This window comes from Vulpes lagopus, chromosome 14, assembly GCF_018345385.1.
Source record: "Vulpes lagopus strain Blue_001 chromosome 14, ASM1834538v1, whole genome shotgun sequence".
In the NCBI taxonomy this organism is placed as follows: domain Eukaryota; kingdom Metazoa; phylum Chordata; class Mammalia; order Carnivora; family Canidae; genus Vulpes; species Vulpes lagopus.
In genome coordinates, this window is record NC_054837.1 from 9,740,105 (window position 1) to 10,025,713 (window position 285,609).

General features: G+C 47.3%; 6 protein-coding genes and 1 non-coding gene across 16 annotated transcripts; 2 read left to right on the top strand and 5 right to left on the bottom strand.

Moving 5' to 3' along the window:
- Positions 1 to 1,485: 1,485 nt before the first annotated feature.
- PPIL2 (peptidylprolyl isomerase like 2) lies at positions 1,486 to 26,977 on the top strand. 5 transcript variants are annotated; one of them, XR_005983777.1, is made up of 21 exons: positions 1,486 to 1,639; positions 2,775 to 2,824; positions 3,647 to 3,692; positions 6,167 to 6,229; positions 7,737 to 7,788; positions 10,643 to 10,694; positions 13,616 to 13,707; positions 14,544 to 14,633; positions 15,454 to 15,529; positions 16,279 to 16,439; positions 17,547 to 17,622; positions 18,124 to 18,230; positions 18,640 to 18,729; positions 19,032 to 19,065; positions 19,604 to 19,721; positions 24,766 to 24,822; positions 25,412 to 25,484; positions 25,596 to 25,658; positions 25,748 to 25,865; positions 26,152 to 26,254; positions 26,793 to 26,977. XR_005983777.1 is itself a non-coding variant. In XM_041728911.1 (21 exons), the coding sequence occupies exons 1-21, from the start codon at positions 1,608 to 1,610 to the stop codon at positions 26,376 to 26,378; spliced, it is 1,698 nt and encodes a 565-aa protein (XP_041584845.1). In that variant the 5' UTR covers positions 1,486 to 1,607; the 3' UTR covers positions 26,379 to 26,977. The 5 variants fall into 5 exon arrangements, 4 of the variants coding, with proteins under 4 accessions (XP_041584845.1, XP_041584843.1, XP_041584842.1 ...); XM_041728911.1 differs by adding an exon at positions 26,001 to 26,007 and having other exon boundaries at positions 25,748 to 25,890; positions 26,163 to 26,977; XM_041728909.1 differs by having other exon boundaries at positions 25,748 to 25,890.
- A 1,035-nt stretch (positions 26,978 to 28,012) lies between these two features.
- Positions 28,013 to 53,692, bottom strand: YPEL1 (yippee like 1). Of its 2 annotated transcripts, none has more exons than XM_041728913.1 (5): positions 53,480 to 53,692; positions 35,356 to 35,638; positions 32,743 to 32,786; positions 31,956 to 32,064; positions 28,013 to 30,823 (listed from the first exon to the last, which is right to left on the bottom strand). In XM_041728913.1, exons 2-5 carry the CDS (start codon positions 35,470 to 35,472, stop codon positions 30,734 to 30,736), a joined length of 360 nt encoding a protein of 119 aa, XP_041584847.1. In that variant the 5' UTR covers positions 35,473 to 35,638; positions 53,480 to 53,692; the 3' UTR covers positions 28,013 to 30,733. The 2 variants fall into 2 exon arrangements, with proteins under 2 accessions (XP_041584847.1, XP_041584848.1); XM_041728914.1 differs by lacking the exon at positions 53,480 to 53,692 and adding an exon at positions 40,149 to 40,174.
- An 11,015-nt stretch (positions 53,693 to 64,707) lies between these two features.
- LOC121475880 lies at positions 64,708 to 64,814 on the bottom strand. The gene has a single exon (XR_005983831.1). It is a non-coding gene; the product is annotated as a U6 spliceosomal RNA (small nuclear RNA).
- A 9,912-nt stretch (positions 64,815 to 74,726) lies between these two features.
- On the bottom strand, positions 74,727 to 196,471 carry MAPK1 (mitogen-activated protein kinase 1). Its single transcript, XM_041728827.1, has 9 exons — positions 196,134 to 196,471; positions 118,095 to 118,277; positions 115,740 to 115,929; positions 106,947 to 107,063; positions 100,233 to 100,347; positions 99,802 to 99,933; positions 87,110 to 87,219; positions 84,958 to 85,083; positions 74,727 to 78,715 (listed from the first exon to the last, which is right to left on the bottom strand). The coding sequence occupies exons 1-8, from the start codon at positions 196,250 to 196,252 to the stop codon at positions 84,967 to 84,969; spliced, it is 1,083 nt and encodes a 360-aa protein (XP_041584761.1). The 5' UTR covers positions 196,253 to 196,471; the 3' UTR covers positions 74,727 to 78,715; positions 84,958 to 84,966.
- On the top strand, positions 125,688 to 126,419 carry LOC121475714 (elongation factor 1-beta-like). Its single transcript, XM_041729243.1, has one exon. It carries the CDS (start codon positions 125,688 to 125,690, stop codon positions 126,417 to 126,419), a length of 732 nt encoding a protein of 243 aa, XP_041585177.1.
- A 25,879-nt stretch (positions 196,472 to 222,350) lies between the features above and the next one.
- Positions 222,351 to 253,572, bottom strand: PPM1F (protein phosphatase, Mg2+/Mn2+ dependent 1F). 3 transcript variants are annotated; one of them, XM_041728808.1, is made up of 8 exons: positions 253,209 to 253,572; positions 246,089 to 246,335; positions 241,555 to 241,697; positions 236,300 to 236,502; positions 235,493 to 235,681; positions 232,394 to 232,537; positions 227,645 to 227,738; positions 222,351 to 226,446 (listed from the first exon to the last, which is right to left on the bottom strand). In XM_041728808.1, the coding sequence occupies exons 2-8, from the start codon at positions 246,283 to 246,285 to the stop codon at positions 226,094 to 226,096; spliced, it is 1,323 nt and encodes a 440-aa protein (XP_041584742.1). In that variant the 5' UTR covers positions 246,286 to 246,335; positions 253,209 to 253,572; the 3' UTR covers positions 222,351 to 226,093. The 3 variants fall into 3 exon arrangements, with proteins under 3 accessions (XP_041584742.1, XP_041584743.1, XP_041584744.1); XM_041728809.1 differs by lacking the exon at positions 253,209 to 253,572 and adding an exon at positions 251,993 to 252,429; XM_041728810.1 differs by lacking the exon at positions 253,209 to 253,572 and adding an exon at positions 247,712 to 247,782.
- Positions 253,573 to 258,545: 4,973 nt separating this feature from the next.
- On the bottom strand, positions 258,546 to 283,366 carry TOP3B (DNA topoisomerase III beta). Of its 3 annotated transcripts, none has more exons than XM_041729304.1 (18): positions 283,300 to 283,366; positions 274,985 to 275,167; positions 273,742 to 273,873; positions 272,159 to 272,265; positions 271,433 to 271,507; positions 269,918 to 270,114; positions 269,279 to 269,435; positions 268,421 to 268,534; positions 266,641 to 266,731; positions 264,981 to 265,135; positions 264,719 to 264,824; positions 263,878 to 264,024; positions 263,586 to 263,759; positions 262,219 to 262,347; positions 261,584 to 261,733; positions 261,111 to 261,211; positions 260,157 to 260,358; positions 258,546 to 259,117 (listed from the first exon to the last, which is right to left on the bottom strand). In XM_041729304.1, the coding sequence occupies exons 2-18, from the start codon at positions 275,052 to 275,054 to the stop codon at positions 258,636 to 258,638; spliced, it is 2,589 nt and encodes an 862-aa protein (XP_041585238.1). In that variant the 5' UTR covers positions 275,055 to 275,167; positions 283,300 to 283,366; the 3' UTR covers positions 258,546 to 258,635. The 3 variants fall into 3 exon arrangements, with proteins under 3 accessions (XP_041585238.1, XP_041585237.1, XP_041585239.1); XM_041729303.1 differs by lacking the exon at positions 283,300 to 283,366 and adding an exon at positions 282,502 to 283,293; XM_041729305.1 differs by lacking the exons at positions 274,985 to 275,167; positions 283,300 to 283,366 and adding an exon at positions 272,838 to 272,983 and having other exon boundaries at positions 273,742 to 273,867.
- Between the last annotated feature and the right edge of the window lie 2,243 nt (positions 283,367 to 285,609).

A 285,609-nucleotide genomic window follows, 5' to 3' on the forward strand; every position in this document is an offset into this window, starting at 1 on the left:
GCCACCCAGGCGCCCCAACCACAGCACTTTGAAAGGAGTGATGAGACTGCTGTCCTTCCCTACAGTGACTCTGTGGCCCCTTTGGGGCCTCAACTGACCGCACTGAGTTGCAAGTCTATTAGTTTTTCCTAGCTTAGGCCCCTAAACCAGGCCTTATCCAGGTGTGGGTATAGAAAGAGTGATCTGTTCCCTCCCTTATTTTCCAATAAGCTGGTATGTTAGGGTTTTTTGTTTTTGTTTGGTTGGGGGGTTTTTTGGATTTATTTATTTGAGAGAGCACAGGAGGGAGAGGGAGAAGCAGATTCCCTGCCTAGCAGGAAGCCAGATGCAGGGCTCAATCCTGGGACCCCAGAATCATGACCTGGGCCAAAGGCAGATGCTTAACTGACTGAGCCACCCAGGTGCTCCTGGTGTGTTAGTTTTCAACTAACAACCCTAGGGCACCCCCCTATGCAATTTCAGAGATGGGATTCATCTTACACACCAGCTATAGAATCAAACCTGCGTGTGAGAGGAGTCCTCACAAAATGCTTGATGACTGCTGGACAGTAGCAGGTATTTGTTGAACCTCTGTGTATGCCCCACACCTTGCTTGGGAGATAATAAACCAAATGGTTGGGGTCCTTACTCTTAAGGAGCTTCCATCCTATCCTTGTGGATGTGTATCTAACCAGTGCACAGATCAAATTAGTAACAGGATTAGAAGTTGTGTTAAGTCCAATGGGAGCTGAGTATGCAGACACGTATGCAGTAGGTTGTCAGTGAAGGTCCCTCTGAGGAGGTGACATATCGAAATCTAGAATATGAGGAGGCAGCTATGAGATGAGAAAGGGCAAGGACCACTGGCTTTGGGTGACTGGCTAGTGGTACAGTTGAGGAAACGGCGGGGGGGGGAGGGGGCTGTGAATGGGGGAAGGAGAATGCTATTTTGACCAGACATGTTAAATTTGAGATCAGCGGTACCTAAGTAGAGGTCAGGGGTCTGGAGTGTGGACGTTTAGTGATAAGAATCAAGGGATACAAGTGGTATTTAAAGCTAGGAGCCTGGGTGAGATCACCCAGTGATCTAGGGCTCAGGCCGGAGCACTCGGACACAGCGATTTGGTGGAGGGAAGGGTCCTTAGGAAGACACGGAAGAGAGCAGCGAGGGCGCTGGACCTTCAGGGCCACGTGCCCCCGCGCCGCCAAGGCGAGGGGCCCGGAGGCGGTGGGGGCTGGATGGGCGGGGATGCTGGGGCACGCAAGGAAGCAGAGATGAGGCCGAGACTGGTGGGACTCGCGGCGCCTGGCCTGAAGGCCGGGGCGGGCTTGAGCAGGGACGGACGGGGCCACAGCTGGTGCGCACGTGGAGGGGTCCCGAGCCCGCCTCCCGCGGCCACCTGACCAGGACCTGAGCCCCAGGACCCACCGCACCCCGTGCCCATGCGCACTCGCTTCCAGACGCTGCGCTTCCGGTCCGCCCTGCGCCCGCTTCCGGGGCGGGGCCGCGGGACCCGGAAGTAATTAGGGAGCTCGGCGGACAAGTCGGAGTCTGAGTTGTTGACAGTCGTTTCTCTGCCCTCGCTGGCCCTGGCGCTGCCTGCGCCGCCGCCGCCGCCGCCGCCGTCATGGGGAAGCGACAGCATCAGAAGGACAAGATGTGAGTTGAGCCGCTCGGCCTCCGTGCCCGCCTGGCCCACCCCCCAGCTGGTTCCCAGAGCCACGCTCCGAGGCCGCTGGGTCCGGAAAGCCTCCGCCCCCTCCCCGGTGGCAGTGACCTCCGGCTGCCGGTTCTAACCCGTCGTAGGCGCCCTCCTCCGAGCGCGGCCTTCCCGCCCGGTCTGCACTCGCGAGCGCGGCTCCTCAGTCAGCCCCTTGCCTTCTTGTGTCTCTTGAAATCACTCCAGGCAGGCTTTTCTCCCAAGCCCAACTCTTGTCAGGATCCCAGTAACTTACCTGTTGCTAAGTCTAGTGGTCAGCTCTCAATTCTCATTTTGTTGGGCTTCTCAACAGCGTGTGACACAGTTGACCATCTCGATCCTCCTGAAGCCCTTCTTCGGCATGTGGGACACCTTATGCTCTTGATTTTCCTTCTGCCTTAGCGGCCACTGTTTTCTCAGGCCCCTTCGCTGGATTCTTCTCCCTCTCCCACAGACTTGGTACATCCATGTCCTCCACGTTTTTTTCTCCTTTACATTCTCCCTTGTGGTATCCCCTCTTGGAGTAGTCAGCTGCTTACTCGGCATCTCCAGTTGGAGGTCTGATATCTCAAATTTATTTATTTTTATTTATTTTTTAAAATTTTTATTTATTTATGATAGTCATACAGAGAGAGAGAGAGAGAGAGAGACAGAGGCAGAGACACAGGCAGAGGGAGAAGCAGGCTCCATGCACCGGGAGCCGGACGTGGGATTCGATCCCGGGTCTCCAGGATCGCGCCCTGGGCCAAAGGCAGGCGCCAAACCGCTGCGCCACCCAGGGATCCCTCAAATTTATTTTTTTTATGAAGATTTTATTTATTTATTCATGAGACACACACAGAGAGAGGCAGAGACACAGGCAGAAGGAGAAGCAGACTCCATGCAGGGAGCCCGATGTGGGAACCCTGGGTCTCCAGGATCACACCCCGAGCGGGAGGTGGCGCTAAACCGCTGAGCCACCTGGGCTGCCCCATAGTAGTTGTTTAATAAGCATTTGCTGAATGAGTGAAATGATTGAGTCATCAGTTACTTCCAGAGACTCTGTTCTCTTTATAAAGGGAGATGGTAGTAAGATTCTTTCTCTCTCTTCTTCAGGTACATTACCTGTGCTGAATACACTCACTTCTATGGTGGCAAGAAACCAGGTAAGGCATGCAATCCTTCTGTTTCCCTTAGTGTGGATGTGTGTCATGGGGGAGGTTGTAATTAAGGGCGCTATCTTCACTAGACAATGAGACTGTAAAAATTAACAGTGAGCAAGAACACAGAAAGTGTAGCAGATGGATGCGTTTAGAACGCAGATAATTCACAAAGGAGAAATTCACTAAACATATCCAAGAAAAATGCTTAATCCTCTTGGTGACGATTTTTTTTTTTTTTAACAGAGCATGCGAGATCGAGCGAGGGCAGAGGGAGGGAGAATCTCAAGTTGACTCCATGCTGATGTGGAGCTCAATCTCATGACCCTGAGACCATGACCTCAGCTGAAATTAAGAGTCAGCTTAACCAACTGAGCCACGTAGGCACCCCAGTGATGATATTTTTGGATGTAGATTAAAATAACATTCTTTCTTCTGTCAAGTTAATAAAAAATAAAAAGAATGATAATACCCAAAGCTGTCAAGGTTCCAGTAAAAAGAGTAACAATTATTATATACTCAATAATTGCTGATGGAGGTAAAACCAACATAGTTGTCTTGGAAAGCCAAGCAAGGCCCTAAGCAGGGATGTGAGGGTTGTGGGAGAAACCCAGCCGCAGTGGCTTAAGCAAATATGTACTTTGCCCTCTAAGTTCTTTCTTGATGTCCTCCACGTGTTCTACCTATTGAAAGGTTTTTAAGCCACAGCAGTTTTTGCACTAGGTAATTTACACGAAGTTTTTCTTAACATGGAATTGAAGTGTTGGTAGGAACACCTACATAAAGTTATTCATAGAATAAACTTTGTTTTATTTTCATCTTAAACAGATATCCCACAAGCAAATTTTCGTCGTTTACCTTTTGATCACTGCAGGTAAGAGTTTTGAGTGTTCATCTGTTCCTCTGAGCTGTTCTCTGATACTCATTATTTGACAGTGAACCTGATCCTTGGGGGATGCAGATGTGGTTTCTTTTTTTAAATTTCTTAAAAAAGATTTTATTTATTCATTCATGAGAGATACACACAGAGAGAGGCAGAGACACAGGCAGAGAGAGAAGCAGGTTCCATGCAGGGAGCCCAATGTGAGACTTGATCCTGGAACCCCAGGATCATGCCCCAGGCTGAAGGGACGTGCCCAACATGAGCCATCTAGGGGCCCCAGATGTGGTTTCTGCCTGTGTTCCCCCACCTAGATCTTCCTTAAACTGAGAGAAAGTGACCTCACAATGATAAGAACTAATACTTAGTGTGCTCATTCTTTGTATATTTATGCATTGTTTATTTTCTCCTCTTTCTTACTTTCCAAGGTCAGTAGACTCTGCTGTTAAGCCTATTTTAACTTGAGAGGATCAGTGTTTAGAAGTGGGAAGTCCTTCACCCAGGTGTCACATCCAGGAAGTGATGCCATTGAGGTTGGACTCCAGGCCCATGTCTTTCATGCTTTACTTTTAATACAGAGTCTAAGTAATAGCATTGATAATCAATCATGATACTGTGAGCCCCTCCCCCCTTCCCTGGGAACACAGGTTACTGGTGGGTATGGGGAGAGACCCAGCTGCAGAGCCACTGAGATGCTTCCTCCCGCCGTGGCGGGATGGATGTTCATGTGTATGAACAGAAGGTGGGTCTGCTGGAGAAGTGGGGCTAGGATTAATGAACCTTAAGACATTGGGGGTTTGGGAATGATCCGTTTGGGCCTGAGTTTCCCCAAACTCAAGCTTGATCATCCCTGCTGGACACCTACACCATGTGTGTGTGTCCCGTTGGGTTCTGATTCTATAGATGACGATGAGCCTTGAGACCTGATAGAGCTCTCCTAGTGATCTCAGCCAGACCCCACAGGGCGGTAGGGGTATAGGAAGGGCCAGGGTAGCAGCTACTCGATTTGCCCCAGGAGACTCCCATGTAGCCCTGAGTCAGGGCTTTTCCCTATTCATGGCACTTGCTCAGGGAGGGTCAGCAGGTGAGACCCAGGCATCATTGGCTAGATTTCTCCCCACCAAGTTTTGTCATCAGCCTCATGGGAATGTGATCTCATTCAGAGTGGGGATGAATGGAATTTTATTTTTTTAAGATTTTATTTATTTATTCATAGAGACAGAAAGAGGGAGAGGCAGAGACACAGGCAGGGGGAGAAGCAGGCTCCACGCAGGGAGCCCGACATGGGACTCGATCCCGGGTCTCCAGGATCACACCCTGGACTGAAGGTGGTGCTAAACCGCTGAGCCACCCGGGCTGCCCAAATGAATGGATTTTATGGAAGTACTTTCATCCTTGGCTCCCAGTTCCTCCAAGAGGTCTCTAAACTGGGTTTCAGCCACTTTTTAACTAGCTGGAGTTCTGGGTAAAAATGTGCTTTGAGGATATGCCCTTCAGGGCCCGTTTGGGAGAAGATGCACGTACAGTGTCTTGTCGTTTGGAGCTTACTTTGGCGTTGGGTCCTGTTTCATCAGTCCCCCGCAGCAGGATCACCCCTGGGTTAAAGCAATAGGTTGGGCCAGAAAGGGAGGTGGCAAGGTGGCCCCTTGAGGACTTACTGCGGCAGCATATGGGGAGACGACCCTAGAGCTGCCTGGCTGTCCAGGTCCAGGGGGCTGGCCTGTCCAGACCTAAGTTAGAGATAACTGCTATACAGACAAGCCAGGTCAGTCTGGGATCTTGATGGCTAGCTCTAAAAACCTCATGTGAGAAAAAAGGGTGTTAGCTCAAGGAAGTTCACCAGGTACAGTTTCCCTTCACCTGGAGGTTCTGCTTTTCCTAAGCCGACCCTCCACAAGGTAGCAAATGGCTTGTGGCAGACCCCTCTACTCCCATGTCTGTGTATTAGGACTTATCCAGGGCTCCTAGGACACATGCCTGAGTCATGTGCCTATGCCCTGGAAATGTGGGGGGGAACTGTGTGCACACTCTTAAGTCAGGAGCAAACAGGGCACCCCCAGACCATGATAGCTCCACTGGAGTCTCTTGGGTTGAGAGGGCAGTTCTCAGTAGAAGAGTGTGGCCTGCCTGCTGTGTGCAGTTTTAGGGAGTGAAATCCAGTCCTGCCACCCCAAGGCTACCTCCAGGAACCTCTTCTGGGCTCAAACGTGAAGATACGTGTGTTATGTGACACAGCAGAGAGCATGGGGACAACCAGGCTGCTGTCGTCCCAAGGCCCCTTCGGTACCTCCTGGACCCTTGCCTTGTATTTGTTGCTTTGTGCAGGGAGCTTCTGAGGAGTGGGGGTGTGGGGGTCACCTCTGTACTGGCACCCCGAGGAGTCCCATAATTGGAGGGAAGAAGGGAGGAGCAAAGCAAGATGTCATGGGAGCTGCTGTGTGACCTCAAGTGACTCTGTCCTTTCTCAGTCTCTCTCTGCAGCCCTTTGCCTACCCGGTCTGCACCCCTGAAGGCATCGTCTTTGACTTGCTGTGAGTATTCCCTCGACTTTTCAGCTAACAAAAGGGGTGAGACTGTTGACACCCACAGGGAAAATGGGGATATGGGACCAGCTGGAGGGTTTGTGGCTTCAGGCTGTGCTAAGCCAGCCATGCTGCAGTCTTGGCAGCCTGGGTAGCCCCAGGTGGCCTCTTGGGGACCCAGGAGGGACTTGCAGAGCCTCAAGGATGAGGCCACAGTGTAGCTGTGTCCCCTGGGCAGGCAGCCTTGGTGGCAGGTGCTGCCGTCCCTGCCTGGGGTGTGTAGATCTCTCCCCACACCTGGGGGCCCTGCTGTTCTCATTGGCCTATCTATACCTTTTCAGAATGTTAACTGAGTACTTTTTACTTTATGAAAGCAGAGCCGTAATTTAGTTACATATTTTCCCAGTGCTTTGTTTTGAAGCCTGATGCTCAGTTTTATGTTCCAATTTAAATAAACTTCTGTAAGTTTTTATGTTTCAGTCTTTTTTTAGAAAATGTGGAAAGTACTTCAAAGTAAAAAGAAAAATTTACTGTAATCACACTATCCAGGATAGCTATTGTCAATATATATTTTTTAAGATTTATTTATTTATTCATGAGAGACACACAGAGAGGGAGAGAGGCAGAGACACAGGCAGAGGGAGGAGCAGGCTCCATGCAGGGAGCCTGACGTGGGACTTGATCCTGGGACTCCAGGATCACGCCCTGGGCTGAAGGCAGGCGCTAAACTTCTGAGCCACCCAGGGATGCCCCTATTGCCAATATTTATGCTTCTCTTTTTCTGAGTTTAGTTTACCTTAACATGGTTAAGGTAATATTGCAAAGATAGTTCTCCATTTTTCACTTAGTTGTGTCATTCAGAATTTTCTGGAAGCCTAATTTTTTAAAAAAGATTTTATTTATTTATTCATGAGACACACAGAGAAAGGAGCAGAGACATAGGCAGGGGGAGAAGCAGGCTCCCCTCGGGGAACCCAATGTGGGACTCAATCCCAGGATCCAGTATAACCACCTGAGCCAAAGGCAGACGTTCAACCACTGAGCTACCCAGGTACCCCTGGAAGCCTAATTTTCTTTCTTTCTTTTTTTTTTTTTTTTTTAAGATTTTATTTATTTTTTCATGAGAGTACACAGAGAGGAGAGAGAGAGAGAGGGAGAGGGAGAAGCAGGCTCCATGCAGGGATCCCAACGCGGGACTCGATCCTAGGTCTCCAGGATCATGCCCTGGACTGAAGGCGGCGCCAAACCGCTGAGCCACCCGGGCTGCCCGAAGCCTAATTTTCAATGCTGGTTCAGTATCTCATTGTATGACCCTATCAGCATTTTCATGTATCTGGATACGTGGAAACCCATGTATCCAGAAACACTCCCTGACTTCTTTGGTCAAGACAAGGTGCTAACAGAAGTGAAGTGGAGCGAAGCCCATTTGCAGCTCTCGCCTGGATGCAGTCCTCCTGGACTGTGGCCTCATCCCCGGGCTGCACCTAACTCCCCTCCTGTCTTCTCTTCCCTTTAGTAACATCGTCCCTTGGCTTAAGAAGTATGGGACCAACCCCAGCAACGGAGAGGTAGGTAGCTGGGCGGGAGTTTGAGGGATGCCGGTGAATGCTATCTTCTCATCTGTCCTTTTGTTCTGTGGTTTTCTAGTATGCACGAGTGTGGTAGAGGGCTGTTCATAGGGCCTCGTGAGCGGGACTGTCCTCCCCACTTACCCACACGGTTCCTTTCTGGAAATGTTCCCTACACGTACATGCATATGGACAGATGTCCCTCTGCTTCCGTTGGGCCATGGATGCAGTCACACGCACGAACCCCTGTGTACCTTGCTTTCGTGCCCCACAGCATGTTGGAGATCTGAATGTCTGTGCATAGGGCCCTGCAGCATTCTGTGGTGGCTGCTGCAGTTTATTTGAAGTTACCTGCTGTTCCTGACGGTGGACAGGGAACACCCTCGTGCACGTTTCTTTGGACACGTGTATGAGTGTCCTCCTAGGACTGCTGGGTCACGGGGTGGGTGCGTTTTCAGTTTTGGTAGCTACTAGCAAATTGTCCTCCGGAGAAGTTGCCTGTTTCCCGCTACCTTCAACAACCCTGAGTACCAATTTTTTTGAAATTTTCATTCTTCAGGATGAAAGTGTTTTTTAATCTCTTTTTAAGATTTTATTTTTAATCTTTACACCCACAGGGTGTAGGCCTCAAACCCACAACCCTGAGATCAAAGTTGAATGTTCCACTAACTATGAGCCAGCCAAGCGCCTCTTAATTTGTATTATCGTGAGTGAGGTTAAGCAGCTTCTTATGTGTCACACATACACCAGTGTCAGGAATTTTGTACCACTTGGGAAGAGGGCCCCAGAGCCAAGTTCCAGCTAATTCACTTTTTTTGTCCCCACACTGTGTGCTCCATCATAAACCCGTGGTGCTGCTACATTTTCCACATTCTGGTGGTCCCTTTATGTCTCGGAGCCCTCTCGTTCTCTTGCACAGGCCCACTTCTTCAGTTATTCAATTGCATCTACTTACTCAGAGAGGTGTTAGCCTGCCCTGCATGCAGGGCCTGCGGGCGGTCAGCTCTGGGAAAGAGGCTCACCAACAGGGAACCTGGGGTGGAGGCCTTTGGGCACATCTGTGGAGCAGCGCCACTGAAGCTGAGACTGGAGATGGGGGGAGATGGTAGCAGATAGTCCAAGGCTATGTCAGGAGGTCCTTGAAGGCCCTGGGGGGAGCTCAGGTTTGTTCTGACGGTGCTGGAAGCCAGGCAGGGTTTTAGGCAGAAGTATCTTGTGACCTGGCCTGTATATTTATTTACTTATGATTTTATTCATTTATTTGACAGAGAGAGCACAAGCAGGCAGAGTGGCAGCAGGGGGAGAGGGAGAAGCAGACTCCATGCGGAGCAGGGAGCCCGATTCGGGGCTCGATCCCAGGACCCTGGGATCATGACCCGAGCCGAAGATAGACTGAGCTGACTGAGCCACCCAGGCGCCCTTGGCCTGTGTTTTAAAGGCTCACTTTGGCTGCAATGTGGGAAATGGGACTACAGGGATGCCAGGGTGGAAGGGGAAAGCAGCCAGGGGTTATGCCCTTGTCTGCATGAGAGGTACTGTGCAAACTTGGATCAGGATGGAGGCAGACGGGGTGGCACAGAGAGGCTGACCCCAGATTGCTGTTACCTGTGGTCCTGTGGGTCTTGCTGGGCCATCACATCAGGCTCTGTGTTTCCGCAGGGCAGGGGAGAGCTCAGTAGGAGCCTTCCAGTGGAGTCCCATCTTGTGAGGACTGAATCAGTTAGCATGGCCTGTGCCAGAGATTCCAGGGACAGACAGGTGGAACCAGGTGATCTGGCCTGTGCTTGGCATTCCAGGCCAGCAGGGCTTCAGTGGGAAAGCAGATCCCTCAGAATCAGAGCCCCAAGCGGGAGGGACTTAGGTGCATGGAGTCAGATCAAGCAGTTGGGGCGGAGGTGGGATGAGGAGGGCCAGCACGGGCTCATTTCCCCCACGACCCACTTTTTAATGTTTTGTTTTTCTTAAATAGTCCTTCAGCAGAACACTAGGGGCACAGCTGTGTACTCACCACCCATATGAAAAAATAATATTCATTTTTAACTTCAGACGTAATTGGTGGATCAGGGCTCACACTAAAAATGTGTGAACACTGGAGAAGTATAAAACAGATCTCCATCCTTGGCCTCTAGCTGGGGGGTTGCCCCTGTGAGCGAGTCGGTATGCCACTCTGAGGATGGGGGTTCCACTGTGCAGCCCCTCTCCTCTACGTTGCTGCTGGGTCCCTGGGGGCCCTTGGGGCAGCACCTCTTTTTTTTTAATAACAAATTTATTTTTTATTGGTGTTCAATTTGCCAACATACAGAATAACACACAGTGCTCATCCCGTCAAGTGCCCCCCTCAGTGACCGTCACCCATCCGCCCCCACCCCCATCTTCCTCCCCTTCCACCACCCCTAGTTCGTTTCCCAGAGTTAGGAGTCTTTATGTTCTGTCTCCCTTTCTGATATTTCCCACACATTTCTTCTCCCTTCCCTTATATTCCCTTTCACTATTATTTATATTCCCCAAATGAGTGAGAACATACAATGTTTGTCCTTCTCCGATTGACTTATTTCACTCAGCATAATACCCTCCAGTTCCATCCACGTTGAAGCAAATGGTGGGTATTTGTCGTTTCTAATTGCTGAGTAATATTCCATTGTATACATAAACCACATCTTCTTTATCCATTCATCTTTCAGTGGATACCGAGGCTCCTTCCACAGTTTGGCTAGGGGCAGCACCTCTTGCCTGTAGCTATGAAGGCTTGCAGGGTCAGCGACTCTTCCCATCTCTCTGCTTCACCTAGCCTCATAGGCTCGGCATTTCTTCACATCAGTCACTTATTTGTTATTAATAATTATTCTTTTTCCAGAAACTGGATGGGAGGTCCCTGATCAAGCTGAACTTTGCAAAGAACAAAGAAGGTGAGTGATCCCTTTTACAATCAATCGGAGATGGTGCCACAGACTCCAATGACCCTGCCTTTCACTGAGTTCTTTGCAGAATCCATCATTCCTTTCTGATTAAGCCAGACACTTTAATTTTTCAAAGATGTAGGGGTGCCTTGGCTGGCTCCGTCAGTGGAGCACACAACTCTTGATCTCAGGGTTGTGAGTTCAAGCCCCACATTGGCAGTAAAGATTACTTAAAATAATAAAAATGGTTAAAATGGCAAACGTTGTGTGTACTTTATCCCAATTAAAAAAAAAAAATATATATATATAGTTAACATAATTTTTCCTTAAAGGTCCAGGTAGTTTAAAGCTGGGAGTAGGGTGGAGGGTGAAGTGTTGAGTTTTGGTCACTTCTTCCCAGAAGGGCAGTGGGGCCATGAGGGCTGCTCACAGCTGCATACAGCTGGGCCCTGTGGGCATGGACTCTGGCTGTAAGTCCTGGTCCTCTCGTTGCCAAGGGCAGGAGCTGCTCAGGCTGAGGCCCGGGGCAGGTGGGTGCGGTGGTGTGATGGATTTGCTGAACAGTTCTCTGGGTGGGCTTCTCCTCACTCACCTCTGGTTGTGAAGCCCCACCTTCGCCCAGGGGTCCTGCTTTCTAGCCCCTGGCACCCTCTGGCCTTTTTATTTGTCAGATGCCAGAGCTGAGATGACCCCCACGGGCACCGACCTTGCTCTTGGCTCTTTGAGGGCCTGGCATAGTTCCCTTGACCTGTGCAGATGCCAGGTTGAGGCTGTCTGCACTTGATTGTGTGTGCATTCCGGGAAGGTGCTGAGGCACCTGAAGCTGGGGCCTGACACTCCTGTGGCACCCCAGAGCCTGGCCCACAGTGGGTGCCAGCTCACCGTAAATGAGAGAATGGCCTTGACAGACCAGAAGCACAGTGCTTTGTGGACAGTCCCTGGAGGTTGAGGAGCTCCACGCAGGTAGCCAAGCCCCATGGACCTTCTCTGAGATCAGTCAACTCAGGCCCACAGTGTGTCTCTCATTCAGCACATACTTACTGAGTGTTTCTCATGTGCAGAGAGCAAAACAGGTCATTTCCTGGAATGAAAGAAAGCTTGCATTATGGTGAGGGAGGAAACTGGAAAACAGTTGATCATAGTGTGTCAGATGCTGCCTCTGCCAGCAACTGGATTTCAGGAGCAGGGGAGGAGAGAGTCCTAGCAAGACACACTGACAGGGTTTGAGTGGGAATCCAATGAGGGAGGAGGCGTGAGATGTGGGGGGAAAGCATCCCACTGCAAAGGTCCTAAGGAGGCCTGTGTTGCTGGAACAGTGTGAGAGTGGAAGCAGGTGGTTGGAGGAGTCTGAGTTGGGGACGGTGCAGAGCAGTTGTGCAGGGGCCAGGCAACTGTGCAGGGTCTCTCAGATGCTGGCCAGAGAGGAGAGATGAGATCTGACTATTCACCTGTGTTATTTTCTTTTTTTAAATAATTTTTTTAAAAATTTTTTTATTTATTTATGATAGTCACAGAGAGATAGAGAGAGAGGCAGAGACACAGGCAGAGGGAGAAGCAGGCTCCATGCACCGGGAGCCCGACGTGGGATTCGATCCCGGGTCTCCAGGATTGCGCCCTGGGCCAAAGGCAGGCGCCAAACCGCTGTGCCACCCAGGGATCCCTTTTTAAATAATTTTGACCAAAAAAATAATAATAATTTTGAACAGCAAGCACCTTTTTTGCCTTTTTTGTTTTGTTTTGTTTTGTTTTAAGTAGGCTCCACACCCAGCGTGGGGCCCACTGCAGGGCTCACATTCCTAACCCTATGATTAAGACCTAAGCTGAAATCAAGAGTTGGACGCTTATCTGACTGAGTCACCCAGGAGCCCCTTTTGCCTTATTGTTATTTTAGAGATGTACTTATTTATTAGAGAGCGAGAGCATGGGTGTGTGCTTGCTTGTGAGGAGGAGAAGGGGCAGAGGGATAGGAGAGAGAATCCCCAAGTAGACTCCACGTGGAGTATGGAGCCCGATGAGGGGCTCCATTCCAGGACCCTGAGATCATGACCTGAGCTGAAATCAAGAGTCGAGTGCTTAACTGACTGAGCCACCCAGGCGCCCCCCTTTTTTTGTTTTTAATTGAAAACTTCAGATGCATGAAAGTAGAGAGACTTAGTACGGTGATCCCCTGCCCTGTAGCCATCACCCAGCTTCAGTTCCCATCCACTTAGGACTGTGTGATTTTACCTGTGCTCCCCTGTGGCACCTGCTTAGGTAATTTTGAAGCAGATGATCAGAAATGTGTCGTTTCATGCTTAAGTACTTCAGTGTATATCTCTAACAGATAAGGATTTAAAATACTTTTTTAAATATAGTACCGTTGTTCCACATAAAAAGTTAACAGGAATTCCTTAGTGTCATCAAGTAACCCAGCCAGTGGTCAGAATCTGGAATACTTTCATGATCTTTTTTTTTATAGTTTTCAAATCAAGATTTTTAAAAAATCCACACAGTTTTGTGTGGTTGGTATCGCCTAAGTCTCTCAATCTGTAGATACTCTCCTGCTCTTTTTTCAGTTTGTTAAGACTTACTTGAATGGGCTTTCTGGCTGCCTGGTGTGGAGTCGGAGGGCACGGGCAAGGAGGGCAGTGGGAGTTTGTTGCAATGACACAGCGAGGGAATGGGGGTGCGTATAGGAGGTTGGGGAATATGGCAAGATCTGAGATGGAGGAGGGGTGGTGGTTGCTAGCAGCGTGTTGGGGGCTGATGGAGCAGACGACTCCAAGGAAGACCACGTAGGGTTTGGGTTTTGCGGGACGAGTAGGAGTTTCTCAGTGGGATTGGAACAGGGGGCTTGAGCAGCTGGCTGTCCCTCTGGGTCTTCGGAGGTTCAGGGCATGCTGACACAATGTCTCCTTTCTCTGGTCTCTTGGCGTGTGTCTTCTTTCTAGGAAAGTACCACTGCCCAGTGCTGTTCACTGTATTCACCAACAACACCCACATCGTAGCCATCAGGACCACCGGCAACGTGTACACCTATGAGGTGGGTTCTCAGGAGCTGCGGCACATATAGGTTCTTCAGGTATATGCCCCAGGTATATGCCTCAGCACCCAGGTGCTGAGGGTGCACCGGGCGCCGTGGGCACAGCCTGTCCCTGTGGAGCTTACGTGCTAGAGCCCTTCCTGTGGCCTCCTGACCTGAAACCTGGGAGGTTGTTTTATACTCGGGGGGTTGGCCCTGCAATCTTCATCTTCACTGACCAGGCCCTGGGAGGGAACCTGTGCTCTGATGGCAGGCCCAGGAGAGCGCTGAGCCCCCCTCTGCCGCCTCCTGCTGGAGTCCCCAGGAGGAGCAGATGCAGGCTGGTGAGCAGGCCTGGCCGTGGGCAGGCCCGATTTCCACCCGCATCCTGCTGCTCTGGGCCAGCAGAGAGTACAGCAGCAGTCGTGTGGGCGCTGTGTTGCAGGGAAGCCCTCTCTGAGCTGTTTTCCCACCTGTCCCTGGCTGTTGGCAGGGTCCGGATCGCCAACGCTACCCTGTGGGGCCTGGGGGTCACTTTTGCCCAAAGCGTGCACAGATTTGGTTGGAGGGACTTGGTAGAGATGCACAGCCAGCGTTGTTGAGCCTGTTTGCTGACATCAGATGTGTATCATTGGAGTGTCCTTCAGTGAGCCTTGCTGAGATGGCTGATTCGAGTGTCTGGGGCTCGGCAAGCTCCGTCCTCCATGTTGGGGCCACTGCTGTGAGCCCCCAGAGAGTACGTGGTCGTGCCATCCTTTTCTGCACCCCTGGAATGGCGCCAGCCCCTGGGTGGGCTCCAGGCTGCTGGTGCCAGGGTGGGGCAGGTACCATAACAGTGTGCTCCCTCCTGGCTGCAGGCAGTGGAGCAACTAAATATCAAGGCCAAGAACTTCCGAGACCTGCTGACAGATGAGCCCTTCTCTCGGCAGGATATCATCACCCTCCAGGTGGGCGTCCCCTTGCCACTGCTATTCCCAGGGAGGACTGGGGTACCCCCTGCCAACCCCTCCTCCTCGCCCAGGCTCTGGGGCCTGCCTAGTTTTGGTTTCTCAGCTCTCCCCAGCTCCTGGCAGCATCCCCAGCTCCAGTGCCCCTGCTATCAGTCTAGGTCTTCACACGGCTGCTCTTCTCTGGTTCTCACACCTCTCCTAATGCCTGTCCTTGCTCTGTCACGGCCACTCATGTCTGCCCTGAAAGCCATCTCCGAATCCAAGTGGGAGAGGATGGGCTGGTGTATGCTCTACCCCAGGGTTGAGCATAGGACCTGCCTCGAGGTATCAGACCTGAGTGGGTTCCTGAAAGGTCTGGACTTAGAAACCCTGGGGGTGGCCTTCATGGGCCATTCCTGTCCATGGCTTGTCCCCTCCTCATCAGAGGTCCATGCACACTCACTCCCATGGGGTTGCTTGCAGTCACCAGGGCCTGAGGACTGCAGGCTCTGTGTCTGGCAGCTGGGCTGGAGGGAGCTTGGGAGGGTGTGTGGGAGGCCTAAGGTGGATGCCCTGTGTCTCCCTACATCCCCATGATGAGGTCTGTCCATCCTGTGGCTGCCTAGCATCAAAGGATGCTCATCAGCCATGTGCTGAGGGGCAGGGGACAGAGTTTGGCATGTAGACCAGCCATTTGTGCCACTGTCCCCACCCTGCCCCTGCTCGTGCCCTTGCCTAGGCAGAGCCCTCTCCTGGCCCCTGTTGCCCTCCATTCCCAGCTCGACACCCCATTCTCTGCTGCCAGCTCACTGTGCTGCACGTGTTCTCTTTGCTGCAGGACCCCACCAATTTGGACAAATTCAATGTCTCCAACTTCTTTCACGTTAAGAATAACATAAAAATAATAGATCCCGGTAGGTACAGCCACGGCTGCTCTGGGTGCCAGGGGTTTGGGTGAAATAGATCAGTGCTTTCTGGGTGAAACCCTCACCTTGCTGGGGACCAGAGCACCAGGAGTCTAGCTCAAGCCCAGACTGGCCGATGCTTAGCTTCTGTGCTGAGGTTGGCAGCACCGCACCTGCCCACAGGGAGCCCGATGTGTGGAGTCCCAGCTGGGACCCACATGCTTGGTGCCTACAGCCTCATGCGCTGGTGGCCTCGCTGCTGCCTCCTCCCCACTCAAGACTCAGCCCAAGGACCCCCTTGCTCCTTAGAGATTCTCTGTTCCCATTGTGGGGACAGGTGGTTCATGCGGGCTGCTGGGTCCCTCGGGCATGGAAGCAGGTCCCAGGAGGGGAGGTGACTGTGGCCCCTGCTCAGCTAGGTGGCTGCTGCCCCCAGCATTGAGTGGTTCCGGGCTGTGTTTCAGTCTCTGGGGCCAGAGCACAGCTGGGGCCAGAGCCCGGAGCCGACCACAGTGGAAACTGCGGGCGGGCTGACTTGCCACCCTTGTGGACTCTTGCCTTGCTTTCTTCCTCCACACCCCCCTTCCCTGCTTCGTGGCCACCAGGAGAGTGTTACCGTGTGGAGGCTTGGGTAGTCGACCTGCGTTCTGTTCTGGGCTTCCGCTGTTGGAGCTGGCTGTGGCCCCCTGTCCCCGTCGTGCCTGTCTGCGGACATTGCTGGGGCCATGGTTGATCAGGGCCCCCGTGCTGTTTTGTAGATGAAGAGAAGGCGAAACAGGACCCGTCTTATTATTTGAAAAATACAAACACCGAGACCCGAGAGACACTGCAGGAGCTCTACAAGGAGTTCAAAGGGGACGAGGTCCTGGCGGCCACCATGAGAGTCCCGGAGAAGAAGAAAGTGGACAAGCTGAACGCTGTGAGTGGGCAGAGGGCTACACGGCTGCCAGCTCAGCCAGCCTGCCCATCTCAGACCCTCAGAGGGTCCTGGGGTACATGTGGAGGGCTGCACTGAGGCCGGGCCTCAGGAGGCCAGGCGTGGCAGATGGGCGTGCTGGGGCCACGCACGGTCCGTATCTCACCCTAGCCCAAGGTCCGCAGTCTGGACTTGACATGCTGAGTGGACTGCTGCCTGGTTACCATGTGCCGCTGCAGCCTCAGGTCTGTGTGTCTGGGGACAGCAGAGAGGGCAGCCCATGGGTGCAGCTCCTGCCTAGAAGAACCTCTGGGAGAGACTACAGGGGTGTTTGAGGATGCCATGGTGCTGAGAGGAGAGGACAGCATGTGCCCCCTGCCTGGGCCTCCTCCTGAGTGACACGTTTGCTTCTCGCAACACTCACCAGCTGGCCCTGAGGCCCCCATGTGCAGTGAGGGTGTTAGGAGTTGTGCCCCAGCCCATCAGGCCCCAGAGCTGCCCCTTCCCCTCTTCAGGCAGGGCTGTGGGGGGATGGGGGATAGAGGTGGCTCTGAGGTGCCCTCAAAATTACCCAGGAAAACTTGCAAAAGACAGTTTGTTCACAATCCCACCTCTCTAAAACAACAGCACTTAGCATTTTGTCGTGCTTCCTACTGAGGGTAAGAAATCCCTTTTTTTCCATCACTGTCTCAGATAAAAATACAACCTAATGGGGCTTATTTTTCCCTGACTAAAAAAGCAGTGTGTTCACTGTAGAAGATTGGAGCCTTTAAAAAGGAATTAGTCCCTCACACTGTGAACCTCAGGGGTGACCGGTTTCTACTTATCTCCAGGGTTTCTGTTAACATGAGAGCCTTGGCCAGCTGGGCCTCAGTCTCCCATGCAGGCAGGCCCCTCTGTGGTCGGTACCCCGGCTCAGTCCCCTCGTTCCCTGGGCCCTTAGAGTCGATGCAGGCCAGGCCAGGCCACCCGGAAGTCCCTGCCAGGCTCTTTGGGCAGCGGCAAGGGACAGTTTTTTGGAGGAAGGGCACTGAGTTGGGCCGAGCGGCAGCATCTAGGCCCTCTGGCTTCCCAGGGTGCCACTCACGTGCCCCCTGGTTCCCTCTGCAGGCACACTATTCCACCGGGAAGGTCAGCGCCTCCTTCACATCCACCGCCATGGTTCCAGAGACCACACATGAAGCAGGTAGCTGCCTTTGCCCCTCCATCCCCAGCAGTGCTGCCTGACAGTGGCTGAAGGCCGGGCGCCGGCTCCACTGAGCGTCGCTCCCCTGTGCTTGGCCTCCACGGGTGCTTAGGCAGCTTGGGCATGGTCAGGCAGCAATGGGCCCTTTCTCAAAGGGTGTCTGTGTCTGGGCGGGCAGTGGCTGCAGTGGGGGCCCAGCCCGGGGCAGGAGGTCCCTGCCTCCACCTGCTGGGGCTGCCCCACATCCCTTCTCCTCATGTTGTCAGCCTGCCAGGCCCCTCTGTCCCCTTCTACCCACCATCCTCCGTATCCAGGCTTAACTGCTGAGCCCCTCCTCCTTTTCCCTCTGCCTGAGAACCTACCCTGTCTCGCGCCCAGGGCCCATGAGCCCGTGCTCAGTGGGGCAGACCCTCAGGCTCCTGGGCCGGGAGCCTGGCGGTGGGGTTGGAGGGGTGTTGCCCCAGCTGGAGGGCAGTGCGGAGCTCAGGCCTCTGTTTACAGCTGCCATCGATGAGGACGTGCTGCGCTACCAGTTTGTGAAGAAGAAGGGCTACGTGCGGCTTCACACCAACAAGGGCGACCTCAACCTGGAGCTGCACTGCGACATGGTATGTGTGGCCGCCGTTCCTGCCCCGAGCCCGTGCTCGCTCCATGCCAGGGTCTAAATAAGCAGCCGTACTTGGTACGTATTACAGTAGAATGTTCCACTTGGTCTCTGGAAGGCATGGTGCTCATACTTCCTCCCCGGAGGGGATGCTGTTCGCTGTACATCGTAGGCCCGTGCTCTGGGAGGGGCGTGCACACCCTGCCCCCACTTGCCTGAGTGTGTCTCTGTGGCCCTCGCTACAGGGTCACGGCAGATGCACGCATCTGGTCGTTCAGCTTCATGGGTCCTGTGTCACCTTGTCGGGCCTGGGCAGCTGGCTGGCACCTCGCACAATTAAGGCCCTGGGTGGTGGTTGCGATCTGCCCGTCAGCTGCTCGTCACCTCACAGAAGTATCTGGGCTCTTTTGTAGACGCCAAAGACCTGTGAGAACTTCATCAAGCTCTGCAAGAAGCAGTATTACGATGGCACCATCTTCCACAGATCCATCAGGAACTTTGTGGTGAGTGACAAGGGTCTGCACTGGCCACAGCCTTGCACCTCCAAAGGGCTGTGTGACTTCTGTCCAGGTGTCCTGTAGGTGACTCCTGCGAGTCATAGCTGCAAACCCCTTTTCCTCGGGCGGGGAACCTGCGGCCTGACCCCTAAGAGTCCCCAGCCCAGCCATGCTGGGCTCGTGCAGAGCTAGCCTGTGAGGGCCCTGTCCTTGCTCTTGAGCCCACGTGGCAGGTGGGCAGTGGCCTGAGGGCCAGGCAGGGCCTTGGGGGCACAGCTTGCTGACTGGCTTTTTTGTTCTTTTTACAGATCCAGGGGGGTGACCCCACCGGCACAGGGACAGGTAGGCACTGGTGCAGGGGCTTCCCTGGCAGCTTTGGCTGCTCTGTAGGCCGCGGTGGGGGTGGGGGCCGTGCCGAGAGGTACAGATGTGGAATCTGATAGGCCAGCTACCAACCTGCTGTGTGACCTCAGGCACATCCCTCAGTTTTCTCATTTTGAGATGGTTGCAAGGCCTAGCCAGTTGGGGAGAAGCAACAGGATGCCCTCTTGCTGCCCCTAGAGCCCCCTGGTGGCCTGTTGGCTCCCTGGGCCCAGGCCGTTCCGTCCCCGCCATGTGCTGTGAGCGGTAATGACCCATGGCTTTCACTCTTTAGTCCTTGTACTGGGGGTCCGGCTCCCCTGCGGGGCTCCCAGCGGGCTGGGTGGGGCCTGTGGGGAGAGGGTGGTGAGGGTCCCTCGGGGCCAGGGCTGCCCTCTGAAGGACTTGGTAGTGCCCCTGAGGACTCGGACACATTTCTGGGGCTGGGCTGTGTCTCACTGGTTGCACTTGGCTGGGACCCAGTCGTTCTGGCTGCCAGCCACTCTGCTTCCTCTTCCAGGCGGGGAGTCATACTGGGGAAAGCCCTTCAAAGACGAGTTCCGGCCCAATCTCTCGCACACGGGCCGGGGCGTCCTCAGCATGGCCAACTCGGGACCCAACGCCAACAAGTCTCAGTTGTGAGTCAGGGGGTGCCTGTTGTGGGGGGGTCCTCTCTCTCAGGTTTGTGGTTAAGGGGCAAAGAGCTCAACCTGAACCCCGCCCAGAAGGTGGGCAGTACCCTAGAAGAGACTCACGTGCCACCCCTCCCCACACTCTGTGTGCGTGCCCTGCGGTGCGTGCCTGTGAAGGAATAACGTGAATGGTGCCCGTGAAGGAATAACGTGAATGGTTGCTCAGACACCCAGGGAGGCCAAGGCCGCAGGAAGCAGGTGCTGGCCCGGGTGGGGGTGGGGGGAAGCCTCGGACAGGCAGTGCATTTGTAGAAACGGGGAGACTTAGTGAGGGCCCGAGGATTGTGCTCAAAGTACTGTGTCAGGTGCCTGGGACACCTGGCCTGGTCAGCCGGGGCAGGGAGAAAGGGCCAGGAGTACTGGCCTGGGCGGCCCGGGTCCTGACAGAAAGGCGGGGGGTTGGGGGTGGGTGAGGGCCCAGTGGGAGTGAGTGTGGGGAGGGGAGGGGCCAGACCCAGCCTGGCAGGGGCAGGGGTGGCTGCAAGACAGTTTCCCGGAGGGCCCTCACCTGTGTGGCGGGCAGGACGGGGGAGGTGGGTCTGTGCAGCATGGGGGTCGGTGATGGTGCATCGGGGGTGGCAGCTTTCCTGCACGTTTGATGGGATTCCCTTGCAGAACCGTCCGGCTGGGTGGAATGGGGCAGCCCAGGCAGCCAGGGTTTCTCTTGGCCTATCTGTCCTTCCTTCTCTGGAAACTATAGGAGTTCACCTGCCTGCATTTCATTATTTCTGATTTTTAAAAATCTTTGGTTTCTGCTCGCTCTTTGCCAACTCTTTCTTTTTTGTTCACTTTTTATGAGGAGGTTTGTTATTTTTCTTCAGTGCTTTTAGTTAGGGCGGGGTTCAGGATATTTCTATTTAGAAAGATCCCACATAATATTTTAAAATATATTCCAGTATGTTTCTCGTATGGTTTTAGTTGTACTGCAGGGAGTCTACCCTTAGTTCTTTGGTTCGTGGGATCTCCGGAAGTTTTGGAAGACTTTAGTTGTTTGAGGTGGGAAGGTTTTAATTTTTGTATTATATATTTATACACGGTTTCTGTACATGTGAGCCAAGTATTTTGTTTTCCTCCAGTTGTACTGGCATCACTAGAGAGTAACCCCTCCTTTTCCTGGTTTGGTTGCAGCCCCACAGCTGACTCACCTCTGCTGTGAGGTTGCCTGTCCGAGCTGTGGTCAAGTGTGACTACTCGGTCCTGGACACCACAGGCACAGGGGAGCAGGCTGGGGCTAGGACCGCCCGGACCCCAGGTGTCCTCTCTCGAGAGGGGTCTCCACAGAGTAGAACACCTCCCTTTGGTACCCTGATGGTCCCCTAGCTTCAGTGACTCATTGCAGGTGATTTTCCATAAATCCTTTACATCCTTTACGGAGTCCTTCCTACGGAGGAGGCGCTCCTCCTGGAGGTGTTCTGGGAGAGGCCTGGCTCCTTAGCCTCCTCTTCTTGGGCACATGTTACCTTCTTGTGTAAATTGGGGTCGCATTCCGGGTTCTCTTCTGCTCCATGGCCTGTTTGTTATTCCCACACCAGCATTACACCTACTCAATCATACTGGCTGTCTATAGGAAGTTCTAGTAGGTGCGTCCACCCTCACTGTTCTACATTGTGTTTTGCCTTGATTTAGTTGTTTCCTCTTTAATATGAACTTTAAGATCATTATTGTTTTTAAATATTTTATTTTAAAGATTTATTTATTTATTCATGAGAGACAGAGGCAGAGACGTAGGCAGAGGGAGAAGCAGGTTCCCGTGGGGAGTCCGATGCGGGATTCAATCCCAGACCCCGGAATCACATCGTGAGCTGAAGGCAGACACTCAACTGCTGAGCCACCCAGGTGTCCCATTTAAAGATTTTATTTTATTATTTTTTAAAGATTTAATTTATATACTTTTAAGATTTGTATTTACTTATTTATTTATTTTTAAATATTTATTTATTTATTTATGAGAGAGAGGGAGAGGGGCAGAGACACAGGAGGAGCGAGAAGCAGCCTCCATGCCGGGAGCCTGACATGGGACTCGATCCCGGGACTCCAGAATTGCTCCCTGGGCCAAAGGCAGGCGCCAAACCGCTGAGCCACCCAGGGATCCCCAGATTTGTATTTATTTATTCATGAGAGACAGAGAGAGAAAGAGAGAGAGGCAGAGACACAGGCAGAGGGAGAAGGAGGCTCCATGCAGGGAGCCGGATGTGGGACTCGATCCGGGGTCTCCAGGATCACGCCCGGGGCTGAAGGTGGCGCTTAACTGCTGAGCCACCCAGGTGTCCCAAAAGATTATATTTTTTAAAGTAATCTCTACACCCAGCTTGGAGCTCAAACTTATGACCCCGAGATCAAGAGTGTGTGCTCCACCAGCTAAGCCACCCAGGCGCCCTGAACTTAGAGATCATTTTATCTAGAGCAGAGTCTATGGGGATTCTAATTTGGAGTGACGGTACATTGATATTTTGAAAGGATAGACGTAGGAAAGCTTCCATCTAAGGATGTGGTTTGACTTTCCCTGAGGGTATATTTTTGGTCTTTTAGTATGGTTTTATTTTTTTTATTTTTATTTTTTTTTAAATTTATGATAGTCACACAGAGAGAGAGAGAGAGGCAGAGGCACAGGCAGAGGGAGAAGCAGGCTCCATGCACCGGGAGCCTGATGCGGGATTCGATCCTGGGTCTCCAGGATCGCGCCCTGGGCCAAAGGCAGGCGCCATACGGCTGCGCCACCCAGGGATCCCTTTTAGTATGGTTTTAGAGGGTTTTTCCACCCAAGGCTATTCTTTAAGGATTGTATACTTTGATATTTTTGTGATCAGAATTCTTTTCTAATTCTGTTGCTCAAATAGAGAAAGTCTGTTTTATATCTAACTACTTTATTAAATTCTATTATAATTCAAATAGTTTTTATTAAGAGTGTCTTAGGTTTTCTAGATAGGTGGTGGTCCTCTCTCTGGTGTGAACACCAGTCAGCTCACATCAGGCCTGTAAGCAGAGGACGTGGACATCCTGCTCTCCATGTTATGTGCTATTTTACCATCTGATCAAATTTATTATCGTGCTCCTTTTTGGGAGAGGCTGTGGGATTTCCAGATGCTTTTCTCTCAGCATCTGTTCCTATGGTCAAGATGGTTTTCTTTTCCTTCTGGAATTTGTGGGTATTACCGCTGGGTTGAGCAGCCTTGCTGTCACAGTTTTGGCCTGGAGTAAACTGGGCCAGTCTTTGCCATGCTGGGAGGTCTGCCGGCCGCTGCTTTAGGCCACATACTGCTGCCCTCGCCCGGGACCCAGATCTGGCTGGGCGGGCCTGAGGCCCAGCACGCACAGCCCGCATGGTAAGCCTGTCCTCCTTGCTTTGTGGCCTGAGGTGGCTTAGCTTACAGTGGGCTCGGCTGCTTGGTAAGGTAGCTGGCCAAGGACAGCTTCTGTGGATCTTTCGTGCTCATTCCTTAGTTGCTTCCACTTCGTGGGCCACCTGGGGAGCTTTTCTTTTGCCAGAACATAACTGGTCCACCTCTAGATTTCCAGACTTGTTTCCGTGGCATCTCCCTTCCCGTCCCTCACTGCGCCTGCATGCCCACTCTCTTTCATGGTTTGCGGAGGGCTTCTCTGGTTTTACTTTATGTAACTTGCCTCTGTTTCCATCTTCACTGGCTTCCTCCAGTGTTTCTCCCTTCTCAACCTTCCGTCCAGCCCTCCACCGCTGTAGACCTCCGAGTCTCTGCCTGCTGACAGCTCACGCTTCCCCTCCTCTGTCCTCTGAGGTCAAAGAACTAATCGTAGACTTGGCTCACTCCTGGCGTGTCTTTGTTCGTGCTATCATTGTTTTTCTCTTCCCTTCTTTTTTCTTGAGGACTATTTCATTCCCTTTTAAGCTTCCCGACCTGTGTTAGAAACACCCAGCAGAGAGACCCACATGGTGGCCAGAGTCCAGGTGTGTGGTTGTGGGTGTGAACGTCTGGTGACTTGCCCATGGGCTGTGGCTGGTCAGGCCGGGTGGGCTCTGAAGGAGTGCTGTCTCTCGCCGAGTGCTCGTGCCGTGGGCTATGGGGACGTGGGCAGCAGCGCGCAGGGTCCCAGGAGGGCTGCCTGGCCCATGCCACTTCCTGGGGGTGGCTTCGTGCCCTGGGCCCCCCCAATTCCTCCCTGAATGCTTCTCTCCATCTTGTTAGACATGTTCTGTTCTTTCACTTGGAGCTTTCCAGATTTTTGAAGTTTGAGGGCCTGCCTGTAATGGCACACGCCTAGACTTGGGGTTCCTTTAACTTGGCCTGGTGGTCTGAGGGACATACTTAACTTTCCAGTCATTATCCGTATGTTCTATTATCCTAGTTTAGATTTCCTGGGTACCCTTTTTAAAAAATATTTTTCATTTCTTCCTTTTCTTTCTCCTGATTTGGAAGTTCTGTGTCACTTCTGGTTTTAAGTAGATTTATTTAAAGTCTGCAGTTGGTCTGCCTCCTTCCGTCCCAGACCGACCCTGCCTGTGGCACCCCCCAGCCCATGTTACTAGAGTTGGGCATTTAAATGTCCCTTGTTTTTGCACCAAATTGGTGTGAAAATTGATTAGATCGGCATTTATGGATGTTGACCCATGTTCCTCGGTGTCTGCTCCTTTCCTGCCCGTCTTTCTTCCAGTTCATAGTGTCTGTTCTTTCAGAGACTGTTGTGATGGGACTGGCTCAGGCGTCCAGTCTCCCTCTCCGGCCCTGGCAGCCTCTGCCTGTGGCTCTGGCGGGTCTGTCCGAGGAGAGGCTGTCAGCAGCTGAGGCTGGAGGCAGAGGCTCCCTGGCCTTTCCTGGGCTGCCGTGCCCTGAGCCACCCGGGAGCTGGGGTCCCGGGCCCCTGGGTGGCAGGGTGTGGAAGCCACTGACACGGGTGAGCTTCGGCTCCCCAGAGCAGCTTTTGGGGGACGTGGATGCCTGGTGCGTGCCTAGAAGTCTTGGGGGCCAAGCAGGGGAAGCCCACGGGCTCTTCTGATTGCCCTCCCCTCCTCTCCCAGCTTTATCACCTTCCGCTCCTGCGCGTACCTCGACAAGAAGCACACCATCTTCGGGCGGTAAGAGAAGCTGCCGTGAGGTCCGGGGTGCTGGTGCGGGGGTGGGCTCCTTCCTAGGGGGACCTGCTCACTGCCTGTCCCCCGCGTCCAGCTCAGTGCCCGTCTGCCCACATGTGTCACTGCTGAGGTTCTGGCCGTGGAGAAGTGGGGACCTGGAGCATTTCTCTGGCCAGGGGGATGTTTGGCTCTCCGCACCTGCTGGCGGCCCTGCCCAAACTCACCCCCCTCGGGTCCTCCTCTAGATGGTTCCAGACCTCTGGTCTGGGCCACATCCTTTCCGTGCTTTTGTTCTGTGAAGGCCCAGATGGTATTTCCAGCTTTGTGGCTTCGTGGTTGGTCACACCCGTTACTCGGCAGTCAGAAGGCACTGCAGCTAGTGTGGCAGCAGCGGGTGTGGCTGAGTCCCGATAAAACATTATGGACAGAGCCGGTGGCCCGCTGGCCCTGCTCTTATTTCTCCCCCCAGCCCCTCCTCCCCAGGCCATGCGCCTCATCCCTACCCCTCTGCCTGCTAGGCCATGGGGACTTGGCTCTTGGGGGCACCCTGCCCTGGTGCACATTCAGAGGTACCCCTGTCCCTCTGCCACAGGGTTGTCGGGGGCTTTGACACACTGACAGCCATGGAGAATGTGGAGAGTGACCCCAAAACTGACCGCCCTAAGGTATGTGCCAAGGGAGAATGGAGGGACCGCCGTGTGGGCCTGGCACCGGCAGACAGGTTTGGAGGGTCTGTTGCCTCTTGGCGCTGGCTCACTGCCTCCGTCTGCTGCTAGGAGGAGATCCGCATCGACTCCACCACCGTGTTTGTGGACCCATACGAGGAGGCTGACGCTCAGGTGAGGCTGCCACCGGGGGGGTCGGGGGCCCCGGGGAACTGGCCTGGCCTGCGGGCTCAGGGCCACCTGTTTGCCCTGCTCCACCACAGATTGCCGAGGAGCGGAAGAGGACACAGCTTGAGGAGGCAGCGGCCCCGGAAAGCACAGTGAAAACCTGCCAGCCCAAGCCGGGGAGCCAGGGGCCCCAGACATACCGCCAGGGGGTGGGCAAGTACATCAACCCAGCAGCCACGTGAGTGCAGTGCGGGGCTCGCCGTTTGCACGGTGCTCTCCAGGCTTCCCAAGGCCCACAGGCCACAACGTGCCAGCGGCGGGGAAGCACCAGGCTTCGGGGCTGAGCAGTGAGCAGGTGTCCTGGGGGCCACCGTGCAGGCTGGAGATTGAGGACTCGGGTGGGGACTGCGTGGCTGTGACGTCACATGCAGCAGGTGCTGTGGGAGGGCGTGGGCGGGCGTGGGCCTCCAGCTCGAGGAACTGGTCCTTCTCTTTCCAGGAAACGTGTAGCAGAGGAAGAGCCCTCAACCAGTACAGCTGTGCCTGTGGCCAAGAAGAAGCCCAGCCGAGGCTTTGGGGACTTCAGCTCATGGTAGCAGCAGGTCTGCCCCTCTGGATCCCCGGGGGGGACTGGGGGCCGGGGGCCTGTGTCCACAACCCCGCGTTTCCTGTCTCGTCACCTGCCCGTCTGACGACACCTCGCTAAAGCTCTTGCTTGTTGCCTGAGGCCCCCTTCCTGTGGCCCGCAGACCAGCCAGCAGTGTGGGCGAGGAGGGCCCCCGACTCTGGCTTTCCCACCTTCCCCCACCCCGGCTGTCGTCTCAGGGACTGTACTCAGTGTATCACCTGGGACCTGGTTACACACACAGAATCGCAAACCCCGGACCTTCCGACCTGGGGACTCGGGGCAGGCTCTGCGCTCCGCTGACACACCTTGGGGGGCTCTCGCTGCCAGTGGCTTGAGGACCCTGCACGGGAGCCTTGCCATTAGTTTTTAAAACCTCTTCTGCTGCCTCTTGCCTGGACACCTGGACACCCACCCAGCAGGGACTCTGGGTGGTCACAGCCATGTTCCCCATGGGCCTGCTCTGGCCAGCCCAGGTGTGGGCTGCACCCAGGACTTCTGCCTCTCTGCCTCAGGACAGGCACAGGAGCACCCGTGGAGCAGCTGTCTGGTTCCTGCTGCTACTGATGGATGCGCCAAAGGCCCTGCCCAGCTGGCGTGACCCCCCCTTCCACCCTCAGGGTCCCTCCTTGGCTCAAACACTTGACCCCTCGCCCTAGCACTAGGGCTTCCAGACCAGCCTCACCAGCGTTTCTGGACTTAAAAAAATCCCTTCCCTTTTTATTTTTCTATGTCTTAAAAAAAAAAAAAACTTAGCACTTGCTTGCCTGTCCTTTCTCACTAACTGTTCATTCTGGAGCGTGTGCCTGCGTGGCTTCCATGTTCTCGATACTGACCCCACTACCTCGGCCTTCCCAAAGCACCTCTACAGGACCGTGGGGATAGCTGTCCACCCCTCACCTCCACTCCCGGGACCTAGTCCTTGAGTCAGCATAGGCCACAACCCCCTCCAGCTTGTTACACTATGCTTCTGAGGCTCTGTCCCCGGTTCTTCCCATCGCCCAAACCTCAAATCCATCAGTGAGTGTCAGTAGTGGCTCCAGAATTTACCTGGGCTCTGCTTTTTCCCATCTCGGATGCTGAAACCCCAGATCCACGCCTTGTCTCACCTGCCTCTGTTCAAGTCCTTTGCACACACCCACACAGATGCCATCTGGGTCACCTTCCCAGAGCTCCTCAGCCTGTTGGCGTTTTGCTTCCCAGCAGTCAGTGGCTCACCTCCGTGTGAGAACAAGGTCTGTGCCCCCCATGCACGTGCCCTCCGCATACCCTGCCTGTGAGTGCAGTCAGGGCCTGGGGCTCTACGGTGACCACTCAGTCCTCTGTGCCCATGGCCAGGCCTGGCCCTCTTTTTTACAACCTCATCATGACCCCTCCCGGCTACATCCTGACATCTGATAGCTGGTGAAAGGCTTGTGTCCCAGTGTCTGTGCCCAAAATGCCTCCAAGGTCCGGGTTCACCCAGGAGGAGAGGGCTGCATGCGGTGACAGCCAGGTGAACACACTTGCAGGCCACCGAGTAGTTGCTGGTGGCTCGGTGCGGGCGGAGGCCCAGGAGAGGGGGTGTCCCAGAAGGCTTCCCCTGCAGCCTTTGGGGGAGGGGGAGCCCAGGTGACCAGACCAGAGCCACCACAGGAGCTCGGAGACCCTGACCCAACACTCCCAGCAGGAAGCCAGGGCTGTCGGCCGAGAGCAGAGTGCCCAGGACAGGACGTGCGACTGAGAAGGACAGGTCTGACATTGGAAGCTTTATTGTTCAACCTCACACAGACACAGAGGACAGAGGGCTGGACATGGAGGCTGAAGGAGGCTTGTGCACGTGAGCTTGGCACTCCTGCTCAAAGGGGCAAACCTTCGGACTGCTGTCCATCTGTCCGTCCCTCCAGCTGCGCCCAGTGGCCACACTCACCTGGCCCCAGGCAGGCCCGGGCCACCCTGGCTGCAGATCCACCCAAGGGTCTTTGACAAACAAGGGTTTACATTTCTGTAGGTTGTTCCGGAATTTAGTTTTCTAGATATTAAAACCACTGAGATTTTTAAGTACCTGGTGAGGTCACCAGGTAAATTAAAGGACTTTTGGAGAAATTCCCATGTCTGATCTCACCTAGTACCTGATAGATGCCATCAAGAATAAGCGTTAAGGTACAAAAATACTATATATATGTAGATATAAAACGTCGACAAAAGTAAACCACACTTCTAAAGCAGATGTGCTGCGCCAGAAAACACTACATAGTTTTAAGTTAAATGCATTTATGGTCCTGGCATCCCCTCCCCATTCTTCAAGGACAAAAATACTTTAAATAATTTAAATAAAAGACACAGGATGATATTTACTGTTTAGGGATTCAAAAGGGTGGAACATTCCAACACTCCACCAGCATATCTGGTTGTGGTCTCGAGAATGTCCTTCCCTGGAGCCAGCTTCACGGTCTGTTCATTTGGTTTCGAAAGGAGCTTCGATTGTTTGGAAGACCAACAACAAAAAAAGTGTTAAAAACCAAAAAGTACAAAAGAAGGCCTAAGACCACTGGTAAAAATGTTTCAATGCCATCACAAAAGACAATACAAAAACCAAAGTGCTCAAATCAGAGGAGCAGTAAACTTGCCCAGAACATACAAAAGCTTTAAATAGGAGTTCAGTATGTACACAGCTCGCTCAGAAGACTTCGGAGCGACCTCGGTTTCCGTGAAGAACCGGCGGCGTCGGGAGCGCGGCCCTGTCCTGCGGCGGGCGGAGGAGCCGAAGGTGGAGGCGGCGAAGGTGGGTTTAGACGAGGTTTGCAGCAACGGGTACATGCTCCGCGGCGAAGGGGCCGCTGAGGACGGAGGTGCTTCGAGTGCCAGCTTGGGGGGGGGGGCCTGCGCGGTGGCCGGAGCGCCCCGGTGCCCGAAGGCCGCAGCTCAGCGTGACCTTCGACACCGGGGGCACGGGCTGGGGAAGCTGTACCAGGACCGGCCGGGTGCTCGGGGGCTCGACGCTAAGCTGTCCCCATCCCAGGGCCGGGCGCTGCATGGCCCCAGCTGCCCGCCTTCCGCCCGAGGCAGAGGCGCAGCCCACAGCGGCCTGGAAGGGGCTGTGCGCTCGGGCTCCGGCCTGGTCCGCAGGGGACCCGGGCCGCGGCTGCCCTTCCCTCCCCGCCTCTCTGGGCCCTTTCCTGCCCCGGGCACTGCCCCCGGGACTGGGATCTCCGGGGCTACTCCCGAGGCCGCCCAGGCCCTGGGGCAGCAGGTCGGACCCAGCGGCCGCAGTCAGGCCAGAACATCGAAAACCAAAACTTAACTGGGAATGGGTTTGGGCCTCTGTTCTCTGAAAATTGGCCAAAACCCTGCATAGTGCCCTCCCCTTGCAGAGGCACAGGTGGGTTGGAACTTTAAAGTACGTGGTGGAGACACAGGACGTAGGAGACGGCCCAGGTCCCCTCTGCGTCAGCTCAAGGGACAGAACCAGTGGGGCGCAGGAGACCCATTTCAACTTATAAAGTTTAACTGTTTTGGAAGTTTAACCTTTCCTGAAAAAATGTTAAAACCATCTCCCAAATCTCAAGTTTGGAAGTTCATCCCGCCGGTCTGGCCTCTTTTGTATGCAAGAGTAATTCTTTTTCAAGTACATCAGAGTAGAAAAGGAGATCCGATCGGACTCGGCCCAGTGCGTTAAACTCTGCGTGGACCACCCCGTCAGCGGCGGACACAGGAGCCCCGCTTCCAGAGCCCTGCCCGGCTGCAGCCCCCCGCACATGTGCACCTGCGGCCCCCTGGAATGGTCTCTGCTAACGCTCTCGCTTTCTAGATAAGGAAGCTATTGGCTTAAATAAACAAGATGTTCCATCAGACATATTTCTCTATTTATAGCTTATCTAAAATGTGATCAATGGGGTCTTCTAGTTTTGAACAAGGCTTTAAAAAAAAAGGTCCCTTGGCTTTTCTTTTTTTTTGACTTGACTGTTTCTGGAAGATTCCTACATGAGCACTATGCTTTCACAGCTCATCTGCAAGCAGAATAACCCATCTGTAGTTTCACGAATTAAAAAAAAAAAAAGTGGCCTACAGTATCCTCACTCCAAAAGAGGGGAGTGAACTCGCTCTGAAAAGCCCTTAACCCTGTGGTCCATGGAAATTCCGTTTGGTTTTCTATCAGACATGAAAGAACGCAGCCAAACTCCATCTTAAAGGCATAGCTTAGAAGAAGGTATTAACTAGGCGGTTAAGTCATCAGTCGGTTAATTCTTTCTCTAGAACTTGAGAAGTTAGAAAAAGGTCACGGAAACATTTCAGAAACAGCCATGTACGTGAACAGGACGGAGGCTGGAGGGACACCTTACCACCGGATCGGCCGGGACAGGCCAGCCCGCAAAGTTCAAGTTCAAGAAATACTGTCATCCAGGATGCTCCTACGTCTCCGTCACATTTACAGTCTCTCACAAAATAGTATTCAGAAGAGAACAAAGTTTTCACTTTACTCCCAACCATTGTCTTTGATCATGTGGGCAAGCTCAATAATAAATTTTCCTTCCTTATATTTCTGACTGCTCTCAAAGGCATGTTCCTTGAAAAAGAAGAAAAGTAGAAAGAAGGTTTCAGGGCAGGATTGACTTCACTTTTTCAACTTCATTACACTCTTGGCAAAGAAAATAAGTATGTGGTATGAAGTCTCGCCAGGTGTCGGGGGGGGGGCGCTGTCTGGGTGACAAGCCCCCGTGGGGCAGGGGCAGGGCAGCCCACCACCACGTGTCACTGCCTTACAGGTGAGCTCACGGGGAAGGGTAGTGCCAGCTTGTTCCTGAGCGTCCATGTGCGCAGGGGAATCTGGGGGTAAGGAGGGGGAGCGAGGTACTCCCCGCAGGGGCTGTAGGTAGGAGGCAGGCGAAGGCAACTCTCCCGAGCGCCCTGGGGACGGTTCCAGATGCCAGGGGGGGAGAAGGCCCGGGGATGGGCAGTGAGGGAGGAAGGGAATGGGGCCAGGGGCGGCGTGTAGGCCCCCTGAGCCCATCTCCACGCTGGCGGCCGAGTCTCCTCATGTGTGATGGGCAATAAGGCCAGAGGAACCACTGGGAATTCCAGAAAGAGGGAGCACGGGTGGCCCTGCCCGGGCCGATCAGCGCGGCTGCCGAGGGCCATTGCTCGAAGGCGGCCACCGCCCACACCCACGCGGCCAGGGCGCCAGGGACAAATCTGAGGTCAGCAGGAGGGGTGGGGATGAACGGGAGCAGGGCATGGGGTGGGGGCAGAAGCTGCCCTGGGGCTGAGCCCACTGTGGGGGTCGGCAGGGTGGGGGGGAGCAGGCCTCGGTGGGGGTGGCAGCCACAGGGGGTCTGCCGTCGTCACTACCGCAGAGTAATGTCACTAGCCACCCTGGGCCCGGCCAGCCAGTGAGTGTCCCCCGCATGGGTGGGACACGGCCCCCATTCCAAGGGACCCTCAGAGGGCGCAGGTGTGCAGGGCAGGGTCTCGCGGCCTTCCCCGCCCCCATCCAGCCAGGCTGTCACCCCCCTGCCCCGGGGGTGCCCAGGTGATGACATCATCTTTAATTGGCTCAAAAGAAATTCTATTTCAAGACACAGATTCTTTGAGGCTTCCAGTGGGAGGTCTTAACTCCTTTGCAAATTTTGTTTTCGTCTGTAACGTGTTTGGTTACTGCAGTGAAGTCCGTGCGGTCGCCGCAGCGGCCAGGTACTCACGTATTTCCACCCGAGCGTGGTCTTGCAGTTTTCACAGTAGATGTCTGCGACCGCGTGCAGCCCAGTGAGAAGGACCCTCTCCTCCGCAGGCCCGCAGCCCACGTTCACCCTGCAGGGGAGGAGGGCAGCGCTGGGGACGCGCGGTTACAGCCACCGCCACCTCCAGCCCGGGTGGTTCTTCCTCCAGCTAACCGGTCACCACAGGCACCAGAGCTCAATCCCCTGCCTCCCCTGCCCCTGCCAACCCCCCCTCCATGAGAAGGAATAGGTGGATTTCCCCGCGGGCGGTGACCCCAGTTCTGCTGTGTGGAGCGCAGTTAAAAATAACCACCCCCTAGCCCCACAAATGGGTCAAGGCCACACCGCCTGCAAGAGCAGCCCTTCCCCGAACCCCTCGGACTGAGAGAGGAGAATTCCTTAAGATCATATAAAAACACTGGCTCGGGGCAGCCCAGGGGAGCGGGGGAGGGGGGGGTTGGCTCAGCGGTTTAGCCCCGCTTTCGGCCCGGGGTGTGATCCTGGAGACCCGGGATCGAGTCCCACGTCGGGCTCCCTGCATGGAGCCTGCTTCTCCCTCTGCCTGTGTCTCTGCCTCTCTCTCTCTCTCTCTGCGTCTCTCATGAATAAAGAAAATCTTTAAAAAAAAACAAAAAATACTGGCTCATCCTAGTGCACCGGGGACTCTAGCCACACGCTCGGCTGAGTTGTTAAGCGCCCGAGCATGGAAACAGTACGTGACCTGACCATGAACACAGCACGCCTCAAGGCCATTGGCAGCAGTACTCACACAGAATTGAAGAGGTAGGCTCGTCCCTGACTTCCCTGAAAAGACTGCAAAGAAGAAAAAGTTGTAACAGATTTATTGTGGCAAGATGAAAAGTTCTGCACTTGGCGATGAAGGTGGCAAGACCGTTTCAGGTCACGGAACCCAACGCGAGTAGAGGGGCCGCCTCGTGGAGCAGTTCTGAGCAGTGCTGGGGGGGGTGGGCAGTGACCACAGGCCTCTGGGACCCTGCACCCCACAAAGGATTTTCCTTTTAAGTGGCTTGCTGGCATTAGGAATATTACAGGGGCGCATGGATGGCTCAGTGGGTTAAGTGTCTGCCTTCGGCTCAGGTCGTGATCTCGGGGTCCTGGGACCTGCACCGGGCTCCCTGCTCCACGGCGAGTCTGCCTCTCCCTCTGTGATCTCTCTGGCTTACTCTCTCTCAAATATATAAATAAAATCTTTATTTTTATAAAAAAAGAGATTTATGTATTTATTTATTCATGAGAGACACGCAGAGAGAGTCACAGACACAGGCAGAGGGAGAAGCAGGTTCCCTGCGGGGAGCCCAATGAAGGACTCGATCCCCAGACCCGGGATCACGTCCTGAGCTGGAGGCAGGTGCTCGGCCCTGAGCCACCAGGCACGCCGGGGCACTTAGGTTCTCAGCAGGACTTTCATCCTGAGGCGCTCGGTTAAGGTCAGGGCGATTTCCACCTAGCAGGCCTCTGTTCTTCAGGTAATCAGAAAATAGCTTAATGGCTTTCAAGGCTCGTTCAAAGAAGCATCTGGAATCCCTTTCAGCCCACATCACGGATCCTCGTGGGCTCGCTTCAGAAGAAGACTGTGGCGGCGCCCAAGGCCGACACCTGCTCAGGGAGGTCACCGAGCCACATGGCTGCGTCCAGGGGCCCCGAGCGGCTGTGCCTGCCCGGACTCACGGCGCCGAGATGCCCACAGCCCGCCTCGGAAGGCAACGAAGAGAGCGGGTACCGAGAACGGCAAGGGAGCCCGGCAGCCGCGGGGGCGAGAAGCCCTGCCTGTGTCACCGAGTCCACTTTACATGATGAGCAGAAATGAGACAACCGTCACTATGATCTAGTCACAACCCAAGTGGAGGGGCGCCCAGGTGGCCCAGTGGTTTAGCAGCACCTTCAGCCCAGGGCCTGATCCTGGAGGCCCGGGATCGAGTCCCCATCGGGCTCCCTACACGGAGCCTGCTTCTCCCTCTGCCTGTGTCTCTGCCTCTCTCTCTGTGTCTCTCATGAATAAATAAATAAATCTTTAAAAAAAAATAAAATATAGGGGATCCCTGGGTAGCTCAGCAGTTTGGCGCCTGCTTTTGGCCCAGGGCGTGATCCTGGAGTCCTGGGATCGAGTCCCATGTCAGGCTCCCTGCGTGGAGCCCGCTTCTCCCTTTGCCTGTCTCTCTCTCTCTCTCTCTCTCTCTCTCTCTCTCTCTGTGTGTCTCTCATGAGTGAGTAAATAAATAATTTTTTTTTAATTTTTTAATTTATTTATGATAGTCACACACACACAGAGAGAGAGAGAGGCAGAGACACAGACACAGGCAGAGGGAGAAGCAGGCTCCATGCACCGGGAGCCCGACGTGGGATTCGATCCCGGGTCTCCAGGATCGCACCCCTGGCCAAAGGCAGGCGCCAAACCGCTGCGCCACCCAGGGATCCCTGAGTGAGTAAATAAATAAATAGATAAATAATAAATAAAAAATAAATAAATAAATAAATAAATAAATAAATAAATAAATAAATCTTAAAAAAAACTAAAACCCAAGTGGTTAAGTGTTCTCCTGAGTAAAACAAGAAGCCAAAGCAGAGATTCCTGAAAAGGCACAACCTCCTGACAGACTTTGCTTCTGAAGGAGCGAGGGACCCACATAGCCCAGGAAGGCAGACCCGTGAGGATGGGAGGTTCGGCGGGGGGGGGGGGGGTCATGACCACCAGGGCAGGTGGGAGAGAACTGTCCCACTTTCCCGAGGGAATGCTCGCTCATCTACTGTGTTTGGATGGTCTTAGATGCTCATGGGAGGCTGAACACAGCCCCTCACATACCACCAAAAAGGACACAACTTAACAATCAGGAATCGGGCTGTTCTTTTCACTCCGCACAGGGTGCCCAGAGCCATTGTGTGGCCCGGTCCACAGCAGCCCTCCCAGGGGTTCTTCTGAATGATCCGATTTTCCCCCAAACCCCCATGATGGCCTGTTTTCTTCTTAGCCACTCTGAGCCTTTAACATTTTTTAATTTCCTCATTACCAAACTATTTCCACAGATTTTCTAGACTTCCTTGTATTTTTCTAGACTTCAGTGTGTCTTGGCTTTACGCTGGCCTTGCTGCTCTGACGAGTAACCTACTCACCTTGCTTTTTGTGATCTTCTGTCCCGGCTGCCTAGTGCTCCAAAACCCACCTCTGTGCAAATACCACGCCCAACATCACACCGAGATCACGGTGCAGTCACACTCAGTCACACACAAAACTGTCATCAGCGCGGCCCAGAAGGCTCTAGACTTCTAGGACACAACCAACCCAGGAAGGTTAAATGTCCACCTACTAATTAGGTATGATCATCATTAAGCGGATGGTGTCATTTTCCAGACACAAACCACTTGCCTTGGAGATCAGCTCATCGTGGTTGGCCAGGTGGGCTCTGCAGTGGACACAGCTGTACGTTCGGTGACAGTTTGGCAGATAAGCTTGGAAAGTTTTGGATTTTGTCATCTTCACCATCTCGGCTGGGCACTCCTCGCTCAGCTCAGGGCTGGCCCTGGACGAGTTGCGGCTCTGCTGGATTCTCTGACAAAAGAAACACTGAAATATGCACGCAAGAGCCGTTGTTGTTCGGAGGGCGTGTGGCACGGTCCACACAGCTGGGCCGAGAGAAAAACGTCACAACCTGTCAACGAATCAAGACAAAGCGGTGGGTTATGGAGGGAACGAAATACTTCAAGGAGGCATATTTAGGATGTGTGGGTTTTGAGGAATAGGGCAGGGGGTGCAGAGCTAGAAGATCTAATTCTTTAATATTAGACATAAAAGAATCCTCCTCACTGTTCTACCATTCTCTTTTTTGTTCTTTTAAGATTTTACTTATTTATTCATGAGAGACACAGAGAAAGAGAGAGGCAGAGACACAGGCAGAGGGAGAAGCAGGCTCCCTGTGGGAAGCCTGATGAGGAACTCGATCCCGGGACTCCAGGATCATGACCTGAGCCGAAGGCAGATGCTCAACTGCTGAGCCACCCAGGTGCCCCTCCACCATTCTAATGGTAGTTGAGAGTGGCAAGTGGACTTCTTTCACATATAAATAATTTGAGAAAAACATCTGATTAAGTACATTTTATGCCACGTGTGGCTTCAGAAACAAAGAAAAAGCAGCCAACAAGCCTGCCACCTGAGTGAGGCCCCAGCAGTGCTGCATACATCTTGTCCCAGATCATGGAATTAGTGACTCAAAGCTCTATGACATTTATGAATATGTGTGATGGATCCAGTTTAATTAATCATTAAGAAGTTACATATCAATACAGAAATAAACACTTTATAGGGTCAAATGATTCTCAAAAAGGGCACCAAGATGACTCAGTGGGGGAAAGGTCAGACCTTTCAAAAAACAGTGCTGGTGCTGGGACAACCGGATTCCCACAGGCAAAAAATGAAGTGGGACCATTATTTAACACCATATACAGAAATTAACTAAACATGGATCAAATACCACAATGTAAGAATGAAAACTATAACCTCCTAGATGAAAACATAGGGGAAAGTGTTCCTGACATGGATGTGGCTCAATTTCCTGCAAATGACAACAAAGGCCCGACACAGAAGGTAAAGGGAGACAAAAGTGGGGCAGGGCACCTGCAGAATACCAAAGAAAGAGAAATAAAAGTCTGAGAAGTATCCAGAAAGGGATACTTGCTTTCAACAGAGCAAGTTCCTAAGTAAGACAACAGAATCCAGAAGGCTGTCGGAAAAGGTACCTTTAAGATCCTGGAAGATATAATGGCTCTTCCAGAATTCTACATCCAGTGAAAATATCTATCAAGAACTCCGGAATGACATTTTCAGACAATTAAGTTTGACTTCAGTAAAATATCACTAAAGGAAGAGCAAGGATGTGCTCCAGACAAAAGCAAAACACCACTATGTAAATATCAGAGTAAAAAAACAGGAAGAGTAAGTAAAGAAGATGGTAAGTCCATGGGTAAACAGGACAGCAGGATCTTGTAGCGCTTTAAAAAGATAGCACTGTGTGGGGCACCTGGGGTGGCTCTGTCGGTTGAGTGTCCAGTTCTTTTTTTTTTTTAGTGTCCAATTCTTGATTTCCACTTAGGTGGAATCTCAGAGTTGTATGACTGAGCCCCACCTCAGACTCTGCACTGGACATGAAGCCAAATCTGCTTAAGATTCTCTCTCTCTCTCCTTCTGCCTTACCCTGAACCCTGAAAAACAAAAGATATGACTGTACTACATGACCACGATAACACAGCTTTGATGAAAAATTTCTGGAGTCCTTGTATGAGTCAAAAAAGTAGATATAAGTATTGGTTAAGCTTCAGATTCTGGTAAAATAGTGTTGTTTTTATAGAAGTTTTATCAAAATCACAACAAAACCTAACTGTATAACTTCCAGAACTACAAAGGAGGGTATCAGTGAATGATAAAATGTCAGTCTAAAAGGAGGCAAGAGGGATCCCTGGGTGGTTCAGTGGTCTGGTGCCTGCCTTTTGCACAGGGCGTGATCCTGGAGTCCCGGGATCGAGTCCCACATCAGGCTCCCTGCATGGAGCCTGCTTCTCCCTCTGCCCGTGTCTCTGCCTCTCTCTCTGTCTCTCATGAATGGATAAATAAAATCATTAAAAAAAATAAAATAAAAGGAGGTAAGAGGGGATCCCTGGGTGGCGCAGCGGTTTGGCGCCTGCCTTTGGCCCAGGGCGTGATCCTGGAGACCCGTGATTGAATCCCATGTCGGGCTCCCAGTGCATGGAGCCTGCTTCTCCCTCTGCCTGTGTCTCTGCCTCTCTCTCTCTCTCTCTGTGACTATCATAAATAAATAAATAAATAAATAAATAAATAAATAAATAAATAAATAAATAAAAAGGAGGAGGTAAGAAAGGGGGCCCCTGGCTGGCTCAGTTGGTGGAGCATGCATCTTTTGATCTCAGTGTTGTGAGTTCAAGCCCCATTTAGGCTTAGAGTTTACTTAAAAAAAAAAAAAAAAAGGCAAGAAAGGAGAGGAAAAGAAATATGATATAAAGAAGAGGACAAAAAAAAAAAAAAAAGACGCACAAAGGAAGGACAATTTAAGCCCAAATATATCAATGCTTATATTAATTATAAATGGACTAAATCCAAGATTTTAAGGTTTCTGGATTGGACAGAAGACAAAATCCACCTAGATATAATCTACAGGAGACACACCTTAAAATAAAGACACAGAGTGGCTGAAAGAGAAGGCTAGAAACCTGGGTGGTGGCAATACAGAATACGGTTTATAATTATTTGCTAAAAATGTATTTGTTTTATGTATTTCTCATATGTATGCAATTCACAATAAAGAAGTTAAAGTAGTAAAAAGATTGGGAATCTGGCTGGCTCAGTCTGTAGAACATGTGATTCTTGATGTTGAGGTTGTGGGCTTAAAGCCCATGTTGAACGTAGAGATTACTCTAAAAAAAAGAGTAATAAAAGGATAGAAAAAGATATAATATGCAAATAATAAAAGAATAATCACATAAATATATTAACATTTTCCTTAAATAATATTTAAGAGAAGGCTTTACTAGATAGAAAAATGGGCTATTTTGTAATGATAAAAATAGCAGAGAGACAAATAGTAAGTGTAAATCTTACTACCTAATAATCAAAATATATAAATCAAATACTGACATAACTGCAAGAAGAAACAGATAAACCTTTAATCAGAATAAGGTTACTGGGGATGCTCAGCTGGCTCAGTTGGTAGAGCATGTGACTCTTGATCTCAGGGTCATGAGTTCAAGCCCCACATTGGGCATAAAGCTCAATTTAAAAAAAGAATAGGGGGATCCCTGGGTGGCTCAGCGGTTTTGTGCCTGCCTTTGGCCCAGGGTGCGATCCGGGAGTCCCGGGATCGAGTCCCATGTCGGGCTCCCTGCATGGAGCCTGCTTCTCCCTCTGCCTGTGTTTCTGCCTCTCTCTCTCTCTCTCTCTCTGTCTATCATGAATAAATAAAAATCTTAAAAAAAAAGAATAGGATTACTGATTATAGCATATAAATAGGGTAGACATTACATATTTATCATAGACCTAAAATATAGCACATACAATATAAATATATTTATATTTTATTATGTCTTTCAGTGACTGATAGAATGCAAATGATTATAGGCAGAGAGGATGTGCACAATGTGATGAACAAATTGGACCTAGAAGACATTGAGAAAACTATATCTAAGAACTGCAGAATTCACATTCATTTAGAGCATGCAAACAGGGACGCCTGGGTGGCTCGGTGGTTGAGCATCTGCCTTTGGCTCAGGTTGTGATCCCGAGGTCCAGGATCGAACCCCGCATCGGGCTCCCTGTGGGGAGCCTGCTTCTCCCTCTGCCTGTGTCTCTGCTTCTCTGTGTCTCTCATGAATAAATAAATAAATCTTAAAAAAAAAAGCACACAAACATTTGCAAAAGCCAACCCTACAAGTCTCAACCAACTTCCAAGTATTGGAAATACAGTATATTCTCTGACCACAATACACTTAAGTTAGAAATCAATACGAAACCAAGAAAAAATATTCATATGCTTAGAAATTCAGAAATATACTTCTACACAAATAAATGGGAAGATAGTCTGTCCTTATGGATTTGAAGAATACTGTTAAAATTCTCATACTAGGGGATCCCTGGGTGGCACAGCGGTTTACCGCCTGCCTTTGGCCCAGGGCACGATCCTGGAGACCCAGGATCGAATCCCACGTCAGGCTCCCGGTGCATGGAGCCTGCTTCTCCCTCTGCCTGTGTCTCTGCCTCTCTCTCTCTCTCTGTGACTATCATAAATAAATAAAAAAATTTAAAAAAAAAAAAAACACAACTTAAAAACAACCTGATTAAAAATGGACAGAGGGGGTGCCTGGCTGGCTCCGTTGGTAGAATGTGTGACTCTTGATCTTGGGGTCATGGGTTTGAGCCCCACGATGGGTATGAAGCCTACTTAAAAATACATGGGCAAGGACACCTGGGTGGCTCAGTGGTTAAGCACCTGCCTTTGGCCCAGGGTGTGATCCTCTAGTCCCGGGATTGAGTCCCACATTGGGCTCCCTGCATGGAGCCTGCTTCTCTCTCTGCCTGTGTCTCTGCCTCTTTCTCTCTTGTGTCTCTCATGAGTAAATTAATAAAATCTGTAAAGAAAAATGGGCAGAGGACTTTACCAGACATTCTTCCAAAGAAGACATCCAGATGGTCAACAGACACATGAGAAGATGGCTGACTCAACATCACTCATCATCTGGGAAATACAGATCAAAACTACAATGAGCTATTACCTCACACCTGTTAGATCAGCTATTATCAAAGAGACAAAAAAATAACAAGCGTTGGCAAGGGTGTGGAGAAAAGGGAAGCGATGCCCAAGGGTCCATCGATAGATGAATAAAGATGTGGTACATATATATAACGGAATACTATGCAGTAATAAAAAAGAATGAAATCTTACCATCTCACCATGAAATCATACATGGATCAGCATCAACAGTACTGCACTAGGTGAAATAAGTCAGAGAAAGATAAATACCATACAATCTCGCTTGTATGTAGAATCTAAGCAAAAAATGAAAGGAAAAAAAAAAAAAACAGAAACAGACTCACAGATACAGAAAACAAATGGTTGGTTACCAGAGGGGGCAGGGGTTGGGAGATGGGCAAAATAGGTAAAGGGGATTACGAGGTATGAACTTCTAGTTATAAAATAAAAGAAGTCACAGGGATATAATGTACCCATAGAGAATATGGTCAGTAACTTTGTAATAACTTTGTATAGGGACAGAGGATAACTAGATTTGTGGTGGGGATCCTTTCATAATGTATGAAACTATCCAATCAAGAAGATGTACAGCTGAAATTTTGTTTTAAAGATTTTATTCATTCATTCACAAGAGACAGAGAGAGAGAGAGGCAGAGACACAGGCAGAGGGAGAAGCAGGCTCCATGCAGGGAGCTTGACATGAGTCTCGATCCCAGGACTCCAGGATCACGCCCTGTGCCAAAGGCAGGTGCTTAACCACTGGGCCACCCAGGGATCCCTACAGCTGAAATTAATAGGATACTATTTGTCAATTATACTCTGATTTTTAAAAAAGCATAATCCGAAGAGAGAAAAGGAATGTACTTCTATATACCCATGGGTCTAAGAATAATGGAAATTAAAAGATATTTTTATTAATATTATTGAACAAAAAAAAACAAAAAAATTATTGAATAATAAAATAATTACTTTCTAGTACTTAAAAGGAAATGTATAATCTTATAGGATATATATTAGAAAATATGACAGGTGGAATTAATGAGCTACACATCCTTTTAAAAAAAGATCTATTTAAGATTTTATTTATTTATTTTACAGAGAAAGAGAGCGCACAAGCACAAGCACAGAGTGTCAGAGGGAGAGGGAGAAGCAGGCTTGGGAGCCCGATGTGGGGCTGAGCAGCGAGTCCGATGTAAGGCTTGATCCCAGGACCTTGGATCATGACCTGAGCTGAAGGCAGATGCTTAACTGACTGAGCCACCCAGGCATCTTAAAGATTTTATTATTTATTCATTTATTTGGGAGAGAGAGCAAGAAAGAGAGCCCAAGTTGGGGGGAGGAGGAGCGGCAGGAGAGGGAGAAACAGATTCCAGGCTGAGCAGGGAGCCTGAGGTGGGGCTCGATCCCAGGACCCCGGAATCATAACCTGAGCCAAAGGCAGACACTTAACCGACCGGGCCACCCAGGCGCCCTTAAATATTCCTCTTTATTTTTAACGTTTACAGCAGCTTTATTCATAATAGCTGGAAACCAGAAACAAGCCAGATGTCCACCAATATGTGAACAGTTCAACAAACAGTGGTACGTCCATACCCTGGAGTACCACCCAGCTGTAAAAAGGAGCAAACTATTAACATACCCAACAACCTAAAGATTCCTTTAGGAATCTTCAGAGGCTTATGCTAAGTAAAAAGATAAAAATAAAAAAGCCAACCCCCAAAGGTGACGTACTACATTATTCCATTTATATAATATTCTTGAAGTGACAAAATCATGGAAATGGGGAACCGATTAGAGGATGCCAGGGTTAGGAAGTGGGCTGGAGGGCGGAGGAGCAAAGTGGGTGTGGATGCATAATGGCAACAAAGGGAACTTTGCTGGATGATTTTTTTTTTTAAGGTTGACTTTTTTTCCCCCCAGAGATTTTTTTTTAATTTAAAATCTATTAATTAACATATATTATTAGTTTCAGAGACAGAGGTCAGTGATTCATCAGTGTTATATAACATGCAGTGCTCATCACATCAGGTGCCTTCCTCAATGCCCATCACCCAGTTACCCCTTCTCTCCCCACCTCCCCTCCAGCAATCCTCAGTTTGTTTCCTATGATTAAGAGTCTCTTAAAAAAAAAAAAAAAAGTCTCTTATGGTTATTCTCTCTGATTTCATCTTGTTTTATTTTTTCCCCTCTTCCTCTATGATCCTCTGTTATGTTTCTTAAATTCCACATGCAAGTGAGATCATATGATAATTGTGTTTCTCTGACTTATTTCACTTAGCATAACACCCTCTAGTTCCATCCATGTCATTGTAAATGGCAAGATTTCCTTTATTGATGGCTGACTAGTATTCCAGTGTGTGTGTGTGTGTGTGTGTGTGTACGTACACACCACATCTTTTTTATCCATTCATCTCTGGTTGGACATCTGGGCTCTTTCCATAGTTTGGCTATTGTGGACATTGCTGCTATAAACACTGGGGTGCAGGTGCCCCTTCAGATCACTACAGTTGTATTTTTGGGGTAAATAACTAGTAGTGCCATTGCTAAGTCATAGGGTAGTTCTATTTTCAACTTTTGAGGAACCTCCATACGGTTTTCCGGAGTGGCTGCACCAGCTTGCACTCCCACCAACAGTAAACACCCATCTTTAGAAGTTAAAAAAGTAACAGAGGAACAACCCAAAGAAAATATGAGGAAGTAAATCAACAGGAAAAAATGTAATGCAGCAGACAAGAAAAACATGGATATACAAAGAGGATCAACAGAGCCAAAAGTTTGTTCTTGGAAAAGACTAATAAAATTGATAAAGTTTTGTTCCACTGATTGGGGACAGAGGGGAAGAAGAGGGATATAAGTAATAACCTGGCAGAAATGGAAATGGGATATCACTTTCTTTGGATGAGATTTATGTGTAACAGGATGTTGTGATCAATTTAATATATTTTAAAATGTAAACCACACAAATAAATTCCTGGAAGAAAGATAAATGAAAAAGAGGACTCAGGAAGAAACAGCAAATCTGAGTGATCTAAAAAACATTAAAGAAATGGGAATGAACCAGCTAGTTTAACCTGAACCAAACCTTTATCAGGGCAGTGCAAAAAAGAAATTCACTTTAATTTTCTTCTCATGCACCAAGATGCAAATACCCTAAATCACTTCACCAAACAAAATCTAATACTATTTTAAAAGAATAATAAAATACAATTAGGTTTACATTATCACAGGAATACAAAATCATTTAACGCTAGGAAATGTAGTTAATAAAATGTGCCGCCTATTATTCTTTCAATCTGTTTATCTCAATAGATGCAGAGAAACTATTTGACAAAATTTAACATCCATTCACAATTTTAACAACCTTCCATGCAGACTAAGAATAAAAGGGAACTTCCTTATCTGTTAAGAGACATCTATAAAAATGAAACTAACAACCCACAGTGAACATAATGCTTAACGATAAGACTCCGAAAACATTCTCTTTGAGAGCAGGAATGAATCTGGACACCACCGCCTTCCCGCAGCCCTAGAAGTACCAGCCATCTCAGCAAGGCAACAAGGCATTAAGATTAGAGTGGAAAACAGACACTTATATACAACAGTGTAACAACCCAAAGTATCTGAGAATAAATTCAGAGACCTGAAACACCTCTACGGAGAAGAGTGTAAAATTCTGAAAGACAATGAGGAATACCTGAATAAATGGAGACGTACCAAGATCAGGACCGGAAGACACTGTAAACATGTGAATTCTTCCCAAAGTAATTTTTAATTTTTTAATTTCATTTATTTGTTTTTAAAGATTTTTATTTATGAAAGCAAGCAGGGCGAGAGGCAGAGGGAGATGGGAGGTAGTGGGGGGGGGAGGGAGAGGGAGAGGGAGAGAGAGAGAAAGAGAATCTCAAGTAGACTCCATGCTGAGAATGGAGCCCAAAGTGGGATTGATCCCATAACCCAGAGATCATGGTCTGAGCCAAAACCAAGAGTTGGATGCTTAACCAAATGAGCCACTCGAGTGCCCCTAAATTTTATTTAAGTAATTTCTACACTCAACATGAGGCTCAAACTTGTTACCTCGAGATCAAGAGGAGAGCACTCTACTGCCTGAGCCAGCCAGGCGTTCCCCCAAAGTAATTTTTAAATTAAACGTAATTCAAATCAAAATCCAGAAAGATGGGGATCCCTGGGTGGCGCAGCGGTTTGGCGCCTGCCTTTGGCCCAGGGTGCGATCCTGGAGACCCGGGATCGAATCCCACGTCGGGCTCCCGGTGCATGGAGCCTGCTTCTCCCTCTGCCTGTGTCTCTGCCTCTCTCTCTGTCTCTCTGTGACTATCATAAATAAATAAAAATTAAAAAAAAAATTAAAAAAAAAATCCAGAAAGATGTATTGGGGTGTGTGTGTGTATGTGTGTGTGTGCACGCACGCATACGCAAGTCAGGGAGCCAGTGAGAGGCAGAGGATTGGATTCTCAAACTTATCCTGGAAGTGTCTACTTCCAGGAGGGACAAATTTTCCTCAACCCTCTGGGGGTCCCTGGCTGGGTCTGAAAACTAAATTGGCCAAGACAGATTAGCAGCAGCAGGACACACAGATTTTACTAAACGTTTATGTGTCCCTGGGGCCTTCACTAGAGAATGAAGACCCAAAGCAGCAGCAGCAGAGCAGGAAGCTTTCCTACCCTTTAGACAAAGACACTGTGAAGAACGGACAAGGTAGAGGGCTTTGGCCTAGGGGGCAGTCAGTCCATGGTGAAGAAGTAACTAGAAAGACAGGGCAGGTTTAACAAGGTTTGTGCAGAATTCTTGGCTCCAGACTCCCTGTGTCTCTGGTGCTCCCTCCTCCTGGTGTCTGAAGACCTGTGGCAGGAAGCGGGGGCAATGGGGAGGTCAGAGTGGCCCTCCTCTGTCATCTTCTCAACTGCCTCCAGCTTAAGGTATGCAATATGCCATGGTGACATCTTTTAGGGTGGTACGTCCTGAGGCCCTTTGCATCAAAGGTCAAAACTCGTGAGGACGCTCTTGGAGAGCGCCAAGGAAGCGTGTGCTCTACCCAAGTCCTGCCATTTGCCACTGGCATTGAGACAGAGCGGTGCTGGCACGGGACAGGGACACATGGTGACGGGACCTGAAAGAGACCAGAAACAGGCCTATGCAGAGACGGACACCAGAGCCAGCTCACTGGGAAGGAGAGGCTCCCCAAAATGGGGCTGGATGTTAGAGACGCCCAACGTTAGGACAAGAAAAAGCTGGATCCTATTTTATACCATAAACAAAAACTAATGGTTCATCCCATTTCCCAACAGAGAAAATGAGCTAGTGAGAATAGTGCGGAGGAAGATTCCCTACAAGGGACACCGCCCCCATCCCCCACCCGCCCTGTCTACACATCCATCCTCCAAAATGAAGCCGTTTCTTTCCCCACTAAAGGTCTTCTCAACCAAGTAGTAAGGGACTTCTAAAGAAGTCTGAGTATATTAGACAGTCCCCATCAGGGATTCCCAGAACCTTTACCTTTCTTTTTTTTTTTTTCTTTTAAGATTTTATTTATTTATTTGTTAGAGACGCAGAGAGAGAGAGAGAGGCAGAGACACGGGCAGGGGGAGAAGCAGGCCCCATGCAGGGAGTCCGACATGGGACTAAGCTTAGCTGATGTGTGGAATGAGAAATCAGGTCTATATTCTGAGCAAGTCCTTGTCTGGTCATCTCAGGATATTGTATACTTCTAAAAGTCATGCAGTAAAAGAAAAATATATATATATATTATGCCCACAGGGACTCCAGGATCATGCCCCGGGCCGCAGGGCTGCCCCGAACCCTAACCTTTTAAGCCACTGCGTGAAGCCCACTGCGTTTCACCAGGGATTCTCTGTTGCCCCAAGCTGCTGGGCACTCTATGAAGTTGGACCCTGGCGCCCCTCCCATGCTGAGGGAGATCGTGGAGGCAGCTCCTGAGGATGAGGGTCCGTTCGGGTGATCCCCACGGCAGGCCCCCACTTCCCAGCCCGCGTCCCACGCTGGCCGGGCAGAAGTCGCAATGCACATGTGTCCCCTGCCCCCGATCAGGGACAGCCCAGAAGGAAGCAAGGAACCTTGCCTGACTTTTTTTTTTTTTTCAACGGGCTCCACCCTTGAACTCCCAACCCTGAGATCGAGAGTCCCATGCTCCCCTGGCTGAGTGAACTAGCCTCGGAACAGGTGATCCCGGGGCGCCTGGCTGGCTCGGGCGGCAGGGCATGGGACTCTTGATCTCGGGGTTGTGAGTTCGGGCCCTGCGCCGGGTGTTCAGATTACTTTAAAAGAGTGATTTCACGGGCCGCCTGGGTGGCTCAGCGGTTGAGCATCTGCTTTTGGCCCAGCTTGTGATCCTGGGATCCTGGGATCTTGGGATCGAGTGCCGCATCGGGCTCCCTGCATGGAGACTGCTTCTCCCTCTGCCTATGTCTCTGCCTCTGTCTCTCACGAATAAATAAATAAAATCTTAAAAAAAAAAAAAGTGAGGGGATCCCTGGGTGGCTCAGCGGTTTAGTGCCTGTCTTCGGCCCAAGGTGTGATCCTCAGGTCCCAGGATCGAGTGCCGCGTCGGGCTCCCTGCATGGAGCCTGCTTCTCCCTCTGCCTGTGTCTCTGCCTCTCTGTGTGTGTGTGTGTGTCTCTCAGGAAAAAATAAAACATTTAAAAAAATAAAAAATTAAAAAAAGTGATTTCACTTTTATTCATAATAAGAATGGGGTACACCTCTCAGTTTTAGCTTGCACACAATTCTCTTTGTATGGGAAAAGGCCTTTCAGAGTGGCAACCTACCAAGGACTTTGGTTTTAAATTGCTCAGTGGCACGGATGCAGGCCCTTCCACCTCCTCAGGTGGCCCTTGCACCCCACCCCCCCAGTGTCCTCAGCCTGAGATGCCACCAGCATCCAGAAGGCCCTGCTTGTGGGCTCCTGGCACCTCTACCGAGCCTCATCTGTGCTCAGCCCTCATGGGCAACCTTTTGAAGGGTGCCTCCTGCACACATGTCTCACCATCTCTGTCCTGACCTCCTCGCCTGTCACCACCCCGCCAAAGGGTTCCTGGCAGAGCCACGGCCAGGCCTGGATTCGTGGTCACTGAGAAGAGTGTCATGTTGTGTTTTCACTAGGCTTTTGAACTGGATATCCAGGGACACCTGGGTGGCTCAGGGGTTGAGCACCTGACTTCAGCTCAGGTCGTGATCCCGGAGTCCCGGGATCGAGTCCCACATTGGGCTCCCTGCATGGAGCCTGCTTCTCCCTCTGCCTGTGTCTCTGCCTCTCTCTGTGTCTCTCATGAATAAATAAAATCTTAATAAAAAAAAAAAAAAACCCAAACACCACTGGGTATCCACTGTGGCGTTGGTGAAATCATGGCCAAGTTTTCAGGCAACCAGTGTGCAAAATAGGCTTTTACAACAAAATCTACTGGTAAGTTAGGGCCCGCTCTGAAGTAATTGAAAGGCAAGTGGATCCAGTGAATCATGTTTACTACAGGACATCATCTTTCCCCTGGGTTTGGAGGGCAGCAACCATCCCCCTGCACCCCAGAAAATATTACTGGTGAGGTAATTTTTTGGAGTGAAAACAGTATTCTGGATTCCAGAAATTTCTCTCCTAAAATAAACATGCACAATTATTTTAAGAGAACGTGAATCAGGCCCATGTCCATATGGTGCTGTTACCACACTTGTAAAGACAAAAACATTGAGAAATAAAGCCCCAAGCGAGCAGCTCTTACATTTCCCGGATGGAGTGGAGGCTGCCCGCAGGCTCTCTTCCCCGCACCCCAGGGACACCCGTTCCCTCTGCTCCCCATGCCACCCCGTCACCTCCCCGCACCGCCACTACCTGCAGGTAGGCTCCAGGCCCAGCCTCCTCTTCCCCTGAAGGAGGGAGGCACCAGGCACACAAAGCGTTCAGCCAGAGTTCACGGCAAAGGTGGAACCCCAGGTGGGTGCTCCGGCAGGAACATCCACATCCTCCGAGGAAGAGGGGGTGCAGTGGCTCTGCAGGGAAACCTCCCCCAACCCCAGGCCAGGCCAGTGCTATTCTAAGCCGCTGACCCCATGAGAACCAAATGAACTGGTTGCAACCCTAAGAGGTGGGGCTTCTTATTAATCCCACTGTGCAGACATGGAAACCGAGGCCCAGAGAGGTTACCCAATCCTCTAAGGTTGCATGGCTAGTAAAGCTGTGGATTCAAAGCCAGAGTCTACACCCTGGACCACGGTGTCTGCAGACAAATGAACCAGTGTGAACTTCACTCCCTGATGCAAATTAAAGGCAGTCTGGTAGGTCTTACAACCTAGCAGGTGGGCAGAGATCTTTAAAAAGTGGCTATCGGGGATCCCTGGGTGGCTCAGAGGTTTGCCGCCTGCCTTTGGCCCAGGGCGCGATCCTGGAGTCCTGGGATCGAGTCCCACGTCTGGCTCCCAGCGTGGAGCCTGCTTCTCCCTCTGCCTGTGTCTCTGCCTCTCTCTCTCTCCCTCTCTGTATATCATGAATAAATAAATAAATCTTTAAAAATAAATAAATATAAATAAATAAAAATAAAAAGTGGCTATCACCACCGGGGTGGGCTGGCTGACACGTAGCCATCTGGTGGCGCCTCTCAGCGCTCCTTGGGTGCACACCCCTGGACCCAGGGCCTGGGGCCCATCTCAGGCATTCACCTCTGGACCAGCGTGCACAGGTGCAGGGAACTGGACATTGCCAATAACCACAACCTATTAGAAACCATCTTGGGCAGCAGCCCCGGTGGCTCAGCGGGTTGGTGCCGCCTTCAGCCCAGGGTGGGATCCTGGAGCCCCGGGATCGAGTCCCTCGTTGGGCTCCCTGCATGGAGCCTGCTTCTCCTCTGCCTGTGTCTCTGCCTCTCTCTCTCTCTCTGTCTCTAATGAATAAATGAATAAAATCTTTAAAAAAAAGAAAGGAAAAAAAGAAACCATCTCAAGTCTGAGCAAAGGAGACTGGCGTTGCTCTGATAGACTTGGATCAGAAACACTTCCAAGGTGGGACCTCAGCCGGGGACCAGGGGAAGGGGCTTCCTTTTCTCTTCTGCTTTTTGGTAGCTTTAGGTTTTTGATACGGAAGGAATGTACTGACTGTGCACACACACACGCACACAGCATGACACGGGAAGGCCTGGAAGGCCTCGCGTCAGAGGGCAAAGGCAGGGGCCTAATTTGCCGTTGGCAGAACCAGCTTCCCTCATGCACACAGTCCGCCTTCTTACTGGAATTACAGGATCAAACACTCTTCTCCACATCTCAGGAACTGCAGGTTTGGTGCTCAGCCGACCCTCCCAGAGTGACAAGAGGATTCCTCAGTCCTGCCGCCCGCCGGCTGCCCCAGATGAAGCCCCCCTCCCCGTGGCTGCCTACCCTGCCTCGCGGGCATCTGCCCTCCACGCCCCAGGCCTCATCTCTCCCCCCTCCTGCCTCGGGTCCTGCCTCCACCGTCTGTTTCCCGTGAGACTAATGAGTAATGTGTTTGCACTGAGCCTCCTTTCCCAACGACCTCTAATGCGTTCTCTTTTATTTCTCCCACTAAGTAACAAAGCTCCCCAGAGTCGGGGCCTTGGGACACTTCCTGGCACAGGTTACTGGCTTGCGTGCTATTGACAGAGCGACAGACCAAGGCCCTACACGCCACTGCCCTTCTCACTTGAAAGGGTGGGCCCAGACCCAGAAGGCTGATGGGAGCAGGGGGACAGAAGGTGGGAACCTTAACCTAGAATGATTTCATCACAGGCTAAAAAGAACATAATCAAACATTTGAAGCCCTGTGCTGGGGCAAGAGAAGGAAAAACCAGAGATGCAAGGAGCAATCAGGAGGGGGCCAGTGCCCAGGGGTGAGGGGGCCAACGCTGGGAAGCCAGGTGCGCCACGAGGGAGCCAGTAGGCGAGGCCTGGCGAGAGACAGAGTGCCGGGGTGCAGAGGACAAAGCTGCGAGAGGGCCTGACTCAAAACCTGTTCCTCATCTCTGGAGGCTGCGGAACCTCAGGCAAGCTGTTGCCTTATCTGTAAAATGTGGGTAAACTGCAATTCACAAGGTGGTCCAGACAATCATGCGAGAGGCCATGGCACTGTTACAACAGGACGGAGGGTTGGCAAGCACATCTCCACGCCTCACAGGCCCCACCAGGGATCCTGGCCCTGGGTCTGAGGCCCTTCAGGGGCCACATCAAGGGCCCCTTCCCTGGGTGTGGACGGTGGGATGGCTCCAGGATTTCCAGTTTACTATCACCAGCACACAGCTTGTCAGGGGGACCCCAGGGTCTCTATCACGGGAGGAATGGTGATTTCTTTCCTGAATCCAATTCACACTGTCCTCCCCAGAACCCTTAGCCCTCCAGGTTTTGGTTGTTCAGCATGTCCTCCAACGTCCCCCAAAATCTCCTGTCAAAATTTCCACTCCTTAGAGGTCTTGCTGATTAGCAGACCTCACTACTCTTCTACAAATGCAAAACCAAAGGAACCACAAGTGAAGAGCATCAGAGAACGGTTTGAAAGCAGGAGGACTTCTGTTGCTCTTTTTATTTTTCAAAATTTTCATACTTTCGGGCAGCCCGGGTGGCTCAGCGGTTTAGCGCCGCCTTCAGCCCAGGGCATGATCCTGGAGTCCCAGGATCGAGTCCCACATCGGGCTCCCTGCATGGAGCCTGCTTCTTCCTCTGCCTGTGTCTCTGCTTTTCTTTCTCTCTGTCTCTCCTGAATAAATAAAATCTTTGAAAAAAAATTTTTTTCATACTTTCTACAAATGCAGGTTAAGTTGCTACTGAAGTTACGTCAGGTGCCTAGCTCTAACAGGACACATGGAAAAGGCAAAATCAAAGGCCCAGCAAGTAGAAAACAGATGTCATTCTGCAGTCCGTCGCGCCCTCATAAATTAAAGGGATAGCAATAAATAGGCAAAGTAGGCTGACTACTAGCTTAGTTAACAACAGGGCTTTCCTGGTTTCTTTGTTTGAATCAGGGCTCCAAGGTTAACAGGATCTGTGTTATTCCAGTTTAGCAAAGTAGCTTCCTGAAATACCAATTTTATATCTTCCTGGCATTAAATCCACCCAGGCAGATTCTACTGGCAATTTGACCTCAGCATTTCAGGCATTCCCAGCAGCTGAGGATTGGTTTTGCCAGCTCCGCACGTCAGAACAGCCCCGTGAGGCTGAAGTGGTTATATGTGCTACCGAATAACTAAGAATATGGCTTCTGCATATTCTAAACTAGTTTCCATTTATCAGTCTCCCAGAGGAAAAACAGACGTTAAAACTCTATGGCAGGGATCCCTGGGTGGCTCAGTGGTTGAGCGTCTGCCTTCAGCCCAGGGTGTGATCCTGGGGTCCTAGGATCGAGTCCCCCGTTGGGCTCCCTGCATGGAGCCTGTTTCTCCCTCTGCCTGTGTCTCTGCCTCTCTCTCTCTCTGTGTCTCTCATGAATAAATAAATAAAATCTTTAAAAAAGAAAAAAAATATGGCAGCCCCTCACCCTCTCCACGGTCACCCCCGCCCCTTGAAACTGGGTCTTCGTGAAACTTAGGGACAACAGGGAAGAATCAAGAACAGACTTTATAGGAACACTGCTTCCAGCTAAAGAGTTTTACACATTTCAGTGCTTCAAAGATGGTAAGGTTTAACGTCTGGATTTCAGCTACAAGAATATCTCCATGTCGGTTGTTCATTTTGGCAAACGCACCATGGCAATGTGCGACAGTAACAATGGGCAACGCTGGGCGTGGGGCATGTTGGGACTGTCTGTACTATCTTTGCAACTTTCATGGAAACCTAAAGTTATTCCAAAACAAGAAGTTCGTTTAAAGAGTGAAGGCTATTGAGGCGCCTGGCTGGCTCAGTCAGTGCAGCATGCGACTCTTATCTCGGGTCGTTTAAGCCCTATGTCCGGTATAGAGATTACTTAAACATGAAATCTTTGCAAAAAGGAAAAAAAAAAGGCAAAGGCTATTGCTCCGATTGGTAATTAAGATTATTTGGTTATTTATTTTTTTTCTTAAGGGTCCAGTAGAGGCCAGACCCTGTGCTGCAGGTCTGTGGCAGAACAGGACTTTGCTCTGGTCCTATCTCTGAGCGGTTCCTGCAAGTAGAAGACACTTTAACCCTGTGAGATGCAAGGGGAGGGAGCATAAGGTCCAGGAGAGCCTCAGTATCCGCATTCCTCAATTGTGCCACTACTGTCACCCTCCAGCCCGGGGCCAGGGGTGGGGGGAATCCCGTGCACAGTTACAAAACTCAACCACCCCAGACTCCAGCACAGCTCCCGGTGTGGAGCAAGGCCTCAGCAAACCCTTGTCACGTCTACTAGAAGGGAGCAGAGGCAAGAGGGTGCACAGGTGTGGGTGAGGGGCTCAGGTGAAGCACCTGAAAGAGTTCTCTAGAGACGGAAGCCTCCTGGAGAGGCTTGGGTAGGAGCTTAGGAGCGAGGTGGGTGGAAAGAATAACATTCTCAGCAAAGGAAACAACAGGTTAAAGTGTATGCTCTGGCTAGAAAAAGGAAGAAGAAATGCAACTGGACAAAAAGGCCTGGGGGTGGGGAAACTGAGGTCTGCCAAAGCCATTATCTCTCCAGCACGAAATTACAGCCTTTTTTTTTTTTTTTTTTTTCCATCCTAGAACTCGGCACATTATCTGGACATCAAAGATGTCAATCAGAGGCAGGCCTGGGGGAGGGGGACCCTACTTAACAGGTTTCCCAAGCTAAGGCTTCTGCAAGCTGTGCTTTAATAAAAGCCCAGCGCCGCAAGCAGGGAACTGATACGGAAGACCATTCATTTTAGTCACGATCTTTAAGTGGGCAACTTGAAAACATCCCCCCACCTTTTAATAGACATTCCTGGGAGCCCTCTTTTGTCCTCATTTCCCTCCCCGGTCCCAACATTCTTTTTTTTTTTTTTTTTTAAGAAGAGGAAAGCCTATTATCAGGCATCTCGTTCATTCTCTCGGTAGATTTTTCTCGTGGCTGAAGTAGGGAGGAGGCCGGCAAGGGAGGGAAGAAAGCGGGCAAAACCCCAGATTAGGCGTCGAGGTCCGCTCCACCCCGGGGGGAGCCAGATAACGACACATCGAGAAACCGAACCAGAACAAACACGTCCACAGGTGCGGCCCGCTCGCGCCCCGCCCGCCGGCCCAACAGGTGCCCCGGGCCCCGCCCGCAGCCGCGGGAGCCTCGGGCCGCGGGGGCAGCCGCCCGCGCAGGTCAGGCCCGCCCGTACTCACGGCCGCTCGGCGGTCCGCGCCCCGGCCCGCAGCGCCCATCCGGCCCGGGCCCCGGTCAGCGCGGGCTCGGCTCTCAGGCGGCGCCGGCGCGGCCCGGGACGCGCTGCGGCCGTTGGCGCCTCCGCAGGGCGCGAGGCATCCTCCCGCCGCCGCCCCGCGGGCCGCCTGCCCTTTGTTTTGGAGCCGCGGCCCGGCCGCGCCGCCGTTAACGGCCTCGGAACGCGGCGCCGGCCAATCAGCGCGCCGCCCCGCCCCGCCCCCGCCCGCGCCCCGCCCGCGCCCCGCCCCGCGCCCCGCCCCGCCCGCGCGCGCCCGCCCCGCGCGCTCCGCGCCCGGGAGCTCCACCGGCTCGCGCTCCGCCGGGCTGGGCGGGGGCGCACGTGCCGCGGGGCGCGCCGCGCTCCCATTGGCCGGCCTGCCGCGCGCGGCCTCGGAGCCGACCTATGAGGGCTGGAGGGCGGGGGGCGGGGCCTCGCGGGGCGGGGCGGGCTCGACGAGGATCGCGGTGCGCAAGCGCGGGCGGGCCAGGGCTGGGGGAGCCGCGGGTCACTCGCTCTCCCCGCGCGCGTGGATCGGCCGAACGACCGAGGTCCTGCGCGGGACCCGGGCATCGGGCTGTCCTCTGCGCCAGAATCCCCACCTCAGGGATGCGCGGTGGCTCAGCGCTTTGGCGCCTGTCTCCGGCCCAGGGCGTGATCCTGGAGTCCCGAGATCGAGTCCCGCGTCGGGCTCCCACATGGAGGAGACTGCTTCTCCCTCTGCCTGTGTCTCTGCCTCTCTCTCTGTGTCTCTCATGAATAAATAAATAAAATCTTAAAAAAAAATCCCCACGTCGGACTTAGGGCGGCCCTCCCCCGCCCTGGGCAGCCCCCCCCCCCCGATCCTGACACCCGCACTCTGTTCCCCACGGCTCTCGTGTCATTATTTTGTTGGCTCCCACACCTTTCCTCTATGTTTTAAAAACCATAGTATTGAAGTCACAATGTGTTTAACATTTTTATACATGTTAGCATCCTTTAGATCTTGTTTCTTTTTTGCATTACAGTGTATCTGTGAAGATCTGTCCGTGTCTTTGGAGGAGCATTTGATTTATTACTGTGCTTATAAGGTCTCTGGATCCTGTCCGTTTGGCCAAACCTAGCCATTCTCCTGGCAATGTCTCCAGCTCCCCTCCTTTTACAAACCTGGCTGCAGGCTGGGACCTCATGATCCTTTTTCTTTTAAGATTTTATTTATTTATTCATGAGAGAGACACAGAGAGAGGCAGAGACACAGGCAGAGGGAGAAGCAGGCTCCATGCAGGGAGCCCGAAGTGGGACTTGATCCAGGGTCCCCAGGATCACACCCTGGGCCAAAGGAGGCACTAAGCCACTGAGCCACCCAGGGATCCCCCCTCATGATCCTCTTTTAAGATGTGTTTCACAGAGGAGTGTTAACCATCTTCATTGATGGTTAACCCTTTCAGATCTTCAGTTTCTGACTTTCAGGTGTTCAATTTCCAACCCGGGTAGGGGTGTTCCTTTCTCACAAATTCTCAAGATTCCTTAGATTGTCTTAAATATTAAGCTTTTGTTGTTTCTGCTACCACAAATATCTTTTCTCGGCCAAGTCCTCTGTTGAAAAAAAAATCCTAATTTTTATGTGAGTTGATGTTTATATGATTTTGTATCCTGCTTTGAGAAGGGGGACTTTTCACCTATTGCATTTTGATGAAGGATTTTAGGGGCTGCAGAATATCGAACTTAACATACCCAAATAACTGTGTGATTTCTGCTCCATTTCTTTGGATTCCTTCATTCTTTGAAATTGTAGCACCATGCTGGCCTGGGTGGCTTAGTTAAGTGTCTGACTTTGGTTCAGGTCATGATCTTGGGGTGTTGGGATTGAGCCCTGCATCAGGCTCCTTGCTCACTGGGGAGTCTGCTTGTTCCTCTCCCTCTGCCTCTCCCCCAGCTCGTTCTCTCTCTCTCTCTCTCTCAGATAAAGAAAAACTTAAAAAAAAATGTTGGACCAGATTTCCTATCGTTCTTTGCATTGTGGTTCCTAGCTTCAATTCCTAGAGATACAGCTTTCCTTTAAAATCAAGTGATTGATATATGTCAATCACAGAGGATCCTTCTGGTGCCTTCGCCTATCAGCTCATTGTCACCTCTCCTACAAGGACCTTATCCTCTAGAGGCCTGACCCCAAATACGGACCCCCTTCCTGACCACTGACCAGTGCCTTTCAAATGTTTTAAACTCTACTCACAGTAAAGAATACATTTTACGAGTATAAAGTTTCTATATGGGGTGATAACAAAATTTGGAGGATAGTGGGGATGGCTGCACAACAACATAAATGTACTTAATGCCACTGAAGTATACACTTAAGAACAGTTAAAATGGCAAATTTTAAGCTTTATGTATATTACAATAAAAAAGGGCAATAAAAAAAAAAAAAAAAAAGGCAGCCCGGGTGGCTCAGCAGTTTAGCACCGCCTTCAGCCCAGGGCCTAATCCTGGAGACCTGGGATCGAGTCCCACGACAGGCTCCCTGCATGGAGCCTGCTTCTCCCTCTGACTGTGTCTCTGCCTCTCTCTCTCTCTCTCTCTCTCTCACTCTCTCTCTCTCTCTCTCATCTCTCATGAATAAATAAATAAAATCTTTAAAAAAAGGCAAAACCTCCATTTTGCATTATAATCCGGTACACATACATATGAGAAAAGTTTCATGATTTAACACATACTCTTGTGTAATGCCCTAACGTTGTCTATCCTTTTTTTTCCTTAAGATTTTACTTATTTATTCATGAGAGACATACACAGAGAGGCAGAGACATCACACCCTGAGCTGAAGCCAGATGCTCAACCACTGAGCCACCCAGGCGCCCCACATTATCTATCCTTTTCAGTTTTATTTTTATTGATGACATCCTGCACATGACTCTCCCTGTGATTTCACGAGGCATCTATGAGCCACGGCCTGCGATCTGCCCCCCTCCACAAGCTCAGTTTCAGAGGGCCCACTCTGGGACCCCACTGGGTCTCTGGCCCCCTCCTGTTAGCAGGACCACAGCTGCCTTCACCTGCACTAAAAGCCATACCTCACTGTCACCACCTACCTACCTGGTGGTTGTCCTCCTCCCTCTGTTCACTCTCCTTAAGCACCTTCCTCACATCACGTACTTATCCGGTGAACCCGGGTCCTGGGTAACGAGACGCTCTGCTATGGATGGAGAAATACTTTCCCTTGGGGAGACTAGTTTCTAGGGCAGAGCGATGCTCCTGGCAATCCTACACCTGCTCCACCTGTTGTGACCATTCAGATTCCCACCTTCCTGGAAGATGATCCTACACCTACACCTTCCCCTGCCCCGGAGCCTGCCCTGGCCGTGTGGCCTCCTTTGCTGAAGACATGGACATCAACAGGAGAGCAGTCCTCAACGCTTCCGCACCAAACCTTCCACCGGCCCACCCCCACCGCCATGCATACATTGCTCTGTCCCTTAAGACCTGCGTGTCACTTGTGCATGTGCCCCCCCCCCCCCCATGAGTGCTGGCCGGTCTGTTCAGTCACAGCACCCTCTGTCTCCTGCATCCTCAGTCCCCGCTTTGCTGGGCTGTCCCATTGGGAGGGGAGACACGAAGTCATCCCAATATGCACTTTCTTTTTTCCTTTTATTTTAAAGACTTATTTATTTATTTATTTATTTATTTATTTATTTATTTATTTATGATAGAGACAGAGACAGAGAGGCAGAGACACAGGCAGAGGGAGAAGCAGGCTCCATGCCAGGAGCCGGACGTGGGACTCGATCCCGGGACCCCAGGGTCAGGCCTTGGGTCAAAGGTAGGCGCTAAACTGCTGAGCCACCCAGGGACCCCCCCACAATATGCACTTTCTTCCTCGCCACGCTTCTCTGCAATTCTTCAGAGCGAGACTGCTCAGGAGCAGCCCAGCCGGGCTCTGCACAGCACCCCACCCGTTCACCGCTAGAATTCACATCTGGCCTCAGCCACACTCGCGGGTGGTCAAGCAGCACTTCGCGCCGCCCGATGCCCCGCAGGTGCGGCCCAGCGCAGACCCCAGCCTCGGCATCCCAGGCTTCCAAGTCCACCTGCCCCCCCGAACCAGCCCCGGAGCGCTGGGGACACCTCAAAGCCAGCGTGCCCTACATCACGACAGGCCCCCCACCCCGGCTCTCCCCACCCCGCCCTCCGGCAGGTGCCTCTCCTGCCGCCAGTGCCCCGCACCCGGGCCACTCTCGTGTCTCATGTTGGTGACCGCTACGGGTGAGCAGCAAAGCTCTGCCGCCTTTACTCTTCACACATGGACTCTGAGAACAAAAGCTAGATCTGTCCCTCCTCCAAAGCTCCCAGGAGCTTCCACTGCACTCAGACCACAAACCAGAGTCAAAAAACAAAAACAAGAAAACCCAGGGTCCTCCCAGGGCCCCCCAGTCCTTGGCACCTGCCTGTCCCTCCACTTTCCTATTTCCATCCTTGCATTTGGCCAACCATGACCAAAGGGGGCAGTCCACGCGGGACCACCTCCACCCCTGGCACCACCTTCGGATTTGGGCGCCCCCAGGATGGCCCTTAGGTGAGGCTGACAGTTTCCCGGAGGGCCGCCAGCTGTTACAGCTGCAGCGGAGGAAGGATGCGGGTTAAAACCAGCCGCAGGAAACGCAGACCGGGAGAGTCCAGGAGAGTGCCCGGCTTGAGCTGCCAGCTGTCTTCTGTCCCTGAGGCCACACGCAAGCCTCCTCTCGGGCACCCCAGCGTGACAGCTCGCACAGTGCTGCCAGCAGGAGAGTCCATCAGGGCCGGGTGCTCGGGGCTTTTATTTTTAATTTTTAATTTTTTTATTTTTAATTTTTTTTTATTGGAGTTCAATTTGCCAACATACAGAATAACACTCAGTGCTCATCCCATCAACTGCCCACCTCAGTGCCCGCCACCCAGTCACCCACACCCCGTGCCTACCTCCCCTTCCACCACCCCTAGTTCATTTCCCAGAGTTAGAGGAGTCTCCCATGTTCTGTCTCCCTTTCTGATATGTCCCACTCATTTTTTCTCCTTTCCCCTTTATTCCCTTTCACTATTTTTTATATTCCCCAAATGAATGAGACCATATAATGTTTGTCCTTCTCCAATTGACTTACTTCACTCAGCATAATACCCTCCAGTTCCATCCACGTCGAAGCAAAAGGGGGTATTTGTCATTTCTAATGGCTGAGGAATATTCCATTGTATACATAGACCACATCTTCTTTATCCATTCATCTTTCGATGGACACCGAGGCTCCTTCCACAGTTTGGCTATTGTGGACATCGCTGCTAGAAACATCGGGGTGCAGGTGTCCAGCTCGGGGCTTTTATTGGCCTTCCATCGCGCAGGCGTGATGGACCGAGTGTCCTCCTTAGTGACCTCAGTCTGCAGCTCCCTCATCACAATTTTGGGCTTTCCTGTGTGCTCAGCTCCACCCTGAATATTATCTGGTGCGGTGTCCCCTACTTTAAATCATGTTGTTAGGGGATCCCTGGGTGGCGCAGCGGTTTGGCACCTGCCTTTGGTCCAGGGCGCGATCCTGGAGACCCGGGATCGAATCCCACGTCGGGCTCCCAGTGCATGGAGCCTGCTTCTCCCTCTGCCTATGTCTCTGCCTCTCTCTCTCTCTCTGTGTGACTATCATAAATAAAAAATAAATAAATAAGTCATGTTGTTAGGGGATCCCTGGGTGGCTCAGTGGTTTAGGGCCTGCCTTCGGCCCAGGGCGTGATCCTGGAGACCTGGGATCGAGTCCCACGTCGGGCTCCCTGCATGGAGCCTGCTTCTCCCTCCACCTGTGTCTCTTCCCCTCTCTGTGTTTTTCATGAATAAATAAATAAAATCTTTAAAAAAAATAAAAATCACATTGTTAGGCTATTGGAAGGCCCCCGGGCACATAGGCACTCCTGTTAGAGCCTAGTAACCGCCTCCCCAAAGCACAAGGCAAATGCCATTCTTTGGGGGTGACATTAAGTTCTTTCCTACAACCTTCCCTTATTACCTTCAGCCCTTCAGACACACCCCCTCCTTGCTGCCCCTTCTTGGGGACTCTGTGCTTGCGGTCCCCTCCCCTGGAAGGCCCTTTCTTCAGGACTCTGCTCGAATGTGACCTCAGCAGAGAAGCTGTCTCATCCAGGCCCTGGGGACCAGTGGCTCTCGCCCACCACTCCCTCTCCCTCCTCTCCTGGCTTTGACTTTCCTCCTCACAACCCCCCTACACCCCCCTTCCTATACTACTGGACTGCATTTTGTTCTATTTGGTTTATTGTCCATCTCCCCTTGCCAGGACGTGAGCCACCTGAGGGCAGGGACTTGGTCTGTCCTCCGCTGTATCTGCAGTGCTCGGAACGTGTGCTGGATGAGCCCCTCCTGCAGGGTGACCCAAGAGTGCCTGGGCCCCGAGACGCCCCGCTCTCTGCTCTGTGATGCCCAGGGCTCTGGGAGGAGCACCAAGGAGGAGAAGGGGTGGCAGAGTGCATGGGAACCCGGTGCACAATGGCATGGCACCTTGGGGTTCATTGGTGTCGGACAACAGCTGCCAGCAACCTGCCTGGCAATTATGGACTCGAGCCCAACACTGGTGGGTGGATCAGGCTACCCACGTCAAAGGTGGACTGGAGGATGGAAGCCATGGTGTTGCAGTTGTGTCTGCGCCCAAGGGAGGCTCTGCAGCCCCGAGTGTGAACACGACGGTGCGTTAGCTGTCACGTGCTGGCTCTGGGCCTGCACAGGCTCTCACGCACGCGGGGCACTGCCTGCCTTCCCAGAGGAGCCGGTCTGGCTGGTTGTTACGTGCTAAACTGTGTCCCTCCAGACGTGACTGTATTTGGAGAGAGTCTTCAAAGAGGTGATTAAGTCAAAATGAGGTCGCTAGGACAGGCCCTGATCCAGTCTAACTGGTGTCCTTACAGGAGGAGATTAGGATTCAGACACACACAGGGATGACCATGTGAGGACACAAGGAGAAGTAACTGTCATCTACACACCAAGGAGAGTGGCCTCAGGAGAGAGCAAACCTGCCGACACCTTGATCCTGGACTTCCAGCCTCTGGAACCGTGAGACAGTAATCTCTGTGTTTAAGCCGCCTGGCCTGTGTTTTGACAGCTCGAAGCGAGCAAATACTCTGGGTTTTGGGGGTAGAAAAACTCCTAAAGCGGGGTGATTGGCTGGCTCAGTTGGTAAAGTATGTGACTCTTGATCTCAGGATCATGAGTTCAAGCCTCACGTTGGGCATAAAGTTCAGTTTAAAAAAAATAATTAAGGGCAGCCCGGGTGGCTCAGCAGTTTAGCGCCGCCTTCAGCCCAGGACCTGATCCTGGAGGCCTGGGATCGAGTCCCACGTCGGGGTCCCTCCAAGGAGCCTGATTCTCCCTCTGTCTGTGTCTCTCTCTCTCTGTCTCTCTGTGTCTCATGAATAAATGAATAAAATCTTTAAAAATTTTTTTTAAAAAAAGCCATTTAAAGCAAGTCTCCTAAGGGTCTTCTAGCCTGTCTTCTGTCCCCAAATCCTGACTAAAACCCTTGGATTGGCCAGGCCGAGCAGCCTGCTAGGGTGTGACTTCAAAGTAGGCTGGCAGGTAGCCATGCAGCAGACAGGGAGCCTCACCTCCCAGCCCCAGGGCCATCCTCAGCCAAGGGAGGGGAGGAAGTCACTCTGTGGCCCCTTGGGGTTAAAATTGTCTGATCTGCTGATAAGTTTCCTTTATGAGATTCAAGCCCATTAGGAAGCGTGCAGTTGCTGTCGGCATAGCAACCACAAGCCATCTTAGGTTCTTTCCAAATTAAAAAAATTCCCAGCTTCAGGACTGAGCAGAGAAAGATGTAAAAGTAGAGATGAAATGAAGTTACTGATGGAAGACGTTGCCATGGCACCATGCCGTCCTTGGAGACGGCCAGCTGCCACTGTGATTTCTCCATGCTTTGTGCAAATGAAGGAGTCCAAGAGAAGATAAAGAGCAGCCTCCCACAGTGCGGGAGAAAAAGAAAGTATATGTTATGACTAGAAATAGTAACTAATGATAGGAATTTATATTTTAAGAGTAACTGTACATCCAACATAACAGGGTGTCTCAAAATGTAAACAAATCACCTGGGAATTTGTTAAAACGTGTCTGGCGAAATGCAGTACATCTGAGGTGCGTCCTGAGACTGCATTCGAATTAGTTTTTTTTAAAGATTTTTTAAATTAATTAATTAATTAATTAATTTTAAAGATTTTATTTATTTATTCATGAGAGACACACAGGGAGAGGCAGAGACACAGGCAGAGGGAGAAGCAGGCTCCCTGCAAGGAGCCGGATGTGGGACTCCATCCCAGGTCTCCAGGATCAGGCCCTGAGCCGAAGGCAGCGCTAAACCGCTGAGCCACCCAGGGATCCCCTGCATTTGCATTATTAATCATGGGGACATATATATGTCATGAAGTTTACCCTCTTCAACCAGGGATTCTGCATTTCCAATAGGCTCCCAGTGATGGGGGTGCAGAGGACCTATGCCCCGTGTTATGCACCTTAGCCTTTTAGATCCTTTGTACCAGAGCCTGAAGTAGGTGGCAGGCGTACCAAGATGAGCAAGACACACAGGAACTTCCCAGCAAGTGAGCAAGAGAGGGGGCAATGTCGTTTCAGAGGAGTGGACATAAAACTGACTCACCAGTGTGGCTGGGATTCGCATGTTGGGAGACGAAAGCATGGGGGTGGGGATAGGGACATGAAGACTCTAATTGTTGTACTGACTTGCAAGTTTTGCTAGACCATTCCCTAAAGAAGGACATAGAGGCTATTTCCTTTCTTTTCCTTTCCTTTCCTTTTTTTTTTTTTTTTTTTTAAGATTTTTTGACTATTTACTTTCTTTTTGGGATTTCAAATAGTGCTGGTACAAGCACTTTTGTCCATGTGGCTGTTCTCGCTTGGATTATTGTCTAGGGGAAAAAATAATCTCCCCCCAAATCCCAGTAATGGAATTACTGAGTCAAAACACATCTGACTCTGACTGGCTTGTCACATTTGCCAGATTTCAGTATATTCATTTACGGCACTATTAGCAATGCCAAAGGACACATGTTTCCTTACAACTTCATAACATTTGGCTTTTGTAATTTTGCTTTTGCTAAATACAGATGAGCAAACAAACAACATAAGAAAACCAGAAAGTAGAGTTTGCACAAACTGGCACTTCTTCTTTTTTTTTCTTTTTTTTCTTTTTAAGGTATTTATTTGTGGAGGGAGGGCACTCATGAGATCACGTATCCAGGGAGGGGAGGGGCAGAGGGAGAGGGAGAAGCAGATTCCCTGCTGAGCAGGGAGCCTGATTTGGGGCTCACAATTCCAGGACCCTGGGACCATGACCTGAGCCAAAGGCGGATGCCCAACTGACCAAGCCACCCAGGCACCCCAGCATTGCACTTCATCTTTAATTTGCATTTTTCTAGTTTCTAATGGCTTTCTTCATGTAAGCAGATAATAGTCGTTGATTGACTAACAGTTGAGAATGAGACAAGATTTTTTTTGTATTTTTATGATTTTTTTTTTATATTTTGGAAAATAAATTTGATTATTGGTCACCCATACCAGAAGTGTCCCAACTCCTGTGGCACTACCCCCTCACTGCTGTTCACATTGGTCTGTGTTAAAATCAGATGCAGAGATATTTCTTAATGGTTTTCTCCAGCCACACCTGCTGAGTAAACACCCCTCTAGATGCACTTGTTAGAAAGGCACCGGGGAGTAAGCAAAAAGATAAGGCATTCAGGTTTAGCTTCAACACACAGAGAACTTGGAAGTCATCATTCCTGCCCTCAAAACAAGAAAAAAGCTGAAAAAACCCTGAAAACCAAGGATGTTTCTTAGATCCATTAGAAAACTGGGGTCCCAGGACAACAACAGCCCCTCCCCAAAACTGTAAAGATAGGCAAAGAGTATCACGCCTAAGGTTTTATTTATTCATGAGAGAGGCAGAGGGAGAAGCAGGTTCCCTGCCGGGAACCCGATGTGGGACTCGATCCCCGGACCCCGGATTCATGACCTGAGCCACCCAGGAAAGCACAGCTCTGGCAGAGAAACAAGATGAAGACCCACTTGAAGATCCAAATCTTCATTTGAACATTGAGGAACTAAACAAGGAGTTTATGGTGAAAAGTGAGGAACTCTATGACTCTCTCATGAGTTGCCACTGGCAGCCTTTGGATACAGTTCACTCTGAAATCCTGGATGAGGCCACCAAAGAAGCATGAGGTTCATTAGGCTACCCAACTGTCATATTGATTGCCTCCTGTTTTGTTTTTGGGAAAAAAAAAAGAAAAAGCAAATTCTCCCAGGAATGTATTGGATGCTATATGTAAATACAAATCTCCAGGACTTAAATGTGGCTGATGTGATATAAATAAACATTACCAGCACATCCAAAAAAAAAAAAAAGGTAAGATAGACTTACCAGCAGCAGAAGCCAGTGGAACCAGCAACTGGTAGGACCACCTACAATGACCCCTTAAATGGTAATGTTGATGAAATGCTGAAGGCTGAGCAGGGACTAGCTTGAGAATTAAAAACTCACCCTAAGTGAAGCAGTCTAAGGAAGGGGCACATGTTTATGTTTTACCTCCAAGCAGCCCCACCAGGTTCTCACGGTGAAGATTGGAGCAAAACATCTTTGTGTTTGACATAAGGAGGAGGGGACATGTAAGCATTTGAAATATGCCCAGATAGTTCATTCTCCACCAAAACAAACAAACCAAAGCAAAACAAAAAAGTAAAGGCCAGCCAGCAACAGAGACAACTTCCCCAGAGCCTCATCCAACATGGGGGAAGGGATCAACCTAACTCCAGCCCCCTGTAGCCTTTGTCTTACCTAAGGGGCAAAAAAGACCTGAGAAGCAGTACTTGTGAGGATCACAAGCCAGGCCACAGGCCCACAAGAAGACAGAGCTAGGGGCACATGGGTGGCTCAGTGGTTGAGTGTCTGCCTTTGGCTCAGGTCACAATCCCAGGGTCGGGGGATCGAGTCCTACATCAGGCTCCTTATGGGGAGCCGGCTTCTCCCTCTGTCTATGTCTCTGTCTCTCCCTGTGTCTCTCATGAATAAATAAATGAAATCTTAAAAAAAAAAAAAAAAAGACAGACTGAATCATCTGATCCAAGGATGCCTTCCTGCCCCAACAGTAGGGCTCCTATGTCCTAGAGGATTATAGCTGCAAGAGCTGCAAGGCTGATTCTTCATGAATCTGCATGTCATCCCCACACAGGGGTCATGCTAAACTTCTCTGTGTCATTCCTATCTTAACATATGTGCTGCCAAAGCGAACACTGCTGTAAGGCTGACTCCACTGAAGAAGGAGTCTCTAGGGACACCCAAGGACAACAGGGGAAAAATAAGGAGACAAGAGGAAATCTCAGCCTTTGAGCCTACCTCCTGGCCAGAAAAACATACAAATCTCTCATTAAAGTGCTGTGTACCTCAGTTCTGTCTGACATTCAACAACAACAACAAAAAATCACACACACAAAAAAAGGTGCAATTTGAAGAGACAAGGCAAGCCTCAGAACCAGACTCAGCTATGGCAGAGATGTTGGCAGGACAGGGAATTTAAAGATTTTATTTTTAAAAAATCTTTTTTAAAGATCTGATTTATTTACAAACACAAAGAGAGAGAGAGCACGCACAAGTAAGTGGAACAGCAGGCAGAGAGAAGGGAGCCTGATGCAGGGATCATGACCTAAGCTGAAGGCAAGACACTTAACAAACTGAGCCACCTGAGCTCCTCTAAATTTTATTTTTTTAATTTTTTAAAAAATATTTTATTTATTCATGAGAGACATACACAGAGAGAGGGAGAGAGAGAGAGAGAGAGAGGCAGAGACACAGGCAGAGGGAGAGCAGACTCCACACAGGGAGCCTGATGTAGGACTCGATCCCGGGTCCCCAGGATCATGCCCCAGGCCAAAGGTGGCATTAAACCACTGAGCCACCCAGGCTGCCCTAAAGATTTTATTTTATTTTATTTTATTTTATTTTATTTTATTTTATTTATTTTATTATTTTTATTATTTTTTTAAGATTTTATTTTTTAAGTAATCTCTACACCCAACATGGGACTTGATCTCACAAGCCCAAGATTAAGGGTCACATGCTTTTCTGACTGAGACAGCTTGGTGCCCCCTTGGATGGGGAATTTAACACAACAATGGTTAATATGCCAAAGGCTCTAATGAAAGAGTGGGCAACATGCAAGAATAAATGGGCAATGTGAGCAAAGAGATGGAAACTCTAAGAAAGCATCAAAAAGAAATACTGGAAATTAACAAAATAATTAACAGAAATGGAGAATGGCTTTGGTGGGTGCATGGGTGGGCTGTGCACAGCTGAGAAAAGAATCAGTGAGCTTGAAGATATGTCACTAGAAACTTTCCAAACTAAAATGCAAAGAGGAAGAAAAGTAACAGAATGTCCAAGAACTGAAGGACAATTATAAAAGATGTTGCATTAGGGAACGCCTAGGTGGCTCAGCAGTTGAGTGTCTGCCTTCAGCTCAGGACGTGATCCCGGGCTCCCGGGATCAAGTCCCACGTCCCACGTCCCACATCGGGCTCACTGCAGGAAGCCTGCTTCTCCCTCTGCCTGTGTCTCTGCCTCTTTCTCTGTGTCTTTCATGAATAAATAAAATCTTAAAAAAAAAAAAAAAAAGGATGTTGCCTATATAGAATGGGAATTCTGGAAGAAGACAGGAGCAGAAGGAACATTTAAAGTGATAATGGCTGGGACTCACTGCCCATCTCGTGCAGGGCCAGTGGTGGTGGATGTGTGGCTCAGAGGCCTGGGCACCTGCAGCAGCAGCTCTGGCCTGGTGAGCACTCTGTTACTCTTGGGGATGGGGCCTGGATACCCAGCACCCCTTCACAGGCTGTGGTGTGTAGGTGAGCACCAGCCTTGGGGTGCCCATCAGTGCATCCAGGTGCCAGGCATTCTGGGTTTTTTAAAAAAAGATTTTATTTATTTATTTATGAAAGACACAGAGACAGAGGCAGAGAAGCTGACTCCCTGTGGGGACCTTGATGTGGGACTCGATCTCAAGATCCTGGGATCACGCCCTGTGCCAAAGGCAGATACTCAACCACTGAGCCACCCAGGTGTCCTGGCATTCTGGGTCTTGTGGCTGAACCAGCACAAGCCCCAGAGATGTCCCCGGGCTCTGGAGGCATGACTGGTGTGCTCACAATTCATGGCCACCTTCTGAGTGGTGTCCACCGAGGCTATCCAGGAATGGGTGGCTAAACAGAATCGGACCTCGTCCTCCAAGCTCACTGGGCATCTTGGGTCCCTTCTCTGCACAAGAACACACAGTGTGGATGCATCACAGGAACAGCACACAGACAAAGGACAGATAGGTCCACAGAGGCTGAAGGTGGGAGCCTGTCCCTCCAGCCAGAGGTCAGCACGGCAGTCTAGCCAGCACCACTGGCCCCTAAGTGATGGTGAGTTCTTGTCCTCAGCACAGAAATGAGTTCTCCATAAGTGTGATAGCCATTTACAAAGTGGTATTTGTGCCCATCTCATTTTTGCAATAAAATAAGTGCTGGGTGGGGTGCCTGGCTGGCTTCAGTTAGTGGAACATGTGACTCTTGATCTTAGCGGTGTGAGTTTGAGCCTCTCCCCCCACACTGTATATAGAGAATGCTTAAAAACATAATCTTAAAAAAAAATAAGTGCTGAGAAAAATGGAGTAGGGCCCTGGTTGCCCAGAAGGTAGTGTGTGTGCCTTGGTGTGACTCCATCGTGGAAAAAAACCCAAACACACACACAAGAAACCCCCAACAAAAACAAACCGAGAGTATTCCAAAGTTAATGACAGAAACCAAATCACAAATTCAGGGAATCCTAGACAACACCAAGCAGGGTAAATATAAAACACCCTTAATGTAGGCATAGGATATTCAAAGTGCAGAAAACCAAAGATAAAGGGACAACCCTGAAATAAGCCAGAAGAAAAAACAACAAAAACCAGCTCACCTAGAGGGAAACAAGGGTGAAAGTCACCTGAGATTTCTTGTCTGAAACCATGCAAGCAAAACAAACAAACAAACAACCCAAAAAACATGCAAGCAAGGAGTGAGAGGGAATACTTAAAAGGATGGGGTGGTTCAGTCAGTTAGGTGATTGACTCTTGATTTTGGTTCAGGTTGTGATCTCAGGGCTGTGAGACTGAGGCCCGTGCTGGGTGTGGAGCCTGCTTGAGACTTGCACCCTGTCTCTCTCTCTGCTCCTCCTCCTGCACTCTCTCTCTCTATAAAAAAAAAGGGGGGGTTTATGTAGATCTGAGATTCTGGCCTATATAATTTTTCTTTTCTCTGAAGAACTTAACATTTCTTGCAACATGGATCTACTGGCAACACAGTCTTTAAGCTTTCTAAAAAAATTTGTTTTTAAGTAGTCTCTGTGCCCAATGTGGAGCTTACAACCCTGAGATCAAGAGTCACACACTCTATCAACTGAGTCAGCCAGGTGCCCTGAATTCTTTTCAGCTTTTGCCTAAGAAAGTATTTTTCTATTTTGGAAGGATATGTTCACTGGATACAAAATCCTAGGTTGGTGGTTTTTTTACTCTTTCAATATAATGTTTAACAGGAGTGGTGCAAGGGGACACCCCTGCCTTGTTCCTGACTTTGGGAAAACATGTAGCTTCTCATCATTAATAATGTTATCTATAGGGAACCCTGGGTGGCGCAGCGGTTTGGAGCCTGCCTTTGGCCCAGGGCGTGATCCTGGAGACCCGGGATCGAATCCCACGTCGGACTCCCGGTGCATGGAGCCTCCTTCTCCCTCTGTCTGTGTCTCTGCCTCTCTCTCTCTCTCTGTATGTGTGACTGTCATAGATTAAAAAAAATAATAATGTTATCTGTAGGTTTTGTTGTTGTTATTGATCTTTTAATTGAAGTATAATTGACATGTACCTTTTTTGCAGACATTCTTTGTTATGTTGGGAAAGGTCCCTTCTATTCCTACGTTGCTGCAATTTTTTTTTAAAAGATTACATTTATTTATTCCTAAGAGACACAGAGAGAAAGAGGCAGAGAAACAGGCAGAGGGAGAAGCAGGCTCCACGAAGGGAGCCCGACGTGGGACTTGATCCCAGGACCCCAGGATCATGTCCCAAGCTGGAGGCAGACGCTCAACCACTGAGCCACCCAGGCATCCCTTTGCTGCAGTGTTAGATTCTGCTGCAGATGTTAGATTCTGTCAAATGCTTCCTCTGCATCTATTGATATGATCATGTGATTTTTCTTCTTTAGCTTGGTGATATGATGGATTGCATTAATTGACTCCCTAATGTTGAACCAGCGTTGCATGCCTGAAATGAATCCCACCCGGCCATAGAGGGATTTATTTATTTATTTTTTTTAAGATTTTATTTTTAAGTATCTCTACAGCCAACGTGGAGCTCAAACTTCCAACCCAGAGATCAAGAGCCACATACTCCATCGACTAAGGCAGCCAGGTGCCCCTGTAATTCTTCTTATACATTGTCGGATTTTTTTAAAATTTGACTTTTTAATATTTTGTTGAACATTTCAGCACTTATGGCCATGAAAGATACTGTGATTTCTTTTCTTGCAGTCCCTTTATCTGATTTTGGAACACTAGGGTAATGCTGCCCTCATAAATCAGGTGTGTGTCCTCTATTTTCTGAAGAGACTGTAGAGAAACCATGTCATTTCTTCCTTTAAATACAGGTGTTTGGTGCTGTCATGGACCACGGGGTAGGTGTTACCGGAAAGAGTTGAAAACTTATGTCCATACAAAAATGTGCACATGAAGGTTTAGAGCAGGTTTATACACAATTGGCCCAAATGGGAAACAGCTGAGGTGCCCTTCACAGGTGAATGGATAAACAAACCATCCATTGGATGGATGGATGGTGCATCCATACAGTGTAGTGTTATTTGGCGATGAAAAGAAATGTGCTGTCGTAAACAGAGAGGAGAGTGTGCTTATCAAGGGCTAGGGGGTGGGGGACATAGGGAGATGCTGGTCAGAGGGTCTGAGCCTTCATGTATAGACGAATGAGTTCCAGGGATGTCATGCACAGTGTGGCGACTCTAGTTAATGATACTGTGTTGTGTTGTAGACTTGAAATTTGTTAAGAGTAGATCTTAAGGGTTCCCTTTACCTACACACACACACACACACACACACACACACACACACACAAGAAAGGTAACTGTGGGAGGTGATAGATGTGTTAACCTGATACTGGTGATCATTCCACGAAGTAAATGTATTTTGAATTATCACGTTGTACACCTTAAATACATACAATTTTATTTGTCAATTGTATCCCAATAAGGTTGGAGGAAAAATGAGCTGTCAAGCCATACACAGACATGTAGCGGCCTTAAGCACACATTGCTACATGGAAGAGGCCAATCTGAAAAGGCCACAGTCTGTGTATCTCCAATTACAGGACATTCTGGAAAAGGCAAAAGCTTAGCGGTGACAGAGCAAAAGGGTCTGTGGTCACCAGCGCTGAGGGGAGGGCCGGGTACTCGGAGCCTGCGCGCTAGCTGCTACTTACCCGTCAATCTTAAACTACTCAAAGGCAATGAAGTCTACTAAAAAAAAAGAAAAGAAAAGTAAGGACATGAGTAAGAGGGACTGCACAGCTGGATTTGGTGGAGAGAAGCTCTTTGGGAGATGTGGGGGGTCAGGAAATGACTAAGCTGGTTTGAGAACCCCCAGTGAGAGAGAGGGCGCCTCATGATCCAAGAAGTAAAGGGTAAGTTAACTGCTTTCTGGACTTAATGCCCCAATTAGAGTCTTGGGGAGCAAAACGTACACAGCCCAAAATGTCCTTTTTGCCCAGAGTAAACATAAGAAAGCAGCAATGGGAAAAAGTAAAATGATTTTGGGGAGAGAGCCCCCTGGAATTCTCAGCACCGCCTGCAGCAGCCCCAGGCCCAGGTGCCGCACGGCCACGCCGCCTGTCCTAGTTGGACGACGGCCCTTCTCCAGCTGCCAGACTGACACGAAGTATTAGGCCTCCTGGCACGTGTCCCCTGCGTCCGAGGCCCTCCCTGTGCCCCGGGGCTGCCATCTGAATCTGGGGGGCAGGGGGCCCGCAGCCCAAGTGGCGGGGGCTTCAGGGCGGCTCCGGGCCTGTGGTCCCAGGCCTCTCCCCCGCCCTCCCCGGTGTGTCCTAACGCTGGGCGGGCGGCGTGGCCAGCTCACCCCCGGGCCGAGCCCAGAAGGGGTCGGGGTCGGGGTCGGGGTCGGGGTCCGCGGGCTGGAGCGGTGGGCCGGGACGTGGTGCCGAGGACCCAGGCCGCGGCGGGCGCTTGGGGGCCTGGAGGCCCCGGAACCAGGATGGGGGACCCGTACCTCCAGGGAGGCACAACGCAAAGCCAAACCACCGAGACGCAAAGGAAAAGGCCGGGGGAGGGCGAGCGCCGTGCGAGCCCGGGAGCCCCGGGGAGCCAGGGGCTGCCACCCCGGTCCTAGCCGCGCCCGAGGGCGCCGGGCTCCCGGGCAGCGGGGCCGCCTGGAGGGCTCGAGGCGGGGCGGCCGGGTCGGGGTGGGGGTGGGGTGCGCGTGGGGAGCCCGCGTCCCGCACCTCGTTCCCCACCCCGAGGTGCTGCGCGCTAACCATGACCGCCTGTCCCGGGCTCCGACGCGAGCCCGCAGAGGCCCGCCGCCCCGCCCCGCCCCGCCCCGCCCCGCCCCGCCCCGGCACCTGGCGACCGGCGACCGGCGACCGGCGACCTGCGCGACCCGCGCGACCCGGGGCTCGGGGGGGCTCCTGGCCCCCAGCTCAGCGCGGCCGGGAGACGGAGGGTCCTCGCGGTCCTCGCGGTCCTCGCGGTCGGGCCGCCTCCGCGGGGGAGGCGCGGGCCGGCCTGGTCAGGGCACCACCTGCCTCCTTCAGCCTCGTCACGCACGTCGCCGGCGGCCCCGCTCGGCCCTCGGCCCTCGGCCCTCGGGGAGTGGAGGCCGACGCCCGGGCCCTGGCGTCCGGCGAGGCGCAGGCGTGCCCGCGGGCGGATCCCGGGCCTTCTTCGGAAACACGCTTCGGTCCCGCCTCGGTCCTTCCCGCCGAGCAGCGGCAGCGGCAGCGGCAGCGGCAGCGGCAGCGGCGCCCCGCGTTCCTCTCCGGCTCTCCTCTGCGCGCTCACTGCGTCCGTCCGGGCTTTTACTTCAGAAAAGCCACAGGCACTGCCCGCGGGGGCCCTCCTCAGCCCCGGGCGCAGCGGCCCCGGCTTTGCTCCCGCGGCCTCGCAAGCGCCCCCTTTCGTATCCGGCCTCACCTGCCTCTCCGGGGCCCGACTTCCCGCGCTTCCAAGCCGGGGTGACCCTCCCGCACCCCGCCGCGGGGCCGCCTGCCGCGGGCTCCGGAGCCGCTGCTCCACCCGGCCGGCGGGGCGGGGCGTCACCCGGGGCCTCACTGCGGCCGGTCGGGGCTCCCGCCCTTCTCCGGGGCCTCCGGGGCCTCCGGGGCCTCCGACTCCTCTGGCTCCTGGGCGGGAGGCCGGGGAGGCGCGGCTGCCCGCCCTCGCCTATTCGCAGGCCAGTTTTACTGACCTCGTCAAAGGGCTCTGGTGATGGAAGGATTTTAAAATTGGGCGATCATTGCTGTGGGGGATGCGTGCGCCCAGCTGGGCCTTCAAAGGCAATTAAAGGGACCCCCGGGGGCTCAGCGGTTTAGCGCCGCCTTCGGCCCAGGTCGTGACCCCAGAGTCCTGGGATCCAGTCCCACACGGGCTCCCTGCATGGAGCCTGCTTCTCCCTCTGCCTGGGTCTCTGCCTCTCTCTGTCTCTCATGAATAAATAAAATCTTTAAAAAACAAAAAAGCAATTAAAAACGCGATTCTTTACAAGAAGTCGGCACTGGCTCCTTGGAGCGGCTTCCCGCGTCCCCACCGAGCGCCTTGCGCCAGTGCTGTCCTCCCTCCTGGGCAGTTGGCTCAATCACAGAAAGCCCCCACTTTCTAGCCTCTATAGGATCTGCTGGCTCCCCAAGTAATGGGGATGCTTTAGTGTGGAGTGCGCTTCGGGAAGGAAGTAAAGGCACTGTCCACGGTTTATTTTTTTTTATTTTTATTTTTTTTAAAGATTTTATTTATTCATTCATGATAGTCACAGAGAGAGAGAGAGGCAGAGACACAGGCAGAGGGAGAAGCAGGCTCCATGCAGGGAGCCCGACGTGGGATTCGATCCCGGGTCTCCAGGATCGGGCCCTGGGCCAAAGGCAGGCGCCAAACCGCTGCGCCACCCAGGGATCCCCTGTCCACGGTTTAGAAGGGGAAAAAAAGGGGGCGGGAGCATCCAGACTTCTGGGAGTGGTAACGGACCATGGGTCCAGCTCTCCAAAGTGGTTTCTGCCAGCCTGGTGACCCTCTGCAAGGAGACAGCCGGAGCTCATGCGCCCAGACCGCCAGTCTGACACCTCCCGCCAGGCCCTGAAAGCTTTGGCCCCAGTGTCCCACATGCCCCAGGCCACTGCACACCCCGCCTCTCCTTCCCACCACAGATGTGGCCTTCCAGTCCTACCATTTCCACAGTGGACAAGAGGCTTTGTTACTTTTTGATCTTACTGAAAGATGGGGTGATGGCTTCCCTGCTCCTGAACAAGAAATTAAAAGGGAAAAGCATCTCTACCCCCAACATGTAGAGGGAACTCCTGTTGGGTCACCTTACAGTCCTCCCAGCCTCCCTGGGCCTCTGCTCTGCCCAAGCCCGCCAATGCAGCTGACAGGAAGAACATCCAGGCCCCATGGGGCAGTACTTCACTAGACTCTCGGGCACCACCTCAATCAGGCTTCCAGAGATAGGCATTCCTGATTCCTCTTCTCACACTGGGTCATCCTTATTCTCGAAAGACTCTCCCACTTCATCCAAAAAACACCTGTCATGGGGCATAACCTCATTCCCTTTCCTCCTCTCTACCTTTTCTTCAAAGGACCTTTGTCTTCAGCTTTCCTTGGTGCCAGACTCCAAGAAAGAGCCCCTGTGCCATGCCCACCTTGACCCACCCGTTTGCTGGCCCTCAGCCCTGTGAAGCCCAGCAACATTGTCCCCACTGCACCCCCCCGCCCCGTTTCCCTCATAAGACTTAAGTCCATCACCCATGAAAACCTTGCCTTCACTGCTCCCCTGTGGACACACCCAACCCCTCTCTCTCCCTCTTCCACACTTGGGGCTTCAGGGAGGTCTGCACCTGCCTCCACCTGGTCTGTAACCCCGTGACGTGGGCTTGGCTTCTGCACTTCCCAGAGAGCTACTCTGTGGCCACTGGTCAGCCCTGAGCGCTCTGGTTCTGATTAAATACAGAGAATCAACCAAGATGCAAGTCTATACTGCCAACTGGAATGGCTGCACTACTGCTAAGACAAGGAGCTCATCTTAATTAATGTGGAAAATAGAATTCCTTCTGCTGAATAAGGAAAATGACCATTATAATCGGTTTCTATAGGATCTAAACAGAGCTGATTTCTCAAAGGGAAGGTGAAAATTCCATCAGCATTTCAAATACCCATCAATTGAGGAGAGATCAGCTCATTTCCCTGCAGAAAGTTTCGGACAGGTCCCCCACCCCCCACCCCCGTTCAGATTAATAGAAATCAGGTAGTTCAGTTAGCAGACATCTTAGTGCTGCCTTACAACAAATAAATACAAAAGAAATTAAATAAAGGATTTAGGATGATCTGCTATTTAGTGTTTGTTTTGAAGTAGTGGGCTAGAAACTTAAAAATATATTTGTATAATCTTTACAACACGCAAAATTCCAGTTTATGGTCAAAGGTCTGAATGTACACCACAAGGAGTGGCCCAAAGCCTGTGCTCTTTCTACATCACCAAACCAGAAAATTTCCCAATATTTTTGTCCTGCAAGTAAATCACTGCCTGATGCCCAATATTGAGATGAACCAAATGTTCAAGAGTCCCTAATACATTCATGACATCTTGGTCTGAAAAAAGACCGCCGAGGACACCTTCCCTGGCAACAGAGCTGCTGTTTAGCAAGACAGAGGAGGAGATGCACATGGGCACTGTGTCAGGACTCCCAGCAATGACGACTTCTCCCATCTATTGCCACGCATCTGAAGAACAATCTGGAAAACCTGATGGAGCACTAAAATCCCACTGGCCTTCAGAGCACCATCTTATGGTTCTATCACTGATTACTATAAGCAAAGTCAAATTACAAACACACTTATTTGGGAAGCATTGTAATAAAGGACTAGACCACTTCATATTTTCACATATGAAATTCCAATTAAGCTATACATGCACAGTACTATATTATTTTGGTAACACAGGGACACAATTTAATGATTCTAATTTTTTTTTTGTAGTTTTTTTTTTTACAAGTCAGGTGCCATAAACATTCAAATAATCCTTTTAAAAAGTACGTTTACAACATCAAAAGAATTAAGATGAAATATAAACCTTTCTACTTACAATTTTTATACAGATTAACCAAATCACAAATACCACAAATAAATGTTAAATTGTAACAATATAATGAATAAACATTCAGATTCTTAATAAAATCTTCCTTTAACATTTTTTTTTAACTTACCATTATACTAAATAATCTATGCAGAGTTTGGGGTACAATACCAAGAAGGCACCAACAGTACAAAGCAGATACAAAGCAGTTTCAGAACTTTCTCGAGTGCTCTACATGGATAAACAGCACAGAAAAGGCAACGAGCTTTAGGTAAACCTGGTGCAACCCCAGAGAATTCCCTCTGGATTCCTACTCATTTCCGATCCATGATGCCCAACTGGATTACAGTGAGAGAGACCACATATCTACTGTTACATGCTTCTCATCTGCACTATAGGAGTATCGTATTTCAAACACCAGCATGACAATTTTAAAGCACAACTGCTTTAAAAATGTATAAGCAAAAGGATTGCTCAGATTTTCAAAACCACTACATTTACAAAAATATTTCCCTTAAACTTGGGATTGCTCCAAAACATTGATTTACAAATATAAAAGTATTATGGAAGGACCCAAAGCATGTGTGCATATGTAGGTGTGTATTAACATACTGTTACCGTACTATATAAAAGTTACCAATTTAAAAACCGTATTAACATATAAGCAAATAAAGGTAAAACAGTCTCCTCTGAATGGTCTGAACATTATGTGGCATGTGGCGCAGGCAGCATATGTGTGTGACTCCTCACTCAGATACAACCACTGATGAGCCACGTGTGGCTCCAAACACTGATGGGACTCTGCATACCCATCGCCTATGCCTGCAGCAGAAGGACTGACCGTGAACACACCACGTACTGTGTACTGCACACTAACGCAATGATACTTTCCTACCCATGCATCAAAATGGTCTGCGTGTCTCCATTATCTCTGAAGACTTGTGTCAGCACAGAGTCGTCATGAGTTCTCTCAAATCCATTCCACTGGCTTGGTTACGTATTTTGTTTCATACTAAATGAAAAGACTGGAATGTTTCAACAGGAATTTTTTGCTTTACGTTTTAGACACCAAAAAAGCCATTGATTGGTCTGAAAGCTTCTCTGAGCATACTAAGATGGAGTCATTCAGTATCACCAATAGGAATTTGGATGACCTAAGCGATACATTTTTAGAGATATAAGAAGATTCAAATGACGAGCCGAGCACACAGAATACCTTTTCACAGGTACCTTGATTATGACAATTCTCTGACCTGTTAAGCCAAGTTTGGCATGATTAATAAAAAGCACACAACTTACGGCTACAGTGATTCTAGAATGCAGTTAGTGGTTTCATGCTAATCTGACTCCACAGTACCAGTGAGGAGAGTGGGACAGCCCACAGTCCTCAGGTATTAGTAACCAAGGCTATGGCTTTCTATTTAGAGGACTGCAAATTAACCTCATAATAATACTAACATTCCATTAAAAAAAGGACAAAAGAAGCAAGAAAACTGTCACTGCTTCTTCGAAAATGAAAACTGACTCACCAATGTTATTAAGTAACAAACTTCTATCCTGTCAATGCTGTACAGACCTTGGCCTGGCAGCTCTGAGCATGGAGATGAATCACGTATTTTAGGGCAGGAATCTAGATGTGGTTCCGATCTCTGAGGCTGAGTCAGCCGTCCATCGTTAGCCCATGAGGTGTGAGCATCCACACCCTGACCCAGGTGGTATGGGCCAAGTGACACTGGGCAGCCCTTCCCAGCACCCCACCATGCCCAGGAGCAGTTCTGGGTCACATAGGCAGGCCCTCTTTAGAAAGAACCAGAGAATCCAACCTGAGACGTTTGGGCTCTTCATCAGAGTTTGACATAGTATTTTAGACCTATGGTTTGAGTAAAGGAACATGTCAGAGTTGATCCTAGGAAACTAGGACCCTACAGAAATGCCTTCTAAATTATCTTGTGTAAACCAGTGTTGGGGCAGTGCCCGGGCGGGAAGGGGAGGCCCGTTAAGCATTTCTGCTCCAAGCACAACTGAAGCTGACTGTCCATTTGGACACGCTGATCCAGAGGAAATTGACACTGAATCTTAACATGAATATGAAGATCGAAGATGTACATTTATTTTCATGAATTACAAGTGCATTTCTGTTCATATTAGCAGGCAGTCTTTATATAACCCATTCTCCATTGCTGTCAAAAATCAAACAAGAAAAAAAGGACAGCTGAGAAATGAAAAGCTAAAAATAGAATTATTTTTCCTAAGTGATCTGCTGGATAGCATTTCCGTGGAACACAAACTCAGAGGTAACAATAAATTTTTCGTTTCAATCATAGGCATGTGGCACTTGGACAGTCATCTCTGCACAGAAAGCTGTAACAGTCATGCGAGGGTACAGTAATTATTGAACAAGGCAAATTTCTCACCACAGAGAGCAGTGGGGGAGTCAAGAGGAGGCACCGCACTGGGACAGAACACCAAGTCAACGCCACAGTGTACAGTGGCAGGAACAAATACTTAAAGAGATCAGGAGAATATGGGATAGAGCTCCAAACATGACTTAGTGCTAGCTTTTTCTCATGGTCTTAGCTCAGCAGTATCAGAAACATTTGAGAGTACTTGACGACAGAACAGTGCTTCACGCCATGAGCTCATGAAGGCTTTATTACAAATTGTTATATCGTAGGTTGAAAAATGAACTTGAGATGCTGACATGCTGTAGGAGGAAAAAGAATTGTACACTTTCTCATTTAAAGACGCAGGGCTCCTCTCTGCTAAATCCTGAGGCATTGAATGTGGTTACACTGAACGTGGCATACCATGTAAAGTAGCTCGGGGATATACGTACACCTGTGTGTGCAGCTCTGCCCCATGACAGCTGGGTGGCCTGCTGGCTGCTTCTCCAGACACTTTCTTTAGCACCCTGTTGTGACTTGTGTATATCTCTCACTAAATCCTGAGTGCAGCTGTCACTTTAAATCTTTTTGTGTAAGCCTTGCAAACAGTACTGCAAATGACACATCTGGGCAAGTGTTATACCTCAATAAATGGTGTAAGAAACCACATAAATCTACAGAGTGAAGTTGCTGGATGCAGTACTTCTTTTATTTAGAAAAATGGTTGAGTATTCTAAAAGCTGGGCAAACAGCACAAACCTTAAATGTGTTAGTGACTAACATGATATGAGAAAAGACACGGGCAAGTGCCCCTAAAGGTTCCCGAGATGGGAGCACTTGCCGCAGGCTGCAACGACATCCCAGTTGTTTCCACACACTCCTGCTCCGGGGAAAAGCTGATGGTGAAAAGGTGATGTGCAAATAAGGGGCTGTCACTGACTTAAAGTGCCCTAGGTAGTAGCCTTCCCTATCATAAAGTGAGAGGCCAGTGACGAGAGCCAATCTGGAAAGAACTATTCTGGTGTGACTGCATGGGTCAGCAGGGCGGTACATAGGGAGGATTCAGGAGAGGGAGGAACCACTGCATCTTTCAAACCAGAAAGCGATTAGTGACTAAAGCAACAGTAAGCAGTAGGTGCACTGAAAGTACATACTGCCACAGGTCACCGGTGGGTGACACACACAGGGATGCCAGGAACAGTTCTCTGGACTGAAGGAATTCTTTGAAAGCATAAAAGCCACAACTACCAGAAACCGCCCCTCAGAACGGCTCAAAGGAGTCAAGGTGGATTAAGCCGAGACAGGCTGGAGACAGGACCGGGGTCAAGAACTGGGAAGAACAACACCGATGTCTGAGCACGTCCAGTCCTCTGAGCCCTTGTCCTATTGAAAAACAAACAAACAAACCTATGAGTTAAAAAAGACCCACGCTGGGGCGCGTGGGTGGCTCAGTGGTTAAACATCTGCCTTTGGCTCAGGTTGTGGTCCCAGGGTCCTGGGATCTAGTCCCGCATCTAGGCTGACATCGGGTTCCCTGTGGGGAGCCTGCTTCTCCCTGTCTCTGCCTCTGTGTCTCATGAATAAATTTTAAAAATCTTAAAAAAAATTTTTTTTTTAAAAAAGGACCTACATTAAAACATTAGCAGCAGCATCAGGAAAATGGAGAAGTGAAAAGAATGAACCAACATGATAGAAACTGGAAAGTGGGGAAAAAGAATAGGGTAAGAGAAAAGCCACTCCTGCAAAAAGGTCATTTTACCTGGAACCACTCAGGCCTACACATCACAAGGTAGCTCTGAAGGGGTGGGCTCTGCCTCTGGTCTATAGGCACCTCTTCTCCAACAACTCAGAGGAGGTTCTTGCTACACTCACAAGGAACACATGTGTATGCACTCATAGCTTGGGGGCTTCAGTGTTCTCAAGATGCCTTTTATTAACTACTGTACCCGCCACTCCAATGATCAAAACCAGAATCTGAAGGTCTTTGTAAAGAACATACATTTGGTGGGGTGCTTAGGTGGCTCAGTCAGTTGCCTGCCTTTGGCTCAGGTCATGATCTCAGGGTCCTGGGATGCAGCTCCATGTCCAGCTCCGTGGCTCAGCGGGGAGTCTGCTTCTCTCTCTCTCCTTCTACCACTCCCCCTGCTGGTACTCTCTCTCAAATAAAGCCTTAACACACACACCACACACACACACACACACACTCTCTCTCTCTCTCTCTCTCTCTCTCTCTCCCTCGGGGCCCCTGGGTGGCTCAGTTGGTTAGGTGTCCAACTCCTAAGTTTGGGTCAGGCCATGATCTCAAGGGTTATAAGATCAAGCCCCACATTGGGCTCCACACTGGGCACGGAGCTTGTTTAAGATTCTTTTTCTCCTCCTCCCCTCCAAAGAAAAGAAGGGAAGGGGAAAGGGAAGGGGAAGGGGAAGGAAAAGGAAAGGAAACACATTTATGTAAAACATTTGTTTGTTTGCTCTGCCACCTCCTTTTTTTTTTTTTTTTTTTTAAAGTAATCTCTACACCCACTGTGGGGTCAAACTCAGAACCCTGACATCAAGAGTCACATGTTTCACTGACTGAGCCATCCAGGCACTTATACTGCCTCCTATTCTTACCAAGCCTCTTTTTCTCTCTGGATGTCCAGTCAGGACAGAATCAACCACAGAGCGCCAAACATGTTGTTGTAACACTCAAGTTTCCTGTAACTGTAACAAACCAAGACAAGCAAACTGAAGCACTGGCTGAAGTGTGAAGTTGGTGGGCCTGGATTCTGGTGAGGTAGGGGACCATGGCAGGGTTCCCACGAGCAGGAGATGGTTCTGATGGCTCAGGTCAGAGGTGATCTGACAGCTATTTCCCCACCAGGCCTCCAGGACAGCACCTTGAAAGCAGGTGGCACCCCGAAGATACCCTTCGTTCATTTACTACACTTGACAGGGCCCACCTGGCTCTCCAGATGTCTGCATATGGGCCACCTGCAAGAGATCCCCAGTACAAATCAAATCTACTCTCTTTATAGGCTAGTAGTTCTCAAGGGTGAGCATCAGAATGCTCTGCAGAGCTTGTTAAAACACAGATAATTAGGGGGTAGGGCACAGATGGACCACACTTTTGAGAACCACTGCCTAGGGCATCCATATATAATGAATTAAGCTCATCCCTAGATCTCTATTAGTTTTGTATCATCCTAGGGAGAAGTGAAACATTGCCACTCCAATCATGTTGTGTTCTTGATTCTGATGAGGAAACCTGCTTGAGATGGCTGGGAGGGCAACTAAATGTGTCAAAATGCAAACAAAATATTCTCTCTGGAGAGACTTGTGTTTTTAAAAATATTTTATTTATTTGAGAGAGACAGTACAGAGTGAGAGAGAACAAGAGAACATAAGAGAGAGCACAAGCAGGGGGAGGGGCAGAGGGAGAAGCAGACTGCACCGTAAGCAGGGAGCACAGATGTGGGGCTTAATCCCAGGATGCTGGGATCTAGATGCTTAACTGAATGAGCCATGCTCCAGCCATAACCTGGAGAGACCCTTATTGCTATGAAATGTTTGCTAGTACGATCTAGCAGAATGTCACTTTGGTATTTCACAATACACTTTCAGGCAAGATGGCTTTCATCTACCACTCAAGAGTCAGGGCAGGAAGGATGGATATTATATCCCAATTCTGTGGCAAGGAGATAGACTCAGAGATGGGAAATGATCTCCTTCTAGGTCCCACTGTTCTGAACTGCAGCCAAACATACTGGCGGGGAGAAATTAATCCATTTGAGAAAACTCACCAACAGGAAGATGAGGAAGGGAGTCAGGAGCCTACCTTCACCTTCACCAGCCTCTTACAACATGAGGCTTGTCAAAAAGTTAACCATGAACACATTTTTAGACTTTTCAGTGGACATCAGTAAAGCCTGTGATGAGGTAAGCAGAGGACACCTGGAGCTTCTTCTGGAGTATCTGCCATCCCCTCCCACAAAGGGGTCCCCATGGCTGTGCTCTGAGGTCCTGTGTATGTTTTCCAGTTCTTTCCTATGTAGCTGGACAGTCAACATCACCTTCCTCTAACGTCCCTGTATGTTCTAGCACCTGTATCTACCTGACTCTCCAGTTTGTAACTTCTAATCTTACTGTTGTAGGCTGGGAACTCCGTAACACTGCTGCATGGTATTGTGAAAGAGTTCCTCGACCCTTTCCAGAGCACAGAACTACTCCAAGGCAGTCTACAGAACTTATAAGAAAATGGGATTCTGGGTCCAGAAGACCCAGACCTGTCTTAACTTTGCCACCAGCATAATGCCTAAACACAGGCAATCTTCAGTTTCCTCAATCATAAACATGGGCTGTGTGCTGACTTCAGACAATGTTGCTGTGAGCATCAAAATGAAATGTTTGTGAAAGAACCTGGCCCAGAATTTAGCAAATGCCCCTAGCCCCCACCTTCCCATGGATTCAACTTTTATATTCTAGATGACTAAATTTATAAGCTGATCTAGATGTTGGCAGCCTCCTTTGAAATGCACACAAAAGTAGTAAGATAGATTGACAGGTAGATGGAGGAACAGATGGACAGATATGTGAGAAAGCATGTATAGCAAAATGTTAATTACGTAATATAGATGGCGGGAATGTGGGTTTTTATTGTAAAACTCAACTCTTCAGAATAGCTGAAAATGGAAAAAAACCACTGGAAGGAACTAGATCTATTGAGGTGATTATTTTGTGATGTATAAAAATCAAATCATTATGCTGTACATTATACTGTATTATATGTCAATTATAATTCAGTAACAGAAAGTTGGGAAAAAAAGGCTATAAGCACATACTGTGCCTTTTGCCCCATGGAGAAAGTGAACTAAACAGAGAGTGAGGGTCTTTGCCACCCCTGTCCATGGTAACAAGCCACGGTCCCAGACTCTCAGAACTAGGGTGGACTCTGGCAGCTGCCTTGACCTCTGTCTGCTAACTCAGACTTCAGATGTCAGGCCCCAGGAGTTGCGCCCTGGATCCCCAGGAGCATGCTCGCCTTTGTCTTGTTCCTCTGTGGCTGCTGCACTGCCCTTCTCCTCCAGTAGCCTTGCCAGTGATCCCAAGGGTGACTGTTCTCTGAGGTTGCCCAACATTCTTACTGCCCTAGCATCACGTACGCTGGTGCTTCAGGACCGGAAGATGCCTGGGAGGGAGAGGCGGGGCTCCTTGATAAGCCTGGACTTCAACCTCCCACTCGGACCTGACTCCCTGGCCCCACACTGCCAAGCACCTCCCCAGACAGCAGAATGCTCCCTTCCTGGCACACTCTTTTACACGAAAACTGTGCAGGGCAGTTCCGCCTGTCTTTGTACTCTACTAGACCGTATGCTCCTCTGAGGCCAGTTTCAGAGTTGTTTGCTCTGCTCACTTAGGCAGTCTAACATGTGCTTATCACAGAGGAGGCATGCCGTATGTGTCAGTTTGACAAGAAAAAGATGGGGAAAAACAAAATCCCCTAACAGACTTCAGGAAAATGAGCTGCTAAAGGGATTGTGAAGAAGAAAAGCAACCGAAGTAGTTCAGCTCACTATTCTAGGCCAGGAGTCAGCAAACCTGTTCTCGTAAAGGGCCAGATTAAACTTTATCTACAAAATCGCAGGCAGCTGATCTGACCTCCTGCAGACACAGGAAGGGAGAGAGAGGACCCCTTCCACTGTGAGCAACAAGCAGAGGGACCAGAAAGGAGAACCCAAGGAGACTCAATTTAAGGAGTGAAAATGGTTGGGTCCTGGAGTCTGACCTGTCAGTAAATGATCTCGCAGATCACTGTACATAACAAATACTTTAACAGACTATCACACCAAGAGGTATGAAAGGATAAATGAATCCCAGCCTTGCTAGACTTTGTCTTACTCAGCCTCCTAACACCTTCTGTCTCTCATTCAGACACTTCCCTAAAGGCTTATCAGTATTCTCCTAATGTCCTGTAAGCCCACACTTCTTCCACACTTTACGTGCTTTGTCTTTTAGGACATGTCCAGTGTCAGGCTAAGATCCCCTGGCCCTCAGGTGCTAGGGTTAGGAAATTTGGAGTCTTTCAGACTTTGTGTTCCCTCCACTCTCCTGAACACAATGGTTCTCACCTCCACAGCCCTCATCCTAGCCTCTAGCCCTCTGGTCTGGAAGATTCATTTTGAGCTCATCTCCCATCCAGTCTTCTCCTCCAACCCTCCATACTTGGATACCAGACTTCTGAAAATTCCATTTTCTGTCCCATTAGTAGAGTAGCAGTACTCTAACCAGTTAGTACCACTAACTGGTAGTGGTACTCTCTACCAGTTAATAACCCAGCCTTACTCTGCCTGGCTTCCACAGCTCTCTGAAGCGGAGCTGGCCATGTCTGTTCTCAGATATCCTTTCTAGTTTTCCCCTGTCCTCTGTCCTTAATGACAGTGCTGGGAGCTTGTCACTGCACTGTTGGACTTCACTGGTGATTGGCTTCTGAGAGGTTCTGCCAATGGCTGGCACATATAGGAAAAAACAGGTTTCCTTTTCTCTGCTTCTTACTGATACATGGCTTTTTAGGAGGGAGACTCCTGGTTTTAGGAGGAAGGATGGTAATGATGGCTTTAGGCTCCAGAGATCCCCCACATCAGTGGCAGCACAGGCTCTTGACCCCTTTTCAGCAATGGTGATAATCTAACAGCTGCAGTTACAGCAGCTGCCCAGCACCCTTGCTGTGTGATGATCAAGGACCCTGGAAAACAGTTTGACTTTTGTTCCTTTAGCTGGAGGCTAGGAACAGCTTCCTGTGGTTACATCTAATGCCCTCTGACCATTTGTATGTCCTCTGAGTGAAACCCCAAGCAGTTTCTACTTGGAGCCTCAGTACTGCCCTCAGCCTGAACCATCGTATGAAAATGCAATGGACAAAACAGGGAAGAGGGGAGCAGAGATATGGTTGTATTAGATGCATACTGCCACAGAACCCATTCCTCTCTTTCTGCTGTCAGGGAGCCTCCAGTTCCAAGGCAAGCGCAGCAGCTCCATGGACGCTTGTGGGCATGCTGCACACAACACTGCTCCAGCCCCTGAGGCTGGTATGGCAAAGCATTTCTTTTCTTTTCTTTTTTTTTTTTGTCAAAGCATTTCTCCAGCAAATGCTTTGGCCCTTGCTTGTGATTCTCAACTTCACTGCTCATTTCTACAGAATTGAACACAATTCTCACTCCCAAGTTCCTACACTGTTCTCTCTCCTCTTTCAGTATGTTCTCTAAAATCAAGATCTGCATTTCCTTTTTCTTGAACACAATTTTTTGAAATCTTACCGATACCACAACATTGCTCACCACCCTTTCAAACTTAAGCAAAGGAAACTTCCATGTGGAACTCAAGGAAATATTTTTTTTTAATTTTATTTATTTATTTATGAGAGAGAGAGAGAGAGAGAGAGAGGCAAAGACATAGGCAGAGGGAAAAAGCAGGCTTCTCCTGGGGAGCCCGATGGAGGACTTGATCCCGGAACCCTGGGATCACGTCCTGAGCCAAAGGCAGATGCTCAACCACTGAGCAACCCAGGCTTCCCCTTTCTTTTTAATAACATTTAATTTATATTCTCTCTCCCTCACCAGGGTTTGTTGTGCAACTAAAACTCTAGGTACCTGATAAATTTAAGATCTGTATCCCGGCTGGAATCTAGCTGTCTCTTCGAAGATGAGCTCCTTGAGCTTTTCCTTGGGCAGGTCATCCAGCTCCATGTCAAACTTGAATGGCGCCTCAGCGATGGGCTGTAGGAGAGCACAGAACATGGAGTAGACAAGAGTGATTGTGGTTGAGGTAGTCATGTACTGATTCATAATGTATGTGGATTCAACTCTGAAATGTATATAGTAGCACTGACATCTTTGGAAACCCAAAAGCTCTGAGAAGTATCTATGTACCCGTATTCCATCTATGTGATCCAAAAGGCACATTTTCTGTGAACATACAGTAAATGGATGGGGAGCAACTAAATCTATTTTGACCACTCTTCTGAATTTACCACTAATCCCAAAATCATTTTCAAATTTTTAAGGCACTAAGTGTTGAAGTAACAGAAATTTGCTGTTGTGGGAATAGGTTTACACAATCAAAAGCCATGATACTCAAAATCAAATACTTGATTAAATACATTATACTATCTTCATATGAAAAATTATTATGGAGTCATTAAAAATGAAGCCGTAAGAAAGATTAATATTATGGGGAAATGTGCATGTTTGTGTTAAACAAAATGAACCCTGTTTTTTAAAAAAGTTTAGATACAGAAATATAAGACTGAGAAGAAAATACTCCAAAATCTTAACATCTGTGTAACAAGACTACAAAATGATCTGTCATAGTTTTCTGCAAGTTTTCATTTTTACTTTTCAGCACACCCTATGACTAATCAGAAGGCTATTTAAGTACATATTTAAAATAACTATGTCAAAGAATTTCCATATACACAATGGTGAAAAAGAAAATCAGTCAATTGATATTATTTATATTTTGATTTTTAAGTACCTCCAAACTAACACAATGTGCTAGAACTAATCTGATGAGGATTCCAGCTATCAATCAGTGGATGCCTAGTTATCAGGCACTCCTAGATTTTATCCATGTAATCCTCACACCAGGCCTTCAGGATAAGGAAACATGGACACCAACTCTGCACTAAGCATTGGTTTCTTGAAAGGGGGAAAAGGATTCATGTCCACAAGAGAAAAACAAGTAGTTAGCCCTCTTTGAAGGGTAGCTGTATGGGTGAGGTCACAATGGTGTCCCACATATGCCATCCTTCTGGTCCTCCCACCCGCTAACTGGATTTGGAGTACCACCTAGGCTTGTGATTAGGACACCGGGGGCTCATAGGGCTGGTCAGAGCTCCAAACTTTACACTCTCCCCTCCTTCCCTATTTATTATATTGTAGGTATCTTTGCAAGCTGCCTCCATTATTTCTGAGGGTAGGGGACAGAGATGGAAGGGGGCTAATTAGGAAATACTTCCTCTTTTTGATTTCTTCTTTCTCTTTCATTTATCAGTTTTTAACTTTTATATCTTTTTCTTTTCCTCTTCCATTTTTCCTTTTAACACACTCCGCTTGGTTCTCTTATGAAAGCTTACTGTCTCTGCATGAGCCTCCACTAGAAAGATCCAAACTTTGGTTCATACTACATTTTTCTTCATTACCATCCAGAGAATAAAGCCCCAGAAGAATCCAAGAGGCTAAGGAACTGGGACTTTCTTAGAGATAAACATGACACACAGGATCTTTACCTGGCTTTGGAGGCCTGCCACATCCACCTCTGGACGCACTTCTCACCACAAGAGGCTCTAGTATCCCCATACCTAAGGAGGCATACCAGGCACGACGTCCGACCGCCCCCCTTGCAATGCCCCTCTCCAAGCAGGCAGTTGGCCTCCTTTCCACCCTCAGACAGGCACTGTGATTGAGGTAGCTCTTCCTGCCACAGACCATGACCACATTCTCTAGCCTTGGACTGCTTGTTTATTCGTGCTCCCCTTTATTCATCTATTTCCCCAGTCCCACCTCTGCTGCAGGTGCCCTGGAGGAAGCTTTCTGAGACAGAAGGGGCTTGGGGGGTGGGGTAGGGAGAGGTTTCAAGCTGTCATAGTACTAGTCCTTAGGCAGACAATGCAGGCTGAGAGGACCAGGTGTGGCACCATACACTTCTCAGAACCAATCTAACATGACATCTGGGCCCTTCCTGGTTGGGCCTACTGCTGCCTGATAGATATTCCTGAAGCAGCAGCCAGGGTATAGGTCTTACCTCATCACTTGGGTCATAATACTGTTCCAGATACGGATGGGCCAGAGCCTGTTCTACTTCAATCCTCTTGTGAGGGTTGAATGTCAACATTTTGTCCAGTAAATCCAGAGCTACAAAGAGAAAGGTTTTGCAGTGGTGAGAAGCCAAAGGAACATTTACTGACTACTTTCCATTTCCTGTTTAAGTAAATGGACCCATGAAACAATGGAACTAAGCATCACTATGGGGAGAAGAGCCAGCAGCACACTGGGTGCCTATTACCTCTTTGAGCTTCTCAAGACTGTGGCTAATCTAACAATTGCAGACCTAGACTCAGAAAGGTGATGTGATCAGCCAAAGGCTGAAAGTGGAAGCCTAGGGTTCAAACCCAACTCTTCCTACAAAACCTGGATTTTTTCCCCTAAATCATTCTTCTGTTTTGTAGGCATCTGAAGGTAAAGTGTTCTATATGTATTTCTCTGAAATCCAAAGTCCTCTCTGCAATGGTCAGTTTATCTTTCAACATATAAAGAAGGCCTCTAAGGTCACAGAAGACAATGGTCACTTGTCCTCCTGTGTGGTTTCCAGGTCCTGGCTGAGATCCACATGTGAAGCACAGGCCCCCTGGCCCACTCTGCAGCTTGGCATCTTTCTCCAAGGCCCAAAACAAAAGTATGCTCTCTCTTTTTTTTTTTTTTTAAAGTTTATTAATTTATTTAAGTAATCCCTACACCCAACATGGGGCTCAAACCCATGACCTCTACATCAGTCACATGCTCCTCTGACTGAGCCAGCCAGGCACCCTCTAAGTATTCTCTTGATCTGGTCAGTAGTGAGCAGCTGAATATTTCTGTGTAGAGAGTACAGGAATAGGAAGCAAGTGTAGCATCAACCAGATCAAGATGGAGGGACAGCTAATGATTAGCTCACCCTGGTGGCCTCAATAGCTAGTGTCCAGGCACTACTTCAAGCCACGAGAAAAGCCAAAGGTCATGGCTGACAGTGGCTGAAACACGGGTTAAGGGAAATGTGACCGAACACTTCCTGCATTTAGTATCAGGCGCAGATTTCAATGAGAAAGAATACATGCTAGAAAAGACATTATCGCTCTGGTAAAGCAGCAGCAAAGGGAGCTTTTAAAAAAAGTGTCTGCTTTTATTTGACAATGCTTAGAACAGTGTTTCCAATTCATGTAGCAGGTCCTTTTCTCAAATTCAAGGCTATTGACGGAGTAGGGAGCTATCCATCTTTCTTAAGTCCTAGCTCATAGCTCTGAGGCACCCCTAAAAAATCCAAGGATTCCAAGAAACAAGTCTGATAATCCATTCCAAGTCTGAAAAACTACTAGGGAATAAAAAGAACATTCTTTTTTAAAGAACAGTGATCAAGAGGATCCCTGGGTGGCTCAGTGGTTAAGCGCCTGCCTTCGGCCCAGGGTGTGATCCTGGAGACCCAGGATCGAGTCCCATGTTGGGTTCCCTGCATGGAGCCTGCTTCTCCCTCTGCCTGTCTCTCTGCCTCTCTCATGAATAAATAAATAAAGTTAAAAAAAAAAAAAAAGGGAATACTTAAAAACAAACAAACAAACAAAAAAACCAGAATGGTGATCAATAAAATAAAACTGGGGGATCCCTGGGTGGCTCAGTGGTTTGGCGCCTGCTTTTGGTCCAGGGCGCGATCCTGGAGTCCTGGGATCGAGTCCCACATGGGGCTCCCTGCGTGGAGCCTGCTTCTCCCTCTGCCTGTGTCTCTGCCTCTTTCTCTCTATCATGAATAAATAAAATCTTTAAAAAATAAAATAAAACCAAAAATGAAAACATCGCCATCTACTCAATGAAGCCTTGTTTATCAGTGATAACTTATGAGGTTGTCAACCTCACTCATCTGCAAATTAGCACATATCACTAAGTCCTGAGAGTAAAATGGTAAAGGAAAATCATTTTAATCATTTATTCACTAAAAGCTGTGTTCAACCCGTGAGAGCAGCAAGCCTGTATACAGTCAGAATCTTAAGTGACTGACCACTTGTGTGCCTGAAGTCAATCTCAGGAGAGTTCAAAGCAGCAATTTACTGTCTGAGGTGACTGAAAGCAGAGGCGTGAGAGGACATGTGTGCACATGTGTGAGCATGTCTCAGTGTGGATACTCAGCTCTGGCTCCCATCTGTGACTTCCCTTATTGCACGTCACTCATCCTTAATCTTCAAGACAACTGTGAGATAATCTACGTGGTAAACCACATGCTGGATGTCATGAGAAATTCCACACAACACAGAACTTTTCTCATGTCCACAAGACAAACTGTAAAAAAGTTTTTTACATAACGCATTTCTACAAATAGTACATTTTTAAATTTATTTTTGCCTCTATAATCTCTTCAATACACATGAATGTACTGTAGGAAATTCGGGAACAAATTCGGGAACAGTGACACTTTGCTTTATAGGCTTTATGAGGACTTTTCAGGAGAGGAAGGAAGCTCTTAGGAATCTAGAGTGCTGACTAAAGCAGTGTCTTGGGCAGGAAAGGTATTTATTTATCCCTGCAGCCAGGACATGGGGGCTCAGGGGCCCATGAACAGGCTAGGTTTCAGAGGCAGCTCTCTCAAGAGTCTGGACAATGCAGTACAATGATGAACTCAGGTGCCTCTGGCCCCAATCTAAGTTTCATAGAACCCCTGGCAGATGTGTGAACACATGACATACCAGTTGCTGGGCATCAGTCTTACTATCTGTAACACAGATAATATTACCTGTAACACAGGTAATAAACCTACCCCTGTTCTCTCTCCATAAAAGAACTCACAGACATTCCCCAAACTTTTTTTAAAGATTTTTATTTATTATAATTTGAGAAAGCATGTGTATGGGCATGGAGTCGAGGAAGAGAATCCCAAGTAGACTCCACACTGAGCATAGAGCCTGACATGGGACTCAATCTCACAACCCTGAGATCATGACTTGAGCCTAAAGAGTCGGACACTAAACCAACTCAACTACTCAGACACTCCTCAAAAACTTTCTTGAGATTAGAAGCTATTTGGCCTTTTGTCCAATTAGATACCCTCTGTCAGGAAAAATCCAGGAGAGTTTGGCCATAGATTGTAACATCATTGTTTCTAAGCTGCTGGGGGATACTTTTCCCCTCTAAATCTTGTTGGTACTAAGTTGGGAAGCACTTCAAAGCAGCTGGTATTTGGTAACTTAAACAGCTTTAAAATAGACCTTTTAGTTCCTTCAAGTTAAATTCTAAGCCCTTAAACATACAGGCAAAAATTGCAAAGGAAGATAGCTTTTTTTTCTGCTTGAAAAATAACTGGATCTCTAGCTTCCTTTTATTGCTTGTGCTATTTCTGCGTTATTCACAGCTACAGAAGGGGAAAAGGAGAGAAACGGGAAGCAGCTGGCAGGTGCTGATCTCACAGTCAGAGTGCCTGGCCTCCCTCCTCCCACGCCACACAGCAATCCACTGGCATCACTCAGATGGCATGAATCACTCTGCCTGTGCGTATGTTTCCTTGGATACAGGCTTTATTTCCCCTAAAAGACTGGAAGTCCCTTTGAGGCTGGGATTACATCTAACCACAATCCTGGACTCTCCTTGGTATCTTCCTAGAACCCCACACCTTCTCTTTAACTTCAGTGGTTACAAAGCAACAAGACCCTGCCCTTCTGATCCATGAGCTATTTTTTCTTCCCATCTTAGCCCAGACTCTAGGGTGAACCATAGGATTGGCTCTCCATAGCACCACAGCAGGTCCATCTCACCTATCCAGCAAAACTCTCCTCAGAGATCAAGGCTTCAACCTGTCACTCCCAACCTCAACCTGGATTTCTGAGCAGGGCCAGAGAAAAAGACCTAGCTGTTCAAACTGTGTCACTGCAACAATGCTTCTCAAACTTCCCGATCTTAGAACCCTACTCTTAAAACCTGTTGATGATTAATCTTAAAAACCAGTTAATTCAGACATAGTCCAACCTGTGTAAGCACTCCCACTGCATTCAGTATGTGTTCATGCTCTCATTTTGTCACACAGAAAGTGCAAAAGACATGTGAGAAGGGTGGGATTTAATAAAGTAAGGACTTTTCAGTGCTCTGTCAGGGACATTCTTACGTGCAGCTGGCACTGGTTTTTAGCTATGAGGACAGGGTACTGCCACTGCCTTGTCCTGGGTCGAGGTGCTGGCAGTCGTGCTCACTGCACCAAGAGTGCAGATGGCAGCATAGAGAAAGTGTGAGAATACCTTAAAACTATGAAAATAGTTTTAACCCTATAGACACCCTGAAAGAACCTGGGGGAACTCAGAGGTCTAAGAAGGATGCTATTGAGAACTATGTACCACAAAAACACAAGATTTTTAATCATATCAAGGATCTCCCCAAAGTTCTGGGAATTTTTCTGCTCAGCTGCTTCTCTATTTCAAGATTCAACTCAGACAGCTTGAATCATATCTTTCCTGCCATGTGAACTTCATTACTCTGTGCTACCGAGGAAACTGAGGTCCCCGGGAACAACCCTCCGGGATGTCCCTCCATCAGATTCCTTAACTGTGGAAAGAGGAGACCCTCTCCCTATTCAAAGCCAAACCTCCACAATGCTGTGGCCTGACCACAGCCAGCTCCCCTCATCTGGACTAGTTGTTCCTGTCTGCACTTTCCAGTTCGAACTTCCTGCTCATACTCAGTGCTTCAACTACTTTTTTTTTTTTTTTTTTTAAGATTTATTTATTTGGGAGAGAAAGGGCACACATAAGCTAGGTGGGAGGCAGAGGGAGAGAGAATCTCAAGCAGACTCTGAACTGAGTGAGGAGTCTGCTGCAGGGCTTGATCTCACAATCTTGAGATCATGACCTGACCCAAAACCAAGAGTCGCACAGTCAACCAACTAAGCCACACAGGGGTCCCTCAACTACTCTTATGTAGTCACCAATGACCCTTTAGTTAGCCTCTCTGTTCCATGGAGGCTGCTGAGCATGTCCACTTTTCATGATGTCATCTATTGCTTCTGTGAAATATGCACTAGTTATTTTCTATGTCCATCATTCTTTCTAGTTTTTAAGAATTCCTACACCTATTACATTTTGGCCATTGAAGGTTCTTCAGGCACTACTAATATTAACTAGTCTAATAGCAATAAACTAATAATTCATGGAAGTCTCCCACAATTACCCTATGAGGTGGGAAATCCAATTTGTTCCAACTGAGATGAGGAAATTGTGAAATAGAGAAGTTAAATACCTTGTTCAAAGTCAAAGATTTGAGGTGGTGGGGCCCATATGAATTCAGGCTGGTTCTAGAGCACATAGCCTAAACCATTGTGCTATGACACCTTAACATCAATAGTTAGGGGGATCCCTGGGTGGCGCAGCGGTCTGGCGCCTGCCTTTGGCCCAGGGCGCGATCCTGGAGACCCGGGATCGAATCCCACATCGGGCTCCCGGTGCATGGAGCCTGCTTCTCCCTCTGCTTATGTCTCTGCCTCTCTCTCTCTCTGTGACTATCATAAATAAATAAAGATTAAAAAAAAATGTTTAAAAAAATTAAAAAAAAAAAAAAGCATCAATAGTTAGGATAGGGATCCTTCAAATGTTTTTCAATTTGGAACATTTTACACCTATTGCTCAGGTGTAAAATAGACCTGACCTATCTATTTTAAGTTTTAAGCTTCTTGGGATCCCTGGGTGGCACAGCGGTTTGGCGCCTGCCTTTGGCCCAGGGCGCGATCCTGGAGACCCGGGATCGAATCCCACATCAGGCTCCGGTGCATGGAGCCTGCTTCTCCCTCCGCCTGTGTCTCTGCCTCTCTCTCTCTCTCTGTGACTATCATAAATAAATAAAAAATTAAAAAAAAAAAAAAAAGTTTTAAGCTTCTTTGTGGGAAAAAAAAAAAAACTAAATAAACTTTTATGTGATCAAATATAGCATTTTTCTTTTATGTTTATCTTCTTGGTTTGTATGTTTTTAGAGCTTAGGAAGACAGTCTTTCTCCAGTTGGAGATCAAAAAAATACTGAATACTCTAAAATATCATTGGCTTTTAATGGCATGATTTTTTAAAAAAACATATCTAATTATCAATTCTTTCGGAATTCACTTTGAAGTGTGAGTAATGATTTAAACTGATTTTCTTCCAAATAGTTATTCAACTAGCCCAGTACCATCTGTTGAATAATAATCATTTCTTCCCCCTCACTGGAGTAATTTTGGAGAGAATCCTAAAGTAAACTCTTTTGAAGAAAAATACACAATACTACTATTCAAAGGACTCAGCAATCAGAAATTTCTAATAAATATCTGACATATATTCAATCTCAGGATTTGTTTTTCTTTTATTAAGTAAGCTCTATGCCCAATGTGGGGCTTGAACTCATGATCCTGAGATTAAGAGTCCATGCCCTACTGAGCGAGCCAGGTGCCCCGCCTCAGTCGAAAAAAAAAAAATTAAAATGTCACTTCTCTCCCATTTGGTTGGCAGATCCAAAAGTTCAATACCCTAAATTGCTGGGACAAAAAATGCGACAGAACTGCTAAACTGCCTGCAGAGAGACTCAAACAATCTACAGGCCATCAGCTGTCTCTGAAAACATCCATCTTCCCCACAGCCTTGATTACATGGTGGATCATCAACCTTGGTGCGTTCTACTGGAGGCCGGGGGGAGGGATTACTGATCTTTCAATTTTCATATCCGAAATAATAATATCTTTTCCTATATTTGAGATATTTACATTTTCTTTTTTGTAAACTATCATTAACCAGACTTAAAACTGCCAGTGTTTCAGCTTGAAAGTTTTAGAGTTGTGAGTTCCCTGAAGTCTTCCATTTATTATTCACGTCATTTTTATACTAGTCCAGACTATTCACTCCATGCAGGCAGGTAATCAATTTTTTTTTTTTTATGATAGTGAGAGAGAGAGAGGCAGAGACACAGGCAGAGGGAGAAGCAGGCTCCATGCACCAGGAGCCCGACGTGGGATTCGATCCCAGATCTCCGGGATCGCGCCCTCGGCCAAAGGCAGGCGCTAAACCGCTGCGCCACCCAGGGATCCCCAGGTAATCAATTTTATAGTTGTTCTAAGTCCAGGGTCTTAGAAATCCGATGGCACAGAACACTCAGATCTATTTATTAAAATAAATGAAATTATGTACATTATAGTAAAAAACGAGAAAGAATCTGGTGGCAGATTAAATATGGCCACAAATTCCTCTCAAAAATGGTGAGTTTTTTTTTCCACCACTTGAATCTTTGCTGACCTTGTCATTTGCTTTGATCAACAGATTGTGGCAGAAGTGTCTGCTATTCTCAGACCTTGCAGCTTCTGCTCTTTCTCTTTTGGAATATTTCTGCTGATGTCATAAGTCACCCATTTGGGTCTACTGTAAGATGACAGGCAATGGCACAAAGGAAAAGCAACTGCAAGATGTGGTAAGGCTACTTCGGACCATGCAACTTGAGGAGACCTAAGCAGACCCACTTAGCTACGCCCAGGTCAACAGATTTATGGACAAATACGTGGTGGTCATTATAAGGCCCCAAACTGTGGTTTGTTATGCAGCAATAGATAACTGAAGTGAACTTTAAGTCCAATATGAAACTGGTTAAAGACACTATAGTCATCCTTATTAGGGACTACTACCTAGCATTCTTTATAACTAGGCATATGGAAAAGACCTCTGAGATATATAAATGGAAAAATTCAGTCTTACGATCTCAGAATCTAGACCTACAAATTCCAATAGTCTGGACTTTTATACAACCTTGTGATGCATGTACTATTACTAACTCTATTTTATAATCGGGAGGGGCGCCTCAGTTGGTTAGGACTCTGACTCTTGATTTTGGCTCAGGTCATGATCTCAGGGTCCTGGGATTGAGCCCCCATCTGGCTCTGAGTTCAATAGGGAGTCTGTTTGAGATTCTTTCCCTCCCCCTTCTGCCCCTCTCTTGGCTCACGTGCTTACTCTCTCAAATAAATCAATCTTAAAAAATTCTAAATAAATAAATAAACAAATGGGAAAACTGAGACCCAAAGGGGTTAAATAGTTTGTCTGAAGTTCACGCAGCTAGTAAGTGGCTTGGCTATGAACTGAAACCAGGAGGTCTGGCTGGAAAGCCTGTGTTCCTAACATCGTAATGCTATGTTGCTCACTCCAGCACTACCAATCCCATTTTCCCTTTCTTTATTCTATTTATAGTCCCCTCCCTGCTTCATTATTTTCATCCAAAGCCTATATTTCAAAATTAAATCTCTGGATTTTAGTAATTTTTAAAGATTTTTTAAAAATTTTATTCAGGAGAAACACACAGAGAGAGGCAGAGACACAGGCAGAAGAAGAAGCAGGTTCCCCATGGGGGGAGCCCAATGCGAGACTCCAAGATCACGCCCCAAGCTGAAGGCAGACACTCAACCACTGAGCCACCCAGGAGTCCTGGGTTTTAGTAATGTTAATTATTATCTAAATAAACCAATCTTAAAGTTCATAGCTTTAATTTAAAGATGATAATCTAGGGATCCCTGGGTGGCGCAGCGGTTTAGCGCCTGCCTTTGGCCCAGGGCGCGATCCTGGAGACCCAGGATCGAATCCCACATCGGGCTCCCGGTGCATGGAGCCTGCTTCTCCCTCTGCCTGTGTCTCTGCCTCTCTCTCTCTCTCTCTGTGACTATCATAAATAATAAAATAAAATAAAAATTAAAAAATAAATAAATAAAGATGGTAATCTAAATACAAATCTCATCTAATTTGATACTAATCATAACAATAAAAGAGCGAGGAAATAAACAGGGGAAGCCTGGAAGTCTATTTATTATAAAGTTTTAATTATGCAGTTTTGTTGTGCATCCACCTCTTACAAAAGCAACTTAGGAAGTAAGATTTATGTAACATGCTTGGGACAACACAGAATACAAGCCCATCTAATTAGTAACATATGCAATGCATGTACAGGTATAATTTTTTAAAATCTTACAATTATAATACATTATGTAATTACAGAATTATAACTAAATAGGTTAAAGCTATGCACCCATTGGCATAGCAACATGTTAAAGGTTACTTTGGGATTCTGGTAATTAAGTGTTTCTTTTACCTACTATTCTTTCTAGATTTCCAAACTGTCTCTCATGGTAACACACTACCTTCATTATCAGAGGTTTTAAAAGATAGTTCCTTCTATATTCAAAAGAAATTCAATTTTAAACCACCAAGTGTTTCTGAACTTTGACTCAGGTTAGTACATTAAACAAATTCAACAGCTAAGCTGACAATTATTAAAGCAAAACAAAAATAGACATACACACAAAACAGTAAAAGGTAGAAAAAGCTGAATTTCCGAAAGACTAGATGAAATATTGTGGTTTTAAATAATGCTTCCGAAAGACTAGATGAAATATGTTGGGCATGGAGCCTGAGCTCATGGCCTTGACTGAGATTAAGAGTCTCATGCCCTACCAACTGAGCCAGCCAGGCTCCCCCTGGATGAAATGTTTTTAAATCATTAAAGAAAAGCCAGATCCATGTACTAACATGGAAAGACACTCAGACACAATTCTATTAACGGTGACCTTAATTATAAAGGGATTTCACTTTTTAAATTGAATATTCCTAAAACTTTTGAATTTTTTTTTTTTATTTAAAAAATTTTTTTTTTCAATTTTTTATTTTTATTTATGATAGTCACAGAGAGAGAGAGAGAGAGGCAGAGACACAGGCGGAGGGAGAAGCAGGCTCCATGCACCGGGAGCCCGACGTGGGATTCGATCCAGGGTCTCCAGGATCGCGCCCTGGGCCAAAGGCAGGCGCCAAACCGCTGCGCCACCCAGGGATCCCCAAACTTTTGAATTTTTACCAAATAAAGTAGCTGACATAGTAATTATTTATAGAAAGGAAATTTTAGGTAAAAATATAAATCTGTATGAAGATAAAGAAAGCTATGAAAGAACAAGTCCTAAGATGTTGGATGTTGGCAAGTTGCTCTCTCTCTGGTTTCCTTTTTTATTTAAAAAAAAATTTTTTTAAAGATTGTATTTATTTATTCATGAGACACACACACACACACACACACACACACAGAGAGAGAGAGAGAGAGAGAGAGAGAGAGAAAGAGAGAGACAGAGGCAGAGGCTCCATGCAGGGAGCCTGATGTGGGACTGGATCCTGGGGACTCGAGGATCACGCCCTGGGCTGAAGGTGGCGCTAAATCGCTGAGCCACTAGGGCTTCTCTCTCTCTGGTTTCCTATTCTGATTTCTTCTTGCACTTTTAAGGACCCTTGTGATTATACTGGGCCCACTGAGATAGTGCACAACAATCTCCACCTTCTTAAAATCAGATGATAAGCCACCTTAATTCCTCTTTTCCATGTCACCTAATATATTCACAGATCCTGGGGATTAGGATGTGTACATCTTTGGGGATGTGGTCATTACTCTGCCTACCACAATTCTGTAATAAAGCTTTTAAAAACAGCCACCTATGAGAAAACAAAAAGCACAACCACCTAATATATTTAACAGATACATGCTAAATAAGCATAAAGGATAAATAATTATTAAAGTTAACTTAAAATATAAAAGGGTAAAATGAAATCTATCATCTTTCTTTTATGGATGAATGCTCCTGCTATTTTATCTAAGAAATCTTTGTCCAACCTAGGGTCATAAAGATTCTGTTCTGTCTTCCTGAAGTTTAATAGTTTTAGGCCTATATTCCATTTTTAGGTTTTTATGGGGGGGGGGGTGACATATAGAGATCTCCTGGCACCATCTGTTCAAGAGACTGATACAAGCAATAATGTTGATATATCTTGGGGCACCTGGGTGGCTCAGTTGGTTAAGCATCCAACTCTTGATTTTGGCTCAGGTCATGATCTCAGGGTCATGAGATCGAGCCCAGTGTGAGTGTGCTTAAGATTCTCCCCGCCCCCCAAAAAGATTCTTTTTCCCTTTCCCTCTGCCCCTCCCCGTCCTGCACACATATGTGCCTTTTCTCAAGAAATAAAGAAAGGAAAAAAGAAATATTGGTAATTCCCAAATGCATTACACTGAGTGGAAGAATCCAGACATAAGAGGCTACATACTGCCTAATTAATTACAATTTCTATAACATTCTGGAAAAGGCAAACTATAAACAGAGAAATGAGATCAGGGATTGCCAGGGACTAAGAAGAGAAATGGGTACAAGGAGCAACTTTTGGGGTGATGAAAATAATCCATATCTTGATTTTGGTGGCAGTTATGTGACTATATACATTTGTTAAAAGTCAAAGACCACACAATTAAAAAGGATGAATTTTACTCTCCATAAGTTATTCTTCAAAGAAACATGACCTGATCAATTATGCAATAACAAGATGAAAATAGTGTAATTTGTGTTGCAGGCTCCCAAACTTTCTGAATCCTAAAACTGTGAACTTAATCCAAGTTAAAAAGTAGGTGAAAAGGATTAAGAGGTACAAACTTCCAGTTCTAAAGTAAGTGCGTCACAAGGACAAAAAGCACGGTATAGGAAATATAGTCAATATTGTAATGCTTTTATCGTGGTGAGCATTTCATAATGTATGTAATTATGGAATAACTATGCTGCATACCTGAAACTAATTTATTATTGTATGTCAAGTACAATAAAAAAAAAAAAAACTTTTTTGAAAGGGAGCAAAGAGGGGTGCCTGGCTGGCTCAGTGGGTAAAGCATGTGACCTGTGATCTCGAGATTCTAAGTTCTCACTCCACACGGGGTGAGGGCCGGGCGGGGAAGGCTTGCACATGTATACTTGAAAAAAAAAAAAAAGGAAGAATAAAATAAGGGATGCCTGGGTGGCTCAGTTGTTTAAGTGTCTTGACTCTTGATTTCAGCTCAGGTCATGATCTCAGAGTTGTGGAACTGAGCCCCACATCAGGCTCCATGCTCAATGTGAATATGCTTTCCCTCCCTTTGTTCCTCTCCCTGCTCATGTGTGCACACACTCTCTCTCAAATATATAAATAAAAAAAAAGTCTTAAAAAAATAGTAAAATACGGGCGCCTGGGTGGTTCAGTGGTTGAGCATCTGCCTTCAGCTCAGGTCGTGATATTGGTGTCCTGGGATTGAGTCCCACATCAGGCTCCCTGCAGGGAGCCTGCTTCTGCCTTTGTGTCTCTCATGAATAAAATAAAATCTTGAAAAAATAAAAAATAAAAAGAAGTATTTGTCTTTGAACAATGTAAACAGATACAGGCTCCTCCTGAAAAACTGGAACTTAAAAAAATAATAATTTAAAAATAAAAAAAGATTTAAAAAATAAAAAGCAATGGGGTGCCCGGGTGGCTTAGTTGGCTAAGTGTGTGCCTTCAGCTTAGATCAAGATCCTGGGGTCCTGGGATCAAGCCCTGTGTCAGGCTCCCTGCTTAGCAGAGAGCCTGCTTCTCCCTCTCTCTCTGCCCCTCCCCACCCTACCCCTGACTCATGTGGGCACTCTCTCTCAAATAAATAAAATCTTTAAAAAACAAATAAATAAAAAAGCAAAGAAATTATAAGGTGGAAAACTATACAGTCATTCCTAGATTCCCATATCCTATGCCACTGCTTGAAAAATGAAAGAGGAGAAAACAGAGTGACCACTAAATAAGGCATTATCCAACAGGCTAACTTTTCAAGCTAGTGACCTAACAATTTAACCAGTAAAACACACAAGCAAATAAACAGCTAAATCTAAGAAAAATTATCAATAAAATAACATTTACCTTTGGAGTCAGCATTTGGGAACAGCCTGTTCCATGGCACCTTATTTTTGTGTGGAAGAGAAAGCAAGTAGTTTCTAGCTTTTAAATTTATTATACAGTTCAGGTCTTCCTGTGATGGGGATCCAAGAATACCTATCAGATAAAATAATTAGCTGTTAATTATCCAGACCCAGGTAGACTGACCACACACTATTGGCTTCAGGGCACAATGGGCTCTAATAGCTGTTTTCTCACCATCTCCCCATGCTTACCTTTCTTAACAAGTTTTTACAGCATCCTTAACATTTCGAATCAAGCAAGATTACAAACTCATAGGTTAAAGAGGTTAAAGAGTTGTCAAAACTACTCTTAGTTTCATGAAGTGGCTCTTAACATAAACTGTGGAAGGTGAACTAAGTAAATCTACCCTCTATAACATTTGGTAACCTTACCCAAAATGTGGTTCAGCTGGTCGAGATAATGCTTCCCCGGGAAGATGGGCCTGTTGGACAGCATCTCTGCCAGAATGCAGCCTACAGACCAAATATCAATGGACTTGGTATAGCCCTGTAGTGGGAAGGGAGAAGAGACTGAGAATGATATATAATGTTACAGAACACAGTGAGATCGTCCTACATGACAGGTACATGGCTGATAGCAATTTTACCTTCTCCACTGGCTCTATAATTCAGAAATAAGACTGCGCAGAATCAATAATTTGGCTTTCTTATAAGTTGTTGGACAACCAAGATTACTTGATTTTATTTCTCTTTTCAAAGTTGACTGATATGGGTAGTCCAGGTAGCTCAGCGATTTAGCGCCGCCTTCAGGCCAGGGTGTGATCCTGGAGACCCAGGATCAAGTCCCACGTCAGGCTCCCTGCATGGAGCCTGCTTCTCCTTCTGCCTGTGTCTCTGCCTCTCTCTCTTCTCTCTGTGTTTCTCATGAATAAATAAAATCTTTTTTTTTTTATAAATTTTTATTTATTTATGATAGTCACACACAGAGAGAGAGAGAGAGAGAGAGAGAGAGGCAGAGACACAGGCAGAGAGAGAAGCAGGCTCCATGCACTGGGAGCCCGACGTGGGATTCGATCCTGGGTCTCCAGGATCGCGCCCTGGGCCAAAGGCAGGCACCAAACTGCTGCGCCACCCAGGGATCCCTAAAATCTTAAAAAAAAAAAAAAAAAAAAAAAGTTGACTCACTTATTATTAAATGAGAATTTCCAAAGTATACCTCATTCCTTTTCTCAAATGATTTGAGAGAAAGAATCCTTATAAGCTGAAGATGGAAAAAGCAATAACATCCCTTGCTTTAGGACATCTGTGGCCCACTTATTCATTTTGAAAACGTGAAACCAACTCAAAAGAAGCAGCACTGCTATACTTCCAGAATATCTTTGCCCATTTTGCAAGTCATTTCCAAAAAAAATTAGGCTGAAAACCATTGATCTTGGGGGTGGGGGTACATGGGACAATGATACACAGTGCCCAGGGTGTGCTGGCTCCATTACAGTTTACCAATCCATATTTCCTATCTTTTATTTCTATTCAATTTTCAGGTATGATTTTTTCTTTTAAAGGAATTCTGTGAAAAGACTAGGAATAATTATCTAAATCATACAACAGTGTAAAAAAAGATAGCTCTCCAAGGAGGGTAAGTTAAGTTGAATTTTATGGAAAATGCTAGGTGATAAATAGTAATAGTGATAATACGAATAGAGGGAAAAAATTCAGCCAAATATTAAAGTTTAGAGAAACATAGCGAAAAAAATTCTGAAAATCAAACACAGAATGATCAGATCTGCAACTATGATAAAATGGGGTTGAATTTCAAGATAATTATTCCCAAAATTCTTGTAATCCAAAATAACTTTTGTTTTGAGCCAAAGCTAAATAAAGAGGAACATTTAAAACACACACACAAAATAACTAAAAGGAACCAGGGCTCCCTGGAGAAATGGCTGCTCCAAGTCTGAGACAGGGAAAAGTACTATGAGCATCTAGTGCCAAAAAGTAAAGTAGCGCTCAACATTAGTGGGGACATGTCAAAGTGGCTCCTATTAGAAAGTCTGGGACAATGTCAACATCAAATACAGAATGGTAGCTATGGAACTGAAGCCACTGAATAAGATAACCAGGAGTTAATAAGTGGAGAGAACTAAAAGAAGGAATGATAGAGGTACAAAATCATCAATGCATGGTAAAAAGTAGTGGTTGAAAGTATGATGAAGAAGATAACTTACACAATCTTAAAGTACTTCCCCACAAATTCCTACTCACCTAATAACAAATATTACCATAATTAACCATAATGATCACCATTACATGGCAGAGAATCAAAGGACACCATTTAACCAAAGTATCAACATGTAGTTCACCAATACAGACATAAACCAGCTTTACCTCTTGACAGCATACTGAGAATAAAACATTGTTTTGTGGTACTCATGCCCAGAATACATGACACAAAATTGAGGTGCATTCTACAAAACAGCCACCTGTACCCTTCAAAATGATCAAGGTCAAGAAAGGCCGAGGAATTATTTCAGATTGAAAAAGACTGGAGAAACAACACAATGTGAGAGCCTGGAGCAGGGAGAGAAAAGCTATAAAGATTATTGGGACAATACTTAAAATTTGAATATAAATGATGCATTAGACGTTGGATCAGTATTAAATTTCCCACTTTTCCTGCAAGCTGAAAATTCTATGAAAATAAAATGTTACAAATACACACAGCATGCTAGCCTGCCAAAATGGGGATACGAGTATAAAGATGATAATGGACAGCACATATTTCATAAGTCCATAATAAATGTTTTTTTTGTTTGTTTGTTTAAAGCTGGGATGGGCACCTGGGTGGCTCAGATGGACTCTTGGTTTTGGCTCAGGTCATGATCAAGCCTTGCACTGAGCTCCCCACTCAGCAGGGAGTCTGCTTCCTCTCTCTTTCTCCCCACACCCAGCTTGTGTACTCTTTCTAAAATGACTAAATCTTTTTTTTTTTTTTTTTAAAAAGATCTATTTATTTATTCATTCAGAGAGAGCAAGAGAGAGGCAGAGACACAGGCAGAGGAAGAAGCAGGCCCCATGCAGGAAGCCCGACGTGGGACTCGATCCCGGGTCTCCAGGATCACACCCCAGGCTGCAGGCGGCGCTAAACCGCTGCGCCACTGGGGCTGCCCCTAAAACGACTAAATCTTAAACAAACAAACAAAGGTGGGAGACAGGAAGAGAAAAGAGAAAAAAAAAAGGAAGCTCTTCACAGAATAGCAGCGAATTAATGTAGAATGAATACTTTTGGAAAATTCCCAATATAAGTGATAGGGGCAAGGGGTCATTGAGGGTTTAAACTGCTGAGAAACAGAAGCTGCTCCATATATGTGGTTCCAAGAATCCATGGGGTTCCTGCCAGAAGAGTATGACCTAAACCTAATCATAAGGAACTGATCTGTACTCTGCAAAGCATTCAATGTCATGAAGAAGACAGGAAGGGCGGGAGGACTGTTCTAGAGTGAGCACAATGCATGAAACGTGATTAGATCACAGACTGTAAATAAAACAAACAGCTGTAAAGAACTTCTGGGCAGGATAACTAGGTTGTCACTGAATTAATGCTTACTGTCTCAATGTGCTAAGGGTACTACGGGTGTGGGGAAAGAACACCCCTCTGCCTTTAATGAGTATCAGTATGGCCCCAAGGGTCTAGGAGTAAAGTGGTATTTTATGTTGGTGAAGTGTCAGAAGGTTTGGCCAAAGCGAAGAGAGGAGGCGGCAGGGAGGGAGGCAGAGATAGCCACGGAAGGAGTAGTAAGATGTTAATAGCTTGTTAAACCTAGGGAAGGGAAAACAAAACAAAAACTAGGGAAGGAGTGTATGGGTGTTCACTGTACTCTCAATTTTTCTACAGGTTTGAAAATGTTCTAAATTAATAAGAAAAAACTTAATACGGTGCTAGAAGTAACATTCTCAGGCTAGAGGTGCTGTAAATAAACGAATTTCCCACTCAGTTTTCATCAGTTAACTCTACAAGCAGGAGGCACTGGGCATCTTATAAAACACAGAGGCCATCCTTTTGGGTTACTTCCCCCCCAAGAAGGTGAAGACAGTGGAGTCGCCTCAAACTTTGTTGGAGGCTGCAGGGCCACGAAGGCACCAGGGTAAAAAGCCCACTGCCAGCTCTCTGTTACAACCACCAGCACCACGCACACACACAAATTCTTCTGGTTTGGATTGGCTGTCACATGGCCAGTCCAAAGAAAGAACCTGCTATTTGGGACTATGTGTAATACAGAATTATGAGAATCAACATGGCATTTTCTTCTTTGAAACATCTGTTATACTACATCCTTCTTTATAATGAAATTTATTTTAATGGAATTTTACTTTTATAACTAAACTGAACAAATGTTTATCTAGAATAACTAACTGCTTTAAACAAATTCCACTTCCTCACAAAACAACTTAGTGTTCATCTCAAGTTTTTCTATTTATAAAGGATGGAGAAAGAGAGTGAAGCTCATGGGCTAATGGATTCCCTTAAAGCTTCTTAGGTCAATTTCTGGTTCCTAGATCTGAGGCACAAGGCCCAATGCCAGTTTTATTGCTTTTCTTCATATATCTTCACATTACATTAACAGTATATGGCACTGAAGAAGATGTGACCCTGGAGCTGGACCCAGGCAACAGGAAGCTCCTTACCCACTTCCCTGTCCTTGAACATACAGTCTGACCACTGCTTCCACAATGGGAGCCATTTTCAAGGATGTAGCCTAGAATAGGTATTTTGGAGGCCATCTGGACAGTATATGTGACTGAGCCCAGTTAGGGCCTCTATGTAAACTTTTAAGGTTTGGCAGGTGAATACAGAAATTGACTGACTTTGCGGTTGCCCAAGACAAGCTTTGTAATAAGTATGTATTAAAATATGTAAAAAGGGCTACCCAGGTGGCTCAGCAGTTGGGTGCCTGCCTTCAGCTCGGATCCTGGATTGAGTCCCACATCGGGCTCCCTGGAGGGAGCCTGCTTCTCCTTCTGCCTGTGTCTCTGTCTCTCTCTGTGTATCTCTCATGAATAACAAATAAATCATAAAAAAAGAAGTATGCAAAAAAATTTATGTACTAAAACTGCCTCTACCAATCTGGACCATGCTGCCTCTTCAGTTTCTCCTTGTCCACTTGGTACTGGGGGTACTTGGCAAACCAACAGATGGAATTAAGTGCAAATTTTGAGATATTAGGGATGCCCGGGTAGCTCAGTGGTGGAGCGTCTGCCTTCAGTTCAGCATGATCCCAGATTCTCAGGATCGAGTCCCACATCAGGTTCCTTGCAGGGAGCCTGCTTCTCCCTCTGCCTGTGTCTCTGCCTCTCTCATGAATAAATAAATAAAATCTAAAAAAAATTTTTTTGAGATATTATAGAAGTATGTGGAGTTCACGCTTTTTCAAATTTGATACTTCACTTATATACTATTTGCAAATGATATATTAAAAAAACTGACTTCGGGACGCCTGCGTGGCTCAGAGGTTAAATGCCTGCCTTCCACCCAGGGCATGGTCCTGGAGTCCTGGGATCGAGTCCAGCATTGGTCGCCCTGCATGGAGCCTGCTTCTCCTTCTGTCTATGTCTCTGCCTGTCTCTCATGAATGAATAAAATCTTAAAAAAAAAAAAACAAAAAAAAACAAAAAAACAAACTGACTTCAACTAGTTTGTCCAAAATAAACTTTGGAAAGAAAAAAAAATACTGAATCTCTCTTTAAAAAAAAAAAAAAAAAAAATAGGGCAGCCCCAGTGGCGCAGCGGTTTAGCGCCGCCTGCAGCCTAGGGCGTGATCCTGGAGACCCTGGATCGAGTCCCATGTCAGGCTCTCTGCATGGAGCCTGCTTCTCCCTCTGCCTGTGTCTCTGCCCCTCTCTCTCCCTCTCTCTCTCTGTGTGTGTGTCTCTATGAATAAATAAATAATCTTTAAGAGAAGAAGAAGAAAAATAAACAAACAAACAAATAAATAAATAAATCGGGCAGCCCAGGTGGCTCAGTGGTTTAGTGCTGCCTTCAGCTCAGGACGTGATTCTGGAGGCCCGGGATCCAGTCCCATGTCGGGCTCCCTGCCTGAAGTCTGCCTGTGTGTGTGTGTGTGTGTGTGTGTGTGTGTGTGTGTGTGTGTGTCTCATGAATAAATAAAAAATCTTTAAAAAAAATCCTGGTGTACTTTTCTTTAAAAAAAATTATTTATTTATTTATTTATTTATTTGGCAGAAAGAGAGAGAGAGAGAGAGAGAGAGTGCACAAGTAGGCATAGGAGCAGGCAGAGGAAGAAGCAGGCTCCCCACTCACTAAGCAGGGAGTCCACTGCAGGCTCTTGACCTGGGATCATGACCTGAGGTGAAGGCAGATACTTTACGAACTGAGTCACCCAGGTGCCCCCAAAATACTGAATCTCAATCTCCACAGCAGCCCTCAATGTGTGCCACCTGGCTCATAAACCTAACAAAGATGTCATACTTCACTTTTTCTTGCCTTTATAAATTTATTCAATCATTTCTTATAACCAAGGCACAGATATTGTTAGAAATGATTGCCTTCCACCTGTATGCACTCTCCATAGCCACTTTCAGATGCAGAGGTGCATTTGGAAGCAGGACCACCACATAATTTTGAAAGAACCCATAGTAGTTCCTGTTCTTTCCACACCTATGTTTTCTTCAAACTACAGTACAATTTTGCTGAAGAGACATTCTTCATTATCAGATAAATCTGACTTTTATAGAATAGTCCTGGCCCACCTTCAGAAAAATATGCACTTGGGATAACCTATAACAAGCCCAGCCTGTACTCAGCTGTGGCAGCAGTGATTGTAAAAGCTGCCATAAGAAAGACTTCAGAAGAGCGGACCAACAGCCAGGAAGGACACAGACCATTTGTTTTAACAGTGACCAGACAGGCATGCCCCCCAATTCTACAACACATCACCATTACTGCAGTGGAGGTAAAGAGGCCAAAACCCAGGGCCTGGAAGGTTCATGCTGGAGATTAAGCATGATTCTGGCCACACAGGCCAAGCCTCAACCTAGGTAGACATAGACTTACTGAGAGGGAGACTTAGCAACACAGAGCCACAGTTCTTTTGCTTTTTGGTTTTCTTTTTATGCAAACCTTATCCTTACCTTGGAATTCAACATAATTTCTGGAGCCCTGTACCAACGTGTGGCTACATACTCCGTCAGGAACCCTGTGTGATCATGATCCGGATCTGCAACACGGGCCAAGCCAAAGTCACAGATCTAGAAGAGAAAAAAAAAGGGACACCTCAGAGACTGTAATGAAATTAGTACCTCAGACTTACTTCCTGTCCTCCTTCCACCAGATTCATAAATGCAGGTACCTCCAAAGATTCTTCCCACTTCCTTCCCTTCCATGCAGTCAAATCTATTCCCAAAGCCTTAGAAGAGGTTTCATATACTAAAGATGAAATTTTTTAAGGTAAATATCCAGCCTCTAATTTTTGCTGACTCATAGAAGTGCCTGCTGGCTATCCATACTTTGGTGCTACTCCAGACTCCAACACATATAAAATTTAAATATAATACACAGTTGACTCTTGAAGAACATGGGTTTAAACTATGCAACTCTGCTCAAATGTAGATTTTTTTTAAAAAAGATTTTATTTATTTATTCATAGAGACACACACATAGAGAAAGACAGAGACATAGGCAGAGCGAGAAACAGGGCTCCATGCAGAGAGCCTGAAGTGGGACTCGATCCTGGGTCTCCAGGATCATGCCCTGGACTGAAAGCGGTGCTAAACCGCTGAGCCACCCAGGCTGCCTAGATTTTTTTTTTTTTCCAATAAATATCTGGAGGGACGCCTGGGTGGCTCAGTGTCCTTCAAGACCACATGCTGCCACCAAGCTACCTTCCCGATCTCATGTCTCCCACTACCTTCTCTGCCCACATCTATTCTTACTGACTCCAGACTACACCTGCTTTTATAATCTAACTATACAATGACCTCTCCACTGAGTGCCCTAGCCATACCATTCCTTTACCCTAAACCCAGCTTGAAAGTTACCCCTTCTGAGAGGTATCCCAGCAATCAACAATATCCCCCATCCAAGAACCGGTTGCTCACTTTTCTTTTTTTTTTTTTTTAATTTAAAGATTTTGTTTATTTATTCATAGAGACACAGGCAGAGGGAGAAGCAGGCTCCCTACAGGAAGCCCGACGTGGGATTCAATCCGCAGTCTCCAGGATCACACCCCAGGCTGCAGGTGGTGCCAAATCGCTGCGCCACCAGGGCTGCCTGGTTGCTTACTTTTCTAAACTCCTCTAATACTTTGTTAGACGCTTATTAAAGTACATCCCACAATCCATGATAGTTAGCTGTCCATATGCCCATCTCCCCAGCTAAAAGAGTATCAAGTCCCTAAAAAAGGCAACACTTGATTGACTTGTTATTCCTATGTGACACACATGGTGGGCACTTGATGTTTGGTGAACAAATGCCTTACTTTACATGTTTATAGGAAGCACAACTGGGGTGGATTAATTGGCACAGACCCTGGTACTGACCATTTTTCTGAAATGGTCAGAAATACTGACCATCAATATCTGAATTATTGATAATCTTAAAAAATAAAAGTGAGGGACACCTGAGTGGCTCAGTGGTTGAGCATCTGCCTTCGGCTCGGGGCATGATCCTAGGGTCCTGGGATTGAGTCACAAGGAGTCTGCTTCTCTCTCTGCCTATGTCTCTGCCTCTCTCTGTGTCTCTCTCATGAATAAATAAAATCTCCAAAAAAAAAAAAAAAAAATCAGAGTATAGAATTACTGGGATTAAAACCTTACGTTAAATAATCCTTTTTTTTTTAAATGATCTGTTTTTTTTTTTTAATTTTTATTTATTTATGATAGTCACACACAAAGAGAGAGAGAGAGAGGCAGAGACACAGGCAGAGGGAGAAGCAGGCTCCATGCACCGGGAGCCTGACGTGGGATTCGATCCTGGGTCTCCAGGATCGCGCCCTGGGCCAAAGGCAGGCGCCAAACCGCTGCGCCACCCAGGGATCCTTAAATAATCCTTAGTTTAAAAAAAATCGTTAGTAAAATTACACCTTTCAAAAGTGGCAATACTGAGGAAGGAAAAATTAAAAACTGGAATTCCTAGTTTTCCTTTGCTAGGAAAGATGACATAACCTATCATACTGAATTCTGCAATACATCTATTTCCTTAAGATTATTATTATTTTTTTAAGATTGTTTTTTCTAGATTTATTTATTTATTTATGATAGACATAGAGAGAGAGAGAGAGAGAGAGAGAGGCAGAGACACAGGAGAAGGGAGAAGCAGGCTCCATGCCGGGAGCCTGATGTGGGACTTGATCCCGGGACTCCAGGATCGTGCCCTGGGCCAAAGGCAGGCGCCAAACCGCTGAGCCACCCAGGGATCCCAATTTCCTTAAGATTAAAACTAAATGTGCAATTGCTCTTCCTCTTCCCCTCCCTATGAGAAATCTAGTCCAAAGGCCCTTAAGAAGAAAAAACAAAAAACAAACAAACAAACAAAAGGCCCTTAAGAGGGAGATCATTTGACATAAGGGTCTCTGTGGGATTGGGAGAACTGCAGCAGCCCATGGGGGTATGAGACACCCAAGTGGAGGTAAGAGGGAGCTCCAGAGCAGGACGTTGACGTAGTCTACGTGTGAGGTGAAGAGAAAATTCATGGGGAGGCAGTGGCAGCCCACCTACGGTCTGAGAGTCTGAGCGAAGAGAGCAGAGGATCCATGGATTCTATGCTGTACAAACCACATATTTCATTGAAGTTGCAAATGGTGATTTTTCTAGTTTTATTATTTGTTCTGCATTTATTAGCTGGCATTCTAAAAAGAATAAGAGCCATTGTTCATCAACTGGAGCTGTTTATCCTGATGCACAAAACCTACTGGAAAGATAGGAAAGACATTTCATCCCTTTCTTTTATAGTGATCAATTTTCAAAATACTGAGTTGGTGTAAGGATGACCGTGTTTTATTATTTGTATTTACCACATCTAGCAAAGGAGATAGAACCAGCAGGTTCTCAAAAAGTCATTGGTTACAATTTTAAAAATAAAGAGGGAGATGTAGAGTTCGGACTTCTAAAAGATTTTACCACTCTATTCACAGTTATCAATGAAAAGCTCCCATGATTAAAAAAACATACAAAACAGTAACATTACAACACTGAAGGCTAGCTAAACGTTTATAGCATTGTCCATTGTGGACAAGCAGGATATGGTACAAGAAACATAAAATGACCTCCAGCACTCCTACCTGGCTATTTTACAGCCTGTGTAAACTCAGATTTTCATTAAACAAAGGAAAACCCAAAGACTGGTTTCATTTCCCATTTTCCAGAGTCCTCTTTCCCAGGCACACTGAAAACCACAACCACTGTGATCCTAGCACCCTTGGGACTCCAACTGGGATTTCTGTGGGCTCAGTCTAGCAAACATTAAGGACACAGACTGCTAGAGACCTCATTTCCCTGGTAGTTCCACTAGTTCCACTAGAAATATGCTAGCAGAATCTCCAAATAGGATCTGTAATTCTTGTGTTTTTATGGCCCTGAGAAATAAAATGGGAGTCTCCAAGAGGGGCTCGGCTCCCAGAAGGGTTCTAAGAGGTCAACATCTACTTGTCTCAGAGCTTCAGATAACAAGTGCAAAGCATGTTTAATGAAATGAGAGAAATCTTACTGGTGCTGACCCTGACTAGTATGAGAGTCAAAAGTTAACAGTTTAAAATACTAATAACAGCTGATATCCCAAGGGCTCAAGACTAAGAAATAGTTTAGTAGGGGATCCCTGGGTGGCGCAGCGGTTTGGCGCCTGCCTTTGGCCCAGGGCGCGATCCTGGAGACCCGGGATCGAATCCCACATCGGGCTCCCGGTGCATGGAGCCTGCTTCTCCCTCTGCCTATGTCTCTGCCTCTCTCTCTCTCTCTGTGACTATCATAAATAAATAAAAATTAAAAAAAAAAAAAAAAGAAATAGTTTAGTAACACAGAAGCCAATGGAAAAAGAAAGAAATGACAGGACTATCTACTTGAAAATTAAAAAAACCCTAAATAACAAGAGGTAAGATCACAGGCTACAATTTTCCAGGCACAGAGGCCTGTGGTACAGGTATCATGGTCACCCCCAAGTAGTGAAGATGTGATGGATATACAGTGACTTCAGAGGGCAAGCAGGGAAAGACCCTTTTCCCCACTGGTGCTCTCTCAACCATCATATATACACCTGAACTGCCACCATACCCTGACCTGCCTTTCGGACATGTTCACCATGATAAATCAGGGATGACATACCATACTCATCTTTACAATGAGATTCTCTCATTATTTATATGCCCATTGAATGAAGCATGCCCCATATGTATATTTCAAAATGTGGGTGAATTGTACTGCTGTAAATATCTAAATTATCCTATTGTGTTTCTGAGTCTGTTATACTGAGTTTTGAAAACAATACTTGGATTGTGCAGATGGCCAACAACACAGATATATCAAATATCAACGTGGGTGTAAAATTTTGGTGAGTAAGAATAAAATGGCCCTAGGTAAAGACAAGCCCAGAAACAGAGAATAGACAACAAAGTAGCCTGGTTCTGTTTGTTTTCTTCTTAAGGATAAGCATTTTCAAACAAAAGTTAAGAGTCAACTTTCCCCCAAAATATTACATACTGGAAATACTGATTGATAATGTCTCTCCAATCGGGCAGCCCGGGTGGCTCAGCAGTTTATTGCTGCCTTCAGTCCAGGGAGTGATCCCAGAGACCTGGGATCAAGTCCCACGTCAGGCTCCCTGCATGGAGCCTGCTTCTCCCTCTGCCTGTGTCTCTGCCTCTCTCTCTCTCTCTCTGAATAAATAAAATCTTAAAAAAAAAAAAAAAAAAAAAAAGAATGTCTCTCTAAAAACAAAAAGCAATCTGTCATAACAGAGTTATGGTAAAAAGAAGAGAAAATAGGGGATCCCTGGGTGGCGCAGCAGTTTGACGCCTGCCTTTGGCTCAGGGCGCGATCCTGGAGACCCGGGATCGAATCCCACATCGGGCTCCCGGTGCATGGAGCCTGCTTCTCCCTCTGCCTGTGTCTCTGCCTCTCTCTCTCTCTGTGACTATCGTAAATAAATAATTTTAAAAAAAAATTAAAAAAAAAAAAAGAAGAGAAAATAGAAAAGAATTAGGAGACACAAAAATGCCTAATTTTTCCAGAAAATCATGAAGAGCCAATGAAGTGTGGTCATTCCTACAAGCAGTTATATTCCTTTTGTGCCTCCCTGGCTTTTAGTTGCAGATTGGTGGGACAGGATCTGTTTACACCCCCATGTAAGACATGAATCTAACTCTGTAGGATCCCAAGAGGTGACAGAGTCTAACCTGTATGTAATGTAAGAAGATACCTACCTTTTACCACATCTCACAGGATGTTGGTCACCCTGTTTTAAACACTAAATGAGGGATCCCTGGGTGGCGCAGCGGTTTGGCGCCTGCCTTTGGCCCAGGGCGCGATCCTGGAGACCCGGGATCGAATCCCACATCGGGCTCCCAGTGCATGGAGCCTGCTTCTCCCTCCGCCTGTGTCTCTGCCTCTCTCTCTCTCTCTGTGACTATCATAAATAAATAAAAAATTTAAAAAAAAAAAAAAAAAAACACTAAATGACAGTGAGTAAGCTGAGTGACCACCTGGTAACAGAACTCACTTTTTTTTTTTAGATAGTTCCAGAAGATTCTCCATGACCTACCTCCAACCAACAGCTCCAGCTTAGTGACGACGACTTCCAATTACTCCCAAAGCTGCAGCCACAAAAAGTGGGCCTCAGTGTTTATGCACTAATCCTTTAACTTCTTACCTTTCTTTCTGTTGTTCCTTTTGTCTACTATGATACCTTTTGCCCAACACAGTCACTCCCTCACTGAAAGCCTGCCTGTCTTTAGAGGACCAGCATGGACACCACCTGCTTCCTGATGCTGCCCAAAGCCCCAGCTAGAACTAACCCACCTTTCTCCTTTGCATTTGTACATTATTCTTTTCAGTATCTCAGTCGTAGTAGATATTATTACAATCATCTATCATTTATCAGACTTCTGACCTATCGGTTTGCAGATTGCAGGGGCAGACACTCCTCCCTCTCCCTTGCCAGGTATATTTTTATGGGCTTCTCATAGGAATGGCTGTTAAACTGCAATCCAAGAAATGATCATTGCTATATACCTAAATGTCCTTTTTAAATAACTTTGAGACATATACCATACAATTCATCCACATAAGGTATCCCTGGGTGGCGCAGCGGTTTGGCACCTGCCTTTGACCCAGGGCGCGATCCTGGAGACCCAGGATCGAATCCCACATCGGGCTCTCGGTGCATGGAGCCTGCTTCTCCCTCTGTCTGCATCTCTGCCCCCCACCCCCTCTGTGTGACTATCATAAATTTTTAAAAAAATTTTTAAAAAATTAAAAAAAAAAAGGTATACAATTCAATGGTTTTGGTGTTATACTCACAGGGTACACAACTGTTACCACCTCCTAATTTTAAAGGATTTTTGTAACCACAAGAAGAAATCTTGTATCTATTAGCAGTCTCCTCATTTCCTCCGCAATCCCTAGGATTTTTTTTTTAATCCATTTTCTGTTGCTACAGATTTGTATATTCTAGACACTTCATGTAAACAGAACCACACAATATGTAATCTTTTGTGACTGGCTTCTTTCACTTACAGAATAATTTTCTAAGATTTGCCAAAGTTACAATGTAACATTGTAGCAAGTTACATCCATTCCCTTCTACTCCATTGTATGGATCTACCACATTTTATTTATTCATAGTCAAATACATTCAAATTGTTTCCACTTTTGGACTGTTATGCTACTTTAGATATTTGTATGCTAGTTTTTATGTGAACACATTCTCATTTTACTTAGGTATACACCAAGGGGTAGAATCCTCACCAATACATATTATCTGATTATACCATCATAGTGTGTATAAAGTGGTATCTCATTGTAGTTTTGACTTGCATTTCCCTACTGACTTATGATACCAAGCATTTTTTTATGTACTTATTGGCTGTTTGCATAACTTCTTTACAGAAATGTCCATTCAGATCCTTTGCCCAATATTAAACTGGGCTATTTATCTTTTGTTGTTGAGTTTCAAGAGTTTTTCGTATGTTCTAATATGTCTCTTATCAGTTACAGGATTTACAAATATTTTCTCTCATTTTGTGGGTTGTCTTTTCACTTTCTTGATGGTTTAGTTTGTAACAGATTCCTAATCTAGATGAAATCCAATTTCTTTTCATTTTGTTGCTTGTGTTTTTGGTGTCACGTCTAATAGGATCTGCCTAATGCAGTGTCATGTCTAATAGGATCTGCCTAACACAGATTACTAAGATTCACTCCTATGTTTTCCAAGTCTATTCTAGTTTAGCTCTTAAATTTACGTATTTAGGGGCACCTCGGTGGCACAGTCAGTTAAGCGTCCAACTTTAGCTCAGGTCATGAGGTCCTGGGATTGGCTGGTAACTGGCTCCTGCTCTACACTCAGCAGGGAGTCTGCTTGTCTGTCTCCCTCCCCTTCTGCCCCTTCTCATGCTCACTCTCATATACATTCTGTCTCTTTCAAATAAATAAACTCTTATAAAATATTTTTCTTAGGTCTTTGATTTGTTTTGTGTTAATTTTTATACATGGTATGAGCATATATCCAGTTGTCCGAGCACTTCGATCATTTGTTGAAAAGAATGACCTTGGCACTCACACCAAAAATCAGTTATCATAAACATACAGGTTTATTTATTAACTCACAATTTTATTTCATTGATCTATATGCCCCACTCTTATGGCAATATCAGAATGTCTTGATTACTATAGTTTTGTAGTAAGTTTTGAAATCAAGAAGTGTAATAAGCCCTCCAATTTCTTTCCAAAGATTATTTTGACTATTTTGGGACTCTTGAATTTCCATATGCATTTCAGGACCAGCCTGTCCATTTCTGCAAAAAAGCTACCTGGAGAGGGTACCTGAGTGGCTCAGGCGGTTAAGTGTCTACCTTCCGCTCAGGTCATGATCCAGAGTACTGGGATTAAGCCTTGCATAGGGCTCCCTACTCAATGGGGAGCCTGCGTGTCCCACGCTCCCACTCCACCTGCTTACGCTCTGTCAAATAAAGAAAAAAAAAAAAAAAAAAAGCCACCTTGAGCTCTGACAGGGATCATCCTGACTCAATCAATATGGGAGAGCACTGCCTTCTAAACAGTATTAAGTCTTGCAATCCACAGACACTGGATATCTTTCCATTTATATATGTCTTCTTGGATTCACATGCATTTTTATCAGACTGAATCCACATCCCCTCTTATCTAATACATCTGGAGATTTCCCACCTCTTTTAGCTCTACTACTATTAAAATAGAAATATACATATGCCAACGCTGCTCATTTTTAAGAGACTTCTGAGGACTGTAAGGATCTAGGGTTTCCCTATTTATTGGGAATGTCTTAGTCAGGTACTAAAGTCATTAACATTGAGTTTTCTGTTTTCTGAGTGTTCTTTGTATAAAATTTATTGAAGAAAAAAGTTACCAATGAAATGGATGATTTTTTAACTTACACATAATGCATATGATCCTGCTTTTATATATATAAGCAAAATGTTCATATGTAAGTAAGAGCACAGCAAAAACTTTGAAAGAAGATATACCAATATGTTATAGTGGTTACCTTTGGAGAGGAAGGAACAATCAGATGGAGAACAGGAATAGCACTCTTTACTTGGATGGGTGGGTGTGGGGGGGTGAGGGGCTATAAAAATGTTTTCATGTATTTTTGGTGTGATTTTAAATATAATAATATAAATATGCCCCAGTGAAAGAGTTTTTCCAATATATATCACCCTGAGAGTAAATAACCTGGCTGACCTTGAGATCGCAGGTGGTATTGAGCAGCAGGTTGGAAGGTTTGAGGTCACGGTGCAGTACATTAGCTGAATGGATATATTTTAACCCTCTGAGGATCTGGTAAAGAAAATAGCAGATATGGTCGTTGCTGAGGTGTTGTGTCTTCAAGAGCTTGTAGAGATCTGTTTCCATGAGGTCTTGTACTATATATCTGTTTAGACAGGTTAAGGTAACCAAGTATCTGGCTGGTTACACTTAGCAAAGCACTGAAAACAATATGAACCCTCTCCACAAACAGTCCACTATTATATCATGAGGACTGCAAGGAAAATGAGAAATGATGAAAACTTGGTATATCTACTGAAGAAATCGGAAATAGAGAACCACTTCTCAGGTCCTGTGAAACAACAGGCATTAATATATGACTGATGTAACCAATAATGGGCCTAGAGTGAGCTGAGACAGGCTGTTACAGAAATACTGGCCAATCTTCAAGTCTGAATCTCCTAGTCCTACAAATTGTCCAACATCAACAAACCCTCTCCCAGGATTACTGGAAAGGGCTGGAAGAGGGTGGTGGCCAGCAGGCATACATCCCATCCTCTCTTTAGCCCAGCAACAACTTATAATGTAACTGTTATTTTACCCCCTGTCAAGTCACCCACTCCTTGTCCTTAAGAATCAACCATAAAACCAATGGAAATAGGACCTAGAACACATCTCTACTAAATTCAGCCTTCTGTGTGCTTGACCCTTCAATTAATATTAAGATCCTAAATAACGAGAATCCTGGGAAATCATGCTCATTTTGTTGCCTGGTTAAAGACTGCATTTGAAAGATAGAAGCGTTAAGTATACTGAAGAGGATCTGCCAGAAAAAAAGTTACTGTTTGGGCTAGTACAGCATTCCTACCAGGAGCTCATTTTACTCCTCTTGCTTTCTTGCATATCCATGTATCTAAGCCACCTAGAACTTTATCTTTGGTTGATTTCTTCCTTACAGAAATTGAATTATAAAACTCTTTAGCTTTCACTAGCAGTGTTTTTACGTATTCACTTCTGTGAAAATATTTTATGTCCCCTACAGATTCATGCTAGATAAGACACTGGGATTCAGAGGAAACATGATTTGAAAACTTATCATCTTGAGGGGTGCCTGATTAGCTCAGTCAGTTAAGAGTCTGCTTTTAGCTCAGGTCATGATCCTGGGGCCCTGGAATCAAGCCTCACGTAGGTTTGGGCTCATTGCTCAGTGGGGAGCCTGCTTCTCCCTCTCCCTCTGCCTGCCACTCCCCCTGCTTGTGCTGTCAAATAAATAAAATCTTTTCTAAAAATTAAAAAATAGGGCAGCCCCAGTGGCCCAGCGGTTTAGCACCACCTTCAGCCTAGGGTGTGATCCTGGAGATCCGGCATCGAGTCCCACAACGGGCTCTCTGCATGGAGTCTGCTTCTCCCTCTGCCTGTGTCTCTGCCTTTCACTCTCTCTGTGTCTGTCATGAATAAATACAATCTTTTTTAAAAAATTAAAAAATAAAACTAATCATCTTCAAAGAGACTTGATTTTCCTAGTGAAAGGTAAAGAAGGACAACGGGTGGTAGCAGCAGGAGACATTTTACTTAAAATAACACAATAACTTCATTACAGAGCTGCTTCAAAATGGAAAGGAGACAGTGAGTTGCTTGTCCTTGGGGGGAGGGGGGCAGAATGCAAACTGGGAAAACTGGTAGGAATGCTGTACTAGCCCAAACAGTAACTTTTTTTCTGGCAGATCCTCTTCAGTATACTTAACACTTCTATCTTTCAAATGCAGTCTTTAACTAGGCAACAACCTCTGGACCTACTTAGTCCAGATTTCTAAATGTTGCCTATAGTTAAAAGCAGAATTTCAGAGCTAAGTCAGCTTTAAAAGGTCATGAAAGCTAGTGCCTTAATACTAAAGACGAGAAAACAGACCTAGAGGCAAATGACACAGTCTAAGATCAGGACAGTCTGGATTTGACCAGGTGATATGCAGGGCACCCTCTTTCTTAGTCTACTGTTCATTCCTTCTCTTTCTACCATAAAAAATCATACCTTGAATGGAAAAAAACATGACTGGAAGTGGTGTTAAGATTTTCCATAACTACACTTAACAAAATCTTTACTAAAACAGAGAAAATATTGGATTTGCCAAAAGACACTAAAAATAGTTGACAACTGATAAATCAAAGAGAAAAAAATCACACAAGTCTTCTAGTAAATAGCCAGCAGATTACAATTTCCCCTTTAATGTGCTTTATGTACTTTTTCTTTACTCTGGTTAAGTTCAGGTATTTCAGGTTACATTTCCTCAACAAGGTGACCAATCACAGGAGTCAGCTGTCTGAAAAGGATACACATCTTTCATTTGCTCGATGGTTGGTGCTCGAATAATATCATTGATTCCAATGATGTTCTCATGTCTGAAGCGCAGTAAGATTTTTATCTCCCTCAGGGTTCTCTGGCAGTAGGTCTGGTGCTCAAAAGGACTGATTTTCTTGATAGCTACTCGAACTTTGTTGACATTATCATAAGCAGAGCTAAAAAAAAAAATAGGGGAGAGATGGCATTTAAAATAGTTTCAGAACATCTTGGCAGGAAAAATAAAGATCAGTAAAGTATTAAATATTTAGCACTCTGGGTAAATACTTAGTTCATATACATGAAGGTACCCTGTATATTATCCACAAAAAGCCTCAAGCCAGGAAAGATGCAGCTGGCACAATGCAGCACATACTGAATATCAAACTTAACTAAGGGCCCAGTCCTGGTAAATATGTCGATGCCCACTGTCATAAACCCAGGGACATGGTTTTAGGCCACACATGCATGCATAAAACATTTTCCCATTGTTTTTAATAGCAACTGCATTTTGGTGAGAGTAATCATTTCTGTCTCCAAAACAACTTCCTATTGTTGTATCAGATTCCTCTGACTCAGCAGAAACATTCAAAAGACCATCAACCACATCTTTATTCCTAACAAAAATGGACCCAGAGGACGCGCCTCAATTGCTTGCATCCACTCTGTCTTACTTGCAAAATGATATGACTCTTTCTTCTTCTTTTTTTTTTTAAACTGTTTCAAGTAATCAATTTATGTACACTCAGTTCCAGGACTGACCTTCATATAAATGATAAGCAAACTATTCTTGGTGAGGAAAAATGATGGTTCTATGTATATTAAAGTAGTTTTTAGCCTGGGGTGGTTTAGCGGTTGAGGGTCTGCCTTCAGCTCAGGTCGTGATCCTGGGATTGAGTCCCACATCGGGCTCCTGTGAAGAGCCTGCTTCTCTCTCTGCCTATGTCTCTGCCTCTCTCTCTCTCTCTCTCTCTCTCTCTCTCTCTCTGTGTGTGTGTGTGTGTGTGTGTCTCTCATGAATAAATAAGTCTTTTAAAAAACATAAAATAAAGTAGTCTTTAGGGGCACGTAGGTGGCTTAGTCCATTGGGCTTCTGCCTTCAGTTCAGGTCATGATCCCACAGTCCTGGGATGAAGCCCCGGGTCAGGCTCCCTCCCTGTTCAGTGGTGACTCTGTTTCTCCCTCTCCCTCTGCCCCTCTGCCTGCTTGTGCTCCCTCTCAATAAATAAATAAATAAATAAATAAATAAATAAATAAATAAATAAATAAATAAATAAATAATCTTTTTAAAGAAATGGTTTTTAATCATAAAACACAAAAGCCATAAGGAAAAAAATCACACTTTAAGATAGTATTGAGAAATACTACATAATTTTGAAACTTATTATAACACATTAAAAAAAGCCCTCTTCATATACATAATTGCATTTTGTCTTCACAATAGTTTTAAAAGTAGGGGACAGCAGTGTTCTTATGTACATTGTCCAGGTAAGATTCCCTTAGTTATAGAGAGGATAATTCACTTACCCAAAAAGTTAATCTCCCTAGGCCCTCTTTATCAAAAGTACCTTAGGCTTACATCCTTTTCTCAGAAAGTTCTCTTTTTATCTCACTCTATCTGGGACAACAGAGCAAGGATAGGTTGCCACTAATGGATGAGCCCCCCCAGCTCAACTAAAGTGCTGCTCAAATTGTGGTCCTCAGAGCCCTGCATCAGGGTCATGTGACATTCTTGTTAAAAATGCTAGTTTCAGGGTGCCTGGGTGGCTTAGTTAAGCATCTGACTCCTCATTTCAGCTCAGGTCATGATCTTGAGGTCCTGGGACTGAGCCCTGCATGGGGCTCTGCACTCAGCAGACTGTCCACCTAAGATTCTCTCTTCCCCCCACCCTTCCCCCTACTCACACACACTTTCTCCAATAAATCAATAAATCTTTAAAAAAAAAACCACAAAGCTAGATTCTGCGCCTCATCCTAGGCCTTCCTTTCTGGAAAAGTTTTTTTTTTTAATTCTAGTATAATTAATGTACTGTTATATTAGTTTCAAGTGTGTGATTCAGCAATTCTATATATTACTCAGTGCTGCTCATCATGGTAGGTGCCCCTTCACCTATTTCATCCATCCCCTCATCCATTTCCCCTGTGGTAACATTTGTTCTCTATATTTAAGGGGGTAGGAGGAAGAGTCTGCTTTTCTGTTTTCTTTGTTAATTTGTTTCTTAAATTCCACATGAGTGAAATCATATATTTATCTTCTCTACTTCACTTAGCATAATACTCTCTAGATCCATCCATGTCACGGCAAATGGCAAAATTTCATTCTTTTTAAATGGCTACTCGGGTAATATTCCTCTGTGTGTGTATATATGTATACCACATTTTCACCCATTCATCTATCAGTGGACACTTGGGTTGCTTCCATGTTAGCTATTATAAATAACATTCCAATAAGCACATGGGTGCCCATATCTTTTCAAATTAATGCTTTAATATTCTTTGGGTAAATAGTAGTGGAATTACTGGATCATATAGTAATTCTATTTTTAATACTTTGAGGAATCTCCGTATTGCTTTCCATAGGGGCTCTTTCTTTTTTTCCCAAGGTATTTAACCAAAGTATTTGGGTAATCATATAACAAAACCTATAAAGTATTCTTCAAAAAGAGTTCCAGGAGTGCCTGGCTGGCTCAGTGGGAAAGTGTGCAACTCGATCTTGGGGTCGTGAATTTGAGCCCCACACTGGGTGTAGAGATTACTAAAAAGAATAAATAAACTTAAAAAAAAGAGAGAGAGAGAGAGAGTTCCATAGCTCTTAAACAGAGCCCAGTTCTTTCCAAGTTGACCTCAAGGTTTGACTTAACAGAATTCCAAGCAGAAACAGTAATAATTATGCCTTCAATTTCGTGATGAATTTATTTTAGAGAAAGTGAGCAAAAGAGCACAGAGAGGGGCAGAGGGACAGAATCTTGAAGTAGACTCCCCACTGAGCGCAGAGTCTCACTTGGGGCTCGATCTCCTGACCCTGAGGATCATGACCTGAACTGAACCCAAACCAGGAACAGGATGTTCAACTGACTGTGCCACCTCGGCACCCCATGGTGATGAATTTTAATCTTGAATGTTACTACTATCTTTATGATCAATATTCTATTTAATCTTTTCTATAAGAGCTTTTCATCTTAATAAATATCAATATCTGGGGATCCCTCGGTGGCTCGGTGGTTTAGCACCTGCCTTTGGCCCAGGGCGCTGTCCTGGAGTCCCGGGATCGAGTCCCATGTCGGGCTCCTGGCATGGAGCTTGCTTCTCCCTCTGCCTGTGTCTCTGCCTCTCTCTCTCTCTCTCTCTGTGTTATCATGAATAAATCAACAAAATCTTTAAAAAAATAATCGTATCTGGTCCACTGACTGAAGCAATAACACTGACAGGCAGTAAGACACTGCTTCTTGTTTCCTCAAATAAGTGCCAGAAATAGAAAAAAGTCAAGTAAGTTTATTCTCAAGTTTGTGCTTCTATATGGCATTTGTCAGTTTGCTTATTTTGAGAATTACTGATGCATTTGTCTGTCTCCATCACAAAACTATACTGTAGGAGGCACCTTATCTTATTCGACTTCAATTCTCCCACACTACCATTAATATATTGCACTTAGGTGCCCCCAATACTTTAAAATGAAATGTATTTATTTCCTTAAATAAAAGAATCACTACTCAAATCTTATTTTGCTTAGGTGTGCTGCATGAATGCCTAAAACCACTGATTTTCAGGTAGGCAGGCAGAGGGACATGTCATTCAAACAACTTTATCCAATATTGATAATATTTTTATAATTTAAAACTTTTGGAGCAATTAAAATCATAGAGCATGAGTCCGATAAAAGAGAACACAGTTTAATACACTGGTTTAATATTAACATTATAGGGGATCCCTGGGTGGCGCAGCGGTTTGGCGCCTGCCTTTGGCCCAGGGTGCGATCCTGGAGACCCGGGATCGAGTCCCACGTCGGGCTCCCGGTGCATGGAGCCTGCTTCTCCCTCTGCCTGTGTCTCTGCCTCTCTCTCTCTCTCTCTCTCTCTCTGTGACTATCATAAATAAATAAAAATTAAAAAAATATATTAACATTATAAATTTCTAGTTTTACTAAAACAGGGTAGTCAAATATGGCCAAAATTTGCTTCTAAGCCAAGATTGTTGGGGGGAAGGGGTTATGGTGAACGTACCCCTCCAGCTGTATCAACACTTAGGTGATGAAATAACCAACTGCCCCCTTTTAAGTGCGAAGGCATGAAATCCTCCTCGTTGGCTCCTACTTGAAAAGAAAGTATGATCCTGTCCATGGAGTTGGGTTATTTCCTATTGTTTTATACAATCTGCCATAGGACTGATCACAAACAGTTTGTTTTACACTCTTCCACAATTCTTTATTTGCTCATTTCTCCTTGGATTTCTCAGTTTTGTTTTATGTATTTTATTTTGCTATATCTTTTACTGTGGAGTTTGTGTTAGCTTTTGTTTTATTTTTTTTATCTTTTTTTTTTTTAAGATTTATTTATTTATGATAGACACAGGTAGAGAGAGAGAGGCAGAGACACAGGCAGAGGGAGAAGCAGGCTCCATGCCGGAGCCCGATGCGGCACTTGATCCCAGGACTCCAGGATCGTGCCCTGGGCCAAAGGCAGGCACTGAACCGCTGAGCCACCTAGGGATTCCCTAGCTTTTGTTTTAAAATAACTTTGGCACTGGGTTGCCTGGGTGGCTCAGAGGTTGAGCATCTGCCTTCAGCTCAGAGCATGATCCTGGTCGGAGGATTGAGTCCCACATCAGGCTCTCTGAGAGAGCCTGCTTCTCCCTCTGCCTATGTCTTTGCCTCTATGTCTCTCATGAATAAATAAAAATCTAAAAAAAAAAAAAAAAAAAAAAATTAGGGACTCCTGGGTGGCTCAGCGGTTGAGCGTCTGCCTTTGGCTCAGGGCGTGATCCTAGAATTCTGGGATCAAGTCCCACATCGGGCTCCTCCCTGCTTCTCCCTCTGTCTCTGCCTCTCTGTGTTTCGAATGAATGAATGAATGAATGAATGAATGAATGAATGAATGAATAAATAAATAAATAAATAAATAAATAAATAATTTTTGAATTATAAAATCACTTTGGCGTTTTCAACTTTTTTTTCTCTTTTAAGAATTTGATTTTTGCTCACCTCCATTTCCCCCACAACTAACACCATGCTGCAACTTTTGCTTTAAATGTTTCTCTGTAAACAACTTATGGGTGTGATTTAGGATCTCAATCTAGTATGTGATTATACAGTCTTTGAATGAGTTAATTTTAGATACTCGTATTTTTTTCTTTGAAATGATAAACTTGCTCTTTTCAAAAACAAAATTTAAACAAATTGTTCAACATTAAGGGAAATCTTCCTAAATCATCTCTATAAGGTAAATAATCTTTTTTTTTTTTTTAAAGATTTTATTTATTCATGAAAGACACACAGAGAGAGAGGCAGAGATACAGGCAGAGGGAGAAGCAGGCTCTCTGCAGGGAGCCTGATGTGGGACCCTGGGACCACGGCCTGAGCCAAAGGTAGATACTCAGCCCTTGAGCCACCCAGGAGCCCCTAATATAAGTAATCTTTAAAAATAAATAAAAAGTGATGATGATGAGAAAGAACTAAAACCAAAACTAAAGACCAGGGGTGCCTAGGTGACTCAGTCGGTCATTTGACTCTTGATTTAGGCTCAAGTCATGATCTCAGGGTTGTGAAATCAAGCCCCTTGTCAGGCTCTGCATCCAGCAGAGTCTGCTTGTCCTTTTCCCTCTGCAACTCCCCCTGCTCTTTCTATCAAAGAAAAAAAAAAGCCCCAGAACTTTGTGCAAAAAGAGCAAACACCCCTACAACAAACAAAAAGACCTCTTTTATAAGCAAAGGCTTGAAAATCAACAAAAAATGAGTAAGTATAATTCAACAACACATTAAAAATCCATTACGTGCAAGCAGTACTTAATCTTGGGAATTTAAGAATGGTTCAATTAAAAATAAGATGACATGTGCTCACTCCCGCAGCACATATACTAAGAAATAAGACATCACGTCAAATAGACATTTCTCCAAACAAGATACACAAATGGCCAACAAGGATCTAAAAAGTTAGGGAGGGACGCCTGGGTGGCTCAGGGGTTAGTCAAGTGTCTGTCTTTGGCTCAGGGTGTGATCCCCAGGTCCCAGGATCGAGTCCCACATCGGGCTTCCTGTGGGGAGCCTGCTTCTCCCTCTGCCTATGTCTCTGGCTCTCTCTCTCTATCATGAAAAGGGAGGGAGGGAGGGAGGGAGGGAAAAGAAAGAGAAGAAAATAAAATAAAAGAGACTGAAAGACTGAATGAAAAACTGCAACAAGGGCAGCCCCGGTGACGGTGACGCAACGGTTTGGCGCCACCTGCGGCTCAGGGCGTGATCCTGGAGACCCTGGATCAAGTCCCACGTCAGGCTCTCTGCATGGAGCCTGCTTCTCCCTCTGCCTGTGTCTCTGCCTCTCATTCTCTCTCTGTGTCTCTATGAATAAATAAATAAATTAAAAAAAAAGAAAAACTGCAACAAGTTATCATCTCATACCCATCATGATTGCCAATACATAAACAAACACACAAACACCTCCCCACTTTGTTGGGAATGTAACATGATACAGCCACTATGGAAAACGGTATGAAAGTTTCTAAATAAATATAGAATTACCATATGGTCCAGCAATTTCACCTCTGGGTATACATCCAAAAGAATCTAAATAGGATCTCTAAGATATATTGGCACATTTATGTTCACTATAGCATTATTCATAATAGCCAACTTGGAAGCAACATAAATGTCCATGGATGGATGAATGGATAAAGAAAATGGGATACATACATACATACACGGAAATATTATTGTCTTAAAAAAGGAAATTCTATCATATGCTACAACATGGATAAACTTTGAAGACATTAACAAATAAGCCAGACACAAAGTACTGTTATGATTCCACTCATAGGTAGTATCTAAAGTTGTTAAATTCATAAAAATCAGAATGTAGAATAGTGGTTACCAAGGGCTTGGGGGAGGGAGGAAATGAGGAGGTGGTGTGCAAAGGTACAGTTTCAGTTTTGCAAGATGAAAAAGTTCTTGAGATCTGTTGCACAATAATGTGAATATACTTAACATCACTGAACTGTATACTTAAGAATGGTTAAAATGTTAAATTTTATATTGTTATTTATTTGTTTGTTTGTTTATAAGATGTATTTATTCATGAGACACACAGACTGAAAGAAGAGAGGCAGAGACATAAGCGGAGGGAGAAGCAGGCACCTCGCAGGGAGTCCAATGCGGGACTCGATCCCAGATCCCAGGATCATGACCTGAACTGAAGGCAGGCACCCAACTGCTGAGCCACCCAGTTATTCCCCCTTTTTTTTTTTTAATTTTAAAAGAGGTGCAACCATCTGGAAAACAGTACGAAGGTTCCTCAAAAAATTAAAAATAGAACTACCATACGATCTAGCAATTCCACTCTAGGTAGCTATCTAAAGAAAATTAAAACACGAATTCAAAAGGATATATGCACCCTCTTCTCTTCTTTCGCTGCCGCCCGGTTCTTGGAGCCGCCGACGCCATCGGTTTCGGAGACCTGAAAAGCCCCACCGACCTCCAGGTACTCAACAACTACCTAGCGTTCAAGAGCTACATCGAGGGGTACATGCCACCACAAGTGGACATGGCAGTGTTTGAAGCAGTCTCCAGTCCTCAGCCCGCCAACTTGTATAATGCCCTGCGTTGGTACAATCACATCAAGTCTTACGAGAAGGAAAAGGCCAGCCTTCCAGGAGTGAAGAAAGCTTTGGGCAAGTATGGTCCTGCTAATGTGGAAGACACCACAGGAAGTGGAGCTACAGATAGTAAAGATGATGACGATATTGATCTCTTCGGATCTGATGACAAGGAGGAAAGTGAAGAAGCGAAGAGGCTAAGAGAGGAATGCTTTGCACAGTACGAGTCAAAGAAAGCCAAAAAACCTGCACTTGTTGCCAAGTCTTCCTTATTACTAGATGTGAAACCTTGGGACGATGAGACAGATATGGCAAAATTAGAGGAGTGCGTCCGAAGCATTCAGGCAGATGGCTTGATCTGGGGCTCTTTTAAACTAGTTCCAGTGGGATATGGAATTAAAAAACTCCAAATACAGTGTGTAGTGGAAGATGATAAAGTTGGAACAGATATGCTGGAGGAACGGATCACTGCTTTTGAGGACTATGTGAAGTCCATGGACGTGGCTGCTTTTAATAAGATCTAAAATCTACATCAAAAAAAAAAAAAATAAAAATAAAAAATAAAATCTACATCATAGGGGATCCCTGGGTGGCTCAGCAGTTCAGTGCCTGCCTTTGGCCCAGGGCACGATCCTGGAGTCCCAGGATCGAGTCCCACGTCGGGCTCCCGGCATGGAGCCTGCTTCTCCCTCTGCCTGTGTCTCTACCTCTCTCTCTCTCTCTCTCTCTCTCTCTATCATAAGTAAATAAATAAATCTTGAAAAATAAAAAAAAATATAAAATCTACATCGTAGATCATTGCCCTTAAAAGCTTAAAAAAAAAAGAAAAAAAAGTATATATGCACCTCATTGTTCACTGCAGCATTATTTTTTTTAAGATTTATTTTTATTTATTTATGATAGACATAGGGAGAGAGAGAGAGGTAGAGACACAGGCAGAGGGATAAGCAGGCTCCATGCTGGGAGCCCGATGGGGGACTTGATCCCGGGACTCCAGGATCGTGCCCTGGGCCAAAGTCAGGCGCGAAACCGCTGAGCCACCCAGGGATCCCCTCACTGCAGCATTATTTACAATAAGTGAAGATATAGAAACAACCTAAGTGTCTGCAGATGAATAGATAGATGATCTGGGGTGTGTGTGTGTGTGTGTGTATACACACATTTCACTTGTAAGTGCAATCTAAACAACAAAATACAACAAAACAAAATCCAGACTCATAGATACTGAGTGCTGGTTATCAGAGGGGAAAGAGTTGCAGAAAGGGTGAAATGGGTGAAGGGGATCAAGAGATACAAACTTCCAGTGATAAAATAAGTCATGTTGATATAATGCACAGCATGGGGAATACAGTCAATAATACTGTATTAACTTTGCATGGTAACACATGGTAACTAGACCTACTATGGTAATCAGTTAGCAATGTATACAAATGTTGAATCACTATGGTATATACATGAAATAGAATACTACCGGGGTACCTAAGTGGCTCAGCCGGTTAAATGTCTGACTTTGGCTCAGGTCATGGTCTCAGGGTCCTAGAATTGAGGCTCGAGAGTGGGGCTCCCCACTCTGAAGAGTCTGTTTGTCCTTCTTCCTCTGCCCCTCTTCCCAGTCATGCATGTGTTCTCTCTCAAAAAAAATAAAAAGGAAACAATAATGTCAATTATACTTTAAAATAAAATTTTTAAAAGAGTTTATTTATTCATGAGAGACAGAGAGAGAGACAGAGACATAGGCAGAGGGAGAAGCAGACTCACTGCAGGGAGCCTGATTCAGGACTCAATCCCAGGACCTTGGGATCATGACCTGAGCCAAAGGCAGATGCTTGACCACTGAACCTCCAGGTTCCCTCAACTTAAAATTTTTTAAGCAGTGCCTGGGTGGGCTCAGTCAGTTAAGCATCTGACTCTTGATCTCAGCTCAAGTCTTGATCTCCAGGAGGTAAAATTCAATCCCTGTATTGTGCTCCATGCTGGGTATGAAGCCTACTTAAAAATTTTAAAAAATTTTAATTTAAGGGGAAAAAAAAACATGTTAACAAGGAAAAATTAAACATTTCAAGAAAGGTCAAAAAAGAATGGTAGTGGTTTATGAACCTACATATGGAATAAAAATGCACAGAAAACACACACACACACACACACATACAGGGATGATAGACAGTTAGCAATATATGAATGAGCTCTATAGATTCTATCAATGTCAGTCTCCCAGCTATGGTACTGTGCTGTAACGTAACATATACTGTGATGTATAATTAAAACACAAGATGTTACCAAGAAACTGGGACCTCTCTGTATTATTTCTTACAATTGCATGTGATTCTACAATTATCTCAAAATAAAAAGTTTAATTAAAAAAGCATCCAGGGATCCCTGGGTGGCGCAGCAGTTTGGCGCCTGCCTTTGGCCCAGGGCGCGATCCTGGAGACCCGGGATCGAATCCCACATCAGGCTCCCGGTGCATGGAGCCTGCTTCTCCCTCTGCCTGTGTCTCTGCCTCTCTCTCTCTCTCTCTCTCTCTCTCTGTGTGTGTGACTATCATAAATAAATAAAAATTAAAAAAAAAAAAAAGCATCCAACAGGGGAGTAGTTATCCATACAGTGAAATACTATGTAGCTAAGAAAATGAATGATGCAAGATCTGTTAAGTGGATTAAAAACAAGGCCTAGCAGTGGATAACAAGCTATCTTTTTCTAATAAATAATAAAAGATAATATATTAACATTTGCTTATGTTTGCATAAAGGAAGTCTGAACGATATACAAGGAAGTAAAGGAGTGGTGGTATAGGGACAGAATGCCAGGCTAGAGTGGGAGACATAGGAAAACAAAACTTTTTACTGTATAACTTGATTGAAGAGCCATGTACACCTCTTCCAAAAAAAAAAAAAAAATCTTATTAGGGAAAAAATGTACTGGAAAAATACTACTGCAATATTGGAATATCCCTTAAAGGAGGAAGAACAATTACTTTGAATTCCTGACCAATACAAAAATACTTGAAAAGTAATACTGGAAAGAGGTGCAAAATTAATTAACCTTGTTCCTACGTGAGAATAGCTTGCTCTCTCTAATGAATAAATAAAATCTTTTAAGAAAAATTAGATTGGGTATATTATTTATACTCTTACACACACACACACACACCCCTGAATAAAGGGGGAACTTTTATCCAGTCCTGGGTTACTATTTTTTCTTAAAGATTTTATTTATTTATTCATGAGAGACACACACACACAGAGAGAGAGAGAGAGAGAGATATGCATAGACACAGGCAGAGGGAGAAGGGAGCCCAATGTGAGACTCGATCCCAGGTCTCCAGGATCACACTCCGGGCTGCAGGCGGCGCTAAACCGCTGCGCTACCGGGGCTGCCCTTGGGTTACTATTTGCCTTGTACCAAAGACTATTTTAACAGTTACAAAGATTACAAATAGTACTCTGTCCTTGAGAAACTCAAGCTACTGACACAGCCAGTCATCTTACATAAATGTAGTCTCAAGTTCCAGATGAATCCTGAGATCCATTAATTGTGGGGAATGGGCAGCATGGTCAAGGCTGGAGGTTGAGTATCTCAATATTCAAAACAAATTCCTACTATTCAGCAATCAAAGGGAATGAACTTGATATAAACAGCACATAGGAATCTCAAAATAATTATGCTGAGTAAAGCCAGACCACCAGAAAAGTACTTCTACTCATATAAAATGAAAACTTATCTTTGAGGACAGAGAGCTGATCACATAGTTGCTGGCGGCTAGTGAGGAAGGGGGCTGGTGGGATGGAAGAACTACACAAATGGAAACCAAACAACTTTGGAGGTGATGAATATTTTCATTACCTTGGCTGTGCTGACAGACATGGGTGTATGTCAAAATATAAACTGTATACTTTAAATATGTGCAGTATATTGTTTATCAAATCGCTTCTCAAGAGAGCAGTTCCTTAAAAAATAAAAAAAGAACCAAGGTTCAATTCCTGGGCCAAGGTGGATGGAACAGATAGATTCCAGAAACATATTTGATCAGCAAATGTGGAAGTAAAAGCCTACAAAAGGGGATCCCTGGGTGGCGCAGCGGTTTGGCGCCTGCCTTTGGCCCAGGGCGCGATCTTGGTGACCCGGGATCGAATCCCACGTCAGGCTCCCGGTGCATGGAGCCTACTTCTCCCTCTGCCTATGTCTCTGCCTCTCTCTCTCTGTCTCTCTGTATGACTACATAAAAAAAAAAAAAAAAAAAAGCCTACAAAATTCTGGAGTAGGTTATTTAACAGATGTTTTGTGATCACCTAGGGAAGAAAAGGGAACCAGTGTGAGTCAATTATGAACAAGTCATGCTAAACTAACTTCATTTCCTGTTTTGATAGGGTTACCACAACAACATGAGAATGACGCCAGACCTGTGGTGGACTCAAGCCGCACTTGACAAGCACTTCCCATTTGTGAGACTTCATGTTAAGGACTGGTGACAAAAACAAATAATGATCTTGCCCTTCAGAAGCTAAGAAACTTGCAATTTAGTAAGGGAAGGAGACAGGATCAGACAACATACACTGCCTTTACATAGTAAAGCACTTCTGAAACCCAAAGCAAACCTAGATTTGGATCAAGTCCAAATAGGGGTATTAAAAGAGGATTAAAACATGATGAGACCTATAAAAACCATATCCCAAAGGATGAGCAGGCTCTTGAAAGAGGAGCAAGAGCATTAAGAAAGGCAAGAGGTAATACTTGGGAGAGGAAAACGAGCAGAACACCTATGGGGATCACTGCCCTCACCCAGCCAGGCCCTTCTCCACAAGGAGGTGTTCATGGGGTCTGGAGAACATGTCTATCAGGAGCTCCAGAATTCCTGTTGCCTGAGTCTCCTTCCAAGGCTGTGCAGGCCTCTTACACAGCAGCTTTGCTGAGAGGAGAATATTCCTCCAGTTTGTATGCCACAAAGAATGGCCAAAGGGCAGCTGTTTGCAGGGTGTGCACTGCACCTGGACTGTCATGTCAAGCTGGTATCCCATTCATGAGACACACACAAGCTCAAGTTTACAGCAGGGCCCAGCTCTGGGGGAAGAGAAGAGGGGTATGCTAGAGAGGTCTGCTTTTCTGGAACTGCTAGTACCAAACTCTAATAAGCCTAAGAATTTTCAATTTTTTAAAAAATGATTTTATTTATTTATTCATGAGAGACACGGAGAGAGAGAGAGGCAGAGAGAGAAGCAGGCTCCATGCAGGGAGCCCGACGTGGGACTGGGTCTCTAGGATCACACCCTGGGCCACAGGCAGGCGCTAAACCACTGAGCCACCCAGGGATCCCAGAATTTTCAATTTGAAGCTGATCTTACAGGTCTTTAAGAAGGTTTATCTCTGTGGTTGGAGGAAAGACTATATTTTATTTATTATTATTTTTTTAATTTAAGGTTTTTTAATTTGAAGCTCCATTTGTTTTGTTGTTGTTGTTGTTTTGTATCTTGGACACAAGCCTTGAAACATATTCTTGACACAGGCCTTGCACACATTAGAGCTAGGTTTTAGAAGTACAAAATGAAGATGGGGGGTTGGAGAGGACAAGGATCGTCTTGAACTTCCTGATTTAAAGGATCTAAGGATGCTTGTAGGTGATTCAGATGGAGGAAATGAAGGTTCTCTTCTTCCAAGAGCATTAAGGAGAGATCAAGGTTGAGAATAAGATATAGGAATCTAACAGAAACCAATTGGGTAGGGGCACCTGGGTGGTTTAGTGGGTTAAACGTCCAACTCTGGTTTTCAGCTCAGGTCATGATTGTAGGGATGTGAGATGTCATGAGATCAAGCCTTGCATCAGGCTCCACATTTACCAAGGAGTCAGTCTGAGATTTTTCTCTCTCCCTCTCCTCCTCCCTTTTCTCATGCACACATACTCTCTCTCTCAAATAAATAAATCTTTTTTTTTTTTCTAAAGCCAACTGGGCAGTACTGCTAAGGAAATGAAAAGAAGCCTGAGGATAAAATTCAGAAACAGAGGAAGAGGAACTGGCTAAAGAGAGAAAGTAGTATAAGTAATAATGGAATGAGAACCCTTGTTGTCCAATTCCAAAGCCACATGCTAAGCCACATACAAGAACCAGGAGGGGGTGGTGTTTCCGAAGCCAAGGAAGGAAAGTGTTCCAAACACAGAAGACTAAGAAAGGTAAAAACTGCAAAGCAGTCACTGAATCTACAATGAGATGATTTGTGGTAATGTAGGTCTAAGTAAGTAAATGGAGTGGAATAGCGACAGCAGTGGAAAAAAAGCTGCAGACTGTTTTTTAAAGGAGGCAAGGAGGAGAACAACTAGCAAATCCAGGTGAACAACTGGGAGGGACAGGGTATTATGCAAGAAGTAGGTGGTCAGAGGCTGGAGGACCAGGTGGGGTGAAAGAAAAGGCTCCCTAAAGCTAGCCAGGGGGATGAGAGAGTGTCTATTTCAAGCAAAGCAGGTACAAAGGTGCAGAGGCCTGAGGAAACCTGGGGCAATGGTGTGCAGGGGGGCAAGGAGGAGGGTATCATGCTGAGGCTGGAGGCAGAAGACTAAAATGCAATTTGTTAAGGGAGGAACAGTAACTTTATAGTGTCGAAATCCAGCAGATACAACCTCAACCAAGTAATCGGAGTTCATACTCTCAGTGATAACACGTAAATATTGTGAATCCACTGACACGAGACAAAAAGGGCATTTCACCTCTGTGATATTCTTTCCCAATACCTATAACTCCAGTCTAATAAACCCAAATTGAGGGACATTATACAAAACACTTAAGTAGTACTCCTTAAAACCATCAAAGTCATGAAAAGAAAATGTTGAGAGACAGACCGGAGGAGATGAAGCCGACATGACAACTAAATGTATGTGGTATCTTGGGAACAGAAAAATGAAATCTGAATAAAATCTGGAGTTCAGCTATAACATACTAACATTGGTTTCTTAGTTTGGTAAGCTTACTACAGAAATACAAGAGGTCAACATCAGAAGAAACAAAGTGGGTGGGCGCACACAGGAACCCTTTGTCCTATCTTTGCAACTTCTCTGTAAACCTAAAATTATTCCAACATAAAAGTTTATCTGAGGGGTGCCTGGGTGGCTCAACTGCTTAAGCATCTGCTTTTGCTCAGGTTATGATCCCAGAGTCCTGGGATCGAACTCCATGTCAAGCCCCACACCCGGCTACCTCCTCAGTGGGGAGTCTTGCTTCTTTCTCTGTCTCTCCCCTAGCTTGTGCTCTCATTCTCTCTCTCTCTCTCTAATAAAATCTTTTTTAAAAAACGGCTTTTTTAATTTCCCATAAAAGTGAATGTTTGAGGGGATCCCTGGGTGGCTCAGCGGTTTAGTGCCAGCCTTCGGCCCAGAGTGTAGTCCTGGAGTTGCAGGATCAAGTCCCACATCGGGCTCCCTGCATGGAGCCTGCTTCTGCCTGTGTCTCTGCCCCTCAACGCCCCCATGTCTCTCATGAATAAATAAATAAACTGTTTTTTAAAAAAGTGAATGTTTGATGGAATAAAAGTATTCTTAAAAAGGTAACTGAAAATGTTATCTAGTTGAACTTTATAAGTTAAATTCCACCTCAATCATTTGATAAACATTTACTAATAAATACCTAACATAGCCTAAATATTCATTGTAAAGCAAAATAAATAAAACATCTCATCTGTCTTTCTCCCTCTGAGCATCCTTAAGAATAGGGATAATAGGGCAGCCCCGGTGGCGCAGCAGTTTAGCACCGCCTGCAGCCCGGGGTGTGATCCTGGAGACCCCAGATCAAGTCCCATATCGGGCTTCCTGCATGGAGCCTGCTTCTCCCTCTGCCTGTGTCTCTGCCTCTCTCTCGCTCTCTCTGAATAATAAATCTTAAAAAAAAAAAAGAATAGGGATAATAAATGAAGATATATATACTGAAACACTACCTTACAAAGCTTGTATTGCCAAATATAGTAAGTACTACATTATAGAATGTTAATTTAACAGGTCATTGTGCAGCCATTTAATTGAGTATGAATAATAAATTAACTAAAGATAACATTGAAAATAAAACCAAAGGGACGCGTAGGTGGTTCAGCGGTTGAGGGTCTGCCTTGGGCTCAGGGCGTGATCCCGGGATCCAGGATCCAGTCCCGCATCGGGCTCCCTGCATGGAGCCTGCTTCTCCTTCTGCCTGTGTCTCTGCCTCTCTCTCTCTGTGTCTCTCATGAATAAATAAATAAAATCTTAAAAAAAGAAAAAAGAAAATAAAACCAAAGACTGAAGCTTAAAAATAATATCTAGAGGAGGCAATTTACAAAACAAGCTAAGATGATGGGATCATGAGTGATTTAAGACATAATTTATCTTTTGTCTCACCATTTCTGTCTAATCCACTGGGGGGAAAAAAAAAAACAACCAATAAAGTGTAGATTATATACAACAAGGCAGCTTAAAATAAGGCAATAACCTGAGATTTAAAGAAGTTCCCAAAGTTCTATTTTCTTTTTTAAAGATTTTATTTATTCATTCATGATAGGCAGAGACACAGGCAGAGGGAGAAGCAGGCTCCATGTGGGGAGACAGATGTGGGACTTGATCCCAGGTCTCCAGAATCACACCCTGGGCCGAAGGTGGCGCTAAACAGCTGAGCCACCCAGGAATTCCCTAAGAAGTTCCCAAAGTTCTAAATACCTTCACAGGCTTTTGCTTCTAACCATGACAAAAGAACACAGTCTGATTTACTCTCCAACCTTAACCAATGAAAAAAAAAATCCAGACAATATGTATGTGAAACAAATTTTTGGACATCCAACAAGGGCCAACACAGGATAGTGAAGTTAGTCCTATGACTGCCCCAGCTTACTGCCTGGAGTCTCCAGACTGTAATACAGAAAAGAGGAACTCAAATGGAGCCTGGTTGTCACCATGAGTCAAGGACAGAATTTGTAGAGTTAAGTAAGAATTTGCCAGGCAAATTCTTGTAGAGTTTGCCAGGCAGAGTACAGGACAGGAGAGAACTTCAGAGAAGGTTGAGATCAGTAGATGGGTTCCCTTCAAGTCTTCAGCTGAGTAATAATCAGAAGCACGTGCACGATGAAATTTCCAAGGCTGGGGAAGGAGCCACCAAAATCCAAAAAAGCTTAAAAGTAATAAGCTTTGAGGGGATCCCTGGGTGGCGCAGCGGTTTGGCGCCTGCCTTTGGCCCAGGGCATGATCCTGGAGACCTGGGATCGAATCCCAGGTGCATGGAGCCTGCTTCTCCCTCTGCCTATGTCTCTGCCTCTCTCTCTTTCTCTCTCTGTGACTATCATAAATAAATAAAAATTTAAAAAAAAAATTTTTTTAAGTAATAAGCTTTGAAAGAACTGAACTGTACCTTAACTGCATCCCAGATAAAAAGCCCTCAAATATTTAAAGGAATGCCAAAAAAAGAAAAAAAAAATCTTAGCACTTAGTAATGTAAATCCATTATGTCTTATATCTAATCAAACCTTACCAATATTTTATTTTTTTTAAGATTTTATTTATTTATTCATGAGAGACAGAGAGAGAGAGAGAGGGGCAGAGACACAGGCAGAGGGAGAAGCAGGCTCCAAGCAGGGAGCCCAACGTGGGACTCAATCCCAAGTCTCCAGGATCATGCCCTGGGCTGAAGGCGGTGCTAAACCACTGAGCCACCCGGGCTGCCCACCAATATTTTAAAAAGCAAGAAAATACAATCCATAATGAGGAGAAAGCCAATGATAAAAAAAAAGACCCAGGGGGCACCTAGGTGGCTCAGTTGGCCTTCAGCTCAGGTCATGATCTCAGGGTCCTGGGATGGAGCCCCATATCGGGGTCCCTGCTCAACAGGAAGCCTGCTTCTCTCTCTCCCTACTGCTCCCCCTCCTTGTGTGCGCTCCCTCTATCAAATAAGTAAATAAAATCTTTTTAAAAAGATCTAGAAATTAGAAATGATAGATAAGAATGTTAAAAGAATTATAAGTTTAAAAAAATAAAGTACAGCATGACAAAGAGAAATGGACATTATAAAAAAAGACTCGAATTTCTAGAGATGAAAAAAATTACAATGGTTGGAATTAGGAACAGATTACACACTGAAAAAAAAAACCTGGTGACTTAGCAAACACAGCAATAGAAACTAGTCAAAATGTAATACAAGGAGAAAAAAGACTGGGCATGGGGAGTGGGTAACAGCATGAGTGAGCTATGGGACAAGATCAAGTGGTTCCACATACATTTAATTGGAATCTAACTCCTTCAAATGTACAAAATCTGAGAGAAACTAAATACCTGTTTCTATAAAAGTGCTGGAAAAAAAGAAACATACAAGTCCTCTCTCAACACTGGTTTTAAAACCAAGTTATAAGCACTAGCTAAAAGAGGAAAGACACTGTCATTACTACAGAGAGTGAAATGTATTCTAATGTCCAAGTAAAAGCCTGAGTGGTTACAGTTGTTGGATGCTTAAAATATTTGTCTCTTAGACTATAAAAGGAAGCAATTATTTACAGGTTCCCACTTGGACATACAGGAATACTTTTATATATTCTGGACTCTGAGAAACAAAAGAACCATTTCAAACCTGCTGTTTGCCAACTAGAACTGGCAGCAACACTCTTCTGGGGGTGGAGTGAGGGGGAAGCAACCGGCCTTCTCCAAATTGCAATATGAAAACTGTACCTTTCATACTTTAGAAAGGCATTACTTCAAAACTTCAGATTTCTAGGGGTGCCTGGGTGACTCAGTCAGTTAAGCATCTGACTTGATTTCAGCTTAGGTCATAATCTTAGGGTCATGGGATTGAGCTCCATGTAGGGCTCCATGCTCAGCAAAGAGTCTCCTTGAAATACTCTCTCTCCTTCTGCCCCTCCCGCTCTCTCATATAAATCAGTAAATCTTTAAAATATTTTCAGATTTCTGGGGCTCCTGGGTGGTTCAGTGGTCGGGCCTTTGGTTCAACTCTGATCCCACGATCCTGGAATCTAGTCCCACAGTGGACTCCCCGCAGGGAGTCTCCCCCCTCTGCTTATTTCTCTGCCTCTCATGAATAAATAAAATCTTTTAAAAAAATATTTTCAGATTTCTAATTATTTGGTTCTTAGAGTTTGGGAACTAAATTTTATTCCTAAAACTTTTTGAATAGCTTTACTTTTGTAGTATAGGTACTTTCAGTGAGAGTATTTCTTTGATTGTTTCTCTTAACATTAGTATCCCCCTCCTTGCTATCTTGAACATACTTGCTTTTTTCTAGATGCATTTGGGTCTATCCATGGGCCTGAAGTGAGGGCGCTCCACAATATTACCACTCTCTCTCCAGTGCTAGTAGTGCCCACATAGCAGTGAGTCAACTTGATTCCTACAGCTACACTTCCAAAACCGCTCTGCATTCTTATATAAGCTGTCTAGGCTTTGAAATACTCCACACTGCTGGCTTATACTGGGAAACTTTTCATACTATCTACTTCTGATCACATCTCCCCTCCTTTCTAGGTCATATTTACTATGGTGTAAAAAGCAACAGTTAACGTGGTTGGTATAGTACTTTCAACTCTTGCTTGCCCCATGTCAAGACTTCTTTTTCATGTATGTTATGTACTGAGCAGCAATTAAAGCATATTAAAAGTGTGAAAAAAATAGAATTCTTAAAAACTTGATGGCTTTGTTTTATAAAAAATGACTGGGGATGCCTGGGATGGCTAGGTTGGTTGGGTATCTGATTCTTGATCTCAGCCTAGGTCTTGATCTCAGGGTCGTGAGTTCAAGCCTTGTGTTAGGTTCCCCACTGGACGTGGAGCCTACTTAAAAAAAAAAAAAATCATTGAGAGTACTCTAAATCTACCATACCGGGGATCCCTGGGTGGCTCAGCAGTTTAGTGCCTGCCTTCGGTCCAGGGCGTGATCCTGGAGTCCCAGGATCAAGTCCTGCGTGGGCTCCCTGCAAGGAGACTGCTTCTCCCTCTGCCTGTGTCTCTGCCTCTCTCTCTGTCTTTCACGAATAAATAAATAGAATCTTAAAAAAAATAAAAATATAAAAATAAATAAATCTACCATACCTGTAAGGATTCCTAGTGGGTTTTGGGGGGACCAAGTATAAAAGATAAGATATATCTATTAAGGGCAGCCGGGGTGGCTCAGTAGTCTAGCACCACCTTCAGTCCAGGGCCTGATCCTGGAGACCCAGGATCGAGTCCCAAGTTAGGCTCCTGCATGGAGCCTGCTTCTCCCTCTGCCTGTGTCTCTGCCCCCTCCCCCTCTGTGTATCTCTCATGAATAAATAAAATCTTTTTTTAAAAAAAGATATATCTATTAAATAATTGTCTCATTGTATTCTGATGTAAAACTGATAACCATTCAAACCAAGATCAAAACAAAATTCTAAGTATTAATCATTTATGTACTCACATTATGCTTGCTTACACCTACTGACCTAATGATTTGCCTTGTTTCCAATATGTACGTCACTCAAATGTTTATAGTTTACTTATGAGGAACTAAATAGTGGTGATACTGAAAAGTTATGTGAACAATTCTTTTTTAAATAATAGCTACAATTTATTGAGTGCTTATTATGTGTCAGGCACTGCTCTGTTACTATCTGTAGATCTCTTTCAGAAGGTGGTTTTTTTTTAAAAAGCAGGCAGAATTTAAAAATAGGCAATATATGAGAAGGGCTTGTAGGAGGATGGAGCTGCAGGAGCTAAAGCATGGAAGGCTAAGTACAAGTGCTGAGTCGTTCCATATGGCTGGAGTTTTAGAACCCATCTAGGGAAAGAGAGAACGGTGATGTAAGATGAGAAAACTGAGAAATCTAGGCTTTCTTCTTCTAAAAGATTCTTCAAGCCCTAAGAGCGACACTATCAGAAAAACGGGTATAAAGCTGATGAAGGAGGCTAACTAGAAACAGGAAGACCAGTGAGAAGACTACAACTGTAATTCTCAAAATACTTATACTCCTCACTGACTTGAAATTACAGTAGTCATGAGACCTGCTGCCTGATCTTGTTATTTACGGCATTAATAACAAGCACATATATCAGAATTAAGAGTACACTTATCATGACGAGCACTGAATAACGGATAGAACTGCTGAATCACTATACTGTACACCTGAAATGAATAGAACACCGTATGTTAACTATATTGGAACTAAAATGAAATCTTACAGTTTATTTCACTAACGGTCTAAAAGATCCAGAGCACAAAAAAGATTAAAAAGCCTTGTTACTGGCAATTTATAGATTCACCATAACTAACAGAGACAGAAAACTAATATAGAAGTTTATATTCAAAGAAAGGACAATTTAGGATCTTGAAGGAGGTGCACTGTTGAATATTAAAAACATTCACTTGTTAAAATTCAAATGTTAAGGTCAATTTTATTTTTTAGTCAAATATCTATTAACCATCCACACTGCACTGAATGCTAAGGAAAGAGCAGAGAAAATAGAAAGCTCCCTGTTCTCATTAACTTTATATAATATGGGGGCAGCCCCAGTGGCTCAGCGGTTTAGCGCCTGCCTTCAGCCCAGGGCGTGATCCTGGAGACCCAGGATCGAGTCCCATGTCGGGCTCCCTGCATGGAGCCTGCTTCTGTCTCTGCCTCTGCCTCTCTCTCTCTCTCTCTCTGTCATGAATAAATAAATAAAATCTTTAGGAAAAAAAAAAGTTATACAATATGAGAAAAGCATAGAGACACATATTAATATATATTTATATATAATAGAATATATGACTATATAAATTATGATGGATGCCAAGGAAAAATGCAAATGGCATCATCAATGTCGTCACGGATAATTAGACAACTTGGTTTAAACGGTTTAGAGGTTTTTCCTCTCTAAGGAAGTAGCATTTAAAACAGACTTGAGGACAGCCCTCAAGTGTGGGGGCTCAGCAGTTTAGCGCCACCTTCGGCCCAGGGTATGATCCTGGTAGACCCGGGATCGAGTCCCACGTCGGGCTCCCTGCATGGAGCCTGCTTCTCCCACTGCCTGTGCCTCTGCCTCTCTCTGTGTGTCTCTCATGAATAAATAAATAAAATCATAAATAAAATAAAATAAAATCATAAAATAAAATCATAAAATAAAATCATAAAATAAAATAAAATAAAATAGTAAATAAAATAATAAAATAATAAAATAAAATAAAATAAAATAAAATAAAATAAAATAAAATAAAATAACCAGAAAGATGAGCAGGAATTAGGCAAGTTGAAGGACAGGGACAAGTACGGAGGAGTTAGGCTGGAGGATTTCTGGGCTCAAAAGGTTTCCAGGGTGGCTGAAGCACACCAAGCAGACAGTGTTCAGGGTTAGGCTGAAGAAATAGGCAGTTCTGCTAAAGAATTAAGATAAGAATTCTTCCACTATAATCTGAGAACTGAAAGTGCCAAATTTATATTTTTAAATAATCTTTCCAGCTATAATACGCAGAATGAATTGTAAAAAGGAAAAAGTAAAAAAGAAAAGAAAAAGAAAGAAAGGAAAGAAACCATTTGAAGCACTCCAATGGTATCAGTGAGAGAAGACAGCACCTTGGACTAAGCAACAAGCACAAGTGGCACTTTACGGAAGTCAGTTACTGTGTGAAACTGCGCAATCTACTGCAGGACGTTTAGCATCCCAGGCCAAAGAGCTCTATGAACCAGAAGCATACTCAATTCAGGAAAATAATTTTAAAAAGAAAAAGAAAAACCACCACACCTCTGAGGGGAGTGGTAAAGCCCCTGGAATATACAAGAGCAACAACAGGGAGACAGGAGGAAGAGCAAGTCAATGAGATGGGTGAGCCAATGAGATGGGTGAGCCAGTCGGGTAATACCACTGGGGTCCCAAAAGGAGCTGTACAGATGGGAGAAGAAATTTCACAACACACAGGACTTGTATTCAGAATATATAAAGAACTCTCACAACTTCAAAATAAGAGGATAAACAAGCACGGTGCTTAAAATAAATAAATAAATAAATAAATAAATAAATAAATAAATAATAAAATAAATAAAATAAAATAAAATAAAAAAATAAAAAAATAAAATAAAATAAAATAAAAAATAAAATAAAAAATAAAATAAAATAAAATAAAATAAAATAAAATAATAAATACTTTTTGTGTGAAAACACATGAAAAGATGATTGATGAATCACAGGGGAAAATGCAAATGTAAACCACATACTCTTTAGAATGGCTAAAATAAAAAAGACTAATCACATGAAGTGCTGGTAAAGATGCAGAAAAGCTAGGACTCACATACTACAACTGCAATTCTACAACTACTACAGAAAAGTTAGGCAGCTTCTGAAAAGCTAAATGTACACAGATCGTACAACTCAGCAATTCCACGGCTAAGTGTTTACTCAAGAAATGAAAATATAGGGATCCCTGGGTGGCTCAGCGGTTTCGTGCCTGCCTTTGGCCCAGGGCGCGATCCTGGAGTCCCTGGATCGAGTCCCACGTCGGGCTCCTGGCATGGAGCCTGCTTCTCCCTCCTCTGTGTTCTCTGCCTCTCTCTCTCTCTAGGTCTATCATAAATAAATACATCTTTAAAAAAAAAAAAAAAGAAATGAAAACATATGTCCACACAGAATCGTACACAAATGTTTGTAGGAGTTTTATGCACAGTAGCCACAAACTTGGAACAACCTAGTGTCCATTAAAACAAGAAAAGGGTGGGACGCCTGGGTAGCTCAGTGGTTGAACATCTTGGCTCAGGTTGTGGTCCTGGGATCGAGTCCCACTTCAGGCTCCCCACTGAAGCCTGCTTCTCCTTCTGCCTATGCCTCTGTTTCTGTTTCTCTAATGAATAAATAAATAAAATCTTAAAAAAAAAAAGGAACGGTAAACAAACTGCGCCATCTCTATACAATGGAAGAATACTCAGCAACAGAAAGGAAACAACTACAGCCCTGATACATGGAACACCAAAGATGAATCTGAAATAACGATGTCAAGTGACAGAGCCAGGCACAAAAAGTACAGACTTTTCTTTTCTTTTTTTTTTAGAGGGAGACAGAGAAGGCAGGAGCAGAGGGAGGGAGAGGGAGAGAGAATCCCAAGCAGGCTCCACGTCTAGCACAAAGCCTGCCGAGCTCCATCTCACAACCCTGAAGATCATGACCTGAGCTGAAATCAAGAGCCACTGAACTACCCAGGCACAACTTTCAAACTCCATTTACATGAACTTCTAGAAAAACTGAAGCTGAGCAATAGTTATAGAAAACTGATCTGTGACAGCCTGAGGTGAAGACTGATTGTAAAGGGATACAAGGGTGCCTTTCTAGGGTTAAGTAACGTTCTATATCTTTGCTGTGGTGGTGGTTACACAAGTATATCCACTTGCCAAGATTCACTAAACTGTATACATAGAGAAGGTGCATTTTACCATATATATATTACACCTCAAAGGTGATTAAGAAAATTGAGCTGTGCTATAAATTACAGGGTTGGTTTTCTTTCATGGTTCATATACTTATATTGAAGCCAATTCCAAAAGAAATGTTCAAACAGGTTTTGAGCAATGGCAGGATCATCAGAATAAATGCCCAAATTTCCACCATTATTGCTGAGGCTTTAATATAATTATAAAATTTCTGTTATGTTCCAGTTTTCTCATCCTTCCCAATCCCCTGTCATTATAATCATTTCTTAGCAAAAGCTCAATAATATTTGTGGATAATAAAGAATGTCTAAATAAAGTAGGTATCTTATCTTGCACAAGCACACAGATTGTACACGCTGTTAAGCAACTAAAATGCTACCTATCAACTGTGAATGAGATATTTTTAGAGAAAGCTATTAAGCTGTTCTCCAAGCTACCCATTTTGATGAACTTTAATTATCTGAACAAAACTACAGTACTTCATTTTACAGATAAAAATTAACTTGTCTTCAGATGCTAAGTAAGTTAGACTGATCCAAATTAATGTTCCAAAAATAAGAAGATAGATAATACAAATGACTGCTTTAAAAGAAAATGTATTCCTTACCTCAGCTTGATTCTCTCATAATTTACTAACCAAGAAAGCCAGTGCAAAGGGTTTTGTAAGAGGATGCAAACCATTAGGTGAGCAAAAAATAGCTTGTCTAAAGCCATTTCGACTCTAAAACCATCATTTTAAGAATCACAGCTTTATGGGACACCTGGGTGGCTCAGCAGTTAAGCGCCTCCCTTCGGCTCAGGTCGTGATCCCAGGATCCAGGATCAAGTCTTGCATCAGGCTCCCTGCAAGCAACCTGCTTCTCCCTCTGCCTGTGTCTCTGCCTCTCTCCCTCAGCCTGTATCTTTCATGAATAAATAATCTTAAAAAAAAAAAAAAGATCACAGGTCCAGGGGCACTTGGGTGGATGAGTTGGTTAGGCATATGACTCTTGATTTTGGCTCAGGTCATAATCTCAGAGTCAGGCTCTGTGCTAAGCATGGAACCTGCTTAAGATTCTCTCTCTCCCCCTTCCTCTGCCCCTCCCCACCTCTTTCCCCCTCTCTTTAGGGAAAAAAAAAATCAGGGCAGCCCCAGTGGCCCAGCGGTTTAGCGTCACCCTCAGCCTGGGGTATGATCCTGGAGACCTGGGATCAAGTCCCACATGAGGCTCCCCGCATGGAGCCTGTCTCCCTCTGCCTCTCCCTCTGCCTCTCTCTCTGTGTGTCTGTCATGAATAAATAAATATTTTTTAAAAAGGTAAAAAAAAATCAGTGCTCCAATATAATATCACAGCTTAAGATCTGATGTCATTGATACATACACAACCTTTCTGGACAGTCCAGAGCTTAAAAAAAGTTTGGCTGTCTATATGTGCATATTTCAATCTCTTCAGTAATAAAACAGGAGCCAAGAGTCAAAGAGTTCCAACTCTATCCCTTCCTGAGACATCACTGAGTTACCTAACAAGGATCTCTGAACAATCGTTTGCTTGGATCAAAAATGAGGAAAGCCCAAAGTTTGTAAAGATTGCAGAAATAGGGATCCCTGGGTGGCGCAGCGGTTTGGCGCCTGCCTTTGGCCCGGGGCACAATCCTGGAGACCCGGGATCGAATCCCACGTCGGGCTCCCGGTGCATGGAGCCTGCTTCTCCCTCTGCCTATATCTCTGCTTCTCTCTCTCTCACTGTATGCCTATCATAAATAAGTAAAAAATTAAAAAAAAAAAAAAAAAGATTGCAGAAATAGCAGATATAAAGCCAAAAAGATATAAGGCTTTCCCCAAAAAATGGCAGCAATTCTTATTGTTTTATTATATTATTCACTATATTCATTAATCTTAAAAAGGAAACACCATTAGGAAAGAACACCATGGGGCACCTGGGTGGCTCAGTCTGTTAGGTATCTGCCCTCAGCTCAGGTCATGATCCCAGAGTCCCAGAACGGAGTCCTGCACTGGGCTCCCAGCTCGGTGGGGAGTCTGTTTCTCCTTCTTTTGCTCTCACTCTCTCTCAAATAAATAAATATTTATTTACTTTTTTAAATAAATATTAAAAAAAAAAAAAGGGAAAGAAAACACCAGACTTCAAATTAGGAGGGTCTGAGTTTTAGTCCTAGTTTTTGCTATGCCCTACATGTCTGCTCTGACAGTGCTGGCCAGTTACCAAAGAAGAGAAGACTCTAATATTCTGTGTTCAGGCTTCTTCTAAACATAGCCAAGCAAAAAAAAGCTAATATGCATACACGACAATGAAAAAGATACCTACACCTAATAATGTATATACACATGTGTGCATAGATAAAAACATAAAAAGCCACTTGTAGTGGCTTATATTTTGTAAAAGTTCCTCAAATTTTTGATGGATTAAAGAATACAAATTATGGGGGAGCCTGGGTGGCTCTGACTCTTGGTTTCGGCGCAGGTCATGATCTCAGGGTCCTGGGATCAAGCCCTGTGCTGGGCTCCATGCTAGCGGAGAATCTGAGGATTCTCTCTCTTGCAAATAAACAAACCTTTAAAAAAAAAAGTATACAAATTATTGGAAGAGTATGAAAAACTAACATTCCTTGTCTCTTGAATAGGAGAAATGAGTCTATGCTATTAGATCTTTTTGTTTTGTTTTGTTTTGTTTTGTTTTTTTTAGATCTAAGATACCATAACAGGATTTGGTACCCTATCATCATCCTAAAAATCCACAACCAGTAAATCTTGTTTAAGTTGAAGCATGTTTGGGTAACAACACAAAATCAGTATTCTTTGTAACAGATACTCTAATCCAAAGCTGTGCTATTTAGAAGTGATCTTTGGGGGTGCCTGGATGGCTTAGTCAGTTAAGCATCCAACTCTTGATCTTGGCTCAGGTCTTGTCCCAGGGTTGTGAGTTCAAGCCCCATGCTGAACTTTAAAAAAAAAAAAAAAAAAAAAAGTGATCTTTGTAATTCCACTGTGCTCTGAACTTGTCATGACAAAGAGACAGAAACCTTGATGAAGCAGATGGGCCACTCACTTTTTGCTTATTGCCTTACATTTCCTTCCTTGGTTATTCTCTCCCACCTTCACTGGGCAAGAATTTTCTAAGGGTCAGGTCAGGCTGGTTAGTAGTGTGCTATAACGACAGCTAGAAGTCATCAACAACAAAGACTAAGAGCATCAAGTCTCTTCCAGTGCCAAGCTTCAATGGTAGCACAGGCACCTCTGTGTGCCTAAGAAAACGAAAAAGGACCTCTCTATTCATTATGACCATAGTGTCTGAAGCACTTGACACAGTGCTAAGAGCTTTAAAAAAAAACCTTAAAAAAAAAAAGATTTTATTTATTTATTCATGAGAGACACAGAAAGAAAGGCAGAGGGGATCCCTGGGTGGCACAGCGGTTTAGCGCCTGCCTTTGGCCCAGGGCGCAATCCTGGAGACCCGGGATCGAATCCCACATCGGGCTCCCGGTGCATGGAGCCTGCTTCTCCCTCTGCCTGTGTCTCTGCCTCTCTCTCTCTCTCTCTCTCTCTCTGTGACTATCATAAATAAATAAAAAAAAAATTAAAATTAAAAAAAAAAAAGAAAGAAAGAAAGGCAGAGACATAGGCAGGGGAAGAAGCAGGCTCCATGCAGGGAGCCCGATGTGCGACTCGATCCCAGGACTGCGGGATCACACCCTGAGCCAAAGGTAGATGGCTCAACCACTGAGCCACCCAGGCATCCCTAAAAACAATCCTTACATACTGTCTTTACCATAACCCTATGAAGTAACCCATTTTGTGGATGATGAAACTCAGGGAAGAGTCATGTAAGATGTCTGTGAATACTTAACCAACAGCTAACAGAACTGGTACTTAAACCCACATGTGCTGACCTCCCATATTCTCAGCCAGTACATCAAATGAGGACCCACAGTCCTCTACTAGCCATGCCCTCTTGGTAGTGGTGATGAACCAAAACTAGGCCCATAACTGAGCCACATTTTGATAGGTAACTGGAAGAAGAAGAAAAAAAAAAAGGCAGACAATGAAGACAAGAAAAAATGATCATGATTATAATACAGATATGTTCTGCTTTCCAAATCAGCCTACCTGTTTTGTTGGTTCTGGCTATTTAGATGTTCTTCAGGATGTGCCAAAATTCATCTCCCCGAAACAACAGACAAAAATATATGCTGAAGGGCAGCCCCGGTGGCGCAGCGGCTGAGTACCGCCTGCAGCCCGGGGTGTGATCCTGGGGTCCCTGGATCGAGTCCTACGTCAGGCTCCCTGTATGGAGCCTGCTTCTCCCTCTGCCTGGGTCTCTGCCCCTCTCTCTCTGTGTCTCTATGAATAAATAAATAAAATCTTAAAAACAAACAAATATATGCTGAAAATGAGGTGTGATTGGGGCGCCTGGTGGCTCAGGTCATGTTCCCAGGGTCCTGGGATTGAGCCTTGCACCAGACTTTTGCTCAGTGGGGAGCCTGCTTCTCCCTCTCGCTCTGCCTGCCACTCCCTCTGCTTATGTTCTCTCTCTCTCTGTCAAATAAATAAAATATTTTTAAAAAGAAAGAGAGAGAGAGAGAATATGAGGAGGGGGGAGTGGGAGAGTATACTTGAAGGCAGAAGACAGAAACCCAAACAAACCAGATACAAGGGAGGTGAGAAAGGGGCCTGAATGGAGACAAGCAAAAAGATGATGGTGAAAAGCTGAAGAGGGACACACCTGGGTAGCTCAGCAGTTGGGCATCTGCCTTCAGCTCAGCTCATAATCCTGGAGACCGGGATCGAGTCCCACATCAGGCTTCCTGCAAGGAGCTTGGTTCTCTTTCTGCCTAGGTCTCGTCTGCCTCTCTCTGTCTCTCATGAATAAATTTAAAAAACTTTTTTTTTTAAAGATTTTTATTTATTTATTCATGAGAGACACAGACAGAGAGAGAGCGGCAGAAACACAGGCAGAGGGAGAAGCAGGCTCCATGCAGGGAGCCCAATGTACTCCATCCCGGGTCTCCAGGATTACACCCTGGACTGAAGGCAGGTGCTAAACCTCTGAGCCATCCAGGGATCCCTAAATTTAAAAATCTTAAAAAGAAAAGAAAACCTGAAGAAATTAGAATCCAGAGATTTTCAGTGGCACTAATTATGACACTTAAGTGATTTGTCTCCAGCATCTATCATAACCCCGAGCAAGATCAGGGTGGATTCTTGTAAAATGGGAGTGGAAAGATAAGTTGAGCATCTGGTTAGAGGAGAGGTCAACAGCCAGAATCCAGACCAATGCCAGACCAGACTAATATACTGGGAAAACCATAGAAATCTCAAGCCAAAGGGCACAGGGCAAAGAAAGAAGGGACAACATAGAGCTTTGGTTTCTAAGAGGATGACCAACTTCATGAGTTTGACCCTTGCACACCTTCGTAAGCTAAACTCTGATGAGTCAAGTCAAAGAAAGAGCACCTGAGGGACGCCTGGGTAGCTCAGCAGTTGAGCATCTACCTTTGGCTCAGGGTGTGATCCCGCGGTCCCAGGATCAAGTCCCACATTGGGCTCCCTGTGGGAAGCCTGCTTCTCCCTCTGCCTATGTCTCTGCCTCTCTCTGTGTGTGTCTCTCATGAATAAATAAATAAAATCTTTAAAAATAAAAAGAAAGAGCAACTCAGAGGACTGTTCCCATCACTGAAACATAAAGTAGTTGTTACCCTTAAAAATAAAACTGAGTGGGACCCCTGGGTGGCTCAGTGGTTTAGCACCTGCCTTTGGCCCAGGGCATAATCTTCAAGTCCCAAGATCGAGTCCCACGTCAGGTTCCCTGCATGGAGCCTGCTTCTCTCTGCCTATGTCTCTGCCTCTCTCTCTCTGTCTCTCATTAATAAATAAAATCTTTTTTAAAAATTAAAAAAAACTGAATTATTTTACCACTAAAAATGGGTTTATTCAGGAACAACAGAGTTACAATTTGGGACACACAAACTACAGTAAGACCACAGGCAAATCCGACAAAAGAGAGAAATTTCATTTTATGGAGCAGGAAGTTGGAAGGGGTTGTTCTGAACAAAAGTCCATTGAAGGGGGATCCCTGGGTGGCGCAGCGGTTTGGCGCCTGCCTTTGGCCCAGGGCGCGATCCTGGAGACCCGGGATCGAATCCCACGTCGGGCTCCCGGTGCATGGAGCCTGCTTCTCCCTCTGCCTGTGTCTCTGCCTCTCTCTCTCTCTCTGTGACTATCATAAGTAAAAAAAAAAAAAAAAAAAGTCCATTTAAGGGACACCTGGCTGGCTCAGTGGCTGAGCATCTGCCTTCAGCTCAGGGCATGATCCTGGGGTCCTGAGAAGGAGTCCCACATCCGGCTCCCCACAGGGAGTCTGCTTCTCCTTCAGCCTGTGTCTCTGCCTCTCTCTCTGTCTCCCATGAATAAATAAAAGTCTAAAAAAAAAAAAGTCCATTGGAGAAAAGCAAAAGTTTAGGGTAAGGATGGTTTCTCATTGGCTGAATTGTAGAGGCAGTTAATTTCTTTTTCTTTTCTTTCTTTCTTTCTTTCTTTCTTTCTTTCTTTCTTTCTTTCTTTCTTTCTTTCTTCTTTTCCTTCCTTCCTTCCTTCTTCTTTCTTTCCTTCTTTCTTTCTTTTCTTTCTTTCTTCCTTCCTTCCTTCCTTTCTTTCTTTCTTCCTTCCTCTTCTTTCTTTCTTCCTTTCTTTCTTTCTTTCTTTCTTTCTTTCTTTCTTTCTTCCTTCCTTCCTTCCTTCCTCTCCTTCCTTCCTTCCTTTCTTTCTTTCTTTCTTTCTTTCTTTTCTTTCTTTCTTTCTTTCTTTCTGGCAGTTAATTTCTTACAGGAGATACAATGTATCTCTCCCTACTGGGGCCTCCAAGCATTTTTTCCTGTTGACATTCTTCTGTTAGGTTCTATAATTGACATCCAGCAGTAAGGTCCTGCTCTAGGCTCCCAACTCCACTTTAGCAAGGTTTCGCTTTATTAATTTTCAGTGTCTAGAAATCCAAGTGTCTTATGAACCGTCACTGTCAGAAATATCAAACACCTGCCTCAGACATGTGGAAAATGACTAAGATGGGGGGGGGGGAAATGACTAAGATGCGGAAAATGTTTAAGCTTGAAGTATATACAGTATTATTACCTAAACTGAAAAGAGCTGCCTGCACAATTAAGCAGGTGGTGAGATGTTATATAACAGATGCTAAACTAGGTAAAGTAGAAAACTGTAACATATAATTATAACTAAAATGCCAGTAAGAAAATCTCCAGTCAGCTCTGGAAAACTAATTTACTTCTTCCCATTAAAAAAGTTTCTGCAGGGGAGCCCTGATGGCCTGGGATCAGGTCCCACGTCGGGCTCCCTGCATGGAGCCTGCTTCTCCCTCTACCTGTGTCTCTGCCACTCTCTCCTTCTGTGTCTCTCGTGAGTAAATAAAATCTTAAAAAAAAAAAAAAAGTTTCTGCACTTAAATGTTTTCGGGTTTTTTGCACAACCCATCATGACAGAAGCAGCAGATAAGGAAAGAATATCCTGAGCAAAATTTGATAATCTCTTACATGTATGTCAAGTTATAAAATGTAAGCAATTAACTCTCATATATTGCTGATGAGAATGCAAACTGTATTAATTTCTGGAGAGGAATTTGGCAATACTCACAAAATTATTTATCTACATCTATCTTTGGATTCAGCAATCCCACTCCTAATCTGCCCTGGAGATACACCTCCAATAATAGGAAAGTATAGATGTGCAAGGTTATTTGTGGCAGCATTTATAGTTATTAGTTTCATAATACTGGAAATAATCTAACTACCCCTATATACTGGAGGGAGGCTGAATAAATTATGGTACACCCACACAAAGGAGTACTATACAACTGTAAAAAATAAGATCCCTAGCAAACTGATAATACAGGGTGACTCACTGGTTGAGCATCTGCCTTCGGCTCAGGGTGTGATCCTGGGTTCCTCGGATCAAGTCCCACGTTGGGCTCCCCATAGGGAGCCTGCTTCTCCCTCTGCCTGCATCTCTGCCTCTCTCTGTATCTCTCATGAATAAATAAATGAAATCTTTGCAAAAAAAAAAAAAAAAAGAACTGATAATAGAATGGTTTCCAAAATACAGTGTTTAAAAAGAAAAAAAAGCAAGTACAAAAGCAGTTTATACTACGCTATTTTTTTAAAGATTTTATAACATGTATTTTATATACATACACACTGCTTATGTGTACAAGAAATATAAGGATAAACCAGAAACTGACAGGACACCTATAGCAGGGTGAGTGGGAAAATGACAAAGCAGAGAATGAGAGCAGATGAGGAAGGAATAAGATACTTCTCCCTGGAAAAAAAAAAAAAAAAAAAAAAAAGATACTTCTCTCTGGAGCATGCCTGTTGTGTAAGTCTAACTCTTAGAACCATAGCAATGTATCACATACTCAAAACTATCAAGCAAACAAAACCAGGATGCAGGAAGAAGCCAAAATGGAACACAACTAGTAACAAATGAACCTAACTATATTACAAATGTATAATATCACATTGAAGGGCATGAGGAAGAAACCAAGTAGCCTCCATAACTTTGGAAAACAGTATTTTAACTGGATGCTCTAAAGCTAAAATCAGAACCGTACACAAATCCTGTAATCTAGTTTGTAAATTTATTTCTCACAAGGATATGGGTTAGCAATTCTGAAATTACTTTATGTATATAGAGAATGGATCTGAACAAATAAACAAATGGAAAATAATGAGCCAGATGGCAAAGAATGACAAGAGGGAAGGCTAAAATAAACCATATAGTGTTGGATTAGAATCAAGAGGTATCAGTATGAACCCACAGTTTTTAATATATACACAACAAATAGATACAGAAATACAGTTGTGTGTATAAATGTGGACTGGTATATGTACACGTTTTCCGAGCTGTAGGCTGAGAAGACCTCAAAACACCACCACCTCAGTAGCAATGATCAAACTTTGCACCTAAGAGGAACCCAAAAAAGGGGGAAGGTTTATTGAAAGGATCTGGGAGTCAATCTGAAAGAACAAACAAAGGTCAATGTTGCAACAATTTCAACAACAAAATAATGACAGTATAGGATTATAACCCACGGAATAAAACAAATATCCATGAGTTCATACTAAAATAACAAACAGAGACAGAACATGGAGACTTCTAACTTTGGGAAACGAACTAGGGGTGGTGGAAGGGGAGGAGGGCAGGGGATGGGGGTGAATGGGTGACAGGCACTGAGGGGGGCACTTGACGGGATGAGCACTGGGGTTATTCTGTATGTTGGCAAATTGAACACCAATAAAAAATAAATTTATTAAAATAAATAAATAAATAAATAAAATGAAACAACAAATAAACAGAAAAGATTGCTGTTTCCTACAGAAACATTTCAATTAATACATTTAGAAAGAATAAGGGAGGCAGAGAAATCATCATTAGGCAAATACCACAATAATATTTTTTTTGAGGAGTGGCTGGCTGGCTCAGTTGGTAGAGCATGTGACTCTTGATATCAGGGTCATGAGTTCAAGCTCCATCTTGGGGGTAAAGATTACTTTACAAAATTATTAAAGTTACCATCTCCAAGAATAAGACAAAAAACATCATGAATGGGATCCCTGGGTGGTGCAGCAGTTTGGCGCCTGCCTTTGGCCCAGGGCGCGATCCTGGAGACCCGGGATCGAATCCCACGTCGGACTCCCGGTGCATGGAGCCTGCTTCTCCCTCTGCCTGTGTCTCTGCCTCTCTCTCTCTCTCTCCCTCTCTGTGACTATCATAAATAAATAAAAATAAAATAAAAAATCATGAACTCTCAAACATGCTTTCAGAAGGACACATCACTTTTTTCGCATTTTTTGCCAAAAGTGTATAATCTCATTCCCCTCATAAGAAAACATCTAAAATAAACTGAGGGACAGTCTACAAAATAATCCAGTAGTCTGCAAATGTGTCATGGTCATGAAAGACAGGGACAGACTAAAATGGCATAGAAGAGATTTAAAGAGAAATGACAATTAAATGCAACATGGGATCCTAGAAGAAGAAAAATGACTTTAGTGGGAATATGGGGAAATCTGAATGAAATCTGAGTCTGGTTATTAATAGCACTATACCAGTTTTAATTTCCTGGTTTTCATAATTCTCCTATATGATACAAAAGATGTTACATTAGGAAAAGGTGAGTGCATGGAAACTATGAGGGCTATTTTTGCTACTTCTATTAACAGAAATAGACTACTAATATAATCTATTATGCAGCTTATAATAATCTATTACCTCAATATAAAAAGTCTAAAACAGTATATGCTTATATTAAAAATCACACGTCTGTGTAACAAAGATTTTTAAAAAACAAACAGAAAAAGAAGGAAGAATGTGAAAATAAATGGTAACCAGACTTGAATAAAGTAAAAAAAAAAAAAGAAGGAATAGTTATTAACTGGTGAGAAAAAGAGCTAACAGACACAATATGGAAGAATAAATTAAATAAAGGACTTAATAGTTCCTGGCACAAAATAAACATTCAATAAATGTTTTGATTCATATATTTCAAAGAGAAAAGAAATAAAAAGGGCAATGGGCAGAGCCAATTTCCTGTTGCACTGGCCCACTGGTTCTCAACCTTGGCTGCATGTTGAAATCAAACACGGAATTTTTTTCTTTAATGCCTGGTCTCACATCCAGAAATTGACTGACTTGGTCTAGGGTACAGTTCTGGGCACAGGATTTTTCTGTTTTTAAAGGCCCTCAATGAGTCTAATGTATAATTAAGGTTTAGAATCATTGCTCCAACCTTTCCTTCTAAGCCCACTTTGTCCTAGGCAGGTATCTCACAGTTTTAGGTTGCTGTGGGAGATACCTCCCTATAGAAATAAGGCCAGAGAACACAAGATCTTCCAGTTATCCCTTTCTCTCTATTTTCACTTTGTATTGAATGGTTGTTGTATAGCCACAAGCAATCACTGGTTCCAGCCATGAGACAGATGAATATCATCGCAGCATCTCTGTAAAAATTTACATATACATGAAACCTCCTCCAAGAGTATCTCAATTCTTTGAGCACATCAGTGATTAACCACAAACCAAAATTTCATGTACACTCATGCAAAAACAACTTAGGTGTTTCTGGATCACTTACGGTTCCTTCTTCAGATCTTATTTGTAAGACCTGCTAAGCAGGAAGCCCGATGCAGTGCTCAATTCCGGGACCCTAGCTAGAATCATGACCTGAATCGAAGGCAGCCACTTAACCTACTGAACCACTGAGGTGCCCTCATTTTTTTTTTTTTTTTTTTTAGATTTAAATTCAAGTTATTTAACATATAGTGTAGAGGGTGCCTGGGTGGCTCAGTTGGTTAAACATCTGCCTTCAGCTCAGGTCATGATCCCAGGGTCCTGGGATAGAGTCCCACATTGATGTCCCTGCTCAGCAGGGAACCTGCTTCTCCCTCCCTCTGCCCATCCCCGCTACTTGGGTGCACTCTCATAAATAAAATCTTCAAAAACAATAAAAAATAAATAAAATAAAATCTTCAAAAAAAATCATGTAGTATTGGTTTCAGGAGTAGAATCGAATGATTCATCACTTAAATATAACACCTAGTGCTCATTACACTATCTCTTTCTTCCCCAACCTACCAGTATTAATGTCTTTGGGATTATGCTCATAAGGGAAAATGCATTTAAATAATAAGTACCAAAAATTGGCATTACTTTGCAGATGAGAAAACTGGCCACAGAAAAACCTCATTATCTTCAATTTTTTTTATGAGGGGTCTTTTGGATTTTATTTTCTTTTATGATTTATTTATTTGAGTGACAGAGAGACACAGTGCACAAGCAGGGGCAGGGGCAGAAAGTGAGGGACAGAGAACTTCTAGCAGGCTTCCCACTGAGTGCAGAGCCCAACTCAGGGCTCAATCACAGGACCTAAGTCCAAATCAAGTCAGAAGTTTAACCCACTAAGCCACCCAGGCACCCCAGGTTTTGTTTTCTTTCTTTTTTTTTTTTTTAATTTTTTTATTTATTTACAATAGTCACACACAGAGAGAGAGAGAGAGAGAGAAAGGCAGAGACAGAAGCAGGCTCCATGCACCGGGAGCCTGACGTGGGATTCGATCCCGGGTCTCCAGGATCGCGCCCTGAGCCAAAGGCAGGCGCCAAACCGCTGCGCCACCCAGGGATCCCCAGGTTTTGTTTTCTAATTGATTGTTCCCATCCCTGTCTTTATCTACCCGGATCCCATAAACGTTTTGAGTTTTCTGTTTATCCTTCCATTATTTCCTTATGCAAATACATACTGATTTATTTACGTATATTGGAATAAACTGATTTCCAAACCTAAGTAGGCCACTAGAGTCAACCAGGGAGGTTTTTTTATTTAAGATTGTATTTATTTGAGAGAGACAGAGAACAAAGGGAGAAGCAGATTCCCTGCTGAGTAGAGAGCCAGATGTGGGGCTCAATCCCAGGATCCTGGGATCACAACCTGAGCCAAAATCAGACACTTAATGGATTGAGCCAACCAAAGTGCCCCATCCAGAGAGTTTTTTAAAGTGTGGGCACCAAAAAAAAAAAGAAAAAAAACAGCCAACCTGTGCTAGTCAGATGTTTTTAGGTCAAACCCACATTCCCATGTCGGGCCCAGATAAAGAGCACAACTCACGGAGTCTCCTTTCCCCCAAGGACAATAGGAATAGCAGAACAGAAAGCTCTCGTGCTCTTAAATTCTTTTATACAAGCATCACTTCTAACACATATTTTACTTGGAATGTAGTAGAGCAAACAATGTTTTTGACAATGGCCAGTTTTTATCCTATACCTATTGCTTGAACAAAAATGTCTGGGAAGTGGAGCCTAGAAACTCTTTGCACAAAGTTCCCCCATGTGACTCTCTGTGAAACATCTTTTAGGGTACCTGGCCAGCCCACATTCCCCTCACCCAAGGAAATTTGCCCCATTGCCATGACTGATAAAGTAATACCCGGAATACAAGAAACCATCCAAAGGCTAAACTGGACCAACTAGCTTTTCTTCCGAGAAAATGTGTGTTTGGAGGGTGGAGAATGCTGGGATGGGCCACACATACTCACACTTCATTCTGCAGAGAGAGGAGTATGAAGCAGACAGAACCAGAAAGGGCCTGCTGCTCCAGAAAGATGACAAGAGCACTGCACCTTGATCCCTAATGACTTTCCAATTCCTCCATCTAGTCCTCCATCCCTCAGGTCCTAGCCTCAGTTTGTTTCAATAATCTGAGAGCATACACACAGAGTCCCCTGAAGATTTCAGAGACCGACAAGAATTCTGTAGGACACTGGTCAGTAGAATTACCAACTTTGTGAAACTACTCAGATTCTTCATTGCTCAAGTTACTGTGGAAATCTTATTTCTGAAATCATTTCCTTTTTTTCTCCATATATTATCTCCTCATTTTCACCTCTGAGCCATAAATATATCTGTGCCCAAACACAATCAAAGATTAAGAAAGGGAAATACTAAAAAAAAAAAAAAAAAAAAAAAAAGAAAGGGAAATACTGCAAGAGAGTGGCTACCCCCAGATAACTCACAATACTGACCCACAGCACAAAGTAACTGATGATCTCCAGGACAACTGCTGAAACTCCTGCCTTTACGCACTTCGGAAAACCTACTGACATGATAGAGTAGCACGTGTTAGAAGAATTAACCTTAAAACTTCTCAAGTTTTATTTTGGGTCACGTTACAAATGCTGGTCTTGGAAATACTGAAATCTAATTCAACATCTTGCACTGTCACAACTCTATGCTTGTAACATTGGCCATGTCTCTTAACCTTGCTGAACCTCAGTATCTTCCCCTGAAAAATCACCTCCCACATACTGTATAGTTATTTGGAGGAATAAGTATCTGTGAACTACATAAATTCAGTACATAAGCAAACAATACTGCCACCTAAAAACAATTTTTATGAGTCCCAGCCCCAACAATCTGTTATTTTATTATCATTTAAAAAGAACCATTAAATCACTTAATACTCATTTTCTTTTGACCATTGTAAACTGTGTATTTTAATTTCCCTCATATTTTCATTAAACATAAAAAATACGCTTATTTTTAAGAACATGATAATAATATTGAACTTTAGAAGAATTCCTGGGACACCTGGGTGGCTCAGCAGTTGAGCATCTGCCTTTGGCTCAGGGCATGATCCCAAAGTCCTGGGATCCAGTCTCACATCAGGCTCCCTGCAGAGAGCCTACTTCTCCCTCTGCCTGTGTCTCTTCCTGTGTCTCTGTCTCTCTTTCTTTGTGTCTTTCTTGAATAAATAAATCAAATCTTTAAAACAAAAATTAAAGTCCTATCACAGAGTATAAATGACTTAATCAAAGCTATCCAATGAGAGGGCTACTTGGGTCTTTCTTCTGAATTCTGCGTTCTTTCCATCATACAAGAATGTGCTCAGAAAGTCTTACACAACAGAACTTTGGGAAGTGTTAAGTGAGAAATGGTACAGAATGCCTCCTTCAAAACCCAACAAAATAAACAAACATGTTACAAACAAAGAACAAAGATGAAACTCAGATGAAGGAACACAGCAAGCATATTTTAAAGGGCAACCCAGGAGCAGGGAGTGGTAACTAAGTACAAACCATAAAGGCCCAGGAGAAAAAGAACAGGACTGGCAGAGTCTAGTCTACAAGAATGGACATAAATAAAAAACAGAATGGGGTTCACTAACATTTAAAGTATTACACATAGGAGGATGCTAAATAAAAATAGGCCACAATATATACTGTAGAACTATGACATATTACAAATGAATTTAAAACACTTCAGAAGGCAGAATGAGATTGAAACTAAAAAATAGGGGATCCCTGGGTGGCTCAGCAGTTTAGCGCCTGCCTTTGGCCCAGGGCGTGATCCTGAAGTTTCAGGATCGAGTCCCACATCAGGCTTCCTGCATGGAGCCTGCTTCTCCCTCTGCCTGTCTCTCTCTGTCTCTCATGAATAAATTTAAAAAAAATTTTTTTTTTAAGTGTGATGATTATTCTCAAGTAAATTTTATGGAGTCACTGACAAATAGTAACTAATGACTCTGAAAAGTAAATCCTGACAAGCCAACAAAAGGTAAAATGCATGTAGAAAGATAAAGCAGAAGAGTGAAAAAAGGATACATAGTATACTCAAAGAGCTTCACAGCAGCACAGCAAGCTCTATACTATTAAGGGAACAGGTTGGCTGCTAGGGGAGAAATGGGGAGTAACCACTAACCCTAACAGGTACAGGATTTTAGGAAGTCATGAAAATTTTGATATTAGATATCTCCTCCCACCCCATGGTCACACGTTATAAAAAATTCTTTTTTCAGGGGGCACTTGGGTGGCTCAGTGGGTTAAGCGTCTGCCTTCAGCTCAGATCATGATCCAGGGGTCTTGGGTTCAAACCTTGCATCAGGCTCCCTGCTCAGCAGGGAGTTTGCTTTTTCCCTCTACCTCTGAACCTCCCCCTGCTTGTGCTCTTGGGTTCTAACGAATAAATTTAAAAAAACTTTTTTTTTTTTTAATAGACATCTGGGAAAAATGAGAGTAAAAACCCTTATAATAATGCCAGGTATAGGGCGGCCCAGGTGGCTCAGTGGTTTAGCGCCGCCTTCAGCCCAGGGCATGATCCTGGAGACCCGGGATCAAGCCCGGTGTTGGGCTCCCTGCATGGAGCCTGCTTCTCCCTCTGCCTGTGTCTCTGCCCACAACCGCCCCACCCGCCACCATGAATAAATAAATAAAATCTTTAAAAAAAAATTTCTACAGTATAAGCATTAAAAAAAAAAAAGGACCGTGCTGAGAACAGATCTAGCAGAGCAGAGGGAGCTGAAACCCAATGTGGGAAGGAGGACAGAACAGGAGGCAGGAACTGGAGAAGAGAGAAGCATGGCAGTGCTTGAAAGGGTACTGGGAATTTGGTACTCCCTCACCCTTTTTTTTTTTTTTAAGGAGTGGAGAGTCATCAATACATAGCAATTTGGATGAAGTCACCCAGACAGATTGTATGAACATGTGACTGCCCAAGAACTAAGAACAAAGGGTCAAAGACTAAAAAACAGATGTATTTCAGCAAAGAGTGAAGGTAACTTTTTAAAAAGGAAATGGTTTACCACATCACCTCTCCAGAAAGATCAAAATCCTGGCAGGAGGATTTGGGGGAAAACTGCCAAATCCAGAAGGATTAAAATTGAAAAAGACTACACATTTCTTAATGTACACAGCCTCAGTTCTGACTGAAGTGCTAGGTCTGAAGTCTGACTGCAGTGAGCACAAGAAGCTTAGAACACAGAGAAAGAAACAGACCATTCCTGAGAGAATCTGAGTATAACAAGAACAAAAGGGATGCCTTGGTGGCTCAGCGGTTGAAAGAAATTTTAAAAGTAAATTTTTTTAATAATAAAACAATGAAAAAGTACTAAATAGGGGATCCCTGGGTGGCGCAGCGGTTTGGCGCCTGCCTTTGGCCCAGGGCGCGATCCGGGAGACCCGGGATCGAATCCCACATCAGGCTCCCGGCGCATGGAGCCTGCTTCTCCCTCTGCCTGTGTCTCTGCCTCTCTCTCTTTCTCTCTGTATGACTATCATAAATAAATTAAAAAAAAAAAATTAAAAAAAAAAAAGTACTAAATAGAATAACAAAAACAGGTATTTTCAATATATGTTTTACACCAAAAGATTTATTTCACTGACTTAAATTTTTTTTCCACCATAAAACTGGCTAAAACTTCAAATAAAGAATATAATTTAGGGGATCCCTGGGTGGCTCAGCGGTTTGGCACCTGCCTTTGGCGCAGGGCACGATCCTGGAGCCCCGGGATGGAGTCCCACATCGGGCTCCCGGCATGGAGCCTGCTTCTCCCTCCTCCTGTGTCTCTGCCTCTCTCTCTCTCTCTGTCTTTCATAAATTAAATAAATAAATAAATAAATAAATAAATAAATAAATAAATAAATAAATCTTTCAAAAGATAAAAAATATATATAATTTAAAAATAATTTTTATTACCTTAAATAAAAAAGAAATATTGTACAAACCCCTAGTCACTTAGAAGGCTTCTAAGACCAAGAACAAGAGGATGTTAGGGGCACCTGGCTGGCTCAATTGGAAAAGCATACAATTTTTGATCTCATGGTTATGAGTTTGAGTCCCATGCCAGGTGTAGAGATTACTTAAGTGCAAGAGTCTAATTCTCCCCCTCTGCCCATCCCCCACAACTCACTGCACACTCTCTAAAATAAATGAATAGGGACCCCTGGGTGGCTCAGCAGTTGGGGGCCTGCCTTGGGCTCAAGTCGGGATTCTGGTACCCAGGATCAAGTCCCACATCGGGCTCCCTGCGAGGAGCCTGCTTCTCACTCTGCCTATGTCTCTGCCGCTCTCTCAGTCTGTGTCTCTCATGAATAAATGAATAAAATAATATTAAAAAAAAAATGACCAAAAAAAAAAAAATGACCTACAGACTCAATGCAATCTCTATCTGAATCCCAGCTAGCTTCTTTGTAGAAGCTGACAAGGTGATTCTAAAATTATATGGATGGGGATCCCTGGGTGGCCTGGAGGTTTGGCGCCTGCCTTCGGCCGAGCGAGTGGTCCTGGAGTCCCGGGATGGAGTCCCACGTCGAGCTCCCTGCGTGGAGCCTGCTTCTCCCTCTGCCTCTGCCTCTATCTCTGCCTCTTTCACTCTCTCTCTCTGTCTCTCGTGAATAGATAAAATCTTAAAAAATAATAATAAAACAAAATTATATGGAAACCCAAGGGAGCCAAAATAACCAAAAGAATCTCACAAAGGAAGAACAAATTTTCAGGACTTATACTGCCTAATTTCAAAACTTATTAAAGAGTAATCAAGAGGTTCGGTACTAGGCAAATGGACAGAGACCAAAAGAACAGAATGGTGTGGAAATAAACTCATTTGTCTATGGTCAACTAATATTTTTTTTAAGTATTTATTTGAGAGAGTGAGCACTTGTGTGAAGGACAGAGAGTGAGAGAGAATCTTTTTTTTTTTTTTTAAATATATTTATTCATGAGAGACACACAGAAAGAGAGAGGCAGAGACACAGGCAGAGGGAGAAGCAGGCTCCATGCAGGGAGCCCGAGACCGGACTCAATCCCTGGTCTCCAGGATCAGGCCCTGGGCTAAAAGTGGCGCCAAACTGCCTGAGCCACCCGGGCTGCCCGAGAGAGAGAGAGAATCTTAAGCAGGCTCCACACTCAGCGCAAAGTCCAAAGTGGGGCTCATCTCATGATCTTAAGATCATAACCTGAGCCAAAACCAAGAGTTGGACACATGTAACCAGATTGCACCACCAAGGCACCCCTATGGTCAACTGATTTTCAACAAGAGTGGCAAGACCACTCAGTGGAGGAAGGAAAGTCTTTCCCACAAATTATGCTAGGGAAATGGCATAGCTACATGCAAAAGAATGAAGTTGGACCCTAACCTCACATCATATACAAAAATCAATTCAAAATAAATTAAAAGACATAGGGGTGCCTGGCTGGTTCAGTTGGTACAGCATATGACTCTTGATCTTGGGGTTGTAGGTTTGAGCCCCATGTTGGTTGGGTATAGGGAATATTTAAAAATAAGTCTTAAAGACAAACAAAAAATAGATTCAAGACCTAAATCTAAGAGCTAAAATTGTAAAACTCTTAAAATGAAACAGAGTTTGTCTTAATCGTTGGGCTGATAAAATACCAGACTGGGTAGCTTATAAAAAGAAAATTACTTCTTACAGTTCTGGAAGCTTGAAGTTTGAGATCAGAGTGAGGGCACTCTTGCTGGTTTGCAGAGTTCTCATTATATCCTTGCATGGTAGAGGGGACTAGGGAGCTCTGTGGAGTCTCTTTTATAAGAGGACTAATCTCACTCATGAGAGCTCAGGGCTCCATCCTCATGACCTAACCACCTCCCAAAGGCCCTACCTCTGAATACCATTACAGTTGTCATTAGGATTTCAGCAAATAAATTTGGATTGGGGGTGGGGGGCGGGTACACAAAAATTCAGACTATAGTAAGAGTAAATCTTTATGACTCTAGACTTAGCAATAAATTCTTAGATATGCCACCAAAAGCACAAGCAACAGAAGAAAAAAACCAGTAAATGTGACTTGGTCAAAATTAAAAGCCTTTCTGCTTCAAAGGATACTATCAAGAAAGTAAAAAGGTAGGAGCACTTGGCTGGCTCAGTCAGTAGATCACATAATTCTTGATTTTGGGGTCCTGAGTTTGAGCTCCATTTTGAGGGTAGAATTTACTTAAAGATAAATAAACATAAAAAAGCATTCACAGAATGGAAAAGAACATCTGCAAATCATGTATCTGATAAGGAATGTGTATCTAGAATATGTAAGTAACTCTTACAAGTCAATAACAAAAAGATAAATACTCCAATTTAAAAATGGGCAAAGGATCTAAATAAATAGATGGTTCTCACTGCCTAAAAATTTGAAAAGCCAATAAACACATGAAAAGATGTTCAACATCATTAGTCATTAGAGAAATACAAAACAAAACCACAATGAGATACCACTTCACACCCACTAGGACAACTATTTAAAAAAAAAAAAAAAGGAAAATAAGTGTTAGTGAAGATATGAAGAAATTGGAACCTATACAATAGGGACTTTAGCTAATGTATTAGTATTGATTCTTTAATCGTGACAAATGTACCACACAAATGTGAAATGTTAATAAAAGGGGGAACTGAGTGCTCTGGAGTATATAGGAAAATTCTGTACTATCTTTGTAATTTTTCTGTATTATCTAAAACTATTTTTTAAAAGATTTATTTATTTATTCAGAGAGAGAGAGAGGCAGAGACACAGGCAGAGGGATAAGAAGGCTCCATGCAGGGAGCCTGATGTGGGACTCGATCCCAGGTCTCCAAGATCACACCTCGGGCTGCAGGCGGCTAAACCACTGCGCTACCAGGGCTGCCCTAAAACTATTTTTTTAAAGCCCTTTTATTCTAGTATTTAAATACATTGCTTTGCAATGCATGAATGATATGGGTGGGTTTTTTTTTTTAAGATTTTATTTATTTATTTATTTATTTATTTGGGTGGGGGGAGGCGCGCAGACACACCAGCCCTTTTATTCTAGTATTTAAATACATTGCTTTGCAATGCATGAATGATGTGGGTGGGGTTTTAAGATTTTATTTAGTTAGTTAGTTAGTTATTTAGTTATTTGAGAGACAGAGAGAGGGGGAGGGAGGGAGGGAGAGAGTGAGTGAGAGAGAGAGAGAGAGAGAGAGAGAGGCGCGCGCGCAGACACACCAGCAGAGAGAGAAGCAGGCTCTATGCAGGAAGCCGGATGCAAGACTTGATCCCGGGACCCCAGGATCACGCCCTGGGCCGAAGGCAGATGCCCAACCACTGGAGCCACCCAGGCCCCCATGAATGATATGGTTTTAATATTTTGACTGTTTTCAAAGATTGTTTCGTGGCTCAGAAAATACATCATGTTACATGAAAGAATCAAGACACCAAACTATATACAACTGACCCTTGAACAACATGGGTTTGAACTTCATGAGTCCATTTACACATGGGTTTATTTTATATGCAGTACAGTATTGTACGTGTATTTTCTTTTCTCTAGCTTACTTTAAGAATACAGTATATAATACATAGAACATACAAAATATGTGTTAACTGTTTATGTTATTGGCAAGGCTGACAGTAAGACTACCAGTAGTTAAGTTTGGAGGAGTAAAAAATAAGATGGATATTTGAATGTGTAAGAGGCTGGGACCCTGAGCCCCATGTCATTCAAAAATTCACTGTAATGTAACCTCAATTTTATTAGGAAAAAAATGTGCCAAGATGTTGACAGTAAATATCCCTGGGTACTAGCATTACAGGTGAAATTGTCAGGGTGTGTGTGCCTTTATTACCAGATTCTCTATAATAAAAAGCGGACACAATTCTCAAATCATATCATTTACTTGGACATTACAAACTACCAAGTTCAGAAGGAGTACACATTCATTAGTTCTTAGCTAAAGCCCTTGAAATCAGAGGGATTTCAGAATTCAATACTTTTCATATTTTACAAAGATAACAGAGCGCATATAAATGCAGCATACAACATCTCTGGCAAGGTCTCAAGACATATCCAGCAATCCAATACTAGTATTTCTGCAGCAAATTATATGAACAATTACACTGAATGGGAAAAATAAAGGCTATAAATAGCCTCATGGTAGTTCAGGTTAGGGTTTTTTTTTTTTTGCCATTTTATTATTTTTTAATTTAAATTCAATTAATTAACATACAATGTATCATTAGTTTCAGAAATAGAAGTCAGTGATTCATCAGTCTTATATAATAATACCCAGTGCTCATTACATCATGGTTTTGTCCTGAAGGAGTTACAAAAGAATCCAAAAAGGCCTGAGACTCTGAACTGTGTGAATAAGGACAGTGGACCTGTAGGCGGAGGCTTCTGGTCTGTAGGAGGACTTCCAACCCACAGAACCAATTCCAGCAATAACAGCCCCTCCTTCGTGGGTTTGCTGAAACAAGAACTCTGTAGTTTCAAGTGTAAGTGTATAGATCATATTCAGAGATGATGAGACAGAAAGGGGCAAAGAGAATGCACTTCAGCAAAGGGCAAGGCAGAGCTCTCTTGTCAGAGGGAAGAGCACAGGGGCCACCACGCAGCTCGGAGGATCATCATTATCTCATCTAAGGCAATCGGGACTGTAGTTTTGATATGTCTGATATTTTACTTGAGTTGTGTCATTTTACAGCTCTGCTGAGCCTTGGATATCTACCAGAATGCACGTGTATTTTAAAAATTTAGATATACGGGGGGGTGGGGATCCCCAGGTGGCTCAACGGTTTGACGCCTGCCTTCCTCTCAGGGCGTGATCCTGAAGGCCTGGGATCAAGTCCCACGTCAGGCTCCCTGCATGGAGCCTGCTCTTCTCTCCTCTGTGTCCCTGCCCCTCTCTCTCTCTCTGTCTCTCATGAATAAATCTAAAAAAATTAAAAAATTAGAAATAAAGATGTACGGACACCTATATTAAGGATTCAAAATCCTAAGAATTATTAGCATTTTTAAGAACAAGTGAGATTTATGTAAACATAGCACTCAAATGGTTACAGAAGACAGAAACACTTTAAGTTCCAGTGTATACTTAACCCCCTTCATAGTGTTGATATTTATAGACAGAGAACGTAAATAAAATATTACCTACCCTTACACTGTAGCAACAGGCTTACTATTTTCCTTTGTGGGCTAGAACTCAAGACCCTGAGATCGAGACCTGAGCTGAGATCAAGAATCAGATGCTTAATCAACTGAGCCACCTAGGTGCCCCTGCAATAGGCTTACTTTTTACATGACTTTGCTACAACCAGCAAAATGGTATCCACTCAAGTAGTGAATATTTTATTTCCAAGGATTTCATTAAAACCTCTATTCTGGGGAAGCCTGGGTAGCTCAGCAGCTGGGTGTCTGCCTTTGGCTCAGGGCGTGATCCCACGGTCCCGGGATCAAGTCCCGCATCGGGCTCCCCGCATGGAGCCTGCTTCTCCCTCTGCCTACCTCTCTGCCTCTCTCTCCATGTCCCTCATGAATAAATAAATAAATCTAAAACAAAACAAAACAAAAAACCTCTATTCTGTTTAAGAGAGTTTAAAAAGGCAAATATAGTTGCTGTGTTAGTTACAATTCCATTACGTGACAGTCTTACAGCAGATGACTTTCCTTACCTCCAAAGGAATACAGGCCAAACTCAGTAACTTGCTTCTAACAACAACAAAAAAGGGGCGGGGGAGGGATGGGTAGAAGTGATGGTATATCTTCCCAGGCTAGGTCATAAAGGTACTCCCTCTGGGAGAGCCTGGCCAACCAAAATGTGGTGAAAACACTCAAGCATCCTATGGAGAAGCCTCCATGGGGAGAAACAGGTCTAACCTCCTATCCCCTCGCCACCAACAAGCCAGCCTTGTGAGTGAGAGAAGCAGATCCTCTAGCCTCAAGTAAGCCTTCAGATGTTTATAGCCCCACCTGAGATCTTGGCTGCAATGTCTTGAGTCCCTGAGCCAGAACTGTTCAGCTAGGCTCACTCCTCATTCTGACCCAAAGGAAGTGTGAGATAACAAATATTTATTGTTGTTTTAAGTCACTAAATTGTAGGGCATTTATCACATAGCATTTATAGCAAGGAGTGCCTAGGTGGCTCAGTTGGTTAAATGTGGTTAAATCTCTGCTTTGGCTCAGGTCATGGTCCTGGAACTGAACCCCTCATCGGGCTCACTGCTCAATGGGAAGCCCGCTTCCCACTTTCCCTACTTGTGCTCTTTCTCTGTCAAATAAATAAAATCTTAAAAAAAAAAAAAAAAGATTAGTAACACAGTAGTGGAATGAGGAAAAGATGATGATGGAAAACTTTACAGGTATCATGTGGTCTGGGGAAAAAAATGGAAAGAATATGAAGACTACCTAGAAACTTCTTCCCTCCAGAAATGGAGCATTAACAGCACTGCATCAATTGCAGAGAAATGAGGAAAATCTCTTTCTAGGCTGTCAGTAGTTTGCCTTAAAAAGTAAAATAATTTTGGGGGATTCCTGGGTGGCTCAGTGGTTTAGCGCCTGCCTTTGGCCCAGGGCGTGATCCTGGAGTCCTAGGATCCAGTCGGGCTCCCTGCATGAGCCTGCTTCTCCCTCTGCCTGTGTCTCTGCCTCTCTCTCCCTCTCTCTGTGTATCTCATGAATAAATAAAATAATATATTTTTTAAAAAAGTAAAATAATTTTGAACTACAGACATGCACAATATGAATGATACTCACAACACTGAATTTTAAAAAACCAAAAAATACAGACACAAAAGAAAAACAAACCATAGGATCCATTTACATAAAGCACAAAGCCAGGCAACTAATCTGCATGTTAGAAGTCAGGATAACAGTTACTCCAGTGGGTGAGGGGTGGGTAATGAATGAGAGGGAACACAAGGCAGGCTTCTGTAATGCCAATCACGTTCTGTTTCCTGATTGGAGTACTGATTACCTAGGTGTGTTCAGTTTGCAAAAATTCATTTGGCTGAACAATTAAAATACATGTAAGGATGCCTGATTGGCTCAGCGGTTGGGTGCCTGCCTTCAGCTCAGGTCCTGGGATCTGGGGTTGAGTCCCACATTGGGGCTCTGCATGGAGCCTGCTTCTCCCTCTGCCTAGGTCTCGGTCTCTCTCTCTCGGTGTCTCTCATGAATTAATAAATAAATCTTTAAAAAAAAATACATGTAACACTTGGCTAACTGTATAATTCAATAAAACATCTTTTAAAAGGGCACCAGGGTGGCCCAGTCAGTTAAGTGTCTCCCTTTGGCTCAGGTCACGATCCCATGGTCCTGGGATCAAGGCCATCAGGCTCCCTGCTGGGCTGAGAGCCTGCTTCTTCCTCTCCTCCCTCTGCCCCTGTAAGTTCTCCCTCTCAAATAAACAAAAATCTTTAATACATATATATATATACACACACATATATATGTGTGTGTGTGTATATATATATATAATATATATATATCATATATATATATGACCAGATAGAGAATTACTTATTATTGTTACTAGTAATAAGAACTGAACCCACATTAATGCTTTTCTTCAGCTACAGGTTTCTCATAAAAAACCTTGACCAGGGGATCCCTGGGTGGCGCAGTGGTTTGGCGCCTGCCTTTGGCCCAGGGCGCGATCCTGGAGACCCGGGATCGAATCCCACGTCGGGCTCCCGGTGCATGGAGCCTGCTTCTCCCTCTGCCTGTGTCTCTGCCTCTCTCTCTCTCTCTGTATGACTATCAAAAATAAATAATTAAAAAAAAAAAAAAAAAAAAAAAAACCTTGACCAGGAATGCCTGGTTGAGTGTCTGCCTTTGGCCCAGGACATGATCCCAGGGTCCAGGATCAAGTCCCACATCGGGCTCCTTGTGGGGAGCCTGCTTCTCACTCTGCCTATGTCTCTGGGCCTCTCTCTGTCTCTCATGAATAAATAAGTGGGGGCAGCCCCGGATGGAGCCTGCTTGTCCCTCTGCCTGTGTCTCTGCCTCTCTCTCTCTCATGAATAAATAAAATCTTAAAAACAAATAAATAAATAAATCTTTGAAAAAGCAAAACCTTAACCACCACAAAGGAATTTGACAGTTTTATCATATGCATCAAAGCCATTAAAAAAAAAACAAAAAAAAAACTCAAGTTCATACAGGGAACCAACCCACTTCTCCCTCTGCCTATGTCTCTGATGAATAAATAAAATCTAAAAAAACAAAAAACAAAAACAAAAATCAAGTTCATATTCCAACAACAAGGAGAAGAATGCTTTCTATGCAGAAAATTCTCTCTGAAGACTACTTAGGGAAGAAAATAGTATCTCTCCACTTCTACCTGTACCCCCACTCTCCACCCCCACAGATAAAGCAAGCTAGCTTTCCCTACCCTCTCAATACATACTATTTTCTGGGTATCATATTACACTCTCTCCCTCTGCCCCACTAAGTGACAATAAAGAACTAGAGGGCAATGCCTACCTTATCCACCCTCAGGGAGGCTGTCACACCTGAAGGCTCTATCACAAGGCTAAGGAAAATGGGAATTCTAGGATTATCAGAGTATTTATGAAGTATAGTCTAAATAACTGGAAAATTTATCATGTCTTTTGAAATTCCACTGAGGGCAGCCCCAGTGGCCCAGCGGTTTAGCGCCACCTTCAGCCCAGGGCGTGATCCTGGAGACCCGGGATGGATAGGAAATATCAGAAAGGGAGACAGAACATGAAGACTCCTAACTTGGGAAACGAACTAGGGGTGGTGGAAAGGGAGGAGGGCAGGGGGTGGGGGTGAATGGGTGACGGGCACTGAGGGGGGCACTTGACGGGATGAGCACTGTTATTCTGTATGTTGGCAAATTGAACACCAATAAAAAATAAATTTATTATTAAAAAAAAAAAAAAGAATTCCTTTAGCAGCCTGGGTGGCTCAGCGATTTAGCCTTCGGCCCAAGGCGTAATCCTGGAGACCTGGCATCGAGTCTGGCGTGGGGCTCCCTGGAAGGAGCCTGCTTCTTCTCCCTCTGCCTCTCTCTCTGTGTCTCTCATGAATGAATAAATAAATAAAATCTTAAAAAAAAAAAAGAAAAAAAAAAGAGTCTGACTTGATTTAAAAAGGCCGGGGGGGGGGGGGGGATCCCTGGGTGGCTCAGCGGTTTAGCACCTGCCTTCAGCCCAGGGCCTGATCCTCCAGTCCTAGGATTGAGTCCCACATCGGGCTCCTGGATTGGAGCCTGCTTCTCCCTCTGCCTGTGTCTCTGCCTCTCTCTCTCTCTGTCTCTCATGAATAAGTAAACAAAATCTTAAAAAGAAAAAATTCCTTTATAACTGCTGAGGAAAGGGCATGCTAGGGAAAACACTCATACACACATGGACTTCTAAATTGTAAGCTCCCTACTTTATGTACTAAAGGCTTCTCTGAGATAAGGGTTGTGCCTGACTCGTACTTTTATCCTAGCAAGTGCTTAACACTATTTATTGAAATAGTCACTCCCATTTTATTTTTTTTAAAGACTTTTTATTTATTTATTCATGAGAGACACGAAAGAGACAGGCAGAGAAACAGGCAGAAGAAGAAACAGGCTCCATGCAGGGAGCCAGATGTGGGACTCCATCTGAGACTCCAGGATCATGCTCCAGGCCGAAGGCAGGCGCTAAACCGCTGAGCCACCCAGGGATCCCCCTCACTCCCATTTTAACTGCAAAATATCAACTGCTGACTGAAAGCACATCAAATATACAGGGCACAAGACCCATAAAAACAAGATCTCCATCTCCCACCCATTAGGATGGCTAACTATCAAAGTGAAAAAGAAAATAACAACAACAAAACCAGAAAATAAGTGATGGTGAAGATGTGGAGAAATCACAACCCTTGGGTGGAATGTAAAATGGTACAGCTGCTTTGAAAACCAGTATGGTGATACCTCAAAAAATTAAACCTAAAACTATGATATGATCTGGGAATTCCACTTCTGACTACATATCCAAAAGAAGTGAAAGCAGGGTCTCACAGTGGTATTCGTACATCTATGTTAAAAGTAGCATTATTCACAATAGCTAAAAGGTGGAAGAAATCCAAGAGTGCATGAGTAGATGAATGGATAACAAGAAGGAAATCCGGCCATTGGCAACAACATGAAAGAACCTTAAGGAGACTACGCTCACTTATGAGGTACCTGTAGTAGTAAAATTTCACAGAAACAGAAAATAGATTGGTAGTTGCCAGGGGTTGAGAAGAGGGGAGAATGGGCAGAGTTTCAGTTTTTCAGGATGATACACTTATTAAATATACACTCAAAAATGGTTAAAATAGTAAATTCCATGTCAAGTGCATTTTACCACCATTTTAAAAATAGTAATTTTAGGGATCCCTGGGTGGCGCAGCGGTTAAGCGCCTGCCTTTGGCCCAGGGCGCGATCCTGGAGACCCGGGATCGAATCCCACGTCGGGCTCCTGGTGCATGGAGCCTGCTTCTCCCTCTGCCTGTGTCTCTGCCTCTCTCTCTCTCTCACTGTGTGCCTATCATAAATAAATTTTTTAAAAAAATAGTAATTTTAAAACCCCTACACCAACCTTATGAGTTACCTACATATACAGATATCCAGCCTGTACCCCTCAGTTTTCATTTCAATGCTTTATTTTCTAGTCTCATACTGGGATGCAAGAAAAATTGCTCTCAGGATTATATAGTGATTTAGTTGATGTAATCATTTCAACACTCATAAGGCACGACTCTCTACTTCACTAAAAAGTGAAATGAGACTGAGAAGTTAAATGACATGCTCTAAAGTCACTCAGCTCTCAATGCCAAAGCTAAGATTTTATTTTTTATTTTTTTTAAAGATGTTCTTTATTCAAGCAAGATACACAGAGAGAGGCAGAGACATAGACTGAGGGAGAAGCAGGCTCTCCGCAGGAAGCCCAACGTGGGACTCGATCCTGGGACTGTGATCATGCCCTGAGCCAAAGGCAGATGTTCAATCACGGAGCCACCCAGACGTACCAAAGCTGAGATTTTTTTATTTTAGTATTTTTAAGTTCTTTTTTTTTAATTTATTTTTTTATTGGTGTTCAATTTGCCAACATATATAGAATAACACCCAGTGCTCATCCCATCAAGCGCCCCCCTCAGTGCCCATCACCCAGTCACCTCCACCGCCCACCCACCTCCCTACCACCCCTTGTTCGTTTCCCAGAATTAGGAGTCTCTCATGTTCTGTCACCCTCTCTGATATTTCCCACTCATTTTTTCTCCTTTCCCTTTTATTCCCTTTCACTATTTTTTATACTTCCCAAATGAATGAGACCATATAATGTTTGTCCTTCTCCGATTGACTTATTTCACTCAGCATAATACCCTCCAGTTCCACCCACGTCAAAGCAAATGGTAGATATTTGTCGTTTCTAATGCCTGAGTAATAATCCATTGTATACATAAACCACATCTTCTTTATCCATTCATCTTTCGATGGACACCGAGGCTCCTTCCACAGTTTGGCTATTGTGGACATTGCTGCTATAAACAGCGGGGTGCAGGCATCCCGGCAATTCACTGCATCTGTATCTTTGGGGTAAATCCCCAGCAGTGCAACTGCTGGGTCGAAGGGCAGGTCTATTTTTAACTCTTTGAGGAACCTCCACACAGTTTTCCAGGGTGGCTGCACCAGTTCCCATTCCCACCAACAGTGCAAGAGGGTTCCCCTTTCTCCACATCCTCTCCAACATTTGTGGTTTCCTGCCTTGTTAGTTTTCCCCATTCTCACTGGTGTGAGGTGGTATCTCATTGTGGTTTTGATTTGTATTTCCCTGATGGCAAGTGATGCGGAGCATTATCTCATGTGCTTGCTGGCCATGTCTTTGTCTTCCTTGGTGAGATTTCTCTTCATGTCTTTTGCCCATTTCTCATGATTATGGATTGTTTGTTTCTTTGCTGTTGAGTTTAAGAAGTCTTTATAGAGGGATCCCTGGGTGGCGCAGCGGTTTAGCGCCTGCCTTTGGCCCAGGGCGCGATCCTGGAGACCTGGGATCGAATCCCACGTCGGGCTCCCGGTACATGGAGCCTGCTTCTCCCTCTGCCTGTGTCTCTGCCTCTCTCCCTCTCTCTCTCTCTCTGTGACTATCATAAATAAATAAAAATTAAAAAAAAAAAGAAGTCTTTATAGATCTTGGAAACTAGCCCTTTATCTGATACATCATTTGCAAATATCTTCTCCCATTCTGTAGGTTGTCTTTTAGTTCTGTTGTTTCTTTTGCTGTGCAAAAGCTTCTTATCTTGATGAAGTCCCAATAGTTCATTTTTGCTTTTGTTTCTCTTGCCTTCATGGATGTATCTTGCAAAAAGTTACTGTGGCCAAGTTCAAAAAGGGTGTTGCCTGCCTGTGTTCTCCTCTAGGATTTTGATGGAATCTTGTGTCACATTAAGATCTTTCATCCATTTTGAGTTTATCTTTGTGTACAGTGCAAGAGAGTGGTCTAGTTTCATTCTTCTGCATGTGGATGTCCAATTTTCCCAGCACCCTTTATTGAAGAGACTTTTTTTCCAGTGGATAGTCTTTCCTCCTTTGTCAAATATTAGTTGACCATTAAGTTGAGGGTCCACTTCTGGATTCTCTATTCTGTTCCATTGATCTGTTTTTGTGCCAGGACCACACTGTCCTGATGACCACAGCTTTGTAGTACAACCTGAAATCTGGCATGAAGTTTCTGAATTGATAAACAAGACATATCCCTGATGCTTTTATTTATTATTTTTATTTTTATTTATTTATGATAGTCACAGAGAGAGAGAGAGAGAGAGAGAGGCAAAGACATAGGCAGAGGAAGAAGCAGGCTCCATGCACCGGGAGCCCGACGTGGGATTCGATCCCGGGTCTCCAGGATCACGCCCTGGGCCAAAGGCAGGCGCCAAACCTCTGTGCCACCCAGGGATCCCCTCCCTGATGCTTTTTTTTTTTTTTTTAATTTTTATTTATTTATGATAGTCACAGAGAGAGAGAGAGAGAGAGAGAGAGAGAGAGAGAGAGGCAGAGACACAGGCAGAGGGAGAAGCAGGCTCCATGCACTGGGAGCCTGATGTGGGATTCGATCCCGGGTCTCCAGGATCGCGCCCTGGGCCAAAGGCAGGCGCCAAACCGCTGCGCCACCCAGGGATCCCTCCCTGATGCTTTTAAAGACGCTTATAGTTTAGTGAGGAACGTTTTTCTTCCTTCAATTCAAATTGATGGAATTTTCAAATAATATAGGGAAATGAATGGAAATGTGAGAAGGACATATAAGGAGGACAGCACAGAGAGCTAGCCAGCTTCAACGTACCATCACTGGTACTATTACATATGGCTGATTCCACAAATATTTGCTAAGCACGTACTATGTGCAATGTGTGCACTAGATGCTGGGGCTACATCAGGGAACGAAATCCTTGCTCTCAAGGAGTAGGACCAGTCCATCGATTTATCTCTAGCTGACTTTCAAGCACAAAACAGCTGTGTCAAACTTTCTTCTGACTTTCCAAGCCCCTGATCCCTCACACAATGAATGCACTCTTGAAAGATGTCTGACCTTAACTCCTAAACTCAGAAGCTAAAGTCACCTGGCAAAAATATTCCTTTTTTCCACCAGAAATAATGGAGGTGCAATTGTCAAAGGCCTGTTCCTTTTTCCTTTCCTGGGGCCTTCTTCCCACAAATACCCCTTCTTTTAATACCACTAAGCAGAAAAGAGATGACAAGATGATGAACTTCACTAGAGAACTTAAATCTGTGAAAAAGAATCAAAGAGACTCCATCAAGAAAATGAAAAGGCAACACTCAGAATGAAGGAGGTATCTGCAATATATAAATTTAAAAAGACTCCTGTTCAAGACCTATTTAAAAAAACTATTATTTACTAAAAACAGAAAGCCGAGGCACCTGGGTGGCTCTGTCAGTTAAGCATTTGACTCTTGGTTTTGACTCAGGTCATGATCTCAGGGTCCTGAGATTGAGCCAAGTCCAATTCTGCTCTCACCATGGAGCCTGCTGGAGATTCCCGCTTCCCTTCCCCTCTGCTCCTCCCCCTGCTTGTGTGTACACACAACACACACACATTCTCTCTCTGAAATAAATAGAATCTTAAAAAAAAAAAAAAAGACAGAAATCTCAATATAGGGGCATCTAGGGGGCTCAGTTGGTTAAGTGCCTGCCTTTAGCTCAGATCATGATTTCAGGGTCCTGGGATCAAGCCCCACATCTGGCTCCCTGCCCTGCGGGGAGCCTGCTTCTCCCTCTCTCTGCCCCTTCACTGCTTGTGCTCTCTCTCAAACAAAATAAAATCTTAATGGGGAAAAAAAAAAAAAAAACATAAAGGGCACCTAGGTGGTTCAGAGCTTAAGCATCTGCCTTTGGTTCAAGTCGTGGTCCCGGGGTCCTGGGATCAAGTCCTGCATCAGGCTCCCCAGAGGGAGCCTGTTTCTCCTTCTGCCTCTCTCTTTTATGAATAAATAAATTTTTTAAAAAATCAATATAAAAATGTGCAAAAAGGTTTCTTCAAATGAAGATGATCAAATGACTAATAGCCAGAAAGTAATCTGAAGAGCTAAATTCATCAGGGAGATGGCAAACAAACCCAACAACGCATACCATTTCACACCCACCAAAATGGCTAAAACTAAGGTAGAAATTATCAAATGCTGTTGAGGATATGGAGCAGTCCAAAAATCTAATACACTGCTAGTGGGTATGAATATGATTTAACCCCTTTCAAAAATTGTATGGCAACAACCACTGAAGTGGAACCTATGCCTTCCCCGGGCATAACCATTCTGTTCCTAGGTATCTACTCAACAGAAATGTGCAACATGATCACCAAAATACACTGCACTATGATGTTTATGGTAGCACTACTAATGATGGTCAAAAACTGGGAAGAATCCAAATGAGTATTAACAGGATGAATAACTGAGATACAGTCACACCATGAATACTAATACTATAATGAGAATAATTTAAAGCTGCAAAAACATGATGCTGAATAAAAGAAGCCAGTTACAATAGAAAACAAATATGTTATATAAGTAAAAGTACAAAACAAGGGACACCTGGGTGGGTCAGCAGTTGAGCATCTGCGTTCGGCGCAGGGCATAATCCTGGAGTTCCGGGATCGAGTCCTGCGCATTGGGCTCCCTGCTAGAAGCCTGCTTCTCCCACTGCCTATGTCTCTGCCTTCTCTCTGTCTTTCTCATGAATAAATATATAAAATCTTAAAAAAAAAAAAAAGTACAAAACGATGCATCTATGCTACACATCAGGAGAGAGGTCACCTATGTATCTATATCTATGGAGAATGATGGGAAAGGAATTCAAAAGGAGCTTCTGAATTGCTGGGGTTCTGACTGTTGATCTGGACATGGTCATTTACATGAGTGTGTTTACTCTGTGTAAATTTATCTAGCTGTAATCTTTTTTTTCTTTTTTTTTTCAACTTTTATTTATTCATTTACGATAGTCACAGAAGAGAAAGAGATAGAGAGAAAGAGAGAGAGAGAGGGAGAGACACAGGCAGAGGGAGAAGCAGGCTCCATGCACCAGGAGCCCGATGTGGGATTCGATCCCGGGTCTGCAGGATCACGCCCTGGGCCAAAGGCAGGTGCCAAACCGCTGCGCCACCCAGGGATCCCTCTAGGTGTAATCTTGTGACTTGTGTACTATTCTGAATATTATGTTATACTTCAATAAAAATAAAAAGGGAGTGAAGGCTGCTAAGAACAATTATCACAAAATTGAGGATAGTGGTCGACTCCAGAAGGGAATTTCATAAGGCATTTCTAAGGTACTGATGATGTTCTAATTTTTTTTTAAGATTTTATTTATTTATTCATGAGAGAGAGAGAGAGAGAGAAAGAGAGAGGCAGAGACACAGGCAGAAGGAGAAGCAGGGCTCCATGCAGGGAGCCTGACGTGGGACTCGATCCCGGGTCTCCAGGATCAGGCCCTGGGCTGAAGGTGGCACTAAACCGCTGAGCTACCCAGGCTGCCCGACGATGTTCTAGTTTAGAATTTGCATGATTACATGTATTTAACTTGTTATTCTTTAAACAGTACATATGTTTGAGTATCTCAATAAAACTGAAAAGAGGTAAGAAAATATAATACCTCAATAAATGTAGAAATAAATTCCTAGAAAAATATAAATTATCAAGAAGAAATAGAAAACGGAGAGTCATATATAACCATTTTTTAAAGAACACTGAAACAGTACTTTAACATATTCCCACCAGAAACAAAAACGAACACCAAAACAAAGCAAAAACAATGAACCACTCAGGTCCAGACTTTTTTACAGGCAAGTTCTACCAAACTTTACATGAATCCATCATTCCAATTTTACAGAAATAGGAATAGTAGAAAAAGAAGAAGCACTTTCTTTTTTTTTTTTTTTAAGATTTTATTTATTTATTCTTGAGAGATAGGAGAGACAGAGCCAGAGACACAGGCAGAGACAGAGCCAGAGACACAGGCAGAGGGAGAAGCAGGCTCCATGCACCGGGAGCCCGATGTGGGATTCGATCCCGGGTCTCCAGGATCGCGCCCTGGGCCAAAGGCAGGCGCCAAACCGCTGCGCCACCCAGGGATCCCGAAGAAGCACTTTCTAACTAATTTTATAAGGGTAGTCTAATTCTTTTTTTTTTTTTTTTTTTTTTGAGGGAGGGAGAGAGAGAGAGAAAAAGAGAAGGCACGTAAGTGTGGAAAGGGGCAGATGGAGATGGAGAATCTCGAGCAGACTCCCCATGAGTGGGGAGCTATATGCAGCCCAATACCACAACCCCAAGACCATGACTTGAGCTGAAATCAAGAGTGTAACATCTAATGGACTGAGCCACCCAGGCACCCCAGGGTGGTCTAATTTTGATACCCCAACTAGAGGAGAACATGAGAAAGGGAAAACAGGCCAATTTCATTCATGAACACAATGAGGAAACCTTAACTATTTATTAGCAAACCAAATGTAGCAATATATAATAACGATAATACATTACGGCCAAGCTGGGTTTAATCCCAGAATTGCGAAACTGGTTCAGCATTAGCAAAACCTATTAATGCAATCTGAAATTTATAACAGATTGAAGGAGAAAAATCACATGAAAATTTCTACAGATTCAGTTAAAAAAAAAAAAAGCATGTGTGGAAATTCAACAAACAGGATAAAAGCAACAACAAAAAAATCTTTAAAAACCTTGGGAAAAAATACCTAATAAGGAAAACTACAGTAAAACAGACAGCCCCTCCCCCATTCGACAAGCGCTTTCAACATCAGAACAAGTCTGCATGATGCCACTATCCCCACTGCTCTCAAGATAAAAGAAATGTAAGTAATGAAAAGAAAGTTGTCATGATTTTCAGATGATATGCTTGTCTTAAAATAATTTAAACAGAAATTACTACAATAAGGGTTTAGTGAAGTTATGAGACATAAAATCAATTTTATAAAAATCAAATGCATTTCTATAAACAGCTACAAACAGATACAAATTATGATAGAAACAACAAATGAAGGTACCAAGAATAAATTTAACAGAAGATGTACAAAAGTAAATAGCAAAAAAAGCAAAAAAAAAAAATAAATAAAAATAAAATAAAAAAAAAGTAAATAGCACAAAAATTTGCTGGAAAAACTACCTAGGAAAACAAGGTGGCATTACCTAGTGAATATGCATGCATATGCCCTATCACCCACCAATTCTACTACTGGGATATGTCTAAAGAAACTCTCATACACCAAAACCACTGTATTAACAAGAAACAATTCTAATGTTCATTAATCCCTGACTGGGATAAATTGTGGTATTTTTATACATGAGACTTATAAAGCCATGAAAATGAATAACTTATACTAAAAAACATAACAATGGGTGAAAAAAGCTAGTTGAAGATGATGTATGGTATGATTCCACTCCTACATATGGTGCTTAATGGATAATAAGCTCTTGAAAAAATAGTAGTCATGATGGTAGTTATGCAGAACAAACTGGAGGAGCAAGAGTGATGGCAGAGACCAGGCAGAAACAAAACTTGAAGGAACACAAAAAAGCACCAGGCTAACGGTTTCTTAGGGACATTCTACCACTTAAAGTAATCCTAATGCTATCTCAGAACACAGAAAAAGAAAACTTCCAAATTCACTTTATGAAGAAAGTGTAACTATAACCCTCACACCTGCCAAAAGATTGCACAAAAAAAAGATATAGTAGACTAGTACTGCTTGTGAATATCAACACAAAATCTTTAAACATTAGGAAACAGAATCCAACAGTACATTATAAAAAAGAATACAGCCTACCCAAGCAGGATTTATCCTAAGAATTTAAGGGAAGTTCAATATAATATGGATATTCATAAAGAGGAAAAATATCTTCATGGAGGCAGAAAAGACAAATTTGACAAAATTCACTCATTTATGTTAAAAAACAACCAAAATAAGAAATGATACAGGGATGCCTGGGTGGCTCAGCAATTGAACGTCAGCCTTCGGCTCAGGGCATGATCCTGGGGTCCCGGGATCAAGTCCCACATCGGACTCCCTGCATGGAGCATGCTTCTCCCTCTGTCTATGTCTCTGACCCTGTGTCTCTCATGAATAAATAAGTAAAATATTTAAAAAGAAAAAAAAGTAATGGATACTTCCTTACATAAGTAGAATACATCTCAGCCCAATGCCAGCAGTTTACTTAGTAGGGAAACATAAGACACTCCTGCTGAAATCAGAAAATACATAAGGCCAAAATATCATCCAATTTGCATTTTTATAGATTAGCATTAAATTCAAGGATGCTATACAAACATTTACTAGTTTTTGAAAGCTACATTCTGCCTTCTGGGGTAATTCTTATGACCATTCTGTCTTACGCTTTTTGGTGGCAGGAAATAAATGGCTCTTCCAAGCAGTTATATCAGAGTGGACAAAGAACCACAAATGCCCTTTCTTTACAGATCCTTCTAGACTAAACAAAGAATTTATAACACTTCTAAAGAGGGGCACCTGGTGGCTCAGTAGTTGAGCATCTGCCTTTGGCCCAGGTCATGAACCCAGGGGTCGTGAGATCCAGTCCTGCATCAGGCTCCCCACAGGGAGCCTGCTTCTCCCTTTGCCTATGTCTCTGCCTCTCTCTCTTTCTCTCTCTCTCTCTCTCTCTCTCTCGTGAATAAATTAAAAAAAAAAAAAAGTCTAAAGAATATCACTTTTAGGGGCACCTGGGTGGCTCAGTCGGTTAAGCATCTGTCTTTGGCTCAGGTCGTAATCCCAAGACCCTGGGATCCAGGCCCACATCAGGCTCCCTACTCATGGCAGAGTCTGCTTCTCCCTCTCCCTGCTGTTCCCCTGCTTGTTTTCTATCTCTCTCAAATAAATAAAATCTTTAAAATTAAAAAAAAAAAAAAGAATATCACTTTTATCATCACATGAATGGTAAGGAATCAGAGTTGTCCTAAAAGGATGCTTGAAAACATTGGCAAAATATGTAACAGGCAGAACGGCCCAAAAAGGAGATAAACATTCCTGGCAACAGTCTTCGATTAATGTAGTCTTGCTATCAACTGGTTTTTCAGGTATGTGAAACATCACATCAGTTATTTTTATATGCTTATACGGTCTTGCAAAAATTAATTTACATGAAAGGATTAGATCGATGTTGAAAAAAATCTGCTTCAACTATGAAACAGAAACAAAGATGATTTAACAGGCAAAATAAAATTTTATTTGAAGTTCAGCACTGCTAGATTGAAAAGGGAAGGAACATTTCAAATAAGCCCCAAACTAAACATTTTCACATTTCTATTGAAGCAATTAAGAGCAGTACCTTCAGGATCCCTGGGTGGCTCAGCAGTTTAGCGTCGTCTGGCCTTCCGCCCAGGGCATGATCCTGGGGTCCCGGGATCGAGTCCCACGTTGGGCTCCCTGCATGGAACCTGCTTCTCCCTCTACCTATGTCTCTGTCTCTCTTCTCATGAACAAATAAATAAATTTTTCTTTAAAAAAAAAAAAAAAAAGGAGCAGTACCCTCAACTCAGTTTCTGACTCAAGATAAAAACCTTGTGGCCGGGCAGCCGGGGTGGCTCAGCGGTTTAGCGCCGCCTTCAGCCCAGGGCGTGATCCTGGAGACCGGGCATCAACTCCCACGTCCGGCTCCCTGCACAGAGCCTGCTTCTCCCTCTGCCTGTGCCTCTGCTTCTCTCCCTCTCTCTCATGAATAAATAAATAAAATATTAAAAAAAAAAAAAAACCTTGTGGCCAAAGTAAATTCTGTAGGTTTTACTCCCTACTTTACAAACCTGACCTGTGTTCAGTGGAAATTTAGATATTAATTGGGAAAATGTATTGGTTTTGCTTAATTTTCTTTACCTGTGCAGTTAAAACTATTTCTTCTAAAAATCAGATTGTACTAACTTATCTTTTTCAGAATTACTTATTATCAGGAGCACCTAACTGGCTCAGGCAGTGGAGCATTGAGACTTGATCTCAAGAGTTGTGAATCTGAGCCCCCACATTGGATGTAGAGATTATTTAAAAATAAAAAATTTAATATTTTATTTATTTGATTTTATTTTATTTGAGAGAATGCACGCATGTGCACTTGCACAAGATGGGGAGGAGAGAGAGTGAAAGAGTGAAAGAGAGAGAGAGAGAAACAGACTCCCTGAGCAGGGAGCCCATCCCAGGGCTCAATCCCAGGACTCCAAGATCATGACCTGAGCTGAAGGCAGATGCTTAAGCAACTGATCCACCCATGTGCCCCCAAATTTAAAAAATCTTAAAAAAAAAAAAAAAGATTTACTTATAATCAGTTCTATTTAAGTATCTCCTATCTCTGAAACTCTACATTTTCATCATACATTTGTTCCCAAGCTGAGGACAGCTTAACATTCATCTCAGTCACCAAATAAACTCTCTTCAAATGCACACAAATAATCTAATCACTTGAAGTAAACCAATACTCTGGTACAGTATAGAAAGAGCACAAAAATAATCATTCTCCTCAGTTTAATTTTGAGATTAACATTTTGTTAGTTTTTTTTTTTTTTAATTAATTTATGGTAGTCACAGAGAGAGAGAGACAGAGAGACAGAGAGGCAGAGATACAGGCAGAGGGAGAAGCAGGCTCCATGCACCAGGAGACCGACATGGGATTCGATCCCGGGTCTCAAGGATCACGCCCTGGGCCAAAGGCAGGCGCCAAACCGCTGCGCCACCCAGGGATCCCGTGTTAGTTTTTAATAGGAAGTTCCCCCAATGTTTTTTAGAACTCAATAATGACTATCCAGAGGTTTCTCAGGTGAACTACACTAAAACAGACAGCTTTCCAGTAACAGGTAAATAAATAATCTATACATGGGCCCTCAAATATGCATATGTACATACGTGTACATATACGTGTGTGTATTTGTGTATGTATATACACACATATGCACACTAATTTTATGGACTGTCTCTGAGGGAAGTAACAATATTAGAGGTGGAAAGGACTTTATAAAGACTTACCTAATCACTTTATTTTCAGATAAGAAAAACTAAAACCTCCAGAAGCAAAGTGACTAACACAAGCCCATGAAACACGCCAATGATGGCAGGTATGGAGACTCAGGTCCCCTGACAGCGAGGCCAGGGATCTTTCACTTGGCTGAAAGATGCCTTTCATGACTTCTCCCAAATTTCTGCACACCCTCACACAGGCACCTTCTGGAGACCCAGCAACTCCAAACTTGTACTCTCTGAAGCATCTGAGAGTAAGTTTTCTGTGATACCTCATTGTTCCCTGATACTTTAGTGTATACTTCCTACAACCAAAACAAGACCATTTTCTCACATAACATGCAAATATCAGAATTGTTAACACTGATGCATTCTTACAATCTAATCTCCAAGCCCTACTGTACCAATTCAGAATCACCCATCACATTTAGTTGTCACATCTCTTTAGATTCCTTCAGCCTGGAACAATTCCTCAGGGTTTGTTTTTTGTTTTTACTTTCATGACCTTGACATACTTGAAGATTACAGCCTAGTTATTTTATAGAATATCCCTAAATCAGGTTTTTCTGGTGCTGCCTCATGACTAGATTTGGATTATGCTTCAAATTCTTGGCTGTCCTTATACTTAAGGAAAACATAGTGCTGAGCTATATATATCAGAACCAAATGAAAGACGACAATTTTCTTAAAGGGGCAAAAGTTAAGACCAGACACTTCATCAATGAAGATATACAAGTGGTTAATACACACAGAAAAAATCATCATTAGTCACGAGGAAATTGCGAAGTGAAATTATAATGTAATACCACTTATAAACTCAATAGGATATAACCAAAAAGACTAAGTTTTGGTAAGGCTGTGAAGAACTGGAACGTCTCACACATCGCTGATGGAAATGTAAAATGGTGTATGTGCTTTGGAAAATAGTTTGGTGGTTTCTTCAAAACTAAAAATACAGGGCACTAGGGTGGCTAGTTGGTTGAGTGTCTGCCTTTGACTCAGGTCATGATCCCAGGGTCCTGGGATCAAGCCCTACCTTGGTCTCCCTGCTCAGTGGGGGATCTGCTTCTCCCTCTCCCTCTCTGCCCTGCCCCCCTGGCTCAAGCTCTCTTTCTCTCTCAAATAAATAAAATCTTAAAAAAAAAAAAAAAAAAAAGGTAAAAATACAACAATTTTCAAAAGTGTCAAGGCAGGGATGCCTGGGTGGCTCAGCAGTTGAGCGTCTACTTTTGACTCCAAGAATGATCCAGGATCAAGTCCCACATCGGGCTTCCTGCACGGAGCCTGCTTCCCCCTCTGCCTGTGTCTCTGCCTCTTTCTCTGTTTCTCATGAATAAATAAATAAAATCTTTAAAAGAAAAAAAAAAGTGTCAAGGCATTAGACTCAAAGGAAACCTGAGGAACTGCTCCAGCCAAGAGGAGACCAAAGAGGCAGGACAACTAAATGAAACACGGGATTACTGAATAGGGTCTAAAAAGTAGGAAGGAATAATGTGTCAGTGTTAATTTCCTCATGGTGATGGTTATATTACGGTTATGCAGGAGACATTTCTTGTTTGGTAAAAATACACATTGAAGTGTTCCAGTGATTTGGGGCACTCTATCAGCAATTTACTCTCAAACGGTGTAGGGAAAAACCTTTGAAATATATATATATTATTTATTTATTCATTCATTCATTCATTCATTCATGAGAGACACAAAGAGAGGCAGAGACATAGGCAGAGGGAGAAGCAGGCTCCGTGCGAGCCTGATGTGAGATTCAATCTCAGGACCCCAGGATCAAGATCTGAACTAAAGACAGATGCTCAACCACTGAGCCACCCAGGTGCGCTGGGAAAAACCTTTGTACTGTCCTTATAATATTTCTAAACATTTAAGATTGTAAAAAAAAAAATAATTTTTAAAAAAATTGTTGGGCAGCCCAGATGGCTCGGCGGTTTAGTGCTGCCTTCAGCCTAGGGTGTGATCCTGGAGACCCAGGATCGAGTCCCACATCGGGCTCCCTGCATGGAGCCTGCTTCTCCCTCTGCCTGTGTCTCTGCCTCTCTCTCTCTCTCTCTGTCTCTCTCATGAATAAATAAAATATTTAAAAATTTAAAAATTGTTAAATGTGTAGCATTAAAAAGGTTGACAATCTATTACAGAAAAAAATGCCTTCTCCTTTCCATTCTATACTCTTAATCTACTTTATAAAAGTTTTCTTCAGGGACGCCTGGGTGGCTCAGCGGTTGGGTATCTGCCTTTGGCTCAGGGTGTGCTCCTGGAGTCCTGGGATCAAGTCCCACATCGGGCTCCCTACAGGGAGCCTTCTTCTCCTTCTGCCTGTGTCTCTGTGTCTCTCATGAATAAAATCTTTATATAAAAAAAATCTTAAAAAAAAAATAATAAAATAAAATAAAAGTTTTCTTCATAGCACTTACCAGTCAGTGAAATGTTAGTCTATCTTTTCCACTAAAAAGGAACTTTCCAAGGTCAGGGACTAAGTTTTGTTTACCACACTATTTTCAGGACTTAGACTCGTACATAGTACACAGGGTATTCATATTTATTCAGTGAATTAATTTGTCTTATTATGGTTTAAAATAAAATAATTTTGGGATGCCTGGGTGGCTCAGCAGTTGATCGTCTGCCTTTGGCTCACAGGATCCAGGATGGAGTCCTGCATCCAGCTCCCCGCGAGAAGCCTACTTTTCCCTCTGCCTATGTCTCTGCCTCTCTTGCTGTGTCTCCCATGAATAAATATTTTTTTAATAAATAAAATAAATTCATTTTACTATCCTCTCCCAAAAAACACACACACACAAATCATTTGTCCTATGACCCAGCAACCCAACTAACCAAAAGAAATAAAACCAAATGTCCACACAAAAACTTATACATGAATATATATTAACAACATTCATAATAGACAAAACCCCAAAACTGGTATATCCAACCAAGTAATTACTATTTAATGACAAAAAAATAAACTACAGATCCTGGCAATGACACAGATGAATCTCAAAACCACTGTAAGTGAAGAAAACACCAGATACAAAAAATTATATCTTGCATGATTCTATTTTCATGAAAGTTTAAGGACAAGCAAAACAGAAAGCAGATCAGGAGTTGCCTGGGGGTGGGAGTGGGAGTGGGAACTGACTGCAAATGACAAGAGGGAACTTTATGGAATGATGGAAATGTTCTAAAGCTGGATTGCACTTTAGATGGTTGCACAACTTTGTAAATTTACTAAAACTGATTGAACTGAACACTTAAAATTTTATGAATTTTGTATTATACTGATATAGCTATTTTAAAAGGTAGAAAGAAAGCTAGACACAGCCTTCTTTTGCTTGCCATTTGGTTAATTTTTTAAAAATCAGTATCATATAAATGGATGAGTGAGGCTACATCCTGTAAGGGGGATAGGAGTATTTTAAAAGAGCTTGCTAACCCAAATTAAGGTCCAAATTGCAAAACCTAAGACCCTGATAATTAGTAGGAGCTGCAGCTATCATATTCTGTCCATTTGTTTAATCTTATGAGGGTCAAGTTGGCCTTAAAGGGAATTCTCAGAATCTGCATCAGACTCATACCTGGTCATCCCTCCAACACTAGGGACAAGAGGCTCTGGGAGTACCTGGGCTTGGAAAAACAACCCATTAATGCTATAATTGAAATTACTTTGAAAAATTAGAGCTAAAGAATTTGAATTTAGGGTACTGTTTTGCTGAGAAAGAAACTATTAATTTTCTTAGGCTATCCTATCAACTTTTTAGTTGTCAACCACAGTTTTATTTCTTACAATAGAATATGATTCTTAAATAGGGAGGACAACTTTGACAGGGCTTCAGATTCTCAAAAATTATTTTAGGGGACATGTAAGAAAAAAGAAAACAAACATGTCCTGCTTAGTACAGAAACTGCTCAGAGATGCTTCATTTTCATTTAATAACAACAGAAAGTTTAAATAGAAACAGAAAGCTTGGAGCGCCTGGGTGGCTCAGTCAGTTGAGCATCTGCCTTTGGCTCAGGTCATGATCTCAGGCTCTCTGCTCATCAGGGAATCTGCTTCTCCCTCTCCCTCTGGGAGTGTGTGCTCACAAATAAATAAAATTAAAAAGAAAAGAAAAAAGAAAGAAAAAAAAGGTTAAAGTTTAAATAGAAACAGAAAGCTTAAAAAATAGGTTTGTGCATGGGGTGCCTGGCCGGCTCAGTGGACCACGTGACTCATGGTCTCAGGGTTGTGAGTTCAAATCCCACACTGGGTATAGAGATTACTTTAAAATATAGAATCTAGGGGATCTCCTGGAGTCCCGGGATCGAGTCCCGCGTCGGGCTTCCGGCATGGAGCCTGCTTCTCCCTCCTCCTGAATCTTTGCCTCTCTTTCTCTCTATGCCTATCATAAATAAATAAATAAATCTTAAAAAAAAAAATAGAATCTAGGGGCACCTGGGTGGCTCAATCAGTTAAGCATCGGCTTTCAGCTGTGGTCATGACCTCAGAGTCCTGGGATCGTGTACCTCCTCAGTGGGGAGCCTGTTTCTCCCTCTCCTACTGCTCCTTCTCCTCCTCACATTCTCTAATTCTCAAATTAATAAAATTTTTAGAATAATAGAATCTTTAAAAAAAAAAACAGGTTTGTGCATAATCCACCCTTTCTGCTTTCCAAATGCAGAAAATTGAAAATTGATTGAAATTGAAAATTAAATGAAATATCTATGAACTCCAAAAAAAATATTTTAAACTTGTCTTGGGGATAAATGCTATAAAAAGAAAAATAAAGGGAAGCTCACTGGAAAGAACTTAAAAGTGAAGGCCGTGACCAGGCCTAACTCTCTCTTCAAGCCACTCCCATTATACCAGCCATTCCAAACACCGGAAGCTCCCAGGTCCACATGTTTGTTTCACTGATGTACCCACACAACTACAAGGTGCCTAGTACATATGTTATTTGTTAATTATAACTAGAAAGGTTAGCCAGAGTTACCTGCTCAATCGAGAATGATTTCATAACTGTTTTTTTTTTTTTTTTTTACCATATTACACATTTATTTATCAGTCTGCCCCTAATACTATACTGCAACATTTGTGAGGGAGATCAGGAACACGGCTCAGGGCTTGGCACAGAAGATGCTCTATGATTGTTCAATCAAAAAATAGGAAAGGCATTTGCCCAAGATCACACAATTGGAACTTGACAAACAACTTGTGTGACCCAATGCACATGCTGCTTTATACTACAAGAAGCTATTCCAAAAGACTGGAGCACCTGGGTGGCTCAGTCAGCTGAGCATCTGACTCTTGGTTTCAGGTCAGGGTCATGAGATCCAGCACAGTGTCAGCTCCATGAGCTCAGTGTGGAGTCTACTTGAGATTCTTTCCCCCTCCTTCTCCCTAACCTCTACTCCTCCCCCACCCATGTGTACACTCTCTCTTAAATTAATAAATAAAATGGGACACCTGAGTGGCTCAGTGGTTGAGTGTCTGCCTTTGGCTCAGGGCATGATCCCAGAATGCCGGGATGGAGTCCCGCATGGGGCTCCCTTCAGGGAGCCTGCTTCTCCCTCTGCCTGTGTCTCCGCCTTTCTCTCCGTGTCTCCCAGGAATAAATAAAATCTTTAAATAAATAAATAAAAATTTTAAGAGAAATGGATATTCCAAGAGACTGAGGTGAGAGAGGATCCAGATTTGCAAGGCCCACTGACTTCAAGGGAATAATTAGAGCATTAATTGGACACTGAGAACTCAGCACTTCACCTACATACCTCACTTAATACAACACTGAGGTGTACACCACTACTACCTTTCTACAGATGGGGAAAACAAGGTTCAACCTGGATAACCTATCAAAGCCACATATGGAAGTGTTGAAAACCCATGCTCTCAATCCATTGTACAAGCTCCCAGAAAGAAGTTAAACCTTGGAGTGAAGGCTGTGGCCAAGTATCAGAATGCTGGCCTCAGACAATCTGGTCAAGAAGTCACTGAAGGGCGTGGGAGGCGGACTTAAATAGCTCAATTGGTTATCAAACATCTGCCTTCAGGGACGCCTGGGTAGCTCAGCAACTGAGCATCTACCTTTGGCTCAGGGCATGATTCTGCGGTCCCGGGATCGAGTCCAACACTGGGCTCCCTGCATGGAGCCTGCTTCTCCCTCTGCCTACATCTCTGCCTCTCTGTCTCTCTCATGAATAAATAAGGTCTTTTTAAAAAATTAAAAAATAAACATCTGCCTTGGGACGCCTGAGTGGCTCTGCGGGTTGAGCATCATCTGCCTTTGGCTCAGGGCGTCATCCCGGAGTTCTGAGATTGAGTCCCACACTGGGCTCCCTGCATGGAGCCTGCTTCTCTTTCTGCCTGTGTCTCTGCCTCTCTGTGTGTCCCTCATGAATAAATAAAATTTTTTTAAAAATAAACAAAAAATAAATAAATAAAAAATAAAAAATAAACAAACATCTGCCTTCAGCTTAGGTCATGCTCTCAGAGTCCTGGTATCAAGCCCCAGGTTGAGCTCCCTGCTCAGTGGGGAGATTACTTCTCCCTCTCCCTACGCCCCCATGCTTGTGTTCTGAGATAGATAAAAAGAAAAAGAAAATCTTGCAAAAAAAAAAAAAAGTCACTCAGAGGGTGGTGAGTTCTTAAGTATTTATTGTTAGCCTGCATAACTCATACATGTTAGATATGTATCAAGTATTAAAGTTTGAGATACCACTCAATTTAGCTGCCACCCCCATAATGCCAGAGACAGGAAAACAAAAGAATCCTAAAAGCAACCCAAAGCCCTTCTTCTGCCTCAACTACTTCTCCCAATCTTCATGTCTCCTCTCTTGCTTTCCCACAGGCTCCAAAAAGCAGGGGAAAATTCCAGCCCAGAGAAGAGCAGGGGAAGCAGCACTAAGAACTTGAACCTGGCAAGTCAGCAGTCAATAGGACTTTTGACTACCCCCACCTCATCCCTCACACCTTAAAGAAGTCCAGCCTTTTCAAATAACTCCACCAACTGACTGGACCAGAGGTGAACACTATCCCAAGCTGGATCAGATTCTCTCTCCCAGGAATTGGATTCAGAGTGCTCTTAACCTCTGGCTGTCAATGTACTAAAGACACATACCTTAAGGGAGCTAGAATAAACGCTCTTCTGCCAAATGCATGGGATGTGTAAAAGAGAAAAGAAAAAATCCCTAGCTGCGTAAAGACGCAGGATGCAAGATTTTTGTAAACATCAATATAGAGGGAGGGAGGTGATTTAGTCTATTTTCTAGTTCCAGGTTACAACCATACCTGAAGTTTTAACTGCACTTGCTGTCTCTGGAGTACCACGAGAAAGATCCCTGAATTTTAATAAAATCAATTTCTTCAGTCATTTTCTGTAAGGTAGTGGATGAAACACTCCAGCACCTTACAGCACCTTTCAATTTGCTAGCTCCAAATCATTCTTCAGGTCCCAACTTAAACACCACTTCCTCTAAGAAATCTTCCTGGACTACCATCCCAGCTCCATCTTTTATACTCTCCTGTAGCACTATGCACTTCATCAAACTCAGTAAGTTATTACTTTCCTGTTGGGACAGTAAACATCAGACTAAAAACCATATCTTCTGTTTGCCACTTTGATCTTACTGCCTAGCACGTAGGTCAGGTACACACTTAATATTAAGCTAATGGAAATAAAGAAACTGCTGGAGGTAAGTAGAAGGGATGAAAAAAAAAATCAGCGCTACCCTCCTAAAAGTAAGTCTGACCCTACCTTTCTCATTCTTTCCAGGTATCAAGCTTTTCCCTCTTCTACCTTCCTATAGCCCCAAGTCATCTATGACAATTATCATTTTATATTTTAGTGCCAATGCATTCAAGAACTCAAGCTGCAGGAAGCATGTTTCCAGGTAGCTTGGTATACAGAGCAAAGCCAATCAAGTAATAATACAGGTTTGGGGATCTAGATAAATCTCAGTTCTGCTGTATATTTACTGGCTGTGAACCTTGGACAAATTACATGAGACCTGGTCTCCTTATCTGTAAAGTGGAAAAAAAAAATCAACTTAAAGATGAGAATGCAAATGAACTTGAAACCACAGTACCTAAAATAAGGTAGGCCTGTAGCTAATGTCAATTAATTGATTGTGGCATACCCCTACACCCTACTTCCCAGCTCCTACGGGCCACGGATTCAGAACACAGAAAGTGTCCTAAAACTGCAAATCTGAAAAGGACCTTGGAGAGTATCTATCCTGCCTGCTTTCCAATGTGAGGTAGCCCCAAGTAGTCAAAGAGAAACAAAAACAGAGAAACAGCACCTCATTTAGGTGGGTGGGTGAAGTGGAATGGAGTGGATTCAGGGTGAAATAGCTCTGGAAGTTTGTTGGGGAATCAGTTCTTTTTTAATGAGTAGATACCTTAACGTGAGCAAGGTACAGAATAAATTATATACGGTTCCTGAGAAAACTCAGATGCTTTTCATAAAAAACTTTTCATAAATACTTGAGAGGTGAAAACATACAAATTAAATTCATGGAAATGGCTTATCACTTACAGCTAATCACTAGAATCCCACACATTAATAGAAATGTATGTTATTAATATTAAAAGTAATTTCATTAAGTACTCAAAACTATTCAGAAACACTGTTTTCAATACCTCACGTAAACCGGTGTACTCAGATCTTTGAGCTCCCAAAAGCATACCAGAGACTCCCCCTTAAAAAGTTAACGTTCGGGCAGCCCAGGTGGCACAGTGGTTTAGTGCCGCCTTTAGCCCAGGGCGTGATCCTGGAGGCCTAGGATCTAGTCCCACGTCGGGGTCCCTGCATGGAGCCTGCTTCTCCCTCTGCCTGTGTCTCTGCCCCCCTCTCTCTCTCTCTCTCTCTCTCATGAATAAACAAAGCTAAAAAAAAAAAAAAAAAGGTTAATAGTTGGGCACCTGGGTGGCTCAATGGTTGCGGCTCTGCCTTTGGCTCAGGTCATGATCCTGGGGTTCTGGGATCGAGTTCTGCATTGGGCTCGTTGTGGGAAGCCTACTTCTCCTTCTGCCTGTGTCTTTGCATCTCTCTGTGTCTCTCATGGATAAATAAATAAAATCTTTAAAAATAGGGACACCTGGGTGGCTCAGTGGTTGAGCATCTGCCTTTGGCTCAGGGCGTGATCCCAGAGTCCGAGGATCAAGTCCCACATCGGACTTTGTGCATTGAGCCTGCTTCTCCCTCTACTTATGGTTTCTGCCTCTCTCTGTATCTCTCATGAATAAGTATATAAAATCTTTTTTAAAATTTTTTAAAATAAATAAAAATAGAAGTTTACAGTTAATAAGCAAAACTAAGAATCTGAATTCAGATATACTTGTAGGTCTTGAGCTTCTACAGGTGATATATACCACTGCTGGTCTCGTCTTTCAAACAATTGGTATGAATACCCAACAGTTTCAGGAAGGGAGGGAGTGCTACAGCCAACAGGAATAAGGGTAAGTTTATGGAGAAGATGAGCCTTAGAGGAGCACAGGACTTCAACATCCCACCCCAATGTTTCTCAGGGGTGGGATGGAGGGGTGCACTACTAAGCATCTTGACAGGACGATTCTCCAGTGCAGACTGTACCATGCACCGTAGGTTGTTTAGCATATCTGCCTCCACCATATGCACATGGAAGGCCTATAACATTCCCCAATCAATGTTAACAATGAAAAAACTAAAAATAAAAACAAAAAGAAATCCATATATATTTCAGACACCTGGGTGACTGTTGGCTAAGTGTCTGCCCTTGGCTGAAGTCAGGATCCCAGGATCCTGGGATTGAGGATCCAGGATTCTGGACCCCTGTGTCAGGCTCTCTGCTCAGCAGGGAGTCTGCTTCTCCCTCTCCCTCTGCCCCCCGCCACCCCCCCCCCCAGCTTGTGCTCTTTCTCTAATAAAATGTTTAAAAATAAATAAATAGGAACGCCTGGGTGGCTCAGCAGTTGAAGATCTGCCTTTGGTTCAGGACATGATCCTGTAGTCCCAGGATCGAGTCCCATATTGGGCTCCCTGCATGGAGCCTGCTTCTCCCTCCTATCTGCCTATGTCTCTGCCTCCCTCTCTCTGTATCTCTCATGAATAAATAAATAAAATCATAAATAAATAAGTAAATAAATCGGCCACCTAGGTGGCTCAGTTGGTTAACTGTCTTCAGCTCAGGTCATGATCCCAGAGTCTGAGGATCAAGCCTGCATCAGAATCCTTGCTCAGCGGGCAGTATGTTTTTCCCTCTGCCCCTCACTCTGTCTGTGCTTGCGCTCTCTCTAATAAATAAGTAAAATCTTTTTAACAGAATGAATGAATGAATGAATGAATGGCTACAAAGTAGAGCACCTGGGTGGTGCAGACAGTTGAGCATCTGACTCTTGGTTTCAACTCATGTCATGATGTCAGGATCCTGAGGCTAAATCCCACATGGGGCTCCAGGCTTAGCACAGAGTCAGCTTGGGATTCTCCCTCCCTCTCCCTCTGCCCCTTCCCACTCGTGTTCAAGCACTCTCTCTCTCTCTCTCTAAAATAAATTTTAAAAATCTTTAAAAAATAAAAAATTACAAGGCTAAAATTTAATACAAGTAAAAGCAGACATGTATTTCTTGAAAGCATATACTTTCTCAACTTTCATCTTTGGTTGAGTATCATTTAGGAACCGGACAGAATGGGATGCACTATCATTTCCTAGTCATGTGTCTTTGGGCAAATTAACTAAACTCTCTGTCCCAAGTTTCCTCACTTTCATACAAAGTAATCATGTTTACAATGTGGTTGAAGATTAACTGATGTACATAAAGCAAAGTGTTAACTAAATGGTAGTGCTACTAGTCTGCCATAATCAACATGCCTCAATAAAACAGGATATTGTACCATAGAGAAGGTGATCACACTGAAATTTTGTCTCTCTTCAAGTTGCACTGTTAGTCCTCTATAGTATTCAATACCAATCCCTGATGACTACAGTCTTTTTGGTTCCTTTGATGATGCACACTCATCATTGTCTGGTCTCTCTAGCCACACTTTCTCTGTCCTCTTCTGTAACTTGCCCTCTCTGTTGACACCTAAAATCAGACATTCCTGTGGCTCAGTTCTTACATCCCCCACCCCCCCATCTTATCCAACCTCAAGGTATCTATCTCTATCTCTATGGAGATGACCCCATGACCTCTCAATCATTCCAAAAACTGTTTCAGAACTCAACCTATTCAAAATAGATACCTATCTTTTTTTTTTTAAGATTTTATTTATTTATTCATAGAGACAGAGAGAGAGGCAGAGAGAGAAGCAGGCCCCATGCAGGGAACCCAATGTGGGACTCAATCCCGGGTCTCCAGGATCACACCCCGGGCTACAGGCGGCCCTAAACCGCTGCGCCATCAGAGCTGCCCTACCTATCTTAATTAATAAATGATCAAGCGTAAACAACTTCCGTTTCTCCTCTCATTCATTTTTTTTCCTAATTCTTATACATCTGACCAGTCTTTAGGATCCCATTCCTCTGCCTACCTCTTAAAAAATATTTATCAAGGGGGCACCTGAGTAACACAGTCGGTTAAGCATCCAATACTTGGTTTCAGCTCAGGTCATGATCTTGGGGTCGTGAGATCAAATCTTGAGTCAGGCTCATGCTCAGCAAGGAGTCTACTTAAGACTCCATCTCCCTCTGCCCCTCCCCATTGAATGCTCTCAGGCAGAGAGCGCGAGCGCTCTCTCCTCCTTTCTCAAAAAAATAAGACTTAAAAGAAATATTTGTCAGGGTTACCTCTGTGGTATTCCTATTCTACCTCAGTGGATCTTAATCTTTCTGGGACAATGGACCTCTTTGAAAATCTACTGGATGTGTGAACTATTTACTAAAAAGATGAATATACACATCTGCTTGCAATTTCACCTAATCAGTCACCTCAGATCTCAGATAAGAATCTCATCCATGAAAGACCACTTACATTAATTTTCATCTCGATTCTATTTCCCTTTTCTATATTTCAAGATGCCTTCTAGATGTTGCCTAAATAGTCTATAGTCATCACAACTTACTAAGTCTCAACTCACTATGTATCCCTAATAAACTTGCTTTGTCTACAGTATTTCTTCTCTGATAACAGCAACACCATCCTCCCAGACTTCCAAACTAGAAGCCTTGGAATTAACAAACATGACCATACCCAAACTAAAAAATCCTTGTCTCAGAAATCCCTCTTAAATCCAAATCCCACCTCATTAAGACTCTTGTCCTTTAAGATCTCATCATCCTTTGCTTCTTCCCATATGTGCCATAATTCAGTCTACCATTCTTCTGATAAGAACCCATATGGATTATTTTTTTAAGATTTGATTTTTAAGATTTATTTATTCATGAGAAAGAGAGTGACAGAGACACAGGCAGAGGGAGAAGCAGGCTCCACGCAGGGAGCCTGACGTGGGACTCCATCCTGAGTCTCCAGGATCACACCCTGGGCTGAAGCCAGTGCTTAACTGCTGAGCCACCTGGGCTGCCCTAAAGATTTGATTTTTAAGTAATCTCTACACCCAACATGGGGCTCAAACGTACAACCCTGAGATAAAGAGTCACATGTTCCACTGACTGTGCCATCCAGGAACTGCACGAATTCTTTGTGTGTGCCTGTGTGTGTGCAGAGCCCAATGCATAACTTGAACTCATGACACAGATCAAGGCATGAGCTGAAATCAAAAACTGGGCACTTAACCGACTGAACCACTAAGCACCCACGATTCCATCTTAACAAGGTCTCTCAACACTTCCATCTGTTACTTTCCAATGCCACTATATCACTTCACCTCTAGACAATTACAATAGGTTAATTGATTCCCCTCATCACAGTTTTTTCTCTATCATTTCCACCAGCGCTGATCTACCCCTCAAAAATCTCAGAATTGACCATAGGACTTCTTTTTTTTCAAAATCACTGATGTTTCTTCCTTGCACTAATATACAACAACGCTCATTTTTGCTTTTAGAGTCCTCTACAGTTTGCTACTTAACTACTTTTCCAGGATCAGATTCCACAGCTCAAACTCATTTGTGCCTATTACCCATCAAAATTATACCCACTCTTAAATATCACTATTTAAATATTAACATTTCGGGAAGCCTGGGTGGTTCAGAGGTTGGGCACCTGCCATGGCTCAGGGTGTGACCCCGGGGTCCCAGGATCAAGTCCCGCATCAGGCTCCTGCAGGGAAGCCTGCCTCTCCCTCTGCCTGTGTCTCTGCCTCTATGTCTGTGTCTCTCATGAATGAATAAATAAAATATTTTTTAAATAAATAAATATTAACATTTCATTCAAGAAGCCCTCCATAAACCCAGCATTCTTAATCAACACTTATTAAACGCTAATGATGTGCAACATAAATTACATTCTTACTACGATAAGGATTAAAAACGATAATCTGGACCAAGGATTTTAATTCCAGTTGTACTTGTATTTGGATTTTAGGAAAGGAAGATTACTGTAAAAGTACTTGGCATCTTCCCTGATAAAGACTTGGGAGGTCAAATATGTCTACAGCAATGATAGAAATAGTTACCCTATCTTACTTATATTCAAACTAGTAACAATCTCATCGGGGAAAAAAAAAAAAAAACTTCCAATTAACCTAAACCTAAAAAAATTTAAAAAAAAATAGTATCCTAAACCTAGTTTTTTCAGTCCATATGTTAGATGCTAAATTTTCAAAAAGAGCCATGGGACATGACGGACAATTCTGAACCTCTCATGACACATGCCTACTTACCAGCAGGTGCCATAGCAATCAGATGTTATGACAGAGAAGTGATGCTGTGGGCAGTACTTTCTAGGGCCTTATTTCTTTTAGACCTGACCTAGTTTAATTCTTCTTTTGGCTCCTAAACCTGAGTTCACGTTAATTTTCACAGTTGTATATGTGAAGCATTTTGCTCCTCAAGAGAATGAAAATAGTCAAGATTCAATTAATCTTTTTAAAATTTAATTAGTCTAAAATACTTGTTAAAACAGGCCCTTTACGGCATTTCTAAAATCACAATCACTTAAATTTGAATACATTTTTAAAACAGATTTGCTTACAACAGTAAAATATACCAAACTCTAAAGCTACTAATAACACTATTTAAAGACAAAATATAACTGAAAGAGTTCCAGCGAATGAGAGAGGATCTCAGTCTACCATCTCAAGTCTGTCTCTTCTAGACGTAGGACTTGAAGAATTTGCTCCACCTCGAAATATTTTCTCCCCTGAAAGAGGGATATCACCACCTCGAAGGCGGCTGTTCATATAAAATGAGATAATATACCTAGTACAGTACCTGCCACCAAGTGTTCCTTAAATATGTTTGCTTCCTTCATTCAACTCAAGACACACAAGAAAGAGGTGTAAGGGAGCCCACGCTTCCGTAAGTCCTCATCAGCACAAAATAATACAGCTAATTCTAATAAAAAGAACCAAGAACGTTTCTGAGGGATATGATCAAGATAAGGGAGGCTGCACGTAGTCCTGCAAGAATTCCATTAAAGCTACACATATACTGACCACTAAAACATCATTAACAGGACAAGTCCACAACAATTCTGCTAAAACGTGTGAATACATTTACGCCAAGAGAGTTCACTCAGGGTAAAGAAAAAAGTGAAATTAAGCCCAACTCCAAATGACTAATAAATCAATCAAGAGAGCGGCGCAGGCTTATCCTTCTTGAAACGCATACAGTGTGGGTATTAAAATCCATTTTAAAACTTCAAGATTAAAATATTTCACAACCCACAGTGGTGCTACTGATGCTTTTTACGGACAGCCTGCGCGGGGCACCGTTAGCACGACCGAAAATATTTAATGAAAGCCGTTCGCGGAATACCGGGGAGGGGAGATTATTTCAGGTTCTGCACACAAGACCGCGGCCAACACCACCACCGACGAGCATCCGATGGAATTCCTGGCTCTACAGTCGGATGTCAAGAGGAAGGCCACGATGCTAGCATCATGGGGGCGGGGGCCCGGGGACCACTTCCGTTCCCCTCCCGGGGGTCCCGGCTCTAAAACCCGCGCCGCGCCCGGATCCCCGGGTCCCCGGACACTGGCCTCCGCCCCCCGAGCCCCTCCCCTCGGCGAGCGGAGGCCGGCCCGCGAAGCGCAGTGAGCAACACCCAAACCTCCAGCGGCCCCCGGGCCCCGCCCGAGGCCCCCGGCGCCCACTCCGCGCGGAAGCCACGGGCTGGGGGCGCCGCGGCGCGGGAGGCCGGGACGCAGACGAGGCCGCGGCTGCGTCCGCCGCGTCCCCGGGCGGCGGGTGGGCGGGCGTGGCGCGGCCTGCGGACAGGCGCCGACACTCACCACACCATGCCGTAGGCGCCCTCGCCGATGTAGGAGAGGTTGGTGTAGCGCGGCCCCACGTCGAACACCTGCCCGCGGACCATCTCCGGGCCCGCGCCCGCCGCCGCCGCCGCCGCCATGTTGGCTGCCGGGCCGCCGCCGCCGCCGCCGCCGCGATAGACTCGACGCTCCGCGGCCGCCGCTCGCCCACGCCGCGCCTCCCGGGGGGACTGCGCCGCTGCGGGTGCAGCTGCCGACGCTGACCGGAAAGGAGCAGGGAGGGCAGCGCTCAGGACCGCGGGAGAGACTACGGCCGCTCGGACCGACTGCCTGCCTGCCTGACTGACGGGCGGGCCGGCGGGCGGCGGGAGGGGCGCGCGCCGAGGAGGGCGCCGGGGCGGGGCCAAGGAGCGTGCGCGCGGATTGGTTCCCCGCCGCCTGGGGGCGGGGCTGCGCGGGCCGGCGGAAGCGGCAGGTCGGGGCGGGGCACTGCGGTGGCGGCGGCGGCGGCGGACTCACCGCCCTGCCTGGTCACGTGCGCCCGCGGGGTTGTTGGCGCGGGAGGGGGCTCCGAGACACAGAAGGAGGGCAGGGCGTCGGGACGGGGACGGTGGCCGCGGGCCGGAGAAACTTTCGGGGCGAGGCGAGCCCCGGAGCGGGGCGCTGACTGGGCTGGGGCACGACCTGGGGCCGCGCGTGCGGCATGCCGACGCTCCGCACACCTCCGCGGGCCCGCGCGACCCTGTGGCCCACGCACACACTGAGGCCTCCAGACGGGGCCAGAAAATGAAAGGCATGACCGAGACCACGGAAGATATTTGCATACTGAGAAAGTGTGAAACACAAAGGTCGAGACTCCAGCGAGAGGCTCAGGATCCGCTAATCAGACACCTTCCTTCAACCAGTGTTTGGTGAGCACCTGCATTGTTCCTGGGCATCCACATTCTAGAGTGAGGAGATAACCCGGTGGGTAGATGAGACAGGAAGGAAGAGAGGTAAAGAATACTCAAGTTGTGGGACCCCGGGGTGGCTCGGTGGTTGAGCGTCTGCCCTTGGCCCAGGGCGTGACCCCGGGGTCCTGGGATCGAGTCCCGCACTGGGCTCCCTGCAAGGAGCCTGCTTCTCCTGCCTGTGTCTCTTCCTCTTTCTCTGTCTCTCTCATGAATAAATGAATAAAATCTTAAGTGCCAGGAAGAAATACAAAGCTGACTGAGGGGTTGGGGTTAGTGGAGAAAGACAGAGTCAGACAGACTGAGACCCACGTCGGTACAGGTAAACAATCTTAGGACATAAAAAACAAATGCAAAGATGGAAACACCAAAACCAAAACGTTAAGATCTAGAGAAAATGAGACAGACACACTGAGGCCCTGAAGTACTCACAAACGCCAGAGATTGAAAAATTAAAATCATAATCCTAAAGCAGGTGAATACCAGGAATAGCTAAGACAAATCAGACAGGAGTGGTAACAGCCACTGCTTCTGAGCATTTCCCAGGCCATCTTTGGAGGGGAAATAAGGATGCAAGATCCTGCATCCCAGTTCTCCAAGACTGTGATCTTGAAAGCCCTCAACTCTGGACTTCTAGACGTCAGCAAAGTTCAGTTAGTCAATCTCAGAGGTGAATAAGCATATATTTAAAAACCTGCTAGCAGGACGCCTGGGTGGTTCAGTGGTGGAGCCGCTGCCTTTGGCTCAGGGTGTGATCCTGGAGACGGGAGATCGAGTCCCGCATCGGGCTCTCCGCACAGAGCCTGCTTCTCCTTCCTCTGCCTATGTCTCTGCCTCTCTCTCATTGGGTCTCTCATGAATAAATAAATACAATCTTTAAAAATTAAAAAAAAAAAAAAACCTGCTAGGAAAAAAAAATACGTGGCATGGGAAATAAGATAAAGTTCTAGAGGCAAGGGCAGCCCCAATGGCTTAGTGGTTTAGCGCCGCCTTTAGCCCTGGATGTGATCCTGGCGACCCAGAATCAAGTCCCACATCAGGCTCCCTGCATGGAGCCCGCTTCTCCCTCTGCCTGTGTCAATGCCTCTCTCTCTCATTCTCTGTGTCTCTCATGAATAAATAAATAAATAAAATCTTTAAAAAAAAAAGTTCTAGAGGCAAAAAATTCTCCTTTGAAATATATTTAGTCCACCAAGCAGAATCCAGTTTTAGAGGACACCTAATTTTTATTCTTTAAGATTTTATTTATTTATTCATGAGAGACACAGAGAGAGAGGCAGAGACACAGGCAAGAGAGAAGCAGGCTCCACAGCAGGGAGCCCGATGCAGGATTCGATCCCTGGATTTCAGGATCACGCCCTGGCCTGAAGGCAGAAGCTCAACCGCTGAGCCTCCCAGGGATCCCTAATTTTAATTCTTGATTATAAGAAAATCATCTTTTGAAGAACAGGCCAAGATAAATGGAGAGTACTGTGAAATTAAAACTACAATAGCCAAAGTAAAATTCAATAGTTAATGTAGTAAAAAGCAGATTTGACAATGCAGAAGAGCAAATCAGTAATATAGAAGATAAACATAAGAAATATTCAAAGTAGCAGAACGTCTGGGTGGCTCAGCGGTTGAGTGTCTGCCTTTGGCCCAGGGCGTGATCCCAGAATCCTGGGATCAAGTCCCACATCAGACTTCCTGCATGGATCCTGCTTCACTTTCTGCCTATGTCTCTGCCTCTCTCTCTGACTGTCTCTTGTGAATAAATAAAATATTTTTAAAAAATTTTCAAAGTGAGGACGCCTGGGTGGCTCAGTGCTGAGTGGCTGAGGTCATGATTCGGGGTCCTGGGATGGAGTCGCACATCCAGCTGCCTCCAGGAAGCCTGCTTCTCCCTCTGCCTATGTCTCTGCCTCTGTGTCTCTCGCAAATAAATAAATAAAATCTTTAAAAAAATTTTTTTAAAAATTTAAAAAAAATAAAAAATAAATAAAATCTTAAAAAGATATGTTCAAAGTGGTGGAATTCTTTGAGAAAAAACAAGCAGGAGAACATCATGAAGATTCAAGCTTTAGGCATCCCTTAAAAGAAGAACAAATCAATTTTGGGCAATAATAAATTATAATAAAATTGTCTTTAGGTCTGAAAAGATCTGAAGTGCAGGTAGAAATTTGAGTAAATTCACTGGGATCCAGAAAAATAAGCAGACACCAACTTCAATATATAATCTGGAAAATTTCTTAGATTTCAGGGATAAAGAACAAACATAATATCTAAAAAGAAAAATATATTTATTAAAAAAATAACTTGGTCTTTTCAGATTCTTCCTTTGTAATAATCAAATGCAAAAGGAAAATGGGAGATCCCTGGGTGGCTCAGCAGTTCAGCTCCCGCCTTCAGCCCAGGGCGTGATCCTGGAGTCCGGGGATCGAGTCCTACATCGGGCTCCCTGCATGGAGCCTGCTTCTCCTTCTGCCTCTCTCTCTCTTTCTCTCTGTGTCTCTAATGAATACATAAATAAAATCTTAAAAAAAAAAAAAAAGAAAGAAAAGAAAATGGAACAAGACTGACAGCACTCGGGGATCCCTGGGTGGCGCAGCGGTTTGGCACCTGCCTTTGGCCCAGGGCACGATCCTGGAGACCCGGGATCGAATCCCACGTCAGGCTCCCGGTGCATGGAGCCTGCTTCTCCCTCTGCCTGTGTCTCTGCCTCTCTCTCTCTCTCTCTGACTATCATAAATAAATAAAAAATTAAAAAAAAAAAAAAAAAAAAAGACTGACAGCACTCTTAGGTGGTAGGTTGTAACTTCTTTGGATGATTTCATTCTCTCCAGTCCCGAATTCCCCTCAGGTCTTCAGCCGTTGCTCAGAATCCCATTCCTGACCTCCAGTCCAGCTTGTCGACCTTGACCAGCTTTACATGACCTCTCCACAGGTGCTTCAACTCCACATATCCAGTCTGCCTTTGGTTAGCTGCAGGAGTCCTGCACTCAAAGTGCCAGAGGGTTTCAAGCTTGGCTGTTTCACTTGCTACCTGTATGACCTTGACTTCAGTTTCCTTACTCTTTTTTTTTTTTTTTTTCAGTTTCCTTACTCTTAAAATGAAGATCACAGGGGCTGCCCGGGGGGCTCAGTGGTTTAGCGCCACCTTTGGCCCAGGTTGTGATTCTGGCGACCTGAGATGGAGTCCCACCTCAGGCTCCCTGCATGGAGCCTGCTTCACCCTCTGCCTGTGTCTCTGCCTCTCTCGCTGTGTGTCTCTCATGAATAAATAAATAAAATCTTTAAGAAAAAAAAATGAAGATCACAATAGTACCTATCTCATAAGTTTTTTGTGCAGAATGAGTAAGACAACATATATGAAGAGCCTGGGGGATCCCTGGGTGGCGCAGTGGTTTGGCGCCTGCCTTTGGCCCAGGGCGCAATCCTGGAGACCCGGGATCGAGTCCCACGTCGGGCTCCCGGTGCATGGAGCCTGCTTCTCCCTCTGCCTGTATCTCTGCCTCTCTCTCTCTCTGTGACTATCATAAATAAATAAAAAAAAAAAGAGCCTGGCACATAGCAAGTACTCAATAAATGTTATCTTTTATTATTATCTACCCCACCCAAACCTGTTCCTCATCTTGTGTCTGGGTAGCATCACCACCCAGATACTCGAGCTGGAAATTTGAATATGATCTTTAACACCTCCTTGCCAACTCTTCCCTCATCTAACCAATCACAAACTCCTATAAACTGAATATTTCTGAAAATTCTGAGGCCAGTTCAGTTGGTGGAGCATGGGACTCTCGATCTCAGAGTTGTAAGTTCAGGCCCCACATTGGGTATAGAGGTTACTTAAAATCTCTAGGGACACCTGCATGGCTCAGTGGTTGGGCGTCTGCCGTTGGCTCAGGGTGTGATCCCAAAGTAGCAGGATCGAGTCCCACATGGGGCTTCCTCCATGGAGCCTGCTTCTCCCTCTGCCTATGTCTCTGCCTCTCTCTTTCTATGTCTTTAACGAATGAATAAATAACATATTTTTAAAAAATAAAATAAAATCTCTAAAAATAAAATCATAATAATAAAATAATATTTCTGAAATCCTTGCTACTCAAAATGTGATGTCCAGACCAGCAGCATCAGCACTATGTGGGTGTTTGTTAGGAATGTAGCATCTCAGGCCCTACCCCAGACCTACTGAATCAGGATCTGCATTTTAACAAGATCCCCAAGTGGTTTGTGTACGTATTTTACTTTGAAAAGCACTATTTATTTTTTATTGAGGTATAACTGACATACAACATTACATTAGTTTCAGGCGTACAACATAATAATTCAATATGTATAAATATTGTGAGACGATTACCATAAGTCTAGTTAACTTCAAGTCACACACTTTTGAAAAGCACTGTTTTAGACATACCTACTTCATCCCCATTGCCATTCTGCTACTTAAAGCTTGCTGCATCGACTCTCTCACCTACAGCACCATGGAAACCTTAGTCCTTCTGCTTTCAGTGTTGCCCATCTCCAGTTGCTTCTCTTTACACCCAGGTCAATCTTTCCATAACAAATTTGACCATATCTCTTTCCTTCTGAAAGCAAATCAGTGGCTCCCCATTATACTCAGAGTGAGGCCTTTGCCAAACCATCCCTTCACCCCAGCTCTGCTTAACCTGCCCTCCTTACCTTCCATGTTTTGGCCAGATTGGACTATTTTCAGTTCTCTCCTGTCTTTCATTCTTACCACACACCTATCTCTCTCATCCTGTAACATGTTCTCTCTTCAGTCTTCCAGCATTTGTGGACATCTTAAAGCCACCAAGCTAGCAGGGCATGATGCACCTGACCGCTAATTTTCTCCAGAGAACTACTCTTGCCTGCTTCCGTGGGTGCTAAGTAACCTTATGATTAGAGTTTGGCTTCACTTGTGGTTTTCAACAGAGAAAGTTCACTAACCAGAGGATAGCTCTGTTCAGGTCCTTTGGCAATTACTATTTATTCTAAGATAGGAATTAGATATACATCAATCTCTGCTGAGTCAGGTTAGCATGAGCCAGGCCCAGAGGGAACAACCATCTAGCTACACTGACAGCAACAAATATTTGGAAGCACAAGGCTGAGAACGAGGTTCTGGAACACTGTGAGACTGTATGAAATCATCGTCTAAACACAAAACCCTGCTTAGATGGGCAGCTGACCACCTGGATGTCTTCCATGTTGTCTCTCTAGGGTGGTGACAGTTCACAGATCTGTAGAATCTTAGAAAACAATGGATGCCTGTTATTTTTGCCTGCCCAGCGTGAACTCCTTCTTCTGGAACCAACAACCCAATTTAGCTTTGATGAACTGTCCCCTCTATACTCTTATGTGGTTTGAAGGCTGGCCCCACCCCCCAAATCAAGTGTAAGCCTGTGACCCAGGGCTCCCCAGTTAGAGCCACAGACATTGGTTCAGAGGATGGATGTGTGACCTGATCCAGGCCAATGACACTTGGCTTAGACTTTTACAAAAAGAATTGGAAAAAGAGTACTCCCTTGCTGCTGGGGTTCTAGGGCAGTGACTATGAGTTGGGCCAAAACATGCCATGATGTGAGAAATGCCCTCCGAGAATGAAGGCAAGATCTGGAGGGCAGAGTCCAGAAATGGAGAGAATTTCCTGATGACACATTTTGAGGCCATATTCAACTGAATCTGGACTTCACAGGTTCATGAGCCAATATATTCTCTCCTTTTTTTTTTTTTTTTTATTGAAGTCAGTTTGAGGTAGGTTTCTGTCACTTGAAACCACAAGAGTTTCTGACTAATACACTACCCAAGCTCCCTTTTCTGCAAAAATTGCTCAGAATTGTATAATAAGCCACTGAGACATGAATCAGAAACTCATGAATGATGAAATGAGGGGAAAGAACTGGCAATAAGCCTTGAAACTAGCTAAAGATAGAGAGATAACTGAATAAAAACACCACTCAGTAGAGACTGTTTGATACTGATAAGTTGAAATATTTTCTGTTGCTATGGTAACAAACAAACTGCAAAAGAAAAAACTGAGTAAGAGGATTTTTTTAAAAATTGGATTTTAAACTTCAGATTAATGCAACAAAAACCAGAAAGGAAGAAAGAGGTTAGAAAGATCAAGGCATTATGTCTTTGTTTTACATACAATGAAAAGTTATTTTGAAAATAGTATAATTCTATGTATTTTTTACTAAGAAATTTTATGTGTCTTATAAATTATTAAGAGATAAAAGGGAAAATGCAATTCATGTAGCAAAAATCAAGCACCTTATACCAAAAAGTGTATCAGACATTGTCACATTGTAAATGGAAAAGAAATAGCAAGGAATCATAAAAAAAAATCAAGGGAAAGAAAAGCAAAATTAAACTATTGGGACTACATCAAAATAAAAAGCTTTTACACAGCAAAGGAAACCATAAACAATAAAAACGGCAACCCACTGAATGGGAGAAGATATTTACAAATGATATATCTGATAAGGGGTTATATTCAAAATATAAAAAGAACTTCTAAAAAAAATAAAAAATAAAATAAAAAATAAAAAATAAATAAAAAGAACTTCTACAACTCAACACCAAAAAATTTAATAATCTGATTTAAAAATAGGTAGAGGACCTGAATAGACATTTTTCCAAAGAAGACATACAGATGGCCAACATGAATATATATGTTCAACATCACTCATCATCTGGGAAATACAAATCAAACTACAATGAGATAATTACCTCACACCTGTCAGAATGACTAAAATAAGAAACACAAGAAGTAACAAGTGTTGGCAAGGATGTACAGAAAAAGGAAACTTCATGCACTGCTGATGGGAGTGCAAATGGTGCAGTTTTGGTGGAAAACAGTATAGAGAGGTTCCTCAAAAACTTAAAAAGAGGGGCACCTGTTGGACTCAGTTGGTACAGCATGCAACTCTTGATCTTGGGGTTGTAGGTTCAAGCCCCATGTTGGGTGTAGATTTACTTAAAAATAAAATCTTTTTTAAAAAATTAAAAAGAGGGGCAGCCCCCGTGGCGCAGCGGTTTAGCGCTGCTTGCAGCCCAGGGTGTGATCCTGGAGTTCTGGGATTGAGGCCCACGTCAGGCACCCTGCATGGAGCCTGCTTCTCCCTCTGCCTGTGTCTCTGCCTCTCTCTCTATGAATAAATAAATAAAATCTTTAACAAAAAATTTTTAAAAATTAAAAAGAGAATTATCATATGAGCCAATAATTCCACTATTTACCCAAAGAAAATGAAAACACTAATTTGAAAATATACATATGCACTTATGTTTATTGCAGCACTATTTACAATAGCAAGAGATGGAATCCAAGTGTCCTTCCATAAATGAATGGGCACAGATGTGGTATATATACAATGGAATATCACTTCAGCCATAAAAAAGAATGAAATCAGGCAGCCTGGGTGGCTCAGTGGTTTAGCGCCACCTTCAGCCCAGGTTCTGACCCTGGAGACCTGGGGTCGAGTCCAAAGTCAGGCTCCCTGCATGGGGCCTGCTTCTCCCTCTGCCTGTGTCTCTGCCTCTGTGTGTGTGTGTGTGTGTCTCTCATAAACAAACAAACAAATAAACAAATAAATAAAATCTTTAAAAAAAAAAAGAATGAAATCCTGTCATTTGCAACAACATGGATGGACCTAGAGGGTATAATGCTAAGTGAAATGAGTCAGACAGAGAAAGACATACCATATGATTTCATTCATATGTGGAATTTAAGAATGAAAACAAATAAACAAAGAGAAAAAAAGATGAAAAGCCAAACTTTTTTTTATATATAAAGATTTTATTTATTTATTTGAGGGAAAGAGAGCATGAGCATTGGAAGAGGAGCAGAGGGAGAGCGTGAGAAACAGATTCCCCACTGAGCGGGAAGCCAGATGCAGGGCTCCATCTCAGGACCCTGAGATCATGACCTGAACCTAAGTCAGATGCTTAACCAACTAAGCCATCCAGGTGCCCCCCAAAAACCAGACTCTTAAATACAGAGAACAAATAAGGGAGGCCTGTCAAAGGAGGCCTTGAAATCATCCTTGGGCAAAAAAAAAAAAAATTTATTTATTTATTTATTCATGAGAGACACAGAGAGAGGGGAGGCAGAGACACGGGCAGAGGGAGAAGCAGGCTCCATGCAGGGAGCCCCATGTGGGACTCGATCCCAGCACTCCAGAATCACACCCTGGGCCGAAGGCAGGCACTAAACCGCTGAGCCACCAGGGCTGCCCCTATTTTTTAATTTTTTAAATATTTTAACATACAGTAAAATTGACTTTTAAGATGTACAACTCGGGATGCCTGGGGTCTTCTTATCTACTTATCAGTTGAAAATGAAGAACATTTTTTTTTTTTAAGAACATTTTTTTTTCCAGTTTAGGGTTGTTATAAATAGAGCTACTATAAACATTTCTGTATAGGTTTCTGTGTGAATTTAAGTTTTCATTTCCCTAGAGTAAATACCCAACAGTGGAATTGCTGGGTCCTTTGGTAAGCCTGTATTTAACTTTACAAGAACCTGCCAAATTGTTTTCCAGAGTGACTACACCTCACACACCCACCAGCAATACAGGAGACTGCTAGTAACTGTATTCTTGCCAGTCCATGGTATCGTCAATATTTTTTTATTTTGGCTATTCTAATAGGTGTATAATGGTATCTTTTATGTTTTAGTCTATAAGTTTTATAGTTTTACATTTAGATCTATGATCTATTTTTAGTTAATTTGGGCATAACATGAGGCTTAGAGGTTCTTTTTCTTTTTCTTTTTCTTTCCCCTCCCATGGAGGGGAAGGCTTAGATTGAGGTTCTTTTTCTTTTTAAGAGGTGAGGCTTAGATTGAGGTTCTTTTTCTTTTTCTTTTTCTTTCCCCTCCCATGGAGGTTCAATTGTTCCAATACCAATTGTTGAAAAGACTGTTCTTCCTCCAGTAAAGTGCCTTTGCAGCTTTGTCAAAAATCAATTGGCAAGAGGTGACATCAGAGAAGATAGCAGAGTAGGGAGTTTCAGGACTCTATTTACAGAAACAACTAAAGTGGCAGAAGGGCCTGCAGCGACTATTTCAGAACTCTAGAGGCCAAAGTCTAGCGAACACTTGCAGTAACAAGGGGGGGCGGGGGTTGCTAAAGAGGCTGGGAAATTTCAGTCAATTTCAATTTTCTTATGGGAGCAGATGCCATGGCTGCCCCTCATTCTGGTAGCGGGCAGCTGCAGGGACTGTAGCCTGCATTCCTGGCAAAGCCTGTGGGACCCAAGGAGTTCAACAACAACCTTGTCCTCCAAAAATTGAGATTGTGGGGTCTGATTACTAATTGCAGCTTTTGATTGCTGAGAGGCCGGCACAGAGGTTGGCCATTGTTTCAACCCCAGCCTGCTGAAGCAGCTCCCCTACTGTGAGAGTATTTAAAGAGATAGAACCTCTTTATTTTTCCTCTCTTGGGAGCCAGACATTTTTTTTCAATCTTTTATTTTTTTAATTAATTAATTTATTTATTCATATAGACAGAGAGAGAGAGAGAGAGAGAGGCAGAGACACAGGAGGAGGGAGAAGCAGGCTCCATGCCGGGAGCCCGACGTGAGACTTGATCCCAGGACTCCAGGATCACGTCCTGGGCCAAAGGCAGGCGCTAAACTGCTGAGCCACCCAGGGATCCCCAGGAGCCAGACATTTAAGGAAATTTCATCAGATCGTTAGCTGACTTTAGAAACAATGAAAGAGGAACTTCAGTGGACACCATCACGAGGAATACACCCTGTAAAAATAGTTTGGAAAAGTCCTAAAAGGATGGCTCCAGCCATCAACAAGCAAAATCAACAATCCCTAAAAAGTGAGAGAATTAGATTCCCAGAATTACCACAGAAGAGTACTCAGAATGTCCGGTTTTGAAGAAAAAATTTAAAAACATACAAAGATGGACACCTGGTGGCTCAGTAGTTGAGTGTCTGCCTTGGCTCACTGGAGTCCTGGGATCAAGTCTCCCCACCCCCAGCCCCGCCCCATCCGGCTCCCCACAAGGAGCCTGCTTCCCCCTCTGCCTATGTCTCTGCCTCTCTCTGTGTCTCTCATGAATAAATAAATAAAATCTTTAAAAGAAAAAAAAGAGTTGGATGCTTAATTGAGCCACTCAGGTGCCCCTATCTTCTAATTGCTTTTAATTATTATTTAATTATACTTGTTTATAACTTTTATAATTATTTTGTAATTGTTATAAGTTTAAGATATTGTCATTCCCAAGACAATCGTTAAGAAAATAATTTGAAATATATAGAAAAGGAAAAAGGAGGGAATTAAAATGGCACACTCCAAAAATAATCAACTAATTATTTTTAAATTGGTGGTAATAGAATAGACAAACAAACAAACAAAAAAAAATATATATATATATATTTATATGACACACAGAAAACAAATAACTAAATAAATCCTTCTTCACTGGCAAAAGGAAATTCCAGGACATTTGTGTATCAGGCTTAGTGAGGAATCAGTCCAAACTGGAGCACAAAGAGAATTCTGAGGAGGAGGTCTTCAGGGAAAAGATGAAACTGATCAATTATGGCATGAACATTTGGAAGGATTATTGCTAATGTGTTTGGAACATTTGGAAGAAAATAGGTCTAGGTACTTAGAAAACTAAACAAGTGGAAAAAAAAAAGAAACAATTATAAATTCCAGGTAAAACCACCTTGTAAAGGAAAGAAAATCTAATAGTTTACAGCTTGAGTAAAGAATGTTTATGTGGTCAATAATGTAAACACAAACTATTGATTCAACTATAAACTATAGAAACCTATAATGTGAGAATAAGAGGAGAAAAATGAGGGTTAGAGTGATGCACAAAAGCTCATTCCTCACTGCCAGAATAAGAAATAAATATTGGGGCAGCCTGCAGCCTGGGGTGTGATCCTGGAGACCCAGGATTGAGTCCCACATTGGGCTCCCTGCGTGGAGCCTGCTTCTCCCTCTGCCTGTGTCTCTGCCTCTCTCTCTCTGTGTCTATGAATAAATAAATTTAAAAAAAAAAGAAAAGAAATAAATATTGTCTAAAATTGATAAATAAAAAAATAAATCCTTGTTTTCTAGTAAACACATTAAATGTAAATGGATTAAAACTATTACAGTAAAAGACAGAGATTGGCAGAATGGATAAAAAATAGGACCTGTCAGGGAGCCTGAGTGGCTTAGTTGGTTGAGCATTTGACTCTTGATTTCAGCTCACATCATGATCTCAGGGTTGTGAGATTAACACACACACTGTATGGAGCCTGATACAGTGAAGAGTCTCCTTGAAAATATCTCTCTCCCTCTCCCCCCTCCCATGTTCTCTCTCTCTTTAAGGTAAATAAATAAATCCTTAAAAAAATAGGATGTGTCTTTATGATGTCTACAAGACATTCACATTAGATATAAAGACACAAAGAGATTGAATGTAAAAGGATGGGAAAATGTACTCCATGCAATAGTAAACAAAAGTGCTGGGGTGGCTATACTATTATCAGACAAAATAGACTTTCAATCAAAAAACTTTACAAGACAGGGACGCCTGGGTGGCTTAGCGGTTGAGTGTCTGCCTTTGACTCAGGGCATGATGCTGGGGTCCTGGGATCGAGTCCCACATGGGGCTCCCTGCAGGGAGCCTGCTTCTCCCTCTGTCTGTGTCTCTGCCTCTCTGTGTCTCTCAAGAATAAATAAACAAGGGCAGCCCTGGTGGTGCAGCGGTTTAGCACCGTCTTCAGCCCAGGGCGTGATCCTGGAGACCCTGGATCGAGTCCCACATCGGGCTCCCTGCATAGAGCCTGCTTCTCCCTCTGCCTGTGTCTCTGCCTCTCTCTGTGTCTCTATGAATAAATAAAATCTTAAAAAAAAAATTCTTAAAAAAAGAATAAACGAAATCTTAAAAAAAAGAAATTAAAAAAAACTTTACAAGACAGAAATAAGTACATTATATAGTCATATAAGGTTACATAAATCAAGAGCATATAACTATAATACGTATATATGTACATAGGGGCTCCTGGGTGGCACAGTTGGTTAAGCATCCAACTCTTGTTTTTGCTCAGGTCTGATCTCAGGGTTGTGAGATAAAGCCTCACATCAGGCTTCATGCTCAGTGAGGAGTCTGCCTAAGATTTTCTCCCTCTCTTTTTCTCTCCCCCTCTGCCTCTCCCACTGCTCACAGGGGGTCTCTCTTGGAAAAAAAAGAAAAGAAAAGAAAAGAAAAGAAAAGAAAAGAAAAGAAAAGAAAAGAAAAGAAAAGAAAAGAAAAAGAAATGAATCTGGGGAAATTACTACTGACTATAGTTCTTGAAAAAGAATTATAAGAGAATCCTATGTACAATTGCATGTTAACAAATTAGATAACCTAGAAGAAACGGACAAATTCCTTGAAACACACAAATAACTTAAATTGACTCAAGAGGAATTACCAGACCTCAGCAAACTTGTGACAAGAGACTGAATCAATAATCAAAACCTACCAACAGGGCACCTGGGTAGCTCGGTCAGTTAAACACCTCTCTTTGGCTCAGGTCATGATCCCAGGGTCTGCATTGGGATCAAGCCCCGCATTGGGCTCCTTGCTAAGTGGGAGTCTGTTTCTTCCATTCTCTGCCTGACACTCCCTGTCACTCTCCCTCTATGTCTCTGCCTCTCTCTCTCTGTGTGTCTCTCATGAATAAATAGATAAAAATCTTTTTTTTTTTTAAAGAAGTTACTTTAAAAAAAAAGAAGGAAACAGAATGATATCCTTAAAAAAAAAACTACCAATATACAGGGGCGACTGGCTGGCTCAGTTGGTAGATAAGGGGCGCCTGGGTGGCTCAGCGGTTGAGCATCTGCCTTCGGCTCAGGGCATGATCCTGGGTCCGGGCATCGAGTCCCACATCGGGCTCCCTGCGAGGAGCCTGCTTCTCCCTCTGCCTGTGTCTCTGCCTCTCTCTGTATGTCTTTCATGAATAAATAAAATCTTAAAAAAAAAAAAAAGATATGAGCTTTCAACACTTCCATTCGACATACTATTAGAAGTTCCAGTCAGAGAAATTAGGCATGAAAAAGAAATAAAAAGGCATCCAAATTAAAGACGAAGAAATAAAATTACTTCTGCTTGCACGTGGCATGATCTTATAAGTACAAGACCCTAAAGATCCTACAAAACACTGTTCAAACCAATAAGCAAATTGAGTAAAGTTGCAGAATACAAAATCAACACACAAAAATCAGTTGCAGGGCAGCCCCAGTGGCTCAGCAGTTTAGTGCCACATGCAGCTCGGGGCGTGATCCTGGAGACCCTGGATCCAGTCCCATATGGGGCTCCCTGCATGGAGCCTGCTTCTCCCTTTGCCTGTGTCTCTGCCTCTCTGTCTCTGTGAATAAATAAATAAAATCTTAAAAAAAAATCAGTTGCATATCTATGCACTAACAATGAATGATCCAAGAAGAGAATTAAGAAAACAATTCCACCTGAAATAGCATCAAAAAGTATAAAATACTGGGGATCCTTGGGTGGCTCAGCGGTTTAGCACCTGCTTTTGGCCCAGGGCGCGATCCTGGAGTCCCTGGATCGAGTCCCACGTCGGGCTCCCGGCATGGAGCCTGCTTCTCCCTCTGTGTCTCTGCCTCTCTCTCTCTCTCTCTCTGTCTATCATAAATGAATAAATACATCTTTAAAAAAAAGTATAAAATACTTAGGAAAAACTTACTAAGGCAACCAAAGGTTTGTATGCTGAAAACTATGAAGCATTCCTGAAAGTAATTAAAGAAGATACAAATAAATGTAAAGACCTCCCAAGTTTGTGGATTGGAAGACGGTATTGTTAGGATGTCAATGCTACCCAAAATGCTACACAGATTCAATACCATCACAACCAAAATTCCAGTGATGTCATTTGCTGAAATTCATCCTAAAATGCACATGGAATTCCGAGGTACCTCAACTAGTCAAAATGAAAACAAACTTGAAAGAGAAAAAAAAAAGTGTAGGACTCATGCATCCCGATTTTAAAACTTATTACAAAGGGACAGTACCCAAAACAACATAAACAAATACAGGCATACAGACAGACATAAAGCTGCTTTGAAGTCTTTGTCAGACATTCCCACATCTATGTCATGTCAGTGTTGACATCTACTGATCGGCTCCTGCCAGGCAAATTAAGGTTTTCCTGGCTCTCTGTAGGCTGAGTAATATGTGTTCATTGTTACAAAAGCGTTGGATTGTATCCTGGACATTCTGAATATTATGTCATAGGACTCTGCGTTCTGTCTAAATCCTATGAGAATGTTGATGTTTTTGTTTAAATAGGCAATTGACTTGGTTGCATTCAGGCTGGAAGTTTTATCCAGTCTTCTGTGGGCTGCAATTTGGCATCAGCTCCATTTACAAAGCCTTTGCAGTCCTATTCAGCTCCGTCCTCCAGATGTACCATCCAGTGGCCAGTCTGGGGCCTGGGAGGTGTCTGCCCTGGTTTAGTCTTCAAATCTACAGTGTGCTGTTGGGAGTCAGATCCACACAGTTAATAAACCACTTTGCAATCTTCCCAATCCTTTTCAGTTCCCTGGGGTTGGTTCCTTTTTGTGTCCTCTGGCCAGAGATGTAGGGCTTTATTTCCCCTACTTTTCCACATTCTCCCACGACTGGACCTATATCTGGAGCCAAGTGGTGGAGGAGAGAGAGAGAGAGAGAGAGAGAGAAAGGGAAAAAGAAAGAGAAAGGCTCACCCTCTTGAGAATCACAGCCCCTCTGATCAGAGATGAAGATTCTTCTCACTCAGAATTTTAGGTTCCTGAAGGCCCCCATTGCCACTGCTACTGCTGCTGCCACCATCAACTCAAAATTGCCTAGGGAATGAGAAGAGAAAGACCAGAAAAAAGACAAAAAGAGAAACAGAATCTTTCCATATTTCTCTCCATGTTTAGAATGGCCTTTCCCACTCCTCTAGCCAGAGTAAGGGAGTTCTCCTGACGCTCTCTTGTTCATGCTATGTGCATTTCCAGGTTTCAGACTGTGTTGAGTCTAGACTGGGTGATACTTGAGGGAGGGGAAGGAGAAAATTCACTACTAATTCACTACTAATACTTTGAATTCTGGCATTCTTCCCTAGTGTGTCCATTATTTTTTTTTTAAGATTTTATTTATTTATTCATGAGAGAGAGAGAGAGAGAGGCAGAGGGAGAAGCAGGCTCCATGCAGGGAGCCCAACGTGGGACTCGATCCCGGGTCTCCAGGATCACACCCTCAGCCGAAGGCAGGTGCTAAACCACTGAGCCACCCAGGCTGCCCCTAGTGTGTCCATTATTATTTACTTTTACTCTCCAGCTTTTATATCTGTATTCAGTGGGAGAGACAGGGTGGAGTTTGCTGATTCCATCTCATTCTCATCTGGCACATTTCATTTTGTAGAGTGTCCTCGACACAGAGATGCATTATGATTTTGGTAGGTTCTAGGCACTTTTGCATTTGTGGGCTCCTTCCTCCAGGAAAAAAATTAAAATACATATTATATTGCTTTGGTACCAAGATGAATATAATCCAGGCTGGATTCATTACTATTTTTTTTTTTTTTGGATTCATTACTATTAACAGTCTTTTATGTCTTCTGATTGCATGATAAATTAAGACTAAAATATTTTTGTGGGTCTCTAAAAATATGATGGATAAATTGACTCTGTCTCAATCGGGGTCTGTTCAATGTTTCTTCGAGGCTAGACCCAGGACGTGTCAGAGTACCGCTGAGATGATAGTGTGTTATCCTCATCATATCACGATGATGACTTGATTGTCATGGGACCCTCGACTGGTCACAGGAACCTTGGCTTCATTGTCAAATTGCTGTCTGCTGGGCTTTTTTTCCATACAGTTTGCATTTTCTCCTTTGTGATGCATAAATATTTTGTGGGGAAATATCTGAGACCATGCCAGTTGTCTCTATTTGCCTAATAAACTATCCTCAAACCTAGTGCCATCACGAAAAGCACTGTATTGGGACACCTGGGTGGCTCAGCAGTTGGGTGTCTGCCTTTGGCTCAGGATGTGATCCTGGAGACCCGGGATTGAGGCCCATGTTGGGCTCCCTGCATGGAGCCTGCTTCTTCCCCTGCCTGTGTCTCTGTCTCTCTGTCATAAATAAATAAATAAAATCTTAAAAAAAAAAAGAAGAAGAAAAAGAAAACCACTTTATTGTTTTTATGGATTCTGCAAGGCACAGTATGTCTGCCTTGGCTCTGCTCCCCCATGATCTGAGGCCTCAGTGGAAACGACTTGAACTGCCAGTGACGTCCTAAGTGGCTGGTGACTGGAGAATCCACTTCCAAGACGGCACCTGGGCTGGGATGGCTGACAGGCTCAGTGGGGATTATTGTCACTGGAGACACCAACATGTGATTTCTCTCTGTGGCTTGGATTTTCTACAGCAGGACTGCGGTTCTGAGAGTTCGCAAGAACACCAGAAAGAGTGTTCCAGGAGACAAGGGCAGAAGTTGCAGGGTTCTTCTGGTCTGGCCTCAGGATTCAGTGTCCTTCCTGCCATGTTCTTTTGGTTACCGGTGAATCTCTATGCTCCCCCGGATTCAAGAAGGCAACTATTCACCCCCTGGTAGGGGTGTGGCTGAAGATCATGTCGGGTGGGGAGATTCTGAGATTTTATTCATGAGAGAGAGAGAGAGAGAGAGAGAGAAAAGGGAGAGAAAGAGCACGAGCAGGGCAGAGGCAGAGGGAGAAGCAGACTCCGTACTGATCAGCGAGCCCAACGCAGGGCTTGATCCCAGGACCCCGAGATCATGAGCTGAGCCAAAGGCAGATGCTTAACTGACGGAGCCACCCAGGCACCCCTGGAATCAGCTTTTTCTTCAAGAAGACCTAATTCCTTTTGGTGAAGGATGATGTTTAGAAACTAAGATCTGGGTGCTGATGTGCTTGTTGCTAATGGGATGACAATGCCTCTAGGCTCTCTCAGTGGGCAGTGCTAGGGCAAAAGTGTGCACACACACACAAACACATGTGTGTGTATAAACACACACTCTCTGTGTCTCTCATGAATAAATAAAAAAAAATAAAAATCTAGGGATCCCTGGGTGGCACAGCGGTTTGGCGCCTGCCTTTGGCCCAGGGCGCGATCCTGGAGACCCGGGATCGAATCCCACATCGGGCTCCTGGTGCATTGAGCCTGCTTCTCCCTCTGCCAGTGTCTCTGCCTCTCTCTCTCTCTCTCTCTCTCTCTCTCTCTCTCTGTGACTATCATAAATAAATAAAAATTTATTTAAAAAATAAAAATAAAAATCTAAACACACACATACATATGGTCATATACACACATATATACATACACATGTACAAATATATAATACAGCATATACAATCCTGTAATTACACAATATGTATTTGTTCTATATATGCATGCGGACCATACACACATATACAGTTCACCCTGACACCTCCAATTCCTAGCCTGCCCCCTTCCCACATTTGTGGTTCTCCTCCAACAGTGAGAAAAACCTGGCTCCCATTATCCTCAATATATTTGCTCAATCCCCTTGTGTGTAACTGATTTTCCGACCATACCAGCTGCCTCCTTGGCTTCCAGCCATGCTGCCATCTCCAAGGAGAGGGAGGGAGGGAGGGAGGAGAGGGAAGAAAGAGAAGGAGGGTTTCAAGCACTTTGCAAGCTCACCCTCTACTCGGTCCCTACTTCCCCTGCTTCCTTTGGTCCTGACCCGGCTTGCCTGGCCTCTCCTGGCCTCTCCGTGGCTAGGAGCCCTGGGCTCTCCCTGCCCCAGCCCCTGCTTCAGCCCTTTACTCCTTCTGGCTGCCCTTTCACTCTTTCTTTTCATTTTATGATTTTTTTAAATTATAAAAACATTTCTGTGCTCCTCTTTACAAACTCAAATAACGCAAAGCATGCAGAGCAAGGCATGGAAGTTTATAGCTATGCTCTGCACTCCACCTCCAAGACATAACCAGACTTTCCCCTGCTTCTAGGAGCACACTCATGTTGTGCATTCATTTTCATACAATTCATATTCATACAATTTTAAATATTCATAGGATAGTTTGATATATTTTCATTGCTTGTTGTCTTGGTCTGAGCATAACACATCTGCCACAATCTTTCAAAACAGATACATTGGGATCCATTAAAAGAATGTACAGTAATTTCTCCTTTTACCTACAGTTTTTTTTTTTTTTTTTTAAGATTTTATTTATTTATTCATGAGAGAGAGAGCAGGCTCCATGCGGGGAGCCCCACGTGGGACTCGATCCCAGGTCTCCAGGATCACACCCTGGGCTGAAGGCGGCGCTAAACCGCTGGGCCACCCGGGCTGCCCCGTACAGGGGCAGGGTAACTTTCATGGGGGCCAGATGCCCTCCCCAAGCACTGTCCCCCTCTGGAGCCCTGTCCAGCATCCGCAGGCGGGCTTTGGCCTGGGTTTGGTCGGGGGAGGCGGGCAGGCCTCGGAAGGGGCGGGAGAGCGAACTCCGGGGTTGGCTCCCTGACTCTTCCCCTGGGTGCACGGGGCGGCCGCGACCCCACAGCTCCCGCAGGGGGCGCTCTCCCCCACCCCCCGGCCCGGCCCGCACCCCCACCGCCCGCACCTTGCGGCGCCCCACACCCACCTCTCCCCCAGTTGTGTAAATCCCACTCCGACGAGCCTGCTTGCGTGCGCAGTGCGGGTGCACCGGGCAGGCGCAGCACGGTCCCAGGCCGTCTGCGCAGTCCCCCCCCCCCCCGCTCGCCCCGCCCCGCCCCGCCCCCGCCCCGAGACACTCGAGGGCTTGTCGCTGCCGAAGAAGAGACCAGAGCCTGGGCCGCGGCCCTGGAGGCCCCCCGCCCGGCCCGGCCGCACAGCCCGCACCCCCTGCTCCAGCCAGGCCAGGGGATCGGGGGTGCGGCCCCCACTCTCCCACCTTTGCTGGCTCTCTGTTTCCCTTCTAAACGGAGCCACCGGGCAGCTCCTGGGACGTGAGATTTTTGAGCAAAGCATGCTTGAGGCTAATGGGCCGCACGCGCAGGATTCTCAGATTTACTCTATTCTGACTCAGCCACACGGACGGCCACGCAGCCGGGCTCCGTCCCTCTAACACGCGCGCACACGCGCACACGGCGGCTTCCCAGCCACGGCGGGTGGTGCCCGGAGGTGCGAGTTCGAGTTCGGACTCGGGGGAGGAGGCGGCCTGGCCGAGTTGGCTGCACCTGGCCCCTGAGCCTCTCCCTCCAGGGCCTCTGGATGAAACCCGGCTCTCAGGGAGTGCTACCCCCTAGCCCCCCGCGGCCTCCTCAGGCTTCCTTGGGCCCTCCTGGCCCAGGGTCACCTCTCAGCACAGCCCCAGCCCTGCAGCTCCAGGCCCGGCCCTGCTGCGGCAGCCCCCCTCCGCACCCCGCCTTCCCTCTCAGCTTTCTGGACTCCCCCAACCACACTGCCCGGAACCCAAAGTCTGGCCTGAGCCTTTTTACTTTTTATCAAGGTGTGCCCCCAGGAGAAGGGGCCTCTGTCCCCCGATTCTGCACTCTCAAGTCCAGACCAGCCGACCCAGCAAGTGCCTGTGAAGAACTGGACTGTTTTGGTGTCCTGAGATAACACTAAAGCTTTTTTTTCTCCCCTTCTGATCTTAAAAATAAAACATACTTACCAAAATTTGGGAAAATACAGAAATAGTAATACAAAACCAAAATAGAAATCCAACCACCCAGAGGTAACTATGGTTCCAATTGTGGTAATTCCTTTGGGTCTTTAAAAGAAACTTTTTCTTCTTTTTTTTAAAAGTAAGCTCTACACCCGACATGGGGCTTGAACTCCATTCACAATCCAAGATCAAGAGTGGCATGCTCCACTGACTGAGCCAGGTGCCCCCCCTTTGAGCTTTTCCTGTGTGTACATACACATTTATGCATAAGCTTTCCTACACTTTGTGTTTTACTTTTGTCATTTAACATCTTCTCAAAATTTTCTCCTAATTTTTATATTTTTCTGGTTATTTAGATTCCCCCCCACCCCCCCGTAAGCCTCCTAAAATTCAGGAACAGCATTTTAAAGGCTGAGTAAGATTCAACCCTATGAGCAACTCCAGCTGGTGGAGATCTGGGCTGTGCTCCATCGCTGGCTACAGTCGCAGGGCCCTGGTAATTGTGTTACTCCTTGTCCTCCCCTCCTGGTGGACACAGTTCTGCATCCAGACATGGGAATGTTTGCCCTCGTCCCAGTTCGATCATGAATAGGGGCCTCGCTCACCCACACGGTGTCACCCTGTGGATAACAGATGACCTGGACCTCCCTAGGAGGTCCTCCCAGAGGACAAGGGGTTGGCAGGGTGGGGGGAAGTGGATGGAGGTGGTTCCTGGGTTCTGTTGTGGGCACCTGGGTGGAGTGGAGGACGGTGAACCCAATCCCTAAGATGAGGTGGGGCTCACAGGGAGTGTGGTGAGTTTGGATACATTGAGTCAGAAGTGTCCAAAAGGAGGGCAGCCCAGGGTGGCTCAGCGGTTTAGCGTCACCTTCGGCCCAGGTTGTGATTCTGGAATCCCGGGATCGAGACCCACGTCAGGCTCCCTGCATGGAGCCTGCTTCTCCCTCTGCCTGTGTCTCTGCCCCTCTCTCCGTCTGCCTCTCAAGAATAAATAAATAAAATCTTAAAAAAAGAAGTGTCTAGAAGACTTTCCAGGACATTCTCTAGAAGCAGTTGGAGACCCATTGCTCGCCCACCAGAGACCAGTGGTGGGGGTGGGGGTGGGGGAGTACTTTGCTTGCCACGGATTGCTTAGCGGCTCGGTGGAAGGGAGAAGCCAGCCACCCCAAACATTTCACTAACACCTGTGTTAGGGCACCAGTGAGGGGGGGGGCGGGGAGAGGAGGAGAAGGGACACCAAAGTTTCTGGCAATTTATCATGACTGTCCTGTCCCTAAGCTTATCATGCACAGGTCTCAGATGGTCTGAAGTGCAGCATTGTTATCAACTGAACCTCAGTCCAAAGAAAAGGGGGCACATGCTGATCGTCTCAGCTGGAGCTCTAGCTTGGCCAGATTTACCTTCCAACTTGGAACCTCTGCCTCTGTGACTCAGTGGCCCCTGGTGGGGCAATCAATGATGGCCCCTCCCCTCACCGCCAGAGGAAGGATGGTGCCCAGAAAGAAGAGAGACCCTTAAGGTCAGCAGTGGGGGATGTATCCTAGAATTCCAGAGGCGGGGTGAAGAGAGTCTCCACCACTTCCCCGTCTAAGTCAATCCTCGCTGCAGCCCTAGAAGGGGGTTGTCATCATCCCCGTTTGCAGATGAGAAAGCAGAGGCTCCGAGAGGTGAAGTTCCCCTGGCTGCAGAGGCAGGCTCGAACCAGGTCTCTGCTCCCTGCCCCTGCCTGCCACCCCACCTGCTTCCCCAGGGAAGCTCCCTCACCTGTCTGCCTCTGCTGACACTTACAGACCTGGTGAGTTACAGCCTTCCTTCCGTGGATGTGGCAACACCAGCCTGGGGCCCGGCCTTGAGCTGAAGACACAAGATGCAGAGAATGTGGCTCCTGACCTAAGAGAGAGCAATCTAACTGCACAACTGCAAAGCACCATATCTCTATTGCTCAGATGACAAAAATAAGCCCCCCGGAGGGCAGTGACCCACGCAAGCCCACATGGTCATTTAGGGCCAAGAGCAGAACAAGGCAACAACCTCATCCCCCAAGAGTCAATCCACACATACGTTGCCCACCCCCATGGGTAACTGAGGGAGTACAATCTAAAACCACAAGGAAAAAAAAAAAAAAAAAAAAAAAAAAAAAAAAAAAAACCACAAGGAAAAAAATAAAAGGAAAAAAAATGAAGTCACAAGGAGATGCCATTTCATGTTCCACTGATAAAAATTAAAAAGACTGATGGAATCAAGCAAGTGCTGGTGAGAGTGTGAAATGGTGGGCGCCCCATGCACTGCCGCCCGTATAGCACAAGGCCTTTGCACAACCCTTTCCGGGGGGTGAAGAGGCAGTGGCTGCTGCTGTCTTGCAATTCCTAACAGTTTACCGAATGAGGGATCCCTGGGTGGCTCAGCGGTTTAGCACCTGCCTTTGGCCCAGGGCGTGATCCTGGGGTCCTGGGATTGAGTCCTGCACTGGGATCCCTGCATGGCGCCTGTTTCTCCCTCTGCTTGCATCTCTGCCTCCGCTCTCCCGTGTCTCTCATAAATAAATAAATAAAATCTTAAAAAAATTTTTTTTCAAATGGGTCTGCATTTAGATTTGCACAGGGCCCTGCAAGTCCCGCAGCCAGTCCTGCCTGGCAGTCTCACTCCTCCATATACACCCTAGAGAAACTCTCTCATGTGGGTACTAGGAGACCCATCAAGAATGCTCAGACCAGCTCCATTTCTGCAAAAGGCCAGAGACCCACACAGCACGAATGAATTGGAGAAACAGAATGCTGAGAGACAAAAATGTGAAGAACGCACACAGCCAAGTCCTGTTTTCATAAAAAAAAAAAAAACAAGCAAAATGAATAGCAGCGTGGTGGGCGCCTGGCTGGCTCAGTGGATGGAATGTGTGACCCTGGATCTAGGGGCTAGGAGTTCGAGCCTCGCATTGGGTGTAGAGATTACTTAAAAATAAAATCTTGGGGGCAGCCTGGGTGGCTCAGTGGTCTAGCGCCTGCCTTCAGCCCGGGGCATGACCCTGGAGTCCTGGGCTGGAGTCCCACGTCGGGCTCCCTGCATGGAGCCTGCTTCTCCCTCTGCCTGTGTCTCTGCCTCTCTCTTGCTCTGTCTCTCATGAATAAATAAATTATTTAAAAATAAAATAAAATAAAATCTTGGGACGACAGGGTGGCTCGGTTGGTTAAGTGGCCAACTGTTGATTTCGGCTCAAGTCATGATGTCAGGGTTGTGAGACTGAGCCCTATATAGGGCTCCGTGCTCGGTGGGGAGTGGGCTTGAGATTTTGTCCCTCTGTTCTTCCCCTTGCTTGTGTGCTCGCTCGCTCTCAAATAAATAAACCAATCCTAAAAAAAAAAAAAAAAAAAAAATCCTCTATAAAGATGATGCAGAGAGGTAGGCCCTCAAAGGCATACGTGGAGCTTTGGTATTGTTGGCCAGACCATTTGAGTTTGGTCGGTGGGTCTGTAGCGTATGCATTATTATCTAGGACATCAGTTCTCGGGCTGTTTAGGGTGGATACTCCTTATTTTGACCAGGGAAGAGCCCACCCGGGGGTGCTGCAGTCAGGATAGGGGGGAGACCTGTGCGGCCGGAGCCAGGGACCCGGCCCTCCTGAGGCTGAGCAGAAGCTGCTAAGATCCAGCTTCCTGATGTGAGGCCTTGGTTTCCAGAGAACACAGCGCTGCCGCCAGACAGTAAAGGTACTAGGTTGCAGCATGTGTACATATAGCTCTGACTCCAAGATTTATAGCTTTTGTATTTTATGTTTCATTTTTAGTGACTTTATATTGTTTTAGTCTCTGGGCAAAAGATGTCTTTCATTTCAAGAGGTTTTCCTTTTTTGAAAAAAAGGTTTTATTTGAGAGAGAGCGAGTGAGCATGCGCACGAGTGGGGAGGAAGCGCAGAGGGAGAAGTAGCCTGTCCACTGAGCAGGGAGCCCGATGTGGGGCTTGATCCCAGGACCCGGGAAGGGGAGGTGGTCTCCCGTGCCACAGCCATAGTGGCCCAGGGGCCTGCCCGGGAGGAGTAGTGGAGCCACCGTGGCCGCCCGCGCTGCAGCCAAAGCTGGAACCTGGCCAGGGCCCTCCACCTGGGTGGGAGCAAGCCCACGGCTGCTCTGAGGAGGTTGTGCCCACTGCTTGGCCTTGGGCAGGTGGATGGCTGGGACTCCACCGGCCCAAGTGCCCAGAAGCTGGCCCAAGATGAAATGTGGCTTTGTGTCTGGGCCTTGACTGTCCTTGACTGGTTCAGAACCTTGCTCTGGCCCAGACCAGCCAGACCAGAATGGGGGTGCCATGCAGGACCAGAAGGAGGTAGGTAGCTAGGTCTAGGACCTTCTGAGGGGGACTCTGGGGGCAAGGGAGTCATCAGCCCTCCCAGCTGGCTCCCAGTCTCCATCTCCCTGGCTCTGCTGACTGTTGGGCTTGCTTCCCCAGGCCTCCCTCCCCTGCTGGCATAAGACGCGGTCCTGACCACCCCGCTCTCACCCTTCCTGGAGGCAGGCGGTTGTGTGTGCCAGACTTGGCCTCTGGGTGCAGGTTTGTCTCCCTCTGGCTGATGTCCCAGCCCCCACCCACCATCGTGATGGGCTGGACTGGCAGGTGAAGGACACCCAGCTGCCCCAGAAGCCACTCAGCCCCTGCCTGCCTGCTGCCTGGCCCCTCAGGCCTCCCCCTCCCCCTCCCCAGCGGCCCCAGAGGGGATGCTCTCCTGGGCTCAGGCCTCTGAGCTCAGTGAGAGTGGGGTGGGGGTGGGGGAGTGCGGAGCCGCCATCTGGCTACAGCAATGAGATTCAGACACAGGAGGCAACTCGTTTGTGAACAATCAAGACAGCATATACTTAAGAACGAGGTTCTGCTGGGCAGATTCTGCAGGGAGCTTCCAAGGAGGCGGAGGGGACCGGGCAGGGGGAAGACAGATGGGTGAGTAGGTGGGGCTGGGAGGGTGGTGCTCAGGGCCTGGTTGGGAGCCCCAGCCCCCTCTCGGTGACATGATGGAGACAGATAAAGCTGCCTCCCTTGCAGAGAGGCCTGGAACGGGAGGCGCACAGAAAGCTCTCAGGGTGATTTGGGAAGGGACTAGAAGCTGGCCTGGCAAGGCCCAAATGTGGGCAAAGGCTTAGCATCCAGGGCAGGGCTTGGGAGGAGCGAGGGACACAGCAATCTGGCTAGCTGGTCCCAACCAAACAAACCCCAAAACACAAGTGCCTCCCTTACACTTTGGGGCCATGGCTTAGCAGTGTCTGCATGGAGGCATTCTGGATGTTTTCCTGTTGCCCTGGAGTCCGAGTTCAGCCAGGAGCACAAGAGAGCTCCTGGCAGCTGCTGGCCTGCCCTCCCCCATCTGAGTGTTCCGCTGGGAGGGGCCCCATGCTCAGGATCCTGCAGGGTCCCCAGTGTTGTGAGGTCCCCCTGGGCCTCGCCCCTCTCCTGTCAGCCCCTGCACAGGCTCACAGTGGCCAGACCCTCGTCCTGCTGGCACAGGGTGGCCTGGAGCCCAGGGAAGAGAACCGGGCTGGACTGGCTGGCCAGGAGGCAGGGCAATCTCCCCAATTAATCTAATCTGCTGGCTTTGTGGGGAGATTGGTAGATGGCCCCCCAGGGCCCCAGCGGCTTTTAAACACACCCTGTGGACACTCAGGGGCACCAGGTGCTCAGAGGTGAGAGAAGGCAGGACTCAGGCGTCAGGGTTTCAAAACTTGTGGTTTATTGACACTTGAGCACAGTGACCCCTGGGAGGAGACTGAGTTTCTGCCCCCACATCCTGGGACTTGGCTCTGCAGACAAGGGCAATGGCCATCCCATCTTGGAACAAGACGCCCCTTGCAGAGAACACCTCTCCCAGGAGCCCTGCTGAGACGTTCATTCAGAGATGAACCCTTGGCAAGGCTGGCATGGCGCACTGAATGGCAAAGCTCGGCGCATTTGGCAAAGCTGCGGAGCTTCGACGAAAAGCGCGGGCCTCCTGGGGCTGCCTCCCGTGGGCTACAGGCAGAAGCAAACCCAAACCAGCTTATTTTGCACGGGCCCATTGGGCTTCGGTGCAGCCCCCGTCAGGGCCAGGCCTAGACCCGCCCGAGCCGCGCCTGAGCCCTGGAATACTGCTGAGGTAGCCGGGGCACCCACGAGGGAGGGGGTCGGGACACGGGGTTGCGGCCCAAGGCTGGCTCCGGGCCTCTCCGGGGGGCCTGGGCCCGCCACCGTCCTCCCTACAGCGCACCCCTTTCCTAGTCCTGGGCACGAGGACAAGTGAGGTCGGGGAGGCTGCGCACCCGGCCCCGCATGGCAGCAGGTTGGCCGCACGACTGGGCGCGGAGGGTGCGGCCGAGCCCCGCCTTGTCCCCGGGCCTGGCACCTGCTGCCCCTCTGCCGCTGTCTGGGCTCAGCTCCACCTGGGCCCCAGCTTGTGATCCACATACGGCGCCAGCATCCGTGGCTCCTTTCTCTTCCAACCCACTTAGCTGCAAGAATAGACACTAATAATACTTCATCACCCCTCCCTGCTGGCGGTCGGGGAGGGCTCCCCAGGATGCACCAGGCTGGCCCCTGAACCTCCAGAATTCCAGGATCTGCCACACAAATCCAGTGCAACCCTGTACCCTCTAAAGGAGAAACAGGCCCAGGAAGGCTCCAGAACTTGCTCAGCTCACACAACGAGCTAGTGGCAAGGCAAGGGTTGGGAAGGGGGGCCCGGCTAGGGGCCCTCCTGGGACTGTGGCCTGAAGAGAAGGGGGGCCAGGACTTTCAAGGCTGACCAGCCCCCGGTCAAGAGGGAAGAAGCCTCTGTGCCTAGGTGCTCGCACAAAGCCAGCGTCTGTGCAGCATGAACCAGGGCGCCCTCAGCTCCAAGGCAAGGATGGGCAGCACCAGACAGCAGAGGCCTCTGCCAGAGGGGGGGTGGGCACTGGGACAAGCCTGGAGAGATCTCCTGGGAGAGCCTCGAGCCCGGGCAGGAGTCAGACCATCACGTGGGGGATCCGGGCCCCACAGGTGAAGCCGCACTCCTGATGGCAATCACGGAATAAGATTAGCAAAGAAATGAGAAAAACAGAAGCTCGTGCTTCCTCCATCTGCTAAGATCATGCCCAGGAGCAGCCAGGCTGGTGGTGAAGGGCAGGGCCACATGCCGCCTCCTGCCGGCCCAGGGCCGGGAAGGGCAGAAGAAGGGCTTTGGAACCCTGGAGAGCAGCGGGGCCTTCCGGTTAAGTGGGGCAACACAAGGTCACTGTTGGCTCCCACCAAACCTTCTTGGAATTGTGGTGTTTAAGGTACTTCCCATCATTTCCACGGCACTGACCCCATCATCCGAGCAGCTCTATCCCTGCTACGGGAGTGAGGGATAAGTGCCAAGCCTGCGGGTGGCACCTCACTACCCCACTGCCTGCCCTGAGCTGGCTCCCTCCCTTCCTGCGTCAGGGTCCGCTTGTCTGGAGCCTGGAGGGGGGCATCTCACCCACTGCCCTTCCCTGGGCTGAGGGCCCCCGAGGCTCCCACTGCCCGCTTCCTTGTCAGCAGGGCTCCCTCTGTGCACGCGATCAGGGTCCTCCCTGCGCTCTCCTTGCTGGGGCCTGGCTACTGCGGGTGGACTCTGCGGACCTCCTGGCCTGGGGGCTAGTGCCACACTCCCTCCTGCTGCCCACCTCCCAGCGACATTTTCTAGAAGTCTCAGCTCAGCTACCTAATGCTCTTCCCAGGCCTGTAGGCCTGGGTCCTCCCACCAGAGATCCCTCTCTCACGGCCCTTGACCTCTGCCTGGACTCCACCTAGCCTGCCACTTCCAACTTGACACACATGCCATATCCGCCTCACTGGATGTGAGAAGCCAGGCACCTGGGGTTTCGTGGCTCCCAAGCCTCAACTGCCCAGAGCATGCTAGGGAATGTGGAGCCCTCCCTGAGGCGGTTAGGCTGTGGGCAGAGCCAGGTGGCAGAGGGTGACAGCCATGGCGAGCGGGAAACAGGAGGAAGGGTTTTGGGGGCTGTGGGGCAGGTGAGCGGGACAGGCCCCAAACCAAGCCAAAGCCCCCCAGCCTGCTTCAGACTTGCCAGGGCCTCTTTAGCGTGTTTCCCAATGAAACCGACTCGATTACTAACACAAGACATTCTAGAACATTCCAGTCAAACAAGGAACCCGCTTCAAGGAGCTCAGTCCCTCAGCCTGGGCACCAACCAGAGACATGAGACATGAGCAGCAAGGCCAAGGTGTGGAGGGAGGCTGGCGGGGCCATGGTCACCCGGAGCTCCTGGAGGCCTGTGTTCTGGCCCAGGTTGCACAGCACAGCCTAGACTCTTAGGGGCTGCTTTGCTAACTTCCAGCAGCGAATGGAATCATGAGAAGTGGAAAGAACTCGTCCGGGAAGAATTCTAGCCAAAATCATGCTACTAGAACAAAATAAATCCTGCTTTTGTAAAAACTGAAGCATGCCTATTAGAATCCGTCCCAGGCCTGGCGGGTCTAGCCTTACCTAAAGCTGTTTAAGGCACTTGAATGGCTTATTAACACCACCTGGAAAAGTGTTTGTTTCAATCCTGATTTAGGAAAAAAAAATTCAGTAATACTGCAAAAGAAGTTTCTTCAAAAAAAAAAAAAAATCAATACTTAAGTTTTCTAAGAATAAAATAAACGCTAAGCTATGCTTTAAGTTATATGACACAACAGGTCAACTTGGCACTGACAAAACAAAGGCAAAAACCTGAAATACTGCTTCTGAGTTAGACTTCCCTGGGGGGGAAAAAGCCCACAAATAAAAAGACACACGTGTTATCGTTCTGACCTCCCCCTCCCTGGGTGTGCGCGGGATGGGGGGGCAGGGAGGCTGGGGGCCGTGAGCACCCACTGCAGACCAGATCCCTGGTACTCCCTCCCTCCCCAGGGTTCGCTCTCCCCACTCGGGAAGCCAGCTTGGCAGGCCAGGCCCAGCCAGGCCCATCTGTAGAGACTGGGGCCTCCCAGCCTTGGCCAGTGAGGAGCAAACGAGAAGCCTGAGCCAGGCGCCCAGGACACGCTTGGAAATGTCCCTCGTTCCTGGGTCTGCTCGGGGACTCACGTGCAGCATCTTGCTGCCCCGGGCGCAGGCCCAGCGTCTTTGGTCTGGCTGTGGCCCACGCCTGTGGCCTCTGGCCCTGCCCCTACCCAGTGGGGCTGGGAGCAAGAGCTGCTCCACTTCCTGGGTCATCTTCTCTTTGGTGAGGTCTCTTCCCTAGGCCTCCTTTGGGGATCTGGGCCACCCCACTGCCTGCCCTAGCAGGGCATGAATAACCCCACCACCCAGTGCAGTTCCCAGACACCAGGATGGACTGATGCGAGCAGGGGGTTCAGGGCCCTGGGGAAGCACTGTAAGGGTGGCACCGCCTGCCCACTGCCGCCAGTCGGGTCCTAAGGCATCTGAGGGGTAGGGGTGCGGGTGGGGGCAGGGGGCCTACACCTCCTAGCTGCTCTGCGGAGTGCTGGTTTCTGGCTGTGAGAGGCCAGAGGGCACATCCCCTGTCCCCTGGGCCCCGCCCTTCAGTAGGTCTCGGGGGTCCCTGAGGAAGACCACCATGACCGTGATGTTGTCGTGGGAGCCCCGCTCCCGGGCCGCGGCCACCAGCTCCTCGGCAACCTGCAGCCCGCTGCCCTGCTGCCGGGCCAGGTGGCTGTGGACGAGGCCCGCAACCTCCTGGTGGGGTACGACGTCGAAGAAGCCGTCGCAGGCCAGCAGCAGGTAGTCCTCAGAGCCTGTCAGCTCCCGAGAGGCCGAGTCCGCCTCCCCTGACACGTAGGGCTTCTGGAACACGTCCCCTGGGCACGGGAGAGAAGGGCCTCACGTCAGAGGGCCGGGCTGCCCATGGCCAAGTGCCATCCCAGTGGGCCCGGGCCTCACTGTGGCCACCCTGCTCCGACCCCTGTGTTCACCGTGGGGCAGGTAATTTCATGCGGTGCTAAGGGCTATGAAGAAAACACAAGAGGGCAATGTGGCAGGCTTATTCTGGTGTCCCAGAGGGCAGAGTTAGAGCCCAGCCGGGCCAGAGGTCAGCTCTACAAATGGCCTTTTCACTTCTAGCAGAGCCGGGCCTGGAGTCGGAGAGGGCAGCTGGCTGAGGTCGAGGGCCTGCTGTTCCTTCCTTGTACTCACGTCTGCAGGTTCCCTTCCTCTCAGGCTCCTCTGCCTGAGACCCCACATCCCATATGCTAGCAAGTCCCATGGGGGTTACCTCCAAGGTGGGCGTGGAACCCACCGTCCCCTCCTCACACCTTGCCCAGGCCCACGGGTCCCCTCCTTCCACGGGTCCCCTGCCCTCCAAGCGTGCACCAGACTGCGCCACTCCCCGACATGGAACCACCCGGGAGGCCCCCTCCGTGGAAGGAGCCTCCGCTTGGAGAGGCCCACCTGCCACCTCCCCAGCCCTGTGTGTCCAGGGACCCAACGGTGGCAGCAGAGGGAGAAGGGCTGTTCAGCAGGCACGTGTGGCAGGAAGGCCAGGAGGGACAGGTGCCACATGGGGCTCGGGAGGAATGGAGTTTTAGTACCTTCAAGGAGACGTGCAGCTGCCGAGCCCTAGGCGGGGGCCCAGCAGCCATAGGATGCTGGGAAAATAGCCTTGTGGAGGACAGGGGGCTGCTTTTTTTCTTTTCTTTCTTTCTTTTTTTTTTTTTTTTTTTTTAAAGAATCAGGATGAATGGGGGGCAGGTAACCAATAATCTTAAATTATAGAATATTTCTAAATGACTTTCTAGCACGTATAGCAGCTATCCAAGGGTCTCCTAGGAGGTTTTTGTGGGGAGCTGTTTTAGTGGGGAGATCATTGCTCCAGCTTAAACCGGGAGGTGGAAGTTTCTGAGGTGTCTGCAAGTGCGCTAACTTTACCAGAGGCCCCTCGCAGTCTGATTACATGGCTCCACAGGCACTTTAGCAGCCCAGGACGCGACTGCCCCAACAGCCGGGTGACCCTTGGGCCTCAGACAAGAGGCCTCCATCTCCTGCCCCTTGGCTCCTTACCGATGGCTCTGGACACGGCCAGGGTCCCGTTGACTCTCCAGCAGTCCATGTGGGACACGAAGCCGCCCAGCGCCTCAATGCGCTCCTTCTCATCCTGTGGGGGAAGCCAGAGTGGGGGCCGGGGTGCACCCGCGGGGCAGGCTGCCCAGCGTGGCTGTGCGAGGGGAGCTGCAGTTCGTGAATGATTCCCAGAGGAGGCATCAGGACAACAGTCAGAGACCGGGGAGACCTGAAGGGTCTCCGGCTGCAGGAACAGCCACCTCAGTTACCGTGCAGACATGGACCACCCGCGGCCCCCGACCCCCGGCTGCCTCACCTTTCACTCAGGATACTGTCCCTTCCTTGCAAGCCGCTGGGACAAGAGCACAGAGAGCAAGCCTGTGCTCCGTCCTGGCCACCTGCCAGGGCTGGATGAAACCTGACCCAGGCCCTGTTCTTTCTCAAAGCCCCTCCCCTAACCCCAAGTGGAAGCAGCACCCACCATCAGGGCACCAGCCTCCTCGGCTGGGAGCTTCCCACGCCCCCCCGGACAGTGTCTGCTGGCAGCCCAGGCCCCTCTCTCTGGGACCACAGATACAGACCTACTGCGGGGGGAGGGGCACACTGACACCAAAGGCTGGGCCTCCCATGCGGTTCCCACGGAGGTTCCCGCACAGGAGGCAGGACAGGACCTGACCTGCCTGCACTGCTCCCTCTGGGCCAGAGCACCCACCGTGGTGTGGGCGGTGCCAGAAAAAGGCCAAAAGGGCCATGAATGTGGGCAAGGAGGAAAGAATAAGCAGGTGGAAGGGGAAGAGAGACTCGCAGGGTCTGGGGAGAGGCAGGTGGATCCGCGCACATGCAGAGGCCTACGGACAGGAGCAATCCCTGGCCTCTGGCCAGATCCCCACCCCTTGGGGGCTTTGAGGAGCTTCGCACAATTCAGAGGGCACCCCCAACCCGCGTCTATAGGAAGATACGGTTTCCTACACACTCCGGCCCAGCCCAGCCCACTCAGTGTCCACGAGGCGGGGTCATGGCAAAGGGGTGACAGAGGGTGAACTGTGAGCTGCCTCCGGGGCCCTCTCACAGCCGGGCTGCACAGCCCCCAAGTCCACCTCTGCCCCCTGGGAATGGGAACTCCTGGGCACCGCCGCTCCCAGTGGGAGGATCTCCCAGTGGGTCCAGTGCTCCCTGGCACACTGAGCCTGCAGAGGCCATCCAGCCAGGGGACTCAGGCTTTCTGAGCCGGCTGTGGACAGGGCTGGGCTGAACGGGAGGGCAGAAAGGTTGCTGGGTCACAGCTCTTCTGTGGCTGCCGCTGATGGAAGCACCTTTGGGAAACCACTAAGCTCAGGCCCTCGGCTTGATGGGCCAACTCGTCTGTGAGTCAGAGAGCAGGCGGCCGAACCAGGCCTCACTTCTCTATCCCAGCATCCCTCCTCCCACTCACTCCCTGTCCTGACCCTGGTTTTCTCCCTCTACCCTCATGCTGCATCCCAGCTGCCTATCCCATCCCATGACTCCCACCTGTGTCACCATGCCTGGCCCAGGACTAGGGGATCATTGGACTTGGGGCACCCCTATCTTGGTCTCCTATCTCCTTGACACCCACCCCTCAGCTGCCCTCCCTCTCATCCTCCCCACTGGCCCGAAACAGCTTCTCCACAGTAGAGCTCAGAGCTGGTGGCCAAGTGGGTTTCCACTAAGGGCCATTTCCCACCCGATCTAGATTTCGAGGCCCTACTCAGCTGGGCCTCTGGTCCCCTACTTCAGAGAGGCGACCCTGTCCAGCCATTTCCTCTCATTCCCTCCTGCCCTAGACTGAGTGGCCTCACTCACCTGAGTACTTCCCAGGCAATGGCCTGTTCCTCCTGGGCTTGGCTGGCAGTGAGGTCAGCTGCACAGCCAACGTGACCGGCACTGCACTCGGCCACCCCCAGGCTCCTCCCAGAGTTCCATCAGGCTGTGCTTCCCTCCTACTTCTGATGGCACATGCCCGCTCTCCTGCCATACGCTCCCCCCCACCTCCCACACACCTCAGCTCTGTGAGCATGCAGCCCCTAGGCCCGCAGCCCCAGACCTGCCTGCCTTCACAGGGTGTCTTACCGACCCTGCACTCATAGGGAACACCCCACCTTGTCCTCCCTGGCCCCTGGTCCCCTGACTAATGGCATCACCATCTTCTTGGATACCCAACGTCCCCGCCCCATCTTCAAAAACCTGGATTCTTCTCTGTCCCTCCTGAGGCTGCCTTGCCAGGCAGGTCCTCCCCATTGCTGGCCAGGAGACTGCAGTGGCCTTTATTGTTACCCAGCTCTCAGCCTACCCTCCAGTGGTCTGATCATTCCAGAAGCTTCCAGAGATTCCTTATGAAGTTCCTAACACAGGAGCAGTTTCTCAGTGGCTGGTCCTGCCTAAACCTACCCTTTCCTTCTGGACTCTATGCCTGGCCTACTGGGGACCACCGACTGCCAGGATTCGGCTCCTGCTCCTTCCCCTCTTTGGCATCTCCCGGCACTTTGCCCACTCCCGTGGCTTGTGGCTGCCCGTTATCCTGAGAGGCGCTAGGAGGCTCACTGCCTCAGTAAACTCCTGGGTGCTGTTTGCTGGCCTGCACTGAATCCAGACAGCAGATCCAGGCTCTGTCCAGACAGCAGCAGACCAAGGTAGAGTGCCATGGGGTCCCCACATGTACCTCACAGCCGGTTTTGGCAGCTGCCAGGCCCTCCCTGCAGCTCACCAGGTTGTCACCAGTTTTCTACTCTCGTGAACAATGTGGTGATGGCTGCTTTTTGTGGGAGACAGTTCACTGGGTCTTTGATTACTTCTCTGTGTGGGTGACAGGCTAAGCTTGGGATCACAGGGTTCATTAGCTGGGCATAGCTGGCGGGGTCAAGAGAGCTCTGGGATCTAGTCTCTCATGTGGGGTGCAGATTAACAAGAGAACAGACACTTTGGCAGGCTTCTCCCATGCAAGCTGTGGTCCCAGCACCCCACATGTCCCAGGCAGCTTGATTCTTATCTCCTGGGAACCCCGTTTCACAGACAGGTGCTCAAGGCTGAAATGGGTGGAGCCAGGACCAAGCACAGCTGGCTGGTTGTGCTCTTTGTGATGCTGCCACATTGCAGGGCTCAGGCAGTGCCTGGGAAATGCTGCCCAGAGAAGGCCCTACTGGGCTGGAGAGGAGGCGCGCCAGCAAGCTTGCAGGGGTGCAGGCAGGAGCAAGCCAGGCACCCTGAACAGAGGCTCGTGCCTAGTCCTGACTTAGACTGCATTTCACCTGACTGCCTGTCTCAGGGAAGAATGGTCCACAGGGGAGCAGGTGCCAAATGCCTCAGGGCTGCAGTGAGGGTGGAGGGACACAGGACAGATGCCACTTCTCAGCTGTGTCCTCTGGGCAAATTACTTACGTCTCTGAGCCTCAGTCCTCTCCTCTCTATGGTAGGGAGAACATATGCAGGAGCTGAGGCCAAGGAAAGATGCATTCCCTGCTGTTTTGGGGATCACTGCCTGACACTCCCTGCAGTACTTTCCAAATCCAGAAACCACAGAAGGACAGCTCCGGTTGGTTATATAAAAGCCAACGTGTCTACAAGGCGAAAGCCCATAAGCAAAGACCAAGTGGGGGGCTATGTGCAAACTGCTGCAGACAAAGTGCTGACCTACAAACTGATAAGAACAATAGCAACAGCTCTGGAGACAAATGAGTCAAGGACAAGAACGAAGGGCTCTCCAGAAAGGCAATGTAAGTGATCTTCAGTGTTTGAGAAGGTGCTCAGTCTTGGTCCATGAGACAAATGCAAACCGAACAGCCGCCTCCCTTCCCCTCAGACTGTCAGGAGCTGGCAATTCGGTGGGGCCATGGGTAAAGGGACTCCTGTGGACACGCAGCCTGAGGGGAGCAGTGTGGCAACTGTGCCAGGACCGCAGTCGTGAACACTTGGACTCCTCCGCCCCACTTTTAGGAAGCTGCTCTGTTAACGTGCTGCACCCTGAGCAATGAAATATCGTACAAAGCTATTCACTGCGGTGTTGCTCCTAGCACAGAGACTGAGGGAGTCTGGATGTCCATGGACAGGAGTCCAGAACGGAGCTCTGCGGAGCCCTACGGAAGGGTGGGGGCGCTGCTGGTGCTGCCGTGGAATGCCCAACCACGTGGGGATAGCCGAGTGGGGACAGGGCACATGGGCGTGCCCCAGGATGTGATCTCCTGTTCTCCTACTTCAGGAGACAGGCAGACTGGACACAGAGGAATGCCATCCTTGTGTTCAGGTGACGACCCCAAGGCTCAGACAGTTGAGTAACCTCAAGATCTCAGCGTAGCCACTACCCAATGAATCCCCAAAGCTGGTTCCTTCCCACCCGGCTCAGCATCACCTCCTCCCTGGAGCCGTCCCCCATAGCCTAGGTGGCCAGCTACCCCTGGTCCACCCGCACAAAGTGTGGGACCCAGCACTCAGACCCTGCTTCCCGGGCTGCCTGCTGGGCAGAGGCCCCAGGTCTCCCCTGCAGCTCCAGGCTCCATGCCACTGTGGTGAGAAGGGCTCACTTGGGACTCTTGGCTGTTAATGCCCCAAGCTTTAGGGGACCGCCCCTCTTCAGCCCCAGGCACTGGAGTCAGAAGGGCCCTCCCTCTGGAGGAACACCAGGAGCTCCCTAGATAGATGGTCCAGGGCCCCTCTTACTTCCCCACCCATCTGACCAACTGCTATCCTGCAGTGTGACAGGGGCTGGGGATGTCCCAGGCACAGACAGAGGGGGCTTACCTGTCGCTCAGGCCTGTGAGGCTCCATCAGCTTCACCACCTGTCCCTGCTGCACCAGGATGACCTGGGAGTCCCCGAGCCAGGCGATGTGCAGGGTCTTTCCCACGATGAGTGCGCACACCCCTGTAGTGCCGCTCTGCAGCCGCTGCAGGGAGAGAGGGGAGCAGGTGGGCCAGGTGCTGGCTCTGCGGGCCCACGCCTGTCTAGACGGACTGGCTCCTGGAACAGCGCTCAGCCAGGTCAAAGGAATGAACTGGTAAAGCACACTGGGGCACGGGACTCTCCCACGCCGTGTGACAGGAGAGCACATCCTGTGTGGTCCCGTTTACATACAACTCTAGAAAGCACGTGCTCTATCATCTGTAATGCCTGAAAGCAGATAGGTGGTTGTCCTGGGATTAGGTGGGCAGGAGGGTGGGGTGACAAAGGACGGAAGAAACGCTTCGGGGGTGATGGATATGTCCGTTACTGTGGGGAGGGTTACACAGCTGTAGACACATGCCAAAACCTATCCAACTATACACTTTTTTATGGAACCAACAGCACACTGTACACTGTAATATGCACAATGTATTATGTGTCAGTTATATCTCAATAAAGCTATCTTAAAATACTAGCAGCCTAGTCTAAATACCTGCTTCAGAGAATCACTACTCTGGGAGGTGGCCCGGAGCTCACCGCCCGGGGTGACAGTGGCCATGAGGGCTGAAGCACCTCAGTGGCTCCCGCTTTAGTTTTATTTATTTATTTATTTTAAAAATATTTTATTTATTTATCATGAGAGACACAGAGAGAGAGAGAGGCAGAGACATAGGCAGAGAGAGGAGAAGCAGGCTCCATGCAGGGAGCCCAATGTGGGACTCGATCCCAGGACTCCAGGATTATGCCCCGGGCCAAAGGCAGATGCTCAACCACTGAGCCACCCAGGTGTCCCACGCTTTACAGTTTTAGATGCTACACGGCTTTCTATTAGGATGCAAGTCTGGCTTTGCTGATTTCTGCGGGAGTCTGTGCTCAGAGCATCTGCTGTACACCCTTACGAGCCAAGCGTCCCCATGTTGACTGGGGCAGGTCCTTTAAGCTCTCTGGGCCTCAGTTTCCTGATGTCTAAAATGAACACAATTTCAGTAGCCACCTCGCAGGGCTTCTGGGAGGGCCCCATGGAAGTTCTGCAGGTAAGGTTCAGTGGGTGGTAAGTTCACAGAGGAGGGGTCAGATGTGTTCTTTCAGAAACAAGTGCCTCATCCCTACGTGGCTACAATCTCCGAGGAAGGAAACGCCCAGCAGACACCAGCAGCCTGCCAAGACCTGAGTGAGCAAGGGGAGGTGGGGCCGTGTATTAATCATGCGTTTTATTTTCTCTCTTTTCTTCTTTATTTTATTTCTTAAAAATATTTTATTTATTCATGAGAAATCCAGAGAGAGAGGCAGAGACATAGGCAGAGGGAGAAGCAGGCTCCATGCAGGGAGCCCAATGCGGGACTCCATCCCAGGACTCCGGGATCACGCCCTGAGCCGAAGGCAGATGCTCAACTGCTGAGCCACCCAGGTGTCCCAACTTTTCTTCTTTAAAAAAAAAAAATGGGGGGGGGATCCCTGGGTGGCTCAGCAGTTGAGCGCCTGCCTTCACCCCAGGGTGTAATCCTGGAGACCCGGGATCAAGTCCCACATTGGGCTCCCTGCATGGAGCCTGCTTCTCCTCCCTCTGCCCATGTCTCTGCCTCTCTCTCTCTCTGTGTCTCTCATGAATAAATAAATAAAATCTTAAAAAAAAAAGTTAGAAAAAGATTTTTTTTCAAGATTTTAAAAATTTTTAAGTAATCTCTACACACAATATGGGGGCTGAACTCACAACCCCGAGATCAAGAGTCTCACTCTTCTGACTGAGCCAGCCGGGTGCCTCTATTTTCTGAGGCTCTGACAAATTAAGGTACTTACTAATCCTGGAGAGAGTGCCCCTCCCCGGACAGGCTGATCCTTAAAGACAGCAAATGTCTGCCCCGAGCACACAAACTTCATGCACAGGCCAGCCAGCCGGTGTGAACCCATGTCCTCAGCCACCTTCTCTGTCTCTCATGCCAGGCTCCTTCCCCTGGCCTGTACAGCTGGGGGCAGCCCCAGTAGCAGAGAGCCCAGAGGTTATTCAAACTATCCAATCCTTTTTTAAAGAATGTTTTTAAAAGATTTGAGAGATGGAGAAAGGAAGAGAGAGAGCAGGAGTGGGGAGACAGGGCGGGGGAGAGGGTGAAGCAGACACCCCGCTAAGTGGGGAGCCTGACACAGGGCTTGATCTTAGGACCCTGGGATCATGACCTGAGCTGAAGGCAGACATTTAATCGACTGAGCCACCCAGGCGTCCCAAGAAACTATCCAATCCTGAACATGTCTACCCTGCCTCTCCCAGGCCTTCCTGTGAGGCCACCGTGAAGGCTCCGGCCATGCTGTGTTCTCTGCCCCCTGACCAACCCTGGTGCCTCCCCATGTGGCCCTGTGTGGTAGGGTGTCTCCTCTTGGGCACTATGAGTAACAAAACTCCTCTTTCAAGGTGGTGTCAGTGCCTGTCATCTTGCCATACCTAATTAAAGCAAAATCCTGGGCACATTTTAAAATAGGCTGCCCGGGGGCAGCCCAGGTGGCTCAGCAGCTTAGCGCCACCTTCAGCCCAGGGCATGATCCTGGAGATCTGGGATCAAGTCCCACGTCGGGCTCCCTGCATGGAGCCTGCTTCTCCCTCTGCCTGTGCCTCTGCCTCTCTCTGTGTGTCACTCATGAATAAATAAATAACATCTTTTAAAAAAATAAAAAATAAAACAGGCTGCTTTCCCTGTGAACCCTCCACACCCACCAGAGTGGGGCAGGTCCATGTCGCTGTGGGGCCAGGAATGCTGGACCAGAGGCAAGCCTGATGCTGCTTTTATTCAAATGAAAGACAAAAGCCCCCTTTTACTGTAGGAATGAAGAGACATGAGGGCCAGCAGAGTTTAGTGAGGACCTTCTAACACCACCAATCGCTTTGATTCCTTTCCCTCTGCTGGACAGGGCCTCTCTCTATGGCTACTGGCCCACAAACAGCACGCGAGGCCCGCTCACTGCTTCTCACCTCTCGCTTGGCTTTCCAGAGAAACATCTCATCGGTGTGCCGAAAGGCTTCTCTGAGGGCTCCCGCGGGGTCCGTGAGCAGCTCCGGCTGGCGGGCCAGATTGGTGTGCACGTGCACGGCAGCGTACTGTGCGGCGTCCACCCCTCCGTGACCATCGAACACGGCAAAGTAGGCTCGGTCCACGGGGTCCTGATGGGGAGTGCAGTGGGAGTCACACTGACCTCGCCCCGACCAAGGCTGCCACCCAGCCGGAGGCTCTAGTCTGTGGGTGGAGCCCAGGCACTGCCTGGGGTGGGTCTGGGAAGAATCAGCATGGCCTGTGCCATCAGACAGGTCATCCTGACTCAAGCACTTAGTAGCTGCAAGATTTGCAAAAGGGCAAGGCTCCAGAGCTTCGGTTCACCATCTGTAACGAGTTGCTGGAGCACATAGAATGAGGGATGGTGTAGCAGGTGGCTCCCAGCACCTGAGACAAAGCAGCGTCAGAACCATGAGTCTGGGGTGAGTCCTGGGGCCTCCCTTATGACAGACTCAGGTAGATCCTTCACTTTCCTCAGTCCCGTAGCTGGGAAAGCAAGGTGGCTGGTGGTTGCTCTGGCCCAGAAGTAAGTGCTGGGGCAACGAATGGGGCCTCCCAGACCCCCGATGAAGTGCCTGGACTCAGTACCTTGGCCTTCAGGGGACAGCTACAGGGATCACTCCTGCCTCAGCTCTGGCTGGCAGCTCTGCTCGGAACCCCCACACAAGGCCTCCTAGCCTGCTCCGACTGGGGCCTGGGAGGAGAAGCACTGGAGGTGGAGCACTCACCGACAGGCCGAAGAGCTGATTGAAGGCGGGAAGGCACACATGCCGGTCCTCCATCTTGCGGCGGGTATTCCGGATGGCATGCATGGAGACCAGCCACTGCCGCTGAGGAACCTGGGCAGTTGAGGGCACCTGCTTCTGCCACTGGCTGCATACTTCCCAGAGCTGGTTAAAGCAGCTTCGTGCCAGGCCCTTGGCATCCAGCACTGATGGGCGTGAGAGAGGACTGTTAGGGAAGCACCAAGGCGGGCCAGCTGGGCCCCACTGACTCGGCCTGCCCCCCTTTCCCTGTGGCCCCTGTGGCTCTCCAGACAGCACCCACCATAGGCTGGCACAGACCCCACCAAGCCCATCACCCCGGGGCCATTCTGAGCGCACCAGCCTAGCAAACTATGCGTGACGGTCTGTGTCATCGGCACTGAGCACAGTCTGGTTTGGCAATATGCACAGGAAGGAGCCTCCCGTCCTACAGTGAGCAATTCCACTCATGGGAGCCCACCCCAAGGAAACAGCCAGAAATGCAAAGATAATTTCAGAACAAAGTACAAAATCATTTATAATTGCACATTAATTAGAAGCAATATATATCCAGTGACAGAGTAAATTATGGTCTATTCTCTTGATGAAGAATTAAACTGCTATTAAACATGATTTTCGCAACTAAACAGGCAACTGCCACACGGCCCAGCAACTGCACCCTTGGGCATTTATCCCAGAGAAATTAAGACTGTGCTCACACAAAAACCTGCACGCCCCAGGGTTCACAGCAGCTTCACCTGTAATAGGCAAAAACTGGAAATGGCCCAGGTGTTTTTCACCCTGTGAATGGATAAACTTTGGTACATCATGGCACGGAATACTACTTGCAGAAGGAAGGAAAGAAGAAGCTACTGGCACGTTATAGACACCTGGATGAATCTTCAGAGAATCAAGGCAGAGTGAAAAAAAGCCTATCCCCAAAAGTTATGTACTCTATGATTCCATTTATAGGCATTCATGAAATGACAAAATTATAGAAATAGAAAAGATTAACGGTTGTCAAAGGTTAGGGATGGGGCACAGGGCATTAGGGTGTCCATTAAGGATAACCTGAGGGATCCTTTTAGGAGGAAATTGTTCTGCATCTTGACTATGTCAAGATCCTGGTTGTGGGGATCCCTGGGTGGCTCAGAGGTTGAGCGTCTGCCTTTGGCCCAGGGCAGGATCCCGGAGTCCCGGGATCGAGTCCCACATCAGGCTCCCTGCTTGGAGCCTGCTTCTCCCTCTGCCTATGTCTCTGCCCCTCTCTCTGTCTCTCATGAATGAATAAATAAAATCTTAAAAAAAAAAAAAGATCTTGGTTGTGATATTTTACTGTAGTTTTTAAAGATGTTACCATTGGGAGAAACTGAAAGGATGCATGCAATCCCTCTGTGTTAGCTCTTACACAGCATGTAAGCCTACGGTTATCTCCAAGTTTAATGGGAAAAAATTAAAGGGTAAAACAAAAATGGACTTTTGTAGAGTGTGAGAGCATGTAAAATGCTGGTTGCCATAATAAGGAAAAACATTAAGAAAAAAATGCAATGGGAAAAGAACAGAAAACCCCACATACAGTTTGATCACAAGGACATGAAAAAGCCTTCAACTGTTTGGATCCAGAAAATAAAAGGCAAGAAAAGCGTACAATCGAAATGTCAGCAGTGGGTGTCTGCAGGTGGTGGTTCTACAGGTGATTTGTTTTTTTCAGAATACTTTTTTGGTGCTGCCTCAACTTTCTGTGACAAGTGTGAGCCCCAAATGATGGTTTCAAAATATGTCCATAAATTCTCTGATGGTTGACTGGGAGCCCAGTTCTCTCTCTTGAGCATGGGCCTTAGCGACCAGCTCCTAATAAACAGAATGCAATGGAAGTGTCCATGAGCTGCTTCCTAAGAGGTGCTACGGCTCCCATCTTACACATTCTCTCTTCCTCCCTGTCTGTCTCTGTCTCTGTCTCTCTCTCCATCTCCCTGGTGAATCACTGGCCCTGAGGGAAGCCAGCTGCCATGGTGTAAGGACGAATGCGTAGCCCTGTGAAGGGTCCACATGATGAGGGAGTGAAGCCTCGTGCCTACAGCCAAGTGACTGAAACCCTTGGAAATGGAAGCTCTGCCCCACTGGCCACAGGCTCATGACCATGGTCTCGGGAAACCCTGGGCCAGAACCACCAGCTCAGCCACTCCCAAATTCCAGACCCACAGAAACCATGCGATAAGAAATGTTTGTTTTAAGCCATTAAATTTTGGGGGGCATTTGTTATGCAACAACAGGTAATAGCTCCTAAAACACACATGCACACAAATCCCAAATCCTACCTAAAGCTGCCTTCTAAAGAAAAGATTAACAAGGAACAGGTCCCAAGGAATGCTTAGGTGGCAAGCCTCGGTGACTCAGGTCATCTCCACATACTAAACCCTCCTGGGAATCTTGGTGGCCCAGGTGTATGAGGCAGGTACAGGTGGGTCAGGCCAGGCATCAGAGGGGGATTCAAGGGCAGACCCCCAGGAGAGCTGCAAGCCACACTGGAAGGACTTGCGGGGGTGGAAGGGAGGTATTGAAAAAGGAAGAGCTCTGGCCCAAAGGTGGAGGACACAGAACGAAAAGAGAAGGGCAGAGGCCAGGGGAGGCAGAGAGGGTCTGTGAGCACAAGAGGCCACGGCAAGACACGTGTGAGGGAATCCACGCATCAAGGCAGAGGTACTAGTGTCTGGAACTGGCCACTGTCGCCGCATCTGGGACACAGGTGCCCATCAGGGGTTTGGCAAGAGGTGGGGGACCAGCAGGGCCGGCCCAGGGGGCTGTGGGTACAGGAAGGCTCAGCTCGGGACGACAGGTCCACACGCACTTGGCTCAGTGAACCCCTGTCAACCGGTCGGAGGCCCCTCGCTCAGCTGGGCTGTGCCACGGCCTCCGCAGCCCCCTCCTTCCCTCGGCTCTGGATGGCTGGGCTCAGATGACCGTGCGGCAGGGCTCCTTCCCTCTCCCTCTGGGCTCCGCTTCTATCAGGCCTGAGACACCCAGGGAGGCACAGGGACCAGGTACTCTCTTGCCTTAGGTTTGTGCTACCGTTCCTGCCAACATGTTTGAACCTGAATTTCAGCTTGTGCAAAGGCAATCATGCCGACGATAAGCGATGGATAAGCAACCGGAGGCGCGGCTCGGCCTCCTGATGCCACCGCAGGAGCCGCCGGGGCCTCATCCTGGCGCCCACAGGACCGGCTCACTGGAGGGGCCCGGCTGGCCTTTCGGCCTGACCCAGCCACACACGGCTCTTCGTCATACCGCTGCCCTTGAGCAGTGGTGCTTCTAACACGCGCCGTGATGCCAATTTTGCAAGAAGGGCTTCGAGATGACAGACCTTACTGCGTGCTGCTCCGGTGACAGGGATGGCTGACCCAGGCCAGCCCACGCCGCACGGAGGGCGGGGGCAGGCTGTGACTTCCTCCCGGCGGGGCCCAGCCTCTTCCCCGGCCTGGGAGCCCCCACGTGGAGCGTTCCGGGGCCTGCTACCAGCAGGTGGCGCTGGGTTCCCGCCGGGACTCTGGGGTGGGGCCCTCCCTTTGTGGGGCGGGAGCCTGCAGGCTTTGCTGAGGACAATGGCTCCCTGTCACTGGGGCCCCGCCACCTCCCAGGCAGGAATGCGAGGCCCTGCGGCATGGAATGTGGGCAGGAAGCCGTGGAAAAGGCAGGGGACACGATGGGAACTCAGCACTGGCTGAAGCGAGGGGCCCGCGTGGCTTTGTCTTCTTTCTCTGCGTCCCCGACCCCCACCCCCCTTGCTTTGCCCTCAGTGCTCGCACTAATGCTAAGCTTCAAGTCACACAGATAACAAATATGGGACAAGACGCAAGTAATCATAAACGATATATAAGAGGACCGGATCAACAAACTCTATGGCAGTCTGTCCCCCAACCCCATGCAGGAGTTCGCTTTTCACGGTTTCGGGTACAGGCCATCGACTGCGGTCTGGAAAGGGGACCATCCTCCTGATGTACTGTCAGAGGTCAGTGGTAGCCTAACCCTACACTGTAACCCTCCATCCTTACCTCCCTTCATCTTATCACGTAGGCATCTTACCATCTCCGTCATCACCAGCAGGGTGAGAACGGTACACTAAGATACTTAGAGAGAGGACGGCCACCTTCGTAGGACTCTCATTACAGCATGTTTTACTGTTCTATTTTAGTATCAGATATTGTTCATCTCTTATTGTGCTTCGTTTAGAAATTAAAGTTTGTCATAGGTATGTGTGTATAGGAAAAAATGCAGTATATAGAGGATTTGGTATGATCTGCAGCTTCAGGCATCTCCTGGGGGGTCCTGAAATGTATCCCTCTAGGGCAGCTTGGATGGGGGGGGGGCCCAGCAGTGTAGTGCCGCCTTCAGCCCAGGGCGTGATCCTGGAGACCTGGGATCGAGTCCCAAGTCGGGCTACCTGCATGGAGCTTGCTTCTCCCTCTGCCTGTGTCTCTGCCTCTCTCTTTCTCTCTCTGTGTCTCTCATGAATAAATAAATAAAATCTTAAAAAAAAAAGAAAAGAAATGTACCCCTCTCAGATGAGGGGAGCTAATGTATTAGGAAAGTGAAAGAAAGACACGCAACATAAGAGTCCTGACTTTTTATGATGAAGTTCACTGCCCACTCTGGGTCCCCCTGGCTGTGCGGGGTGGCCCATGGTGCGCCCCACTAACCAGTGTCCAGGGAGGAGGCAGACCGACAGGCCCACCCCAAGCTAGCTCTCACAGATGCTGCTGCGTCTCCACCCTACGGGGTCCCAAGTTGGATCAGCCGAGGCAATAGGCCCAAATGCTGGCATTTTCTCCCAGGTGGACCCGAGGCCGGCCCCAGGAGCCGCTCACATGTCACCGCCTGGCTCCCACGCCACCCTGGGGCAACGTCAGCTGAGACAGAAGAGCAAGTGGGCGACGGACTTACCACGTCAGCTTCCTCCCATGTAGAACGGGAAAAGCATCATCCCCTGGCTGCTTCTGAAGCTCAGGGAGATGGCTGTCATGCTCCCCCTGCCGACCTGACGCTGCTACAAGTGCCTTCTCTGCATCTGACTGCCACTGCCGCCTGCTGCCCGCGACCGCCCTTCCACCAGCAAAAACGGGAAAAGCAGCGGCACCCACTTGAGCCCTGAAATCTGGCAAACTGGCACTTCCGCGCTGCCTGTCCCTTGTCTGGCTAGTGTGTCACCTGCTAGGCCTCCAGGCCAGGGAGGGAAGAGAACTCACAGGTCACAGGGGCCTTCTCTTCCTCATCGTCATCTTCTTCCTCCTCCTGCCTGGGCAACTTCCTGAATTCAGAAAGGTCCGTCTGTAGAAGCTGGGAAACTGCCTCGTGGGCCAGAGATGCAGCAAGTGGAGGTGGAGCGCTCCTGGGGACAGGAACAAGAAGTGAAGGGGGGCTGGCACGGCCCCAAATGCTCCACATGGAGCCCTCCTCTCCACTCAGGGAGGCCCTTCCGGAGGGAGTGACGGCCGCTTGCACCACAACGTGCAGCAACAAGGAGCAGGCCGGCCTCTGAGCCCCAGGGAGCTGGATGGGACATCCACTCGATGCCACTTACCAGGTCCCAAGCTACACCACACATGAGTGGGGGCTGCCGGGGGGAGAAGATGTGTCTGCTGGGCCCGGGGCCGGGTAGCACAAACTGCCCAGTGTCCAGCCTGATGACAGCTTCTGGTCACCAATACTGGCTAGGGACCTCTAGTGTTTCAGGAGTCTTATGGGTTGAACTGTGTCCCTCAAAGTTCATATATTGAAGTTCCAACTGCCAGTGCCTTCGAATGTGACCTGACTTAGATACAATTAGGGACACCCGGTGGCTCAGTGGTTGAGCATCTGCCTTGGGCTCAGGGCATGATCCCAGATCCAGGGATCGAGTCCCACATCAGGCTCCCTGGGAGGAGTCTGCTTCTTCCTCTGTGTCTCTGCCGCTCTCTGTCTCTCATGAATAAATAAATAAAATCTTAAAAGAAAAAAAAAAAGAAACATGCAATTAGAGTGAGGTCTTACTGGACCAGGGTGGGTTCCCTAATCCCGTAACACTGGTGTCCTTCCTTATAAAAAGGGGACATTCAGACACAGATACACACAGCGAGAACTCTAGAACATCTAGAAGATGGAGGCAGATGCTGGGGAAATGAGCCAGAAATCACCAGAAGGAATCAGCCCAACTGACACCCTGATCTTGGATTTCCAGCCTCCAAAACGCTAAGACAATATATTTTTTTTTTAAGAGGCTCGGCCTACATGCGCCGAATCCATAGAAAGTCTCCCCTGGCTTTTGCGCATAAGGAGCCCATCCCAGTGATGCCTGGATGGCTCAGTGGTTGAGCGTCTGCCTTTGGCTCAGGGCATGATTCTAGAGTCCTGGGATCGAGTCCCGCGTCGGGCTCCCGGCATGGAGCCTGCTTCTCCCTCTGCCTGTGTCTCTGCCTCTCTCTCTCTCTCTGTCTCTGTGTCTCTCATGAATAAATAAATAAAATCTTAAAAAAAAAAAAAAAGGAGCCCATCCCACTGGTGGCCCTGTATGTCTAGACATACCCCAACCCCGGAATCTGCCTCCCCATCAGTGGGAAGCCTTCATAGGCCAGAGGATGTGTGTTCACCCTTGTGTGTCTGTCCTTGAGGGCTGGGGGCCAACACCCAGGGTAGCCAGTGATTCTCTGCTGGGCAGACATACCTGGCTTTTTCCCCCAAGGGCAAGGACCTCCCAACAGCTACTTAAATGGGTCCACTTCCCTTTGGGGGATAGGCATCCATGGTGTGTCTATAGATAGTCTTAGGAATCTACTGGGATGGATTTATGATTTTTTTAAAATGAGAGGGTGACTCAGGGGAGAGGCCTCTGGAACTACCTTTGAAAAACAACCAGCCGAGACATGAGAAATGAGTTCCCCTGCCATTTGGGGATTTCCTGCTAACTACTGGGTTTTCCTTTTTCACAGCAGGGAGAAGGGGCACTGTTCCCTTTGCTCCTGGGGAGGTGGTGCTGTGGCTTCCTGCAGGCCTGCAGAGGCCACCGGGGCAGGGAAGCAGCTTCCGGCCCTGGGGACACAGACAATGCCTGGACTCAGGCCACAGGCCTTGCTTCCTGGATGCACCCTCCCACCCCATCCAGGGGTCCCCCTCCCCCCTGCCTCTGCACACCCTCCAGGCACTCAGGCCCTGCAGTGGTCAGGGATCCTAAAGACTCTAGAAGATGCTTCAGTGAACAGAAAGTGTGTGCAAGGCCCAGGTACCCAGCAAATACTCCAGTCCCACCCGCTTTGGGGTTTTCAAGCTTGCAGTCTAGCTGCAGAGATGAAAATGAAGAGGAATAATTATAGTGTAAGGTGTGCACTGTCTGGGGACCTGAGGTGAGACACGGAACTGCTGACAACAAGGGGGAAGACAGGATGTAAATCACTGCGCCACTGGACTTGGTGATCTGACTTCCCAACAGTCTCATGAAGGACACCATTTACAACCTGAGACAGTGCCATGCACCACCCTGCTTGCGGCCCCTTACCCCCAGGGGCCTACACGCTGCCAGGGGACCAGAAGGGAGGGATGGGAGCGCGCCAGGATGCTGCCAGGGGACCTGCTGTGGGGGTGCACCTGACAGTCAGACACAGAATAGATAGCATGTGACCACACGTGTGAACACTGTGTCTGCACAGGGAAGAAATACTAGAAAAGGACAAAAAGAACTGAAAGTAAATCCGTTAAGATGAATAGAAAATATATGACTTGCCTGCTCCGCCATCCTGCTAATTAACGGGGTGCCTGTTCCACACCTGAGCCCAGGGCCTGCCACCAGGGCCTCATGGGGCCCCATGTCACCTCCAGCAAGTCCTGCTTTTCTCCTACACGTAGCCTGAGACACTTGCCCTCCAAGTAACAGAAACTCCTCACCCCCCAAGCCCTGCACCCTGCAGACCTGTCTAGTCAGACCCCTGACTTCTCTCTGGGCAGGAGGGCCCATTACCTGCACCTGCTCCTGCCTGGCTACCCTCCTTTTCCTCACCTCCTTCCATCTCTACTGCCATGGAGCAAAACCAGCCCTACCTTCCGGGATCTTGCCCCTCAGGGTACGTCCTTCCTCTGTGCCTTCCCTCCCCCTCCCAGCCACCCACCGATGACCCTCCCAGGCCTGGCCCTATTGCTTGTCCCTCTCCTGACGCTGAGCCTCTAGCCTGGGGCTCTCCTGTTTCCATCCCCAGGTTATTTCCTCTTTATCCCCTGGACATGGCATTTCTGGCACAGCAGGCCGGTGCTCTTGCTCCCCAGGCTCTGGGCTCACATGCAGTGGCAGCAAGGATACCAACTCTCCCAGGCCTGCATGTCCTCCCACAGCCTCTAAAGCACCCACAGGAGCCCCAGTGGCTGCAGGTGGGACAGATCCTGTGGCCCCAGGCCCTGAGGGAGGCAGAGCTCCGGGAGTCCTTTGCTCCCCCGCACCCAGCAACTATGGCCAATTCTGCTCCACCGACTCACTTTATGCCACCTGCCTCTAAAATATTTCCTCAAAGTGGAACCAAACAGGCCAGGAACGCCCTCTGTACATGCCACACCCTAAAGGGACACGGTCACTGGGCATGTCGGGAAGGATGCAGGTCAGCTCACACTGACCTTCACACTCCGTGACCTGGGTTCCTACACTGTGCAGGGTGAGCAAGAGTCATGAACTCTGTGGGGTCCTAGCAAGCAGGCTCTTAGGGGGGGTGTAGGGATAGAGCTGATCTGCCACAGAGGAAGCACGCTTGAAGAACACTAAAATGCCAGTATGCTGAGGCTAGGGGCATGTTCCAACTTCAGGGGTGACACAGTGACTAGGGACTGTGGGCCCGGCCCCTGGGGAGGACGAGGTTCACACAGATGTTGCATGGGCCACTAGCCTTTACTGTCTATTGCTTTCTTCCTTCAACTCTGCTAAGCTTGTTGCTCTGTCTCAACTCTGCACCTCAGCTGCCTCGCCTGTGACCAGGGACAGCACCATCACCTCTTGGGCCTAGGGGCACTGTGGTCTCTGTGCAAGGCACACGGCCTGGCCCTGCCCCTCCCTGAGGCCTCAGCCAGTCTCTTAACCCACCTGGCCTCTTCCTCCCCATCTGTGAAATGGGACAGAAACAGGATCTACTGCATCTGTTAGAGGTTGAACTGTGCCCTGCTCCCCACCCCCCAAAAGATATGTTGGAGTCCTAACCTGCAGTGGCTCAGAATGTGACCTTATTTGGCATTAGGGTCTTTGCAGGTATAAGATGAGGTCATACTGGAACAGGGTAGGCTCTTAATCCAACAGGACTGGTGTCTTACAAGAGGAGGAGAAGAGACCCAGACAGGGAGGGAAAGCCACGGGAAGACACAGACAAACAGGGCAGACACCACGTGACACCGAAGGCCAGGCTGCAGAGATGCATCTACAGGCCAAGGAACACCAAGGACTGCTGGCAATACCAGCAGCTGAGAGAAAGGCCTGGAACCAATTTTCCATGGCCTTTGTTTGAAAGAGCACAGCCCTGCTGACATCCTGATCTCTGACTTCTGGCCTCCACAACTATGCGATAACACATTTCTGTTGTTCCAAGCCACTGGGCATGTGATACTTTGTGACAGCAGCCCCGGGGAAGGGATGCAGCACTGTCACAGGGATGTAATTGTGGGGCATATTCAGCACAGGGCAGGATGTGGGGGGTAAGCAGCAGTGGCGGTCACCCGCTGGTGCGTGGCACATGCCAAAGCCCTCGCTCCCATCCCCTCCTGGCAGGTACGCCAGCCTACCTGTTGCTCAGGAAGCCCATCGCCAGCTCGGTCAGCTCGCCCTCCACCTCCTCCTTGCTTAGCACAGGTCCCGGGAGCTTCCATGGCAAAGGGGGCTCCAGGCTCAGTGGGGCTGGAAAGTCGCAGAGGAAGGCATCCAGGAAGCCTGGGATCTCCTCTGCCGTGTGGCTGCTCTGCGGTGGGACTCCAGAGGCCATGCCCAGAGCATGCCGGGGGGTCTCTGCTGGGATTCCAGGCGGTATTCACTCTAAGGAGAGGGAGGGTCAGCAAACACATGAGGGATCAGTGTCCTGCTCTTGGGGTAACCGTGCCCTCATCCCCACAGTGCTGCGTGTGCGGAGGCTTGCTTTCTCTCCTTCACCTCAAGGCATCAAGCAGCAGGTGCCACACCTAGTCCAGGGCCTCAAGACAGAAGGGCAGAGCAACTGGCCTCACATATAGTTCAGGGGACCCAAGTAAGTGGGAGCACTAACCCTGGTCAGTGTCCTGACACGGGTCCAAGAGGGGCACTTGGGAGCCCAGAGAAGTGGCTTCAAGAGACAGACCTGGGATCAGAAGCCACATGATGCCCTGAAGGAGAAGCGACAGAGAAAGAAGGCACGTTCCTGGTAGAGGATGGCTGGCAGGTCAAAGGCGGGCAGGAGTGGGGACACGAGGGCCAGACCATCGAGGCAGGAAAACACAGCAGGTAAAGGGGTTCAACCTGACTCTGGGACCTTGGCAGCCAGAAGGTGGGGTAGTGATGCCACCAGGTCTGTGAGCCAAGAGGGGAGAAGGGACATCTGTCAGGGAGAAAAAAAAAAGGGGCCTGGATGGTGCCAGGGCTGGCCCTGTGATGTCTTGGATGTGGGCAGGAAGGGGAATAGGAAGGGGCCCCAGAGGCTGCAGGGCATGATGCCTGGCTGCTCCCTGGGATGCAGGGCATCCCAGGGCCTGGGTGGGAGAGAAGCCGGGAGCTGGGGACATCTGCGATGTGTCTCTCCAACAGGAAGAGTCCTGGGCCTCCTGAGCTCCAGCTGAAGGAGACCCACCAGGGACAGCCCAGTCACTGACCCCACTGCCCCTGAGCACCGGCTTCCATCTCTCAGGCTCTTCTGCCCTCATCCTCAGGAAGGCCACAGGCTTACGAGCTGCCAGGCCCTTCGCATTGCCTGTAATGACCCTGGGAGCCAGGTTGAGCCCTCATTTCAGAGGGAACGCCGAAGCTCGGAGAGGGCAGCCCTTTGACTGCGAATGGCTGATGGGGTCTACAAGGGATTCCGGAGCCCACGCTCCTCACCATCCCACCCAGCTCTTCTCCCACGAGGGCCTCACTCGCACTCGCTCCTGCCCTATCCTTCTCCCCGAGGTCCAGACCTCCACGCATGGCCAGCCCCCCCCCTTCCCTCACCTTGCCCCCCGCCCTGGGTTCATGGGCCAGAGAAGGCCTGTCTGTCAGCCTCCTGCACGGCCTGCCTGGCCTCCCGCTTCTCATGCTCAGGCCTCCAGACCCAAATGGTCCCAGGGCATCTCTCTCCTGGCACATACCCTGTCTCCTTTGCTCTGGGGTAGGCCCCACTTCCTACCCCAAGCCCCTGTGTGCCTCCTCCCCAGCCACCAACCCCGAGCACAGGCGCGTCTCACCCATTCCCCTCTGGCTGGTGCCTGCTGAGGTGGTGGAAGCTGAGCCTTCCTTCCCAGGGCTGGGGCACCCCTAAGGCCTCCATAACGTCCCTCTAGGCAGCCTGCTTTGGGAACAGTAACAGATTGACTGGAGAGTCCAAGCAGCACCCCAAGTTCCAGGAGGAGAATGTGAGGAGCAATTTGGAGGTCCAGTCCCTCCCCAAAGCCTTCCAGCTTCTGAGGAGTACATGCAGGGAGAAGGCATGGGAGAGACTCTTCTGGAATTCTTCATGCCTACAAAGGTTACCAAAGGGCAGCTGTGGACAGGGGTTGGAAATTGGAGGCTGAAGGGACCTGAAACCGAGAGGAGGTGTGAGAGCCCACCCGGCACCCTCAGAAGAGCACACCCATTGGCTTGGCTGTCCTCATCAAGAGCCACTAACTCTCTTTAAAAGGCACCCAGGTGGCTCAGTGGTTGAGCGTCTGCCTTAGGCTCAGGGCGTGATCCTGGGATCTGGGATCCAGTCCCATATCAGACTCCTTGCATGGAGCCTGCTTCTCCCTCTGTCTGTGTCTCTGCCTCTCTCTCTCTCATGAATAAATAAATAAAATCTTAAAAAAGAAAAAAAGCCACTAACTCAGCACAAGTCTTGTGGGAGAATAAAGAGAAAAAAACACAAGAGCCCAGGGTGAAGGGGAGAGGGGAAGTTAAATGTCTAACCTGGGAAGGACCTGCAGGGACAAGGCGGGTAAATGGGAAAAACACAAAAACTCTCTCTTTTGGAGACCTCTCAAAAGTTGACTTTTTAAAGGAGACACAGGAAGAATATAGAAATCAGGGCACTTACGACGGAGGGTTACGGGGACAGATTTAAAATCCTTGCTATCTTCCACATTTACTTGTAAGTAGGAGTAAATACAATGCAGCCCCAGGTTACAAAAGACAACGGGTAAAAAGCTACAGAGACTAAAATAAAGGGGCAGAAATCAGGACAAGAGCAGGCCGGACAATCGTATCATAACCACAAGGGTAAGACTTTGTGAAATGGGGAGATCAGAGAAGGCTGGGAGCCTGCAGGGGGGCGGTGAGGGTCACCTGGAGAGAAGGCAGGCTGCTGTGAGCTGTGGAGCCGGAGAACCAAGCTGGGGGTGGGGGGTGGGGTGGGGGGTTGGGGACAAGAAGATGGCATGACTCTCCCAGCAGGCTCTGACACCCTTCGGCAGAGAAGGAGGCCAAGCCACCTCCTCCCCTTGCCAACAGCTCTGGCCTGTTGCTTGAGGAGAGAAATGCGAATGCAGAGCTGCCCTCATGCAACGGCTGTGGGCGGGAAAGGCCTGGCTCCCTGCAGGCCCAGAAACCAGGCTCTAGTACATCACTAAGACCTAGAGGAGAGGAGAGCTTCCTCAGGCATCTCCCCAGACGCACAGGAGGGCCCTAGTTGGAGAAACCCTGCCCCACAGCGCAAAGCACAGAATGCAAGACCCTCCACCTGTGACATCACTTGCTGGTGGCATCTGCTCAACATCGTGGAATGCAGGTACCTCCTTCGGATGCTGTTTCCTGTGCCTGGAGCTCCCTCCCCCCGAGTCTGCCCCTTTCCTTGGGGATCAGAATCCCCCTCTCTGCACTGCCTCGGTGCTCTGCCCTGTGCCCACTGCCCCTAGCCCAGGCCTGGATGGCAGCCCGTGTGTGACAAGCCTGCTGCATAGGGCCAGGGGAGGGGGCGAGCACGGGCAGGTGCTGTGGGCCTGACAGTGCTTGTGTGCATGCCAGGCCTGCATCTGCCAGGGTGCGGGCTGGCTTATTCGCAGGGCCTGCGCCAGCTGCCCTCCTTTGCTAGACAGGCAGGTGGCCCAGAGCCATCCTGCCTGCTGAGGACCAACCGGGCTTGTTTCTGCATCACCTGGCTGAGACGAGGGGCAGGGAGAGGAGCCGGGACCCGGCTTTCCTTCTTGGGGGCCCAGCTGGCATAAAAGACAAGAGTAATTTCCCTCCTTGGCCTTCTTTTTTTTTTTTTTTTTTTTTTTCAACAAACTGAATCTGTGGGATCACTGGGTGGTGCAGCGGTTTGGCGCCTGCCTTTGGCCCAGGGCGCGATCCTAGAGACCCGGGATCGAATCCCACGTCGGGCTCCCGGTGCATGGAGCCTGCTTCTCCCTCTGCCTGTGTCTCTGCCTCTCTCTCTCTCTCTGTGACTATCATAAATAAATAAAAATTAAAAAAAAAAAAGATTAAAAAAAAAACTGAATCTGTGATATTTGCCATAGAGATATGAGCAAAACAATCCCTGCTCCCAGGAGCCCGGGACCTACAGATAGAGGCACGAAGAGGGTAGGAGAGATTCCTAAGGCAAAGGGGGCCCCGGAGACAGTCCCAGTGCCAGGAGGGACAGGGGACCGTGCTGTGCTCCTGAGTTCTTGCAGGTCTGCCTGGGGCGGACAGAGTCTCAGTGGTCGGCCGGGAGAAAGCAGGACAAGGTGGGGCAGATGAGGCAGGGCTGGTGCAGGGTGTCCCGACTGGAAGCAGGGGTGAGGGGTCCTGGGGAGAGGGACTCAGTCGGATGTGAGTCTGCGCGAGTCATCAAGGACCGGGGGTGGGCATGGGAGGAACACTGGGCTGCCTGCCTCGACCAGACTGGCCAACGTGGCCCACAGTCGGGTCCTCCTGGCTCCCAGAATGCAGCTGCTCTGCACGGCTCATCAGCTGGCAGCCACGGAGGATATAATCACAGCACTGCCAGCTAACACCCGCCAGGGGCCCGGCTGCCCACGCCAATGACACACTTCCTACATCTCCTCTTTCCACCTCCCAGCAACCTGTTGTCACTATCCCCAGGTGGGGGCTGCAGGGGGGGGGGTGCAGCAAAAGACCCGTGCAGTTTGTTCAAAGTCCCTCAGTGGGGTTCACTTTGGGGAGTCTGATGGTGGAGCCTTGGCTCTACACTACAACAGAAACCCTGCCCACCCCTCACTGGTCACCAGCCTGGGGAGTCAGTCTCTCATGACCTCTTCTTTCATCTCTCTGCCCATCACCCTGTTGCAGCGCCTCATCTCCATGCTCCTGTGCCTTGCCTCATGGCATCCCATGTTGCCCCACACCCCAAGACCTCTCTGACCCAAGCTCTGCTGAAACTGTCACAACCCTGGAGTCCAGCACACTGTCTTCCATGTGCTAGACCCCTAAGAAAAAAGTATTTATTTTCTTCTAGTTTATCAGTTTTGACTCATAAGCTCAACAAATGCATATTTGTATCACTGCTCTTTTCTTGATCTTTAAAAAAGATTCATTTATGCATCTTAGAGAGACAGCGCACACATGTGAGCACACACATGTGAGCACGGGCAGGGAGAGGAGGAGAATCCTCAAGTAGCCTCCCCGCTGAGCGCAGAGCCTGACCCACAGGGCTCAGGGCTCCATCATGACCCAAGCAAAATCCAGAGTTGGCCGCCTAACCGACTGAACCACCCAAGCGCCCCAACTGCCTCTGCCGAGAGGTATGGACAAAATACTTGTTCGGAGTCCTGCTTGACCTGGGAACCCAGGCATAAAGCAAAAAACAGCAATTCTTAAGAAAGAAAACTACATCATCGTTATAACCGTATTGCCTTCCTTATTAAAAATGTTTCTGTAAATGGAGGATCTTATTTCTTTATTCATAAGTAACCCCTGGGAAGAATATGGTATAAGTTTTCCAGATCTTTTTCTACACACGTATCTTTCTTCTTTTTAAAAAACTTATGTAAAATACATGTGACATACGGTTTATCATTCTGCCCATTTTTCAGTCTCCGGTTCTGTGGTATGAAGCACATTCACACTGTTGTGCAAACAGCCCGTTTTAGGAGCTTACTTTCTCACTAGATACCACACTCCCCAAGTCAGGAAGCCACCCCTGTCCTCTGAGGCATTAGCACAGCCCTTTGTGCCTGGTGGCTGGCAAGGGTGATGGCAGAGGGAAGAGGCTGGCCACCTCCTGCCACTGCCAGTGGGGGGTATGGGCTGCGATAAGCAGCCCGAGGCCTGGCACCTTCAAGGAGGAAGTGAAGATAGTCTGTGGAAGACTGATCAGAGGAGAAAGCTTTTACAGACAGGGGTGGCCTCAGGCAATATCGCAAAGGAATTCTACAAATGTACTCCTACGGGGCTTTACAGCTTCCAAAGTGGTATTCAAAGTGGTATTTGCACAACCCTTCTGAGAGGTACGAGCTCTTAGCTCACATTGCAGACGCAGAGATAGGCTCGGGGAGGGTAAGGAACCCACCTAACGTCCCACAGGTAGGAAATGGCAAAGCCAGACTCACATGAGGTCTTCTCAAGCCTTTGGCACTTCCAGCTTGGTGGTGGGAGGAAAAGAATGAGATATGACAACAGGCCAGATACGGGCATAGAGGCCAGAAGCGAGGTGCCCTGAGGTGGCGCGGTTGGTTGAGCGTGCAAGTCTTGGTTTGTGCTGGAATCGTGATCTCCGGGTTGTGAGGCTGATTGAGCCCTGGGGTGGAGCCCAGAGTGCAGGGCTCAGCGGGGAGCCCGCTGGGGTTTCTATCTCCCTCTGCCCCCTCCCCTCTGAAATAAATAAATCTTAAAAAAAAAAAAAAAAAGGCCAGCAGTGAGCTAGAGAGGACTTCAGAGGCTGGCCTTACTTTCTATCTCCCAGGGTGGGAGTACAGCTCAGCCCACAGACCTGCCCCAGGAAATCCCACAAGGACGAGTGTCACCGGGCCATGTGTGCTGCTGGGTGGAGGCTGGGGGGGGTTGATGTGAGTCCCTCACCATCAACTAGTCCCGGCTACTGTGAGGCCCTGCATTAAAATCCCTAGTCAGGTGCCAGTTTTCCCTACTGCACAGAGGTTAAGGGGCTTGCCGGGGCCACAGAGCCTCCAGCGGTGGAGTCACCTCCGGCCGAGATCTCCAGCTCACACCTAAGACTGAAGCTGCGGCAGCCCAAGCACTGGCCTTAACTACATCTCCCGCTTGCAATCACTTGGAGGAGGGGGGGGCCACGCGGGGGACGGGCCGTGGGTCGGGGCACGTGGGCACAGATGTGGCCCCGCAAAGGTGCAGGCGCCGGTGGGGCAGGGGCGGGGGCAGGGCAGCGGGCCGGCCCGGAGGCTGGGCACGGGGGCTCGGCCGCGGGCCACCCAGGGCCCGTCACCCCTCAGCATCCCTGCCTCGCCCGCTCGGTGCCCACCTGGCTGCGGCGTGGCCACACCCCCGCCGGCCCAGGGCCCCCCGGTTCTGCACCCTGGCCGCCCCGGCCCTCCGATTCTCTGCCTCGGGTCCCCCAGACCCCCCACTGCGCCCTCCGCTCCTCGGCCACCCCCCTCGGCCGCGGAACCCCCCGGGTCTTTCGGTCTCGGCCTCCTTGCCCCCCGGCCCCCTGCTCCGCTGCCCCCGGGTCCTCGGCGCCCCGTTTCACCGCTGCACGCCTCAGGTGCCCACCGGAGCCGCACTCCAGCGCGGCGGGCCCCGGGCCCCGCGCCCCGGGCCTCCCCGCCCCCGGGCCCCCCAGGCCCTCACCTGCTACTCCGCCGCTCGGACCCCGCGAGCCGCTCTCGGCCGGCCCCGCCCACTTCCCGTCCCCCGCCGCCGGGCTCCGCGCAGGCGCAGGCGCAGGCGGGCGGGCGGGGTCGGGCCTCTGCTGCCCCCTGGCGGCCGCTCGCCCGGTGGTTACAGGCGGGGAAGAGCCGCGCGGGCCCCCTGGCTTCGGGAGCAGGACGCTCGCGGCCCGACTGACGGCTTCAGTTCTCGAGCCGTGGGGTGGGGGGTGGGGGGCCGGGGAAGCAGCCCCTACCGCGCCACGGCCCGACCCCCGCAGCAGGCGCCGCGGGCAGCCGGTGAGCGCCGAGCGGGGATGCAGGCCCAGGCCCGGGGCCCGGCTGCCCAGAGTGGGTGCATGGAGCCTGCTTATCCCTCTGCCTGTGTCTCTGCCTCTCTGTGTGTGACTATCATAAATAAAAAAAAAAAAAAAAAAAAAAAAGCAGGAACAAGATGAGTCCTGGAGCTGCCACCTCTCTGGCTACCGCCTCTGGTTCCCTGTTTGTTTTTTTTTTTTAAGATTTTATTTATTTATTTATTTTAATTTTTATTTATTTATGATAGTCTTCACACACAGAGAGAGAGGCAGAGACACAGGCAGAGGGAGAAGCAGGCTCCATGCACCGGGAGCCCGACGTGGGATTTGATCCCGGGTCTCCAGGATCGTGCCCTGGGCCAAAGGCAGGCGCCAAACCGCCGCGCCACCCAGGGATCCCAAGATTTTATATATTTATTCATCAGAGAGACAGAGACAGGCAGAGACACAGGCAGGGGGAGAAGCAGGCCCCCTGAAGGAGCCCGACGGGGGACTCGATCCCGGGTCTCCAGGATCATGCCCTGGGCGGAAGGCAGATGCTCTGCCGCTGAGCCCCCCAGGCGTCCCTCCCTGTTCCATTTTCAAAGACCCTTGTGATGACATTGGGCTGCCCAGATGATATGGATAATCTCAGTATTTTCAAGTTAGATGATGGGGTGCCAGGCTGGCTTAGTGGGATGGGCATCGGACTCTTAGTTTTGGCTCAGGTCACAATCTAGGGGTCCTGGGATCAAGCCCCATGTGGGGCTCCTCAATTACCTGGGAGTCTGCTGGAGATTCTCTCACTCTGCCTCTGGCTCGCCTCCCACACACCCATGGGCTTTCTCTCTCTCAGATGGATAAGTATAACCAAAAAAAAAAAAAAAAAAAAAAGTTAGGGGCATCTGGGTGGCTCAGGTCATGATCCCAGGGTCCTGAATCGAGAGCCCTACATCAGGCTCCCTGCTTAGAGGGGGAGCCTGCTTCTCCCTCTCCCTCTGCCACTTTCCCTGCTCATTCTCTCACTCTCCCTCTCTCAAATAAATAAAATCTTTAAAAAGTTAGATGATGTGAAATCTACATTTTGTCTGCAACCCTGATTTTCCTTTGCCATGTAATCTAACACAAGTTCCAGAGATGAAGTCATGGACATCTTTGGAGGGGACATTTTTCTGCCACCCATGAAAATGTTTCCTTTTATCTTATTCATTTTTTAATTTAAAAAAATTTTTTAAATTTATGATAGTCACAGAGAGAGAGAGAGAGAGAGAGAGAGAGGCAGAGACATAGGCAGATGGAGAAGCAGGCTCCATGCACCGGAAGCCCGACGTGGGATTTGATCCTGGGTCTCCAGGATCGCGCCCTGGGCCAAAGGCGCTAAACCGCTGCGCCACCCAGGGATCCCGAAAATATTTCCTTTTAAATTTTTTTTTTTTTTTTTTTAATTTATGATAGTCACAGAGAGAGAGAGAGAGGCAGAGACACAGGCTGAGGAAGAAGCAGGCTCCATGCACCGGGAGCCTGATGCGGGATTCGATCCGGGGTCTCCAGGATCGCGCCCTGGGCCAAAGGCAGGCGCCAAACCGTTGCGCCACCCAGGGATCCCAAATTTTTTTTTTTTTTTTTTTTTTTTTTTATGATAGTCACAGAGAGAGAGAGAGAGGCAGAGACACAGGCAGAGGGAGAAGCAGGCTCCATGCACCGGGAGCCCGACGTGGGATTCGATCCCGGGTCTCCAGGATCGCGCCCTGGGCCAAAGGCAGGCGCCAAACCGCTGCGCCACCCAGGGATCCCAAAATATTTCCTTTTAAAGCTGGAAGAAATAAATGAACTTTTAGATCAAGGATGTTTTAATATCTGTATTAATATATTCATCTTTATATCAACACAGTCATACGATAAAATTTTTTTAAATTTTAAAACATTTTTATGGAAGAAGGGACCTTGAAAGTCGTACTGCAGCCCCACCTCCTTGACTTTCAGGTCCACATATGGGCCTGTCCTTTCCAGGAATCATGGTCTCTGGGGCGCTTCGCTAACAGGAGGGATTCAGGGAAGCAAGAAACCTTGGAGAACTAGCAGTTGACTGATGTGAAAGGAAACCATTTTGGGTAGGGGTGAGCCTGGCAGGCAGGGGGTGTCTAGGGAGAGAAAGCAGGGTGGGGAGGGATGCTGGCTCATGCCTTTCTCCTATTTACACCTTCCTGGATCCTATAACCCACCCGTCAGTGTGGTGAACCCAAGCAAGGCCTGAGGTTACTTCTTATAACTTGTCCTACTTTGGACATGTTCCTTGGCTCATCTGAGCCTGTTTCCTTACCAGAAAGATGGGAACCGGAGCAACCAACCTATCTCATGGGGTCGTTGTGAGATCACTGCATCTGTGTTTCTCAAGTCTGGCAGCAGAATGAGGATGAAGTTTGAGAACCACTGCACGGGTGAAGGGGTGCTTGGGACGATCTCCTGCGCCGGGAAGGGGGGTGCCCGTGAAAGCTGGTACACCAGCAGGCCTCTTCAGCGTGGGCCCTCGTTAGACTCTTTGAAGCACTGAGTCCACCGAAGGTCGGTGGCTTAGAGATGACAGCGAAGCGAGGCACTGCCATTGGCCAGAAGCTGGCCCCTTAGGCGGCACTAGGCCAAGCCACTGCTTGTGAGATTACTGTGCCCTGTGGCTTGTCAACCCCACCCTGTCTGCATTCCATCACGCCTCAGCTTCTGGCTCTTGGCTTTCACCCTCATGAAAAGAATCTTTCAAGTCACTCACCCCACCCAGCCGCCGATGTTGGGCCCCGTTTCTCTTACCAGACCGCCGCTGGCGTAGACCATTAGACCACATGGATTTCCCAAAGCGTTCGGCCTGGGTTTTCCCCCTGCCCCCTCCAACTGAACCCTCTCCTGGTCCCCTAATATCCATTATTCTGGAACCCCACCCCGAATCCTCTACTCCCCTGCCATAGGACCTCATGCGTCTGCAGGAAGTTATGCCTATCTTCGTGCCCCATTCCTTTACGCATTGCTAGACTCATCATAGAGCCAGGGGGACCTTGCTCTTGAAACCACCAGCGATGCTGTGACGTTGGAAAGAAGGTACAAACCTTACCCCTGACTTCCAGGACTCCCGCTTGGCTTCCTGTTTCTAGCAGTGCTGCTCTCTCAGAGCGGGCCCTCAGCTTCCTTGGCGTACTTTCAGGTCTTCAAGGACCTGACTGATCCAGGACAGTGGGGGTGAGGGGGTGGGGGGTGGTTCATATATGTAGGTCTGTGGTACCTTTTCCTGCCTAGCAGCCCTGGAAGGGGTGCTGCACTCAATTGAGCAGATGCGCATGAAGTACCTAGCGGCAATGTCACTAGAGTCTCAAAGTGTCAGGAATGGGTATGGTTCAGGACAATGGCCATGTCCAGTCAATTCAGCCGGACAACCAGGCCCTGCTTCTGTGAGTCCTGCACAAAGGCCTGGTCCGCAGGAACTCTGCCCCCTGTTCCCCCAGAGCAGGCCAGCCTGAAGCTACTGGCCTCCCTGACCTCAAGGGCAGAGGGTGCGGTCCTGAGGAGCACGGAAGGCCGTTCCAGCCAGAGGGGCCTCCTCTCTTCCTGTCCTCCTGCCCCTGTAGCCACACGGGAAGGGCTGTATGCTGTTGGATCATAGGAGATGAAGGGACCCGGAAGGCAGACTCCAGCTTTGAATGCCAAGGAGATTCATACGCAGTAGGCGGTTGTGGAGAAAAATTAACGAAGCCTTTGTGATTAGCCCTCCTTGGGGCTGAGCCTCTGTGCAAAATCCCGGTAAGGAACAGCTGGTTTGGGTTTAAAGCCTAAGGTACAGTCTCTGCCCCAGTAAGTCACTCTGGCCATCTGCCTGGGCTGCCTTGTGTGGGATCCCAGGGCAGACTGGAGTTGGGTCTCCTTCCCATGGAGAAGGCCCTGGGTCCACCCACGATGTGATAGGGTGGCAGAGCAGTCACAGCCCTGTGCCAGGACACTATCTCCAGCAGATGCGGCCTTGCCAGTGCCCCAGTCTGGTCACAGCCAGAGGGGAGGAGAGGAGCACAAGCATCCTAAGGGTACCCATTCCCCTGATGCTGCACCCCAGCTTCCCGGGAGCCTGCCCTCAGGTCACCGCATCCCCTCTGGCTCATTGTAGGTTTTCTTTGAACTTCTAGAGTGTTTTCAGTGTTCTAGGGACACTTGGGTTGGTTCTTTGGGGCCTCCCGAGAGGGAGCCTGGAGGGTACAGTGCTTGCTTGGAATGCTGGGTGGTCACAGGTGTATTTATGGAAACTCTTCTCGGTGCCTCGTATGTTCCAGTAGACTGTGAATCTGCTCCCCAGATGGGGAGTCCACGTGCAAAACACTACTGACCTGTCCCTCACAAAGTTGTGTTGCACTGCACCCCCGTGAGAGAAGAAGTGGGGCAAGGGAAGCACGTCGGGGATGGCAGGCTACAGAGTAGTTTGGCTGATGGATTCAGGCAGGCAGATGGCTGCAGTGGGGCTCCCTGTCACTGACCATGGCACCCCTGCCAAGTTCCTCCTGGTAAGTGGCTGGCCTGCCTCTGTCTCGGACAATAAGGGCTCATGCGAGAAATGAGAACAGGTCCTGGGAGGCCATCAGGGTTGGATGCACCACACAGAGCTGCTCAGAGCTGCCATCTGACTCCAGTCAGCTGCAGCGACGGTCAAGGTCCAATGAGGACTTCCTTCAGCCGGGCCTCCTCCGGCAAGCCTCCCCCCTACACCTGCCTGGGGTGACAGGCAGTTGGTGCCTTACTTTCTTCTTTGCAGACATCGGGACGCTACTTGTGCACACAGCAACCATGCCGTCCTGCACATACTGAAATATGATGGGAGCCTCGGACTGGGCTTGATCCCCCTTTCTGCACTTGGTGGCCTTCCTACAAGCACCGCCAGCGTGCAGGCAGAGCAAAGGCACTCAGGAGGTATGTGCAGAATGAAGGGAGAGGTGGGGCAGGGAAGAAATGGGCAGTGAGGACACCACAACCCTCTGGTACCAGTGAGAGGTCCCGAGTTGCTTGCTCTGAAGAAGACAAACTGCATTTTAATGATTTCCCTGGCCCACAGGAAACTATGTGGAGCCTGGTGAGGGTTGGCGGGGCCGTCATACAAAGTAGGCAGCCAGGGCTGACATCTTGTCCTTTGGCCGCCTGGCACTGGGCTTCCCTGTGGGCCGCCGGCCCCGAGCCCGCCCTCGGCCCTGCCTCCTCCCTGGCCCTCCCCGGTGCATGGGGTGGCAGGAGGCTGCATGCTTCAGCTCCACCAGCTCCTGGAAGACAGGGTCGCAGAAGACGCAGCCTGTGTGCTGTGTCTCGTCACCTGGGAGCGGGGATTTGGCCTTGTTGAAGTCCACGGCGAGCAGGGCAGCCTCACAGGTGGGGCAGGTGTCGGCGGACACCCGCACACGGTAGGCGTTCTCAAAGCAGTGCGCCACCACGTTGCACTTGTTGCAGGCCACCTTCCACTTGGGGCCTGAAGTGGGGTCCAGCACCAGCACGCCGCTCTCACATTCCACGCACTGGCCGATGCCCAGCATGCTCAGTGAATGCTGGCACGTGGGGTGTGTGCACTCATTGCAGCCCATGCCTGGCGGGGAGAGGACAGCCCATGATGTGCACCCCCCGGCCCTCTCACCCCCCAGGGCCTTCTCTCAGGCCCTCACAGTCCAGATCCTTCATCCTAACAGAAAGTGTTCCTCTCTACCTTGCTCACCCTGGCTCTGGATTCCCCCGCTGCCATTGGCCCTGCTTCTCTGTTTCTCTAAAACCTCCTCAACCTCTGAGTACCAACCCCTCAATCATTTCCAGAAGGCCGTCCTGGTGGCCTCCAGCCACGTCCATCCTCCCCTTCCACAGCTAATTCCCAGCAGCTCCAAGTAGCTCTTATGCCACTAGGTCACATGTGGCCATTAGTTTCCCTGGAAGATGCTGGAGGTCAGGGAAGGGCTTCAGTGACCCCAGCAGCTCAAATGCAGACTGCCCCTGTCTCATAAGTGAAGCTTGAGTCAGAAGGGGTGCACTGAGACCCCTGAGGGCTCCCCAGGCCCCCAGGTGAATGTGGGTAGATGCCTCTCGCTATACCTTGTTCTTGTCTATAGCATGGGATGATGATACCCCAGGGGCTGAATGAGGTATAATGGAGACAGCACAGCAAGGGTGAGTGAGCTGGGCTCTGGAACCCCCTCGCCCCCAGATCCTCGTCCCACTTGGACACATTTTCTCCTTTCTCCAGTAATAACTGAGAGATTAGAGAACAGTGGTGAATGCTGAGGGCGCACCCTTTGCCATGAGGGCCCCTCAACCTGCTGTAGCCTCTCTCATCCTAGCCCAGGAGGGGGGCTCAGCGTGCCTACGGCCCAGATCCCGAGTGAGCTAACTATAGTTGCCTGCTCAATTTGGACTGGGATGGGTAGTGGCAGGCCGGCTGGCTATGCCTTAGCAAGGCCAAATACACCCTAGGTCTCCTATCCCTGTGCCAGCGAGGGGGCTGGGACAGGGGAAGGGCCCCCAGAATCCAGCATGATGTGGGGCAGGGGCTAGGGCTGAAGAGGCACCACAGACACCCAGGGGGGATGGGGCAGCCTTGCCTCAGGGCAAGCAGTTGAGGCCCAGAGACTGGCACTCACCTTTCTTCATGTCTCGGAAGGGCGGGTGGTTGGAGCAATATGGGCACAGTGGGTAGCTCTTGCCCCGAGAGCCCGATGACCACAGGACCAGCTCGAAGTCATCCAGTGGACACCGGAGCTCCTTGTAGAGCTTGATGGTGCCATTCTGGGGGAGGGTGTAGGTCTCGTCACAGTGTGAGCAGTGTAGGCGGCTTGGCTTGGCCTGCAGTGACACCAGGGAGGGAGCCTGGGGTCATGAGGCCCCCAACTCTCCTGCCCACCCTCTCAGAATATGGAAGTAACAGGTAACATGTAATGCCTAACATGTATAATGTGTAATATATAACATGATACGTGACACAAACATACAACATGTAACAAGTCGTGTATAAGTTATACATGATACAGAAAATACACCATGTAATAAATAGTTACATATATCATATATGCAGCCTAATACACTGTTTACATGATACAGGAGTACTGTGTAAGACATCATGCATAATTCACGTGTATACCTCCACATATGACGAGGAATACAGACACAGGGTAATACGTAACATACAATACATAATGCGTAACGTGTAACGTTTTGCCAGGTAACGACCTCTCAGGCCAGGACCCCGGGCCACCAGTCTCAGGATACCTGCTGCGTGTGTGAAGAAATGCAGTTCTAATAATCCCTCCACGTATGTTAATACCCAGGATGGCAAATAATGTGTTGTCAGGAAAAAACAGAAAGTGTGTTTAAGCAGCCTCACAGCTTTACATATTCCTGGGGTCAGGGGTACACTGTGGGTGTTTGTGGGCAAGGCTGTCATAGGCCACTCATGCCTGAATGACAGCCAGGACAAAGACTCCTGTATGACCAAAGGTAAAGTAGAAGCCTCTGGAGGCGGCCAGACTTACCCGAGTCTGTGCATAAGGGGGCCGGGGGCCAGAAGGGGCAGTGGGTGCCCCTTCACCCCCACTTACCTGAATGTACTTCATGAACCGGTGGCACTTTCCACAGCGGGAGAGGGGCTTGCCCGTGGCCGCCAGGGGTGAAAAAGACACCTCCATCAGCTCGTCCATCCCTGAGGGCAAGCAGTGCGGGGAAGAGTCACATCCTCCAGGCTCCCGGCAGCCCACCTCCACCTCCGACAGGCAGGTGGAGGAGAAGGCACCGTGAGTGGGCGTGGATCTGAGTGCGCGTGTCTCCATCCCCGAGGGTGCGGGGGGAACAGGATGGCAGAGCTGCAGCCTTGTTGGTCACCTGAGCTGGGTGCCTTGCGAGTGGTGTTAAGACGTCCGCTCCTTAGCCCCGAAGACAGCCCAGAACCCACGGCCTCGCTCTCCCAATGGAGTCCCAGAGCCCAGAGCCCAAATCTGGATGCTGGTCCCGCACAGCCATGGTGGCCCTGGCCCAGGAGCCTCTGGCCCAGTGGTAGGGAAAGGGCGGGCCTCACCGGCGATGGAGTCTACGAAGTAGTGGAACTTCCTCTTGAAGACGTCCAGCGTGTGGCCCAGGACCTGGCGGTAGTCAGCCTTGCCCTGGGCGATCAGGTTCAGCTGCTTCTCCACTGCGCTGCGGATGGTGGGGAGCACGAGCTCTGCATCTGCAAGTGGCGGGGGCCCTGTGAGCACGTGCACCGAGTGCCCGTGGCCGCCCCTAACAACTCAGGCTGGAGCCCGGAGACCCCAGGCCTTTCCTGGTCTACCCAGAAAATCCTGTGTGGAGGGGCCAGGGACACCCTATCTCTAGGACTGTGTCACAGTTCCTGGAACTCCTCGGGCCAGGTCTGTGCTCTGCCATCTTCCTTGGTCCCCTTGGAACCTCTCGGGGAACAGAGCGCACAATTCCAAAGGAGGACCTACGCCCCACCCGGAGCCCCCAACACCTCCTGTTTTGGATTCTCTGCTCTTGTCCGTTTCTCCACCAACCGCACGGAGTCCCTCCTGGGGCACATCCTGAGGGGGCTGGTGTGGCATCCTTGAAGTGGGAGCTGGGGCCTCGCACAGGGGGCCCCACAGAGGCCGTGGGCTGAAAAACGCGCTGCCACAGCCCAGGTGGCAGCCAGGAGCAGCAGCCAGCCGGACTCACCAATCTTGTAGTAGCCGTGCACCAGGACGATGCCCAGGTTGGTGGGTTTGAGGCGGCGCCCGCTCTCCACAGTGACATAGTTGCGCTGGCAGATGTTGTTGATGTGCACGGGGATGCTGGCGTCTGTCCCTGAAACACGCCAACGCCCCACTGTTCCGTCACCTGCTCCCTGTCACGCCAGGCTCCACCTCTGCCCCACCTGCCCCAGGACCCTGGTTCACAGCCCCCTCCCTCTGTTTCCGGCTAGTACCATGCAGGGCACCACTGCGTGTGTTTCAAGAATCATCTTATGAACCCAAGAATGGCCCTCCCAGGGCCAGCGCCGGGTGCTTAATCCTCCTCTAAGACAAGAGGCTCACAGAGGTTAAGGAACTCCGCCAGGGTCACGGGAGCTCATTCTACTTGCCCCTCACACCTGGTAAATATGACCTCCTTGGTCTCTCCTGCCTCAATCCTGAGCCACCCATCCTTCTGGAACCAGGACTCAAAACCCCTGAACACAGAGACTCCCATGCTCGCTGCCAAACTGACCCCTGAAACCTGCTCAGTATGGCCCATGTTCTGGCTCCTAGATCCCGTGATTGGTTTCTAGGGTGGCATCTCCCATAGAGACTTCGGGGTCACCTGGCACTGCCAGATGCTGCCTTTACTGCACCCCCGTGCTGAGAAGCCCCCTTAGATGGTACTCAGAGGCTAAGGAGACCATCGAGGTACCACACTTGAAGGATGATGTTGGGGTCAGGATCTGAACCCAGCACATACCCTGCTGTGCCCGCTGCATTCTTGCCAGCTGCTGGAGCAGCAGCTCCCCCCTAGGGAGAGCCTCTTCATGCAGCCCTGGGGCCTCCTGGCCCCCCATCTTGTTCAGGAGGTCTCAAGAGTCCTCTTTGCAAACACAAACTCATTTTGGTCATGGGGTCTGGGGAGCCATGGATGTCTTGTCAATGGGGAAAGACAGAGGATGCTGGGGGAACAGCACCCACACCCCACAGCATCTGTACCTGAGGACCCAGGCCCCCGGTAGAAGTAGGCTCAGCTCTTCAGCTGAGGCCTCCACTGTCACCAGAACCCCAGCCTCAGATGAGATGTTCCCTGCCAGTCACCTGTCACGATTGTTAGTGACAGAGCAGAAGCCAGGTACAGCAGCAGGTACAGAGCCGCATAGCTGGTGCGGCACATCAGGGAACAGGCACTTCCCATCAGAATGAACACTGCCTGGGGAGCTGACCACCTGGGTCCCAGTCACCAGGTTCTGGGCACAGACGGGTCACTGGGAAGCTCTGGAAGCGCTGTCTCCTGGACCCCAGTCCTGGGATGGAGACCTTTGGGCCCGGGGCTGGGGCGGGCAGCAGGGCAGGCGCACCCACCAATGCCGTGTTTCTCCATGAGTGTGATGAGCTCAGCCTCTGTCAGGTAGTCGGGCGGGCTGGTCTGCTTCTCTAGCATCTTCATCTCGCTCACGGGAAAGCAGTCGCCCCTCTGGCAGGTGGGCAGACTCTCCTCCAGAGGCACACTCTGCCAAGGCATGATCTCCGTGAAGCCTGGGGAGACAGGGTGCTGCCCCTCAGGGTCCCATCCCAGGCAGCCCAGGCCCAATGGAGAATGTTCCGTCTGTCTGTGGAGGTTTGGGAGAAGCCACGCTGGCACTTGCAGTTTTACCTGGAGAGATGACGGTTTTCCCCGTGCACGTGAAGTGCTCAGGCCCGATTCTGAAGGAAATGGTGCTCTGGAGGTACTTGCAGTCATAGCTAACCGTGGCGATGAAGTGTCTGGTGATGTATTCATAGAGCCGCCACGCCTCACTCCCTGCAACAGGCATGGGAGCTGGTCACGGGCTGGGGGCTCTGGCTCTGACCCCCCAGCGCTCTCACTCAGGCAGCAGGACCCTGGCTGTCGGCACAGGATAGTAGGGCTGGCCTGCACTGAAGCTCGAGAGAGGAGGAGGAAACACAGGAAGGGAAAGCGAGGCTCCCATCTTCTAGCCTGCTTTTAGTGGGACTGCTCTTCAGGGCCTGGCCAGTCCACAGGTAGTGACTTGCCACCATCACCTGAAACTTGGGCTGTGTACAGTGGCTCCTGTCTCTACCTATACGGTTCCCCCTTTCTCTGCCTCCTCCCAGGACACAGGCCACCAGCACTGGCTTGGTCAGGTGGCAAGACTGGGCCCTAGCACTCCCTATCTCGGTACTGTCCTATTCTGTCTTTGCCCATCTGTTTCATCTTCCTGCCTCCTGTGAGCAGCCACCTGCCCCCTGCACTCAGGTACACCACCACACACTTACTGCCACCACTTCACTCCTGCCTTGTCTCATGCCACAGAACACAACTTTCAGGTGACCCCCTCTGCCACAGCCAAGGGCAGGTGGGAGAGGGAGGGAGCCTCCACATTGCCAGTGGGGCCTGACACTGTCCAAAGGGGCCGTGTGACTGTAGCTTCCAACCCAGAAGCTTGGGCTGTGTGTACGTGTGTGTGTTGAGTGTTGGGAGGAGTGCCCAATACCTAATTCAGCCTCTGTGGCAGACCTCATGGGGGTGATGGGAGGATGGTCACCAGCATCATGGCCTTTCCGTGGCCGGTTGATACCTTCCGCTAACAAGCGCTTTACCTGAGGGAGAGAAGACAAGGCAGTGTGTGAGTCTGGGCACAGCTGCCCCTGCCCCTCCCCAACATGGAGGGGGCCAGCATCAGTTCTGGCTTTGACCAAAGTGTCTGGGCTGGTCCCAAGACTCCAGCAACAAGTGTGCACAGTGGCTCTGCTCACCGTGTCGGCCCAGTAGGGGTGGTTGGCCTGCTGCCGCAGAGGGCCCTTCAGGTCAAAGTTCTCGGGGTAGTGGGTGGTCTCAGTCCTTGGGTAGCTGATGTAGCCTTGTGTGTAGAGGCGCTCGGCGGTCTGCATGGCATGCTGTGGCCCCATGCCTGTGAGAGATGGTAGGCTCAGCTGGATCAGGATGCCAGGGGTGACTAGGTCCCTGCCCATAAGCCAGGGCACTCAGGCTCCCCACCAAAGGTGGCCAGAGCCTCCTGGTAGGTGAGGGTGGTTCTGAATGGGCACAGCTAGAGCCCAGAGCTGATGGCCAGGCACCAGTGTCTGTGCAGATTATCTAAGGCTGAGGCCCTGAACCTGTGAAGGTGGACTTAGGAGAGGGATGCTCCAGTGTCACTCTCATGACACTAGTGGCTAGGTTGATGAAATGTGCCCTGAGAGTGCCAATCTCTCATACCCTGGCCATGGAGTGTATGGGGTCAGCCTCCGGGTTTGCTGATGTCCCAGTCGGACAGAGAATTATTAGCACATGCTCCCTGCTCTGAGCCCCTTGGGTGTTTCTGTCCTTGAGGCGCTTTGGGACCCCTGAGGGAGGGCTTGTTTTTCTGCTTTTCCCTGACCAGCAGGAGCTGGCCCTCAGCTATCCATCAATGTCACTGTTGCCCCCTGAGGATCCCCGAAGGGGCCATTCTGCAAGGACACTGGCCAGCTTCCTCAGGCTGCAGAGGCCACCAATGCCTTGAGGCCCATAGCTGTCAGAGATTGCCAAACCCCTTCTCATGACCATGGAAATGAGGCTCGGGGAAGTATACCAACGCTGGTCACACTTGCGCCTGCAGGACACAAGCCTGGAGCGCCGACCTCCTACCCTCGGCCTCTCCCTACCCTGGGGAAGTTGCTCTGGGCTGCTAATGCCAGGATGCCCCTCTCGGATAGTGGCTATCATTGCCTCTGGTCTCGTGAGGATGTGCCATTTCAACCACTTCATCCAAGGAACCCACCCACAGAGATGGTCACAGTGTTCGCCTTGTTTTCCTGTAAGGAAATAGGCTCTGGGACAAGAAAGCAAGTAGCCAAGCTGAGCTTGGACCAGAGCTTGGTCCGGAGCTGGAACTCCATGGTCTAATGCCTCTACGGGGACTCTACTGAGCCAATGACATGTGAGGGCCTGCCCTGCAGGTGGTCCCTGACCACAGCCTTCCATGTGTTCAGTCCTGGCAGCAGCTGCATGGATGTCTAGTAATAAAAAAGTCTCAATTTTCTCCACGTAAATTCAAAGAAGCTGTTGAGTATTAACCAATAATCCTCTGAAATGGGATCCTCCTGCATGTTTGTTAGTTTGTTATTAGTTATTTCCACTCTGGAATTTAAGAGAAATTAGCTCAGCAGTAGGCTCAGATTCCCACTAAGCCTTGCAAAATACTGCAGGTGGGCTGTGGCTTGACACAGGTTAACATGCAAGGGGCTACTCAGCACAGGTGAGGGGGGGCGCGGCGGCGGGAAACACTTGGCACGGGTGAGCGTGGAGGGAGAGTGCCGGCAGAGGTGAGAGCATCAGTACTGCCCTGCGACCCCAGGCGCTGCACCAGGGCTGAATGGCTCACCGTGTCCCACCCAGGAAGTCTTTTGTGGGCTTTAGAGGAACATCCCTACATACCCAGAGAAGAGCTAGCGACACGCAGCATCTCCACAGTGTTCAGGGCGAGGGGCCTCTGCTTGGCCTTCTCTTTCCTGCTTGTGGCCTCCACCTACAAGACAGAATAGGTTCAGGGATTCAGGGTGGCAGGGGCAAAGACACCACAATAGAGAATCAGGATGTGTGGGCCGAAGGGTCTGGTTTCATTCAATTGGTCTCCCTGCTTCTCAATTTCACTCCTCACCATGGTCTCAAGACTTGACTATGTATTCAGTCTGAGGAAGGGAAAAAGAAAGAAAATTCTTTTCTGGGGAACTTTCTAGGGAAAGAGAAAACATAGAAGAATGGGGAAGAGCCAAAAGGGGTTACAAACTCAAAATCCTACAGGAGCCTGAGACAGCCAGGCCAATGGGACGGCAGGTGAGGCCTGAGGCAGGCCACGAAGTGCAGGCCCACCTTGGGCAGCCACTTGCCTCTCAGTGCACCCAAGTGCTCCCACCAGGGGTTACTGGTGTTGCTACATCTTCCAGTTTGTCAACAAAAGCTGAAAATCAGGCATTTTATGTGAAATCTTGTAATTTTCCAATGTTGGTAACTGTTTTGAAATGTTTGTAAACAGCATGTAGTTTAAATAAAATATCAATCAGCTTCAAACTCTGGGCTGAACGGTTGTCAGAAGAGAGGACTGTCTTGCCTGTGGCTAATACAATCCAAACAACTGTGATGCTTTGCCCCTCCCAACACCACAGACACCAGCCATGCATTAGGACAGTGCCTTGTGAATTCCAGAAGGACAAATGTGGGGGCAAATTTAGTCCAAAATGGGTGTGTGCTGCAGTGGAAGCTGGGATCACTATGGGTGAGAACTGGAGATGGTGGCGAGGGGTATCCTGAGAACACGATCGAGGATACAAGCGTGAAGCAGGGACGTCTGGATGGCTCAGCGGTTGGGCGGTGCCCTTCGGTTCAGGTTGTGATCCTGGGATCCGGGATTGAGTCCCAAATTGGGCTCCCTGCAAGGAGCCTGCTTCTCCCTCTGCCTATGTCTCTGCCTCTCTCTTTCAGTCTGTGTCTCTCATGGAAATAAATAAATCTTAAAAAAAAAAAAAAAGTGTGAAGCAGCTTTGGAGGAAGTTCTGGAAGCCTGCATCAATTGCATGTCTAAGCAGAGGGCACCCAAGGAAATCTTGAAAAGGACGAGAAAGCAGCTGAAGAAGGCCAGGCCGTACCTGCACGACTGTGGTAGCTGTAAGGCTGTGGGCCACTGCAGTGGCGGTGGAACTGCCTCCACCCCAGGCAGCCAGGCCCCTGACAGGTGGCATCACCCTCTTCCTAAAAGCCCAGCACATTACTCTCAAATTCATAAAAAACCTGAGTAAAAAACACAGCACCATAAAGGCCAGGAAAGCTGACTGAGGCTGGGATATCCCATGCTAGCTGTGTGACCTCGGCCGAGTTCACTGACGTGCACACAGGTCCCTCTAGAGTTGTTAGCATCCGTATCACAGAAAAGGCACATTGGTGTGAAATGGAGTCCTGCCAAAAAGAGATAATGCCCCTGGGGTCACATGGAGCTGCAGGTCGTAGATGTGGGGCAATGCCTAGTACAGAGCAGGGATGTAGCACACAGTTACCGCTTGCATCAATAACTGTCAATCTTTCTACAGCAGAAATAGATGTCTATTTCCAGGAAGGAAAGAAAGATGGGACCCTAGGTCACGAGCTACTCTTCTAGCCAGAGGCATCCAAGGTCTACCCCTGCCCCGAGCAAACGTGACAGATACACGTGGGGCAGGCCCACCTGGGCTTCCTTCTCCAGCTTTGTCATGTTTAAAAACATCTGTGCGATCTCCCGGTCGAACACTCGTACTCGGTCCCAGTCCAAAAGAAGAGATCTGTCTTTATCGGCATTGACCTATAGGAAAAAGTACAAAGGCAGAAGACGGGAAAGAATATGTCCAGGTGAGCACACACTGTCAGGGAAGAGAATCGAGGTAGATGAAGCTGGTCCTCCTCTGGGAAGAAAATGGTCCCGGCTCTAAGGTCTCACAGCCATACCTATACGGGTGTGCAGAGGTGCACAGATATGTAGGCTGAGACCCGGCCCTGTCCCAAGAAAAGGCTGACCCAGGCCTCTCCCCTGAGATTAGGCAAGTAGTCTCATAAGGGGAGCCCAGAGCCAAGGCTGCTGTATCCTTAAGGGTATTGGAACCTCCATCACAAATGCCATCCCTGCCCACCCTCTGACACCTGGCCAGCACTAGGTGTAGTCCTTCAGGGGCCCCCAGCCCTATGTCAACCAGACCAGCTCTGTATTGCTTTAAATCTTATAAGAAGCTTACACGGATCTGAAAGTCAGTGGCTTATGGCCCTTGGTCCAAACCTCGGACCTGACTATCACAGCTGACTGTTCTGAGGCATGATCTACCCGGCCCCCTCCCCCCTCAAGGCTGAATTCATTCTTGCCTCTCTAAATTCAATGCATTCAGGCCTATGAAGGCTGGGATCCCTTCCCTGAGCACCCCACAGACCACTCTGGCATCCCTCCTCTGTGCCCTTGGCCTCAGGGGTTTAATGGGCTGGATGATGATAGAAGACCCTCAGAGTCCACAGCCCAAACCTGGAAAGACCCAGCGTGTGTAGGGAAGGGAAAGCAAACCTTGGCCTGCAGCACCCAGTACGTCTCCGGTTTGAAGGACTGGATTTTATCATGTCTCTCCACGCAGAAGCCCAGGGTAGGGGTTTGGCATGGCCCAAAGGAGATGAGGGAGCTGTCTAGATTGCCATATTTTCCCTGGAAGTACTTAGTTTGAAATCTACAAGGAGGCATGGGGTAGAGAAAGATATTCTGGTCACGTATGCACTCAAAGCCACCATCATTAATCACCCACGTTGAGTCCAGCATGGGGCCAGCTGGCAGCAGTGCCCCTGCTCAGAAGACAGGGGACAGAGTGAGAACGTGGCTCAGCACAGGGGCCGGGAAAGGTGTGTGTGGGTAGAGAGGAATCATGTGTTTGCACACATGGCACGGAAGGCAAGAGAGAAGAGTTTCCACCCATCCTGGGGCTGGGAAACCCTTCTATTCTATTCTAAGCCCTCCACCCTCTCCTCAAGACCCATGCAGTGAGGCAAACACCCTGCTTATCAAGTGGTGCCTTGTGTGGTCTGACCAGCCAGAGAGACAGTTGCCTTCAGGGTTTTTAGAATATGGACACTGGCCTAGTACTAACCAGGCCCAGAGGCAGCAAATGGGGACCCGTAAGGCAGGAGCCCTGGCCAAAGGGAGGGCAGCCGGCACCTGGTGAACGCACAGCCGATGCGCAGGTCCAGCTCTTGCCTGGCGTCCACCGACAGCGCCTCGTTGTGGTCTGGCTCTCCCAGGCGGGCCATGGCGGCACAGATGTCCGTATCTGTGATGGAGCTGAACCTAGCCCGGAACACGGTCTTTTCGCCACTATGGGTTGGATTCATGACGGGCAGCACAGCGTCCAGGACCTGGGGGAGGCAGCCCAGCTGTCACTCACCTTCCAAATCTCTGCCTCCATGCCTCTCATGTGAGGGCTCCTCTCTGGGGCTGAACCTTGCTGGTGTAACTTCCTCTCCATCCTGCCAGACCCTCCTCCACCTCCTTCCCTGTCCAGAAGTCTCAGTCTCTCCACAGCACTCCTACTACATGGCTTCTTTTCCTTCCACTGACAAACTTGTTCAAACACCCCCCTTATTACCACTTTCTCTCATCTGCCTTCACCCCTGCCAAACCAGGAAATGCTAATGCCACGACACAGGGAAACTCAGTCATGAAATCCACCCCACTTGACCCATTTCCCTTCCTTCTAGAGGGCAGAGTGCAAAGAGGGGTGGGTGGAACTCTTAAGAGGCTGAAGAAAAGCCAAGGAGGGAAAACAGAATGAAGAGGAAAAAACAAAGGGCAGGAGCAGGGAGGGCACAGGGGACCCCCACCTTAGGGACTGAGGGATAAGCCCAGCAGGGGGCCTGGAGCCAGACTCATTATGAAGGCTGTGCAGTGGGAGGGGAGTCACACTGGACCCTGGCCATGTAGATTCTTTGGTGGGGGGTACCTTTGTTGCTGAGGGGAGAAAGCCCCCTGAGCTTCCGCCCCCAGGGAAGGAGCAGCCCCATAGGGGTGGGGCCAGGACAAGAGTACCTGGGAAGGGACAAAGCGTGATCATGTTGACTGAGGGTGCTGTGCTGGAACTTGGGGTGTCTTGAGCTCCCTCTGCCACACAGGAAGCATTTCCTGAGCCCCAAAGTGTAAAAGGCTCCGGGTGAGAACTGGGGGTGCAAGAGGCAGGAGCATGAGCTGCACCAGGGGACACCTGCAGTCAGGAGCCGTGTGAGGGCATCACACCCACAACAGAGGCAGACACCTGTGTCCTTGCAGGGAGGGTGGAAACAAGACGGGAGGGGGAGGCTTGATGGCATCTTGGAGGGGACGGTGAAGGCCGGAAGTGAGAAAAGCAGAAGAAAGGTAGTTAACTGGCAACCAGCCTTGGCCATAGGTCCCTGAGAGGTGCCCAGAAGGCCTGAAAACCCTCTCATCCACTGAGAAAATTCTGCCCTCTGTATGTTTGCTCACACAGTGCATCCAAGCAGGGGAATAGGTAATACCCCTCTGCCCTTGGCAGAGTCCATACATTTCAAAGTGTCTATGCAATTTCTGAACTAAAGGAGGAAAAAAAGGCATTTCTAAGGCAACGCAGCAGATTCCCAGCCGCACCCCCGGGATGGTGCAAATGCGAGGACAGGTCAGTGGGAAGGCTCGAACTGAGGACAGCAGTGGGCTCCCTCTTACCTCAAAACAGATATTCTCTCCCTCCTTGTCACAGTCCAGCCACAGCACAATATAGTCGCAGCCTTTGCCCTCCACCTGCCACAGAGTACACAGTGACTGGCCCCTCCGTGGCCTGGCCCGTAGTGCCCACCAACGGTGCTCCCACCCGCACCCTGAGCCCCATGGAGCAGGACTGCCACCCAGACTGGGCCCGGGCTGAGCAGCGGCGCTAGATGCAGTTAGGCTGCTTTAGCCACTCAGAGAACTTCACTCAGGACTTTGTTTTTTGGACACAATGAAATTATAAATGCAAAATGATCTTAACCTCCAAAACTGCATGGGAAGAGGGCTGAAATGAAATAAGCCTAAATGTTAATGGTGGTTGTCTTAGGTAGTGTGATTATATATTTTTTCTTCCTTCTACTTTTTAATATTTTCCATAATGTGTGTGCATTTAAGATTAGAAAAACCGCCACCACCAACAAACAGTTTAAAAAGCAGAACTTCTGCTCTCCAGGGCTGAGTGACCTGGCTGCCCAGGTGGGCCAGTGGATGGTTGTGAGAACAGCCTGAAAGGTGCCTCGTGGGCCAGCAAGGGGAGCTCGCAGAAAGGGCTGCGAGGCCCACCCAGGGCTTCCAGCAAAGGCCTCCAGTTCATGAAAGAGAGGGACTCCGGAGACCACCTGCAGTGCAGAGGGCCCAGAGTAGAGGCTTCTCAAGTGCCCATGCCCTAGCACGCCCACACACCTGCAGGAACTTCACCATGTTCAGCTTGGGGTTAGCCTCCTTCTTCTCTGTCGGGGCTTGGCTGAACAGCTCTGCAGGGTCCACCTTGTCCCATTTGTTGTACTTTCCTACAAACCATAGCCACAGTGACAGCTGAATCACACTTCTTGGCTCACCAAGCTTGATTGATCTCTTCCATTGTCATAGGCCCAGGAGGAGAGGGAGGCTTGGAGAACAATTTGCCCAGGGGAACCCCACAATTGGAGGCAGGGCTGGGCCTTCATTCCCCTGGGCTGCTGAGGTGACACCACACCTTGGTCACCTCCAGGAGCCACCGCTGGGCAGGGCTGCTGCTGCTCCAGCCTCACTTTAGGACATGCCCTGTGGCTGGAGCGCCATTCCTGGGCTGGCTCACTTTGCCAGAGCACTGAATCACACCCCTCCTACCTCTGTCTTCTCTTCCAGCCTGAATAGCTGCAACTCTCCCCCTACCCAGCACTTGACTGCACACGTGACAGGTGCTCAGGGGAACCCCATGGGGAATCAGTCTCTTGGGCTTCGTGTCTGGTACATCCACCTACTTCTCTACTCAGTGCTTAGTGCTTGAGAGCTTAGCCCTCTGGCTTTCTTTTTGTCCCCATTTCGTACAGCCTGGGAGAACGGGGTCATACAGAGTCAAGTTCAAATCCCAGCTCCCCACCTGCTGGCTGGTGATTAAAGTCAAGAGTCCAAATGCTTGGCCACACGACTGAATCAATGTCCTTGTTGTCACTGGGCAACAAGAAGTATTGAGACTTTGCTGTGCACTAAGCTCTCTTCCTTCACCGTCACACTGAGTCCTCAATCCTAGGAAGTGGATGGCACTATCGTAAGACTAACATCATACATGTGGAACAGAAATTTCTAGAGGCTCCAGTCCCAGCCCATGAGCCTGTAGAGCATGAGACAGAGCCTAGGCTGGAGTCTCTCATCAACCACAGGGCCCTGCATGTGGCTCTGCTGGGTCACTAATGCTGGCCCTTCCAAGGTAACAGATAACAAAGATGACAATGACAGCCACCAAACGACCACTGGACAACAGTCACATTCACCTCCCAAATGCCTGCATGGGCCAGCCCCTCTGAGGTGGGCATCCACCACCTCTAGGAAGCACAGGAAGGAGCATAGGGCATGCAGTGACTAAGGGGTGCCTCTGGGATGGGGACCCACGGGCACTGAGCTCTAAAACCTGGGTTCTAGGGGATCTCTGGGTGGTGCAGCGGTTTGGCGCCTGCCTTTGGCCCAGGGCGCGATCCTGCAGACCCAGGATCGAATCCCACGTCGGACTCCCGGTGCATGGAGCCTGCTTCTCCCTCTGCCTGTGTCTCTGCCTCTCTCTCTCTCTCTGCGTGTGACTATCATAAATAAATAAAATTTAAAAAAATAAAATAAAAAAAAATAAAACCTGGGTTCTAGGTGACCCAGGACCTGCTGGCCTCAGGACTCATGGGTTCTGCACTAGTTTGTCTGCCTGGAGCCCTCCCTGGTTCCATCTAGACTTGGGGCAGCACTTTGCCGGGGTTTCCTCAGTGGGATAGGGGTTGGACAAGGTGCAGGGGGCTCACCCAGGAAATCCAAGGTCATCACATGACCACAGACGGATGTCATCTTGAAGCGGACGGGCTGGCCAGCGAAGGTCCCGCTGTACTCATGCACGGAGCATGTTCCGTTCAGCCCTTTGTGGGAGGACATGTTTCCTGCAGAGAAGCACAGTGATGGCTGCTCCAACAGGCCACAGCCACCACAGAGGCTCCAGACCCAGAAGCCACCACTCACAGGGCCAGAGTCCCCCTTCTCCAGAGCAGTCAGTGGCAGCGTTCCTCAGGCCACTGCATGTAACAGTGCTGACGAACGTCATGGTCCTCAGGGGAACACCACTCATTGCTAACCAACCAGCACGGTATGCTCACCACGCAGGGCCCTGGGCCAGCTGAAGGCCAGGAGCATCCTCTCTGAAGACTCTCCACAGCAGACACTTGGGCCCTTCCTCTCATTTCTGCCTCACTTCTTTCAAACTTCACCAGGTCTCCATGGACCTCCTCATTACCAAGTCCCTTGACATCTTCTCATGCTCCCCACTGACAGCCTCTCAGCTGAACTTTCTTAGCTTCTGTGGATCGGGCACTTCTCAGCTCTCCCCTCCCCTCCAAAGAGACACCAGCCCACTGTCCTAGCCTAGGGGAGGTCACGGTGGACATAGGCCATTTCTAGGTACCCAGAGCACCCAAGCACCCTTCCTATCTGGAGGGAAGTCAGAGATAGGAAGGAAATGAGCACCCCACCAACTACCCCAGTGGCCAGGATGGAGTTAAGGGACAGATGTCCCCTTTCTTAGTGCCCTGGTGTCTCAGGAGGGCTATACACCAGGGCCAGCCTAATGCTGCTCTTGAGTGACATGAGGCACACAGGCTGCAGCTGTAGTGGTTGAGGGCAGTGGCAAAGCTCCTGTGGTGATGCTATCTGTGGCATGGCCTCAGACTTAGACCAGGGCGAGATCTTGGCTCTGTATTCTTTCTTCTAGTGAATTCTCTTTCTGTGTAAGTTACCAGGGCTGGGTGCTGCTTTATGACCAACAGTGGACTGCCCGGTGCTATGCTGTGAATGGTGTCTGTACCTTTTGGGAGTCCTGGACCGCACACTGGATGTAGCAGTAAATGCACCCACAAAAACTAATACTGAGATGCTTCAGTAACACCCACTGTCCTGAACCAAGTCAATTCCAGAGGGCTGGAGTCACACTCCAGAAAAAGAAAGAAATGACCATGTTTAGTGATTCCTCCCACAAACCCGCCATTTTGTCTTTCCTACCCCGAGAGAGGATTTTAGCAATGGACTGGGCCAAGGATGGCTTTTCTGCAACCATGAGCACGGTCTTCATCTTGTCTGAAAGCTGCCCGGGGCTTTGGCCCTTCACACTCCAGTTTCAGAGGGATGGTGATGAAGTTCAGAAACTGCTCTTCTGCAGCTCAACACTACCATCAATGCTGACTCCTAAAGAGAAGACACACAGAAAACAAATGCTTCTAATGGAACCCCTACCACCAAGAAGGAAACTCATTTAAAAAAAACAAAAACCAGCAGCACCTGGGTGGTGCAGTTGGTTGAGCATCAGACTCTTGGTTTCGGTTCAAGTTTGACCTAAAGATAGTGAGATGGAGCTTTGCCTCAGTTTCCATGCTCAGTGGGGAGTCTGCTTGGGTTTCTCTCTCCCTCTCTGTCTCTACCCCTGCTCATACATGTTCCCTCTCTCTCTCTCGAGTAAATAAATATTTTTTAAATATTTAAAAAAGATTTTTAATTTATTTAAGAAAGAGAAAGAATAAGCAGGGGTAGCAGCAGAGGGAGAGGAAAAAGCAGGCTCTTGCTGAGCAGGAGCTCAATCCCAGGACCCAAATGAGCCAGCCGGGTGCCCAACAAATAAATCTTTTTTAAAAACCCAAAAAGCAAAACACAAGTAGACACAATTTCTTTGGGATTCCTGGGTGGCTCAGTCAGTTAAGCGTCTGACTCTTGATATCAGTTGAGGTCTTGATCTCAGGGTTGTGAGTTTTCAAGCCCTGTGTTGGGCTCCGCGTTGGACATGGAGCCTACTTAAAAAAAACAAAAAACCCCCCCAAAACCCAAACTCCACACATAAGGGTTTCTGGCTGTCTCAGTCAGTAAAGCATGTAACTCTTGATCTCAGGGTTGTGAGTTCAAGCCCCACACTGGGTGTAGAGTTTACTTAAACAAACAAACCTGAAGAAAAAGAAAAAGAAGACATGGGATAAACCAGGGCAATGGAACTGGCTTAGAAACAAACACCTTGGGAATTTGGGTTCCTTTGGCAGAAGTTGATGTGGCTCCCTGACCTCAGGTCAGTCATGTCACCAAATCCGTGCTAGGAAGACTTGGGGGCCTTTGGATCTGGACTGACAGGCTGGGGTAGGGCAGATGGCCAGCCCTCCACCCAGGGCACACTTCTGTTTGCTCCCCAGGGCTGAGAGCAGTACCTCCACCTCAGCGGAGCATCGGGATGCCCTGGGACATTTTCTGTTTTTGTTTAAGATTTATTTTATTTTATTTTATTTTATTTTATTTATTTTTTTAATTTTTATTTATTTATGATAGTCACAGAGAGAGAGAGGCAAAGACATAGGCAGAGGGAGAAGCAGGCTCCATGCACCGGGAGCCCGACATGGGATTTTTTTTTTTTTTCCCCCCGACGTGGGATTTGATCCTGGGTCTCCAGGATCGTGCCCTGGGCCAAAGGCAGGTGCTAAACCCCTGTGCCACCCAGGGTTCCCACTGTTTAAGATTTATCTGAGAGAGAAAGAGATCGCAGATGGGGGAGGGGCAGAGGGAGAGAAGCAGACTCCCCACTGAACAGGGAGCCTAACTCAGGGCTCATGATCCCAGGACCCTGAGATCATGACTCCAGCTGAAATCAGGAGTCCTCATACACTCAACTGACTGAGCCACCCAGGCGCCCCACCCTGGGACATTTTATAAAATGCAGATGCCAGGCCATGTTCCCTAGATCTTTCTGATCCAAAATAGGCCTGAGACCCATTGGCCAATGGAGTCCAGACCCCAGTAGTACTCGACAGCCCCTTTCCAATGGGCTCCAATCTACCTTCCTGCCTGCCTTTCACAATCTCTAGCATTGCAGATCATGCTCTGGCCAATTAAACTGGACACCATATCTAAAGAAAAACATATTCTTAAGCCTCTGTTCCCTTGCTTGGAATGTACCACCAAGCCCAGAGAATGCAGCTTGACTGTCTGAAGGCCTGGCTCTAATGCCAACTCTTGGTTAAAGAGCTCTCCCAACACCCTGGGGCAGGATAAAACATTTCCTGCTGCCCTGAGTCCGTTACAACAGACCGCACCACACCACGGTTAGTTACTGTCTCATTCTACACCAGCACATGAGTGGTCTGAGGTCTGGATCACTGCCGGCCACTGTGACAACTGGTTCCATGATTGCTACAGGACATTTAATTCCTGCTGTCTTTTTGATCACTATATATATGGCCTTGACATTGACAAATATGACACTGTATTTAAAAAAACCAACCCAACAACATGACTGCTACTGAAACAACTGGGCAACCTTCTGGGTGGGCTGGGAGGGTTAAAGCTAGATTCCTACTTTATTTATTTAAGATATTATTTATTTATTCATGAGACACACACACACACACACACACACACACACACACACACACACACACACACAGAGGCAGAACAGGCAGAGGGAGAAGCAGGCTCCATGCAGGGATCCTAACATGGGACTTGATCCCGGGTCTCCAGGATCATGCCCTGGACCGAAGGTGGTGCTAAACCGTTGAGCCACCCCGGCTGCCCTAGACTCCTACTTTAGAATTGCCACAAAAACAGATTCCAGACCTGGCAGAAATTTACGCAAAAAGATCAAACTAGAAAAATACTAGGGGTGCCTGGGTGGCTCAGTCAGTGAAGTGTCTGTCATTGGCTCAGGTCATGATCCTGTGGTCCCAGGATTGAGCTCCCTGCTCAGTGGGGAGCCTGCTTCTTCCTCTCCCTCTGCCCCTCTTACCACTTGTGCTCTTTCTCCATCACGCTCTTTCTTTTGTTCTTTTAAAGGGCTTTTTTTTTAAAGATTTTATTTATTCATGAGAATACACGGAGAGGAGAGGGGGAGAGAGAGAGAGAGAGAGAGAGAGAGAGAGAGAGAGGCAGAGACACAGGCAGAGGGAGAAGCAGGCTCCATGCAGGGAGCCCGACGTGGGACTCGATCCCGGGTCTCCAGGATCATGCCCTGGGCTGTTGGCGGCGCTAAACCACTGAGCCACTGGGGCTGCCCTCCATCACTCTCTTTCAAATAAATAAAATCTTAAAAAAAAAAAAAAAAAAACTAGAAAAATACTAAAAGAAAACATAAACTTTGGTATGAAAGAAAGACACCTAAGGATTTCAGAAGCTCAGAAACATATCTCATATTTGAAAGCATTTGCTTTCTTTTTCTGTGAATGGTCTATTTTTTTACCCTTTCTCTCCCCAGCCAGACTGCTGTTTTCTCATTTTTAGTAATTGTTTTATATAATGAGGAAATTAGCCCTTTGTGATATGATGGCCAACAACACTTGTAATGGCAAATTAGAAGTAAAATGAGCTCATGCTTATCTCACTAGCAATGATCACAGGATGAGCACACGTGGAGGAGGGTCTGGTGACAGGCAAACTATGAAGGTAGGTGGCTGAAGTAAAACTGGAACAACCTCTGTGCAAAACAATTAGACGATCTCTTTCAAAACTACAAGTGCACATCCCCAGCAATCCCACCCCTGGGAATGAATTCAATCACCCTACCAGAATTTATTGAGCACATATTACATGCTCAGTATGTGTTGCTATGTGCCACGTGGGACAAAGTCCAGGCATTAAGACCCACAGAGGATTGGGGGACGGTGGGGAGGGCAGTTTCAGACTTTGGGTTTGCTCTGAGGGAACTGGAAGGTAGCATAGGAGCCTGATGACCTGACTTCAAGTGTTCAAGAGATCCCTCTGGCTCTAAGAAGGGAGTCACTGGGCCCCTGGGGGCAGCGATGGAGGTGCTGAGGGAAAGTTGGGGTCTGGGGCTGATTCCTCCCAAGGCAGAGCCAACAGGACTGAGAAGGGGAAGTGAGGCAAGTGCAGAATGACTCCAGTGCCTTTGGCCTAGGGAGCTAAAGGATGGGATTCCCATTTGTTGAGATGGGAAGTTAGGAGGAAGGAGCAGTTCGGGACAAAGATGCAGGAGCTGTCAGGAATGTTAACTGTGAGCTGCCTAATAGCCAGCTGGGCCATGGAGGAGGCGGTGGCATGTGGTGGCAAGTGGAGCAGGGAAAGGAGCCCAAGTTGGGGGCTGGGGAGATAAGGTGACTCAGGAGAGGGGAGATCCTCAAAGGCCAGAGAAGAGGCACTTGGGTTGGTGGCGGGGGCGGGTAGGGCGGGAGGGGAGGCGGGAAGTCATTGCACATCACACATCGAATGCTACAGATACTTGCAGGCTGGGGGAGGTGATAATGGAGACCTGACATTGGAGTCTGGAGACCTACAGGCGCCAGGTGACCTTGATGGGAGCTGTTTCATGCAGGAGTGCCAAAGGTAAAAGCCTGAGGGGGGTGAGCGCAAGAGGACCTGGAAGGAGGGAAGAGAACAGTGAGTAGGTTTTTACATTTTAAGATGGAAGATAAACCAGCAGGTTTATAAGGATAGAAGTAGTAGAGGGAAAAGAGAAGATGCAGGAGGTGAGGAGGGAATTGATGGGAGTGATGTCTCTGGGTGGGAAGCAGTGGCTGTCCTTGGCCAGAGGAGGGCCCCTCTAAGAAGTGCAAATGTCAGCAGGTCAGCAGTGAGGACAGGAGATGGCACTGGGGGCAGGCTGCCAGCAGGGGAAGAGCTAGATTTCGCAGGGATGGGATGTGCCAGGTGAGTAGGAGTGAGAGGGTGAGGGGAAAGATACTCTAGGATGGGCGAGGAGGAGGGGAGGACGTGGGAAGGTCCACACAGGGCATGCGCTGGTGGGGTCTAAAACCTTTATGTGCTAGAGTGGGGAGCAGGGGTTGAAGAAGAAGAAAAAAAGTCAGAGGGCAAGGTGCCTGGGCACTGGTGTGGAGGCCTGAATGGCGTGGGGGATGAGGCCGCAGGGGGACAGGAGACTGCAGAGTAAGCAGTGGGCACTGGCAAGACTGTCCACGTGGACACTGGGTTCCTGAGGCAGGACACAGCGGGTAACACACTGCCGGGGAATTCCCTGCAGCATTATCAATCAGAAGACATTAGAAACGTTCTAGTGTATGCCAACAAGGAACTGTTAAATAAAGTGTGGCAGACAATGGAACACCAAGCAGCAATGAGAAAGAAGTGCATCTGCTCCGTAAATACTAATGTGAATTGAGTTTCAGAGAAATTACATGAAGAAGTGAAGTGTGTGACTGTACAAAGCACTGCCATCTATGGACGTGTGTGCACACACACACACACTCAAGAAATGGCAAAGCAACCACCTGGGGGCAAGGGTGGGGTTAGAGTCTGGAAGCTGGACGTGGGGGGGGCCTTCTACTAACCATACTTCCTTTTGTACTTGTTACATTTAGTGCAGTGGGCACACACACATAAGTGGTCAAAAAGAACTACGATTTAGAAGTACGGAAGAGGGGAGCCTGGGTGGCTCAGGTTAAGTGTCTGACTTTGGCTCAGGTCATGATCTCAAGGTCCTGGGATCAAGTCTGGTATCCATCCATCCGGCTCTGCACTCAGTGGGAAGTCTGCTTGAGATTCTCTCTCTCCTTGGAACACCTGGGTGGCTGAGCAGTTAAGCGCGCCTGCCTTCTGCTCAGGACGTGATCCTGGGGTCCCGGATCGAGTCCCACATTGGGCTCCCCGCATGGAGCCTGCTTCTCCCTCTGCCTGTGTCTCTGCCTCTGTGTTTCTTTCATAAATAAATAAAATCTTAAAAAAAAAAAAAAGATTCTCTCCCTCTGCTTCTATGTGTGTGTGTTTTCTCTATCAAAAAAAATTTACCTGTGAAGTGAATAATAAAAACTTAGAGATGCCTAAATTTTTTAAGATTTTATTTATTTATTCATGAGATACACAGAGAGAGAGGCAGAGACACAGGCAGAGGGAGAAGCAGGCTCCATGCAGGGAGCCCGATGTGGTACTCCATCCCGGGTCTCCAGGATCACACCTCGGACTGAAGGTGGTGCTAAACCGCTGAGCCACTCGGGCTGCACTAGATACCTAAATTTTAAAAACAGATTTTACATCTATAGGACTACTGCAAACACTTCTCAACGTCCTTTTTTCCTATGGTGTTAAAATTTCTAGAAGTTTTATATTTCTACTACTCTTCTTTGTACCTAAGGATCCTAAACACTTTCAGGAAATAAAGAACAGATCCTTTTCTACAGATCCCTTTAGAGAAACATTTTGTCCTAGCATCCTCAAAGGCAGTACCTCATTTATCCAGGGCTAGGGATATACCTCGACAGTGCCCACGAAGGCACACCGGCATCCATACCCATTTCAGATCACCTGTCCACATCAGACCAGTTGCTATTCCACACTGTTACATGTAGGTCTTTAGCAGTTCTGGCTCTAGTTCAACAGTTTATAGTTCAGTTCTACATAAGGACTTTGTAATGATCTGAGTATCACTGATTTACTGGGAAAAATGTATGACTTTCTTTAAGGATTTGGAATCCTGGGAAAGGGACCCTGGTGATGATCTGGTACAGACGTCTCAAGGAAGAACAAATTAAGACTCAGAGAAAGAGATTTTCCAAAGGTTACCTGGAAAGTTTGTAGAGTTGGAGCTGAAACTCCTGCTTCTCTGAGATACTTTTTTGTTTTTTAACTGCACCAGGGTCTACCTCTTAAAAGAATTCTGCAGTCTTAACTGATTAATTTTCTGTGGTTATCTTGGGGCCTATTTTTCTATTAAGGCACACTCCAACTTCAAAAGGGAAATTAGGGACGTCTGGGTGGCTCAGTGGTTGAGCATCTGCCTTTGGCTAAGGTCGTGATCTGGGGTCTTGGGATGGAGTCCCACATTGGGCTCCCCATGGGGAGCCTGCTTCTCCCTCTGCCTCTATGTCTCTCATGAGTAAATAAGTAAAATCTTTTTTTTTTTTTAAGGGGAAATCAATGAGAATAAAAGCTGAAAGCAGTGTTTTGCAAACTTCTATAAACCATTATTATACCATATGCCGTCTTAAAACCCTTTTGCTGTACTGTTACTTAAGTGTTTGCATTTTTATAAAAGATTTTATTTATGTATTCATGGGAGACACAGAGAGAGGCAGAGACATAGGCACTGGGAGAAGCAGGCTCCTCACAGGGATCTCAATCCCTAAACTGGGATCATGCCCTGAGCCAAAGGAAGACGCCCAATCTCTGAGCCACCCAGGCGTCCCAGGTTTTTACTTTTTAAAAAAATCTTAAGGCAGCTCCGGTGGCTCAGCGGTTTAGCTCTGCCTTCAGCCCAGGGCGTGATCCTGGAGACCGGGGATCGAGTCCCACATTGGGCTCCCTGCATGGAGCCTGCTTCTGTCTCTGCCTGTGTCTCTGCCTCTCTCTCTCTTTCATGAATAAATAAATAAAATCTTAAATGTATATTATTTTTAAAGGGAAATTTGATCGCCTTCTTTTCTGTAACCTACGTGGTTAATCAAATTTGATCTCGTTGCCTGCTAAAGCTGCATCTGAAGTTGGTTCTCTCATTTCGAAAGGGAGAATCAGCAAGTGCTGAGGGAGTGTTGGACAGCAAACAACACAAACTGGAACTGTAAAGTGAGAGTGTCAGGTCGGCCACTTACTACCGGTCGGCGGACTCTCAGCAGCAGTATCAGCAACGGTGGGTGCCCTCGGGGGGTCACGGTACACAAAGTCCTCCCCTGTCAGTCTTACGAACAACTGAACTTGGCTTGGGGGTGGAGGCCCAGCAGTGGCGCAGACAGCATTGAGAGCAGGATCTCCACCTTAGCAACTTAACCCGGTGCCGCGGGGTCTGGAAAGCAAGCCCCTCCTCTGCACGCAAGCCCCGCTCTGCACGCTGCCGCTCTCTTCAACCTGGCCCGTCACGCCTCGAGGCTGGCCTGGTCAGTTTTTTGACTACGAGCGAACCGAGGTTCAGAACATTTCGGCCTAGGCCCAGGCGACCTCTGCCACGGCTCTAGGGGTACCTCGGGGCTCAATGGCCATCAAGCCCACTCTGGGCTGACTTTCCCACGTCCTGCTCCCGAAGGCTGAGTGACAAAGAGGCAGGATAAGGCCAGTCTTCCTTTTCACCTGCGAGAACTGATTCCGGCGAGTCTGTCCACCAACAACTCGGAGAAACACACCCGGGTGCCCTCAAGGCTGAGCCGGGCCCGGGGCGGCAGGCGGCCCCCCGCACCTCCGTCTCCCCACCTGTGGCCGCAGCCCGCACCTCAGAGACCCCCGGGAGGGTCGATGGAGGTCGCCCCTCACCACCTCCCGGCACCCCCACCACCAGCCCCGGGGTGCGGGCGCCCCCGCCGGGAAGCAGGGCGCGGGAAAGCAAGGAGCCGCCTTCTCTCCCACGCCCCGGGGCTGGGGGCCCACCTCCCCGGCGCTTCCCGCCGCCCGCCGCTCACCCGCAGCCCCACCGCGGCTCCCGCCGTGGCTCCCACCGCAGCTTCCGCTCGGGGAGCGGACTCGGCAGCTTCCACTTCCGGTCCGGCCGCGGCGGGCGTCCCCGCGGCTGGCGTCCCCTCGCCTGCCGGGTTCCGTGGCTCGCGGGTACCCGCCCTGCCTCCTGACCCCTCCCCGCGGCCTCCCCAAACCCTCCACCTTACTCTTCTCCGCCACCGGGAAAGCAAGAAAGGCAGCTGTTACAATGATCGTAAAAACGGAATGATAAATATGGAAATATGTATGCTGTTAATAATTAAAATAATCAAAATTGCAGATGAGTGTATAGCAGACTCTTTTTAATGCTGTGATTGTGGAATGAACGAACGAATGAATGAATATAAAATCTATCTGGAAGATGAATTGGGCAATAAAAACAACCTTTTTTTATGTGTGTTAAAGCATTAGGATTATGGAAGGCTTAAAAAACTTTTCATGAAAAAAAAAAAAACTTTTCATGGCCTTATTTAAATATCTTTTATGGTGTCCCTAGATATGTTTTAAGTAATAGCAGACACATTTCCCCTGCTCCCTGTAGGCACTTTCTCCAATCTGCCTTTTTTGGAGTAGGAGCCCTGAAAGATGCTCTGGACAAAGAAACATCTTATGGTCAGATTAAGGTCGAGAAATGCCAAGAATTAAAAGTCATAATGAGACTCATTTTCAAAATGGAACTGCTTCCAAACCCACTCCTTGGCAAGGTCTCCGTCTCCAAAATGGCAGCTTCATCTTCCTGGTTGCTTAAGCCCAGTGTCTGACAGCGTCCTGGATTCCTCTCTTTTTCTCGCTTATTACTCATCTGAAAATCCTGCCATCCCTGTCTTCAAAATATATCTGAGATGCAATCAATCCTCCCTGCTTCCACGGCCACCATCCTGACCCAAGCCCATCTCCCTCCTGGTCTCCTAGTCTCCACTCTGCGCCCTATGGTCTGTTTTCCACACTATTCTAGCAGTCAGGTCTAAGACTGGATTTAAGGGGTGAGACCAGTTGGCAGAGAGGCAACACCAGAGCCCCTTTATTCTTTAATTCCATTTGGGGATCATTCTGCCCACCAGGAGGTAAGACCTGAGGCCTGGACCCAGCAGGGGGCACGGCGTGCTCAGTTCTGGGGGGATCTCAAGAGCTTTCTTGCCAAAGCCCAGTCTATGCTGACTCAGCTGGCCTCAATGTCGGATCCCTGAGAGACAAGGTCACCGTATCCTCCACAGGAAGGGGCAGCAATATTGCAGGATGTGTTATCTTAAGCCACATCAGCAACTGCCAGGTCCCCGAAGTCCTCATCTACAAGAACAACAACCAGTCCTTAGGATTCCTGACTCATTCTCTGGTTCCAATTTGGGCACCACAGTCCCTCTATTGCTGGGCTCTCAGCTGAGGACAAAGCTAGTTATTACTGTCAATCCTATGACGCCTCAGTTGAGCCTGCATGGCTCAGAGTTCCAGACCCCAGAGTAAGTGACACACACAAACCTTTTAGCTCTTCTAGCACATTCATGACATCTGCTGGGTAAATCTTACTTTCTTGTCACCATGATGATTTTAAGTCAATTCTGGCATTTTAATGTTTTTAGTGTTCACACGTTATGTATGCTGGCTCCACCTGCATCTCTGCCTTCCTGGCTGCTGGTGGCATATTGGTAACTGTGGTCTTTATCCTTGGAAGTCAGTGTAGCTTGACCTAAAATCCTTCACTCATGTTTTCCTTCCCTGAATATCTTAAATATGCCACTCTAGTTCCTTCTGGTATAAAATGTTGCTCTCAAGAAGTCTGATAATCTGGGGATCCCTGGGTGGCACAGCGGTTTGGCGCCTGCCTTTGGCCCAGGGCGCGATCCCGGAGACCCGGGATCGAATCCCACATCAGGCTCCCGGTGCATGGAGCCTGCTTCTCCCTCTGCCTGTGTCTCTGCCCGCCCCCCCCCTCTCTCTGTGACTATCATAAATAAATAAAAATAAAAAAAAAGAAGTCTGATAATCTGATTTTTCTTTCTCTTGTGATTTTTTTTTTTTTTTTGCCTCAATGCTCCAAGTTGCTTTTTACGTTTATTGATTTTTGCTAGAATACATTCTGGTGTTGGACACTTGGATCAGTTTTCTCAGGATTACAGTTTCCCTTGGAATATATGGTTTCAAAGATGTTTTTTTCTAATTTAAGGAAAGGTCTCTCAAATCTGTACTATTTGTACTTGACTTTGTACTATCCTCTTTTCTTGTTTTTTTCTTTTCAGGGTCTCCTATATTATACAGGTGTTGGCTCCTTGTGTGTGTGT

Excerpts from the sequence above, each read along its gene's own strand:
- PPIL2 (XM_041728911.1), top strand. The coding sequence starts at position 1,608 with ATGGGGAAGCGACAGCATCAGAAGGACAAGAT. Across the intron at positions 2,825-3,646 it reads CTATGGTGGCAAGAAACCAG|ATATCCCACAAGCAAATTTT; the intron begins GTAAGGCATGCA and ends CATCTTAAACAG. Across the intron at positions 13,708-14,543 it reads GCAACGTGTACACCTATGAG|GCAGTGGAGCAACTAAATAT; the intron begins GTGGGTTCTCAG and ends TCCTGGCTGCAG.
- YPEL1 (XM_041728913.1), bottom strand. The coding sequence starts at position 35,472 with ATGGTGAAGATGACAAAATCCAAAACTTTCCAAGCTTATCTGCCAAAC. Across the intron at positions 32,065-32,742 it reads GCCTACCTCTTCAATTCTGT|GGTGAACGTGGGCTGCGGGC; the intron begins GTGAGTACTGCT and ends CCTCCCCTGCAG. Across the intron at positions 30,824-31,955 it reads CCACGCTCGGGTGGAAATAC|GAACATGCCTTTGAGAGCAG; the intron begins GTGAGTACCTGG and ends TTCTTTTTCAAG.
- MAPK1 (XM_041728827.1), bottom strand. The coding sequence starts at position 196,252 with ATGGCGGCGGCGGCGGCGGCGGGCGCGGGCCCGGAGATGGTCCGCGGG. Across the intron at positions 115,930-118,094 it reads ATCGAGCAAATGAAAGATGT|ATATATAGTACAAGACCTCA; the intron begins GTATCCTTTTCA and ends CTGTCTAAACAG. Across the intron at positions 107,064-115,739 it reads ATACCACCTGCGATCTCAAG|ATCTGTGACTTTGGCTTGGC; the intron begins GTCAGCCAGGTT and ends TTTCTCTTCTAG.
- LOC121475714 (XM_041729243.1), top strand. The coding sequence starts at position 125,688 with ATGCACCCTCTTCTCTTCTTTCGCTGCCGCCCGGTTCTTGGAGCCGCC.
- PPM1F (XM_041728808.1), bottom strand. The coding sequence starts at position 246,285 with ATGGCCTCTGGAGTCCCACCGCAGAGCAGCCACACGGCAGAGGAGATC. Across the intron at positions 236,503-241,554 it reads AGAGAAGGCCCCTGTGACCT|TGCTGGATGCCAAGGGCCTG; the intron begins GTGAGTTCTCTT and ends CACGCCCATCAG. Across the intron at positions 227,739-232,393 it reads CTCACAGGCCTGAGCGACAG|GATGAGAAGGAGCGCATTGA; the intron begins GTAAGCCCCCTC and ends CTTCCCCCACAG.
- TOP3B (XM_041729304.1), bottom strand. The coding sequence starts at position 275,054 with ATGAAGACCGTGCTCATGGTTGCAGAAAAGCCATCCTTGGCCCAGTCC. Across the intron at positions 265,136-266,640 it reads TGTCGCTAGCTCTTCTCTGG|GCATGGGGCCACAGCATGCC; the intron begins GTATGTAGGGAT and ends CATCTCTCACAG. Across the intron at positions 261,734-262,218 it reads GCACGGCTACTACAAGATTG|ATGCAGAGCTCGTGCTCCCC; the intron begins GTGAGTCCGGCT and ends CGCCACTTGCAG.